Source organism: Macaca mulatta, chromosome 7, assembly GCF_049350105.2.
Source record: "Macaca mulatta isolate MMU2019108-1 chromosome 7, T2T-MMU8v2.0, whole genome shotgun sequence".
Lineage (NCBI taxonomy): Eukaryota > Metazoa > Chordata > Mammalia > Primates > Cercopithecidae > Macaca > Macaca mulatta.
This window is the reverse complement of record NC_133412.1, coordinates 132,249,655-132,513,318: the sequence shown is the minus strand read 5'-3', so window position 1 is coordinate 132,513,318 and position 263,664 is coordinate 132,249,655. Positions and strand designations below refer to the sequence as shown.

At 39.6% G+C, this 263,664-nt stretch overlaps 1 protein-coding gene and 1 pseudogene across 4 annotated transcripts; one reads left to right on the top strand and one right to left on the bottom strand.

The window, feature by feature from the left end:
- Positions 1-21,879: 21,879 nt before the first annotated feature.
- DAAM1 (dishevelled associated activator of morphogenesis 1) lies at positions 21,880-202,419 on the bottom strand. 4 transcript variants are annotated; one of them, XM_015143761.3, is made up of 26 exons: positions 202,174-202,419; positions 130,324-130,543; positions 102,834-102,923; positions 78,117-78,188; positions 72,876-72,970; positions 70,138-70,471; positions 69,415-69,525; positions 69,199-69,302; positions 67,920-67,986; positions 67,580-67,697; positions 67,011-67,149; positions 66,667-66,725; positions 62,951-63,138; positions 62,129-62,428; positions 61,716-61,823; positions 55,199-55,228; positions 53,427-53,533; positions 45,564-45,648; positions 40,552-40,658; positions 39,218-39,306; positions 38,156-38,324; positions 33,739-33,846; positions 32,364-32,424; positions 29,469-29,600; positions 25,656-25,826; positions 21,880-24,592 (listed from the first exon to the last, which is right to left on the bottom strand). In XM_015143761.3, the coding sequence occupies exons 2-26, from the start codon at positions 130,504-130,506 to the stop codon at positions 24,383-24,385; spliced, it is 3,237 nt and encodes a 1,078-aa protein (XP_014999247.1). In that variant the 5' UTR covers positions 130,507-130,543; positions 202,174-202,419; the 3' UTR covers positions 21,880-24,382.
- A 52,505-nt stretch (positions 202,420-254,924) lies between these two features.
- LOC100430820 (aldo-keto reductase family 1 member B1 pseudogene) lies at positions 254,925-255,847 on the top strand (annotated as a pseudogene).
- The last annotated feature ends 7,817 nt before the right edge of the window (positions 255,848-263,664 follow it).

Genomic DNA, 263,664 nt, shown 5'->3' with positions numbered 1-263,664 from the left:
ATATTCTTTACCACTTCCAAAGCAGAATTTAATTCCATTATTTGGATTTTTAAACTTGTCACAAATTTTCTTCTTTTTACCAGCAGCTTTTATTTTTAGTTATCTTTCATCCAGATCCATTTTTATTCATCTGATTACCTGACATTTCATCTAATTTTATAGAGATCATGTTTACTTGAATTTCAGAAAGAATGCAACATAGAAGCCTCCTAAAATTTACATCTATTTCCTATGGCAGACCCTCTTCAAGAGATGGGCTTTCCCTTTGCATCTCAGTTATAATACTCCCACTAGTTTGTGGTACACAAAATATTTGTCTAGGTCCCAGTACTACGTTATGAGAATAGTATACCACAATGAAGGGAAATTTATAACAGGAATACAAAGATGGTTCAATGTTAGGAAATGTATTAACATAATTTACTGCATTAATAGGTTATGGAGAACAATCACATGTCTATTTTCATATATAGTAAAAAAGACTTTGACAAAAAATTTACACCTATCCTTGATAAGAACTCTTGGAAAATAGGAATGAATGGTTATTTCTTTAATATAATAATATGCATATTTCAATCCAAAATCTTATATGATAGGGTAATACTGAAAGCATTCACTAAGGCCAGGAACAAGGCAAGGATCCCACCTGTCTCCACTACTATTTAACATTGTTAAATAGCAATTAGACTAGGAAAAATTAGAGGCAAAAGAATAGGAAAAAAATTAAATGATTTGTACCATGTTGAGTAGCTGGGTTAAAAAAAATTGTATTTGCAGATGATACAATCATATACCTGGAAAACTCTAGAACTGGGGTCAGCAGACTATGACCTGCAGCCCAAATCTGGCCTACTTCTTGCTTTTGTAAGTAAAGTTATATTGGAACACAGTCATACCCAATCACTTATATATTGACTATGACTGCTTTTGTGCATAAATGACAGAGTGAATAATTGTGACAGAGACTCCTTAGCACTCAAAGCAAAATATGTTCTATCTAGTCTATTATATAAAAAGTTTGTCAACCCCAGCCTAGAAGAGAAATGACAAAATTAATTCAGATAATAACAAAACCCAGCAAGGTATCAGGATATAAAATTAACGTGCAAAAATCAAGCTCTCATATATTCAAATAATGACCAGGTAGGAGATATAATGAATGAGACAACTTTTATAATAGCAACAAAAATGATAACACACATAGGAATAAAGTTGACAAAGAATTTTCAAAACCTCTATGAAGAAAACTATATAAGACTTGTGAAAGACAGAAAAGAAGAACTGAACAATTGAAAAGATGTCTCTTATTCTTGGTTAGGATGTCTCACCATTATTTAGTCATAAGTTAACTTATAAATCTAATGAGATCTCAATACAAATGCTAGTAAGCTTTTTAATATAGGTAGACAAGTTGATTCTAAGGTCTATATGGAAAAGTAAACACATAAGGATAACTAGGAATACACTTAAGAGAGATGGTCACCAGATATTACAACATATTGCAAAATGTCTTTAAGTACAACAGTATGATACTGGAGCATAAACAGATCAATGGAATAGAACAGAAAATCCAGAAATAGATCCAACTATATATAAAAATCTAATATATGATAAAAGTGGTCTCTCAAATCACTGGAACAAAAATTATATTTTTAGTAAACAGTCTTTGTTGTATATTTTTCTGAAAAATATAAAATTAGGCACATCCCACAGGCCTTACTCAAGAATAAACTCCAGCCTGGGCACGGTGGCTCATGCTTGTAATCCCAGCACTTTGGGAGGTTGAGGCGAGCGGATCACTTGAAGTCAGGAGTTCAAGACCCGCCTGGCTAACAAGATGAAACCGTGTTTCTACTAAAAACAAAACAAAACAAAACAAAAAACTAGCTTGGCATGGTGGAAGGCATCTGTGATCTCAGTTACTAGGGAGGCTGAGGCAAGAGAATCGCTTTAATCCAGGAGGCAGAGGTTGCAGTAAGCAGAGATAGTGCCACTGCACTCCAGCCTGGATGACAGAGCAAGACTTCATCTCAATAAATAAATAAATAAACTCCAAATGAATTATATATATATATTTGAAAAACAGAACCATATAATAACTAGAAGAAAACCTGGGTGAATTCCTCTTTAACCTCAGTGTAAGAAACGGCTTTCTAAGTACAGCAAAAGAAAATGGTAAACTCTTTTTGAGGTGACAAAAAAAAAAAGATTGACAAACCTGACTACACAAAATCACCAAACTTTTATATGGGAAAAAACAACCTAAACAAAGTCAAAGGCAAATGAAAAGCTGAGAAAAAAGTCTTCACTATATATATTAAAGTAAAAAGGTCTAATATATTATTTATAAAGAACTCTTAAAAATTGAAAAAAATTACCAAAACTCCCGTAGAAAAGTAGGAAACAGGTACGAAGAGACACTTTTTAAATTAAGAGATGTTAAAAATGGTCCTTAAACATAAAAAGATACTTAATTTGCTTACTAAAAAAAGAATTGCAAATTAAAACTTCATTGAGATATGTCTTATCCATCAAATTGACAAAAATTCACAAGCTTAGCAAGGCTATGAGGAAAGCTTATACCTTGATATCAACACTATCAACACTTATACATTGATAGTGGGAATGCAAAATTGTACAATGGTACCTATGAGGAGAATGTAGCAATATTTAACAAGAGGACATGTGTACACACATCTACTCTTTGACTTAGTGATCCCACCTCTAGAAATTTATACTGGAAACATACCTCCATCTATAATAAATAGATATGCACAAGGTTGCTCATTACGAAGTTGTATGTAATTGGAAAATATTGAGGAATGATTGAATAGACTATGAAAATACTATGAAGTACTATGCAACCTTACAGAAGAATGAGGATGAAGATCTTTATGATTGAATGTGGGCTGATTTCCAGCAGATATTATAAAATATAAAAACGCACTGCAAAATAATATATGTAATATGCTACCTTTTGTGCAAAAGCAAAGGAAAGCTAAGAAAACATATATATTCATTTATATTAATATAAACATATACATACATACATACGTGTATTCATCGTTACACAAGAAACAGAGGAAGAAAAAAACCAGAAAATACTGAGGTTGGATACTTACAAGGCAGGATGGTAGAGTGGGGATGGGGATAATGGAGAGGAAGAAAGACAAGAAAGAATGACAGTTCTTTGAGTATACCTTTTCATACAGTTTTGACTTTGAAAGTACAATCATGTGCTGCTTAATGACATTTCAATCAATGCATATACAATGGTGGTCTCATAAGTTTATAATGAAGCTGAAAAACTGCTGTTACCTAGTGATGTTATAGCTGTTGTAACATAGTAGTGCAGTTACTTTATTTTTTATAAATGTAATCTAGGCTAGATATACAGCCTAGGCTAGATATACAAACTCTACAGTAGTGTACAGTAGTGTCTTAGGCCTTCACATTCACTCACCACTTACTCACTGGCTTGCCCAGAGCAATTTCCTGTCCTGCAAGCTCAATTCATGGTCTCACTCTGTTTCCCAGGCTGGTCTGGAACCCTCGGCCTCAAGCAATTTTCCTGCCTCAGCCCCACAAAGCACTGAGATTATAGATATGAGCCACTGTGCTGGCCCCAATTATCTTGTATAGTATTTTTTTACTGTACCTTTTCTATGTTTAGATACACAAATACTTACCATCGTGTTACAGTTGCTGACAATACTCAATATGGTAACATGCTGTACAGGTTTATAGGCTAGGAACAATAGATTATGTCATATAGCCTAGGTGTATGGTAGATTACATCACCTAGGTGTGTGTAAGTGTGTGCTATGGTGTTTGCACAATGATGAAATCACTTAAAGACCCATTTCTCAGAATGTATCTCTGTCATTAAGGGATGCATGACTGTATGTTACTAGCCTACATATTAAAAAAAATCAAATCAATCAATAAGAATGGGAGGAGGTGGAACAATATGGACAAATAGAAGCCTCCACCAATGTCCTCCCCACAGGGACACCAAATTGAACGACTATCCACACAGAAAAGCATCTTCATAAGAACCAAAACCAAACAACAACAACAACAAAAAGAACCAAAACCCAGGTGAGCGATCATGGTACCTGATTCTAATTTCATATCACTGAAAGAGGCACTGAAAAGGGTAGGAAAGACAGCCGTGAATTGCTAATGCCATCTCTCCCCCATCCCTTGGCAGCATTTGCATGGTGCAGAGAGAGAATCTGTGCACCAGGGGAGAAAGAGTGCAGTGGTTGTGGAACATTGTATTTCAACTTAGTGCTGCGCTGTCTCAGCAGAAAGCAACACAAGGCAGAACTCAGCTGGCACCCATGGAGGAAGCATTTAGACCACCGCTAGCCAGAGGGGAATCTCCCATCCCAATGGTCGGAACCTGAGTTCCAGCAAGCCTCACCACTGTGGGCTAAAGTGCTCTGGGATCCTAAATAAACTTGAAAGGCAATGTAGGCCACAAGGACTGCAATTCCTGGTTAAGTGTCGGTGCTGTGCTGGGCCTGGAGCCAGTGGACTTGGAGGGCACATGAACTAGTAAGACAACAGAGGAGGCACCAAGAGGGTGCTTGCTCCACCCCTTCCCCAACTGCAGGCAGTGCAGCTCACAGCTCCGAGAGAGAGACTCCTTCCTTCTGCTTGAGGAGAAGAGAGGGAAGAGTAAAAAAGGACTTTGTCTTGCAACTTGGGTATCACCTCAGCCACAGTAGGATAGAGCACTAGGTAGAGTCCTGAGGCCCCCATTCCAGGCCCTAGCTGCCAGGTGACATTTCTAGACACACTTGGGCTGAAAGGGAACCTGCTACCTTGAAGGGAAGGACCCAGGCCTGGCAGGATTATCTGCTTACTAAGGAGGCCTTGGGCTCTGAATAATCGGCACTGGTACCCAGGCGGTACTTGCTGTGGACCTTGGGCAAGATTCAGAGAGGTACTGGCTTCAGGTGTGACACTGTACATTCCCAGCTATGGTGACTTCGAGGAGGGACTCCTTCTGTGAAGAAAAGGAGAGGTAAGAGTAAAGGAGAATCTGTCTTGCAGCATAGGTACCAGCTGGGCCACAGCTGGACAGAGTATCAGGTGGGCTCTTGGGGTACCCAATTCCAGGCCTTAGTTCCTGGACAGCAATTCTAGACCTGCCCTGGGCAAAAGGGAAACTCACTGTCCTGAAGGGAGAGTCCTTGGCCTTGTAGCATTTATCACAAGCTGGCTAAAGAGCTCTTGGACCTTGAATGAACATTGGTGGTAGCTAGGCAGTACTTGCCATGGGCCTGGAATAGTACTGGCCACAGGGAGAGACTCCTCTGCTTATGAAAGAAGAGTAAGGACTTCCTCTTCTGGCTTGGGTGCCAACTCAGCCATAGTAGAATAGAGCACCAGATAGATTCCCAAGTTTCCCAACTTCAGGCTCTGGCTCTGGGATGGCATCTCTGGATCCACCTGGGAGCAGGGGAAACTGACTGCACAAAAAGGAAGGACACAAGCCTGGCTGGCTTCATCATCTGCTGATTGTAGAGCCTTAGGGCCTTGAATGAACATAGGTGATGACCAGGTAGTGGTTACTATAAGCCTTGGGTGAGACATGCTGGCTGCAGGTCTGACTCAGCACAGTCCCAGTGGTGGTGGACCACAGAGGTGCTTGTGTCATTCCTCCCCCAGTTCCAGGCAGCTCAGCACACACACACACACACACACACACACAGAGAGAGAGAGAGAGAGAGACTCCATTTGTTGTTTGGGAGAATAGAAGGAAAGAGAGCAAGAGTCTCTGCCTGGTAATCCAGAGAATTCTTCCAGACCTTATCCAAGACCATCAAGGTGGTGCCTCTACAAATCTATAAGAGCCACAGCATTACTGGGCTTGGGGTGCCCCCTGAGGCATATATGGATACAGTGCCCCCTGAGGGGCACTTATATTACACTTAGACTTAGATCACAACACTCACTTCCCTTTGAATAATTGGAAAGCCTTTCCAAGAAGGACAGGAACAAAAAAGCCCAGACTGTGAAGAGTACAAAAAATGCCTAACTCTCCAATGTCCAGACACTGATGAACATGCACAGCCATCAAGACCATCCAGGAAAACATGACCTCACTTAACAAACTAAATAAGGCACCAGTGACCAAACCTGAAGAGACAGAGAAGTATAACCTTTCAGACAGAGAATTCAAAGGGACTGTTTTAAGGAAGCTCAATGAAATTTATGATAACACAGGGAAGGAGTTCAGAATCCTATCAGAAAAGTTTGACATTGAAAATAATTTAAAAGAATCAGGCAGAAATTCTAAAATTGAAAAATGCAATTGACATCCTGAAGAATGTATAAGTGTCTCTTAATAGCAGAATTGATCAAATAGAAGAGAGAATTACTGAGCTTGAAGATAGGCTATTTGAAAATATGCAGTCAGATGAGACAAAAGAAAAAATAAAAAGGAATGAAGCATTCCTACAAGGTATAGAACGTAGCCTCAAATGGGCAAACCGAAGAGTTATTGGCCTTGAAGAGCAGGTAGAGAGAGAGATAGGGGTGGAAAGTTTATTCAAAGGGATAATAACAGAGAATTTCTCAAATCTAGAGACAAATATCAATATTCAAGCAAAGAAGGTTATAGAACATCAAGCAGAATTAACCTGAATAAGACTACCTCAAGACATTTAATAATCAAACTCCCAAAAAGCCAACAATAAAGAAAGAATCTTATAAGCAGAAAGATGAAAGAAACACATAACATATAATGGAGCTCCAATATGTTTGGCAGCAGACTGTTCAGTAGAGACCTTATAGGCCAAGATAGGATAGTAGCATGACCTATTTAAAGTGCTGGAAAAGAAACCCTTTAATCCTAGAATAGTATATCCAGCAAAAATATCCTTCAAACATAAAGGAGAATAAAGACTTTCCCAGACATACAAAAGACTTGTCCTACAAAAATGCTAAATGGAGTTCTGCAATCTGAAAGAAAAGGACATTGATGAGCAATAAGAAATCATCTGAAGGTACAAAACTCACTGGTATTAGTATATACCAGTACACAGAATATTATAACACTGTAATTGTGGCGGGCAAATTACCCTTATCTTGAGTAGAGGGACTAAAAGATGAATGAATAAAAAATAATAATTACAACAACTTTTCAAGACATAGGCATGCAAATAGAAACAACAAAAAGTTAAAAAGCAGGGGTACAAAGTTAAAGTGTAGAGTTTTTATTAGTTTTCTCTTTGCTTGTTTATTTCTTTATGCAATCAGTATTACATTGTCATCAGTTTAAAATAATAGGTTATATTATTTGCAAGCCTCATGGTACTCTCAAATAAAAAAAAAATACAATAGATACACAAAAAATAAAAAGCAAAAAATTAAAACATACCATCAGAGATAATCACCTTCACTAAAAGGAAGATAAGAGAGGAAAGTAGAAAAAGAAGACTGCAAAACAACCAGAAAACAAATAACAAAAAGGAAGGAGCAAGTCGTTACTTATCAATAATAACATTGAATGTAAATGGACTAAATTCTCCAATAAAAAGACAGAGTGACTGAATGAAAAGAAAGAAACAAAACAAAACAAGACCCACCAACTTGTTGCCTACAAGAAGCACACTTTACCTATAAAGACACACATAGACTGAAAATGAAGGAAGGGAAAAAGATATTCCATGCAAATAGAACCAGCAGTAGCAGCTATACTTATATCAGACAAAATAGATTTTAAGACAAAAACTATAAAAAGAGACAAAGAAAGTTATAATCACAATGAGGTCAATTCAGCAAGAGGATATAACAATTTTAAATATATATATGCACCCAACACTGAAGTACCCAGATATATAAAGCAAATATTACTAGAATTAAAGGGAGAGAGAGAGACCCCAATACAATAATAGCTGGAGGCCGGGTATGGTGGCTTATGCCTATAATCCCAGCATTTTGGGATGCCAAGGTGGGCGGATCACTTGAGGCCAGAAGTTTGAGACCAGCTTGGCCAACATGGCAAAACCTGGGTCTACCAAAAATGCAAAAATTAGCCAAGCGTGGTGGTGCGCACCTGTAGTCCCAGCTACTGAGGAGGCTGAGGTATAAGAATGCTTGAACCCGGGAGGCAGAAGTTGCAGTGAGTTGAGATTACACTACTGCACTCCAGCCTGAGCAACAGAGCAAGACTTCATCTCAAAATAATAATAATAATAATAGCTGGAGAGTTCAACTCCTCACTTTCATCATTGGACAGATCATCCATACAGAAAATCAGCAAAGAATCATTGAATTTAATCTGCACTGTAGATCAAATGAACCTAATAGATATTTACAGAACATTTCATTCAATGGCTCTAGAATACACATTCCTCTCCTCAAAGCATGTATCATTCTGAAGGACAGACAATATGTTAGGCCACAAAACACATCTTACAGTTTTTAAATTTAAATTATATCAAATGTCTTATCTGACCACAATGGAATAAAACTAGAAATCAGTAACAGGAGAAACTTTGGAAACTATGCAAACACATGGAAATTAAACAATATGTTCCCAAATGACCAGTGGGTTAATGAAGAAATTAAGAAGGAAATTTAAACATTTATTGAAACAAATGATAATAGAAACACAACACACCAAAACCAATGGGATGCAATGAAAGCAGTACTAAGAGGAAAGTTTTTAGCAATAAGCACCTACATCCAAAAAGTAGAAAAACTTCAAATAAACAACCTAACAGTGCATCTTAAAGAACTAGAAAAGCAAGAGGAAACCAAACTTAATCTTAGTAGAAGGAAAGACATAATAAAATCTAGAACAGAAATAAATAAAATTGAAGTGAAGAAAAGAATACAAAAGGTCAATGAGACCAAAAAAAATGGTGTTTTGAAAAGATAAACAAAATTCACAAATCGTTTGTGAGACTAAGAAAAAGGGAGAAGACCCAAGTAAGTAAAATCAGAGATGACAAAGGAGACATTAAAACTGATGCTGCAGAAATTCAAAGGACCATTGAGTTTAGAGGCTACTCTGAGCAACTATATGCCAATAAATTGGAAAACCTAGAAGAAAATGGGTAAGTTTCTAGACACATGCAACTTATCAAGATGAAGAAATACAAAACATAAACAGACCAATAACAAGTAAGGAGATTGAAGTCATAATAAAAAGTCTCCCAGAAAGGCAAAGTCCAGGACCTGATGCTTCACTGCTGAATTTTACCAAACATTTAAAGAATAATTAATACCAATTCTAGTCAAACTATTCTGAAAAATAGAGGAGGTGAGATATTTCCAAACTTAGTATTACCCTGACACCAAAACCAAACAAAGACACACGAAAGAGAGAAAGAAAGAAAAGATAGAAAGAAAGAAAGAAAGAAAGAAAGAAAGAAAGAAAGAAAGAAAGAAAGAAAGAAAGAAAGAAAGAAAGAAAAAAAGCAAGCAAGCGCAAGAGAGAGAGAGAAAAGGAAGGAAGGAAGGAAGGAAGGAAAGAAAGAAGACAGGAAGGAAAAAGGACCAGGCATGATGGCTCATGCCTGTAATCCCACACTTTGGGAGGCCGAGGCAGGTGGATCACCTGAGGTCAGGAGTTCGAGACCAACCTGGCTAACATGGCGAAATGCTGTCTCTACTAAAAATACAAAAATTAGCTGGGTGTGGTGGTGCACACCTATAATGCTAGTTACTTGGGAGAATCGCTTAAAATCGGGAATTGGTTGTGCCACTGGTCTAGCCTGGGTTACAGAGTGAGATTCCGTCTCAAACAAACAAACAAAACCATATGATCATTTCAACTGATGCTGAAAAAGAATTTGATAAAATTCAACATCCCTTCATTGTAAAAGCCCTCAGAAAAGCGGGTACAGAAAGAATACACCTCAACATAATAAAAGCCATATATGACAGACCCACAGATAGTATCATATAGAACAGGGAAACATTGAAACCCTTTTCTCTAAGATCTGGAACATGACAAGAATGTCCACTTTAACCATTGGTATTCAGCATAGTATTGGAAGTTCTAGCTAGAGCAATCCAATGACAACAAAAAGAAATAAAGGGCATCCAAATTGGAAAGGAAGAAGTCAAATCATCCTTTTTGCAGGTTATATGACCTTATATTTGGAAAAACCTAAAGATACAATCAAAAGACTATTAGAACTGACAGACCCAGTAAAGTTGCAGGATATAAATCAACATACAAAATCACTAGTGTTTACATATGCTAACAGCAAACAATCTGAAAAGATATCAAGAAAATAATCCCATTTACAATAGCTACAAATACAGTTAACCAAATAAAGATCTCTACAGTGAAAACTGTAAAACATTGATGAAGAAATTGAAGAGTGCACACACAAACACAAAAGGAAAGATATTCCATGTTCATGAATTGGAAGAATCATATTGTTAAAATATCCAAACTACCCTAAGTAATCTACAGACTCAATGCAATTCCTTTCAAAATACCAATGGCATTCCTCACAGAAATGGAAAAAATAATCCTAAAATTTATATGGAACCACAGAAGACCCAGAATAGCCAAAGCTATCTTGAATAAAAAGAAAAAAACTGGAGGAATCACTTTCCCTGACTTCAAATTATACTACAGAGCTCAGGTAACCAAAACAGCATGGTACTGACATAAACACAGACACGTAAAAACAGAACAGAATAGAGACTCCAGAAACAAATACATACATCTACATTGAACACATTTTCATCAAAGATACCAAGAACATATATTAGGGAAAGGACCATCTTGTCAATCAGCGGTGCTGGGAAAACTGGATATTCATATGCAGAAGAATAAAACTAGACTCTTATCTCTTGTCATATACACAAATCAAATCAAAATTGATTAAATACTTAAATCTAAGACCTCAAACTATGAAACTACTAAAATAAAACATTGGGAAAACTTTCCAGCATATTGGTCTGAGTAAAGATTTCTTGAGTAATACCCCACAAGCACAGGCAAGCAAAGCAAAAATGGACAAATAGGATCAATCACATCAAGTTAAAAAGCTTCTGCACAGCAAAGGAAATAATCAACAAAATGAAGTAACAACCCACAGAATGGGAGAAAATATTTGCAAACTATCCATCTGACAAGGGATTTATAAACAAAATATATAAGAAGCTCAGACAACTCCATAGGGAAAAATCGAATAATCTGATTAAAACATGGGCAAAAGATCTGAATAGACATTTCTCAAAAGAAGGCATACAAATGGCAAACAGGTATATGGAAAAGTGCTGAACATCATTGATCATAAGAAAAATGCAAATCAGAACTCCAAAGAGACATCATCTCGCCCCAGTTAAAATGGCTTACATCCAAAAGACATGCAATAATGAATGCTGGTGAGAATTTGGAGAGAAGGGAACCCTCATATACTGTCGGTGGGAATGAAAATTAGCACAGTCACTATGGTAAACAGTATAGAGCTTCCTCAAAAAACCAAAAATTGAACCACTATATGATCCAGCAATCCCACTGCAAGATATATACCCAAGAGGAGGGAAATCAATATATCAAAGAGATATCTGCACTTCCATGTTTATTGCAGCATTATTCACAATAGCCAAGACTTGGAGTCAACCTAAGTATCCATCAATAAATTGATGGATAAAGAAAATGTGGGGGCCAGGCACGGTGGCTCACACCCATAATCCCAGCACTTTGGGAGGCTGAGGCTAGTGGATCACGAGGTCAGGAGTTCGAGACCAGCCTGGCCAAGATGGTGAAACCCCGTTTCTACTAAAAATATAAAAATAAGCCAGGCACGGTGGTGGGCACCTGTAACCAGCTACCTGGGAGGCTGAGGCAGGAGAATCGCTTGAACCCGGGAGGTGGAGGTTGCAGTAAGCTGAGATTGTGCCACTGCACTCTAGCCTGGGTGACAGAGCAAGACTCCATCTCAAAAATAAATAAATAAATAAAATTTGGTACATATACACATTGGAGTACTATTCAGCCATAAAATGGCCATGTCATTTGCAATGACATGGATGAACTGGAGGTCATTATGTTAAGTAAAACAAGGTAGCCATATTTTGGAGATAGAAAGTAGTATGCTGGTCACCAGAGGTTGGGGAGGGTAGTCTGAGGGGAGGAGAGTGGGGATGGTTAATGGATACAAAAATATAATTAGATAGAATGAATAAGATCTAGTATTTGATAGCACAACAGGGTGATTACCATCAACAATAATTTAATTGTACATTTAAAAATAATTAAAAGCATAATTGGATTGTTTGTAACTCAAAGGAAGGGTACATGCTTCAGTTGATGGATACCTCATTTACCCTGATGTGATTATTATGTATTGTATGCCTGTATCAGAATATCTCAAGTACCCCATAAATATATACACCTACCATATGCCGGCAAAAATTAAAAATTAAAAAAATCAGTAAGAATTAGGAGGCACAAACTGACTAAATCTGAAAGAAAATGGAAGCAAATTAATCTAAGGGCATTTTTTATGGTTACTATAACCATACTGAAGAAGGAGGACAAAGAAGAAAGAACAAATCCAAGTAACTTATGAACAGTTTTTAATTATATAATCCTTGTTCTGGACCAGAGTGGGATGTGGGGAGGGGATGTAGAAGGGGGAAGAAGTACGAACAAATCCTGAACTTTTTTTAGTAGGTTAGTTTTTAGTAGTGTTACACAAGAAACGATTTTGAAACTCTTTTAGATTAATATAGAACTGAGCAAATGAGTACATGTGTCGATGTGTTGGGAGTTAGGATTCTCGCTGTGAAAGAAGGAACATACAAATATGGAATGGGGTAAGGCAAGGAAGAATGCTGTAGGGATGGGGTAGAATTTGAGGTATCGATGTGAACTCATCATTCCTAAAACATGTATGTATGTGTATGTGCATGTATATATGTATGTGTTTATATTTGTATGTATGTTATGTGTATATCTACATATATAGATTTTCTCCCTCTGTGGAAAATGTTAGAAGCAAAGTTAATCTTGATCTTTAATACCATTTTCCACTAAAAGGCATCAGAGTTCCTTGGAGAAGTGGCTGACTCCACTACCCTGTGGCAGGGTAGGTATAAGATAAACCTGGAACCTTTTGCTATGCCAGACAGTGAGAAAATGCTTTTCTAAAGATGGGGGCTTATTATGAAGACACAGGAGAAAGCTTGAGAGGGCTCTGCCTGGTAAAATCTGGAACCATTTGAGCATAAAATAATTAAGAACATGAATGAATTATAAACTCCTGGGGGAGAAATTCATGAGCTGAGGAATTCATGAGCCCATACTCATAATAGGTAAATTAATTAATAGACGAGGTGAGCAGGTACTCGCTTACTGTAGAATGCCAAGGACCACTCGGTAATTGTGGAGAGAGTGTTGGAGCTGAACAATCATCATTTGCAGCCATCATAGTAAAGACTGGTTTGGACAAGAATCATCAGTGGATGCTAAATCTAGGAGAAATTTTAGATGAGGAGCAGACCACGTGTTAATTGTAAGAGAGGGAAAAAAAAATCATGTAAATCTACACAAAAGAATTGGGCAACACCTTGTCTGAGTGATCAAAATTTATGTCACCTATGGGAGACAGATGAAAATTGTGTGTCCCAAGATAGGACACCCTGATACCACCTCTGCTGTATTCCAGCTGAGAATGCATAACTTCAAACTAATAAAAAGAAGCATCAGACAAGCACTAAACAAGGAAAATTAGAGTTTAAAAAAAGATGGCAGGGAGGACTTGTATTCCTTGGCTCATTGGCCCCTTTGCATCTTCAAAGACAGCACTCACATTACTCTCACCTCTGTTTCCATCCTCACGTCTCCTTCTCTCCCTCTGACTCTCCTGTCTCTTTCTCATAAGGCTCCTTGCGATTACACTGGGCCCACCTGGATAATCCAGGATAATTAATCTTCCTTTCTCAAAATCCTGAACTTTGTCACATCTGTAAAGTCCTCTTTGCCATAAGGTAATATATTCACAGGTTCTGGGGATTAGGACATGAACATTTTTGGGGGGCCATTATTCTGCCTACCATTGGACTATAATTCAAAAATGTCAATATCATGAAAGACAGAGAAAGCCTAGAGAGCATGAGAGGCTACAGAAATATGACAACTAAATGCAATATCTGATTTTGATTAGATCTTTTTCTGGAGCAGGGGAAACACTATAAAGAATATGCATTATTATATCAATTGACATAATTGGAACATGGATGGTATGATTAGATAAATGTATCAATATAAATTTACGAAGTTGATACATATACTGAAGTTGTGTAAGAGCATATCTTTATTCTTAGGAAGTGTACATTGGCGTATTTAGGAATTAAGAGCCGTGATGTATGTAACTTACTCTCAAATGGTTCCAAAAAAAATTACGTGTACACGTACACACAAAGGAAGAGCAAGAGAACAAATGATGAAGTAAATGAATACGAGTTTAAAAATCAGTTTTATCTATAGAACAAAAAAGTGTATCTGGGAAAGTAAAAGGTGTTTGTTGTGCTGTTTTTATTTTTGAAACTTTTTGTGAGTTTGAAATTGTTTACAAATTAAAAGGTTTTTTTTTTTTTAATTGTGTATTCAAACTTCTACATAGCCCTGAACTTTGGACAACATCCCTGATGTGATAGATGGTCACCCCGTATTGGGTATCCAGTCTAGAGATGTGGACGTCTCTAAGGAAAGGGTACTCAGTATCTTATTAGGCAGCCTGTTCAATCGCTGATTAATTTTAGGAGTTTGAAATTTCTCTACGGGTTTAAAAAATGAAATCCATTGGTTGGTGACTTTTACCCATTGATTCTCACCCTGGCTTCTGGTGAAATACAGAATACGTTTTCTTTCTTTTCAAATATTTGAGAAGAGCTGCTATATGTTTGTAATAATTTATTTTGCAGGCTAAAAGTTTCTTGTCAGTGGCTTCTTCTGAGTCTGTCTATAAGCCTCCTCACCAGGATGCACTTTCATTTGTCAGCGCTGCTCTTAGAACACGGTATCCATGAGAACACAGCACTCCAGCTGTGTTCACACCAGTGAGGACAGCCGTGGGCCCATCCATTTAGTTTGATTTGTTCCTCTGCTTCCAACCACTCTTCCTAGGTCACCACAACGGCCTCTACAGGGTAAAGCCATATTAATGTTATACATTGATTTTATGACAAAATCAATGCATTGTGGTTTTAGTGCAGCCCAGATGAGTCCCCGAGGATCAGCGTTACCACAGCTACCTAGTAAAAGGAAACCCTGGAATGAGCCTCATTACTGTTGTAATGTAATGTGCTCTAAGCAATTGCCCTTCCACCTTTCCCCTTCCCAAACAGCCAGGGCAAGAAGCCCGAGTTCTTGGCTGTAGCTGATAAACAGTGTGATGAGAACAGTTTGTTTAATTCTTGTTAATGAGTTGGCTGCAGTAAATTCCCAGCAACTAAGGACTGAGGACCTCAGAGGCAGGGCTATAGCATCCTTCAATGGGAAGTTTTAGGGCTGCTCTGTCCAGCTTCTAAAGTGTGAAGCAAAGGTGTGTGGGAGACTGACCAAGGTCACAGCTCATGTCTGATAGCAATACAGACAACTCTGGAACTTGGGTCCTAGTGTGTTACTTAGCTGTTGGTGCAAGACAACAGAATAGGCAGATGGGAATTTGGGAGCCAGCTTCTGTGGAGTGTACTATAATGGCTGTAGATAGTTTCCGGATTGGTCAGGGTCTCCTTTACACAGTCCAGTGGGGGAGAAGTCAATGCCAATTATCCTACAAGCATTATGTGCTAGAGGATTCTCTCCCCATTGCATTAATTCTTTAGCAGTGAGCCGGGTAAGATAGTAGGGCCTGCATGACCCGCCCCCAGCAGTGCCTCTAGCAGACATTGGAAGCCAGCTTTTAGTGTGAACTCACCAGCTGTAAAAATGTCAGGTCACTGAACAGCTGCTGCTCTTCAGGGTCAAATAGCTCACATTCAAGGCAGAAAGAGAGGACTGTTTTCTGTAAAAGGCATTTTAAGAGAATTGCTAATAATGAGGTCTTCTGATGGGAGAGTAACTAATGAAGGTGGTTTGAGGGAAGGAAGAAGGGGAGGTTGGGAAGGAAGGAGGTTGAGAAGGAGGGAGCAAAGGCTTTTCCTGTGAGCCTTCTAATGACAATCAACTTGCAAAAATTATCTTAAATTGGAAATCCAAAAGGCTTATAATCTGAACTGCCTGACAGTGACTAGCTCACTAGTGACATGCCCTCCTTATTATTTCTGCCTTCTGAATTCTCAACAGTTAAGATATGAATATTAAGGTCCTATTAGTCTAAGAGTTAATCAGATCATTTTAGGGACAGGGCTGAAGTCTTGAATGGTGGCAGTCTGCATGGAAGTCCAAGGAAGTATTGTGAAAAACCATCCCATCGAGCTGTTTTATCGAGATATATCCAGATGTGAATAAACTGGAAAAGTCTAAGGAGCATGAAAAGTTACCAGAGGGAGTTTACCTGAGGCAGCCGGTATGTGCAAAGGAGTAGGATGACTTGGCCTGATTGGGTGGGAAGGTTTCTTGGCTAAGTATATAGGGACTTTTCTTTCTTAAGTAGACTTTACATTTTAGAGCAGGTTTAGGGTCATAGCCAAACTGAACAGACGGTATAGAGATTTCCCACATACCTCCTGCCCCTGTACATGTGCAGCCTCCCCTGTTGTCAATATCCCCAACCACAGCAGTCTATTTGTTACAATTGATGGACCGACACCAACACCTCATGATCACCCAGAGTTCATAGTTTACATCAGGGTTCACTCTTGGTGTTACATATTTTATGGGTTTGGACGAATGTAAGATGACATGTAGAGAGTATTTTCACTGCCCTGAGAGTCCTCTGTGCTCTTCATACTCATCCCTTCCTCCTCCTGACCCCTGGTAACCACGAATCTTTTCCTTGCCTCCCTAGTTTTACCTTTTCCAGAGTGGCATGTGAGTGGAATCATACACTATGTAGCCTTTCCATATTGGCTTCTTTCACTTGGTAATATGCATGTAAGACTCCTCCATGTCTTTTCATGGTTTGATAGGTCATTTCTTTTTAGCACTGAGTAATATTCCATTGTCTAGATGTACCACAATTTATCAATTCGCCTAGTGAAAGACATTTTGGTTGCTTCCAAGTTTTGGCAATTATTAAGCTGCTATAAACATCTAGTGCACATGTTTGTGTTGACATGAATTTTCAAACCATTTGAATAAATTGCTGGATTGTATAGTGAGTATGTTTAGTTTGATAAGAAACTTCCAAACTGTTTTTTAAAGTAGCTGTGCCATTTTGCATTCTTACTAGTAATGAATGTGAGTTCCTGTTGCTACACATCCTCGCTGGCGTTTGGTGTTGTCAGGGTACTGGGTTCTGGCCACTCAAATGAGTGTGTAGTGATATCTTGTTGTTGTTTTAATTTGCCTTTCCTTGATGACATATAATGTGGAGCATTTTCTTCATATGCTTATTTGCCATCTATATATCTTCTTTGGTGAGGAGGCTGTTCAGATCTTTGGCCCATTTTTAATAATTGAGTTGTGTTCTCATTGAGTTTCAAGAGTCTTTTGTATATTTTGGATGACAGTCCTTTACCTGGTATGTCTTTAGCAAATATTTTTTTTTCACAGTCTGTGGCTTGTTTTATCATTTTCTTGACTGTGTCTCTTGCAGGTCACAAAAGTTTAATGAAGTCCAGCTTATCAATTCTTTCATGGATTGTGCATTTGACATTGCATCTAAAAAGTCATTGTCAAACATAGATGACATTACCAATGTCATCTAAATTTTCAATTTTCTCCCATCTCAGGAGTTTTATCATTTTGTTTAAGTCTGTGATCCATTTTGAGTTAATTTTTTATAAAGAATGTGAGGTCTTTGTCTAGCTTTATTGTGTTTGCATATGGATGTTCAGTTTTTCCAGCATTATTTTTTGAAAAGACTATATTTGCTCCATTGTCTTACCATTGATCTTTTGTAAAAAAAAGCAATTAACTATATTCATGTGGTTCTATTTGTGGGTTATATTATTAGTCTATTTTTTCACAATTACTACAGTCTTGATTACTGTAGCTTTATACTATGTCTTGAAGTAGGGTAGAATCTGTTCCCCAACTTTGTTCTTTTCCTTCGATATTGTGTTGGCTTTTCTGTATCTTTTGCCTATTTATACAAATTTTAGAATCAGTTTGTCAATAAAAACAAAGTAACTTGCTGGGATTTTATTGGAATTGCATTGAATCTGTAGATTAAGTTGAAAAGATCTTGACACTATCGAATCTTCCTATCCATGAATATGAACTATCTCACCATTTACTTGGCTCTTCCTTGATTTCTCCCATCAGAGGTTTGTTGTTTTCCTCATATAGATCTTGTATATATTTTGTTAGATTTATACCTAAGTATTTCATTTTGGGGGTGTGCTCATATGAATGGTACTGTATGTTTAATTTTCAATTCTGCTTTTTCTTTGCTGGTAAATAGGAAAACAATAGACTTTTATGTATTAACTTTGTATCCCGCAAACTAATTTTCCTAAGCTGCTGGTAGTCACTCCTTTCCTCCCCTGTTTTTGTCTTCCCATGTCATTGCTCAGCATCACAGTCATCTCCTCTTCAGATACCTCCTCCCATCCTGGAAAGGTCAGTGTAGCCCTCAACTTAATTAGACTTAGGAAAGGTTCTCTACACTGGAAGTGACGGTGAGGATATTAACAAGAAATGTTCATGATTATATGAAGGATTGCAGATTCCTTTGCCATAGGAATGTCCTCATATGACCATAATGGGTGTGAATGAGATGAGATAATGTTACTGAAATCTGTACCATTCAACCATTTCCTTTCTTCCTTCTCCCAGCAAAAGAAGCAAGAGAATCAGAAAAATGCTTTATTCAAACAAAATAGAAAAAAATGATACAAATTTCTTTTTCCCATGAAAAATGAAAACATATTAAGGTTTGATACAAATACGGATCTTCTTTGTCTGAAAACCCTGGGGCGCAGTCCTGTGCTCATTTGTTTGTTTGATACCATGGAAACATGCAGTTGATTGCAGTAGTTAAAAGCATGTTAGGGAAGAGACCAAAGGGCAGGTCTGAAATTTTCCACAGGATTCAGATAAAAAATAATTCTGATTGGTATTTGCTATGGAAAACACAAAATCCTTATAAACAAGAAACTTGTTCCTCCATGGGCCCCAAACTTTCTCAAACATAAATAATTCATAGGCGGGACACGATGGCTCACGTTTGTAATTCCAGCACTTTGGGAGGCCAAGGTGGGAGGATTGCTTGAAGCCAGGAGTCTGAGAACAGCCTGGGCAATATAGTGAGGCACTGTCTCTAAAAACATTTTAAAAATAAAAATAATGATAAAAAAGAAGTCAGATTTTAAGTCATCTCTTAATTATAGACTCAAAAGGTTTTTAGACTTCAGTTATTATCAATAGGGGCAACAGGGATTTAGAGACTTAAAACAGTATATAGACCACACAAAAAATAAGCACATAACTCGACAGAGTGATGGTTTATAAACACCCCATGTGAGAAGCCCTAGACCCCTGACTTTAATTCTCTCCATACAGTTCAGTGGTTCTTAAAGATATTGTTTATGGAATTAAATGGTATCAAGTAGTTGTTAAGCCTTGGAAGTTGCTAATTTAGGTTCTCCACTTGATAGGAAACAGCTGATGTTATTAAAAAACAAAAATACTCACAGAAAATTTTACCTTCCACAACTCAGCCTTTTGAACACAGTAATGCATCACATAATGACATTTTATCAACCATGAACCGCATATATGGCGGTGGTCTCATAAAATTATAATGGAGCTGAAAAATTCCCTATCACCTAGTAACACTGTAGTGCAATGCATTACTCATGTATTTGAGGTGATGCTGGCATAAAGCAAGCTACTAAGCTGCCTGTTTTATAAAACTATAGCACATCCACATGAACAGTACATAATACTTGACAATGATATGTGTTACTAGTTTATTTACTACAAATGTGTTATTTCGAAGTATACTCATTTTATTTTTTTTTAAAGTTAACTGTAAAACAACCTCAGACAGGTCCTTCAGGAGGTACTCCAGAAGGCATTGTTATAACGGATGACAGCTCCATATGGACTACTGCTCCTGAAGCCTTCCAGTGGGACAAGATGTGTAGGTGAAGAGAGTCACATTGATGATCCTGACCCCATGTAGGCATAGGCTAATGTGTCTTAGTTTTTAACAAAAAAAGTTTAAAAAGTTAAACAAAAGTTAAAAACCAAAAAAAGCTAATAGACTGATGTGAAGAAAATACTAATACTTTTGTACAGCTGTGTTTTAAAGTTATTACATATCAAAACACTAAATAATAAAGTAAAAGTTATAGTAAGCTAAGTTTTATTAAAGAGTTTAAAAAATAAATTTAGTGTAGCATAGATGTACAATGTTGATAAAGCCTACAGTAGTGTATGTCCTAGGCCTTCACATTCACTCACCACTCACTGACTAACCTGGAGCAACTTCCAGTTCTGCAAGCTCCATTCATGGTAAGTGCCCCATACAGATGTACCATCTTCAATGTTTTATATGGTATTTTTACTACATATATATTTTTCTATATATATGTTTAGATACACAAATACCATTGTTACAATTGCCTACACTATTCAGTGCAGTAACATGCCGTGCAGGTTTGTAGCCTAGGAGCAATAGGCTCCACCATATAGCCTAGGTGTGTAGTAGGTTATGCTGTCTAGATTTGTGTAAGTATACTCTATGATGTATGCATGGCAATGAAATCACCTATTGGCACAATTTCTCAGAATGTGTCCTTGTTAAATGACACATGACTGTAATTGTGTCTAAGCTACAGCATTTTAATAAAGGTTATCCCTTGCCCGACAAAAAACTCACATTATAGAAAAGAGGCAAAGTTCTGGATGGATCACATAACTTCACCCCTCTGTCAGAAGCACATTTCCTTCAGTGATAATTGTTTTGGGGAAACTGAAGACACTGAAGCATATGATCTGAAAATTTCACATTTCCCCCCTTTCTATTAATACACCAAGGTCAACTGAGGATCTAGGTGGTTCTGTACATAATTCCATACCCAAATATACAAATAGGCCGGGGCTGAGTTTGTGGGTTGGAATAGAACATTTGTCTAACATGCAGAAGGGTCTCTCCTATCAAGAGTGTCAGCTCCACAGAACGTTGTTACTATGAAGTTATGCAGTGAGTTGACAAAATACAAGATGGTCAGCGATTACAAGAACATCATGAGTTCATTCCAAGGATAAGAAGAATTAGTGTTTGGCCTGCTTGGGTATTCTATCAACCACTGGGGCAGTTTGTTTCCAACTTGACCTTAAATTGAGTTAAGGGTGGCGAGGCAGCAAATGTGATGTAGGACAAAGGGAAAGCTTCGACTTTCAGAGGATACTGATAAAACAAATTTCTTGATCTGTATGGGTGCCATTTCCCAAACTGACCCATATCAAATTAAATTTTAATAAGAAAAAAATGTCTCAAAACAGAAAAGCTTTTGATTCTAGAGACCAGAGATTATTTTCTCTACTCCAGTTGAGTAATTTCACCAGTAGCCCTACTATACATGAGTTATAACAAGAAATTGTGTAACTCATACATAAACCAAGTGTAGAAAGAGGTGGCATATGATAACCTGAACATACTGAATGCTGCCATAATAGAAAACTATATTCTTCTAGGTCCAGTAAGTACAAGTTTAAAAACACGTATATATTTGATTCAGTGAACAGTTTGCAAAATTGAAATTCAGTGGTGGAAACTGCGAAGAAGTTTGATGACGCTGTTTTAATAATTCATAGAAAGACATATGTACACCCAATGAATTCATCTCTTTATTGCATATTGCTATTTTAAAAAAATGTACAGTCTCATAACACATACATTTTTTTTTCTCAGTACTATCTAACGACAGTCTTGCACCTAAAGACTAAGTGGTTCCAACTACTAAGCTAATAAGATACAAGACATATAATTAAGTTCACAAATTATGCATTTTCTTTTTGGCATTAATTTAAAAAAACAAACAAAAATTTCAAAATACACACCCAAGAGAGAAAAGTGGCTACTTACACCAGCACCAATCTAAAAAGTAGAAAGTAGTTTTTTTTTTTTTTGTTTTTCTTTTCAACAATGGCACATGGAATTACCTGCACACAGTTTTTGGGGAAAGAAACCAAAAATGGAAATGGCAAAGGAGGCCCACCAGGATGGCCATATCAAAGGAGGATGATTAAAAGGGGCAAGAGGGACATGCTACACAAACTTGCTCCTTTATGTGACTTTCCCCCCACCTGTCTATTCCTTAAACTGTAAGACAAAGCCATTTTCAAAATACAGTTCCAAAATTGAGCCAGACCAAATTTCTCCTGCTACAAATAGAAAAGAATATACATAGAGGCACTTTAGTTAAGGAACAGACAAAGTCATCGTTATATTCCAATCTTCATCTCCAAGCCTTTCTGAGTCAAGTCTCTATCTGCACCTTCAACACGGTGTTATTGCAGACCTGGGTTAACTCGGGACTGGGGGAGTGCAACCTCTGCTCTGTATTTATGACTGTTTTATTTGCTAGTCATTTATTTCCATCTGATGTGTAGAAAGTCACTAAATTTGCAATGAGGAAAAGATGTAAAACCACAGCTCTTGACAACTCTTAGAGCACTATTTCACAGCTTTCACATAGCGCAGATACCTTGCCATCTGTGCTAAGTGTTATAGTTTATACAAATTATTTTAAAATAGTATGATTCCTGTACAGTGCACACATTGGTATTCTATTCATCCCTTAATATCCCCATTAGAATTTAAGCCTTTGGGGGCAGGGACTCTGTCTTGCTTACCATTGTAGCCTTACTATGCCTGGTACATAGTAGGAACTTAATAAATATTTGTTAATTGATGAAAAACTCAATTTAGTGAGTAAATAATGTTCTAGTGCAACAGGACAAACTACTCTCTCCACAGGAAACTCAACCACAACAGGATCGATAGAAAGAAAAGAGAAAACGTTAGCCCTCATCCCCGACTACAAATAAATAAAGCAAAGCAAAAAAAAAAAAAAAGTAACAGTCCTCTTTATATATCACATAATTTAAGGATATTAAGAGTTGGTAGGTTAATGGTAAGCATCTATATTTTATTTTCTAATGTTCATTGTTTTTATTCATGTCTCCCTGAGAGCTTTATTTTTTTGGACTGAAATTTTACAGGTAGCTTTACTGACACACAATTTTAAAATGACAACATATAAACAGCAATCACTTCAAATATACTTAGAGATAAATAGATCTGGGCATCTCTGCTGATGTTGACATTTTGTGCATTCTTTATGTGTCCTTTAGTCCAGACCTATATTTACAGAAAATGCAGCTTGTCCTACAAAACAGAAGATAGAAACTAACAAAAAGGCACCCCTTTAAATTTTTTTTTTTTTAGTAATCTTTATCCCTTCAGAGAATTCTTCCTTTAAGTCTTGGGTGAGATATTTTATTTTTAAGGTTTATATATCTATAGTGTTAGAACAAGCATACTCTGGCAATGTTGTTCTTTAAAAAAAGCACGGATTGCATTTAGATAGTGTTTTTTTCCAAAAATCTGAAGAAATTATCAAGAGCACTTGGCAGAGATAACTTGATGAAATTAGGGGAAAAATTGATGTCCAACTTTTAAATATACAAAAAATTCTGACTGACATTCTACATAATTCAAATTGTGTGCAAGATGTTCTCAATAAACATTTACAGACTGTATCCTCACACCGATGTCAGAAATCCGAAGCTGGTCCTATCACTGATGCATCTACATCACAATGTCAGCTATCGAAAACCATTTTAAATCTGTATTTTTCCAACTCCAGTTCCATCAATGAAAATAATTTCAAAGGATATCAAGCTTGGAAACAATACAATATTTTGCAAGGTTTTTTTTTTTTTTTCTCCTGTTTTGTCTTTGAATCTAGGGAATGTCTCTGTCATCTCTTTCAGGAGATAGTATTGTGCTTCTGAACAGTCATGGCGTTCGGGGAAAGAAAATGAGCCACACTCAAGGTGAATGCATACACGAAGGGTTTCGGAGCACATACATTAACATAAATCTTTTTAACCATACGTAGAGGTCTCCAGACAACACTCAGACATCTATATACATTTTTTAATATATACACACATACATTTACATACACACACATTCACACATTCACTCACAGATGAAGGAAAAAATTGCCACTGTTTGGATTGCAAGGCAGTGTAATGAAACGTTCTAGTCACTTTAGAGGGCCGCTAATGAGCTTTCTAAAATAAAGTATTCATGGAAGATTAGAAATTAAGTTTTGTGATTGGTCTCTCTCTGCTGCTGTCAGTCATCTGGTTGGTAATGCGTTTGCGATTCCGTTTCAATTTAGAAAGGTCTTTGTCAAACACTTCTCCTGAGCGTAAAGCTGAAACAAGGTCATCAAACTCTCCGCTTTCTTCACTATTCTCTTTAGCTTTTCTCATTTTACGTTCCCTTTCACGTTGTTCTTTGAGCTGCAAATAGAAAGAAATAACCTCTTAGAAACATGTCAAAATGTTGCATTTTGTTTTCAGTAGAGATGAATTCTGTGAAATATGGTAATGCTCCAGACACCAAGCTGTGCTCATCCTATAACCCCTTTGGATATCACAAGAAAGGGTAATTGGAACATGGAGTCTCCATTGTGGAAGCAATGGACAACAACAAAAAATAACCACTGTCTTGTGGTTAGACCCTCACCACCTAGATTCTAGGTAAACTGCATGATATTCTAGTTAAAATAAGAGCAATTGAGGCAATTTGTGTTTTTGCTAACGAAAAAAAAAAAAAAGGTATCACTATTACATAGACCCCAAATAACTAAAGCAAATGGTCATCAGGCCATTTTCCTTATATCAAAGGCTTAGCTTGCATCTACTGTGGAAGCCTGAAACCTGATACACAACAGTTACTGTTATTAAAAGCCAACTAATACATGCACATTGTAGACAATTTGGATAATTCAGATAAAAGGAAGGTGGGGGAAGCATCTTTAATTCTACTACTGTGAACTTTTTAGAGGTTTATCTCACCACTATTATTTTCTATATGTATTAACATCTTAAGAAACAAAACAGAAAAAGATTTCATGTAGAAATCACTTTGTAAACTTTTCTGTATCATTACTCTTTAAATACATGTCTTTTAAGGACTGCGTAAATATACCATTATATAGTCGTTACATCATTTAGAACTCAAGCCCTATTGGTAAACATTTAGGTTGTCTTTAGCTTGGGGCTATTATAAAGAATGCTGCCCTTTTTTGTGTAAATTTATGATTATTTCTTTAAAATAAATGCCAAAAATTGGAATTCCAGAGCAAAGGATGTGGATAGATATATTTTTTTTAAGGCTTTGAAATACACTGTTAAATAGCCCAAGAGAAACAACACCAATTTAAAATCCCACAGAATTCTAGAGAGTACACTGAAGCCTTCCTTCCTGCCAGCAGGTCAGAGTGCTCTCTAAATACTTTTGACTGGGCTGCAGCCATAGGACTTCTAGGAGGTGGAATTGGTCAATTAATCATCCTCTCACCTGAGCTTCCATGCGAGCTCGACGTTCTTCTTCCTCCTTTTTCTTTCTCATATTTTCATTTTCTTGCTTGGCTTCTGAAACAGCTTGAAGAAACTGATCAAAAATGCCAAAGAACTCATCTGGTTGTATTTTGCCAGCCTCTTCCCCAAAGTGCTTCACTGCTTTAGTGAACTAGAAAAAAGAGGGTTTTAAGAAGTCAATGTTTCATGAGAATTCCATAATCAAATACAAATAACTTTAGAAAGACTAAAGCCCAGATTGAGTCAAGCATAAGTTTTGTTTGCTCATTTATTTTTATTTATTAATTTTTTTTGGAGATGGTGTTTCGCCATCACCCAGGCTGGAGTGCAGTGGCATGATCCCAGCTCACTGCAACCTCTGCCTCTCGGGTTCAAGTGATTCTCCAGCCTCAACCTCCCAAGTAGCTGGGATTACAGGCACATACCACCATGCTTAGCTAATTTTTGTAGTTTTAGTAGAGTAGGGGTTTTACCATGTTGGCCAGGCTGGTCTCAAACTCCTAACCTCAGGTGATCCACCCACCTTGGCCTCCCAAAGTGCTGGGATTACAGGCGTGAGCCACCATACCTGGCAGTTTTTCTTGTTTTGTTTTTGTTTTTAAGAGATGGGGTCTTACATGTTGCCCAGGCTGGAATGCATATGTTATTGGTTTTTTTTTCCCCCCCCCAAATTTATGGAGTCTTACATATTACCCAGGCTGGAGTTTAGTGGCTATTCAAAGGTATGATCACAGCAAACTACAGCCTCAAACTCCTGGGCAATCTTTCCCCTTAAGCCTCACAAGTAGCTGGGACTATAGGCATGTGCCACTGCACCCGGCTAAGTCAAACATAACTGATGGATTCTAGCGAGCCTATATTTATCTTCAGCTGCTGAACATGTCTATTAATCATTTCTAAGTAAAAATTTTAATACTCCTTAGCTTTTGAAACCATTTATTCCTGTCTACCTCAGTTGAGCTTAACATGTATGATGACCTCCTATGACTTTTTATTAACTAAACAGTAGTAAAAACAAAATATTGTAGAGCACAGCACCCCAGACATAAAACTAACAGCAAACTCGGCAGGGGGAGGGAAACTTGTACTTTTAACTTTTCTTTGAAGTAGTTTAAAATCATTTACTAGTGCCATATGGTCAACATAGAAAGCAAATGGGAGCCAGTGCCTCTTAGCTGCTTTTCCCAATCATAAATAATGCTGCTATTGTTGGGATATTTTCAGGGTCTCAATGAGAAAACAGTAACTGAGTATGGAATCTTTAATGCAACCCAGTGTATGACTGAGAATACAATTTTATTCCAAATTCTTTGTTTTAGAACCCCTTTCAATGCCAATCTTTTTTTAAAAAGTTTTTTAAAAAAAGATATGGGGTATTGCAATGTTACATTGCCCAGGCTGGACTCAAACTCCTAGGCACAAGTGATCCTCCTGCCACAGCCTCCTGAGTAGCTGGGACTATGGGTACATGCAACATGCCCCAGTGTCAATCTTTTCAAATGGCCAAAATGCAACATACCAAGGAAGAAATTTATGAAGTTAGATAAAAATATATGTATACAGTAACAATAGTATATCCAGTCTTGTTTTAGTTCTTCCAGAGGTTATCTTCATAACTCAAGGCAGTATGTATTTCAATAGTCTTAGCATTACAACTACCCAAATAATATTCAATGTCAAATTGTTTGTTAAAATTATACTTCCTTCTGTAAGGATCTAATGCTATTACTCCTAAGCTACTAAGGATAGTGTTCCTAGCTTCAAAGTCAAATACATTTTTCCCCATGACCAATCAACTACTTAACATTTTCCAGATTTTAAGTTTTCTTCATATTTAGACCACGCTGTGTTTATGCAGTGCCCCCAAACAGTTTATAATTGGTTTTATTTTTATTGCTTTGTCTTTGTTACACTGTTAGGTTCTTCTGATACTTCAGTGATACTATCTACCTAAAATATTTTCAACATTTATTTTTAAATAAAACAAGTTTTGGCTTATATTTATATATATTTTATAATTACTGTATCTTTAAATTTGTAATAAAAGTGTCCTTTTTACCATTTCTGTCTTCACTGAGGAGTTTTCAATGTTTTACTTATTTGGAAATACTCTATTAGAAAAGAGTTCTTCGGGCAAAAACATAACATTCTTCAGACACCATATATAGTGCTCTAGCTTGCTCCATGGTTTTATATGCTAATTTATAAAAGTTCTGGTATGAACAAAATAGCAATAGACAGTCTACAACCGGATTTCTAAAACATTCAAGTTCACGTACTTTAGGCCATCCCGAGTGATCTTTTTATCAAGGAATTCTAGTGATCATGATGTCATGTATATTGAAATCTTAGAAATCTAAAGAAAACCAGGCCCAGATTAAAGTTCCACCCCCTATGCACACACACACACCCCAGTCAGTGTGCGAGGGGGAAATTTACCAGGTCTTTATGTTCTGCTAGACGATCTTCAACATCAGAGAAGCTTGACGCTGGCTACTGTGATGAACAAGCTGACAACAGCCAGTTCACACACAAAAATGTTTGAGCCCCTTGATGAAGTAGGTGCTATATTGCTCAGGTGGGATATCAGGACAGGGGGAATCTCTTCCTTTATGAAGCACAAACTCTAAAGTGGTGAGGCATACATAAAACATGGATGGGGGCTTCCACAGTGGAGGTCTGAATGGTGGTTGCTGACATCAGTTGACTGATTTCCACTGTGAGATATCAGAGGTTGGACCTCTGACAGCAGCCATTTGAACATATATTGTCATTTATTTAATAAGGTTAGAGAGGAGGTTTAATGTTGAGATTAGCTAACGCATGTGAACAGCCTACTTCTGTACTTTAATTGGTATGTGTGTACATTTACATAAACAATCATCCATATCTACAACCAAACAGGTAACCAGAGAAAAATAACATCCATTTACCGAAGTTTTGAAACACAAGACTCAAGTAAAAGCAAGAGTGTTGTGGCAACTGAGAGATGGGTAGAGTAAAAGAACCAATCGTGGGGGAGGGCGGGAAGGATGTTAATATACTTTATAAAGAATGAGGAGAGAAAATGAGAGACTCTGTACATATCTTGTATATGAATGTGAATGCATTTTGGAAGAGGAAACAACCTGAGATAGAGAGGAGTGAGGTGAAGCTGAGGAGCTAAAGGTCGTGGTTATCAACCAACAAAAATTTCTCTTCTAAGGGAACACAAAAAGTGAAATAGCAGAAATCATAAAAATAAATGTCTTACTAAAAAAAAAAAATAACTCTTGCAATGAGACTGTGAATTAAAATGTATCTCTTTTAGCAAGTTCTGCTGGAGATTTATACAGGTAGCATCCTGTCCTCCAAGGCTGTATCTCAGATGAGCATATTACATAATTAGGCACATGGCTTTAGTAACATCGAATTGCACATTTGATTCTACCCCTGGTTTTCATCATCTACTCTTTTCTGGCTCCCAGAGATAAGTACTTCAAGCCAATTTCAACCAAGAGAAAACTGTCAAAGTATTTGCTGGTCTCATACCATTCAAAGCCTTCAAGGTCTTGCAACATAGGCCAGTCAGACAAAAATGGTGTGTTCAGATTAATCACAGTCTTGGAAATGAAAACACACCTATGTCATACAAAACAATGGAATCTGGAAAGTAATTATCTACTACTTTATTTCCTGCACCATGAAGTTTGGATCTCACTCCTGCTATTTCCCGTACAGAATAATAACTGAAAGTATCACAATGAAGCCCAGTCCACTCAAACAACAGTCAGTGCACAAGGGGGAAACTTACCAGGTCTTTAGCTTCTGCTAGAAGATCTTCAACATCAGAGAAGCTGAAGCTAGCTACTGTGATGAACTGGCTGACAACAGACACAAACTTATCTCCAGGCTGTGGGGGCTGAGACTTCTGATATTCCAGCTCCTTAAACACAGGAAATGAATAATGTCAATGCAGGCTTCAAATACAGACATGAGACACACCTTGTCTCATATTTCACATGCCTTAAATTTAATAAATGAGAATGGCAAACACATCAAAACTTGTTCTAAAACTTTTTGTTATACTCTAGTGCCCCTGCCCCTCCTCCCACCATGCCAGAGCCATGCCCATGTGCACACGCATATTTGCAAATAGCAATTTACCAACAATCTAAGTACTTGATCTATTACTCTTTCAGACTTTAGAAAGCAAACAGATTTGCATTTGGATAAAATTAATAGAAGTTAAACAAATAGTGGGGGCAAACTGAACTCTAAGGGCTTGTGAGTGAAAACAAGAGACTCTGCTTGTCAATATTCCATGCTTAGAATTCTGGTGTCTTGACTTTTTTCTTCTTTCCCTCTCAGCCAAGTCTATTTACTTCTTAAACTGTGGGATATAGGTCAGTCGAATTTTGGCTGTAGCATTTGGCACCATAATCTTCTACCATTTTTCTCTTGTCCATACCATATTGGTTTTTGTGAACAGGCTTGTAGGGGAATTAGTCTCTTGTTAATTATCCATACTCCCCATTACCACAGCAATGAACACAGATGATCCAAATCTAATGTTATTAGTTAATTGCCAGATGCACATTCTTATTTAAAGTTCACAACATCCCTATAAGTGAGGGATCACTAGTCCCATTATACAGACACATACATTAAGGTTTGAAGGGATATATTACTTGCCCTGAAGTAGTGCTGACCAGTGACAGAGCCAATTTGAACTCAGGCCTGCCTGACTCCAGAGTCTTGGTAATAACTATGTTGTACACCAATTGACTTAAACTGGATGCTCCCTTATTTTCTTGCATTGGCAGAGATCTTCACAAGCAGGAGTGTAGTCGTCACAGTTTATGGGTTCTGACTCAGCTCTACCACTGATTTGGTTCTTAACCATGGCATGTTGCTCTGGGCCGCAGTTTATTGATTTTTTTTTTTTAAGGGGGCAATATCCACATCATCACTAGACTCAAATGAAATAACAGAAGTGAAAACTCATCAATTAGGGAGCTGGCGCTGATTGGAAGAAATTGCCATAATTCTAGCACTTTAGCCTGGAAAGTAAGTGTATCTGTGTTCAGTGTGGGGACAGGAAAGGCATTTGAAAGTGTTTCATTAATGTATAATTTCATAAATATTCATCTCTGATACCTTCAAACAATATAATTAATTTGTGTAAAGCACAATTAGAAGACATATCTATTTGGCCAGGCCAAGCTCTGCCCCCTGCTATTTTCTTACAATACCACACCCACCTCCAGGGGTAGGGGAGGCTTCTATATCCCCTTTCCTATAAAAAGTGTGATACAGTGTATATGACCCAAGGGGTAGAGTGATTTCAGCAAAACTATCCTTTAATAAAGCAGCAACACAAAATTTCCCCAGAAGCCCCCACCCCAGGCCTTGCTCTGACCTGGCTCTGAAGCAGGGGTCAGAGCCAGGCTTCAGGGTCATCATAATGACCATGGACCCTCTGGGGCTGGGAGAAAAAGTTCAATCAGTTTATTTTTTTTTAATACTGCCCCCGACTCCCTACATTTAAAAAAAAAAAAAAAAGGAAAAAAAACCTCACATGTTCCTTAATTTATTGAAAACAAAAAATTAGACATTGTGACTTTAATTTTTATTAGAGATATGTCTTTAATTAGTTCAACTACTTTCTATGGCAGTTTTATGATTAAAAAAAGAAAAGAAGGGAGAGTTCTCACAGCATTACCGATAAATGATCTGAGATACTTATGAGAGGCACCTGTCCAAGCTGCCTGCATGTCCATCTCCTTCACCCAGAGCAGGCCCGAGCTATGTCTGCTCCGAGCACGGTCACAGGGACGCTGCTCTGCCAGCCTGTTCTCATCCTTGCCCCCTCTCTCGCTGGCAGCTACATCTGCACAGTACCCACAGGGCACTGTGCCAAAAGGCACATTTCATCCTACCAGCTCTAGTCTGCCAGCCTGACCGGTTTTCCTTCCTCAAAGGCCTGGGCCCAGGTTGTCTTGTATGCCTGGGATAACCTCCCTCTATGCACCTAAGTTTACCCCACCCTCCGAAGCCACAGCTCAACTTCTTTTCCAAAAGAGAAGTTTCCTCTAATAGGGGCCAATTGTTCCACATGTCTCCAAAGTACCCTCAACCCGCTGCCTTCCTTAAGGCACCTCTGTAATCACTCTGCTATCTGGACACGGCCAGGCTGAGGGAAGTGGCTGCTCAGATTATTGCAACACCTGGAGGACAAGGATTCTGAGTCATCGTGACCCTCGGCTAGAGCATGTACTACAGTGTCTGCTTAGTAAATACTCCCCAAAGGACCAAGACAAAAACAACAGAGAAGTTCTATTGCTCTACCAAAAGTGAACACCATATATTAGCAGCACTTGGAAACTGAGAGGGTCCCTGAAGATCATCTAGCCCAACACACTCATCCTGATGAATCCTGCCTCACCGATAAATTGGTGGCACGCTAGGTCCAGTTTTCAGTTCCTCCTGCAGTGACTCACCCACGACCCCTGCTGCCTGCAATCAAGTTGCCAGGCTGAACATAACCTGCCTTTGCTTCTTGTGGTGGTGGTTCTTATTTTTTAATCAATAAATGTTTATTCCGGGTATACCACATGCCAAGACAACCAGCAACTCATCTCCTGGAAACCACCAGCACGAGAGATAGTGAAGAAACTGGGAATTAGAATAAAAAACAAATACTCACTGTCTCTACTGCTTTCAAGCCACTTCTCAAGGTACTTATTTCTTTGTCCAGCTCAGTCATGCTGTTGTAAATAGCAATGTTTTAGCAATCAACAAGTGACTTACACATATTAAATATAAGATGGGTTTAAATATTTCACGCTTGGAAGTCCATACTAGTTTAATTTAAATGCTTAAAATTCCCTTCCATGCTCAGATCTCAAAGAAAGACAACAGTATTTTAAACTCATGAAATGTAGGTATAAAATTATGTTTCTTGTTTTCTGTAGCCAGCAGGTATATTTTATAGGTCAAAAATAGCAGAATAGAAATATCTTCCATCTGTACAAGAATATTTTATGTTTCAAACTCAAAAAAATCTCACTTCAGCAAATTACTCCATGTAGAAATAAATCCCTTGCCATACTTGGCTCCCTTTGAAAATAAAACAAAAATAAGTTCATCTGCAATCATGTTCACATTGTAGTCTGTATAATCAGTGTTCTGCTTTTCACTAAGGCCCCAATAATATAAATATTACAAGGTAATGGCTTAAGTTGTAATCAACAATGATTTTTCTTAAAGTTGTATTAACTAGTTTTTATTTTCATCTTTTTTTTTTTTTTTTTTTAAATAGAGAAAGGTTCTTGGGCTTCTCCCATACATAACAGTTTGTATTTCATGGCTTTTAAACATCAGAGCTTGAAACTGAATTCTCCCAGATAATTTACAACATATAAAGAAACTCACCAGTACTTCAGTTAATTTCATGCCTTATATAGTATATTTCCACCAGATTCCATGAACAGAGGGAAAAAATGAGCCTGCTCATTATACTTTTCAAATTCACTGCAAAAAGATGCAGTTTATGTTTTAAAAAAAGAGCCAAAAGAGGGAGGGAAAAACAGCAAGGAAAATTGCCTGCTTCTCAGTCTCTGAAACGTGGTGTGAAGTTTGTGATAAAAATTTGGCAACTTTCCATTTTATTTTTAGCTTCATTTGCATAAAGACTGCTTCCCATTAAAGAGCCGCCTTGGTTTCTGGGAGTATGTGTGCACATGTGAAAATTATTAGCAACGCCCTGACACTTAGGTCTTCTATTTGCTTAGTCATGCATCTTTATTTAACTAAGGGTGCTCTTACCTGTGTTTAAAACACCTGCCCTTTAAAAGTATGAAAGTTAAAAATTTCATGCAGTATTCCAAAGAAGCTAGAACAAACATATATTCAAAACTTTGTAACACATTTGAGTGATTTGGATGAGATTCAAACTTTATTTCATACAATGTTCAGGGGAAAACAAATAGAAAGACTGACTTCATGCAGTGCTAACTACCTCAATGGCTAACACACAGTCCAAGTGATTTAAGAAACTAACATTCACTGTAAGTACTTACTTTACTTTCGCAGCTTGAGGAATATCCTGCAATTCTTCATTTAGATTGAGAACACTGGGGTACTTATTTTCCACAATAGTGATGAGATAGTGCAAAAGGGTAATGTTTCTACAATTGAAGAAGAGTATAAAACATTTAAATTATTTTCATTTAAAGTACATAAATATATGAAGAGTTAATATCTACATATGATTTATATGCTCAAATGGTAGAACCTACAATAATGCTATATTACCTGCATTAATGTTAAAATTTGGAGGTTCATGTAAGGCAGGGATTCTCAAGAGATGGGAATAATGGGAGAGCCTCCATGGGGATTACATAGATAGATGTCAAAAAGCAGCACACAGTTTCTAAAAAGAGGATAAGAATTACATTTTGGGCCCATAATGAGCATCTTTCAAAATCTGGGTAATGGGATGGGTGATCTAAGTGAATCTGAACCACTGCCAGTGGAGATAAGCTCAAGTTTACCTTCCCACTGGATTCACCCTAAAATGGGGTGTGCCCTGCAGGTTTACAACTAGTAGGCGGTGGAGTGGAGTGGGATGGGGTGGAGAGTGAGGGATGTTTATTCCACTGAAGAGGGCAGCTATTCTTGAGTCTAAAGTACAGAGCAGCAACTCACTGATGACAATTATTGATTTTTTTTTTTTTTTGAGACGGAGTCTCTGTTGCCCAGGCTGGAGTGCAGTGGTGCAATCTGGGCTCACTGCAACCTCCGCCTCCTGGGTTCAAGTGATTCTCCTGCCTCAGCCTCCCGAGTAGCTGGGATTACAGGTGCCAGCCACCACATCTGGCTAATTTTCGTTATTTTCAGTAGAGACAGGGTTTCACCATGTTGGTCAGGCTGGTCTCCAACTCCTGACCTCAGGTGATACACCCGCCTCTGCCTCCCAAAGTGCTGGGATTACAGGTGTTAGCCACCGTGTCTGACCTATTGATACTTTTTTTTTTTTTTTTTTGAGACGGAGTCTGGCTCTGTCACCCAGGCTGGAGTGCAGTGGCCGGATCTCAGCTCACTGCAAGCTCCGCCTCCCGGGTTCACACCATTCTCCTGCCTCAGCCTCCCGAGTAGCTGGGACTACAGGCGCCCGCCACCTCGCCTGGCTAGTTTTTTTGTATTTTTTTTTTTTTAGTAGAGACGGGGTTTCACCGTGATAGCCAGGATGGTCTCGATCTCCTGACCTCGTGATCTGCCCGTCTCGGCCTCCCAAAGTGCTGGGATTACAGGCTTGAGCCACCACACCTGGCCCTATTGATACTTTTTAATAAGGTTTCACCCAAAGGGTGGTCAGAAAGTTAGAAAGCCCCCTTTCTCGGGGCTGAACCTGGAAGTGGGCCATAACTGTCACCATGTGATATCCTCACAGCCCTGAATCCACTTCCTAATTTAGCAACACTTCAACTCCTAACTGCATCACTCTTAGTAGTTAAAACAGTTGGTTGTGCCAGCTCCCTCTCTGGTGGTGACAGGGCTGAACTCTGATTGACCTGGATTGAAAAGACAAGCACGTAGGAAACAGTATCTATTAGGCAACACTGTTCCTCTGATCCCATTGTCACTGACTGCTACACATTCCTATCACCTGGACTCCAGATGCCTGGGCTAACCCCAGAGATTCATTTAATTGGAATGAGGTGGAGGCAGGCATGGGCATTCTTTAAAACTCCCTGTTGATTTTATCAAGCAGCCAGGATCAAGAACTACTTGTCTGTTGAGGTTAGAATTAGGAGGGTAAAAATACATTCCTTTAAAAAACATTTCCATAATTTAGGCAGTTTGCTAATTCACAGTGCTAAACCCCAGTACTCCCACTCACCTTTAACCAAAGGAATCAGAGTTTTCAAACAATTTTCTTTTCTATAACAATGAAAACCATTTCTGGTTACCCTTGCCTTTCATAGAGACAATGCAATCTTATAAATCCTCATTTTTCTCACTCTCAGTCTCTCAATAATTAGAAAACAATTGCCCACCAAAGCAAAACAGTGGCCAAGGATTTTGGCCACTTATTTTCATATGTTCATGTGCATCCTTCCATTTCATTTTTTTTTTTTTTTTTTTTTTTTTTTTTCTGAGATGGAGTCTCGCTTTGTTGCCAAGGCTGGAGTGCAGTGGTGGCGATCTTGGCTCACTGCAACCTCAGCCTTCTGGGTTCAAGCGATTCTCCTGCTTCAGCCTCCTGAGTAGCTGGGACTACAAGCGCGTGCCACAACGCCCGGATAACTTTTTGTATTTTTAGTAGAGACGAGGTTTCACCGTGTTAGCCAGGAGGGTCTCCATCTCCTGACCTCATGATCCTCCAGCTTGGCCTCCCAAAGTTCCGGGATTACAGGTGTGAGCCAGTGCGCCCAGCCTTCATTCCAATTTTGCTCTTCACGGAACCTACCTGTCTGCCCATGTGATTCTTACCTAAGGGGCACATGGAGCGAGCAAAATGCCAGCCACCATCACAAGAAAGAGTGAGGCTATTTTTTTCATTTTTTAAAAGAAATGCTTTGCTATTGAGAGACATTTCAATTAATTTCCTTAACCATACACACCTTTCTTGCTATAGAAAGGTTTAAAATGACGTCCGATCTTCCATATTTGTTTGCAATCCAAATAATACCTCTTTCACTAAATGCAAATTCTTAAGGAAGGAACAACAACAGCCACACATTTGATTCTTCCCTGGTCATTACCAGTAACTGAGCATTCAATGCTGAGTGAATGTACCCTTCCTGCTGACTGTCCCACCACCTACACTATCTGATTAGATTCAATGGAACAACGTTCATGGGTGACTGCTTACAGGCAAAGCACTTTGCTAGGCATGCAGGTGTATAAGGCATGGGCGCTGCATTTGGGGACCAAATACTAAAGGCAGAAAAAAAGAGGAAAAGGAAAGATCAGAAATAGTTGTAGATTGTTCTTTTGAAAAGGCTTGTACATTATATAAATTCTGTAGTAACCTCAGTAAATAAGCAGATAATCATGTAAGTGCCAGGTTATTGGTAAGTACTGAGGGTGGGTGATTGCTTTTGTGTGTGTACAGTTGAAGAGAATGCCCTTCCTTAAAAAGGTAGCTGGCTCTTTAGACACAAATAAGATCTGCTATTCCCTACTACAATCTCCAGATAAGATCCTTCTGTTGCTAATAGAGCTGTGAATGGACCAACAACACAGGTGTCAAATACCTGTAAGGCCGAATACCTTGCTTGTTGTAACCACAGGCAAGCTGAATGAGTCACCTGACCCTGAGTCAGTTTCTTACCTGACAACAGGTGACAACAGTATTTGGCTTATGTACTTCACAGGCTAGTGGGACAATCAAATGTGAAAGTGCTCTGAAAAGGATCAAGTGTTTACATTAAAAATAAGGTGGCAGGGCTATAACAACAGCTGCTCTTCATTAATCTAGCTCTACATGATGCAAAACCAACAAATTAACACATTGCTTATTTCTTCTAGGATGGATTTAGGGTTGCCAGAGTACTATGCTTCATGAACCCTATAGAAAATATAGGGTAAAAGCCCCTATTAGTTAGAAATAATTAGGGTGAACAGCCCATATTTCTAAAAAGAATTTGGGTATGGAGAAGCTTACCTTAGAAACAATTGTGCAAGTTCCTTTGAAGTCAGTGAGAACCTCAGAGAAACAAAGCTCTCAGGGAAACTCGAGTTAATATGCCTAATGACCCTACCCTGTTAATGACACAAGAACGTTTTCACATCTTTAATGAGAATCTGTTCACCTAAAATGCAGCATTGAACACTTTCTAGGAAGCATTTTAATGAGACCTGCAATGAGCAACTGAGTATTAATAGCCAAAATGCATTTATACATAAGTTTTTAATATAGTTGCCAGCTCCACTGTATAAGGAAAAACATAACCTAAAAACCCCAAAAGCTTCATATCCTAGCACCAACTATCAGTTTTTTCTTTTCTGTGGAACACAGTTTTCTATAGAGGGGTCATTGGGGAGATGTCGAGTGCTGGTAACATTCTGTCCTTGAGCTGGGCGCTGGTTACACAGGTGTGTTTAATTTGTGAAAAATCATCAAGCCCAACATTTGTGATGACTGACCTCTTCTTAATATATTATACTATAATAAAAAGTTTACAAAAAACTAATTTTTAAAAAAGGGAGGACAAAACAAAAACAACAGCAAAACTTAGAACAGATGATGTCCCTGTGGACCAAAAATGGATGAAGGATAATTGGTCCAACAGCAATATGGGAGATGCCTGCAGTCATGAGAGAGGTTAGAGAAGAGTTAATGTCAGAGAAGGGAAGAAAGCAGTGAGAAAGAGAAGTTCCAACTGAAGACTGCAATGTCATGAAGGCTGAGGAGGACCAGAGGGGCACAAATCTGAGCCTGGACCTACACACCTGGCTCCCCCAAGTGTTGGAAGATCCCATACTTACTTGTCGATGCTGGATTTTGTGTCAGCAATTTTGTTTAGGCTAGATATCTTGAAACCATATGCATTCCCTCTTTGACCTTTATTCATATAATTTCCAAATGCCAAAACCACCTCCAGCAACTGCTTGAGGGCACTGCTCCTAAATACCTCTTCTGAGCCAGAACGAATTGCTTCAAAACAAAACACATAAAAACACAATGATTACCAAGTGTTTCGTTGTTTGAAATCAAGACGTTTCAGTGATACCCATTCTAAATTCACATACCTAATAACAGATATTGAAGATGTAAGACTGAGTTGTTGGGTTACCCAGAGTACTTTCAAAACGCTTAAACCAGAAGCAAACAACAAGGACAGGGATAGCCAACTCAAGTTGTTACCAACACCCATAGACAGCTGCAAAATCCTATCCTTTCTCAGGCCTTTCTTGGCTGACTCATCAGTCATAAGCACTGAGGAATATCTAGAATAGCAATCCCATCTCCAGTATTTCTTCACAAACACTTACTTGTCTGGTGTGAGTCAGGGTAACAGGAGTATTGATCAATTCCACTGACAGAAAACTGGTCAAATGTGTTACATGTTATAGCTTACAGGTGTCATAACAGGGATCAGAGCTTAGGTTGATGCATGATTCCAGCCTGCATTCTGTGGCTGTGCTCTTCAGTGGCCTTGCCCACATTTCAAACATTTAAAAATTTAAAAAATCAAACCACACAACATCCTCAAATCTTTCCTTTGACAAATCTACTCAGGCTCTGTTGTAAGGAAGCTAATTACAGGTTTAATGCAATAGCAGTGAGATTAATTCCTCACATCCTTGTAGTCAAAAGCCCAACCCTGTAGAGGAGACCAGGAGGCGTGCTGTGAGCTCCCAATATTAGGGCAGTGCATCAAGCATTGACCTTAAGTAATCATCCCTCAGAATTTTAAAAGATTTTGAGCCAAAAAATAAAAATAAAAAATCACCAAGGGCATCTTGTTTACTATACGCACTTGGATTGCACTTTTAAATGTGTTGTAATGACGAACATAATTTCCAATCTAGGCAGCTTGACTTTACCTTCCACTTTAGGTTTCACTTCTGCCACACGCTCTGCAAACTTCTTTTTGAAGTACAGCGATTGCAACCTTTGCTGATAGTGATTAATTCTGTAAGAGCAAACATGTACTAATTGATATTCATTTAATATATCTAGGTTCACTTAGTGACATATAGAGGTGGAGGTACCTAGAAGCACCTCCCCCAACACCCACCCACACGCATACATTAGTTGCTCTCATGGACAGGAACACAGGACATGAAGCCAGCTTTGCCTGGAGAGCCCATTTTGGTCTGACCTACAGGGGCTATTTGGCCAACTGCAGCAGAGTCCTTAGCTCCAATCAAGGCAACTGCTAAAAGAAAGTGGGAGCCTGCTGCTGCTGTTGACTAAAGCCCCTCTCTCCTCCCTCAGAGTCCCAGGAACTCTCTTGAGCATAGAAGAGATAAAAGGGAATGAAAACGTAAAGAACATCCTACTGCAAATAAAGGACAGTTCCCTACACTTCTCCGAAATTCCAAATTTCTTAACTTTCCATTTTACTTTCCAAAGTAAAAACTGGTCTCCAGTATCCTCTTCCCACATTGTCCTCTCCTCACTCCCATCTGCAAACCTCCCTCTGTCTTCACAGTGAGGACCCTCTCTGCTCCCCTAAAGGAGAAAGCTGTGCCCTGAGGTTCACTGAGAGTTTCAGGACCACTGGTCCTTCTCTAATGCGGAATCAATTTTCTAGGCCTGAGATAGCAGATCGACTTAGCTCATATGCCAAACCTAATTATGAAGCTGTGGCTGCCTCAGGGCTTTCTGGAGAAGGGTTCAGAGAGCTTGCCAAGGCTCCGTGGGAAGAGTGCCATGATCGATTAGTGATGTCTGCATGTGTCATGATTTGACATCTAGACCCTGGTTGTTCAGTTACGTGGGCTTCAGACTGACATTGTCAGAATCTGTCCATATATATATTTTTTTTTCATTTTTTTTTTCTATTTTACAACCACTTTGCCATCCTAAGCTACTTGGAAGTATGAGACAATATCCCAAGAAATCAAACTGGTGAGGAGAATGATACTGACTGGAATCAAGAAAAGTTATTAATTGATAAGGCCAAAGGGGCCCAGAAATAGAGATAATTGTGAAAAAACCCTCACCCTGGCTCACCCATAGGCAAGAACTGACATAAACAGAACAATGAAATTCCACATCACTCAGACTTGAGAAGATTTTTAGAATGAAAAAGCTTTCAAGTTAAGCCAGGTTAATTAGCCCAAACAATTCAACATGAATTGAAAATTCATGAAGCTTAGAAAGGGAAGGGACATCTTCACATTCTAAGCATTCTAAGCATTTTCAAACTCACCGGCTCATCTCAAAAAGAAATCTATCAGCCTTGGCCATCCGATCCAGTTCGTGTTTATGTTCCTCCAACAGGTCAATGTCACTTTTTTCAGGAACAAATTTCAAGAGCTGAAAAGTACACATGAATATTAAAACCGGGTTTATCACTTAAATCCATGTAGTAATTTTTCACCCTTTCAGTTAATTTGTCCAAAGATAAAATGTTAACTCTTGTTGAATTTATAAGCTCTGCTCACAGGTTAAGATACAATAGAAATGATGAAATCTTTTCATTTTTACTTGAAAGTAGTTAAATGGGTATAAGATTCATCCCTGGCACTTTTCTGTTCTCTACTGCCTCTCAAATCAGAATTGTGGGAGTTCTCTACTGGAACCTCTTTTTCCCAGACCACTAGAAGGACCTCAGAGAGTCAATGCTCTCATCAGAAGATGACACAACTGAGGTCCAGAGAGAGTAAGCCACTCACCCAAGATTACAAAGCAAGTTTGTGTAGTGATTAGAAATAGAACCTAGGTCTCTTGACTCCCAGCTCTACACCTTTTTCTGTTATATCACGCTGGAATGAATAATTCCATTTGTAGTTTCCATTCCATTTTCTTATTTTTCTGGTTTATCTAATTCAATCTTTTTTTTCCCCTTCCATGTAGAGCTGGGTGAGAGGAACACAGTGGGATTTGATGTTTTTAATTTCGTAGTTTATTTTGAAGGAAGAAATGAACATGGGATGTGGAAGAAATAGTAACAATATTTAAAACTGAAACAGTGCTTCTGTATGTGTCTTATTTCCTTTCAAGGTACACACGTTTTGGATGTGTATGCAAGACCTGTGGACTCATGCTGTTTTGGAGATCAAATGCCCTTAGTTTTTTTTTTTTTTTTTTTTTAAACATGACCTTCTTGACTTTGAGGCTCTCCCCAGAATTTGATGCTGGAATTAGATGATCCATTTAGTAGGTTTTCAAATATTTGCTGGATTTAACTGAGGGACCTCAGAAAAGTCAGTTAGTCTGGGTGTCATCAGCAGAGAGGGAGAATTGGAATTACAGGCAAGTGTTCTGTGAGGCTAGAATACATTCCAGGCAGAGTGTATACTGTGTGCTAGGGCCTGGAATGGGCAGCACAGCACTTATGCAGGTAGAAGGGCAGTGGTAATGTCAGTGGGAGAGGGCAGGGTAGGCAAGGGCAGGGAGTAGCAAGGCCTTATAAGTAGTTCTGTCTTTACTTTGAAGGCACTGGGACATACCTTGAAAATCTCATGTAGGAGAGTGAGTTTACATTTTTTAAAAAAATCGCCGTGCTTGAGGGATGGAAAAAGAATTAGAAGAGATTAAAAATGAGAGGGGGTCATGATTAGATAGTGGTACAGTAAGTAATCTAAGTAATCTGGGTGAGAGATGATAGTGGCCTGGATAGGGTGGAGCTAGTGGACAGATTATAGAGCTATTTATGAGACTTGAATGGAATTGTCCTGACTTGATGGATTGTAGTATATGAGGGAGGAAGAGTCAAAGATGACGCCTGGGCTTCTGGCTTAGGCAATAACGTAACAGGGAACCCAGGAAGAGAAGGCTGGAGGTAGGGTGGGCCAGAACGGGGAGGAGAAGGTGAGTTTAATGTTCAAAATGATTGCATGGAACCAAGTAATGATTTCTATTAGGCAGTTGGACGAATGGGTCTGAAGCCCTAGGATGATGCGTTTGGAAGCTGAAGCATGGCATTGGTTTTAACAGGTAGGTTACTGAAGGTGCGGGTGTCAGTGAGATTAGGAGAGGTGCCATCAAGAGAAAAAAAGCAGGGCTGGAGAGAACCAGTATTCAAGGGGCCAGGACAAGAAAAGGAAACACCTTTAAAAGGAGGCCACGGAGATGCAGCCAGAGAGGCCAGCATGGCTCACAGGGCCATGGGAAGGCAGCATTTCAGCATGCAGCAAGTGGCCATGGGTGCCAACACCCCCAAGAAACTAAGAAAAATGAGGACCCTGCAGTATCCCCTGTGTCCGGCAACAGGGAAGTTGCAAGTGCCCCTGAGAAGAGCTCTAGGGAGGGGACGACAGTGCAGCAGAGTGGGTGGAAAGAGAGTGTGGATGGCTTTCAAGACTCTGGCAGTGTCAGAGAGAAGACAGTAGCTAGATGGGGATGGGGAGTCTTGAGAGGGGCATGTGTATAAGGTGTGTGTGTGTGTGTGTGTGTGTGTAATGGGTGTGTGCATGGGGGTGTGTGTGCACAGTGTGTGTGTAGGGGTGTGTAGGTGTGTGTGTGTAGGGTGTGTATGTGTGGTATATGTGTGTAGAGACTGTATGTAGGGGTGTGTTTATGTGCTAAAGGCTGACACTTGAATGAGCTTAGAGAGGGTGGGGCTGCAGACCTAGAGGAGGGGGCAGTCAATCCAGCTGGGGTCCTGACTAGAAGGAAGGAATGGGGCCAGAGCAAAGGGAAGGGATATCCCCTCCTTCCTAATGGGATGGAAGTGGGGGAAGATGGAAGTAGATGCCAGGGAGTTCATAGGTCTGGGGGCCTGACAGCTTCTAGGCATTTCTGCTCCTGAGTTCAAACGGTGACATATCTTGTTCTTTCTCAGTGCAGGGAAGGAAGGGAGGAAGGCAAGAAGAAGGGAAGAAAAAGAGAGAGGAAAGCATCACTCCAGCCTCCCTCAGCTTGGATTTTTACCCACTGGGCAAGGAAACTGAGTTCTAGCCTCAGGGATCCTTTCACTAATTTGCATAGTCCCCTCTCTCCCTGCAAACTTGTTGTGCTGAGCCCACTTGTCCCCTGTCAGAATAACACAGTCACTACATCTCCTTTGTCACCTAAAAGCACACAGGAGCCACACTAAAACTCAGTCCCCTCTCAAAGGAGAGTTGTGTAAAGGACTGTATGTGGGTAGTTTTAAGAGAGGATGGGTAGTCAGGCAAATATCTGGGAATAAGGATAAAGATATGTGTTCCAAGAAAGAAGAGAGTATAGCTCTCATCTGAGATCAGAGCTCAGCAGCTGCAAGCAGCAAGAGAGGAGGGGATGAAAGCATCCACCAGGCACATCCTAAATAGGAGTAAGGAAATGCTGGCATCAACACTTGTCTGGGAAGAGTGTTGTATAGAGGAAACGGAAGTAAAGAACAAACAGTAAAATGGGGAGGAAAAGAAAGAGCGTGGGAGATGACCAGAGAGCAAGACACACACAGAATTATCAGGAGAGGCCAGGTCAAAAAATATCCTACTTGGCCAGATTCTGCTTCAGTAGACTGGTTTTCTTTCTTGCATTTATTTGAAGTACATTCTATTTGCACTGCAGGCCCTTTTGGCAAGATTTTGAAATCCTTTCCCTCAAGGAGGAATTTTGCTGGATGCAATTCCACAGTAAACAGATCTTGTGGAATTTTAAAACATACGACCTTGTTAATAGGAGCTGAAGCCAGGAGGACTAAAGTGGCTTTACACATAGTCCTTCACTCTGGGTTAGCACATTGGGTGCAGCAACTTGAAGGCAGGGTTACCTGGGAGGGGCAGAGGGAGCTAGGCTCCACTGTCCCAGAGCAAAGACTCTGTGTGACTGGTCAACAGCGAGGGAGGGAAGGGTGTATGGAGGAGCTAGAAAATGCTCTCAAAATAAATTTTGGGTTCAGGGGATACTTTTAAACCATTCATACACAGAGCACCCCAAGAGACTTGAGAACATAATCATTAACTATTTGATAATTAAATAAAACCTTTGAAGGACAGTATGAAGAGTTTTTCCACAGGAAATGTGAGGGTTTTCCCCCAGGACTATTCCAGCTGCAGAGGTTGCAAGGAGCGGGCAGGTCCATTAGGGAGTGACTCTGCAAACATCATTCCTCCCTGCATGGTGTCTGAGACCTTCGAGACATCAGTGAGAACCATGGAAAACACACATGCAGATAGACAGGTGCTCTACCCAGAGCAACTTCGCCACTCAGGATTACTGTTAACAACACAAAATACCCTTATTCTCTGCTCTTGGAGCAAGGCACGCCTACAGATGCAACTGGAGTTCGGTCTAGAATCCTAGTTGCTTGTGCCCACAGTTGACCTTAGGTAGACCTGGCTCTAACAAATGTGGACTTCTTGACCAAAACCATTCAAAATGTGAGCCCATCCCCAAAACAATGAGACAGAAGGATGGAACAGTCTTACAGCATTCTGAGACTATCATCACAGAGCACAGAAAAGTTAAGGCCCAGACCAGGGGGCAGGGGGCAGAGACAGGTGAAAATCCCTAGAATATGTGCGAGATCAACAACATTGTTATTTGCGGACAAGTAGACAAAGAAGCCAAACAGCCCATGACCCAGTTGGAGTGGCTACAAAGAAATGCTATAAAAATACTGGCTGCTTGGTCATGGATAACAAAAATTATATCAAGATACTATGGGCAAAGATATATACTGACTGGGTGTAAATCCCATTCTTGCTACCCCTGGCATTTAAATTTACTGCTATTTATGACACAAGAGGGTGCTGTACAATGTACAGAGGTGAAAACTTAGCCCCAAGACATTTACAACTGCCTTGTGACACACATGTGTGTTTAGATACAGATGACAGTGTGAGGGGTTTAAAGTTCATTTTCATGGTGGTGGGTCTGGTGACCAAGACACAAATTAGATTTAGAATTTAGTAATGAATCAGCTTTTGTAGTATGGTTTGCAATCTCACAGTGCTAGTGAGATTCTCAGTATTCCTGTGAAACACAGATTTTCTTCTAGAGCTAGATTTATATGATTTACTGAGGTATAATGACGTAATTGCAGCTTGAGGGATGCTGTGGGTCCCAGGCATTTGACAAACTTGATCTTCCTTCTCACCCATCAGTTTGGGAGGCAATGAGAGAATAAGGTCATTAAGTTTCCTAACACAGTCACATGGGAAGTTGGTTCAGCCACCTCATTCATAGATGAGGAAATGATCCACTAGCAACAACCGGATGTTCTCAACATCCCTCTCCCTGTTGATGGTCGCTTTTCACTTCTGCTCTGAGCTACATCTGGTAGCTCACCTGTTCCAACATGTCCTTGGGCAGATCTTCCTGTTCGTCCATTGTTAGAATTGCCCGTTTGATTTCATCATTGGATAATTTCAACCTGGAGAAAGAATATTGTTATTAACCATATTGGTTTGAGTATTAAAATTTAACATAATTCATTTTGCTACGCCAGCTGCTGATTTTTCAGTACTTTTTTCTCAAAATCTCTCAGTGAAAGCTTATTTCCTGACAATATTGCACCTAAAAATAGGATTTTAAAACTGCTTTAACATTCTTTCAGGGCTTTGTAATGCTCTGCTGACACAGAGGACAAAGCTGCTATGTTCTATGATTTAGTTTCCTTAAGCAAAGGATTGGAAGATTAGAACTAGGGAAAATACCCATACACAATTGTTTTCTTTTACATTTAGGATCCATGAATTGCAAGTGGGAGGACAGAACTAAGTTTCTGACCTGTTTATAAGTCAGGAGTGTTTCAAGTTTGCTATCAGGTAAAAAAATGGGTTTTGAGAAGGTTAGAAACTACATGTTATTGTTAAAAAGTTGAGCAACAGATAATATGCAAAATAAAATGTATAAGTACTTCATAGTTAAGGCATTTTTTTAATAGACGGAGAAACTGGGGCCCAGAATGGCCAAGTGATTTGTCGAAGGTCAAACATAAAAAACGACAGTAACCACAAACTCACAACTCTTGACTGCTAATCTCAAACTCTTTATACAAATATCCCTTATCTAGTTAATGTTTCATAGGGAAGGATTTAAGCAAAAATACAAATCTGTTTCCTCATTTTCTGTCTACCATCAGCTTAAATGATTTACTAATTTAATCAGGAATCTGTGTCTTGATTGTCAGAACAACAAAGTATTGACTGTAAAATATAAAACATAATGTTAAAATGTATTTTTATTAGATATAACAATAGTCTTACCCAGGGCAAAAAATCTTGATCACATTATTAGCTGCAACAAGAGAATCACTCCTTTGTTTAATTTGTAAGCATTAGACCCAGACTTTTCCTTTTTTTTTTTTTTTGATAGAAATGGGGTCTCACTATGTTGCCCAGGTTGGTCTTGAATTCCTGGCCTCAAACAATCCTCCTACGTTGGCCTCCCAAAGCACTGGGATTACAGGCGTGAGCGACCATGCATGGTCTAGGCTTATTTTTAAAATCTTACTTCCTTACAACCTATAACTAATGTGGCATATTAACATGACTTGATTTGTTCTTTGAGTCTATGCTCTTAAAAAAGCATCATCATATTTAGGACTGGAGATAAAGACATAAACACACAAATATAGAGCAAGATGTACACATGTCACATGCAACTTTTGAAGGTAGGGGCTTTGGTGTGAGACATGCTGGGTCCCAGTCCTGTCTCCGATACTTCCTGGTCAGTGTGACTAGAGCAAAAAATTTTTATTAAGCCTCAGTTTCCTCATCTGTAAAACAAGGATAGTAATAACTACATAACTGCATCCCCCCTGCCTCCCCTCAGAAAGGGTTTGTGTTTGTATGTGTGCACATGAGGATTAAGCAAATGAATGCACATAAAGTGCTTAGCAAAGTTCCTGGCCATAGAAAGAATGCAATCAACTATATGCACGTTCTACAAGGCAGAATTTTTTACACTATAAAAACAAAGCAGCAGTACCTTTGTATCCTTAATGTTCATATGCAGCTAAGAATCCATTAAACAGTGCTTAGTATAATGGTAATTATGATCACTTTCCAAAGCACTGTCATACCCATTATTTCACCAGTGTTTCCTCTCTGTGTATGACACCCATGAGGCCTGAGAGTGTTAAGAAGGAAATAGAAGATGAGGTCCTTATTTTAACAGTGATTATAGTCATTGGGAGAACCAGATGATAAGCTGAAATCCTCAAGACACATGCAGATCAAGATGAGGGCTGAATAAGTGAAAGCATGCACTCAAAGGCAGCGAAGGAGAAGAGAAGCCCCAGGTGAAGCTGGATGAGGCACCCCACCAAGGATGCCTCTGGCTTGTCTTTTTCTCTAGATTTGGGACCTGATTATGTTAAAACCATCCACCTTGCTATTTAAACTGAATGTTATTTCATGTGCCATTAAGTAGGGAAGAGAAGGAAAAAATTTGGGAATCCTACTGTACTAATACCATTCTCTTCTATTTCATGTTCTCAAACCCAAATAAAGCATCTAGGCAAAATGCAAAACTGCTTAAGGTGACAAATAAGGCCCATTCTATCACGTCATCTGAGCTGTGGTGTCGTTATAACCCCTACGCCGTTACAGGAGCCCTTGCCCTGGTAGACTTCTTCAGATGGTTTTTGTCATTGTTGGGACAACCATTTTCTCATGAACATGTTCCCCAGAATATCGTGTTAGGAAATTCCCCCTGCTTAAATGGAACAATTTAGCTAAATTGGCATGGGTAAAGTACACAACAGGGAAAAACCGACTTGCAGCATCAGGGCCTCAACTGGGTAGCCCTAGACTCCAGGACACTAGAAGCCCTTGAGTCAATTTAAGTCCAAACACCATTGTGCGGCCATGCAAGGCCAAGGAATAGTAACAATAGGGAGGGCTGAAACTGCCACTAATGAAAACCAACTGGCTGTGAAAACATCTATAATCACGAGGAGAGCTCTGCTTATAGGAAAAAAAGTAAATTAGTTCTGTGTCCTTTTCACACGGAGTTGAAGAAACCATTTTATGGTGTAGTTCTGCTGAGTCCTTCTGTTTTGCATTTAAAAGAAAAGGAGTTGAAAATCAGAGTGAGAACAATACTTGAAGTATCAGATTTGCATTTCATTAGCTCCCCATATGGAGCACAGAACTTCTTGCTTTTGAAATTGTATATATTTATGCTCCTCAACCCCCAGAGGCTGTCTGGACTAAACACTAGCTCTAATTCAAAACAATTTTAGTTTCTCTTAATGTGGCCCACAAAGAGACTGGAAACTTTAATGGCTAGTACTTAAGAAAATCTACCTGTCAACGTAACCCCATGCATGCGGCCTGTTGGATCAAAGAAACCCTACCTTAAGGGAAAGGGAAGAAAAGTACCCCGCCCTCAGGGATGGTTCTATAGGTTGCAGAGTTCTTAGTATCATCTGTCATCCACAGAATCAGTCTCTAATCTCTGTAATTAATTGCTTTTAAAGCTTGGCAGTGTTCTGAAGTGCTGAAGGGTGGCAACTTTTGAGACATGTACTCTAACTTTCTTTACAAGGCAGGAAACAAACCAGCCATCTTAAAACAGTATTCAACTCTAGGTTGCTCTACTCAAGTATTTCAAAAATTTGCCAAGAGAATTGGAACATCCAGGCGTAATTAAAATAAGTTAAGGATGGATGGCTAGATCAGCCTTAGCTCTGCTTCAGTGGATTTAGGCCAAATCCCCCTACTTTAGAGTAGCTTTTTGTGGTTTACTACACCCAGGCTGCCGTGCTAAGTGAGCATCTGGAAAAAAAGAACGGCAGAACACTTCATAAAATTGTGTTTTAGGTGGGTTCATTTTGCAATATAAACCTGCTTCCAAGTTGCTGTCTCCCACCCCCCGCCAGCCCCCAGCCTTTGGCGGAGAGAGGTCTGTTTTACTGAATAAAACAGAGTAAATTTTAAATTGCTACATGTCACCCATACACACATAGACAGTAGAAAAGTTGCTTATTCCCTGAGGACCTGAGGAACAAATTCTCTAAGATGTGCCCATTCTACTCTCTTCCCATGAAAGTACGGTCCCTCGTGCCTGTAGCTCCCCATTCAAATGCACACCTTTTAGGCCATCTCTTTCTGAAAGCTTCGAATGATTTGGTCACTCATGCTGCAAATATCCTACTCACTCAGGCATGGGGAGTGCCGGCACCTCCTCCCTGCCTTGGCCTCTTTCCAACTGCCTGCTTGGCTCCAGACAAAGCTGTGGCAGGTGCCCCTGACCAAAAGGTCCACTGACATTTGTAAAATATGAGGAAGACCTTTAAGGTATAATCTTAAATACTGTGAACACAAGCGCTCACTAAAATATAGCCCATGGAATATGCCACAGGCTTTCACTGTGGTGAACTTTGCTGTAATGATGGCATTGCCAGGAAATAAATCCCTAGACAGCAAGATAAGAAATAGGGACGTTCACCAGCTTTTGGGAATGAAATAATCAGGAAAGAAAGATAGTAAGTGTGGCAAGGTGGGAAATGCTGACATAATCTTTGAAACATTCCTATTCATTGTCCCTAAGCACAAAATCAGCCTTCAAGGGCTTCTTCATCTCCCTCGAGGTTGTCTGTCAGTCATCAGGTCTCACCTGGATAACAGAGACCCTTATCTGATGGCTGCCCTGGTCCAGCTATTAACCCCTTCTAACCTGTCCTGCGAAACCGAAAGACCAAACTAAAAAACCTTATTAAACACATAGTGTCCTCCTCCTGAACAAACGGCACCAGTTCTGATCCCATGGATACATAAACAGGACACTGGGCAGCTCCTACGCAGGCACCCTTCCCAGCGCTGCACACATGCTGGAGGAATTCTCACAAGCCGCTGCAGGGCTGCTACCTTCATGACCTTCATTTTATAGATGAGGAGGTTATGATGTGATCCTGGGCTGACTTACGCTCTTAGAAATGCACAATGCCTGAATCTCGGGCTCTCCTGCCTGGTTTCATTCAACCCAATTGATAATTCTCTGCCAGGATTGCAGGGCTTTCTTTACTAGCTGTGCTTATGTCCCTCCCACATCCTTGCTGCTCCACGCCTCCTTGACACTGCCTTCCTGGCCCCACCTCTCGTTATATAACGGCCCTTGCCTTTGAGGCCCACTCTCTACAATAAGCCCTGCTAGTGCCCCTCCTACATGGCTGAGCTCCGTGTCCTTCAGTCAGACCAGTGTAAGCCCTGAACTGCACACAAATCTCACAGGTGTCATTTTCCTTCTCCAATTAGCCATGTGCTTTCAAAGGCAGCAACGTTATCTTAACTTTTGGTACGTCCTGTGGCACTCAGCACAGTGCTGGGCAAAAAAATGCTCCAAAGTGGTGACTAAGAGAATAAGTATTAAACACGTTTTCATATTTCTTTCTCCTTTTATGTCCCCAGCTCCTTTTCTGCATAGTAATAAATTGCCAACAAAAAGGGAAGAATGAAAAGTAAACTGCTAATTGGTTAAAAAACTAAATAAAATACAAATTATAATTAAATCTGCTTAATTTTTTCACTTTTACCACAACATTTAACTTGTCGTTCTGTGCTTTCCTGATGAGAGAGTAAAACAACTGACCACTAAACACAAAAGGATGGGGCTCTGAACCATCCATGGGAGAGAGGGCTTCAGATCCTGATCAATACAGCCCAATGGCCAACAGGTCAAATCGGACTCAAAATTACTTTGTCACACACACTTTTTAATTGTGCTCGCTGTAATAACACTTATATACCAAACTGGATTTTAATTGATAATCTGACAGATATGAGGTCAGTTCTTAAAACTGTCTTAAAAGAGTTTAAATACATTCAAGTTCTAAGTCATCTCAAAAGTGTCAGCGCCTAAGGCAACAAGGGAATTTATATACCACAAATATGAACGAATTCCCTCAATAACAGAATGGAAAATCTGCCAGAAAGAGATGTAACCTTATCTATAGCTCGTGTAATTACCCTGGTTGGTACTTAGTACTACTGAATAATCTGTCAATAAGGAACAAGGTCACTGTTTTTACTCTACAGGCATTTCAACACTACAGAAATTCTGGGCCAGGCACAGTGGCTCACGCCTGTAATCCCAGCACTTTGGGAGGCCGAGGCAGACGGATCATGAGGTCAGGAGATCGAGACCATCCTGGCTAACATGGTGAAACCCGGTCTCTACTAAAAAAATACAAAAAATTAGCCGGGCATGGTGGTGGGCGCCTGTAGTCCCAGTTACTCGGGAGGCTGAGGCAGGAGAATGGCGTGAACCCGGGAGGCAGAGCTTGCAGTGAGCTGAGACCATGCCACTGCACTCCAGCCTGGGTGACAGAGCGAGACTCTGTCTCGAAAAGAAAAGAAAAGAAAAGAAAAAGAGGAGAGGGGAGGGGAGGGGAGGGGAGGGGAGGGGAGGGGAGGGGAGGGGAGGGGAAGGGAAGGGAAGGGAAGGGAAGAGAAGAGAAGAGAAGAGAAGAGAAGAGAAGAGAAGAGAAGAGAAGAGAAGAAAAATTCTGTGACAGCTCCCTTTGCCAAGCGTTTTAAAGCATTCATCCGGATGGCACAAGCATAAAATACAGAGAGAAATTCTAGGATGTAAAACAACTCCACAACTTTCCCAGTTAATTTAATTTTGCTACTAGGAATACTATTTATAAAAAGGTAACAAAACAAATTGTTTACACTATACAGCAGTCTTCCCTTATTGGAGAAGAATATGTCCCACGACCTCCCAGTGGATGCCTGAAACTGTAGATAGTATTGATCTTTACGTAGACTATGTTTTTTTTCTATACTTACATACCTATGGTAAAGTTTAATTTATAAATCAGGCACAGTGAGAGATCAACAATAACTAAAAATAAAATAGAACAACTACAACAATATATTGTAATAAAAAGTTATGTGAATGCAGTTTATCTCCAAATATCTTATTGTACTGGACCGTGAGTAACTGAAACTGCAGAAAGTGAAACTGTGGATAAGGCGGGGACTACTGTAGAAGAAAAATAAGCAGACCTTCAAGTTGTTTTCAGTGGTGTCTTCCTGAGGCAGATAGATATTTTATCTAACCTGAGCATAGTTCATGGAATAAAAGTCAGAATAAATACAGGGTATGGCCATTTACACAGCTTTCAGCCAGAGGCAGAAATAAAATGCTAACAGGATGGTTCAGATTACGTTACTAGTTGCATTAAAATTCAAAGCTCTCACTAAGGTTAAATTTCTCTTCACTGAAAGAAACATTTGCTCCCTGAAGTAATACATATCTGGCTAAGAATCAACTTCCATGAAAACCAAGCAGCAGCTCTTTGTGTTAAAAGAAATTCATTCTAAGAACATCTAAATAATAAGGACTACTACGTTTCCTCTCTTCATTCTCCCTGAAAAAGAAGTCGCCTTATGCCAGCCTCAGTGCATACACAACATTCCTTCCAGAATGTAACTCATCTTTAAAGCCTCAACATTCAGGATTTTTACATCTTCACTCACTCCATAAGCATTCGGTGTCTTTGCCTAATGTGAAAGTTCCTTTTAGAGAAAAGAAGAAACTAGATACAGAAAAGCTATTTGAAATGCCCAGAACAACCTGACAACATTGCCCGAAGCTGCAATCAGATTCCAGGCTCCCAAATTTCCTTTCTTCTTTTCAAGTTCCAAGGCTGTGATGGTTCACTAATTATGAGAAAGATTTCTGAACAGGGCTGAACTGGATAAATTAGCATTTCATGGAGGTTTGAGATTTACATATCCTTTTAGCTATAAAAATGCTCAAAAAGAGCATGAAATCATATAACCTTGAAATGTAAAACGGTGACATTAGAAAGCAAAATAAAACAAAGAGCCTTCATCTGTTGGTCCTGATTCTGTGACAATGCTACTAAATGACCAAAATATCTCTAAGGCCGGAGTGTAAATAAAAGTCAAGTCCATTTTACAGGCTTTCTGGGAAGAAAAGATTGACTTAGGATGTTCTGCCTTTAAATTTAGAGGTCTGTGGAAATTAAACTTTGAGAAAGAAGGCATCCAGCTCTGATATGTTCCACTAGGAAAAGTAAGCACCAAGAGCTGTTCTCATTTTAACAGAAGGGGATCCAAAGAACTGTACCTCAGCAGAGTACAATTAAAACAAAATCACTAACATGTGGTTTTGAGCCACAGAATGGAAATGTTGGTCCTACTAGAAATGTTTATTCAACATCAACAATACCTCGATAGAAGGATGTTGCAATTCTGAGCTCTCCGACCATCAATCACCGAAAGCTCTTTGACTTTAAGTTTGGAACTCAGAGTGTCATCAATGGCATCTGCTTCTTTCTGTAAAGAGCACGAAAGAAATCCATCAAAGTCCAACAGGGACATTCAGACTTCAGACACACACTTTCCATTTTTGTTCACACACACATACACACACTCTACACATACACACATGGGCAAAGCTGAGGTGGTGAGGTGGGGAGTGTGGAGAGATGGTGGAACTGAAACAAAGGCTACAGTCTAGTTGGTAAAGGGAAATAATAAGAAAAGCTGACCACCCACATTTGAAAAAGCATTATTTGGAAGAACAAAGTGCTTCTAAGTTGAAGATGCTAAATGTGCATAAATTATCAGTGAGTGGTGCCCTCCCTTTGTCCCCCAAATTCCTATGGACTGCAGAGAGAAGAACTGTCACTATGAATCAAGCTCAGCTGAGGCTTGCCATTGCTGGTCCAGCCACTTGCAAGGCCCATTCACCCCAGAACCATCTGCATCCTGAGCACTCAAAAAAGCTAAACGATAAAACCTCTTAAACATCTTCATGTACGACAGGAAGCTCCCAAAGCCAGATGGTACCTTTCATTACTCAGGAGCCTGATGGACAATGGGAAGGGGCAGTTTGAGGCATGAATTCAGTTACCTGAACTAACAATAAAACACTACTTGCATATTCTGTTGCTGTACAGAAATCTATAAGCTATGATGGCCAGTTATAATTTCAGGTGGAACAGACAAAAAATAAGTATAATATACTGTTAGAGTAAACTGAGCTTCAGGGGTATTGGTAATAATAAAAAGTTCAAGGCTAACTTGATAAATAACAAGTTTGATTTCATTAGCAGTAAGAATAAATTAAAAAGTTACAGTGTTTTAAAAATGTAAGAAAACTGATTATTAAGTAGCTCTTTCTTTTACAAAGTTGTATCTATATTTTACACAAAGAAAGAATCTTAGCTGAATTCTTCATTCAACTTACCTACAGAGTTTCCTCATTTGATGAGGAGGCTGAATTAAAGTAGTATCTCTAAAGTCTGTTTAAGTTCTAAAAATTCTATGTACTTTCCTACTAAGCAGCGTGAATTTATGGAGAACAGCAAACATGATCAGTTCTACAAACTACAAAATCTTGGATCAGACTGCTGTTTTTAACATGAGTCTGTACTACTGTTTAAATTTTTGCAGTTTAAAAAGAAAATGAATTTGTAGTGACGTGACTGCAATCTGGCTTGCTCAGACACTATGCCTATCAAGCATCGAAATTCAACTGCAGCCTATGCAATCTACAAAAAGTACTTGATTCCTATCAGAAGACAATAGTCCAAGTCTTATATACACCATCAAGCCTTTTTCAAATATTTCCCACTCAGGAATTAGGAGGAAAAAACCAAACAATTATATAAATTATTATAACAGTAACAGTAGCATTAAAAAAATAAGGAAACCAAAGAGCTCTAGAACTGTGTACCAGTTCAGAAAACAAAGGCACCATGGAATTTATCATAGGAGGCACAATGTGATTGAATGTCAACTGTCTCATGCTAAAATTTCAGGCGAATCTCTAGATATTCATTTAAGAGTTGAAACCCAAAGTGGAGTTACCTAGGCATGAGATTACACTATGTAAAAAACAAAAGCAAAAACAAAACCCTGGATAACGAAGAGATTTCAAGCTTACAGTGAGCCAAGGAGTTATATTAAGCAAGCTTTAGGTAGTAGCTCACTTACCTGCTTGGAGTTACTGTTCACAAAGAAATCCTACAGCCATGGCAGAGGCATGGAAAAGGCAAATCAGATATATGCAGTTCAGAAGTCACAGCAACAAATGGGGGAAAGTCAAAGCAGTCAAGGAAACAAGTGATGTAGGGTAAGAGATGATTTATGCTCCTGGGATCATCAATGAAAGTTGATGAAGATGAGAAAGTTTGGCTGAATACCATGAAGAGCACAATACTAAGCATTCAGGGTAGAGAAAGACGATGACATTTGCTGTACCCAATTTTCAATGGTGGAAAATCAAATGTAGAAAAGACAGGGCTTAAAACACCTAAGAAAGACCCAAGCTGGGAAAGGAACAAATCCTCTTTGAAATGACCACTGGCTCCATTTATTCAACATGACGATTTTACTTGAAGCAGGAGAATGTCAATCAATCCCATCAACTTGAGGAAACTATTCCTACTGTTAATAGGAAAACCAAAAATATATAAATAAATAAATAAACTTTTTCTGATGGAAATAATCTCCTGTCATCTTATGTTATAAGGATGGATTGAGAAAAGACAGGTTGAACAACTCAAGTCAGTAATATTAACCCTCAGCACCCCTATAAAGTGCAAATAATGCCTGTAGGTGCTACATGTAGGTATGAGGAAAAAGAACATGCAATTAAGAGAAAATCAGTGATACATGTGTTCTGCAGCCATTGGTGGCCCTGTCCTAACTGCCCAGGGCTGTTCAAGTATACAAGGTCAACAGTCTCTTCTGGAAATAGTTTTTAGAAAAGACTTGGAGTGAAAAAGGGGATGAGGAAGATGTAACTGACATGCTGTGAGAAAGTTACAGCATACGTCGCATATTTTTGCAATGCTGAAATGAATAAGGCTTTGGTGTGCAAAACATGCCCCAGTTTTCGGGCCAACAGCTTGCACAACCAGCATTTGCTCAGCAGATTCCTTAAGGTCTCATTGGTCTCAGCAGCACTGCCAAGGCCAATTTTACACAGATGAGCTGTTTCACATAATTCCTCTAGTGGGAAACAGAATGTGTCCTCCCCTCGCTCTAGCCATACAAGGGGGGACTGCTTTTCTAGAATGGTATTTGAAAAACAATGGATACTCCTCTGATATCCCAGTTCTCTTTTGTCTCTGTTATAACTGCCAAGTTGTCTACTCTGAAGCTCCTTAGGACTCTTCCTGTAAAAGCAGTTTCCTTTCAAGGGCAAAAAAGACTATGGTGAAGTGAACTCCATGAAGTCATCTTAACCTATTTTTTTTCTCTTAAAGAGAGAGTTGCTAGTTGAACTTAGATTCTGCTCTTACTGTCTGACCCTCAAAGAAGAAACTTTTTTGAAGTTCACTGGCAACTCATCCTATTTTATAAGTTCCCAGTGTCAGGAAATTAAGACTTCTGACCTCTAGTATAGAGGCCTGTGGAATCAGGCAACTGTTATTTACCGGGTGTGTGGCTTGGGGCTCAGTCTGTCTGTCTGTAAAATGTGGTTAATTAACAACTGATTGGTGTGAAGATTAAACAGGATAATCATGTAATGCGTTGTGTAGAGTACCTGACACATAGGTACCTGACACGTACGTATGAGCTCAGTACTTGAAAGCTACAATAATACAATTATTTCATCTTTCAAGCTGATGATCAAGTCTACTTATTCCCCTTTCGCTCTGCTTTCAGTTGAGCTGAAAAAACAGCTGGTCAAGATCTCCCATTTGTGACCACCATCAGCAATAAGTATAATAGTTACTAACTATGTAATATATTTTCTTTCTAGAGGTGAGGATGAAGAATACCAAGCCAGAGTTTCTTCAATTATTACCCTAAAGATTCCACTTCTTTAGAAGTCCTCTACTTGGCACATTAGAAATAAAATCATAAAGCTTATGAGTTTCATTGAAAGGGGCATGTTAGAAATAATGATGCTTCCAGGCCTGTTTCAAGTAAGTTAACATTCTTTTTGAAAGCTTATTCACTGAAAAATCAGAGGGAAATAACAAAAGACACTTCTAATTGGCTTGGGTCAAATGTGGTAGAATCACTTATATTTGGCTTCACCTAACAGGATGTCTGGTTTTTCCAGGCAATTTCTGGCATAAAGCTTAGGGCTTGGAGTATAAATAGGAAGTTGGGACTTGCATTTTCAGGAAGCAGTGCTGATAGTGCTATAGATTGAATTCCACAATGGGATAATGACTCAACACTTTACAGATAATCATAATTCTTATGTGAATGGTTTTAAATCTTTTTGAGAATTTTGTAAATCTGGTAAAAATTAGGAATCTCTATCCAGAAAAATTCATACACTATATTTATATAAAACCCTGCATCTGATTAACTCTTACCATGAAGCCCAGTTATAGAACTTACATTTGGTCTCAAGAAAAAAGAAAAGTAAAAAAAAAAAAACACCACTATTTATAATTCTCTCTTCTGTTTTCATGTGCCATGGCTAAGGATCAAGCCTATTGAAATAAATATCTTAAATCATAAACTTTTTCAATGTGAAAATTATATCTATAGAATAAAAATTGTAAAGGGAATAAAAAAGGAAAATGATAATTTATAAAAAATCAGAAGATATCATTGAACGCTCTAACTGGAGCCCCCAAAATGTCTTGTGTATTACATATAAGCAGGAGAGGTTGGATTCTGGAGCCTGGGACCACAGTTATTCTTTGTTCCTAACCCAGAGCAGAGGCTTTGAAAAGTTTTACAATGTGATGACAATAGGATCCTTAAGGAAGGGCTGTCCTCAAGCAAAGACCAGGGGGAAGGAAGAGATAGTGAGCTGTTAATTTGTTGCTACAGAGATATGACTCCCTTTAGGTAAATGTAGTGCCTTTAGCTCATTTCCCCTCTATTCAATTGTATGGATAGAGAGAAATGAATTTATAGCATCTAGGGATGAAGATTTCTCACAAAATGGAGATGAATATTGTTTAATTGTATCTGAAAAGTACTGCTATGCAATGTGCTACCATTTAAATCAGTCATTTGTGGCTGACCTGGAAATCATGTATAATGTAGTTTCAATGAGGAAAAGAGGACCTGAGATTCAAGACATTGATTTTCAAATGAACTTTTGGAATGTGAGTGGAGAAATAACTGCCTGCTATTAGATCCCATTTTATGTGGCACATAAGTTTACATCATCAGCTCTGCACACCTCTGATATTTGCACTGAAAAAAAATTCTGAATAGGAATAGTCTTGTTCTTAAAGCTGGAGTTAAAGAAAATCCTATACAAAGTCTGATATTTATAACGAATAAAAACCATGGGGAAGAACAAAGTGAAACTGAGAATTATGTCCCTTTGGAGTCACTAAATACACACCAAGCCATATTTTTATTATCTATAAAATATGAATATCTACTCATAGAGTTGGGGTTGAGCATTAAGGAAGAAAATAAGTATAAGAACTCCTTGAGAACTAAATCTTAAGGTTGATGAGATTGGGAACTGTGTATATCATACTTGGTATCAGGAATGTAGTGGATGCTGAATATTATCATCTTGTAGTCCATATTATAGTTATTTATAGCTTTTTCTCATCTCTGCTTTTATACTATAAGTTACACTGTGGGCCTGTGCAAAAATTTAACACACTTTCATTCTTTGAATTACTTTGTATACAAAGCAGACAATATAAGTTCTGATTTTAATGATTCCTCAAATCAAATGGATATATTTTATGCAGATATGTGTAAGCGTATATGTATATGTGTGTGCATATACATGTGTGTCTGTGTATATCCCATAAGTGTCATTTCTCAGTATTCATCTAAATTATACTAATCCGATATTACTGAGATTTTTCCAAAATCTTACTCTGTGCAGGGTTCCTGTTGCATGCATACAGGTAATGGTACTCATGCCATTACCTTTGTAATGTTCCTTTGCCTCTCTGGGAATTGTATCTAGCCAAAAACTGGCTGAAGTCCAGAGAGTTTGAACAGGGTATCATGACTCTGGAGGGAGGAAAGAGGAGACATCATGGAAAAAAACAGATCTACAGTATTCATTTGGGAGTAGAAAAGAGAGCAGTTCAAGTGAATTATACAATGCACTACCAAGACTGAGATGAAAATGCATAGGTCTTGAGTATTCCCATTGGTCATGAGATAAGGGGACATTCAATGACAGGTGCCCCATTTCCTTTACTGTGTCCTATATATTCCAACTACAGTGTCCACATCTTTGGATTGTCTATCAGAATTCAGTAAATTCAATAAAATGGCTCAAATTATCCTTATTTAGAAAATATATTTATAGTTTAAAAATTCCCATTTCAAATTCTTGCACCAAAAGGGAAAACCTACTTGAATTACTCAAGCTGATCAGGTATACTGAAATTTTTCTCCAGGAAGTGCTATTGAAAATATGGTCACAACTGATTCTACTTACTGGTCTACTTAGTGTTAAGTATAACTGAAATGTTCTGGACTCTCCTGACTGGAATGCCTACTGATTACTTAAACAGTGTTGGTTGCTAGGAGACAATTACCCAATTGCTAGGCTTTCTGCAATCTTGTCTCCCAGAGCTCTTGAGAACTGTCCACATATTTGTCCCAGAGCATTTTGGCAGTATCCTTCTGCACCTTCTGCTGAAAGCCAGTTAATTATGAGTCTTGTAAACTTAGGTCTTTCAACCACCTGCCTTTATAATAAATGCAACCCACATGCTCAGACTTGAATAGCATCATTTGGAACAACTGTTGCTTTTCCTTCCTTTAATTTACTTCTGAACGTTCTTAAATCTTCATATTAGGCAACCAGCACGGAACTGTATCAGCGATCAAAACTGAAGTGGGAAAGCAATGGGACATGTAGCTACGTTAGAAGATTATTTGAATTATCAGGAAATTTGCTACAATGGCTCAAGATTCCATGTCAAGGCCAAGGAGACACCTTCTCAGGACAGCAGACAGAGAAAGAGGCGGCATGTTGCAGCCAATCAGGAATGAGTCTGGTCACAGTCCCTGCCACACGAGGACTCTAAAGACAACTTTTGTCCTTTGAAAGATAAATTGTTTTGCTTTCTATCGGCCAATGCCTTATCTTCATTGTGTTTTTTTCATTTTCCCTTATTTGGTGTGTATAACATTGCCCAAGTTTGCCTTTCTACTTACAGTAGGGGTGGGCAGCTGAGGGCTCCTGTTTTAAGGGTTCATGTCACTATGGCAGGCAACAGCCTCTATTTTTGTATTTTATTAAACTAGCATAAAACGCATTGCAGAAAAGCTTTCCCTTTCTTAAGGGAAAATATTCACTTAAATATTGGCTTCCTCCCCCTGCCCCCGCCCATTTCAAATGTATCAAAGGCCATTTTGAAAAACAAAACAAAATGAAAGAAAAAACCCTTAGTTTTTGTTTCTCCCCCTAGTCTGAGTCCATCTACTCTTTTGGTGCTCAGTACTTCTTTTCTGATACACTCTTTCTTGGGGACTAAGCCAAGGAAACCAACTAGGAAGTCTGCTGCTTGTTTAAGGATGCTCCACCCATGATTCATCTGGGAGTTAAGGGCCTCTCAGTAAAGCCCAAGGAAAGCCCCGTAAGAGGCCCAGCATTCATGTGTTCCTGTTTAGGATGAACTCTGCTCTCCCCATCATTCCTCTTCTTCAGTCATACTTAAGAATCTTTCTTCTCACACTACTGGACTCAAGTTTTCTCTTCTCAAGACTTTGATGATTTGGGATCCTACTCTACCTTTTCTTTTTTCTTCTGAAACTCTCCAGGCCTGGCCACCCTGCTGCGTTCTCTTCTGGTCTAACTTTAAGAGGCTCTATCACGATGCCCTCTTGAAGAGCAAGAGGCACTACACAGATGTGACCGGGGCTCACACAGTGATGCCTGTCAATGTGGAGCACCAGCAGGCACCAAATCACATGTTTTTGCTACTATTACAAAAGCTTTGCTCACTTTTCAGTAGTGTCTCTGGTCCTATTTGCACCACTGCCATCTCCCCACTTGCTCAGCCTTTACAACCCCACTTCTGTTCATGACATATAGTAAAAACTCCTAAGTTCCATCTACTGGCCAAATTATAGTCATTTAAAAATCTTTGTACTTCTCAAAATTCCATCCATTTCACAAAGCATTCTGCTTCAAATGGTAACCATTTGATATGTATTTTTTAAAAATTCAGATGAACCAAAATAGCTTTAGATACAAACCTTATGGGGTGACAATTTAAGTTATTTAACTCTTCTACTTTCTCCTGGTGAACCATTTTGACTAAATACAAGTGACAGCATACAAAACTCTTTACACCAATAGAGACTAGGTCTTAGACATATACCAGATATGAAACTCCCTAACAAGGAGCTTATATACCTTCAACTGTTCACATACAACTGACAGGCACTTGGACAGAGACATGGACATGCACAGGATAGATCCAACAGCCTAGAATTCATATGCCTGTCACATCATGGCCATGGCTGATGGGCCAGGGATCATGCATAAGACATGATTTTTCTACCTTTTTGGTGTCTGGAGGGCATATGCTGTTACCTGCTGTCTTTGATAGGCAGAGAAGGTTCTTTCCAGGTCTTCAAGATCTAGAATTTTGAAGACTTTTGTATCATCAATTTCGGTCCATACTGTTCCTTCCAGTTTGTTCTAGAAACATCAATGTAATAAGTGCTATAGTTTACAGTTATACATAAAAAGAACAGGCATGGTTATTAAAAAAGTGCTTCTATCCCAAATTTTTCAGTCTACCAGACACTCAAAGTGAGTGGGTTTCAAACAATGTGTCATTTATTTCAGAAGCTTTATCACTTAAATATCTGAGCTAGTGAGAACCCTGGGTCCACACCAGAAAATGAAATCACTGAACAGCCAGGGCTGTTTTTCCTTTCAGTGACAACACAGTGAGCTGCTAATGCTATCCATTAGAGGGAAAATTGGAACAAATGGCTTACCTCAGGCAGTTTAGACCAGTTGAAGGATTTCAGGGCATTTGTGGGCTGAGGAATGCTTTTCTTCTTGAGTGCCAGGCCCATTGGAGCACCAGGAGGTGGCATGACTGCCCCTAAGGGAGGAGGCCCTGGGGGAGGAGGAGGGCCACCTGGAGGGAGGGGAGGCGGTGGAGGGGGAAGAATCCCACTTAGTAGAGGTGGGGGTGGCGGGGGAGGAAGGAGAGATCCAGGCACAGAGGAAGGAAAGGGCCCTCCTGGTGCTCCAGGTGAGGGTCCACCTGGGACTGAAGCACAGATGGCTCTCTGAAAAGATAAAAATAGGAAAAGAAAAGATCAATGGAAGAAGTAAATTCATTGAATGATTTGAGAGTCTGTAACTTTGCCTGAAATGTATATTATAGAGAAATTCACCCTTCTGAGAATGTTTAAAGGATCGGTAAAGTCGAATGGACTCTTTTGGGCCTTCATGGACTCCACTGCGTCAACCTTTTGTATCTGACACTCAAATACTTGTCTGGGATGCATTCATATCTCTCTCACTTCTTGCACCATCACAGACAGTCTGGTTTTCATGAAGTCAGTTTTCACTTTAAGAAGCTAATACAATTTCCTTTGCACTTAGATTTGTATAGTATTTTAAAATGCACCCCCCAAACCGCCTCCACTGCCTACATGATAGCAGAGGGAGTGAGTCTCCTAATTGTGATTAATCATGAGTCATTTCAAATTTTATTCCCCCAGTATGAAACTGTCTACTTAAGGGTGAGGGGCTCTAGGGTCAGTGAGGCCTTGGCAGCTGCCCGTGAGCTGAGCGGAAGACCTCACCCTGCTTAGCTCATGGAGCTGTGCTGTGAGGTCCGCCACCTGCTGCTTGACTTGCTTATGCTCAGTAGTCTCCTTTTCAAGTTTCTCTTTCATTTTATTTAAGGTCTGCATCATCTCTTCCTTCTCTTGAGTCTTGGCATCACACTCTCGTTCTTTCTTTTCCAGTTTCTGCTGTAGCTCATTGTGCTCTACACGTGAAAACAATTGGACAAGAAAACAGGAGAGTCTTCAAAGCTGAAGCATTTTCTCTAAAAAAAAAAATTGACTGAGGATGATGGCAGAGATTATGAGGATCTTTATTAGGTAAATATTATTTCTCTTCTCCATCAAAGGGAGCAACTCAAGGCTAAACAATGTTTGTACTTTGAGTAGGCTTCGGATGAACAATGTTATTAACTACATTCTGTAAACAGACTGAAGAAGAGAGTCTACACTCAACAGTTCTAAATGCAAAACAAAAGTCTGAGTGACTACTTGTGGAGGAGAATGGTACCTGTTTGGTAGTTGATTCAGAATCTTGTCATTAATATGGTTCTTTAGCAATACGAGGAAAAAAATAAATATTCAAATGGCCTCTTTTCACAAATTAGAAATGAGACAAAGAGTAGTTTGGCTTTTATGAGTTAGGTTTGCCAGCTCACGTCCAACCAGCAGAAAGGCTGGAAGGGAGGATCTTACTTGTGAGGAAGAGCTGCCTTCAGACCCAGGGTTTGTCCCCAGAGGGAGTCACTTCTCCCATCTACCCTCAGAAGGCTACTTGAAGTATTTTATGCTTTCAGTAAACAATTATTTTGTTTTTTTGTTTTTTTTTTTTTTTGAGACAGAGTCTCGCTCTGTCGCCCAGGCTGGAGTGCAGTGGCCGGATCTCAGCTCACTGCAAGCTCCGCCTCCCGGGTTCACGCCATTCTCCTGCCTCAGCCTCCCGAGTAGCTGGGACTACAGGCGCCCACCACCGCGCCCGGCTAATTTTTTGTATTTTTTAGTAGAGACGGGGTTTCACCGTGTTAACCAGGATGGTCTCGATCTCCTGACCTCGTGATCCGCCCGTCTCGGCCTCCCAAAGTGCTGGGATTACAGGCTTGAGCCACCACGCCCGGCCTCAGTAAACAATTATTAAGACATATGAAAGCAAATGTTATCTCAGTATTAAATATCTTAAGGGGAGTGGTGTCAGTAGAATGCGAGAATCATGGTAACATGGGGGAGAAAAACATTGACTCTCAGCTATAGTTTTACTGACTTCCTCAATCCTGCTATAATAAAACAGGGCATCCAATTCAGCATAATGCATATTCACATTGCCAATGAATATAAGCTTGCTGAAAGGCGTGATGAATTTTGGAAAAGAGAACTAACAAAGTTTAGGCTGCGGATTTTTATTTCAAATACATGGCCTCAATTCCTATTCTTTTTATATCAATAAATCCACTAGAGGTATAACCCACTGGGGCAGAGCTACACTAATAGAGCTGGTCTCTATTTCTGAAATTTGGTAACACATTTAAATTCTTGTTTTCTCTGTCTCTGACCTTCTCTCTCCTGAGTTCCCCCAAATTAGAGTTTACAGAGAGGAGTTCAACCCACTAAAATCCTTGGATTTTGCCAACAATCCACTTCTACCACTCTGTTGCTGCTTCCCTAACTTTTCTAGAAATACATCTAAAAATGACCTCTCTAGATCCCATTTTCCTTCTTTTATCTCCATTTCATTCTTCTTTCACAATTTTAGGACTAGAAACTTGCCTTCCTCTCACTGGTCATTAGCTTTTGATGAAGCTGGCTGTATTTCAGAATTACCTGAGAAGTTTCAACATTTCAAGACTCCCCAGACACTATTCCAAGAAGTCTATTTTGTATGTAGATGATAGGGCTTAGATGATCCTGATGTATGCCAGGTTTGGGAAGCTCCAGCCTAAATGACTCTCTCCACAAATGGTATCTATTTACCACTCAGTCACTAAGCTTTTATTGAGCACTTCCTGGGTGTGCTGCCCTAAAGAGAATTCTCCCCAAATATTCTCTACCTTTTAGGTCCACAGAACTTCTGTCTCCTTATCGCTTCTACACTTGGACTACTTTATCAAAATATGCCCTCTTTAATACAATTTTGTCACCTGAAGCTTCTAGAAAAAAAAAAAACTAACGTTTAACTATAATCTTTCCTCTTTTAGACTCTATCCATGATTTCACTTTAAAACATGAAAACAACCTGTTCCTCCCACCGACATTGGTGATTTTCTTTTGCACCATCTCAGCCACCTAAATCCTGCAACAGTGGCTATCATTTATTGTGCAACTAGTATGTGCCAGATACTATGCTAATGTTCTTATATTTGTTTTGCCATTTAATCTTCACAACCATGCTGCGAGTCAGGATTAATCCTCAGGTTGCAAAGGTGGAGACTGGGGGAGAAGAGAGGAAATGACTTAGCCCATCTACACAGTTAGTAAGGGGGAGAGTTGAGACTCCGACCCAGAGCTCAGCACAGTGTCTGACACGTACACGCATTCAACAAGTATTCACCGAATGAACGAATGAATGAATGACTCGAAAGCTTACATCCTAAGTGCTCTCCTCAACCTGCACACTTGAGTCTCCATGCTCTAGAGTGTATTCCTAAAATATCCACTCATTGACTATTTTCTTTTTCGTTTAATCCCTTTACCCTGATTTTTAGTCAATGTTTCTATTATTTTTGTAGCGGTTTCTTAAATTTATTTTTAAAAATGCATGTGCAGTATCACTTATTTGAGAGCAATCTGAATACATATGAGGAACTCGAAACATAACAGCAGTTAGTTCACATTTGGTATTTTCTGATATCAGTTATGGCCCTGCTTTTCTGCTCAATGGAAATGTGATGACAGAAAAGGAAATGCTTAGGCATCTCTTGGACCTGCTTTTCAGCACATTAAATATTGGGGTGAACGCTATTGTATTTCATTGGCTGTGAGTGAATAACTTGGAAAAGGAAAAGGAAGTCAGTTAACCAGTATGGTGAGAGCATGGTGGCTGGCAGTATGACTGTTTCCACAAAGGCGCCAACTTCAATTTGCTAATATTTTAAAACAGGAAGGAAAATTACATACATTTCTCTGTATGGCTGGCACACTGATGGACATAAATGTCTCTCCTATCATTTGATACTGAGAGATAATATCAAAGACATACTCAAATACACACTAATAGCTGGCCAGCTAATGTTTCATAACACATATCTCAGCAATGGTCACTGATTTTCTGAATGACTTCCCTTTTTATAACTGGTACCAAATCAAGGTCATGGACAGAATTGGATTACTGAAACCAAGTGACCTGTTCTTCTCTTTTAAAATTTTGGATAATCCCTCAAGTCCCTTATTACATTTCTTAAAACCCAGTATGATTTAAAGAGCCACGACGGAGTAGGGGAAAGGTTTGGATTACTAGTAGTTAAGAAAATTTGATTTAAGGAATACTGAACAGCAAATGCTATAAGCTTTTCAAAATATTTACATGATTATAATAAAAGGATAAGATATTTGAGAATCAGTATGACAACTAAAATAGCTCAATTTAAGAAGCCCAGTGCAAAATTCCCTTAAAAGATGGAAAAAGAAAGGCTGCTTGCACCAAGTCAAGAAACATCAATGTAAATTTTCAAAATATCTGGAAATCAAGGTCACCCAATAACCAATAACACAGCCTCTTCTCTTATCAGGCCCTTATTATTTACCTTTTCTCATTTTTTCCGCTTGTTCTTTCCACTGCTTAACTTCGTTTTCATTAACCAACCTGTATAAGAGTTCAAGGAGCATTTATTACAAAAAATATAAAAGGTCCACTGCTAACTGCATTCTCCCTAGGTACAAAAATAGTCTACTGCAGAGAAAATCCTCAGTGCATGCTTGAAACCCATTTAAGACCAGATGTTACTTAGATATAGTGCAGGTGTATAGTAACTCATATTTGACCCCTAGAACATTTCGGCTCTCCCAGCTGTTACTCTGAAGTTGGATAAAATAAATATCTTACATTGTCACTATTATCTCACAGGCAGCAGAATAAGAGAAGACTTACATTCGTACGACATTCTTAATATTAAAGTTTTCCAAAGGTGTGGAGTCAGGGTCCTGTCCTTTGTCATTCTGGATAACTATCTGCTGTATAATTCTATCTAGTAGTAACCAGTACTGAACAGTGTTGCCACTCCTCTTGTCTAAAAAAGAAAAGAAGAGTGAAAAAAAATCTTCAAGTTGTTTCTAAGCTAGGACAAATATTTGTCAGTGCTGGTCACCCTTTAGAGCCACCGAACCAGAGAGATGTTTGTAACATCTGCACCAATGCTTCCCAAAGTATGGAATTTTGACATGCAATGATCATTTATTTGATTGAGAGGCACCCTCAACCCCTTTCTAAACAGATTGTAAGGCATACTTTTTATTTTTAAAATCAAAATTTTAATTTGTTTCATTGAAAAAATTTTGTAACAACCCTTAAGCCATGTAGACACACATACTGGGCTGTCATAAAACCAAGGCTTGGAATCCCTGGTGTGCATCCAATGTAATCAGCACTGTGCAGGAGCCAGAACCCTTTGGCCAATGTCCAAACATTCAGAAGCACACATGAGTCACAAACACACTTACAAGGCATTTGGAGGCAGTGGTGCAGGATGGACATGAAATGTGGGTAAGCTTCACTATGTGTCAGCCTCTTCCTGGTCAGCTCAAACATCTGAGTTGCACTTTTTGTGTCTATGTGAACCTATTTTATAGGAAAAAGAAATCAAATCAAACATCTAAGTTCCTCAATTCCCCCAGTGTAAAGTAAACTCAAAGCAAACAGAAGCTAATCCTGCCACTTAGGAAACAAAACAGAGCTTTGATTTTGCTTTTAGGCAGAATTGGTCCATGTGGACTCTACAACACACAAAGAGAAATAATGTGAACTGATGAGTCAAACCAGAATAATTGTAAGCATACGAACCAGTTCAAATCTTTTGGCAAATTCTAGTTCATCTTCATTTCGGAGCATTTCAAAAAAGTCTAAATGCCTGAAAAATAATGAAAGAAAAATTATTAAGTAGAACATCCTACAAACACAGGTGCATAAGACCGAGGACATTAATACCATGGTTTTTCCTGACTTTTCAGAGATATCTCAAAAGAAACAATGTAATAAAATTTGAATGCTTCAACTTAACTACGTTCTTTCTAAGAAAAAAAGACATCACCTGAGTGAAACAGATCACAATATGAGAAAAATTTAAAAGTCTAGGATGCCTAGCATATAGTAGGCAATTATTAAATTAAAACTAAATTTAAAAGCAATCAAGTTCAGATTCCACTATGGATTCCCTTTATAGAAAAACATGCCCATATACCTATACTTAACTTCCAGCTGAATTAAAGCTCACAAAAGAAATGATCGTGCCATTCATTTATTCAGTCACGTATTTAGTGAACTCCTACTATGTATTCTACACACCCAGGATACATTTTATGTAAAGTAAATAGAAAATGATGGCAGGTGAGGTGAATAATGTACACACAGTGGTTAGAACAGGTCTCTCTCCAGGGAACTAGGGAACAAACAATTTGGACATCTGCAAAAGATCTTTCGAAGCTGAGGAAATAGCAAGTGCAAAGGCCCTGATGCAAGAGTGTTTTTGACATGTTCACAGAATATCAAGGAGAAGAGCATGCTGGAGTATATGAATATACAGGAGAGGAGAGACGTGGTAGAGAAAAGCTCTGAAAGCAAGTTGGGATAGCTTAGACATAGTGAAATGATAGCAAACAAGGAAACAAGCGAACAAGGTAGTGGAAATTAACATTCACAGAATGCCTATCAAAGGGGCTAAGTGATTCCATAGGTTTTATAGTCAGTTCTTACAACAGACTTGGAAAATAATTGTCATTATCATCATCACCACCAGCACTATTTTTTTGCAGTTATAAGAACAGCAAAATTCAGAAAAATTGAGTAACTTCACCAGGATACACAGGAGTAAGAGGCAGGACTAGGATAGGATATGAATTCAGGTCTAACGCTAAAACCCACATTAAGTTCTCTACATAATGTGCTGCTTCCCTCATCAACAAAGTCTTACTATAAAGACGTCATTAGCTGAACTAACATTCTGATACAAGCTCTTTATGTTACAGACAGGGCACAAGTAACCACAGGCCAGCACTTGATGAGGCACTGCATTACACAGATAGAAAACACCGAAACTTTCTCACATCTTAACAGTCTGACTTACCTATCTAATGTTGAATTTTCGTGTTCCCTTAATTTATCTATTACAGGTTGAATTCCTAACATCAGAAATTCATAGCGAAGATGAAGTCTAAAGTCCAAACTCTCCTGAAAATAAAAGGGCAATAAAATATGTATTTGTGGTTTTTAGACTACATAATAATCACTTTTTATAAATTATTCTTTACTAATATATTTTTAATTTGTGGAAGGTTCTTACCACTCCTGCACCTTGGCTGAGCACTGCATTAATGAAGGACATGATGGCAGTCTTGAGACTCACTTCATCTCGATACCGCCCAGTGCTTTTATCCAAGTCGTTAATTAATGTCTATCAAAAATACAAATATAAAAACAAAGGCCTGAAACATTACTAACCTTATGCTCATTTTATGAACTTTTTTATACACAAAAATTAACTTTTAAAATCTTATGTTTAGTCAGGATTACACTGACCCATAGAAAGCCACCCTTTTTCTCCTTAAGAAGAGTCCTAAAAACTCTAATTTCAAAATTATTACATCATACATACACGTATACAAAAGCCTTTGCTTCATTACCTCTGCTTGCTTTTTACATCTGAGTAATATAGTGAAATATGAAAAATTATTCATATTGATCCTAATTCAAGAATGGCAAGCTATAAAATTTTCAGGAAACACTCAGTTTGGTGGGTTCAAAAGATGTGTGCTGTATGACATGTAGGATGAAAGGCCACATTTTCAAGTTCTGCAAATCTAAAGGCCCAGATTGATCAACTATTGAAAGTATACTCTATTCTCTGGTTCTTAAACCTAAGAAGAAGGGAATGTTTAAATCACACTGTGAGTAATCACCACAAGGGGACATCTCAAGTAATGTTCCCCCTTCAGGGACAGGAAAAGCACGTGTTTGAGCAGACTTTAAAGAAGGGGTGAGTGAAGAAGGCTAAGGGAACACCCACCTGAAAGCGGGTCCTTTCGCTGGCATACTTCTGGTAGTGCAGCATGGCCTGCAGAACCTTCTTGTGGCCCCCGGGAACCAGGCACACGGCGCCCAAGATTTCCAGCACGGCCACCTTTGTTTTAATGTTCTCTGTGCTCAGACTCTGAGCAATTACATTAATACTCTCAGAATGAGCCAGGACATGAGCCCGGCCTTGAGAGTTGTTCATTAACGCCTTTATACAGCCAATGAGAGAAGTATGTATTCGAGACTCTGAGGTCTCATAGTCCATGGTCTTTAGAAAGTTGAGGATACACGACAGGCCATCCAAGTCGATGAATCTGGTTACAAACCTGTCATGAAGAGAAGCGCACCACACTTAAGTGCCTTTGGGGTTTTATAATAGCCCCTAATAGAAAAGTCTGGAGGGTGGGGGAAAGATTTAGTTCCTAACGTGCCAAAAGCCCTACATTGATGAAGCCTTTTTAATTCTATGCCTCTTCCTTGGCACAGACCCAATGGTCAGGTCTAACCAAAAGTGTGAAAAAAAACCCCCTCCATTTGTGATAAACATATCTCAATGGATACAAAGAACCAAACAACAGATCGTATATTCATAAAAAATCAGAAGCAATGCAGTGAGCCGAGATCGCGCCACTGCACTTCAGCCTGGGTGACAGAGCGAGACTCCGCCTCAAAAAAAAAAAAAAAATCAGAAGCAAGAGAATACTCAGAAAACATATCTTGTCTTAGATTAAAATCATCTGCTGCTCCTGTGTTATTTAGTACACAGTTCTCATGCCCCCTCCCCCCATCCTTTTTTTTTTTTTTTTTTTTTTTTTTTAAGAGAGACAGGGTCTTGCTCTGTTATAGCTCACTGCAGCCTTGAACTCCAGGGCTCGAGTGATCCTTCCACCCCAGCCTCCCAAGTAGCCAGGACTACAGGTGCATGCCACCGTTCCCAGTCAATTTTTTTTAAACTTTTTTTTTTTTTTAAGAGACGGAGACTTGCTATGTTGCCCAGACTGGTCTTGAACTCCTGGCCTCAAGCAAATCTCCTGTCTCAGCCTCCCAAGTAGCTGGGATAGTGAGTGACCATGTCTGGCCCATGTGCTTTTATAGGTTGACTGCTGACGCACTTTTAAGTGCTGATCACTGATCCAAATACCCTATCAATGAAAGTCAAAAGCTTCCTTAAATTCCAGGATATTTGCTTGTTGAACAAATGATAATCTACATCCCAAAGATTTTGTAACAAAACTGTTCTCTTATATGACATGCTGCATGAAATCCCAATATTCTGTATAAACTGAATACAATAATAATATGCAATAATAAAGCAATACTTTATTGTTGCATATTAACGTTATTAATATTTCTTACACTTAATGTTAATCAATGAGACTAACTCACAATGCACATGTACATATTAAAGCTATCGAAAAGTTCAGAAGTAACATAACCTGTTTATGTCATAATTTTCCAAACGTATTTAGGCTTGGATATCGATTGACATCTGAGAGTGCAGAACACAATTGAGACAAACGCTGATATAGTTAGGATAGTCTAGATCTCTGTCACACAACTACACAGTATTTTTCATGAATCAGACTTTTCTTAGTTTGCATTTTATAGTCAAATAAAAAAAGGGAATCTTTATTTTCTAGCCTTTTCACCCAACCACATGACCCAGATATAGCCAAGCTCGTTAAACCAGTTGACTTCATTCATAGTACCTGTGCTCATGAAACGTACTTATAAGAATCCCAACACCTCACCAAATCCTAGTGGCATTAAAGGAATGAAAGTGCAGGAGGCACAACATAGAAGCTGATTATCAGAAAGGAAATGAATCACTATAGCCAGAAAGTCTACCCATCTTTAAAAAAAAAAATAGTTGTATTGAGAAATAATTCACATGCCATAAAATTCACCCTTTTAAAGTGAACAATTCAGTAGTTTTTAGTATATTCACAGAGCTGTGTGACCAACAACACTAGCTAATTTTAGAACAGTTTAATCACCCAAAGAGAACATTTTCCCCACTTCCTCAGCTCCTGGCAACCACTAATCTACTTTCTGTTTCTATGGATTGGCCTATTTTGGAAATTTCATATAAATAGAATCATACAGTATGTGGTCTCTTTTGTTACTGGCTTCTTCCACTTATATTTCAAGGTCATTTCATGTTGTAGCATGTATCAGTACTTCATTCCTTTTTTTGTAGCCAAATTATTTTCTATTATGTGGATATGTAACATTTCATTTATCCATTCACCAGCTGATCAATATACGGGTTATTTCCACTCTTGGCTATCTGAATAATGCTGATATGAACATTTGCATACACGTTTTTGGGAGACATGTCTTCATTTCCCTTGGCTATATTCCTAGGAGTAGAATTAGAGTCATATGGCAACACTATATTTAACATTCTAAGAAACTGTTAAAACCCTTTTCCAAAATGGCTTCACAATTTTACATTCCTAGCAGCAATGAATGAAGGTCTCAATTTTTCTACATTCTTGCCTACTAACTTGCCATTGCTAAAGTCTCTCTTTTCTTTTTAAGCCATCCTAGTGGCTGCCTGCATACCTTTTCACAGAAGAAAATAACTATTAAATGTTAATGATTAAAGTATGTTATTCATGGTTTAATTTTATGGTTTTAACTTAAGACTTCCTAGAAGGTTTGACTATTGCAAAAAAAGGAAGGACAGAGAGAAAAATAAAAAAAGTGCCCTCCAGGGAAAATTACCTCATTGGTTTTGTCCTCAGTGCTGTCTTTAAACTCTCTATAGTTTTACTTCTCTCTTCTTCTTCTTCCTTCTCTAAAGCCAGCAGAGATTTTCTCTATGCAAAGAAAACAGAAGTTACTTCTTCAAATTCTATTTTTTAATTACAGTGCAAACAAGACAAACCTACAGATTATTTGCTACTATCACTTTAAATATAAACAACAAATCTATGAGTAAGTAAGTTAAGTCCTTCAAATTTTAAATAAAGCTTTAGGGAAAAGTTTAGAAATCTTAGTAGAGATGATGTTGCCCAAATGTTTGTATAACTATTCTATAATTACCCTTTGATGTAGATACTACTATTTGTATTTGATAGAAATAAGACTGAACCTGTAGTTGAATACAACATTCTGGCAATTAAAGATAATACCATCACATTATTAAAAACAGGAGGTGGGCAGCAGTCCTCCCACGCTACCATTCCTATTCCTCAGCCAAAAAGTGTGATCAAGACCAAAGGGATTTTGTTACATCAAATTAATTTTAAGAAGAACAATTCATTTGGAGCTATTACCAGGATAGACAATTCCTTCAGAGTAAATGCTTAACTTCTAGAAATTATTCAATGTCATTTAGAAATCAGGATATGGAGTGTGTGTGTGTGTTTCTACCCAGGGATCTGCTAGAGCAGTGCTTCTCAGACTTTAATGTGTACATGAAAATCACCTGAGGATAATGTTAAACTGTGGAGCCCGGTTTTGTATGTCTGGGGTGAAGTCTGAGAAGTTGCACTCCTGACAAATTTCTAGGCAATGCTGATGCCGCAGGAGCAAGGTTCTATGTAAGACTGTGGTTATTATAAAATTGTGAATGCCAGTAAGGTGTCAAGTCCTTTCCATTCCCTTTGACTCTCTGATCACCCGGTTGTACTAAAGTACCCCCAGTCTTATGACTCCAGGATCCTCCACTCATGGAGCTCCCGGTCCCTTTTCTTCATGCTATTCTGAACACATGCTTGTCTATTTTAATCTTTTTACCTATTACAAATTCTGATAGAAATGCTTGGCTGGGAAACAGATTGGGGTGACCGTATCGAAAAAAGAAAAGCTTGATTCATATCCATGGGTCTCAATGACCCAGTCTTAGCCTTTCTTTCAGGACCATAAATCATCAAGGGTGACAATCAATAGTATCAGCATTAAGTAACTAAATGTTAACTAAAACCTAAATATGATTTCATAATGAGAAGGGTAAAGGTCAAAGCAAAATAAATATAATACACCAGTATCATTTATGGCAACTGAAATAAAACCCAGTAGTTTTTCAGTTTTTAAAATCTTGTTATTGTTTCTGTAAAGTTGTCCTCTTGCTGGTGATGCTCATGGACAGCTGTAACCAGGGGATGGTGAGGAAGGAAGCTGGGTGCAGAGACAGCCAATGAATTCTCCCAAAGCTCCCAGAGACCCATCCCCTGGAAAATTCACACAAATCCAGCCAAGAACATTTAATCTCCAATGATACAACTGAACTCATTTGGACTCTTATGAAATCACTTTGAATCTGTAGCTGAGAACCAAGCCTTTTATGAAGATCATTCCTTGTTCCTATGCTTGATGACACAAAACTATCACCAAATTAATGACTACACATTTTACTGTGGGTCACTAGTACAAATAAAACTGCATGTATTTATCCTTTTAAAAATCTTGGAGAGGGCGGAACACATGAATAGCAGCAGTCTATATTAAGCTTCTCCATACTAGAGTTGGGAGACTTATGAAATGTCAAAGAAAATTAAATTGGAACTTCCTTTCCCAATACTGTGTAAGGAACATAACCTTTCTCTCAAAACAGAAGAAACTACAACATTTTCTATGTGTGATATATTTTCTATGTTCAGATTTGGTTCTGAGGTTATATTTATTGTGCTGAGACAACTCAGGATATGTAGCTGAAGTTGACGTTCTAAATGTGACTTTTCAAAGTAAAATAATTTATACAAAATTTAAAGCTTTCAAGCCTCACATTTAGGAAGAAGGTTTAATTTGCAGCTTTTAGTAGATAAGGGAGATGCCTACATTTCTGAAGATGACTACTATGCCAAATATCTAGTACGTACAGGCCTTGTGGAGGCTTCTTTGAATGCTCTATGCACTTACTAAACACGTGCTCACATGAGAAGCAGACAAAGGATAAAGCGCATCCTTGCAGAGGGTCTTTCTGTCAAAGCTGCTGAGGTGTACATTGGAACTGACAGAGATGCACAAATGTGGCCCAGAAGTCATTCCTGCTGGGAGTCTGGAACTTAGCTCCCGTTTGAATAGTTTCTTTGGTGGGAAATCAATAAGCCAGGCCACTAAGCATACTGAACTTCACCTCACAGTCTTCTTTCTTGAGAAAGCATGGAGAAGCCACATATAAAAAAGCCCAGGTCCTCCTAGATGTTAGGCTGCACTCCTTTATTATACTATTTTTCACTCTTTAAAAGACAACAGATCACTCAGGGGTCCTTTAAAGAACAAAGCATTCTTGTAATGAGGCTTACATAAAGTAATTGAACTTGTTCCACAAAAGGCTGGCTTCACAGACTAGTAAGTGCTGCTGTTTTCAACCTGGACTGTTTATCAGACTCTTAAGGCATTAAAGAAAACAGATGCCTATACCATCTCAGAAAAGTCAGCCTTGCTAGGCCTGCAGGTGGGGACAAGGTGGGATAACCAGGCCTCTTTCACATGCCACAGGGTTTCAAAAACTGAATGAGTGAGAGGCAAATTGGAAAGAAGTCTTTGGGCTCAGACAGGTAGGTTTAAATTCCCAATTAGATGACCACCTCCTAATTAGATAATCTTGGGCAAGGTAACCTTTCTGGAGTCTCAGACTCCTTATTTATAAATAGCATTTACAGCATAGGATGCTGGTGGGACCTCAAACAACATATAAAGTGCCTGTTACCCTGCTTGTCATGTAGTAGTTGCTGCTGATTCTGCAGACAATGGGTGATGACAATGTGGACAAACACTCCTTCAAGAATGCCCTAAGCAGAGAACCAAAGAGTCTAGCTGCTGGGCCATGAAAGGATCTGGAGGACTTGTGTGCCTTTCCATGGCCCCAGGTACAATATTTCAGGACTTCTGCTGTGTGTTATCAAGAATTCTCCAGTACAGACATCATAGTGATTAGCCAGAACTATGCAAGGCGGTGGTGGCAATCAGAATGTTGAGAGAAACAGAAAACCCAGCACAGGGTTTCTGGGCTCATCAGATCTCCTTATTTCCTGAAGTATGCAGGAATTTTGAGGCCTCATTAATTCATGGACCATTAATGCCTTTTACCTTTGACCCTGGAAAGATGCTGGCTCAGTCCTAAAAGGAACATTAGAAAGCTTTCTTAGGTGTTTGACACAAAAAGTGTAACAAAGTCACTGACAATTTAATAGACTTGTGGTGCTCTTGGGAAGGATTTTGGATTAGGAACCAAACACACAGCAGTTAAAATGTAGAGCACTCAAGAATGTGGCAAAGAATTGTCCAAGGAGCTGGATGGAGGAGAGAGGAGGCTCTTAAAGAAGGGCCACATGTTGGCACATCACGGACCCTGTAGCACACAAATGAGCCAAGTCTACTCCAGACAAGGCAGGGATTAAGTCACTAAAGGAAAAATTAATCTAACTGTCCTATACATGAAGAAAGGAAAAATCCACATAGTACTTAGTATTTCCCCATTTATAGAAGGGAATTCATTAACAAATACGCAACTTCTCTTGTTAGATAACAAACAATGCAGATTTAATTAGAAAGAGAAACAATTCTTTTTTTCCTAACAGCCAGGAGCAAGAATTCAGAAAATAGCCTTTATATGCAGGAAATATAAATGGCTCCAAATTATTATTGCTTAGGCAGATGCACAGAAAATCCCTGGTGGTCATCACAAATCTCACGTTCTGTTAGCATATTCACACAAATGCTGAGATCACCCTTTTCTCATCTTTGGCATTGTGTGAGATGCCTTGAATAAGAAGGATTTGGTGGTTATTTTCTGTCCATTTCTGCTACGCTTTTAGACTAGAAACCCTTGGGGAAAAACTTATGTAGTTTCTTCTACAATTTTTATATATACATATATATATATAAACCAGGCTGTTTATTATTCATTGTATGACAACAGAAGAAGCATCTTCTAAGAAAAAAGCTAAAAAAGAGGAAGTTACTAAAAGTCAAGACCTCTAAAAGTTTAGGAAACATGTGAATGACTCACATATTCTAATCAGTTTTTAACTATTCCAGCAGCAGGAAAATGTTATGAGACCATTTAAAATGCTTGTTTTGAGTGATAAGAAATTTATTCTCCATAAAAAGGGAAGGCAGGAAGGAGGTAGAAGAAAGTTTTTTGAAGCTATCATCTACTTGCATGTTATAAACATGAATATAACAGATTGACTCTTAGAATCATGAGTGTGCCCACTGAGACAAAGACTGCATTCTACTGTGGGCAACCTCTAAATCTTATCAACAGGGATGGGATTTAAGCTACTAAGGCTCAAAGGTTGATGACTTATTTTCTGCTGTGAATTTTAGCTGTGATGAATAGGTGTCCCTCAAGCTGCTGGCAATGCTGACATCACAGACATCCATGCACTTAGAATTCGTATTTTAGGCATTGAGAATATATATCAAGCAATTACTGAACCAACAATCCATGTACTAAAGACTTTCCAAGGACATCTCAGCACTACCATTATGATGCCTTTTCATTAAACCACTTACTTCATGAATTCCTGACCTATTATATGAGTAAAAGAGTACTTGGTCCCCTGTAAAATCAAGAAGCCAGGAAATAACCAAGTTCTCAGTAAGAAAGAGAATGGGAGGAATATAGTAAAAAAATCGCTTAATCATATTATTTTAAAATGGTATTAACTTTTAAAATAGTGTTGCCATAACCAAGCTGCAAGTGACTGGTAAGAGCAATTGCAAGTTAAAGTTGAATACAAGCCAGATTTCAGACTACATTTTCACTTACAACATTAAACTCAATTATATTTTAGTGTGTGCTGATTTTATTTAAAACATACTGGAAAAATCACTTTGCCAAGTATCCCTCCTACCCTCTTTCCTTTCCCCAGCATTGAATGTTTAGGATTGAGTTTGGAAAGGTACTGACATTTGGTAGGTCATACTCAATCGAATTTATTGTGCAACTGTGTACTTTGTACTATACTTGCATTTTAAATGGTGTGTCAAAGAACATAAAAGTCTACTTACAGCAGCCATGGAATTGAGCTGATCAATGTAGAATTCAGGCCAACTTGTAGCTCCCTTGTTTTCTTCTTGGTCCTAAAAAGGGGGAAAAAAAGTGACATACCACCCAACATACACACACAGCACCTAGAAACACATCCGACTTCCAGAGCACCCAGACAATGACCCACTCAAGCCTTGAGAAGACACAAAGGTAGGACATATTTATTTTTAAATGTTGGCTTTAAATGATTAGACTGCCTACTTGACTAGGGTGGTCTTCCCACCTCAATTTCCACAAAGAATGCTGAAGTGTGAGTTAGGTGTAACAAGGGGATGTTTTCTGAAGCGTGGATCAAGAAGAATTTAAGTGGTGCAAAGTTGTTTTCCTTCAGGGGCTATGTCACACTGGACAGTACTGTTAGACTACACACCTGGATGGAATCCATGAGAGAAGGAAACTTGCCTTAAAGGTGACCATAGGATTCAGCCAGTTATTAACCAAACTTTTCCCGTTAGTGTATTCAGAATCCAGCAGGCAGTAAAAACTTGAAGAAGAGTTTCATTTGATGTGGCAAAAAGTAAGTACTGCTTCAGATGAAGAGGTAGAAGAAGAAAGCCTGACACTGAATGGAAGGTAGTAAAATGAACTCACATTAGTCCGAAGCGCAGCCCTCATGCTGTGATAGCTTAGGAGTTTTGATAGAAAAGGTAGTGCCTCTGAGTGGAAAAGAACTGAAACCCAAAGAATTCAGGCACCAATTCCTAAACTGTCCCAGCTAGCCTTGCCTCTTACAGAGCAGGGTGACCTGGAGCCAGTCCCTAAGCTCCCCAAGGCTTCTGTGGATGGGAGATCTATGCCAATCTGAAGCCAAATCTCAAAAAAAAAAAAAAAAAATCAGTTATCCGTTGGCTGTGGCCTCTGCTCCACCTGAACACTGAGCCCAGCAGAAGATGGCACTGCAGTCAGGGATTTCTATGCATGTTTGCACATCTATGTGGCTGTGAGTCACTTGTGTGATCAAACAGACCTGAAAAGGAAAATTTTGGTTCTTTAGCTTCACCTTCAAAAAGCACCTGAGGACAATCGATATCCCATCCCAGTGGAGAAGAGGCTGTGCCATGTACATGCAGCTGCTGTCTCATAATGAAGTAGTGACTACCTCCTATGTTTTAACATCTTTTTTAGTAGCGCTGTATATCCTGATGTCAGAATCCCAACCCTCAGGAGAGTGGTTTCAAGGTGGGGCATTTAATTTCAGTCCTATACTGTGCCTTGAAAAAACACTTTCTGTAAGCAAATCTTTCCAGACAGGTCTACACAGGTGGAATAAAAGAAATGTAATTTCAAAACTATTTTTTAAGTAGTCACAACAAGGGGGCAAAGTAACTATTGCTTACAGTGCCTTAAAAGCTGGCAGTAACTGATACCTCAACTCAGGCAGTTGTGTGAATTTCATCTGGAGACTGAACAAGCCAGATGATGGGGACTAAGAGGCTTTGAAGTTAGACTGGATTACACTCCCATAGTTTCAAAACGTTTAGGAAATCTGATGAGTTTTTAGAAATAGGCCTTGATTATACTTTAACATGTTAATAAAATAGCTATAGTGGTAGTATAAATGCTAAACCCTTCTTTCCTCTTAAAAGGGAGTATTAAAATTAGCAAAATCCCACTCTTACCAATGTATTTAACAAGCCAAAACTCACAGTGATATTCAATGGTATTTGAACCTATAAAACGAAGTAGAAGGTGCCAGATCTCTCCATTCCCCCAAAGTAGGGCAAATTTCCAAAACTAAAACAAAATCAAGTCGCATGTCTGAGGTCCCACAAGAGCCTGTCTGTTGTAAGCTTAATATTTAACAGTTACAGAAGAGAGATCATTCTTGAAACTGAAGATTGGTACATAGAGAGAAGTCTACAGTTTGGAAATGTTTTAATAATGCAAATAGATTAACAGTGCACGTAGATACTGTCATCAAAATAAGGGGAAGAAGGCTTCATTTTTATTTCACATGCCTCAGTGCTGAGAAAACCAAACAAGCTAAAGTATGTGAATGTTTCTTGTAAATGTACTAACATGATCCTCAGAGTTCTGAATTTGGGCAATGTATCTCCAGTTTCCACTGTGCAATACTGGTCCCTGCATACAGATGTGTGCTGCAGGAGCCATGTGAAACTCCCATCTCTGAACCAAAACTCTCTCCTCCTCCTTCGTGAGGCATTAAGAGTCTGTAGCTCTGTAGAAACATAGGCCAGAAGGAGATGAATGCAATTGTTCTCTGGTAGGAGGAGAGGAGAGGGGGGATCTGAACATTAATTTTATTATTTCTCTAATCCAACTCTTCTTTTTACCTTAGGAGGTTGATAGACACCTATAAGAGAATATTCATGGACAAGATTTCCTGCTGGATGCAATTCACCTTGACACTTCTTGCTCTCAGCCTGCACTAACTACTGTTTTAACTTCTCTTCTAGATTGTATACTTTGCTCCTATTATCCCAAATTCTGTGGATGGGAGAGCCCTTCGCCAGAAAAGAGAACTTGTACAGTACAAAGTGCCTTAAAGAACAATGACTTTTGTTTTTTTAAACATCCAACTCTTTTAAAAGATAAAGAAACACACAGTCTTTCTAGTTTCACCTCATTTCCAAATAGTACATTTTTCATTCCAAATTTCTGGTCAGTGGCTAGTAAAAAATTCTAAGAGATCCTCTCTCATCCTCTTTAAATGTACAAGGATGCATTTATTTTTCTCAACGTCACTTTGCCCATAAGAATAAATTTTACATTGTCTCTTAGTTCTCCTTCTTACTGAGGTAGACATTCACAGCTATTTCTGGGACTTCACTATCATCTCTATCACCTCCAAGATGACTGTGATACACTTCTCTCACTACCAATAGCATCTGAACCCTTAGTCACTCACTAGCTGTGTGACTCTTAAGTAACCTCTTTGTGACTCAGTTTTAGTTTCCTTACCTGTGAAATAGGTGCCTGCCTCCTCATAGCATCTTTGTGAGAACTTAAAAAGTTACAACAAATAAAGCAAGCACTGGGAAGAGTACACACAAAACACGCTCAATAAATGCTACCTCTGACGATAATGATACTGTTCCAGAGTCTCCAGTTATGGCCATTCAGTGTCCTTGTAACCGGGACTGTAAAAATTACAGCAACCAGTTTGGAAGCAAATTTTGCTAGTAATTGTTCACATTTAAAATCCATATAGCTTTTGCCTCTGTGAGTTTACTTTCAGGAATTTAGCCTATAATTACATGTTCACACTTGCGCAGATATATAATCATGAACATTTTTCACTACAGCACTGTTTGAATTAACAAACGATACAAAGGGGAACAAATATATATAGAGAGGGGCTAGGTGCAGTGGCTCACACCTGTAATCCCGGCACTTTGGGAGGCCAAGGTGGGAGGATTACTTGAGGCCAGGAGTTCAAGATCAGCCTGGGCAACACAGCAAGACTCCATCTCTCCAAAATAAATAAATAAATAAATAAAACAATGAGCCAGGCTTGTTGACACATGCCTGTAGCCCTAGCTACTCAGGAGGCTGAGGCGGGAGAACTGCTTGAGCTTAGGAGTTCACCAGCCAGGGTGACATAGCAAGATCCTATCCTCACACACAATAAAGAAAAGACAAGCAAATATGTTGTTGGGGAGAGAATGTTTCAGAATATCATCTTTCCCATCTATAAGGAAAAATATCTATACACTACACACAAACATTTCCAGAAATATAAATAAAACTTAACAATGGCTACCTCTGGATAGCAGAAGGGAAGGTTTTTTTTTTTTTCTTTCAAACTTGTAAACTTCTATATAATGTAAATTTTTATTTTACCTAGAACATACACTATTTTTACAATTAAAATAGAAGTTAAGTTCTAAAGCATTATGCACTGTCAGGACAACAGCTTTCGTCTGTCTGATGTTCAGGGTGACATGGAATGCATCAAGACCCTTTGGCATCTGGAATGTCTCTGTCCTCCACTCCTGGGGCACCCCTCCACCTCCCACAGCAAATAATTTAAACCATTTCTCTACTAATTGTCTTCTCTTACTGGATTTCTATTTTTAAAACTCACCATAACCTCAATATCAGCTGTTTATGCAGAGAGAGAATCTCTGATTTGGGACAAGATTTGTATACCCAAAGCATGCTAAAATGTTCAAAATATCTACACTCATATACTTAGAAATTTGTGTGACAATTTATTGGTAGCAGCTGAAGTCTTCCATTGATATAAGTGAGATTCAAAATACAGTTAGAAAATTACGTCTTTAAAGAAGAATAACTTCTTCTGAAGTTAGCACAGGCTACTTTCTTAATAGGGTCATTTCCCAAATAATAATATAAAAGTATGTCAGAGATTTTTTTTTTTTTTCAGTTTAAGATGCTCTTAGTAAGGCCTGAAATAAGCTATGCAAAAGGTCAATCAATTGTAAAGGACATGCTCTGCGGTTGTTCACCAGACCACAAATCACAGGCTGAAGCAACATTCATTTGGCCAGCTAAAGCCATAAATCTCTATGTGTGCTGTTACGAATCGAGGAGGTTCTTAGATAATATCTGCCAAGGAAGAAAGACACACTCTTTAACTGTCTAGACTGGCTGAAACTCTTCTAGCAATGTATAACAATACCATCATCTCAAATATAGTGGAGATATACTAAGGCTTAACCAAACAAATGTCAACAGCAGGAGTATTGTTTCGGTATGACACAAAGTAAATATTATTGTGATCATTTTCATTACAGGGGAAAGGCAAATAATTGCTAATAAAAACCTGTTCTCTTTGCAAAGAACATGCTTTTAGAAATTTCAAGTGAACTGTAATCATACATAGAATGAAAAAATTCTATCCATTGTTAATAAGCAAAATAGTCACCTTGTTCATTAATTAGTCACTACTGGTCAGGCACGGTGGCTCACACCTGTAATCCCAGCACTTTGGGAGACTGAGGTGGGTGGATCACTTGAGGCCAGGAGTTCGATACAAGCCTGGCCAAATGGTGAAACCCCATCTCTACTAAACAAACAAACAAACAAACAAAAATTAGCTGGGCATGGCGGCACATGCCTGTAATCCCAGCTACTCAGGAGGCTGAGGCATGAGAATCGCTTGAACTGGGAGGCGGAGGTTGCAGTGAGCCGAGATCGCACCACTGTACTCCAGCCTGGGCAACAGAGTGAGACCCTGTTTCAAAAAAAAAAAAAGAAAGAAAAAACATGTCGCTACTATTCTAGGTAACACCAGTCCAATTCCATACACGAATGAATACAACAAACATTAAATAAATTCACTCTACCCCTAAAATGTATAAAGAAACCTAGGCAGAAAAGAGCAGATAGGCCAAAATAGTTTATTCTGTTAGGCTATGTCTCCACGATGTGTGGCATCTAAAAGAACTCTTATGTTAGAGAACAGGTGCCAACATGAGACCAGGTCTAAGCAACAGGGAAAGAGGAGCAGAGAGGATGGAAGATGTAAAAATATTTGTGGGAGGCCTTGCTAATAATTTCTGCTAACTTCCCCCTCTGGCTCATAACAGTATAAACAGCATCTTCTCAAAGATGGCTATGATAAAGTGTGGAACAATCTGAAACAACCAAGGGTCGCAAACTTTTCCTGTAAAGAGCCAGACAGGAAATATTTTAGGCTTTGCAGACCACACAGCCTGTTGTAACTATTCAACTCTGCCATTGTGTAGTACGAAATCAGCCACAGAGAACACTTGAATGAACAGGCAATGCCACATTTCAATAACACTTTCTTTACAAAAACAAGTGACTGGCCAAATAACCCCATGGGCCATAGTTTGTCAACCCCTGTGAGCTAGATTAAGCTTGGCTCTCAAGAGGGCTGGATTATATCAAAATCCTAACTTGGTCACCAACTATTTTTCATGCATCAAGCTGCAGCTATAAATTAAGATAAGCTCATAAAGTGTTTGGAATTTGCCCAGTAACCTGAACTTTTTCTAGAGAAGCAGTAACCTACCATGCCTGTGAAGTGCAATACCTTCTTGCCAAGCTCACTGCTCCTTGAATCTATATTTAATCCTACTTTTTGAAAACAGCATAGCATCATTAGGTTCTTTAAATCCTGACATTTGCCGCCAACTCTTTCCATCTTACTCTTCCTTTTTGGGGCAAAAAAGTAGTAGGAGATTTAAAACTTGGAGTTTGGAGACTGTTGCTTTCCTCACTCCCTTCAATACCTAACTTTAACCCCTGGTAGTGGGCAAAACTATATTCTATATCTGAAGTTCGCCAAAAGAAGGGCAATTGGTTTCAGAAAATAATTCCTGTGTTGTCACATTCCAAGATAGCCATGTGGTCCCTGGGACTGCCAATCCTGGTTACATTTTTTGGCTACTGCCACAATTATATATCAAGTACGTCTGTTGCCAAAATCCGGTTGGGCCCACACAAAGAATGATTACAGAACAGTGGCTTCTTCATCTGCCAGGAAATCCAACACCTCCTCCTAAGCCTCAGAATGTCAGTCATTTTTCTGGAAAGACTGAATGATGACTTGCAATAACAGTGGCTTTCATGTGTAGCAGGAGAAATCATGGAAGAAAGAGTAAACCTTCTCCATTATTCCTAATGTTTTAATAAAACATATGCATGTTTTTAAGCAAAGCCATCATAGGATTATACAACTGGTCTTTGACCTTAGAGACAACCTGGGCTGAGTTTCCTCTCACAGGGGTCCCTTATAAGGTTACCAGTAGGTGATCCATCATCTGCTCTTGAGAAGGCTTCCAGAGGTCCACAATCTTCTGGGACAAGCACTCTCATGAACTGTGAAAAAATTCACCTGACACTGAATTGACAGATGTCTCCTTGTAACTTCAAGCACTTGTTGGCCTTAGTTTGGTCCTTGGGAACTGCATGGAATAAGTCTAATCTCTTCTATGAACAATGACCCAGCAAATATTTAAACAATTTGAATAAAGTGATTATATCCTTCCCAAATCTTCCCTTTTACAAGCCAGAAATTCTCTACTGGCTGTATAACACAAGTTTATCTTCCTCAATTCATAAACAAATCTCAAAATTTCCATAAATTCATCATACCCTCATGTCCATTATTTGCAGGGATAACTTTAACAAACATAACTAAGCTCCTATAAAAGGACTATTTTCACATATTTGTATTAGTATTCACAGTTCTATACAAACTCTACTGAGAGGGAAGATTTCTATCCAAAATGTCTCTCCAATAAGAACAGAACAAGCTCTCACTCTCCTGATAATCCTCACAGATAACATTTATGATTTAGAATAAAAGACACGTCATATTAAGTGGAGGGAAACATGTATAGTCCTTGCTTTATTAAGTATACATATTTTAACAAAGTTGGCCATAAACTAAATAGCAAAATGGGTTTTCTCATTATAAGACTGAGGATGCTTTACCTCTAAAATATAAATCTTAGTTAACAAAATTGAAACTACATGACTAGGACCTTGACTCACCAGCTGTCAAGAAATTTGGAGGGACGTTTAAGTCCCTTTAGAGCATTGTTTTTAACACCTCCGGATGACTTTTGCTATCTCCGCTATTCTCCTGTATAACCATCCGTTCACATGTCACAGGAATTTCTTCCATGTATTCATATGAAACCTGATACCTCCTCTGACCCTCAGGGCTCTGCTCCTTCCTTTTCTTTGGTTTATGCACGTAGAAAGACTAGTTGAGCCAATAAAAAATGCCATGTTTGCCCAGAGAAAGCCTCTTGCTACCATATCACGTATTCAAAAATAAAATATACTTGAGGATTTCAGATCACTTAGAATCAGTTAGCTCCCGCTTTATCAATTCTCTAAGTTTAAAATTCCGTATTGGTAAAGAATAATTTTTTAAAAGCATAGCATGAATCCATGTCAAATATTTTACTAAACTTGCTAATAAATGAGAGAACTAGGAAGATGTTACAACTGGTTCAAAGGAGAACCCAAAGAGTAGACTTATGATAAGCATCATGATATTTGAAAGAGTTTACAAACAGATGCAAAACTGGCCAAGAGGGCAACAGTCAATTGTATCAGACTCAATTTGCCTATCATGGATAAGAACAATTGGAAGTGCTATCAGGTTTTCAAACAATAATTGACAGATTTGTGAAATAAGCTTGAGACAAAAGTAGAGATGACTCTGAAGAGTGCTATAGACAGGATATTTCGTCTATCTGATATTTACTCCATTTCACTATAACTGCAGCTTAGCAAAATAAAAGATGCATGACTAGTACTTCCTGGTTGAAGAAAACACAATCTATAAAGGTATAACGTAGAGGCCACACTGCATGACTAACACTCTGCTCTAGACTCCTCGCATCTAAATTACCTAAATGCCCAGGCTTGCCCAAAGCTCTTGCTCAAGAACATCTATCCCATTCTGACCATTACACGTCAATTCTGTCTATTTCTGTTGCCCTGCCTAGGCTGCATGGTATGGTTTCTATCTGTGCCTCACTGAGTCTCAAACTTGAGACCACTGAGCTCCTGACCATTCCATTCCATCTCCCTTGGAAGGGAGCACTTGGTCCTCTATCCCCCTCAGGAATTTGTTGGTTAAGTATTTGGGATATTACTAAGTCTTCCTGCACTATTGATTAAAAAAAAAAAAAAAAAAAAAAAAGCTGTGAACTCAGTGAGGTTAGACCCTCCAGCCAGAAAAGAGGCTATACTCAACTGCTGCTCCCTAACAGTTTGGTCTAGACCTGGATGCCACATTAGAGTAACACACAGTCTACTAAACCTCCCAAAGACATGGCAGAATTTTAAAATCTAAATACTTGTGTAGACAGCCAAACTCTGTGGCAGCATTAATACTACACTGCTAAACACAGGGCTTCTCAAGGGCAGGATAGGAGCAGAACTGTTTTCACTAAGCTCATATCTACAGTGCTGAGTGGAATCTAAAATGGCATTTGCTTTCCTTCTCATTCCTTTACTCATCTAACAAATATTTATTGAATTCTATTATATAATGAGCTAAGCACTATTCTGGGTGTTGGAATACATGAATAAAAGAACAACGTTCCCTGCTTTCCTTGTGAGTGATCCCTGAGACAGACTTAGCAGTTCCTAGACTTACACATTTCTGAACTCTAGAGTTGAGAGGTTCTGAGAAGATTCCAAGTTGACTCCGACAATAGATTCTAAGTCTTTGCAAGTATAGCTACAAAAAAGTATGCCTATTTAAATACTTCACTCTCTCTGGTCATCATGTTAAAAAAAACAAAAAACAAAAAACAGTCAAGTGTTTGTTAACTCTCCTGCCTTTTTACTAAGCCCTGGTTTTTACCAATGGATCTTCTAACTTCAAAGTAAAGATACAGTGCAAGCATTCCTGAACTCCCCTGGGAAAACTCCTTTGAGACATTTCCCTGATAGCACAAAATGTCACATTAATATTTTCCATATATCACAAACTTTATTTACACTGGTAAAAATCATCGGAGTTTCTGAATGGCCTGAATGAAATAGCACATAGCTATTATTTTTGTTCTCCCCAAAATCACACACCCAGAAAAGCAAGAAAAGAGTGCCACTTTACAGAGACCTAGTCACCCTGTGGGGAAAAGCAGCAAACAGAAGAGCAACAATATCACCACATTTCTGTAAGAGTTCAGGAGCCCTCTGCTCCAACACCTTCTTTCCTGAACAAGCCTCAGCTGACTTTACAAGGAGTTGCAGGGTGGTTAGAGGGGATGTGGGGGAATACGTTTTATGTGCACCTGGTACATCTAAGAAAGCAGCCACAAGCCTTACCTAGAACTAAGAACTGAGATTTTACAGTCCACTTCCCAAACTATGAGACACTTACTTTATTTATTTTAACAAGTCATTACTTTGGCAAAGCACTTCACAGCATGGCATATGACTGAAGCCTAAAATTCTCAATCAGTACAACTCCAACATCTGAAACCAATTTGTATGACAACTCCCCCTCAGTTTCATGGCAAAGAAAAAGAAATATTCTCCAATTATTATTTTCAGAAATGATACAATCCCACATTTCCCTGCAGGCAGGCACTGTGCCTATGACACAACAGTGTGCAATGACATAAAACAAATTATTCCTACATAGCTTAAGAGCCAAATCTTTGATCCACATGTGTCACCATGGAGTGCTACAGACCCAGGTACAATGTGGTCCAGTTGGTTTGTAAATTAACGTATTTAGACACACATTGCTAAACCCTTATGTAGTGTGCAAATTCAATCAGTGGTGTCAATGGCCTTTGCTGCCTCATATCTTGCTACCACATTTGTAGCTACCAAACCCACCTTTCAGAATGTCATAAAGCAGGTTTTGATGTTCTGGAACCAGCCCATGGGAAAACAATCAAAGTGTGTTTATGATTTGCAATATAATGTTTAACACAAGGCTATAACGAGAGGACCCTTTGGAAAAGAGTAATTAAGCTAAAAGGAGAATCAGGGGTTAACAGTAAGCACATAAGGGCATATTCCATTCATGGATGCATCCTCAGAATGAGAAAAAAGTGCTGATGCAAACCCCGAGGACAGTCAGAACTGTATTTCTAATTTTAGACCACTGTAAACTCTACAATGTACTCCTGAATTAATGACAGCATTTGTGGCAAAAGAAAGAAAGAAAAGCACTAGTTAGAAGACACCACTGTATCAGAATCATCTCAATATGGAGACATAGGGAAGTACCTCTTAGAAACTGAGAAAACAAAATGCTTTTCCTTATGTATGGGGACAGATAAAAGGATACTGCACAAGTCAATGTTGCTCTGTACCACACTGAAGAATAACAGAATTTAAGACTGTAACTTAAGGGTGGTTATTCTTTGGTAAACGCTACTGTAACCATTTCTAGTGCCACAAGTTACCAGGTTCCTAAAGTATAAGGAATTTTGAGAATCCCAAATTATTAGTGGCACATTCTAATATACAAGAAGCTCAAAGCTTCTCCCTACTCTACAAAGAGGAGAAATTCTGAAATGCATCAAGAATGAAATGATTCAATAGTATTAGGCGTGCTGGAGCTATTAGTGAAAAAATATATATAGGAAAGATACAGGAAAAGTGTTTTTGTTCCTCTTTGATATACCTTCTAAAGGGGCTATTTCTTTCCATATTGATGTCTTTCATAATCCTATCTCCTAGAGTTGGAGTTGGTGAAGACAGGCAGCCTTCGGGCAGTCTTTCTGTGAAAGTATGGGCCATACCACTTGGAGAGTCAGCCGAGAACCAGAGAGAAGCTCAAAGGAAAGACAGCATGGAATATGCTACTTGAATCTGATTATAATCTAGTGGCAAGAGGAGCTTTCAAGGACAGGGATAGCAAATATTTCCCACATAAGCCACATTCTCCACCATCTGTCATGGCAGATGTTGCTATTTATCTTATTTTAGAGACACAGTTTCACTCTGTCACCTAGGCTGGAGTACAGTGGTGCAATTTTGGCTCACTTCAACCTCCTCCGCCTCCTGGGTTCAAGCAATTCCCGTGCCTCAGCCTCACGAGTAGCTGGGATTACAGGCACACGCCACCATGCCCAGCTAATTTTTGTATTTTTAGTAGAGATGGGGTTTCGCCACGTTGGCCAGGCTGGTTTCGAACTCCTGACCTCAACTGATCCACCTGCCTCAGCCTTCCAAAGTGCTGGGATTACAGACGTGAGCCATCACACTTGGCGGTATTCTTACTGAGATCATTAATAACCTCTGAATGCTTCCCAAAGTGCTCCAGGCATCCACCCCCAGTTGTTCAGAGCTAGCAATCAAAATAAACCTTTATGCCAGTTTTGCTTGAGGTTATTGGTACTCCATTGCTAACCAGGGCAGGAAGCCACAGTTCTAAGGAATGCTGTAACAAAAGGTGTGCATCAATCTAGCACGTCTACTGTGCTGTGTGTCCCTCGAGGGACTGGGGTGGTGGTAACCAGAATGAACAGCTACTTGTGGGTTCTCAGATGTGAGATATACATCAGAGACTATTTACTCAGATGACTGAAACTATTTGCTCAGACTCTCTAAAGAAACTCACTCTGAGTTCCACAGGACACTATAGGAGTTCATTTTCATGCCTAGTGAAATTCTGCACTTGCAGATTGAAGAATTTTGGAAATAAAAGGGAGCTATGCCCTTGTTCCTCAACATGCACAGGCAAGGTGTTCAAAGGGCCTTGCACAGTCACATTTAGAATTTTGGTTCCACCAGAGCACTGTTGATAAGCATTCTGTGACAACCATGGATGGTTCCAAGACAGTCACGGACTCCTACCTCGGCAACTGACACACAGCCAAATTTGTCCTGCACCAGAGCCGTTAAAAGGAACATGCTTAAGAATAACTTAGGGGCTGGCTGGGCATGGTGGCTCACGCTTGTAGTCCTAGCACTTTGGGAGGCCAAGGTGGGTGGATCACCTGAGGTCAGGAGTTTGAGACCAGCCTGACCAACATGGTGAAACCCCATATCTACTAAAAATACAAAAATTTGCCAGGCATGGTGGTGGACACCTGTAATCCCAACTACTCAGGAGGCTGAGGCAGGATAATTACATGAACCCAGAAGGCGGAGTTTCCAGTGAGCTGAGATTGCGCCATTGCACTCCAGCATGGGTGACAGAGTGAGACTCCATCTCAAAAAAAAAAAAAAAAAAAAAAAAAAAATAACTTGGGTGCCAAAGATTGCTGTTCTGTGGCAGTCAAGAACCACTGTCCTCCAGTACTGCCATTCAGAGCTTATGTTCCAAGTCTCCTCCAGGAATTGGAGCCAAGACAGGAGCATTCTTCCCACGGTATAATACCAATGCGGGCATGAGTGACAAGCCCTGAGTGAATGCTGAGGGAGTGGCTTCTCTAGCCCCCACTTGAGAAGGAAAAAGAAAGCTCCACAGGACAAACTACCCTCATGCTCTCCATGACTCCCCATTAATTGGGTTGTCCAACCAATCTGTCTTACTTTTTCTCAGCTGTATATTGCTAACTTATTTTTGTTATGGTTGGACTACAAGTGAACACAAACACAAGGACATTCTCTTCCATTCTCTTCCAGCCTGGTGTTCCTCAGTTACAGGGAATGCAAGACCTTGAGTGAAGGGGTATTACTAAAGAAATGCAAGTTTGGGTTAACTAAAGTGCTTGGATATTTTGGAATTGTTTCAAATTTTGGATTTTTTTCTTTCAGATTTTGGAGTATTTGCAGTATACCTACCTGTTCATCTTTCCTAATCTAAAAATCTGAAAATCTTAAATCCAAAATGCTCCAATGAGCATTTCTTTTGAGAGTCATGTTGGCACTCTCTTTAAAAGTTTTAGATTTTAAAGTTTCAGATATGGGATACTCAACCTGTAGTAGAAAGCACAAGGAGAGATGGATCCACAAAGCAGACACATTTTTCACTGGTTTTACAATTCTGTGAAGAACAAAGTATTTACAGGCTAAGGAATCAACAACCCCCAAATCCACAAATTGACTTGTCTGTAGAAATGAGCTCAAAATTTAGGAATAGGGGATAGACAGCAAGTTAGACCTCTCAACTTCTGAATATCCAAAGGAATCAAGGAAGAGGAGAGAGTCTCAAAATTTTTATAAAGAAATGCTCAAGATAAAGTTGCTCTGGCTAGAGGAAGAAGGGGCCGATTGCGTGAGTCCAGCAACAGTCCATCTGCTTGCTTGTGCAGATGTGCTGATTCTGCACCTGCACCTTAGTCACCAACCAGGGAAGTGGCAAATGCCTCAGAGGAACTTCCTGTGTTCAGTGATGGCAAATATCAGTCAAGAGCTTGCTAAAGATGGAAACACAATTTGCCTGGTCTGGAAATCAGGGTGCAAAGAGGTCTAGATGAAAGGAAGAATAAACTGTACACAGAACAAACCAAATAAATATTGAGCGAATTGTTCATTTGAACAATATGAACAATTCACTCAATATTTATTTGGTTTGCTCTGTGTAGGGTTCACTCGTCTAGACCTCAATATATTTCTAATATTTTGTACTTTTGTATGGCTTTGTATGTATTTGAATAGAATACTTTTCATTTTCTAAACCTTGAGTTTTTGTTTTTAATGAGCACTTTATATTACAGTAATTTTTATATCAATTTGACTTGTGAGACTTATGGGGAAAAACTGAAAAACTTTAATGACAGTTTCTTATACTGGAAACATTTAAACTTTCATAAAATGATTGATCAGAGCAATGAGATATTAGTTTCCTTCCCTCAGACAGTATCAACTCTTCACATGGCTGACAACTAATTCACAGCAGTGTAAGTTATAGCCATTTTGAAGAGCAATTAAAGGTGAAAATGTTCATATCAAACAACTCAGTAACTACATGTTTAGGTGTCTATTCCAGATAAACTATTGAACATATGCACAAACATGTTCATCACAGTGTTTTTTAAATAGTAAGAAAAACTGAAAACAAGCATGGTCTAATGGGGATAAAAATAATTAAACTGTGGCATGTTCATAAAATGGAATACTATACAGCAGTTAAAACGGAGAAATAGCATATATTGTTTAGGAATAAATGCACATGGAGTTAGGCTATAAATATATGGATAAGTAAAAGACAGAAACAAAAACCACCTTCAGAAGAGCAGTCACCTTTGGGCTTCAACTATATTTATGTTTTATGTCTTTTTAAAAAAAAATCTGAGGTGAATATGGTAAAACGTTATTAGCATTTGTTAAATATGGGTATTTATTATATTCTGTACTTTTTTGTACATTTAACATTTTCACAATAAAAATTAAATAAACAGAAAGCAATAGTTTATCTCATGAATTGAGAGGAAAATTATCAGAGGTTAGTTTTTTCTTTTAGAAATTTTCAGAGTGTCAATTTATTGGAACCTAGAATAGTTGCTCTGATAATTAGGTTTAAGACTTCTAATAATAACATTATCTCCAAATGTGCTGAAACGTTATTTTATTATCTTCCCGACACTGAAGTTTTGTTTTGTTCACTTCAGAAATAACACAGCGAGAATGCACTATTGAATTACAATGCTGCAACTTTGAGCAAATTTTGTGGCTTAACAGGGCATTTGTAAATCTGGCTCACTCCAACCTAATAACTTATTTGTAAAAATTGGCTTACTTAATGAAATATTTTTGTGTCGGTCCTATAAAGGGATTTTCCCCCATTGCAAACAACAGCAGCAGCAATGTTTTCATCAAAAAATACTTTTATTTCAAAACTGAAGATATTCATCAACCACCTACCTTTTCTAGACAGCAGAGTGGAATTTAAATTTTATTTAAAAAGTAACCAAACTCACACATACCCACTTTCCAGACTTGACTTCAGTTGGTGTTGACAACTGCCTGCCAAGCAAACCCACTCATGTGAGCTCCTCCATGGGCTACACCTGGTCAGTAGCATGCTGAAGGACTGTGGAGGGCACGTGGCTAAGAGGAAAAAAAATTCAGTGCAGGCTGACTTTCTCTGGACCGGAGACTTCCCTAACACAAATTAAGGGTGTTCCTTAATTCTGGAAATCAGGTCCAGGGTCCCACCCAAAAGCCAACGGACTGCATTTTGTTCACCATTGCCCTAGAACTTTTGCCAAATGAGTCCTCCTTTTACCAACTTCTGGTGCTGAGCATAGTGACTTTCTCGGTCTCTTCCCTTATCTATAATAGAACCTCCTAACTTACTATTTCTGCCTCGGAAATATCCTGCAGTTTAACACTTTTGAAATTATCACTATTGTTCTGAGAAAACCAGACATCAACATCACTCAAGAAAATGGAGATTAATCCCAGGTCAGCATATGGGTGAATAAGCAGAAACTCAGTTCATACTACTATTACAAGCATAGTCATCATTGTTACCACTGACTATGACAATAGCTAATGTTACCATGCCTCCAAGCTCTCTGATAAGTACTAAATCATATCATCTCATTTAATTTTCACTACAACCCCATAAAGTTAATCTCATTTTACAGAGGAGTGAGAAATTAGAGAGGTTAACATGCCCCAGGTCATGCAACTAGTAAATGGATGTATCCTCCCTTCCAAGATTACTTTTTAGATGGCTTTTAACTATGTAAAGTATTTATTTGGCTTCTATTTATCTTAGAAAAAAAATTGTATTACACATACATCATACTATAGTTCGGAACAATTATAAGGGACAAATGTAATTCAGGAAAGCTACATGAAGATCCCTGGATTGAAAGGCTTTTGGAGAAGATCCATCCCCAAAGAGGCCGCTACAGAACCAGAATGTTATACCCCAACAGATGGCTCCAAAAGTTTGTCCACAATTTTGCAGATTTATTCAATTCTCCATGCACCAAAGAGAAAAGACAGCTAATCTTTTGGTTCAGCCTATGAGTACATTCACTTACTGCTGCTTTGTTAAGGAGAATGAGCATCTACTGAGAAGCAACCTTTATGAAAATGCACACACTGTGAGCACAGGACCATTCTGGATACACAAGGCAGGGGTGGTTGTAGGGACACAGCTGGAATGACACAAGTGGTAAAGCTGACAGGAAAACAAAAATAATGCCCAACACTGGTATCATTAAACAAAGGAATTAGAGGAAGGAGGCAAATAAATATTCAAAAACCAACTGCCTTTTGTTAGACTATAACTTTTTACTCTTTTGACTGTCAGAGGCAGAGAATCTTTGAACAGTATTTCACACTTCATATCTAAAATTTGGTGTTCATTTTAATAGTGCTGACTTTTGCAATAAAGAGGGAATAAAGAAAGGAAATGGGTCACTAGCTTTGAGATTATAGCACTTAGGAATGCAAGGGCAATGAGAAACATGGCCTCAATGGGTTTCTGGGCAGAAAACCGAGGGCATCTCATCAGGACCACATCACTACGTTTTCAGAGTCACTGCCTAAATAGGTAAATGGTGCTAAAAAACTGGGTGGTTTATGGATTAATCTTTGTTTTACTCTCTCTGGGGAAGAGTAAAAAGTGAGAGACAATGAGAGAGAGAGATTGAACTGGACAAAGAAAAAATATGCCAACAATGTCTTGACAACACAAGCATTGGCTGCATTTTAAATATTTATTTTTTCCTCCTAATTTTAATGGAAATATGTGGTGGCTTTGTAAGGCTCAAGCTGGCTAAGCTGAACCACATCCATTGAGACAGAAAGAAACAGACCATGTCCCAGTGGTCCCGCTTCTCTGGCTAAAACCTAATATAAAATACATTGCATGCATTTTTAAACAGAGAAATTTTATTTTTTGCAACCAGGAAAAACTACTTTAAGGTAAGAAGGAGAATAATATGTTTCATAAAATTTGGAATCACCCATAATCTAAGCTCACAATTATTTTTCTGTCCACCTACCTCTTTATATACACTTTGGCAGACATTTGATTATACTAATTACAAAGTTTTACACATTAGTCCCCCCTTATCTGTGTGGGACACATTCTAAGACCCCCAGTAGATGCCTGAAACTCCATATTGGATAGTGCTGAACCCTATATACACTTTTTTCCATACATACATACCTATGATAAAGCTTAATTTGTAAATTAGGCACAGTAAGAGATTATCAAGAATAATAATAAAAGAGAACAACAATGACAATAGACTGTAACAAAAGTTATGTGAGGTGGTCTCCCTTTCTCTTTGTCAAAATATCTTACTGTCCTGTAGTCACCTATTTTTGGACCTCAGTTGATTGCAGGTAAGTGAAACTGTGGAAAGCAAAACCACGGATGGGAGGGGATGAGACTACTGTATCTTTTTAAAAATCTTGCCATTATACACTGAGCAGATTCCCATGTCATTAAAATTTCTTTAGAAACATGACTTTTCACTGGCTACAAGATGCTCTGCTGTCTGCATGCATAGTATGACTATGGCTATAGTGTAGCTATACTTCTCTAAGTTGCTTACAGTCATTGGCTTTTAGAGACAACATTGCCAAAAACTTTCTCACACATATTCCTTTTCTGCATCTCTTATCACTTTCTAGAAGAGGAATGTTCCAAGCTCTGGACACACATTACCAAATGTCGTTGGCCAACATCTGCAGGTCAATGTTCAAAATGTTGGTCAACCAGTATAACAAGGGGATCCATGAATAATAAGACCAGTGATGCTGTGTGGGAACAGGGCAGCGAAGTTCCTGGCTGTGCCATGCTGGGAGTTAGCCCTTCAGTCCTTAGAATCCTGGGGGAAGACTGGTGGTCCCTTGGGAGAAGGGCCAGATTGGCAAGGTGGTTTTTACTGGGAGGGCTTGGGGCAGCTCCTGTTGACCAAGTGGAATTTGGTAATATTTTGACCAATAATACAGTTTCACTGGAGCATATCCACTAAACCAGTGGATGGAGTTTCCATCTGACTCTCTCTTTCTCAGAATAAACAAGCTTCAATTATTTTAGTCTTCCCCTGCACTGACTTCATTGTTCAAAAGTTCAAGCCTTTTACAGATTTCCTAACAGGCTCTACAAATTGTGTTTAGTAAATATTAGATTCGGTCAATAGTCCAAACTTGACCTTTGAAGCAATGGCAAAAGGGACAGAGAACAAGATAGAAATCAAAAGGGAAAGTATACAGTACATGTGAACACAGCTCAAATGTTGAAAAAGGAGCTGGTTTCTAGATGATGGGATCAAAGCACAACATCAGCTCTCACTGCTGTAACCAATGGTGGGTCAAAGTGGTAAAGGAATGGTTGTCTTAGTCACACACACCCCTAGAGGTTGGTTTCTCCTTCCTCTGTGCCCCAGAGCCTGTCTGCTTACCCTTTTATGGAGCTTATGACAACACTTTATTATTTGATTCTATCTGCTTCTCCTACCAAGACCATCCACTCCAAGAAATTTGGCTTATTATTTTTTTAAATAATCCTCAGAATCTAGCCAAGAGTCTAGATTCTCTGTCTAGTTTTCTCCGCCCCAGAAAAGATACTCAATACACATCAAACAAATCACACACAAATTTGCCTTACGCTTTACCAACTGCATTGCTTCGGTGAGTAAAACACCAGATACTTGAAACTTGTTATTTCTTACTGTTTCAATCTGGGCTTATACACAAATCCTCATCTCTCAATGCCAGGGACTATGTAGATAAGAGAGAGAATTTCAGAGCCTGCAGAGTCTAGAATGCTGGTTGTCCTGCAGCTACTGTACTTCCCTTATATAGTCTTTAGAGAGGTAGGGAGGAAAGGCAGACAAATTTCTTTCTAATCATTGCTACTTCTGCCACTTTCTATAAGCTCTTATCATGTAAGAGTACAAATGCCAGTTTGAACCCATCACTGGAGTTAAAAACTCAATTGCAGAAGACCAAACCAGGTACTTCTGAATAAGTCTAGTAATATTGTCACTGAAGTCTAGTTTTTTCCCTTTTACTGGTTCCCTCTCCCAAATCTTAACACCTAGCAAAATGGGCACCTGGAAATCCAATGCTCACTCTACTGTATATTTAATCAACCACAGTAAAAGAAAGAAGAGGACATCTAACTTATCTTCCCTCTCACATCTTTAGGCCCAGTGCCCAGCCATTGCCTCCCTTCCCAGTTTACCCCTTTTCTCATTAGGATATTGGAAAGAACTAGAAGACCAATGTCTCATCTCGTCTCCTCATTTTCCAGCTACTTTGTGTAGAAAATGGATGGTTTCTTTTGTCTTTAATTTCACTACTTTAACATACGTTTCTTTAAATCTGTGGAAATCTGTGTTTTGATCAAGCTACTGCCTCTCTAGCACTGCAAACACAGGAGGGCTTCAGCTCCCCAGGAACTGAAAGAACTGCATCCCCATGGCCACACACAATACAACTTTAATCTTTTTGTGCATGTGGTGAACGAATTCCTTTCTGTGGGTAAGAGTCAGGAATTGATCCAGTCAGGGTATACAAACCAAATTAAGGAATAAATGAAAAGTACTAGCTGAACTTTCAGCCACTTTCCCTAGATGTCTTCAGTATGTACCTAGCACCGGATCAACAGTTTGCAGAAATCACGATAGCTGAGCTGCAGCCAGGATAGGCAAGATTACTGAATGATTTAATTAGGCTAGAATCAAACACACACTCGGCAGCAGAGTAAAAATTCACCTTCCCCAAAGTAGACCTCAAAACATACAGAAATGTAATATGACCAATCTAATACCATTTACTTAGGCCTTGGCTTTAGAGATCAGAAACAAAGCAGGAAAAATGAGGCACAATCATCAAGTCCTGATCTTTGCCTCAAATATCTGCTGTCATCACAGCTAGCAGTGTCTACATCCCCATTTACTTAACTTGGCAAACTCTGAAGCCCAAGAAGGGGTATAAGCATTTTCTGGATACTAATGAGGACTGGTTAAGTGATACAACTTGTACATTTGCTTCTGGGCAGAACAGCAATTAAAGATGATTTCTTCCTGTGCTGATAAGATTGCTGTCAGCATGATACATGTATACACCCACTTTATTTTCTCCTCTCTGAAGACTTATTCCTTACTGTTCCCAGGATTTAAAAATCATGTTAACAATAAGCAAATACAGCATGGCCAGATGCCTTTTGTGGTCAGATGGTTCATTGTTTAAAAAGCTTCAGTTTAAAATCCAAAAGATTGTTAACAGATGCAGTTTCTGGCTAGAGACCGGGAAAAACCTCATTTAAACAAAAGAGTATGTTGTGATTGGAACTAAAAAGGGAATTACCTTTAAAGATAAGAAACACAAACATTTCCTATTTGAAAATACCCCATCCCAACTAACAGAACCCTTTTTGGACCTTTCATGAAAGTTAAAAAAAAAAAAAAAAAAGACAGTGGATTTGAGTCTATGACAAAGTAAGGATGACGAACCAGTGTGGTACGTTTTAGATTTGTTTGGACTTTCAACAAGGCCTCAACATCCATCTCTTATGCTCCTCCAGATAACTCAATTAGACAAAATTCCAGTTAACTTCTTTTGAATCGTTTTAGTCTGAGAAATATTTTCTGCTTTGATTTTGGCTCTGGAAATAGGTTTTCAACCAGAGACATAGATAGAGAAGTTTCATAAATGAACACTGAGCTTGATAAGCAGATAGCTGCTGCCGGGACTCAAGTCACTGTTGGACAGGGGAACAGACACTTGGCTGAGCCAAGGTTGGCCCTGCCTTTAGGTCCCAGGCTCATTGGCCTTCACAACTTCTGTTCATTTTTACATGGAAAGTTTGCTTTTCACCAACTCACGCCATCTGTTTCGGTTGGCTTCAGAGGCCCCTTACTCTATGACTTTACTATGTGTGAGAATGTCTGTAATGCCCCGTGTTCTAATCTTGAAAGATGGGAAATGTGACAGAGCCCCGGGAGTGTAGCTTTCCTCCAGTCTGAGAAATGGATGTGGCTTGGCTTGCTGGTGATAAGCCTGATTTGAAAAGGCTATGCGAGAGATGTTCCAAGGAAAATAATCTGTTCTTAATATTAAGGATGGCCACCACAGGGCTCTATTCTGAGAATGGGCAACCTGTCCTTCAGGAAATTACATTCTCTGAAGAGAGGTAAACATAATATCTTTCTCCTGGTTCAGTTTTCGTGTTCTCATATTCATTGTGTATTTCCCAATTTATTGCAGTGCCCAAAAAGTTCAGTTTCAGACCAAAGGCACAGTAGAGTTTTAACAGTGTTAGAAGCTCAAATTAAGAAAATCTTTGGTCAAGCAATGCTATCATCCATTTTAAAGTGAGGCAAATCTAGAACCCATGGGATTCCCTAAAGAGTTAAAATGGCTTTCCCACTGGTTGCTAAGTCATATAAGGAAGCCAAGCTGTTGGAATGAAGCGCATTCTCAAAGGTTTGTGCAATCCGGCCAGGTACTAATAAGAAAGGCCCATCCGTCAGAAAGTGGGATTCTGAGGCCAGTGGCCACATCCATATCCATCCTCCTAGAAGAAGCAAACCCCCCATCATGCGCACTTGAGATGAGGTTTTCAAGGGGATTCGATAGGTGTGGAAATTGAAAAATGAGCAGCAGCTGCAAGCCCGAGGTCATTACTATTCTCCAGGGTTTGCCTTTTCTAATCTAAGGGGCAGTAGTTTCCATGATTAACTTTCTATTGCTGTTAAGGGAGTAATAAAATCTGGGAAAGAAGAAAACTTTCCCCTCAGTAAGCTGCTCCCATTTTCCTGCCCTTTCCTTTCCTCTAGTGAACATTCTCAATCCCTCCTTTGTATTGTTTCCTAATTTTCAGAAAAAATCTACACTAGAATGAGCCAAAACAGACAATGTCCTCTGTGTATACCCGCAACTTGAGGATTTATCTTTCTCAGTTCTAGCAGCAGGTTATTTATTTATTTATTTTTTATTATACTTTAAGTTCTAGGGTACATGTGCACAACGTGCAGGTTTGTTACATATGTACACATGTGCCATGTTGGTGGGCTACACACATTAACTCGTCATTTACATTAGGTATATCTCCTAATGCTATCCCTCCCCTCCTCCCCCAACCCCATGACAGGCCCCGGTGTGTGATGTTCCCCTTCCTGTGTCCAAGTGTTCTCATTGTTCAATTCCCACCTATGAGTGAGAATATGTGGTGTTTGGTTTTTTGTCCTGGCGATAGTTTGCTGAGAATGATGGTTTCCAGCTTCATCCATGTCCCTACACCAGTTAGAATGGCAATCATTAAAAAGTCAGGAAACAACAGGTGCTGGAGAGGATATGAAGAAATAGGAACACTTTTACACTGTTGGTGGGACTGTAAACTAGTTCAACCATTGTGGAAGACAGTATGGCGATTCCTCAAGGATCTAGAACTAGAAATATCATTTGACCCAGCCATCCCATTACTGGGTATATACCCAAAGGATTATAAATCATGCTGCTATAAAGACACATGCACACATATGTTTACTGCGGCACTATTCACAATAGCAAAGACTTGGAACCAACCCAAATCTCCATCAATGACAGACTGGATGAAGAAAATGTGTCACATACACACCACGGAATAGCAGCAGGTTTTTAAGATGGCAGTGCGAAAAGTTCCCTTGTTTCCAAAGGCTATATAATACCAGTTTCAGAACTGAGCACATTTTATTCCATTTTAAAATTCTTTCTCAGTGTATTATATTTGTTTCTTGAGCCATGACAATCAGTTTAATAAAAAAAGAGGTTTTCTAGTTGGTTCAATGTATATAAAGAGAAATAGCAGAAGAGGAGAGGAAGACATTTATTTCACAATGACATTTTACTGGTTACTACTGGATTAAGAACTCTTAAGGCTTCAGTTTGGAAATAACCTGATAGAAAATTTCCAAATTTCCTTATTTGGAAATAATCATACTGAGGGGTTATGGCTGACCACATTTCTCAGAAAAGGCCACCAGAACTGAATCTGACACACAGTTCTACCCATTACAATTGCTCAGGTGGAAAATGAATGTGCTTTACATTTTTTGACAGTATTCAGTATAACTAATGACAATGCAGTGGTTCAGTCATCATGCATTCATTTCAAAGTGTCAGATGCTGGAGTTACAAAGATGGATAAGACATGGTGCCTTTTCATCAGAGGCATAAAGTCAGGTGGAGAGCCACTCACATAGGCTCACTGCTAGAGAGAGAATCCCTTTATTGAGTAATGTAAGATGCTCCCAGGAGAGTGGCACAGGGCAATTACACAAGGTAGCAAAGGGGGCAGGCGTGCTGATAGATGCCACATGGGACAATGGAGGTCCCAAGCTGCAGATTGGTTTCACCTAGTGAAAGGTTTCCCTGACAGTGGTGTCTTGAAAAAATATTGGATTATTGTATAGTTTGTTCCTGTTTCCCTGGGTCGGGAGTGAGTCATCAAAGTGTCCAACGCCTGTTGGAGAGTTAGGTGCTAGCCCTGCCCTTCCTACTACCCCATCCTGGTTTAAGTCTCTGTTGGAACAGAAGGGAAAATGGCAAAAGGTGGCCATGAACAGAATTAGTCCCCAAAATGGGTGTAGGGATATCCTCAGAATCTGCTACAGGGTTTAAAAGATGGCAAAGTGCACTCTATTTCAGGAGATACAGTCACCATGGAGTGATGCCTGGTGCCACAGATACTAGGGAATTAAGAAGAGTTTTGGTGTTTCACTGTCCCCTATATCCATTCTCCCCATCTCTTGAGGTAATAGAACCCCCAGATCTTAAATGGGAAGTGACTGCCCAGAATAAAGACTTTGGTCCTTTCAGTGGATGTGGCCATGCAACTAGCAGTGGGATACGAAAAAGAGTTAGGTGTATAACTCCAGGAATGTGTCCCTCAAAGTGGGAGCGGGGGAGCCTGTGCCTCCTTTCCTTTCTTCCATCGTTAGTTTGGAACATGAAGGGGCTGGAGAGTCACCTTGGCGCATGGGATGGGGCCATACCAGAGAGATGATGAAATGGAAAGTTGTCAGAAGGTGGTTGTAGAGGGCTGTGACCCCCATACCTGGTCCTAGACCACCTGTATACAGACTGCTGTGTTAAGAGCAGGGGTGGGGGGAATTTGCCTTGTGTAAGGAAACGTCATTTTGGGTCTCAGTTACATATGACTATGAATGATGGTTACAGGTGGAAAAGAGCCCAATGAAGTGTTGACAAAAATAACATCCAGAGAATTGACACTGACTACATGTAGCACCACAGCCACAACATAACACATTCAATCTGGTTTTCACATTATAAAGAGCTGTCCAATTCTAGTGGTGAAATGGAAAAGCAAATGGAATCAATGATTATTTTCCAATTAACCATAATCACAATGAAAATCTTACCTTTTTCTTGCTACAGTATATTTGCCATTTTTTCTCAGCTGGAAGTGCAAACATGGCTTCTCTGTGTTTGTCTGTGAGGTCCAGTTCATCCTGAGAAGAAAGAAAGTAATTAGTGTTTCATAGGTTAAACGTTATTCCTGTAGGGAACGTTATCAGTATCATCAAAGAAGAAAAAAACCCGAAAACACTAACACATATTTAAATGAACTTGAAAAAGATCAAGAAGCTAAGTTAGGTATGTTTTTCCATCATGAAGAAAGCATGTCTCTGGCAGGGGGCTAGGCATGGGGCACAGCAAGAGGGATAAGGTAAAGCCCTACAGTCACCAAAGGTCAGGGGAGAGTGGACCAAGCATGGGCAGAATTATCCTGAGCTACTGTCTACTGCTGACTATGGTCCATTGAGCAGCAAAAGGTGTCAAACTTCAGGAGTTTAGAAATATTGGTCACGTTAAAGATGAGGGTTTGCTGGGATGGCTTCACAAACACTAACAGGCTGGGCCCTGAAGGGCTTGGACATGAGGAGGGGAGAAACAGACAAAGGCTGGGTGTGGTAACAGACAGTGTGTATATGGGACAATGGTCAGCTTAACAGAAGTACTGGGTTTCTGCAAAGGATCATCAGTTTAAAGGTTGGAGAGGTAGGGAGTGAATAGCGGAAAGCTTTAAATGCCAGACTAAGGAGGTTATTTTCTTGAATGAATTGAGACAATGAAGTTTTGGACGAGGCAGTGACTCCCTCATTGCATAAACACCAACTGATATTTACTCAGTACATTATGTGCAGGCATGTTCTCATTTACTGTAGTTCTCACAACCACCCCAAGTGGTCCACTCATTGCTACATCCACACTGATATAGCTTGCAAAAGTTTAGGCTGAAGATTGGCCACACCAGTTATTTAAGACTGCACACCTAGCAAATAGTGGAGTTGTGTTTTAAGCTTAGAACTGTTTAACTCGAGTCCAGATGTTTAGCCTTTCAGATCAGTGTTTGGAAACATTAACTTTATACTTATGTACTGCTTAGACTGAACCCTAAAGGAAGGCAATTTATAAATGTTAATAAGTAATGGATAATAATAACCGAATCATGAATATGAAGAGCTTAGAAAAAAGTTATTGGTGTTTAATAAGAACTTGACCCACAGTCTGTTATTTTTTTTCTACTTTTACTTTAGGTCCAGCAGTACACGTGCAGGTTACATAGGTAACTTGTATGTCACTGAGGCTTTGTGTACAAATGATCCCATCACCAAGGTGGTGAGCACAGTACCTGAAAGGTAGCATTCCTGCCAACACCCCCACCACCTTCCTGTTCAAGTCTCCAGGTTCTATTGCTCCCATCTTTGTGTCCATGTGTCTTCAAAGTTTAGCTCCTACTTATAAGTCAAAACATGTGATATTTAGTTTTCTGTTCCTGGGATGGTTCACTAAGGATGCTGGCCTCCAGCAGCATACGCGTTGCTACAAGCGACATGCTCTTGTTCTTTTTATGGTTGCATAGTATTCCATTATATACACCACATTTTCTTGATCCAGTCCACTGTTGATGAACATCTTGGTTGATTCCATGTCTTTGCTATTGTGAACAGTGCTGCAGTGAACATACAAGTGCATATGTCTTTTTGGGAGAACAATTTATTTTGCTTCATATATATATCCAATAGTGGGATTGTTGGGTCAAATGCTAGTTCTATTTTAAATTCTTTGAGAAATCTTCACACTGCTTTCCACAGTAGCTGAACTAATTTACATTCTTACCAGCAGCATATAACTGTTTCCTCTTCTCTGTAACTTCACTAGCATGTGTTGTTCTTTGACTTAAATAATAGCCATTCTGACTGGTATAATATCTCATTGTGGTTTTGATTTGCATTTCTCTAATAATTAGTAACTGATATGATTTGGCTCTGCATCCCCACCCAAATCTCATGTCGAATTGTAATCTCCATGTGTCCGGGGAGGGGTCTGGTGGGAGGTTATTGGATTATGAGGGCAGATTCTCCCTCACTGTTTTTGTGATGAGAGAGTGAGTTCCTATTAGATTTGATGGTTTAAAAGTGTGTGGTTGGGCCGGACGTGGTGGCTCAAGCCTGTAATCCCAGCACTTTAGGAGGCCGAGGCAGGCAGATCATGAGGTCAGGAGATCAAGACCAACCTGGACAACATGGTGAAACTCCATCTCTACTAAAAATACAAAAGATTAGCCGGGTGTGGTGGCACACACCTGTAGTCCCAGCTACTCAGGAGGCTGAGGCAGGAGAATCACTTGAACCTGGGAGGTAGAGGTTGCAGTGAGCCGAGATCGTGCCACTGCACTCCAGCCTGTGTGACAGAGCGAGGCTCCATCTCAAAAGAAAAAGAAAAAGAAAAAGAAAAAAAAAAAAACAGTGTGTGGTACTCCCCACTTTGTGCGTGCTCTCTCTCTGTTTCTCTCTCTCTCTCCTGCTACCATAGGAAAACATGCTTGCTTCCCCTTCTGCCGTGATTGTAAATTTCCTGAGGCCTCCCAGTCATGCTTCCTGTTAAGCCTGCAGAACTGTGAGTCAATTAAACCTCTTTTCTTAGTAAATTGCCCAGTCTCAGGTAGTTCTTTGCAGCAGTGTGAAAACAGAGTAGTACAGTGATTAGCATTTTTTCATATGGGCTGCATGCATGTCTTCTTTTCAGAAATGCCTCTTAATGTCTTTTGCCCATTTTTTCATTGGGTTGTTTTTTGCTTGCCGATTTCTTATAGATTCTGGATATTAGACCTTTGTCAGATGCATACTTCGCAAATATTTTCTCTCATTCTGTAGGGTGTCTATTTACTCTCTTGATAGTTTCTTTTGTTGTGGAGAAACTGTTTAATCAAGTCCCACTTGTCAATTTCTGCTTTTGTTCCCATTTCTTTTAGAGACTTAGTCAGAAATTCTTTGCCAAAGCTGATGTGCAGAATCGTATTTCTAGGTTTTCCTCTAGGGTTTTTATTGTTTTAGGTCTTACAGTTAAGTCTTTAATCTATCTTGAGTCAATTTTTCCTTATGTGAAAGAAAGGGGTCCAGTTTCAATCTTCTGCCTATGGCTAGCCAGTTATCCTACCACCGTTTATTGAACAGGATGTCTTTTCTCTACTGTTTGTATAGTCAACTTTGTTAGAGCTCAGGTGGTTGCAGGTGTGTGGCTTCATTTCTGGGGTTCTCCATGCTGGTCTATTGGTTTATGTGTCTGTTTTTGTACCAGTGCCATGATGTTTTGGTTTTTGTAGCCTTGCTGTATAGTTTGAAGTTGGCTGGTGTGATGTCTCTGGCTTTGTTCTTTTTGCTTAGGATTGCTTTGATGGTCCATGCTCCTTTCTGGTTCTATACGAATTTTAGGTTACTTTTTTCTAATTCTGTGAAAAATGACATTGGTATTTTGACAGGAATAGCATTGACTGTAAATTGGGCAGTATGGTCATTTTAACAATATTGATTCTTCCTATCCATGAGCATGGAATGTTTTTCCATTTGTTTATGTTGGCTCTGATTTTTTTCTGCAGTGTAATTCTCATTGTAGAGATCTTTCACTCCCTTGATAAGCATATTCCTAGGCATTTTATTCTTTTCGAAGCTATTGTATGTGGAATTTTGTTCTTTATGTAGGTCTGAACTTGAATGTTATTGGTGTATAAAAATGCTACTGATTTTTTCACATTGGTTTTGCATCCTGTAACTGTACTAAAGTTGTTTATCAGTTCTAGAAACCTTCTGGCAGAGTCTATGGGGTTTTCTAGGTATAGAAACATATCATAAAGAGAGAGAGTTTGACTTCCTCTCTTATTTTGATGCCTTTTATTTCTTTCTCTTGTTTATTTGCTCTGGCTAGCAATTCCAGTAGCATGTTGCATAGAAGTGGTGAGAATGGGCATTCTTGTCTTATTCCAGTTCTCAAATGGAAGGCTTCTAGCTTTTGTCCATTCAGTATGATGCTGGCTGTGGGTGTGTCATAGATGGCTCTTGCTATTTTGAGGTATGTTCCTTTGAAGCCTAATTTGTTGAGGATTTTTTAACATGAAGGGATGCTGAATTTTATCAAAGGCCTCTTCTGCATCTATAGAGATGATCATAAGGTTTTTATTATTGTTTATGTGGTGAATCACGTTTATTGATTGGCATATGTTAGACCAACTTTGCATACCAGGAATAAAGCCTACTTGATTGTGGTGAATTAACTTTTTGATGTGCTGCTGGATTTGGTTTGCTAGTACTTTGCTGAGGATTCTTGCATCTATGTTCATCAGAGATATGAACCTGAAGTTTTCTTTTTTTTTCTTGTGTCTCTGCCAGTCTTTGGTATTAGGGTGATGCTGGTTTCAGAGAGTTAGGGAGGAGTCCCTCCTCCTTGAATGTTTGGAATAATTTCAGTAGGATTGGTACTAGCTCTTCTTCATATATCTGGGAGAATTCAGCTGTGAATCTATCTAGTCCAGGGCTTTTTTAATTTTGGTCAGTAGGTATTTCTTTGTATTACTGATTTAATTTCAGAACTCATTATTGGTCTGTTCATGATTTAAATTTCTTCCTGGTTCAATCTTGGCAGGCTGTGTGTTTCTAGGAATGTATCCATTTCTTTGTGCACAGAGGTGTTTGTAACAGTCTCTAAGGATTTTTTTGTTTGTTTCCATTGGGGTCAGTTGTAATGTTACCTTTGTTGTTTCTGATTGTGTTTATTTGGATTTTCTCTGCTTTTTCCTTTATTCATCTAGCTAGCAGTCTATAAATCTTGTTTAATCTTTCCAAGAATCAACTTTTGGCTTTGTTGATTTTTTGTATGAATTTTCACATCTCAATTTCATTCAGTTCAGCTCTGATTTTGGTTATTTCTTTTCTTCTGCTAGCTTTGGAGTTGGCTTGCTCTTGTTTTTCTAGTTCCTGTAGGTGCATCATTAGGTTAACTTGAGATCTAACTTTTTGATGTAGGCGTTCAGCACAACAGATTTTCTTCTTAACACTGCTTTAGCTCTGTCCCAAAAATTCTAGTATATTTTGTCTTCATTGTCATTAATTTCAAGGATTTTTTTAAATTTTTGCCTTAATTTCATTCTTTATCAAAAAGTCTTTCAGGAGCAGGTTGTTTAACTTCCATGTGTTTTTATGGTTTCGATAAATCTTGTTGGTATTGATTTCCATTTTTATTCCACTGTGGTCAAAGAGTGTGACTGGTATGATTTTGATTTTTCTGAATTTGCTGAGATTTGTTTTATAGCTGAACATGCCATTCAACTAAAGAGTATGTGCCATGTGAGATGAGCAGAATATATATTCTGTTGTTGCTGGGTGGAGTGTTCTGTAGATGTCTATTAGGTCCAATTGGCCAAGCACTGAGTTTAAGTCTAGAATATCTTAGTTTTCTGCCTCAATGATCTGTTTAACACTGTTGGTAGGGTGTTGAAGTCCCCTAGTATCACTGTTTGGTTCTCTAAATCTCTTTGTAGGTCTCTAAAATCCTGTTTTATGAATCTGGGTGCTCCAATATTAGGTATGTATATATTCAGGATAGTTAAGTCTTCTTGCTGGATTTGGCCCTTTATCACTATGTTAATGCCTTTCTTTGTCCTTTTTGATCATTGTTGGTTTCAAATCTATTTTATCAGATACAAGAATAGCAACCCCTGCTCTTTTTTGTTTTCCACTTTCCTGACACTTCTTTTACTTTGAGCCTATCAGCACCATTACTTGTGAGATGGGTCTCTTGAAGGCAGCAGACAGTGGATCTTGCTTCTTTATCCAAAGTGCTACTCCATGCCTTTTGAGTGGGACATTTAGCCTGTCTACATTCAGAATCCATATTAATATGTGAGGATTTTATCCTTTCACTGTGTTGTTAGATGGTTGTTATGTAGACTTGATTGCATGTGCATATGTAGACTTCATTATCATGGCAGGTATTGTTCTTTTATTTCCATATTTAGCACTCCCTTTAGGAGATAGGAGATCTTGTAAGGCAGGTCTAATTGTAATGAGTTCCCTTAGCATTTGCCTGTCTGAAAAGGATTTTGTTTCTCCTTCACTTTATGAAGCTTAGTTTGGCAGGATATGAAATTTTTAGTTGGAATTTCTTTTCTTTAAGGATATTGAAAATAGTCCCTGAATCTCTTCTGGCTTATAAGGTTTCTGCTGAAGGTCCACTGTTAGCCTGATGGGGTTCTCTTTGTAAGTGACCTTCCTCTTCTCTCTTGCTGCCTTTAAGATTTTTTCTTTTGCATTGACCTTGGAGAATCTGATGACTATGTGTCTTAGGGATGGTTACCTTGCATAGTTTCTCATAGGAGTTCTCTGAATTTCTTGAATTTGCATGTCAACCCCTCTAGTGAGTCTGGGGAAATTTTTGTGGCCTATATCCTCAAATATATTTTCCAAGTAGCTTGATCTCTCTTTCTTTCTGAAATGCCAATAAATATAGGCATTCACATAATCCCATATCTTTGAGGTTTCATTCTTTTTTTTACATTCTTTCATTCTTTTTTATTTTTGTCTGCCTGTGTTACTTCGAAGGAATGGTATTCAAGCTCTGAGATTCCTTCCTCAAATTGGTCTATTCTGTTGTTAATGCTTCCAATTGTATTTTGAAATTCCTGTAGTGATTTTTTCATTTCCAGAAGTTCAGTTTGGTTCTTTCTTAAAAATGGCTATTTCATCTTTCAACTCCAGGATCATTTGACTATTTTCCTTGGATTGGGTTTCAACCTTCTCTTGTAACCAAATGAGCTTCCCTGCCATCAGATTCTGAAAGTCTATATTTTAGCCATTTCAATAAAATATGTAAATGAAACACAGTAAGATTTAGATCTCCAAGGAATATTTTAAAAGTCCCCCTCTGAATGGCTCTTGTATATACCTGCAGTTCTATAATACTCATGGACATGTAGGCTTAGGATACTGACTTCACATCTTATATTCCTACCTCTATTTAGTCATCAAGTCCTATTATTCCTTCCTTGAAAAACCTCATTTTTTTCCCCTTTGATTTTCCCTTTGTTTCATTCTCACTGAAACCACCAACACTTATGTCCTAATAACCTCTCCTTGGCTTCTGGCTACAGCCTCCCAGTGTTCCTCTTTGTCTTTCCAATCCTTCCTGCTGAACATGGCCAGATTTCTCCTAAAGAAGTGGTTTTCAAACATGAGCTAGCATCAGAATCACCAGGAAGGTTCCTTAAATCACTTATCATCCAGCACTTAGGATTGAACAGGGAGGAAAAGGTACAAGAAACTGCATTTTCAGTAAGTTTCCAGGTGTTGCTGCTGGTCCTAAGACCACATTTTAGAACCACAGCCTTAAAAATGGAGCACCTGTGCTGTTTTGAGCTCCCAGTTCAAAAAACTTTATTAGTTCCACATTGCCTACCAAATTAATTCTCCACTCCTCAGCCTGCCTTTGAAGTCTTCCATTTACAACCCCAACTGACTTTGCCAGGCTTGCTTCTAGTTATCACCTTACACAGTATCTTGTTAACACCCACACCTCCAGTGCCTAGCTATGGCCTAAAATATGCTAGTTCCCTTGGGAAGTTCATGATCATTTTAAGCCTCTACATCCTCATCTCCAGGAGAGGTACATCATTTCTCTTGCAAGGCTGTTGTGAGGATTGGCAAAATCAACTAAGCATGCAGTAATGCCTGACACAGAGGTGGCAACTGTACTGTTGTTATTTCATCATTTAAACACAAATCAATTGCTACTTTCAAGGGCAAGGTAAACAGTTATGTCACTAAAACACACACAGACAGTATTACTCCCTAACCACAAAACTAGCTATTAAGAATTTAAACACAATGAACAACCAGAGAAGTAATGAGGGATTTTTACAGAAAATTCCATTATGAGGGAACATGTTAAAAATGTTAGAATTTTGGCATACAGCTATTATATATGTGAAGTAATTATTTTTCTTCCTTTTTAATTTCCTGTTATTCATACCTGCTCGTAACTATTGATGAATGGCAAAATAATGGTGACATAAATCACTTCTCAACAATCAGGTCAATTATTCAAACAGCTAATAGTAACTTGCTTAGTTTGGGGTAACGTTTGGTTTGTGTGAGAGAGAACTGTACTATTAATCGTGCATCCTTTACTACACTACAGCACAGTTTTTGTTAACTGAGCAGAGGTGTAAAGACACATGTGATTCCAAAAACCTAGAAATTCAAAGCAAAGGGTTTTTTTTTTTTTTTTTTTTTTTTTTTTTTTGAGACAGAGTCTCGCTCTGTCGCCCAGGCTGGAGTGCAGTGGCCGGATGTCGGCTCACTGCAAGCTCCGCCTCCCGGGTTTACGCCATTCTCCTGCCTCAGCCTCCCGAGTAGCTGGGACTACAGGCGCCTGCCACCTCGCCCGGCTAGTTTTTTTGTATTTTTTAGCAGAGACGGGGTTTCACCGTGTCAGCCGGGATGGTCTCAATCTCCTGACCTCATGATCTGCCCGTCTTGGCCTCTCAAAGCGAAGGGTTTTAATATAACTATGTTTTGCTGTTACAGGTAGATAACTTCTGCTTCTGCTGAGATGCAGAAATGACCAATTGTGAACTGAAAGAACACATACGAAGTAGGAATTAGGGGCAGGTGATTTCATGCAAGAAGATAATTTTCATTGAGCAAAAAAAAAAATTACTGTAGGGTCTCTGCATATAATATTTGATTACGTAAGAAAATGGAAAGGAATAAATGGGTACTGCTAATAGTAATAGCTAACAATTATGGAGCACTTTCTATTTTCTAAATAGTAGTGTTTTATATTGATTAATATACTGTATCCTTATAACAATCCTATAAAGTAGGTCATATTATTATACGATTTTCTAGAAAACTGAGTCAGAGTGGATTAAGTAGCTTGCTCAAGGCAACAAAGCTGGTAAACAGTGGAGGAAGAACTCGAGTCTAGACTGTCCGGTTACACAGCCTGTGTTCTTAACCACCACACTGTTCATTCTGTCAACACAGGTAGGTAAAATCATGACACTGATACAAACATGAAAATGCATCCATCTACTGAGTGTCTCTTAGCAAAAAGAGTGGGGGTTTGTTGTCAGATATCCCTGAGTTCCACATCTGGCTTTATGGCTTATGTAATCTTGCACAAGTGACTCAGCCCCTGAACTTCAATTTCTTCATCTAAAGACAGAATAGTCATATATTCCTGATAGTCATCTATCAAAAAAAATGTTGTTGAGTATCTATCTATTAAATTCCAGGCATTGTGATAGGTGCAGGGTTCAAGAAAGTATCATGGAGCTCAATCCTCATTCAGACAGAGGGGAAAGCAAATAGTCACACTAACTCAAGAATGATCAACACAATGAACAATCAGGGAAGCCATGAGGGTTTTTTACAGAAAATTCCATTATGAGGGAACAAGTTACACACTAAGTTTAGTTCTGAGAACCCACTTGTTATGGGGAAAGGTGGGACAGTGAAGAGTTTCCCCAGGAAATGTGCAGAGCTTAGAGGTAAATAGGAAGTAAAGAGGTAGAAAGCACTGCAGACAATGAACAGCAGCCTTGAAAGCCACTGTGGACTTAATTTTATCCTAAGAGCAATCTGGATTGGTGGATTCTAAGTGAGGAGAGTGACACAGATTAAATTTGACAATAACTGGAAGAACCTAGGCACAATGACCAGGATGTAATAATAAGACCCCTACTCCTCCATTCCAAAAGTATCTCTGCTCTGACTCATTTTGATTTCATAATATGGCTGAATCAAGCATGCAACACTTTAAGAGACTATCACAGCCTTATGAGATCAATCAACACTTACTCACTGTCCTACCCATTCCAGGACCAGGGCCAGACATTATAAAGAATACAAAGATGAATAACAGATCCCTGATTTCAAGGAATTCATAATCTAGTTAGGAAGACACGATGATAGAAAGCTTTACAGGTTCCCATTCTTTTCAAGATAAAGTCCAAATTCCTTAGCAGGTAAAGGCCCCTTCACGGCTTTTGCTGAACTTCCCACCTCCCCTCCTCCTCCTCCAACAGCAGCACCTTCTAGTGTATCTGAAAAGCAGGTTAATTGTTCACTGCATGTAAAGTCCAATTAACAAGAGTGAGGTCTCAAGAAGGCAAGTGAATTTACTCCGTAGCTAGCTTGGGGAAGGGGCACAAAGCATCCTGCCTTTAAATATGCCACTTCACCTTTGGAGCAGAAAGCGGACACCTTTATAAGGTAAGCGGGTAGTGAGCAAGGGCAAGGGGTCCCCCTGCTAGCCTGGTGTCTTATCTACTGAACAGTTGAGTTGGTGCCTTTCTGAGCAGAATTAAGTTGTAAAAGTGGCCAAGCCGGCATGCTTTTGATATGTCCTCCTGGTAGATGAAAGTCCCGAGGCAATCCCCAGAGGGTGAAAGATCTAAGGCTATTCCCTAGAGGTGAACATTCCATAGCGGGTGTGTTTTGGTTTGCAAGACAACTGTCAACTCTTGCAGAGAAATCTGTCTTGGGACAGAAAGTAAGAAGAACTCGTCCTGCAGGAAATGTCTGGTGAGGGGAAGGTGACAGGTTATATTTGCATTCTGAATGGCTAATAGGAAACAGGGAAGAGAGGGAAAGAGGAGAGGAGGAGAGAAAATAAAAAAAAAATAGTAACTCATTCCCTTTTTCTTAGAAAAACATGATAGCACTTAAAACTAGTACCTCTGATCACAAGTTATCAACTTCTGAAAGTTTGCACATGCTGTTCCCCTTTTCCAAGGAGCCCTTCCCACCACGTCTAAGAGGTAATCCTATTCATCCAAGCTTTTACAGGGCATCAGCTATTCCCTCCAGGTAGCCTATCCTGCCTTTCTGGGGATGAGCAGCTCCTCTGTGCTTTGTGGCATTTATCATATTGCTATAGCTATGTTATTGGTATATCTGACTCTCATTGTGAACTCATTCCCAACAGACACGAACTCAATTTGTTCTATTCATCTTTGCATTAGTTCCCAGTACCTAAAGCAATCTGACATAGCAGAAATGGAAAAAAAAAAAAAAAAAAAAAAAAAAGGAAGGTGTGCAGAAAGTAGAGAAGATGGGGAAGCTGGGAGGGAGGAAGGGAAGGGATATTGTAAGATATAGTGATGATTACTTTATTGTTTAGAGATAGGGTCTCTCTCTGTCATCCAGGCTGGAGTGCAGTGGTGTGATCATAGTTCACTGTACCCGTGACCTCCTGTGCTCAAGCCATCCTCCAGCCTCAGCCTCCCAAAGTGCTGAGATTACAGGCATGGGCCACGGCACATGCCCAGTGCATTTTAAAGATTAAAGCCTATTATTTGAAGTAAAATGCACATACAATGAAATGTACAAATGTTAAGTATACAGTTTCTGAGTTTGGCAAAGGTATACATTGAAGAGGTTGTAACACTTAACACCTCAGAATCTAGTGGTACCATCTTATACTCATGTCAGCAATACATGGCAGTTCCAGATACTCCACATTCTCATCAACATTTGGTGTTGTTTTTTTTAAATTTTACCTCTTCTAGTTTCTGTTAAGTATGATCTCAATGTAGTTTTAGTTTACATTTTCCTAATAACAACTGGTGCTAAACATAACTTTTCACATGTTTACTGGCCATTCATGTTCTTTGTGAAATATCTGTTCGAATCTTTTGCCCATTTTTATTGAGTTGCCTGTCTTATTTTTACTGATTTAAAGGAAGTCTTTATATATCCTGGAAACATGTCCTTTGTTAGAGGTATATATTGAGAATACTTCTCCTAGCCTGTGGCTTGCCTTCTCATTTTGTTAATGATGTATTTTGATCACCACGTGTTTTTTTTTAATTTTAATGAAGTCTAATTTATCCATTTTTAAAATATAGTAAATGATTGTAAATCTTCTCTAAGAAATTCTACACCTTACAGGTTAAAAAAAAATTGTATGTTTTTTTCTGGAAGCTGTACGGTTTTAGTTTTAGCTTCTATGTCTGAATCTCCAGTCCCTCTCACAGACCCTTCTTCTGGATAACACTCAGTATTTCTTTAGTTACAAAACAGCTGGATTGTTTTTGCCTTGTCTCTTCTAACTATGCATATTCATTTAGATAGGTTGCCAGGCAAGGAGGGCAATGAAAGCAAAGTTGATGGGAGAAGAAAAAAATAATGGATACAAAACAATTTGAAAATCATTCTTCAAATTACTTCAAGGTAACATTTCAGGAGATTTTACATTTTGATAATTAAATACTAAAGGAAGCATTCATGAAAAATAAAGCAATTAGTATCACTATATCTCAGTAGTACCTCTTTACATGAATTTCTTAGAAAAAGTAGATGTATAGAGGCAGAAAGCAGATGATTAGGGCTACAGCAACGGCAGGGATGACAGCAAACGGGCACAAGGGGAGATGGGGTGCTAGAAGTGTTCTAAACTATGGAGGTGATGGTTAACAACTATAAACATTTATTAAAACTCAAACTGTACAATTACAAGAGGTGAATTCTATAACATATAAATTATCCCTCAATAAAGCTGTCAAAAAACAAAATCAAGCCTGCTTGTTGGAGCCCCAGGAAAACAAACAAAAAATTCTATGTAGACAAAGTAGAAAAAATACAGCCTTGTATAGATATAGATAGTAAGAAAAGAAAATTCTGTTTGAACATTAGATAAACCAAGGAGTTGGTTTAAAAGAGAAACTGATTTGGAAAGAAGCATATGAAGAAGGAGGAAAGAAAACTGTGTACACCTTTTAAAGTAAGTAGCTCAATCTGGGAAATGTTACAATTTCAGACACAGCATTCCTTTGAAATCAAAGATCACTTCCTTAAAATATCCTTATCCTTTCTTTGAAAGTTACATAAATTCTATTAGTGTGTATTCCATTTAGGCCAAGCGACAGGCAATGTTTCCCCCAAGGTCCCTTAGTAATTAAGTGATATGTTAATATTAACAAGAAGTCCTTAAGAACCTTTTCAGTTTTTTCTGTTTTCCCCCCTAATACTGGCACTACAGAAGAGTATAGTAGTGCTTTCTTATTCTCTAAATTCTGAATTCGCTTTCTGCCATTTCAGTTACCTCCAGCCAACTGTGGTCCAAAAGTATAAATTAAGAATTCTAAAAAAAAAAAAAAAAAAAAAAAAAAATCCAGAAATAAAAAATTCCTAAGTTTAAAATTGTGTGCCATTCTGGGTATTGTGATGAAATCTCACGTGGTCCTGCACAGGCCATGAATCACCTTTCATCCAGCATATTCAGGCTGTATACATTCCTTGCTCGTTAGTCATGAATATCTAACCACTAGCATCCTCATGGTTCGAAGATCCAGGTTCACCGCAGCAGATGATCCTCCTCCTGACATTTCATCTCAAGGTCAGTAGTAGGCTAACAACACTACCTCCTGATGCCTATGTCATTCACCTCACTTCATCTGATCACAGAGGCATTTTATCATTTCACATCATCACCAAAAGAAGGGTGAGTACAGTAAGATATTTTAAGAGAGGAGGAGACTACATTCACATTAACGTTTATTACAACCTATTGTTACAACTGTTCTATTTTATTATTAGTTATTGTTGTTAATCCCTTACTATGCCTAATTTATAAATTAAAGTTTCACATAGATATGTATGTATAGGAAAAAAACATAGTATATATAGAGTTCAGTACTATGGTTTCAGGCATCCACGGGGGAGGGGAGGGTTTTAGATGGACCATATCCCCTGCTGGTAAGGGAGGACTACTGTACCAGATCATCTATGAGTTAACAGCCACGTTTTTCACTATGACTACAAACAGATATAACTACTGAAACCCCAGGAAGCACCTTTGTTGAGTATAGAATCTAGATCTTACTACACCTTAGACTTGGGTGGCCTAACTCCTTTCATTGGTCACAGAATTTTTTTTTCATGTTATTCTCTATGGATAGAGTTTTAAAAGTCAAAGGAAAATGATTTAGCAAGTGGTAAAAGGAGAAGCCTTTGCATCAAACATCATGCGTCTCCAGAGAAAGTTTCAGTTTCTCAAAAACTAAAACCAACAGATTAAAAGGCTTTTCTTCCTGGAGATGATATTAATTATGCTTTTATATATTTATATGTTTTACATATTTATAATATTTTGGAGAAAATTTTTTTTTTATTATTAAGAAGGACCTCTGAGGGAAGCCCAGCTGTGGGAACTAAAGTTCTAGGTTTCATCTGTAACAAAGTGCATTATTAAGCCCCACTTCTAAGAGATTCTGTACAAAGAAACCTCACCAACTCCGCACTGTAGAATAAGCAGGCAGTTCTATAGAGAAACCTACATAAATCAGAAAACAATTGGCATGGTACAAATCAATCGAAGGAAATGGATTGATTTGCTAGATAAAGCAAGGGAAGGAATTTTGAAATAATATACAATAAGGGTCTTGAATGAGTTGAAAGACTAACACTCTGGAACAAAAAGCTCTTTTCAGAGATTTTAGCTAAACTGAAATATGGGATCATTTAGAAAACCTCTAAAGCAATATCTAAAGCATTTATTATTTGAAAATCTACCTAATCATTAGATTTCAATGAGATAACATTCAAGTTTTTGGCTAATAAGATAAGTCACCAAGAAATTCAGGATATCTATTTCTAATAAGTTAACTAACTCTTTACATACATACAAATATATATTTAGAGAAGGTCTGAGGACATTCAAATAATGCTTGAGGTGGGGGAATGGGCGGGAGGACTAAGAAAAACAAGAGAAAGAAGCTAAGACAGGCCCTTGAGGTTAGCCTACCAATCAACTCATTATTTGTATGTGGTTGTGTTTGGGGGTTTTGTTTTTTGTTTTTTGTTTTGTTTTGTTTTTTAATGGTCCTTGATAAGGTACCTGGTCCATCTGACTCAATGTACAGAGTTCACAGAATTACCAACCATTTTCTTACTCAGATAAGTCTAACTTGTACTTTTCAAATTAGATACCTCAGATATTTGTCCAGAATAAACAGGCCCAATTCACCTATCCCAATTCCACCCAGAAAGGGTTTCCCACAAGCCCAGCAGGCTGCAAGCCTCCCGTTCATTTCAAGGATACACTCAACATTAGCAGTGCCTTTTCTGAGTTTAACCCTCTCCTCCCACCCCACAACTCAACACTACCAGAAATAAGTTAAGCCCCTGGAGAGGCACCTGGGCAGACCTCAAGTCACATGACGTGGTGATAGTACATCATCAAGGGGAAGAAGCTGTGACCTAAAGACACATGACATGGTGATAATACATCATCAAGGGGAAGAAGCTGTGACCTAAAGACACATGACATGGTGATAAGTACAACATCAAGAGGAAGAAGCTAATGGCAGATTGAAGGGTGATGCTTTGGCAGCAAACAAACAGAAAACATTTTTATAAAATGCATGGAGAAAATGTACTATAAAGCTATGATAATTCATTAAATATATACACATCCAGCCCCATTACAGCAAATGACCATCTCATCTGGGAGTCATGAATTGCCAACGAAGCACTTAAAAGTTAACCACAATGACCCTGAGAATAATATTTTAATATGATGGTGGTTAGAAATCTGAAAGCTAGATAAGATTTTTGTCAGTTTCCATAGAGGTGCATTCAGTGAATTATTACCTGCTCCTAACCAGTCAGGAAAAACAGAAATGGAAAACAAGAGCGAGCTTTAAGCCCTAAAAGGGATTGGTAAACACAGAGAACAAACCTTGGAGGTTTTCAGCCTGCAAAATTTCTGCCAATATTCTTAGTCATTATATGAAATACCACAATATGACTCACCACCACCTACACAGTAATATTCTCTGTGTCTGACAGACATGTTTTCATTCGATACATAAAAATAAGAAGTGAGAAACACTGCAAGCAAAGGCTAATAGAAATAATTTCTAGTTTCTTACTACCAGTGGTTAAGCGTTTTACACTATTTCCTTTTTTCTCTTAATAGCAAGCAATGCAAACTATATTCAGTTGGCTAGACAAAGTCTGCAGCTAAACACACAGGCTTTTTGTTCAGCTTTTTTACTGTTCAACTAGAAACTCATTAGAGTGACTTTAAGTTTTAATAGTCTGCATCATCAGCAGTTTTCTGGTAATCTAAAATAAACTTGCTTCTAAACATGTTAGAATCATCTCCCAATATCCACCCAAATTTCCAGTATTTACACCTATAATCTAGTACAACTTCAGTTGACAAGTCTTACTAAATTGTTTTAAAACTTTTAAGTTCAGGGGTACATATGCAGGTTTGTTGTATAGGTAAACTTGTGTTACAGGGGTTTGCTGTGCAGATTATTTCATCACCCAGCTATTAAACCTAGTACCCATAGTTATTTTTTCTGATCCTCTCCCTCCTCCCACCCTCGACCCTCTGATGGGCCCCAGTGTCTGTTGTTCCTGAAAGAGAGAATTTCTAAGCAGTGTTTTCCTAATTGAATGGAAGTACTTCATCTCTGGGGATATAGCACCAGCTGTAAAGTGACAGACAAGAAAGGTACCCTAAGTCCCTGTGGACAACCAGCCATGAAGCCAAGTTCCACACATGGCCACCTCCTTCGATAGCACCAACACTGCTCTTGCCGGCCCAGGGCCCTCCGACACCCTCAAGAGGCTTGTTTGGCTGCTCATCTGACACTTTAAAGCTTTAATTGAGTCAAAAGACAATCTAGCACAAGAAGTCTTCCCACATTGGAGCTATTTATTTTACCACGTAATATACAGTAGAGAGACTTTCAAAGAGAAAGAATGTTTCTTAAACATTATCATCCTTATCCTTTTAATCTGCTAACTTTCATGCCAGCCACTTTGGTGTCCCCATTGTAACTAACATTTTAATGAGGAGGAAGTGTAAAACAGGATGACAGCAGGTGGATAGGGTGCAGGCAGAGTATAATACCAGCCCAAACTTATCACCACTATGAGAATATTAAAATACAAACCCAACTGCTGCAGGATTTAGCAGTTATTAATTCATGCATGCATGCATACATTCACTCAAATACTTATTGTGCATCTCATGTGTTATGTTTCTGTAATTAGTTATGCGTCCATTCATTCAGGCCCAAAACATTCATTGAGCACCTACTCTGAACCAAGCACTGCCCTAGGCCCCCAGAATCCTGAGTGTGAGAAAGTCAGATATAACACCCGATCCATTCTGCTCTCTGAAGGTGCAAAGATGCATATATATAGTGGATTAATACAATGAGTTATTCATATGAGAAAAAAAACTATCTGATTGTTGAAAAGATGGCAAAAGATTCTGACTTTTCCTTCTACATTCAAGAAATGCCCATTTTTCCTGAAAACAAGTCATATACATATTATATATATAAATGCCCATTTTTCCTGAAAACAAGTCATATACATATTATATATATATTATATATATACATATTATACATATACATATACATATTATATATGTCATAAACATATATATCAAATATATATATACATGTCACATATAAATTCTGAGTTTTCAGTTATTGGTTTAATTTAGTTCTTAAATATTGCCCTGAGTAATGAAATAAACAGCTAGCAGCTTTCAGATCTTGCCAACAAATTCATTTAAAACTGAACATAAGAAAAAATATTGCAACTTTTTTAGGAATCTGGTTTGCCAAGGAACAAAACTTCTAGCTCTTCACCCATAAGCCAGAAAATCATAACTAAAAGATATAGCTGGTCAATGAGCTCTTGTAACACGCATCAAGAACAGCTTGAAATTCCAGAAGAATTCTGGGAATTGAAGGTTGGGGTGGGGAGGATTCCAGACACAGCGAGTAAAAATATTCAAGGACAGTTCAGACCTGAAAAACACCATCCATGGTATTGAGCAATTACCTCCCAAAGGCCATGTCACATGTGTTTTCTGAGAGCAAACGATGGTGACTAGACAATTCCCAGAGCATCAAGATATATTCTTATGTACAGTTAATTGCACAAACTACCAGATCCTTCTAGCCATTACTGAAACACATTTTAAAAATTACGTTTAAAAGCTTACCTAAACCACACTACTTATGAAGATCAAATTATTCCTTCAGCCTTTTGACACTTATATTGGCTTATATGAGGACATACAGAGAATGGGAATGTCAGTATACTATATCAACTTTGTATAATTTGCACGTGGTAGTATAAGGACTAAGTTAAATAGTCAGATTTTAAATTGTAGCCAAAAGCTAAGTAGGTCCATACTATTCAGGGTCTCTTTGGGATTCATTTTAATGAAAATCATCAGGACCAAGAGGATCCATAGCCATTTTGTCAACAGCATTATTAATTCAGAGATGGTTTTATAGTACCGTATTTCTATTTAAATACAACGTTTTCATGTTTCTTTCCTCCATCTCTTCATGCCCACTCATTTCAGTCTCCTTGATCTAATATTAAGATAGAAGAAGCATACAGAAATAAATAATTGAAATGGTAACAAAATAATATGAAGTCAAAGTCCAAATTTAACAGCCTGTAGGAAAGGATATTTGGAATGATCTTGGTAAGATAAAATATAAATTTAGAACTAGAAGGAATAAAATGGTTTTATGGTTGTATCTTAAGCTTTACTGGATGTGTTTAATGAATCAGAAGATTAGAAGGAAACTTAAGAAATCATTTTGACCATCTTACTGTCTCTAAGCAGAGCGGACTTCAACCAGTACAAAGAAATGTATAATGCCACTGAAATGAGAGTCTACTGCCAACCCTACTGTTTTAGGAACAAAGCAACGTTCTATTCAGAAGTACAGCAGATATCAGCAAGCAAAACCACTTATGTCAACATCAGCCTATATCATAAACCATCAGTTGTTCTCAGGGCCAAAATAACTGATCAAGTCCTAGATATGAGATCATTTTCCATCACCTTTAAATTGACTGTATCTTGGCAGCAGTTCACATTTACTCAATAGGAATTTTAGCACTGCACACATTTAAGCCCATATCTACATTCCAACTTTTGTTTGTGACATACAGCATATCTTCATACTATTCTGAGCATTTTCCTATGGCACCAAAGTCACCAAGAAATGCCCCACTGTCAAAGGAAGATCTCTCTCCCACCCTCCCTCTCTCTCCTACATATATACATACATATATATACACACACACATACATATATACATACATATGTGTGTGTGTGTGTGTATACATATATATATATATTTTTGAGGCAGTCTTGCTCTGCTGCCCAGGCTGGAGTGCAGTGGCCCAATCTCAGATCACTGCAACCTCCGACTCCCAAGGTCCAAGCAATTCTCGTGCCTCAGCCTCCTGAGTAGCTGGGGTTACAAGCATGCGCCACCATGTCTGGCTAATTTTATTAATAGTAAAGATGGGGTTTCACCATGTTGGCCAGGCTGGTCTCGAACTCCTGGCCTCAAGTGATCTGCCTGCCTCAGTCTCCCAAAGTGCTGGGATTACAGGTGTGAGCCACTGTGCCCTGCCAGTCACTGCACCCCCCCAGTCACTGCACCTGGCCAATATATTTTAATTCTCTGTCAACTGATTATTTCCTTTAGCTAAACAAAAATTTTCTCTTTTTAAGCTTTATAGGTTTGTCAAATAAAACCAACTTTTAATCTCATGGAAACAGAACAATTTTAATATCACTTCCCTCATTAGATTCTGAATTTTGGCTTCCAGATAACTGAATACTTTGACACTATTGTAGACATATATCTTTGAAGTCTTATATGGTCTGATTTTCTCTGCGTAATTACAGAGCAATCCTTTACACTCTAATAAAGAAACAATAGATTAAAACTACGACTCTTTACAACCAGTTTTTTTTTTCTTCTATCAGTTTAAAATGGAATGTTCCTACCATGCAATTTTTTTCACCTTTCTTGGGGACTGGGAACTGAATAGCTCATGGTCTTCACATATAAGGCAAGTTTTAAAAATAAAAAGATAAAAAATGTTGAAATTTTCATTGATTTTGGTAACAAAAGAAGTACTTTATTATTTAAGAGAGCTTAAAATAAGCCTCAGTCATAACAGAAATTATGCTGACAGCCTGAGAAAAGGAGTAACAATTCACAAGACTGGTAGAAGAACAAAATGTGTACCCTGGTATCCTTAGGACTAACTTGGGTTCCTGTAGCTCCTTTCATACCAAAGTGACTTCAGAATACACGAAAAATGAAAAGATTACTATGTAGGCTCTCAAGTGAATTCATTTGGCATAACTTACCTTGACTGTGAATTTATCTAAATCTGATAATATCATCTAAATTCTTTCATTTCTGCTATCTTCATTTCTCAAATTCTATGCTGATGACTAATCCTGAGAATGTCCTCAGTACTTAATAACATAGGCCTATAGTAATTATATTTATGATTATATTTTGATGGAACACATCTTATCATCATCCTACAGTATCCACCATCACTACCTTCTCATTGGGATTTTAGTTTTCCTTTTAAATTTCCTTGGTAGTATAAACGGTGGTTTTGTGACCAGTGATGAATTTCACAACAAGTTTAAAATATTTTACATTTCCTGGAAGGCACAGCACTCTATTATCCTCAAACATCAGACCCACTGGCCTAATAAATGGAAGTCTAAGAATTGGATTTGAAAGAAGGCAGATTAACCAGAAAATAGTATAAAATGGAATTGGAAACATTTCAGGCTTAGAAAAACTTGGGTTCATACTGCATATTATTTCCAACTAGCCATAAATTTACAGTGATGTAGTGTATTAGAAATGAAAGTTCTCCTCTAAAACTATGAAATGGATTCCAAATATGTGTGTTGTAAGAGGTGAGACTGACTACAATACACTTCAAGAATAATAACCAGACTTGTTTTAAACCTGGATTTCTTACCTAAAATCTCACACAGGAAAAGCAGTTGGACATTTTTGCATGTTTCACTCATTAAAAAAGCTGAGGGTCATAGGAACAAACTGTGAGAAAGACATCCCAATTCCAATACCACTGTTGCTATGAAATATTCTGTAGGAAACCCTTATTCTTGGGGTATGCAGAAGTCTATCGCAGGGGGACTCCTGGTAATTCTCTTTGTCCTTTTCTACTTCAAAATTAAAGTAGCCAAAAGAGGTGCGTGTTGTAACAAAGAGGCACCTCACATCAACTACTGAGCTCAAAGGAAAACATATTCAGAATTGCTATGGTTTGGATGTTTGTTCCCCTCCAAATCTCATATTGAAATCTGATCCCCAATGTTGGAAGTGGGGCCTAATGGGAAGTGTTTGGGTCATGGGAGAGGATCCCTCATGAATAGATTAATTTCCTCCCTCAGGGTTACTGAGTTCTAGCTCCATTAGTTCCCTGGAGAGCTGGTTGTTAAAAGGAGCCTAGCACCTGCCACCCTACCCCCATTGCTTCTCCGGCCACCTGATATCTGCACATGCAGGTTCTTCTTCGCCTCCACCATGAGTGGAAACAGGCTGAGGCCCTCACCAGATGCAGATGCTCAATCTTGAGCCTTTCAACCCTGAAAACCATGAATCATAATTTTTTTTCTTTATAAATTACCCAGCCTCAGGTATTCTCTTTATAGCAACATAAAATGGATTAAGATAAGAATCTACCCAGGGATACATGACACCTATCATTAAACTTACCAACACCTCACAAATACCGAACAGAACCATGGTTATTTTTGTAAATTTAACCAGACAGCAAAATATTTTGATGTACCTCATTATATTTGGTTCACTGAAAAAATCTGTAAGCAAACAGAGGCACTTTTCTCTGGTTCAAGGAAGAATTTGATATATATGTTTAAGTCAACAATATAATCATCCCCAACACACCTTTCCCAGGCTTGTCTCTCAGAATCTCCAAACCCTGTAACTTCCTGTTTTTTATGTGTCATCTAAACTGAACTTCTTTCAGTTACCTGAGCCTTCCATGCCTTCTCTCACTCTATAGCACTTACACATGCTGTTCTCACTGTCTGTAACACTCTTTTCTTTCCTCTGTGCCTTCTTGTTTTTCACACCTCACATTAAGTCACTTTCCCCAGGAAGCCTTCCAAGACCCTTCACACTGGGTTAGGTAATCATGGGGGTAGGTGTGAGTGAACAGCACCCTCCTTCCCCAGCAAGGGAATAAAGCTTCCTCCCAGACAAAATGTACTGCTTGAGCAGCACTTCCATAGCACTTGATCACTTTGAAAAGATTGCACATTTAGTTGCCTTTCTCTTCTGCTAGACCTTCAGCTCTACAACATCAAGGATAGGTCCATGTGTCTTTTGCTCACCAGTTACCTCAGGATAGGCAGAGACAGTCTCTTAACATGCACACATCAAAATAAACCATCAGTCGACTAATGACTCATTCTTCTGTTCACTCCAAGGTAAATCGTCTATTGCTAATATTGAGATGAAAAAAGTTACTTGAATAAGGATGATTTATAGAGTTGTCACGCTTACAACTCTTCAGATAGGTTGCTTGAGATAATTTAAGACCTTTAAAAATCTGTAGAAAAGAATATCACTGAATCTTATTTTAATAGGTGAGTGTTAAACCTCATATTGGTTATATTTCTTTATTTTGACTGAGGCAGAGAAAAAAGAGGAGGACTGGGAGAGGGGAGGAAGTAGAAGTGAGAGGGAGAGGAAAAAGTAAAAAAGAATTGATTCTCAAAAGGTATAAAATGTATGGTTAGCAGAGATTAAACAGACTCTTAGTTTTATTTGTAAATATCCCAAATAACTTAAAAACTGTTAGCAGGAAGACTTTAATTCTATTTGACAACTCACACACACACAATTCCCGAGTTATTTTGTCCTCAGTTCTTTAGGAGCTACAGAACAGCTTTAAAAGCAGTTGGCTTATCAGTTGGTAGGGGGTGAATAAGAACAAGTGTTGGCAAAGATCTGGAGAAACTGGAACCCGCATACATTGCTGGTGGAGATGTAAAATGGTGCAGTCCCTTTGAAACAGTCTGAAAGTTTCTCAGAAGTTCAACACAGTGTTACCATATGACCCAGTTAATCCCGCTCCTACATATATACTCACAAGAATTAAAACATGTATCTATGCAAAAACTTACATATGGATATTTATAGTAGCTTTATTCACAAGGGCCAAAAATTGGCAACAGCCCAAATGTCCATCAATGATGAATGGATATAAAAAATGTGGTAGGGGCCAGGTGCGGTGGCTTACACCAGTCATCCCAGCACTTTGGGAGGCTGAGGCGGGTGGATCACGAGGTCAGGAGTTCGAGACCAGCCTGACCAACATGATGAAACCCCATCTCCTAAAAAAAATGCAAAAATAGCTGGGCGCAGTGGTGCATGCTTGTAATCCTGGCTACTCGGGAGGCTGATGCAAAAGAATTGCTTGAGCCCAGGAAGTGGAGGTTGCAGTGAGCTGAGATTGCACCACTGCACTCCAGCCTGGGTAACAGAATGAGACTCTGTCTCAAAAAAAAAAAAAAGTGGTATATCCACATAATGGAATGTTATTAGACAAGAAAAAGGAATGAGGTACTGGTACATGCTATAAGGTGAATCTTGAAAACACTACGTGAAGTCAAAGAAGCAAGTCACAGAGGACCACATATTGTATAATTCCATTTATATGAGCTATCCAGAGTGGGCAAATTCTCAGAGACACAAAGAAGATTAATGTTTGTTAGGGGATGTTGGGATTAGGCATGAATGAGGAGTGATGGTTTATGGATTTCAAGGTTACATGCTAGGGTGATTGCTAAAAGTGATTTTGGCAATGATTGCACAATTCTATTAATATGCTAAAAGCCACTGAATTGCACACTTTACATAAGTGAATTATTTCTCAATAAACCTGGTTTGTTTTGTTTTTTTAAGTTAAGCAGGATGAGACTAGGAAGACAATGCTAAGTCCTGAGGTAGGACTAATTCTGATTCCCCTGGCTACTGCAGGGAGCCTACTACAGAACAAGGTGCTCCACGCTGCCCACCTTCTTCAAAGATTCATACAGCTGACCTCCTATTGAGGCTTGCTTTATTAATGAGGTGATACGGTTTCAGTAAGCAATTCTGAAAGAACTCTACTTGGTATCACTTTTAAAAACATCAAATGAGTGACTCATCAGATGAGGCAAAGGAAACTAGCTCACAACAACCAACTCTGATGACATGCTTTCTAACAGATAGGTTAGACCCACATTGGCCTGCTCACACCAGGGCAGATTTACTTTCAAGAAAAGGAAAAGCTGAAATATTTGCTTAGAGTGTTGTGTCTAGAAGACACTAGAATTATCTCTCATCCCTCTTGCAGTATTAGTCTGTGGGGTGTAAAGCATCTATTAGGTGCCAGACTTTTTAAAGGTTATCTTCTTTCACCTCTACACCAACCCTATCAGCAAGATGGTATTATCTCCATTTTATAGGTAAGTAAACAATTAAAATTCAAACAGAAATCATCTTAAAAGAAGATTTCCTACGCTACACAGCGGGCATTTGGGGAAAGTGTTTGACTCCAGAGTCCGGGCACTGTCCACTACCACATGTGGCCTCCCTCTGCTGTACCAGACCAGAGGCAGAACTGCTTCAGCTACTACTCAAGAGAACCTGGGGCAGAGGCTTGCCGCAGCTTTGAGCCTACCTCTCCTGGCCAGGCCACCCCTGACAATTGGATAGATTTGTAGTCTTAGTCCCTGAAGTCAAGAGTAGATAAAAATTCATCCTTCACTCACCAGGACAGAAACAAACCTCAAGATAATTTGTTTTCCAATGGTTTCAGCTTAAAGTTCTGGTTTGGCATTGGCTTTCTCACAACTAGCAGCTGTAGGCAATTTTCACACAGAATAGAGACATCAATAAGGCAGAGAATGGAATTTTCTCCCTTACGAACACAGAACAATGAGCTGTCTTCAAGATGTACATGAAGCTGCCACCACATGGGCTCCTCGCTCTCATTTTGGGAGACTGACAGAATATGACTGAAAGGACTGTAGACCTGGAATGCTTTGAGGATGCCAGCTCTGCCTACCAGCTCCACTACCATTGAGGGCAGTCATTAGCTATCAGCAACACCTACGTCCTTTGGTTGACTTTTTTTTTTCCTTTTTTGAATCCAAACACCAACTTGAACCAGAGACTTTCAGTTTTAAAACATTTTAAGTGGGAAATAAAACCCTGCCTGTCAATGCATCATTATTGCCCTACTTGATTGCTATCTTGGTAGATGATTCACTGCCCTCCCTAGAAGAGGACTATGTGTCATCTGCCTGCCCCATGACCTCAGGCTTGGCCACAAGACTTGTGGTGCCAGTCTCTACAGAAGAATGATGCCTCCTCACATGCAAACTCAGATGTGGCCATGTGATCTGCACCGGCCAGTGAAATGTGGGCACAAGTGACATCTGTTATTTCCAAGCATACGCTCAGAGCCTATGAGTGGTTTGCCAGGTTTGCCTTTCCTCCTCTACCCTGACTGGGTATTGGACAGAAAACAGGAAGGAGCAAAACTACAGCAGACCCACAGTGGACACACAGCACAGCAAGCAATAAGCCTCTGCTGTTGTAACCACTGGAGTTTTGCTATCACAGCATAACCTAGTTTAAGATGACTGAGACAGTCATTAACATGAATCCCCCCAACTTTTCTTCTCACCTTCAATTCCTGCTGACAGCTCACTTCCTCCAGAAAGTCTTCCCTAACCGCCTTCCTCACCTCCTTGACTTACACCGCACAACACATATTACACACCTAGGTAATTTGTGATTATGCTTTTGGTGCCATCGTATCTTCTTTGTAATGGATCTCCTTTTACTACTGTCAGATCTTTGGGGGGCAGGTTCTGGCTTTCTATTTCAAACTTCCTTGTTAACACCTGCAACAGAATTATTCATGCAGTGGAGATTCAGAGAAGGGAGAGATTCCTTAAACATGGAAAATATTCAAGATCATAAAGTGCAAGTACACTGGTAGGAGTCATCTTTTCTTTTTCCCGACCAACTCTGGTTGGCAATAGGCCCATCGCTCCACGCAGACCAGAAATCAAACATCAGCTTCATAACCAATCTCATATTGGTTTATCTTTCTGCTTTATAAGTGAATTCTGGTCTGTAAGAGTTGGAGTGACATGGTCAGTTCAGATATTACCCAAGGAGAACACTAAAGCAGCCTACAGTATGTTCTTGACCAAAGAATCATGCAAAATGAATAGTATTCTCTAGTGTCTGTTGAACAATATAAATGGTCCATTTAGAACTAACTCCATTACAAATGAGATCACGTCCTTTACAGGAACATGGATGGAACTGGAAGCCGTTATCCTCAGCAAACTAATGCATGAATAGAAAACCAAACACCACACGTTCTCACTAATAAGTGGGAGCTGAATGGTGAGAACACATGGACACATGGGGGGAAACACACACTGGGGCATGTGGCAGGGGGCAAGGGGATGGTGGAGTGGGGAGAATATCAGGAAGAACAGCTAATGGATAGTGGGCTTAATACCTAGGTGATAGGATGGATGATCTGTGCAGCAAACCACCATGGCACATGTTCACCTGTGTAACAAACCTGCACATCCTGCACATGTACCTCAGAACTTAAAATGAAAGTTGAAGAAAAGAAAGAAAGAAGAACTAACTCCATTACAAAATGCCAGTGGTGATCAAGGCAGGATACAGTATTCATGTAACATTTATTAAGCAAGTTTAAAGGCCAGGCACTGGGCCACTCCCAGTGTGTACTGTTCTCACTGAAACATTATATCAAACCTAGAAGATGATGTTTTCTTCCTTCAGAAAACAGGATCAGAAAAATAACATGATTTTTTACAATTATGAAAATAAAGTCAGAGCAGTGATTTGAACCGAAGTCTTCCTAATTCCTATGCTAGCTCCCTTTAAACTATGCCATAATATCTTCTGAAATACAGAATAGAAACACCAACTGATGCTTGAAAAGCTAAGCTGGAGAATGTACATACATCTCTTGATGAATGGGTCCTGCACTAGATACATCCTTCATTTCAGTACACTTGATTCTAAAATATGATAGTATCTATAAAAAGATTCCCACAACAGTTATTATTCTAATCCTATCACTAGGCTAAATAATAATGCTGTACTTAAGTAATAATGTCTTTCACCAAAGGATCAACAACAGGATGGGAAGTATGACTAATTTTTTAAAAAATACATTAAAACTGTATATTCGGTGTGGGGGTAGGGGAGCATTAGGGAATCCCGATAGGTGTGAAGTAAATGAAGGATATGCATACATGTATAGACTAAGGATTGGGATGGAGACAAATTAAGAAGGGCAACTTAAGATGCAGTACTGCCACATATTTGAAGAACTGAAGGTCTAAATCCCTCCACCCACTTAAAGCTCCAGCAAAGCACTTGGATGTGGTAATACTACCCTCTTCTAACTCTTCCTTCTCCACAGGTTTAGTGCTGACGTGAGGGTGCAGACATAAAGGTGAATGCGGGCCATTTCACTGAAAAGGAAAAGTCCATGTCAAACCAAACCAACTCATTCACATCCTCTCCTCTTCTCCTTCCCTGGCTCCCCACCAATGCCAGGATAGAAAACTAGGACTCACCACCAGTTCACTGAACATGACATCCAGCTCCTCCACAGGGGGCATGGGCAATGCTGGCTCCATGGTCTGAAGCGCAAAGTTGCTATCGTTTCGCAGCCGATACGTGATTTCTGGGTGATCATTATTTCGGAAACAGCAAAAGATGAATGAAATACCTCGTCCACCTCTCTTTCTTGGGGCCATGGTTGAATTCTGTTCTATTTCTTGATGTGACTAAACTCTGCAAAAAGAGGATATGACTTGGTTAAGAGTACGGGAACAGACAAAATGGTTTTTAAAAGCCCAGACCAACTCAAGAAAGAGCTCCGTGTGCTGGCGACATTGTGTGCACCCTGCAGGGCACAGAAAGAACACCACCGAGTGGGTTTAGAGTCCACTTGGGCAGAGAACACACACCCTTCTATTCATTTGTTGACTGTTTCCTGCAATAACTGCTGAGCAAACAGGACAACTCCAGCCACTCTCCCAACAACATACACTCTAATTACACTGAGCTACTGTCTGTTCTTTGTACATCACATTCCCTTTCCTGCCGACCTAATTTGTTCTTGTTACTCTTCTTGAAAGAATGACCTTCTCTTCTTTGCCCCCTAGGAGATCTCTTTCTTATCTTTTAAAGTCTGATTCCAGACTGACTTAAAAGTCTCTTCCCTAAATAGAATAAATAACATATATGCTATGACATATATATCCATTCTAGCATGATCACATTCTAAGCTCTTTATAAGTGTGTCTTCCTGTTAGACTGTGGTAACTGAAGTCAGGGGAAGAGGCTGTGCATCAAGTATTTTGTGCGCCTAGTGCCCCGCACAATGCCAGGAAAAGAGAAGGCACTCCATAAATGTTCATTGTATTAACTAATTAAAATTTACAATAAAGCCAGGACTTGAGCTAGAAGGGCCAGAGATTTTCAAACTGAAAAGACAAAATGAATTCACCAGTAAGGAAAGGAAATGGTTAAATCACACACACACACACACACACACATACACACACATACACACACACACACACACACACACACACTCTCATCTAACAGAATATTATACACTAATTTAAAAGAATCAAGGCATTTGTGTATATAGATATGGGAAAATGTTGAAAATGCTATAGGAGTACATGATTTAAAGAATGTATGTATTTATAAATATATGAAAGAAAATATTAATAGCAGTAATCCTCAAAATAAAAACAGAGGGTTGGAGAACTACTTATTTTCACTTTTACCCTTTTGAATCCAAATTTTCACCACAAAAATATGTTTTTAATGATGATAGACGGTATGTTTTAAGTTACAACTGTATATATTGCCTTGGAAAGATTTCCAGTTGATACTGTCTATTGAAAAAAACCAAGTCAAAGAAGAACAATAGGCATAGCATGATGCCATTGTGTCTTTTTTAAAACGTCATACAAAAAGCCATATGTATACATTTATTTCCACCAAATGGTCCAAAAGGATAGACAACAAATCCCTAATTCCTCTCTTCTGAGAGTGGACTAAGATTAGAAAAAGGCAAGAAAAAGAATGTTCTTTTCATGCTTTTTCAAGAATAGTGGACACATTTAGATGTATAACTGTTATAAGTCTTCAATGTTTAAAAAGAGATGAGGTTAAAAGAAAAAAAAAAAGGTAGGATGAGTATTGGTCCTTCAAGAGATGGAAGGGCAGGGGAGGAGAAACGTATCTTGGTCAGGGAAGGTGATAGAACAAGGCTGTGAATGCATTATTTATACACTTAAATATAGAAGTATACACTTAGAAGAAAGACTAGGGTCAAGTTTGTCAACATTTAACAAATCTGGACAGTGAGAAAACCAATGCCTTCTTTGAACTTTTTTTGTTCTTAAGTTTTAAACGTAAACTCCAACCCATTGACTTACGGCATCTTCCAAATCAGATAATCCAACTCCAAAATGTGTAGCCAATTTCTTGATTTTGTAATTAATACTACTATGTAAATAAGTAAAAGCACTCATAAACAACTATAATTTCCAGAGACTTCTACAGTGTAGTCCTCAGCTGACTTGAAGTGAAAGTGGTCTCTACCGTTAGGAACTGGGAGGTTCTGTGATGGGGAGGGAGGGAAAGGACAAAAGCAGTGTGTCTATCACAGAGTCCACAATGATGCTCTAAGTGGCTCTTAAACAAAGACTAAGTCAAACATCCAATGTCCTGTTCTGTTGAAGCATATGTCTTCTGGCCTAGGGTGTACTTGTGCAAGGTCACACTGAGACATATGTCATAATTGGGATTCCTTTGGCAAATGTGCATTAATACCTACTATGTACCAGGAATGACAGTAGTCGCCTAAGCATATGGAAATGAACAGGTCACTCACTAGAAGCTCATAATCTAGTAAGAGACAGTAGTTCACCAGATAGTTATAATAAAGGTAATATGCCAGTAAGTGCCAAGTAAACTGAGCAGGAATTACCTAAGAATCTGGATGGATGAGTGGAGTTTTGACAGAATATGAAAAACAGGGTCTTTAGGCAGAGGGAAGAGTACGAGCAAAGGCATGAGGTAGGAAGGAGCATGAAGGATACAGGGAATGAGTGGTATGGTACAGACTGTGCTGTATATACCACCATCTTCTCAGAGCAGAGCTCTGGGTCTCATCTCCCTGCTGAAAATCTGCCAATGGCTCCCCAATACCATTCTAAATTGGCTTTCAGTGGATTTCAGCTCAACTTTTGTCTTTCCTAATTCCTCAAAAATATCCTACACGTTACTCAACAGGCATTTTCGATGCCCCGTAAACATCTTGCACTCCTCTCACCTTCCACCCAAGTAGACCACTCATTCCTTCTCGCTCTTGCCTTTGTCTAGCAACATCCTCCCACCCTGAAAGTACCAATCCTGAGAGTACACCCACTGCTGCTGATAGCTGAAATTCAGTTCTGCATTTCCGAAGGGCAATTTATCAAAGTCTTAAAGTGGTCACACATTTTGACCTAGTATTTCTACTTCTGAAAATGTATGCTTAGGAAATATTCAGAGACATTATCAAAAATGTTTTCACAGCAGTTTCCAAAGCATTATCTATAAGAGCAAATAAGGGCACAGAATAAGTGCTTGTAATGAAGAACCATACAGAAAAGGTAAATAAGTTATGGTACAACTAGATAACAGACTACCAAGCAGCCCTTTGTAAAAGAATATTTAATGACGTGCAAACACGTAAAGAATAAACAATACAGTGACCCATTTTTGTGAGAAAAAATTTACATATATGAGCAGGCAAAAAGGACAAAATAAATAAAATGCAGGCAGCAGTTAGTTCTGTGACAAATGTAGAGATTACCTTGTTTGTTTTAACAAACAAAAACATTCTTCTGCACTTCCTAAGTTGGCATATTGAAGACATACTACTTTCACAATAAATAAAGTGAGATTTTAAAAACCCATTGATATGATTATCTGCTTACATTAGAGGCGGAAATGAGTATGAGTATGCAAAAATGTTCCTATCAAAAATATCCAAGTTAGGTTAATCTACATACCAGCTTTCAAACTATCTGTGGTAAAGAACTAGTTGTTTTCATCCAATCTGTTATAAACTGAAAGATCTCAGCAATGTCAAATTGCTATAAAAGTTTACATGCTTAATCTCAATTCTTTTTTTTTTTTTTTTTTTTTTGAGACAGAGTCTTGCTCTGTTGCCCAGACTGGAGTACAGTGGCGTGATCTCGGCTCACTGCAACCTCTGTCTCCCGGGGTTCATGCCATTCTCCTGCCTCGGCCTCCCGAGTGGTTGGGACTACAGGCGCCTGCCGCCACGTCCAGCTAATTTTTTGTATTTTTAGTAGAGATGGGGTTTCACCATGTTAGCCAGGATGGTCTCGATCTCCCGACCTCATGATCCACCGGCCTTGGCTTCCCAAAGTGCTAGGATTACAGGCGTGAGCCACTGTGCCCAACCTAATCTCAATTCTTGTACCCAACACAGGTAGGCAGCAGCAGTGCTGATGTACATTAGGACATGGGAGTCATGACCTATCTCATTAAAATATAACTGTTAATATTTGTCTCTGGTATGTGTCCTCAGAGCAGGGACCACATCCCACTCGGAAGCCAGGCTAGTGTCACATATCTTAGCCTCGGTAAACTAAAGAGAGATCATTCTGGGATTACCAACAAGGTCTGTATGACTGTGGGAGATGGGGAAGTGTTGCCCAGGAAGACAGGGCAGGAAGGCAATGTTCAGGCTATTGGGAAATGAGGGCAAGAAAATAAAGTAGGCTAAAATAGGCAAGGGCCAGCTCATGGAGGGTCCTATGGCCCACATTCAGACTTCAAAGCTCATTTCCAGCCATCCCTTTCAGGCAGTCTTGCTAATCTGCCTAACTAGATATGGTCTGGGCTCTCTTAGCATTTTGTGACCCCCATCATGTACAGCCAACAGTTACTGTAAATAGAGGTCTGGGTCTTTATTTCCTCACTGAAGAATCAACTCCTGAGGAAAAGTGACATGGCACATGTCATTTAGTGTTTTGCACATAGGGGTACAATCAAAGTATTTACAGAATAAACGAACATAGCAACAGTTTTCCTTTTGCATGTTACAAGTTTCACTTAAACCCAAGTTATATTACATTCTGGCTGTACTGAGGAGGGGCGAGAAGTAGGGGGTAATGTTAAGATCTAAAAATCAGTCCAAAGCATTTTCAAGTCTTAAAAAGAAAATCCCAACAGTTTTATAAACAAAAGAATATGAAGTTCTTGGCTAGTTTCTAAGATGGGTAGTAAGACACAGGGTCTACTACATTTAAGAACCTAATTGAAATCCTTTCAATAAGCACCAAAATATTGCCTTTGATGGTAATTTGTATATGGAAGCCTCAGTGAAACCCAAAGGCCAAGTTTTTATGCTGACTCCTCCACGGATCCCCAAATACAAGGTCCTTTCCTAAACCCATCCCTAAACTCTAGATGATGGCATGTGTTGGAGATTTTCAACAGGCATCCATTTTTTCCCCATATATGGAGTTCCACTATTCCGAGCCTAGTCTCTTAGATATAGACCAAAACAGGAAACAAAAGGAATCATTCCACTGGACCCCTCAGAAGCACCTGCCCACCTTAACTGCCCTAGCACTTCGCTGACGAGTGATTCCAACAACTGCCCTGTATATATGATTTAATACTCATATTTGCACCCATCACTTCATTTCATCATCCCCATTTCACAGGTGAGACTTAAGATGGAAAAAGGCAGGCCATCAGGAAGACAGAAGTTTGAGGGGCCACACACTGGAGAGAGGTCTCTGCACTGGCCCTTAACAACTTGATTTTCCAGCCCCCATCTCCCAATACCCTGAATGCTGCCCATGCCCTTACACACTTGATTTGCTGGTAGAGATGTTTATGCAGAGAAGCCCATACATCATAAAAGTAACAACAGCTTCCCTAGCCCATCATATCCATCCATTTCATCATTTAGTCAAATGTTTATCAAGTAAAAATTATGAGCCAAATATTCCAAACACTGGGCTGGGCACTAAGGGAAAAGAGATGAAAATGAGAAAAAGATACCTGTGTGCTTTGGGGAAGGCAGGAAAAAAAAAATCAAGAAAACTAAAACGTTATTCCTGAAGTTGGCTCATATTACAGGGGATGCAAAGAAGAAAGTGAAGGGCAATGGTGGTAGTGGTGGGAGGGCAGCTCCTTCAGATAGTATGATCAGGGAGGGCCTCTCCTGACCACAGGCATTTAAGCTGAGACCTGATGGATAAAATGGGACCAGTCTTGCAAAGTGCTAGGGAAGACGATTCCAGGTTAAAGGAGGTATGTGTGAAGACCAGGGCAGGTGGGGAGCTGGCACATTTCAGTCACTAGGGAAGACCAATGTGGCTGAAGCCTAATCAGCCATGGTGGATGCTGAGTCGTGGCGGTGCTAGGAAGGAAGAGGCTGAAGATGGCGGGGCCCAGACCAGAGGAGCTACATGCTGGAAGGTGGTCTCTGCCCTGGCCCTTGCCAACTTTATTTTCCAGCCCACATCTCCCAATACCCTAAACATGCCTCATACGCAGGCATCCGCGTGCACTCATCAGACCTCGGCAATGGTCGCACTTCTTAGCCCACACATCTACGGTGTCCTCAGCCTGGAGTGTCTTCCTTATCTGACTCTTCCACTCAGCATTCAAGATTCTGCTCAAATACTGCTGCTTTGTAGGCCTTCAGTTTCCCAGAACTGTTACACATTTCTTTCTACACGTCTAGCATGATATACATACTTGAGTGTCCTTTTTTTTTTTTTTTTTAATGTCCATTTCCCCTACTAGTCTATGAGATCCTGAAGGCAGGGACTAAGTTTTAGTCAATCCCTGGCACGTAGTATATTCTCAACAAATGTTTGTTGAATGCAAAAGTATAAATGCCTAAGTGAACAGATGGTCTTACCTCTGAATGTCAGAGAAATGTGACTGGGTGTTCTTCCCATAGTTGTCTGCAGATCTGTTTTCAAACCCACCAAGACATTTGAAGCCAATCCGATCATTGAGTTCTCCTCAGGCACTTGTAAAGCTTTCTCATGCTGACAGAAGTCTCATAAACGAATTCCATCCTTGGGATATTTGCAGCTTTCCAGCTTCCCAACAGTGAGGAATTTCTGGCCAAACTAGCTGGTGCGTAGTTTTTCAACTCATTCCCAAGTAAGTGCCATTGAAAAGAGACTCACTGATAAAATCTTTTAGACATTTCCCCAATATCTTATATTCAGTCAACATTTTGCCCAAGAAAACATTCACTTACTCAGCCATCATGATCTGAACTTCCTCAATACACCCACAGAGTGTTAGGTACTGGAGACACAGATTAAGAAAACTCAAAACGCCATTTGGGGAGATAATAGACTAGTGCAGACATACAGCAGGGAGGGGAGTTGGTCCTTTTCCTGTCCGATGAAGAGGAAATGCATAGTTCCTGAAACTAGGGACCTAGGTTTCCACATCGGTCTCTTTTTAATCAGATCAGCCTGAGGAAGAGGACTAATTCACCATGACAGCTGGGCCCTGAACCAGAGCACATCTTCTAATCTCAGCTTCTGGCATTGCTGTAGAGGAAGAAGTCACTTCTGGGACATCCAAACTGCAATCCATCTGTGACATTACAGATGACTATTGCTATGCTGTGCACAAGGAAACAATTAAAAAAGCTTCTTAAGATTCTGGAGCAGGTGCATTTTCCTTAGCAAAGAGGAAGAAATCCAATCCATCTGTGGCCTAGCTAGAAGTCAGAGTCATTTGTACCGCCCTTTAACAAAACAAGCAAGACTCTCAATGTAGCAACAGTCAAAAACTGAGGCCAAATTTTAGGGAATGTGGATGATGATAATTATGACGGTAAAACATTGGAAAACAACCTATAGTCCACAAGAAAACCCTCCCTAACACTTTCCTTTGATAATGCCAAGTCATAATATATGTGATATGTAAAGTGTGTTTTCCACAAAGCAAGACACAATCAGTATTTAATACATGAGTGAAATGTTAAGGTTGTCATAACAAAACAGATTTTCGCTGATATGCAGACTATTTTAATTGGTTCATCAGGACTTCTGCCACACATTTATAAGATGACTGTCCAGACTGAGGAATCCAATTGCCAAGGTTTTCCTCTAGCTGGAGGGGTTTAGGGGAAATGGCAGTCAAGATATGCTGGAGGAAGGGAGGGAGGGACAATGAGTTCCTGAGAGCCACCAGCTTGGTTAGAAGTTGTGAGAGTTTTTACATCCACTTGCAAAGGGCAGTGGGAACCATAATTGTTCTTCCCCACTTCTATTACATGAATCAAGATGGACAGCATCTGACATTGAATTTTCCTAAGAATTATAATGCCAACACTAAAATATAGTCATTGTTCTGGTACTATAAATGGTCTCTGGAATTTCTGAAACAATAGAATTCATGTCACAACCATAAAAAGAAGGACAAGAAAACAGAGTTATGCAATAAGAGCAACTTTAAAGAGAAAGGTTGGGGGACCCTCCACGTTAGTTGCCACACCCATGTTTTCAGAACTGCAGTTTACCTCACATTTTGCAATTTTCCAAAGGGCCCTGATATGTAATTTGCGTTGCAACAACACAATAATGTTAACCCAAATTGTCTTATCAAGAAAAATGTGAAAGGAAAAAAATTGCTTTGCTTCTCTCCTTGGCCATCCCTCTCCTCTCTCACATTCCTCATGTCTGGTTTCATTTTGCAAATACACCAGATGCCAAATACTATTTGGAGCTTAAAAAAAAAAAAAAAATCACGAGTTGTAGTCTAAAGCTTATAGGAGAAACGTCTGAAAGGGAATTGTGTTTTCCCTGCAGGTTTCAACATCCTCTCCATCAGGAAACGGAAAGGGCGTTTCTCAGTCAGTGTGTCAGTGGAGGGACAGCCCTGCCCATACACTTGGTCCCAAAAGGATGTTCTAATAGGGCACTTCTTGGAGTGGCTCCTGGAACTTCACCCAGCAGTCGATCCTCTAGACCCAGTAACTTTTCTGAGGCAAGAAGAAAACAATGAAAGCATCTATGGACAGGGAAACCAATATGCAAATGTTCAAAAAAGCCATTAGCACCCTGAAAACACTTTCTACTTCTGTCTGCTCTCTCTGCCTCAGCATAGGCAGGGGACACAGAGTGGAAGCCAGAACTGCCCACTTCCTTCCCCACTTTCTCCCTAGATAAGGGAGGAGGGCACCCAGGTGAAGTCCGTGCATACCCTCAGGCCAGACCAGGCCTCAACCAGCGTGTAATTAACAGTCCTTTTCCAAGCCCTACCAGAAACACTATGCCCCACCCCACATGTAAACAGCAAAGAAGAGGACCTCCAAGTTTTGATCCTAAAAAGCTGGCAACAACTGTTCTGTGTCACGTAATACCATAACCATGGGTTTAGGGTATAAATCCCTAAAGCCAATATAACAAGGTCCTCGAGTTAGGAAGTTTGTGCTGTTCACGTGACAGAAACCAGAGTGTGGAAGCCAAGACATCTCGTCTAGATCATCTGGGAGAGGAGCCAAATCCAAAGTGTCCTTGGAGCACCCTGAAGACATCACAGCTCACAGAGAGCTGTGCCCTCCCTCTGCTGACCTGTTGCTAGTCTGTGAGTTAAGTCAATAAACAACTGTAAGCTGAAGTCAAAAGAAATGCAAATAATTTTCTCCCTCTGGGTTCCAATCTGCCTCTAAGGGATCCGCTCAGATACTGTACAAAGACAAATTTAAATTGTGGGGGCTACAAAAACATAAAATATTACAACTCCACTGCCAGCTTTGTCACATCAAAGCTCTCCCTCTGATCTAAGAGGCCAAGTTTTGTTCTTTACAAATGTACAAAAGAATGCAACCTTCCTGAATCACCAGCAGCTCTTTCAAAAATCTGAGAGTAAGGCCATCAGTCATGGAAAGAATACTTGTATGTTGCAAGATACCGGCAGTCACCTGTACTCTACACACACTGCTCCTCTGTGATCCAAGTGTATGATCCCTAAAGTCAGTCTTCACAAATATAGGTGAATGTGGCTGCCTCTGAAAATGTCCCCCCACCACAACGACCACACTTTTGGTATTTAAGGCTTCAGATCTTCCCAAACAAGCAGTCAACCCTTTGGTGCCATCCACATAGAAAATGCAAATAATGTTAAAAGACATTGTTTCAAAAAGAAATATATTATTAGGCATTTTTTAACTTCCTCACAATTGAAATAATGCAGGCGAATTCTGAGATGCGAAGTTGAATGCATATATACTTAATTTCAACAATTATGTTTACCATAACTTGAAGCAAAGTTTACTATGGATTAAAGAAGATACTGGAGGTACTCTGGGCTGAGGGCTCATAGTCACACTAAGTCCCTCTCCCTGGTGAGGCCTAGACAGGGTCCCTTGGGGAAGTGAGTACTGCTCCCAGTCCTTACAGCCCCAAACCAGATGCTGTTCAATCTTGTTCCTTCTCAAACGTTGTAACTGTATTTTATCATGGAGGCATTTTATTGCCAAGAAGGTATAATTTTTATTTCTACATGGGCTTCTGTGGAGAAAAATGGCTCTTGGCATACTTGGTAAATGACAGTTTACTGAACTGAAAATAAAGAAATAAAATTTTGCCCAGGGGACTTTATATGTTCATGTTTATACTGAAAGCAAATTTTAAAACTCACTAATTACCTTCCTCTTTTTATGTTCTTCTACTTTTATGCCAAGATTACTTTAATACAATTGCAACAGGAGAAAATGAAACATCACAAAGAACAAAGATTCTTGCTGAAAATTAGCCTCACTCTCTGGTAACAATTAAGAAACCTCCAACTTTCTCATGCAGATGCCTGTGCTTTCCAGTTAGGGAAAAACTGATAGACACAATATCACATGGGCAGCCGCAGAATTGCAACACAGGTTCAAATAACAGCTCCACCACTTCTTTCTTGGAATGACTTTAGGACAGAGACTTACATCCTCTGAAACTCAGTTTTATCATCTGTAAAAATAAAGTTGTACATATTTTTGCCTCCCCTCTGTTGTAAGAAAGTGAATTAAGATGGTTTACAATGAAAACACAATGAGACCAAACTTTTAACACAGAATGAAACACAGAAAGTCAAGGTGGGAGAAACCCAGGGGGCTGTACATGAAAAAAATCTAAGAGTAGGAAAGCTAGAGCACAACACTTCGGTGTGAGCTTCCAAGCAGCCCGTGCAAAAAAAGAAAATGGATGGATCATGTAGCTCTTACCCACTAATTAAACATGCCAATTCATGTTTCATGCCAAGGGGAAGATTCCTTCTTAGCCCAGGCAGAAACTGTTCACAGGCGTAGTCTAAAGGCTAAATGAGATGCTCTGTCTCCTCACACCATCTAGCACCCCGAAGTACTCAAGAAATGTCTGATGGCTTTTGGGTGGACACTATAAAGGGAAGTGGGAACTACATTAAAAAGTTGGGGACAAGGATTTATTTGTTAACTACTGTTTGGTGGAAATATGTTAACCAGATTCCTTTCTCTGACATTCCTGTGTGTATCAGCAGAGTAAATTCCTGGCATGAGACTGGTTTAATCTCTAGAGGGCAGTTGTCATCACTAAATCAAGGGCTCTGCAGGTTGGTCAGCTTATCTTCAAATTGTGGGAAATTCTCTGAGGGTTTCTGGAGCAGGATGGGAAAAGGCATTTTTTTTAAAAAAGCTTTCCTGTATATTTTGAAGAATTCAGCAGGTTTAATATTCCAATCCAACCAATTGTACAAAAACTCTCACATTTGCATACCCAATTTAGTTACTGCAAGGACATTGACATTTGCAATATTGATATGATTCCCCTTAATATCCTGAGTCACTGATCATATCTACTTATCCTTCTACTTTCTAAGTCTGAAGGTATCTTCTCTGGCCAAGAAGCGATTGTGAACTGATTACCAAGATAGAAAATCTACTGCAAACCCTCAAGATATAAGCACCCAGGGCCACTGGCTTTCACACTTTTTCCTCAGAAAGATCATTCTGAACACATGTGGACACTGCCACAATTTGCCACTACAAATGTAAAAAATGTTTAGAGAGAGCTAAGTATATGGTGATTCCTGAGTTGAAAATCACAGTGTGGCAAGCTGTTTATTAGAGCTTGAGTCTCTCCACAATGCCTGCTGCTCAGAGGGGCTCATTTGGGGCAGCGCGCTGAGCTTTGCATCATGGCCAGCACTATACCACACCTCGGTTCCAGCTTTTCTTAATGCGTCCTGCTGATGATGCGGCAAGGAGAAGCCACCCAGAAACAATGACAGAGTCACATTATAAAAACTGGAACTCCCTTCAAAAGCAGCACCCTGCCCTTCGTAAAAATTCTACTTACAAATTTTACATAATGGATGTTCAAAAGAGGCGTATGGAAAGATGATGAACGCTTCAACTATATGCAAGATGAAGTATAGAAATAAGGCAGTAGAGAGGACAGCTGCCTCTAATGCTGTCCTGTTTCAGGTGTTGTGTGGCTCTAGGACGTATTGCTACACATCTTCTCTGATGATTAAAGTAAAGGCATTAAGTTGGTATGTCAGCCTATAAAATTTCATTCCAAAGACACAACATTAAAAAGACTTAGAGAAATAACGCCTTGACACAGAACTTCCCCAACCTCCCTTCATGTTGGGAACTTTCATAAGCATTTAGATATACAACCCTCCAAATATACAACAAACTTAAAGGAAAAAAAAAAAAAACACTACAGAGTGAAAGATGACTGAGGGAAGAACCTCAGCCCCACAGTAGGCAATCTCATAACTGTGGATGGGAAAGTCAACTGTATCACCTCAGTGGAAGGCAACCTGACAGTGTCTGTTATGATAATGCACTGGCCCTTTGATCCACATCTTACACTTTCTAGCTACACAAAAGCAAACTTTCTAGATTGCTTATCTAAGAAGTTGACCTACAGATATATTCATACACAGGCACCAAGACATATCAACAAAGGTGTTCATTACAACCTTGAAATAGAAAACAGGTTTCCTAACTTGTAATAGAGAATCATGTGTCTTTTAGTAGGGGAATGTTTTAATAAATGTTATCTCATTCTTCAACAACAATGCTGTACCACACACCAACAAAATCGGAATCTCTGGTGTTGGGGCCCAGGCATGGGTGTTTTTCCAAGCCCCACAGGTGATTCCAATGTGCAGCAAACTTTGAGAAATAGTGCTAAAGAACCCTATGCCCAGGGTTACAAAGAACATACTAGGTCCACAGGACTGACATGAAAAAAATGAACATATTCAGAAGAAAAGACAGAGAAGAAGAAAGAAAGGTTTATAACAATATATATGTAGCACCATTATGTTTAAAAACTGTATTTGCAGCAATATGTATGTACATACCTATATATGGGATGTATATAGTTCCAGAACTGTTTCAAGTATTAACTGAAAGACAACTAAAGTATTTAACCAAGTGCTTAGCCCCCACACACAAGATGCTCAATAAATGTTAGCTATTATTTCCATGTGTACCTAAGTTTGTCTCTGTGGAATCTATATGGAGTTTCAAGTGGCTAATGAACTCTCCTGAGTGCATAATGCAGGTGACAGTATCCTACTGAAAAAAGGGTGTTTGCAAGCCTTCTCAATAACCCCATTAAAACTCTAAGTATACACCTCAATAACTCCTTAGTTGTTATATTGACTCTTTTGTTTAAAATTACAGCTTGCTTTCTGTGCATACTTGAAACCCATGCCCATAAATGCAGACAATTTCACTGTCAGTATTTTACTCATTTGTAAATCCACCAAAATGGTCCATTGAAAAGTTTTTCTATGTTAGCCAACAAATTTAAAAACTTCAATGTAATGTTAGATGCAAACTTGAGGAAATACAGAGAGGAAGAATGTTCCCAAGGTTGCAGGCACCAGCTACAGGGATAACAATGGGACCGACTTTTAAACAATGATTTGTTTTGTTTTAAATTCTGTATGTTCCAAGATGTAATTTTAAGAGACTCTCTGGTTCACTAAAGCCATTATGTCAGAAGTTCTTCAGACAGTCTCAGGGCCAGTTAGAAGAGAACATGGGGAGTTCTACTAATTTTTTCCTTTTATTGGACTTTGTTTCAATTATAGTTCTATTTGTGGATCAGAAATCATAGGGGTATCACAAATATACCCAAGAATAAGAGATTTTAGTATGTTCATAAATGAATGAAACTTACTACTTGGCACATTTTAAAGATGCAATCAAATGTATTTAAAATTTATATTTTTATAGGACTGAATTCAGTATAATTTCCAAAACTCTCCTCTACTTCCAGGTACTGTAAAAAAGAGTGCATATAAGCCACATTTTATCCTACTTAGACACTGAATGTGTGGCTGCAGCAATTTTAAAGCGGGTTCCCAGTAATTTTCTCAAGTACATGCTCCTAAAGTTCTATCTTTAAAGGGTAAAATGTTTGAAGTTCTCCTTATCAATGAATAAAAAAGTCATCACACTGTTTATAGAATAAAATGAAAAATGGTGACTGAATTTACAAGTGGAAAGAGATAGTATTTGAGAATGAGAAGGAACTTATGATTTTTATCAAGAAATATGAAATTGAGGTCTGAATGCTAACAATAGTCCTATAAGATCTCTAATTACCTCCTGAATACACTTTCCAACTTTATGTAGTTGCAACCTAATTCTCTCAAATATGGGCACTTAATATTCATTACAGACAGTTGGAAAGGAAATCAATGATTTTGAGAACAGCAAAATATTAGCAGTTTCATGGTATCAGTCCCAGTGAAATAAAATTGCCATTATTTTGGAAGCAAATATCCATTGAAAAAGAACAATGGATTTTTCTGAAACTGTTACAAACTTCTAGAACATAAGTACACAGGGCTCCCAGGACAAGGATGCCAACGGAACATGTCTATCAAGCTTTGGGAAAATACCTAAGATGCCAGGAATTTGTTCTGCTGTGTTAATAGGCTCCTTTGGCAATTGAATTCCAAGTGACTTCTGGAATGACCTAGGAAGAACTGGGTAATGATGTCATTTCCAGGTAGAAGGAAGTCACACGAAAGCAGAGCCTTGAAGAAATACAAAACTGAGGGATGGGCCAGGCGTGGTGGCTCAGGCCTGTAATCCCAGCACTTTGGGAGGCCAAGGCGGGCGGTCACGAGGTCAGGAGATCGAGACCATCCTGGCTAACACGGTGAAACCCCGTCTCTACTAAAAATACAAAAAATTAGCCGGGCAAGGTGGCAGGCGCCTATAGTCCCAGCTACTTGGGAGGCTGAGGCAGGAGAATGGCGTGAACCCAGGAGGCAGGCGGAGGTTGCAGTGAGCAGAGACTGTGCCACTACACTCCAGCCTGGGCAACAGAGTGAGACTCCATCTCAAAACAAAACAAAACAAAACAAACAAAACAAAACAAATGAGGAATGTACTTTCAGGAAAACAAAGGCGTTTCCTTTTAATACTCATTTTAAACGTGCCTACTCTATACAAAATAAAAATAATGCACAGATCTTGAGGATGGAGAAGGGGTAGAGGAAAGTTATAAGACTAGCAGCCAAGAACACAAAAGCACATGTGTTGAGTGGGTAAAATGGTCACATATATAATCTCTTTTCATTAAACAAAGCTAATCATCAACCAAAATAGAAATTAGCAGCAGCAGCAAGAAAGAGTGTGTTTTCTCACTGGGGATTCCTCTCCATGTGCTAAATATCCTTGGGAAGTTATTCACATAGCTAAACAAACACTTCTGTACTGCAGGAGCCAAACAATAAGCAAAGAAAGATCCTTACTGAATTTTAATTACTGTAAGTGGATTACCACACTCTTTATTTAAGCCTGAGTCAAACAAAACAAAACAAAACAAAAAGTCATTCCATAGTCATCAAGAGGGAAATGTGAAGGAAGTTGATACTACCCAATGTGTCCTCTCCACCCAACTGTAATTTTCTAAATAATTAGGTGTGAACACTAATTGCTTTATTGGATAATTCGAGACAACTAAACACTAAAGAGACTGCCTCTCTTGCAAAATTTTTTCTAAGTGAAATAACATGGAAAGTTCTAATTTAAATTATTACTCCTACTCACTTACCAAGCCGGAGTATTTGGATAGAAGTTAATATTTAGACTTCAGATTCTGAGGAATATTGTTAAACAGGCAAAAGTCGTCTGCTAAATACAGGAAGCTTTCAATACAGTACTGCTTAAATGATTTAGGGTACACTCAATTAAAAAATCTTTTCTGGTATGTTAGAGGAGTAACAATATTAAAAAACAGTCCAGGTTGCATAACATGGTATATGATAAATGTAAAATGGATATACTTATTTAAACATGCAAAGACATTATTTAGCATGTGATAAAATAAGATACCAAAACCCATTAAGAGTGGCTCCTTCTAGAGAAGGAAACGGAGATTGCTTTCATTGTAATTCCGTTTTGTTTTTTTTTTAACGTGAGCTTGGATTACATTTTTTCTCCTTAATTATCAACCTGTCTCTGAAAGTTGAGTGGTTTAGCTAATATTTGTTTGTAAACTACTTTTTTAAAAAATTAAATTAACTTTCGACCAAGAAGGTGAAAAGCTTGTACACTGAAAACTAAAAAACATTTCTGAAAGTAATTAAAGAAGACACAAATAACATCGCATGTTCACAGACTGGAAAACAATATTGTTACGATGACAACACGATCTAAAGCAATCTACAGACTGAAAGCAATCCCTATCAAAATCCCAATGGCATCTTTGGCAGAAATAGCAAAATCCATCCAAGAAGCCATATGGAATCTCAAGGATTTTGAATAGCCAAAACAATCTTGAAAAAGAAGAACAAAGCTGGAGGTCTTGTACTTTCTGATTTCAAAACAGTACAAAAGTACAGTAATCAAAACAGCATGGTACTAGCATAAAGACAGACACAGAGACCAATGGAATAGAACAGACAGCCCAGAAATAAACTCTCAAATATATGATTAAGGGAGCCTAGACCATTTAATGGGGAAATGGGTCTCTTAAACAAATGACTGGGAAACCTGAATATCCGCATTCAAAAGAATGAGGCTGGACCCTTATCTTACACCATACATAAAAATTAACTTAAAATGGATTAAAGACTTAAACATAAGACCCCAAACTATAAAACTTATGGAAGAAAATATAAATAAAAATTTTATGACATTGGATTTGAAAATTATTTCTGCTACGAAATTAATATCCAGAACCCCTACAATCCAACAACAAAAAAACAAATAACTCCATTAAAAAATGGGCAAAGGACTTGAATAGACATTTCTCCAAAGATGACATACAAATGACCAATATGCATATAAAAAGACACTCAGCATTACTAATCATTACAGCAATGCAAATCAAAACCACAATAATACATCATCTCACATCCATTAAGATGACTACTATCAAAACAAAAAAACAGAAAATAACAAGCGTTGGCAAGGATGTGGAGAAACTGGAACCCTGTACGGTTGGTGGGATTATGAAGTGGAACAACCATTACGGAAAACAGTATGGTGGTTTCTCAAAAAATTAAAAATATAATTCTGCATGGTCCAGCAATCATACTTCTGGGAATATATCCAAAAGAATTAAAAGCAGGGTTTTGAAGAGATATTTGCATGGCCATGTTTATTACAGCATTATTCACAACATCAGAGAGGTGAAAGGAACCCAAATGTCATCAACAGATAAATAAATAAAATGTGGTATATACATACAATGGGATACTATTCAGCCTTAAAAAGGAAGGAAATCTTGTCACATGCTACATGGGTAAATGTTGAAGACATTATGCTGAGTGAAATAAGCCAAACACAAAAAGACAAATACTGTATGACTCCATTTATATGAGGTATCTAAAGTAGTCAAATTCATAGAAACAAAGTAGAGTGGTGGTTACCAGGGGATCGGGGAGCAGGAAATAGGGAGTTTTTGTTTAGTGGGTATGTAGCTTCAGTTTTGCAAGATGAAAAATTCTCAAGGTATGTTTCACAACAATGTGAATATGCTTTGAACTGTACACATAAAAATGGCTAAATGGTAAATTTGAAAAATAATTTAAATAACTTTAATTTATCAACCCTCTTCAACATTCTAGGCACTTTCAATGCACTTTAAGTCCATTAATTATCTCAATTAATCAGAGATAAGCAATGAGTTCTTCGGCATCTCATTTTGTCTTTCTAGAAACACGGGCCGCTGTCAATGAATAGCTATGCTCTGAAAGTAATTAAAGAATGGTTTATAGAATGCTTTCATTTCTGCAATTTTCCAGTTTACTACACTCAACTGTCCAATTGTTAGTCCTCAAAATGAAAACAATCTGTTCAACTGTACAACACTAATACGAGCAATGACTTTCTTCTTTTAAATTTGTCATCAATTTACAATGGGGTGATGGGGGAAAAGCTACTAAACCATTCACTAGAGACAATTCTGTACATCAGTGTCACCCCAATTCATTGCTTAGTGACAGAATGCTAGCTGCTCACTTTCACCTAAATGGTATAATTTAGAATTTTCTTAAATCCATTGTATTTTTTTTTTGCTACAGAAGTAGATATTATTATCTTTATCCTTAGAACATCTAATTTCTGGGTGGTGGCCCCAGGAATATTATATAAAAGACTGAAAGTGTCTAATTAGGGAATATTTTGTTGGATATTTATTAGAAAGTTTGACTCCACAGGAATAAATTCACTTGGTAATCTCAAGGTCCTGTTTTCTAAAGGCAGATTCTAAAGCTACTGAAATAGCAACACATTGTATCCTGTCACATTCATGGCTTCTGACCCAAACTTAAACAAGTAAGCAATACAGTAATGAAAGTATAAATTACAGAAGGGCACCAAATGGAAACACAGCAGCTGATCACAAACAATGAAGGCAAAGGACGTGAAAGTTAATAAGAGGTGATACGACATTAAAAGAGATCTCAAAATAACAAAGGGAGGAAAATTAGTCTTTGCATTTCAAGGATGCATTCGATCTACATGAAGTCACAGTAGAAAAAATGCTTAACTCCTACACATTCATTTCATGATTTCTACATACATCACCTTTCCCCTGGGTACCCTGTCCTTTTCACTTCCGAGATCATCAGTTATCTTACAGGTGCCACTTTCCTTTCCACAAAAATCATCAACCAGGACAGTTGTTCTTCACTGGGTCTTCTCCTACTCATCACCAGCAAGCAGAGCTGTGATAAATGTTCTTGCTAACCTGGCTATTAGCCTTTATGGATACTCCTCTTAAAAACACTGCCCTACCTCACTGGGTAGTGTTACATAAAAGCCAGTCCCTTTGTAGAAAAACATGCTGTTTACAACTGTACTTGCTCATACTGGAAAAGCAACCAGGACAGTGATGCCAGATACTTCACCAACCTAAATACACACACACACCACACGTACACATTCACACAGCTGTCAAACTGGTTTTTCCTCAAAGGGTTGGCAGGCAGTTAAGAATCTCTTCCTGCCCCCAACACACACTCCCAGATTCACAATTCTGCATGTGTGTACTAATTTGTATATTTCCATTCATTCATTGAAGAAGCCAGTGGTGTCCACTCCTCTGTTCATTCTTGGGATATAAGGATAAACAAAAGAGATGTGTGCTTTGCCCTCACAGAGCTTATAATCAGTTCACATCCACATACACCCTTGGCTTCTCAAGCCATCTCAGCATTCCAGGTGCTATGTGAGAAAAGAAACAGTGTAGGAATGAGTGTATGTTGTAGAGGGGGTGGTCTGTTTTTCCATCTCATCTTCAACAAGCAAGAGCAAATATTCTGCTTGCTTCAAATACTGTACTAGTCTGTTTTCTGGCTGCTGATAAAGACATAACCAACACTGGGCAATATATTAAAAACAAAAAAAAAAAAGAGGTTTAATGAACTCACAGTTCCACATGGCTGGGGAGGCCTCACAATCATGGCAGAAGACGAAAGGCATGTCTTACATGGTGGCAGGCAAGAGAGAATTAGAGAGTCAAGCGAAAGGGGAAACCACCCCCATGATTCAACTATCTCCCATCAGGACCCTCCCCCAACACATGGGAACTATGGGAGCTACAATTCAAGATGAGATTTGAGTGGGGACACAGCCAAACCATATCAAATAGCAATTTAGTCTACCAGTAACTTCCATGTTCCCTTAAATAGGGAGCATCAAATAGAAAGAAGTAAAAGGAAGCAGAGGGTGATATCTGTGCTCTTGAGAAACAGGGACATAGAGGTATCCCTGGGATACTAATGTTTGGAACTTCAAGCAAGATGCCAGACTTCCATTTCCAGTCCATGAAGGATTAACTACTATAGGAATTGCTCTCCCACTACAAATAATTAATAAATAGGCAAAATATATGAAACAGCTGTATTCAGTCACTGGACAAAGGTATTACAGACCAGTGATTGCTGAGAGAAAGGAAACATCCAGTAAGGCAAGCCTTAGAATTGCCCTTACTCCAGGCTGTTGTGCAGAAAGAGGAAATCCAAACCATGTTCAAGGGTCTTGTTGAATTGAGGGATCAGAGATAAAAGTTCAGAGAATCAGAGGCAGCCATAGCTCTTGATATCTGTAAAGGAGTCGCCTCAAATTATAGGCTGAGTACTGATCTGCACATTGGATATGGGGCTCACACAGGGCTGGAAATGACTGGCATCCCACCAGCCTGAGTAGAAGAACCTTGTAATACATAAACATCAGGAAGAGTATTCAAAAGGGTCCTAGACTCAGGCTGCTCTAGAAAAAGCTTAAAAGCAGCCTCAAAAGGATCTGTGCACCAGAACAAAGTTCAACACTCTTTAAAGAAAGTTCTTCAGGCAGAAAGAAATAAAGACCAAACAGAAATCTGGACCTACAGAGCGCAGTGAAGAAAGCTGGAATGACTGATCTGTGGGTAAATACAAAATCAGATACTGCCTGGCCTCTGAATTTCCCTAGCCACTCACCTTTTGGATGTGCTTTTATAGGAATCCACCGATGACACTAACCGGGTCAGAGCCCAGGATCAAAGTAGCTCCCAGCCCTACCACTAACTATCCCCCTAACCTTGGTGAGTCTCCTTAAGCTCTCTGAGCTGTGGTTTCCTCAGGAAAATACCATCCCTTATTGTCATCACATTATATAATGAATATGAAAGTGCTCTGAACTTCAAGGATTCATTCTTTTGCCAAATATTTACTGGGTACCTTCTACATATATTTCTAGGCTCTATATTCTGGCAGCCCAATTTTCCCATCTATAAAATGAAAATAATAATAGTACCCTGCACACAAGGTTTTTGTTCAGATTAAATAAACCTCTGTAAAGTACAAATAATAATGTCCGGCCATAGTAAGCTCTTCTATAAGTGTCTGTTGTTGTTGTTACTATTATTATTACTCTACCCCTGCTGCTGCTTCTAACACTGCTACTAGGCATATAATAATGGAAAAGACCAAGTTGGTTCTTGCCTTCAGAGAGATTATATTTGAGATCTATCATAAAGAAAAGAAAGCTTTTGGGATAATTTGTTAAATTTTTTCCCGAGAAAATGTGGGATAGCCGGAAAAAAATATTACTAGTCTAAAGGGAAACCTAGGCTCTAGTTCCAACTCTGTTCCTCTTAGTAGCTCTGTGACTTTAGTTAAGATACATAGCCTGTTTGAACCTGTTTATCCTTAAAGAGGCAGGATGAGAATCTTCAAGGTCTCTTCCAGTTCTAACACCTAATGAAATAAAAGATAATCCATTTTAGAAGCATATTGTTCCTGCCTTGATTTGAGCAATTTCATCCTTACAGCATCAAATCCTTGTATAAGTAACAATTAATTTTGAGGAACAGGGGGAAAAAGACAGAGAGAGAGAGAGAGACAGTTTGTGATTTAAGAAAGCCAGAAGAAATAAGCCCCAGATCTAAGATTAGTATAAAAGTCTGCATGTAATTCCCAAGTCTAGAATGAAGGTCACATGACTTATCCCTCTTAAAACAAAGAATGCCATAGCCCAATTGTTTCTATCCACTGCTGAGTAAACCATTTTGATCCTTGATAAGTTAAATAATATAATTAGAAGACATAGGGAAGCTCTTCCTTCGGCTTCTGATGTTTGAATTGGGTTCAGTAAAGCAGAACTAAAGGGCAAAATGGCAGTACACAGTAGAAGTTCCGTATGCAGAAGAAATAACAAGAAATATGTAAACAGCTAGTTTCTTCTACCCTTTGTTTGTACTAGCATGCACCACAACTGGTAAGCTATCAACTACAAACACAAAAGCTCCCACAAAAGTAATTAGTTCAAACTTTAAAAAACACGACAATTTTAGCCAAGTCTCAAAAACCAATGTTTTCCTTTTCACTCTACTTAGTTCAAGAGGTCCCACTGGAAGAAATAGGAAATATCTGAACCATACGGCTGATGTTCCAAAAACAGTTGTGAAAGGACCTTTTCTAAAGTTTTCCCAACACTTTGCAGAAGACAAGCCAGACCTTGCAGAATTTTATAAAGTAAAAATCCCCTAGTAATTTTATTGGAGAGAACATGTTGTATAACATTAACTCAAAAAAATTCTTTCCCATACATACATACAAAATGCTGTATATGATTTCAGGAAGTTCTCATTTCTCCTGCAGTACACCACAGGCCTCAGCAGAAGCACACTGAGTTTAAAGTAATACATAACCATAACATACTGAAGACGTCCTTGAAGTACATATGCATGTACACACATATACACACACACAGTAAAATGTTACAGCCAGCTGTATCTGTCTTTGGGAACTCTGATCACTAGCTCTAATGGACATGTCTCTTACCTAGTTGCCTACTTCACATACCTATGGGAACTAGTCCATCTCCTTCACCATGTGATTCTAATAAAGTGGTTAACCAGGTGGTTCTTCCTCTCCATCTAGAGAGGGGCACATGGCATTGGCTTCGCCAATCAAGTCACTCCATCCCCTGGACAGTGACTGATCTAGGGATGGCACACAACACAAAGACAACCAGAGGTCTTTATGTGGCTGGATGCTACAGATGAGAGGGTGCCTCTTTTTTGCCTGGAATCATGACATATAAGCACCATATAACACCAGAAATTTACAATAGTTGCTTTTTCCACCATGTGTTAGAAGCTACCCCAAAATGAAGCCAGCATAGATAAAAGCAGAACTGAGAGATGGGACAAGGGAGATGGGGAGGTGAGGAGGTTTTGACGACATCATTTAACTACTAGATATACTGGGCCTCGGTCAAATACCCCTTGAACTTTCCATTGAGTGATTCAATGAACTTTTTTCCCCTTTAAGCCAATTTCAGTGGGATTTCTGTCCCATACAGATTTGAAGAACCCTGATTCATGGTCCACTCGACTAAATGAGATGGGAACTAACACTGACTGAGTACCTCTCAAAGGTCAGAGACTATGTGGGGCCTTCCACAAACATCATTTCCGCTAATTTGCATACTCATGCTCGGAAGACACTAGTTTCACAACAAAGAAACATCACGAGAGATGAAGTCATAACAAAAATCCATAGCACTAGGCACAGTCAGCAAGGACATAAACCCTACCTGTCTCATCTCATGCCATACCCACCTCTGGCCACAATCTCACATCTTTCAAGCTACAGCATTATTATTTTCTAAGAATCAAATTAACAGTGAACTGAAAAATCAAGCCATAAATCCAAACACAAATGTCTTGTTTTACAGAAGGCTGTATTGGTTTTACTGTTCACAAATTGACACGAGTAATGTAACACCTCCTTTCTCAAAGAGTTCCCACTTTGGAAACAAATTTTGCCAGACTGACTTTCCAGGAGTCTTAAATAAGCCTATGGGGGAATCATTCCTTGGAGCTTGGAAGTAATTCAAGTCTCGGTATGTATGGTGCTAAAAAGATAAAGAAGTTGCTAGAATGTAAAAGTCATTATTGTTGCTGAGCAGGGAGCTTTCAGAAATAACATTACTACCCATCCTGGCCCCCCCGACCCCCCGTCATTTTCTCAAAGATGGCCATAATCTGAAACTTCAGCCATTCATGTCCAACTCCATCCACAGCAGAATTTGAGGGAGACAGGCTCTGTGGTAGGGAAGGAATATAACAAGAATGGGGGTGGGGGCGCAGAGGGGAAGCATACAACAAAACACAATGTAAGAAAATGTCAAGAATCTAAAAATTCTACCATTGAACCTGTCAAAGAAAAAGGGCACAGGTAAAAGAATCAGGCTAGTTGGGGCAGGGATGGAAGAAACCGATGGAGAACCTGGACTAGATAAGAGTGTGGTAAATAAAACTGAGTATTCTGCTCTTGACTTAAAATTCACTAGCTACACCTCTCTCTTTTTCCATCTAGAAAAGAACTAGCGTGATAATAAGGAGACTGTGTTTAAGCATTATAATCATTTTTTGCAAGATTTGGGTGTGACAGGTGGAACTTGAGGCCCTATTTGGGTAACAGCCAATTGTCCTAATTATAGGTTGGATTACTTATTTTACATAACCACAAAAAAAGTAAGTGTTAGCACCATAGGGCATTACCCTATTTCACAACAGCATAATAGTATATTACCTTCATAAAGTAATTTATGGGTTTCTAAGTACTTTTGTGTGCACAGTATCATTTTATTTTCCCAACAACCCTGAGAGAAAAAGAGACAGGCACAGGCAATCAGATATTGCTTTTATTTCTACTTTACAGCTGAGTAACTATCTGAGCACTTATGTGACCTGCATAGGATCACCCACTCCTAAGCAGCAGAGCAGGGACAACTTCATGCTGTCCTTTTTTTGATATTCTGCATTGCCTGACAGCCAGCCCATCTTAGAATTATCTAATAAAGGTTAGCCTTAGGCTCCTTCTCTGAAAGTCTCTGATGTAAGAATACCATTCAAATTATGTTTGAAATAAATGATTACCATGTGTCAGCAATACATTCAATGGTTTTAAGAACAATACATTATACTTCCAGGAGGTGTCTAGAGAAGCAAAAAAAAATCATTCAAAAGTAATATTATAGTGTTTCATTAGGTCAGTTACAGCTTTACTCACTCTGTTCATCTGAACAGTCAGTGAACCGCCATATGTCAGGGGTTATACGTGAAGGATCAGGAATACAAAATTGAATAAGCTATACTCTGTGCCTTTCAAAAATCAAGAAGATAAGAAGAGGCGGACCTTGCTTAGCTTGCTCAGGGGTGATCAAAATACACTTTTTCAACTTTCAGTTCTTAGAACTATTTCTCTTGGTATTTCCACAATCCTACAGTACTTAAGTGCTTGATCAGTATTTAATTTTTCAACAGCCCCTAATATGTATTCCACCACCTGCGGGATGTCTCTCTTTTGGAATGTTTCTATCTCCATCATGCTACAAATAGTTTTCACTACACATTCTCTTCTGACAGAACAAGAATAGATGTTCACATTTCCCTAGCTGAAAACTAAATGAACTGAGCTTGTAATCAAGATAACCACTCTTCCAATCCACCCTTTCCACATAAATTCCACGATGTGTAGGTTAAAACTGACTCTACACTAGGGGTGTGCAAATTGTGGCCCAAGGGCTAAATGCCAAGTGCCCCCTCACCAACAGTTTTTGTAAATACAGTTTTATTGGATAACAGCTAGCCTCCTGTTTACATACTGTCTGTGGCTGCTTTCCGAGTAGTTGTCTCAGAGATCTTTTAGCCCCCAAAGCCTAATAAATGTACTTTATAGCCCCTTACAGAAAAAAATTGCTGATCCCTGCTCTCCACTAAGTACATGAAACAAGAGAAGTTTGGGAAAGTTTTCAAAACCACTTATATTACAAATAAATGTATTTATTCTACAAACATACACCAAACACCTTTGGGCACTGTTCTAGGTGTTGGAGGCCCAGTAATGAACCAGGCAGATGAGCGTCCCCCACCCTGAGTCATTACAGAGGTCACAGTTTAGTGAGAGGAGACAAAGATAATCACTCTTAATTTCAGATGGATAAAACAGGATATTTAGAGAGACTGGCCAGAGATGCTAAAGGAGGAGTGATTCTTTAGAAAATGCAAAGTCATGAAGATAACATCTGGGAAGATGCCACTGAAATAATATTTAAATGACAACAAGAAGACAGCCATGCAAAATTCTAAGAAAAGAGTGTTCCAGCCAGACAGCAAATGCTTGAAGGGAGAAAAGGTGAGGTATGCTCAAAAACAAAAAGGCGGCGAATGTACCTGAAGCAGAGTGGACGAGAGGAAGAGGCAAGAAGCCAGGTCACAAGGCTTCGCAAGAGCCAGACCATGTGTGATAAGTAGCAGAGAGCATTATAATTCTAATGATTTCCCATCTTCAGGTCCTTAGTTATTAAAAAAAACAAAACATTACACCTACAAGATAGAAAACTAGTCACTTTGCTACAACTTCTTCCCTTTGATCTACTAAAAACTACCTGAAGTTTCAAAAGCCTAGCAGCTCAAGAAAGAACACTGTTAAATGACACCTCATACTAAAGAGGCAATTCTCCAAAAATAAATAAATAAATAAGTAAATAAATAAATAAATAAATAAATAAAGTGGGTTCAGGGGAACAAAACTTAGGGCTCTTCTCATTATAAAGCCATGGAGTAACCACTTAAAATGGGATTTTTTTTTTAAGAAAGGGAATTTACCATTATCAAGCCTATCAAGACTATTTTCCTAAGTATACCAAACTATTCATTTGACGAAGTGAGGTCTGTCTCCGCTCCACCTCTGTGCACCAGCTGCGTGCGTGTTCCATCATAACACTTTCAAAGCAGTTGGCTGGTTTGGATGAAATGCAATATATTCACATACCAGAATCTTTGGGACTCAGCTAAAGCAGTGATAAAAGGGAAATTTATATAACTAAATGCTCACATCAGAAAGCTGGAAAAATCTCAAATCAACACCCTAATATCACAATTAAAAGAACTAGAGAAGCAAGAGCAAAAAAATTCAAAAACTAGCAGAAAACAAGAAATAACTAAGATCACAGCAAAACTGAAGGAGAAAGAGACATGAAAAACCCTTCAAAAAACATCAATGAACCCAGGAGCTGGTTTTTTGAAAAAAATAAAAATATAGATAGACCACTAGCTAGACTAATAAAGAAGAGAGAAGAATCAAATACACACAAAAAGTGATAGAGGGGATATCACCACTGATCCCACAGAAATACAAACTACCATTAGAGAATACTATAAACACCTCTATGCAAATAAACTAGAAAACCTAGAAGAAATGGATAAATTCCTGGACATACACCCTCCCAAGACTAAACCAGGAAGAAGTGAAATCCCTGAATAGACCAGTAACAAGTTCTGAAATTGAGATAGTAATTAATAGCCTACCAACCAAAAAAAGCCCAGGACCAGATGGATTCACAGCTGAATTCTACCAGAGGTACAAAGAGGAGCTGGTGTCATTCCTCTGAAACTATTCCAAACAACTGAAAAGGAGGGACTCCTCCCTAACTCATTCTATAAGGCCCACATCATCCTGATACCAAAACCTGGCAGAGACACAAAAAAAGAAAACTTCAGGCCAATATCCCTGATGAGCGTTGATACAAAATTCCTCAATAAAATACTGGCAGACCGAATCCAGCAGCACATCAAAAAGCTTATCCATCATGATCAAGTTGACTTCATCCCTGGGATGCAAGGTTGGTTCAACATACACAAATCAATAAATGTAACTCATCACATAAACAGAACCAATTTAAAAAACCACATGATTATCTCAATAGATGCAGAAAAGGCCTCTGATAAAATTCAACATCCATTCATGCTAAAAACTCTCAATAAAGCTAAAAACTCACAATAAACTAGGTATTGATGGAACATATCTCAAAATAATAACAGCTATTTATGACAAACCCATACCAATATCATACCGAATGGGCAAAAGCTGGAAGCATCCCTTTGAAAACCGGCACAAGACAAGGATGCCCTCTCTCATCATTTAACACAGTATTGGAAGTTCTGGCCACAGCAATCAGGCAAGAGAAAGAAATAAAGGGTATTCAAATGGGAAGATAGGAAGTCAAATTGTCTCTGTTTGCAGATGACATGATTGTATATTTAGAAAACTCCACCATCTCAGCCCAAAAACTCCTCAAGCTGATAAGCAACTTCAGCAAAGCCTCAGGATACAAAATCAATGTGCAAAAATCACAAGCATTCCTATTCACCAACAGACAAACAGAGAGCCAAATCATGAATAAACTGCCATTCAAAACTGCTACAAATAGAATAAAATACTTAGGAATACAGCTTACAAAGGACGTGAAGGACTTCTTCAAGGAGAACTATAAACCACTGCTCAAGGAAATAAGAGGACACAAACAAATGGGAAAACATTCCAGGCTCATGGATAGGAAGAATCAGTATCATGAAAAAGTAATTTACAGATTCAATGCTATCTCCATCAAACTACCATTGACATTCTTCACAGAATTAGAAGAAAACTAATTTAAATTTCATATGGAACCAAAAAAGAGCCCGTATAGCCAAGACAATCCTAAGCAAGAAGAACAAAGCTGGAGGCATCACACTACCTGACCTCGAACTGTATTTCAAGGCTACAGTAACCAAAACAGCACGGTACTGGTACCAAAGCAGACATATAGACCAATGGAACAGAACAGACCTCAGAAATAATGCCACACATCTACAACCATCTGATCTTCAACAAATCTGACAAAAACAAGCAATGGGGAAAGGATTCTCTATTTAATAAATTGTGCTGGGAAAAATGGCTAGCCATATGCAGAAAACTGAAACTAGATCCCTTTCTTACATCTTATACAAAAATTAAGATGGAGAAAAGACTTAACTGTAAAACTCAAAACCATAAAAACCCTAGAAGAAAACCTAGGCAATACCATTCAGGACATAGGCATGAGCAGACTTCATGACTAAAACACCCAAAGCAATTGCAACAAAAGCCAAAATTGATAAATGGGATCTAATTAAACTAAAGAGTTTCTGCATAGCAAAAGAAAGTAGCCTCAGAATGAACAGGCAACCTACAGAATGGGAGAAAATGTTTGCAATCTACCCATTTGACAAAGGTCTAATATCCAGAATCTACAAGGAACTTAAACAAATTTACAAGAAAAACACAAACGACCCCATCAAAAAGTCGGCAAAGGATATGAACAGACACTTCTCAAAAGAAGACATTGATGCAGCCAACAAACATAGGAAAAAAATCTCATCATCACTGATCATTAGAGAAATGCAAATCAAACCCACAATGAGATACCACCTCATGCCAGTTAGAATGGCGATTATTAAAAAATCAGGAAACAAATAGATGCTGGCAAGGCTGAGGAGAAATAGGAACGCTTTTACACTATTGGTGGGAATATAAATTAGTTCAACCATTGTGGAATACAGCATGGCGATTCCTCAAGTATCTAGAACCAGAAATACCATTTGACCCAGCAATCTCATTAATGGGTATATACCCAAAGGAATATAAATCATTCTACTATAAAGACACATGCACACATATGTTTACTGCAGCACCATTTACAGTACCAAAGACATGGAACCAACCCTATTGCCCATCAATAATAGACTGGATAAAGAAAATGTGGTACATACACACCATGGAATACCATGCAGCCGTAAAAATGAATGAGCTCATGTCCTTTGCAGGGACATGGATGAAGCCGGAAGCCATCATCCTCAACAAACTAACACAGGAACAGAAAACCAAACACCACATGTTCTCACTCATAAGTGGGAGCTGAACAATGAGAACACATGACACAGGGAGGGGAACAACATACACCAGGGCCTGTTGTGGGGTGAGGGGCAAGGGGAGGGAGAGCATTTGGACAAATACTAGTGCATGCAGGACTCAACACCTAGATGATGGGTTGATAGGTGCAGCAAACCACCATGGCACATGTATACCTATGTAACAAGCCTGCACATTCTGCATATGCATCCCAGAACTTAAAAAAAAAAAAAAAAAGAATATTTTGAAAAAAGAAAAAAATGCAATATATTCCTCTAAAGCCTGTAGAGATATACTACGTGGCTTATTTTATCATTCCAAACTAAACAGGGGACTGTTTCAGGGTACAGAATTTCAACATGTTGGTGAACAGCCACCATATCCATCTCCTTTGTTAATGTCCTTACCCCTCTGAGTTTTTAGGGGATTTACAAGTCTGAAAAGACAACTTTGCATTTTTAGATTCAAAAATAAAGGAAGTCAAAGGTCTTCTGCAGGAAGGCGAAGACAGAGGTTCTCTGATAAAACCATGACGCTCAGTGACCAGTATACATTTAGGAAGAAGCAGTAGTTACGATATTCTCTGGAGGTGTGACATTAAACTGGCCTTCACTAAGACTTGACAGTGCTTGGGTCTGCAGAACAAGCTCTCCTCACGGTAAATGCTGTGTGGTGATAGGTATGGGTGTTTATAACCAGACTTGAACAGGCTATAGAAAAACAATGTGAGAAATATGCTGAAGTGCCAATCTTTAAGCAGCAGCACTGCTGGAGAAATCCAGCACACAACTTCCCAAGAGAATTAACTTGCTATCTGTTTTCTCTCTGTAAAGTGGGGATAAAATAGTACTACCCCTCAGGCTGGAGCATACTTTACTAAGTTCTCAATAAATAGTATATTTCTCAAATGCGCCCACCATATCACATGCTGAGTCCTCATAAAATTACCTCCCAAAGACTCCACCTCCAATACCATCACACTGGGATTAGGATTTTGACACAGGCATTTTGAAAGGACACATTTAGTCCACTGCAGAGGTCCATTTACATGCTTTGGTAGACTTGCTCGGTGTTGACCAACAATACAGTAGCTAAAGTTTGTTAAGCGTGTACTATATGCCAGGCACTTCTAATGGATTACCTCATCAAGTTCTAACTACAAGCCAGTGATGTGATTTGTATTACTGGCATGTTATACAGTGAGGATCTGAGGCCCAAAATTAAGTATACTGCCAAGGTTGCACAGATAATAAATTGTACAACTGAGATCTGAACCCTGACTGTCTGACTCTAGAGTCAACCTCTTAATCACTAGACAAAACACTTCCCTTAAAAAATAATAATGTGTTTTTAAATGTGGTTTTATTGATTGCCAAATAGCTAGACTTTCATTCCCAAGCATCAACAAATCTGATGCTGAGTTTGCCATGGTCCCCACTACTCCTTACCCTTTCTTAACCTCAAGGCTAGAGGTCATTCACCATTTTTCATCATTATTGCTTGCACTTCTCCTACTTAGAAAAATTAGAAGTAAAATATTTCTTGTGCTTGCATTTGTATCAAAGGTGGGGAAATAAAAGATGGTATGCCACATGTTAATTTGATATAATCATTCTACATTGTATACATATATCAAAACATCACACTGTACCCCATAAATATATACAATTAGGATTTGTCAATTAAAAATAATGATTTAAGTGGGAAAATAATATGCTGTGCCATATGTTTGAAGAAAAAGGAAGTGGAAATGAATATATTCTTGTGTGTTTAATAGACAAAGTGATATGTACTTTCCTTCCCATGCTCAGTACATCACCTGCCTGCTTGAAATATCTGAATTTGATCTGTCTTAGTGTCTACATAATTTTTTTTTTTTTTTTTTGAGACGGAGTCTCGCTCTGTCTCCCAGGCTGGAGTGCAGTGGCGCGATCTCGGCTCACTGCAAGCTCCGCCTCCCGGGTTCACGCCATTCTCCTGCCTCAGCCTCCCGAGTAGCTGGGACTACAGGCGCCCACAACCGCGCCCGGCTAATTTTTTGTGTTTTTAGTAGAGGCGGGGTTTCACCGTGGTCTCGATCTCCTGACCTTGTGATCCGCCCGCCTTGGCCTCCCAAAGTGCTGGGATTACAGGCGTGAGCCACCGCGCCCGGCCAGTGTCTACATAATTTTAAGCAGCAAAAGACACTGACAGCAAGTGCACAGTTGTTCAACAGAGAACACTTTAAATTCTGGCAACAAGGATAATGGAAGGAATCCCACATGCCATATAATAATGCTTACAAACTTTTTATTTTTAATTTTTGTGGGTACACAGGTGTACATATTTGTTGAGGTGCATTAGATATTTTGATACAGGCATGCACTGTGAAATAATCACATCATGAAGAATGGAGTACCCCTCCCCTCAACCATTTATCCTTTGTGTTACAACCAATCCAATTACATTCTTTCAGTTATTTTAAAATGTACAATTAAGTTATTATTGACTACAGTCACCCTGTTATGCTGTCAAATAGTAGGTCTCATTCATTCTGAGTTTTTCTGTACCCATTAACTTTCTCCACTCCCACCAAGCCCCCCGACTACCCTTCCCAGCCTCTGGTAATCATCCTTCTACTACTTTCTAAGTCCATGAGTTCAACTGTTTTGATTTTTAGATCCCACAAATAAGTGAGAACTTGCAATGAATAATGCTTTTTACATTCACATAACTTAGTAGTCTCTGGTGAATTTAATTAATATCTGTTATATTTTTTAAGTATTTAATTTGTTTGGATAGAAAGAAACCCAGCCCAGGAAGCAGCTCCATGTTACCCCCACGGCACACCACTGCCTCCTGGGTAAGTGAACCCTAGCTTGTGAGAAAAGCCTCTAAGCATCACCCCCTCGGCTGCAGTGTTTGCTTCCAGTTACAGGAGTCTCTGTGTTTCCCCAATCAGACTTCCAAGTAACAAAGGTTACTGGGAGTCTAGTTCCACTGCAGCCACCTGAGGGGACCCATTTGTAAGGAAGTGGTAAGAAGCACACCCAGGTACCTGCTGTTTCACAAAGAGAAATGATGGATCTGTTGTGTGGTTTGTCTCAATTACATCATAGCTGAAATTCCATTTGCAAGGGTAAGAGAGTTAACAGTGGGGCTTAAATTTAAATTCAGCTAAGGTTTATGCTGGTAGGTTGACAGTGCTAAATTTATTTACCCTTATCACTGTTCCATTATCTCAAACATTCTACTATTAAGATGGGTGGTGGTGGGAGAAGCTTATTTGACATTCATTTCAACCCAGTGAACAGTTATTTATAGACAGGAAAATAGCCATGGCCACCTATCAGGATGGAAACCAGCAGCCAGAGCCATGCCTTCACTGAAGTGCCCCTGAGGGCTTGCTAAAAGCAGAAACTAACCCACAAGGTGGGATTAAGCCTCCTTCCATTTAATTTCAACCAATAAGTTTAATCAACCAGGTTTTACACTACTTTATTTACTCTTACCATGTTTTTAGAACTTAGGACTCCACTGTTGGCCATCTCTTAGGAGGTAAAGAAAGAAGAAATCTTTCTTCTGGATTTACTGCAAAAATGAGAGTAGAACAAATACACAAAGGGACAAGACAGATAGTAAGTCAATGTGGGTCTTCATTTTAATCTTGTTTGCATGTTTATTCTTGGTTCTATCTACACCTTATCTTAAGAGCAATGTGAAGTGAATATATAAATCAAGGGTATTATATAGGCTTTTAAAAGGTATCAGTATGTCATAAAGACAAATTAGTAAATACCTGACATGCAATGCTACCTCATTTAGGGTGATGCTTAGGGTTAAATGCTTGCACAATGAAGTTACAGTTTAGGACTAAAGAGGTAACAACTCACAAAAATCAAAAGCCAAATGACAAACAGGCCTCAAGGAAGATCTCCTCTAACCATAATGAAAAACACACTACAAAATGCATCATTCGCTCAATGAAAAGTGGGAGTGTCTTTGGTAAAAACATACTAAATCAATCTTCCACTGCTGACATGTAGGGCTGGACAAAATGGCACACATGGAAGAAACACCCTGTGAGGAGTCTTCAAAATTAGCCCATTAAATGCTTTTTAGTTTTAATACTTGCTTGCTAATCGGAACTACAATATTGATAACCAAATCCTCATTAAAAGGAATTCTGTCGCCCAGGCTGGAGTGCAGTGGCACGATCTCGGCTCACTGCAAGCTCCGCCTCCCGGGTTCACGCCATTCTCCTGCCTCTGCCTCCCAAGTAGCTGGGACTACAGGCGCCGGCCACCGCGCCTGGCTAATTTTTTGTATTTTTAGTAGAGACGGGGTTTCACCGTGGTCTCGATCTCCTGACCTTGTGATCCGCCCGCCTCGGCCTCCCAAAGTGCTGGGATTACAGGCGTGAGCCACCGCGCCCGGCCTTTCTCTAACATTTTCTAAATATAATATAACTTTTAAAAGTCAATCAAAAATTGAAGTCTTCAATCAAAAACTGAAGAACTCAGGGAAAAGATGGAAACAGTATTCATTCTACCAACGGACTGCCACTAGAATCCAGGTGAAATAAATTATTTAAAACCATAGCTAAGTCCAAAACAAAGTAACCTTTTGATCTACAACACTTGGGGGAAAGGCAGAGGGAAAAGGTAGGCAAGGAAAATACATGATTTATTCAGATTATAAATGGACATGTGGACTGAGTGTGCTGGCCTCCAGGTGGTTCTGAGTAGAGAATAAGAAAAAGCCATCAAGTACAGAACACACAAATATGACTCTCTGGCCCTAAGGGAAAAGAATCTGAGTGATGAAACCCAAATATATGAGTGAAATCTAAAAATAGTCCTCTGTTTCTACAGAGGTATTTTCCTTTTAACATTCATTCGAAATGTGTGGGAAGACAAAGCAGTTGGAGTTAAGTGAGTTTCCAGATTTTGATAAAAGTCAAGTGATACTCTGAACCATTTTCAACCAATAGTAAAAATACAATTTCCCCTTCCTTTAGTTTTTTTCTTGGAAGTTGGGGAGCGGAGGGAGACACAATACTGGGCAAGAGTATAATTTCTAAATTTTCTGAGAAGCTGACATTATCTGTAGGTTACACATCTTTAACATCTAACTATGTCATAGGAAACCATTAGATCTTTGGAACTTTGTCAGTGAAAACCAGCATAATTATTTTTTTTCCATAAAGAAAGATGAATAGAGAATGACAGAATGTTGACACTGTGATTACATTTTCCCATCATGCCACAAATTTAAAAGATTTCATTATTACAGCCTAGGAGGTTTTTTCTTCCCTTAAGATTTAGAAGAAAAAAAAAGTGGTAAGAAAAAACAACTTGTGAGTTGAAACATGTTGTAATTCCAGCACTTCTTCAAAAAAGTTCAAAGGGTTTCTACTAGTAACCAAGTTCTATGCTCCAAGTTGTCTTCAGTTGCAGGTAAACCTTTTCTAGAAGATTCCTGCCTCAACTGTTTCAGTATGTGGCAGAGATACAAACTGGTAGCAACAATTGGGGTAAGAAGTCCCCAGGTCTCACTGGGACAGCATGCCTGTGGAACAGGGAGTACCATCCATTCATTAGTCCTGGGTGCCCCTATGGGTGCTCTATTGAACTCAAACACATTTGGACTACGCATCCTCTGTGTGCCCAGCACTGATGTAAACACAACCTATCCCTACCCGTCAAAAGAATCAAGTTTCGTGAAAGAGCTTACAATGTGAACAGCTTCTCCTAATCATGTTCTGGAGCACCACATCTGGTCTGGAAAACTGGAAAAAGTGGAACAAGCATGAGGTTACAGATAATCGAGATAACGAGGCGTGGGGAGAATCAGGCCTATATGTGAATCCTCCCATTTTTCTGCATATTTTATGCAGCACAAGATGAACACTATAGGAATATTAGGTGCTGGAACAAATTAAACTTGCAAATCATACTCCTAGTACCTGGCCATCCCAAACAAGTCCTTCAGGACCTTCACACAAATACAGGTCTCACAATCTCATGGCCAGCTGTCTCAGTGAAACTATGTAAGATAACAAGAAGGTGACCCACACAGTCAGTCTTTAATGGGGAACCGGAGACTTTTCCCTTCCTCTTCCCTGAAAGCACGCTTGCAGGAGTAAGGGGCAAAGAAAAGGAAATGAAAAGGTATACCACACCATCCTTGTTCACACCATCCTTGTTCACATGTAAGCCCATTTCTGTATAGCAAGTCACTTTATGAAAGCACCAATAGTATTTGTAAGGGAGTCTGTGTAAAGAACCAGAAGCTTAAATTGGAATGTAAAATAAGTACTTTAAAGGTATACCATATAATCATTTTATTCTGGGAAACTCAATATTTTAATTCAAAACAGTCATTAGTTTTACTGGAAATTCTAGAGATGTATGCTAGGCATTTTAATTAAAGTACAAAACAAGGTGGGGGGAAATCTGACAAACACAGTCAGAGACACGGAAAGGTAGAAACTGTACCTTCTACAACTCCAGGGGCACTATTCATGCTGCACTTTATGTGACTGGAATTGGGCAATGCCAGCCTATGTAGCCATCCACAGCACTTTAAATAGTACAGGGATGCTACTTAGTGTCCCGGTCCATTCCCAGATTCTAATGAAAGGGCCCTCCTATTGTATTTGAAGAGCAAATGCTTCCCAATCTAGTGATGATCCTTCCCTCTTCCATCTTTCTGAACTTCTACTTAAGCAAAAATGAAAAGGCAGCTTAACCCATGCTAGTGAATAAGCATGTTAAATTGCCTCTAGTTTCAGACAACTGAGAATCCTACTGATATCTGTTGTTATTTTTCCCTGCCTAGCACACAGAGATTGACTTTACAAGGAACGACCCACCTCCATTCCTCGCACTCTTGGTATCATGTCAGGCCCATCCCACCCCAAATCCTGCTAGAAATGTGATGTTGAGCAGACCTAAGATGGGAGAAATGGACTTTCTTCCTGGAACCCTAAATGCCCAAAGTCTCCTGTGCTTTCCAGTTTTCCTTACAGATACAAAGACTGCCCCATATTCTTCTGCTATGTACGTGTGTGTGTGTGTTTGTCTGAAATTTAGTTTCTCTTGCTTGCAACCAAAATAATTCTGATATATCAACTAAAAGGAAAAGAACAAAGAAATATCCCCTTTGGTGCTACTTGGTGCCTATTCGATGCTCTTACAGAGGTACAAATCAAGTCAGGAAAGAGAGCAATACACTAAGGAAGCAGGTATCTGTTCAATACCCCTCCATCGAGCTGAAAGTCCCAGGGGACATTCTACCAAATGCATTCCAGTGAAAAGTATCCTGAGTTCTAGTCTGAAACTACTTGAAAATAATAAGAGGTCTCAGGTTAACTATTCAAATATAAAACAAGAAAATTATCATCAGGCAACTGAAACACATTTTGAGCATATGTTGCATTAAACTCCTTAGAGTTGTTCTTAGTTGCCCCAATGCTGTGGGGCTTCAGTTTCTTGCCACATCAGTAAGAAGGTTCAATTAGCATAAATATCAATTCATCGATATACATGGGTAACATATTACTATTTTTAATAGCAGGATCTTATATTTTATAGTGCTATGCAAAGTGATTCCATGTACTATTTCTCCTTTAATCTACACAAGCACCCTCTCAGTAGTCAGGGACAACAGGCATCTTAATACTTTACAAAAACGGAAACTAGATCAAACCTTGCCCAGAATCAGTACTAGCAGGGCTAAAGCTGGCCCAAGGAAAGCCTCAAATCAAGATCTCTGTCTGCCAGATCTCTGTGAGCACTCTACTGCACCACCCTGACAACAGATTTATTTCTTACAGTTACAGAGGTTGTAGAGGTTGGGAAGTATGAGCTGAAGGTGCCAGTATACTCGATGTCTGGTATGGGGCTGCTTTCTGGTTCATGGAAATGGTGCCTTCTCATTGTCCCCTTACACAGTGGAAGGGGCAAGGAAGTATACTAATCCCATTCATGAGGGCCCAATTACCTCCTAAAGACACCACTTTCTAATAGCATCACCTTGTTGATTAAGATTTAACATACAAATTTGGGAAAATAAATTCAGACCATGGCATTCTGCCCCTGCCCCTTCAAAATTCATGTTTTTCTCACGTGCAAAACACATTAATTCCATCTCAATAGCCCCAAACGTCTTAATTCAGTCCAATACCAACTCAAAAGTCTAAAGTCCATAGTCTCATCTAAATGCCATCTAAATCAGATACGGGGAAGACTCAAATGTATGATTCATCTGAGGCAAATGCCCTTCCAGCTGTGAGCCTGTGAAATCAAACAAGTTATGTGCTTCCAAAGTATTACAGTGGGAAAGGCCAAATGGACATTAGAACTGCCTCTACCTAGGAAAACAGTAAATCCAAAGCAATACTGCATTCCTAGAGGGTTTACAGAGATGTGCCACCATCAAGGATTTGAAAGTTGCAGGAATGACGATTCCCACCATATCTTTCAATTCAGCTCTCCCATTTGGCCTGTGCAGAAGACAAACAGATCTTGGAGAAGGACAGTGGACTATCATAAGCTTAACAAACCAGTGATTCCAAATGCAGCTGCTGTACCAGATGGGGTCTCTGCTTAAGCAAATCAACATATCACCTGGTACCTGGTATGCCACTATTTATCTAGCAAATGCCCTTTTCTCCATACCTGTCCATAAGGCCAGCCAAAATCAGTTTGCTGTTACCTGACAAGGCCAACAATATAACTTTTACCACCCTGCCTCAGGGGTACATCAACTTTCCAGCCTCACATCATAATTTAGTGTGCAGGGATCTTGGTCACCTTTCCCTTCCACAAGACATCACACTGGACCATTACATTGACAACATTATGCTGACTGAATCTAGTGAGTGAGAAGCAGCAACTACTCCAGACTTACTGGTAAGACATTTATGTGTTAGAGTGCAGGAAACAAATCTGACTAAAATGCAGGGGCCTTCCACCTCAGTGAAATGCCTGTGGGGCATGTTGAGATACCCCTTCCAAGATGAAGGACAAGTTGTTACATTTGGCCCCTCCTACCATCAAGAAGTGCAATGACTAGTGGACCCATTTGGATTTTGGAAGCAACATATTCCTCATTTGGGTGTGTTACTCTAGCTCACTTACTGAGTGACCCAAAGGGCTGCTAGTTTTGAAGAATGAGGCCCAGAATGGGATAAGGCTCTGCAATAGATCCAGGCTTCCATGCAAGTTGCTCTTCCACTGGGGCCATATGATCCAGCAGATTCCAACACTGCCTGAAGTGTCTATCAGTGGCAGATAGAGATGCCATTTAGATTCTTCAACAGGATCCTACAAATGAATTGCAGCACCGGCCTTTAGGATTTTACAGTAAGTTGTTGCCATCACCTACAGATGACTACTCTCCTTCTGAGAGACAGCTCTTGGGCTGGGCCTTGGTAGAAACTGAGCACTTAATCATGGGCTACCAAGTTACCATATGACACAAACTGCCCATCACGAATTGGGTATTTGATGATCAACCAGGACACAAAGTTGGGCATGCACAGCAGCACTCCGTCATCAAATGGAAGTGGTATATACACGATCAGGCCAAAGCAGATCCTGAAGGCACAAGTAAGTTACATGTCATCATGGCCCAAATGCCCACAGTCCCCACTCCTGCTACATCGTCTTCTCTAGTCCCAGCCTGCACCTATGGCCTCACGGGCAATTCCCTACAATCAGCTGACACAGGAAGAGAAGACTCGGGCCTAGTTTGCAGATGATTCTGCACTATATGCAGGCACCACCAGAAAGTGAACAGCGGCAATATTACAGCCATTCCCTGTGACATCCTCAAAGGACAGTGGTGGAGGGAAATCCTCCCAGTGGGCAGAACTTCAGCAGTGCACCTGGTTGTGCACTTTGCTTGAAAGAAGTGGCCAGACATGCAATTATATACCCATTCATGGGCTGTAGCCAATGGTTTGGCTGGATGTCCACAGACATGATTGGAAAATCGGTCACAAAGAAATCTGGGGAAGAGGTATGTTGACAGACCATTCTGAATGGGCTAAAAACATGAAATATTAGTTTCCCATGTGAATGCTTACCAAAGAGTGACCTCAGCAGAGGAGGATTTTGTGGACAGAATGACCCCTTTTGTGGATGCCAGTCAGTCTCTTTTCCCAGCCACCTGTCATCACCCAGTGGTTCATGAACAAAGTGGCCATGGTGGCAGGGATGGAGGTTAGGCATGGGCTCAGCAACACAGACTTCAACTCACCAAGGCTGACCTGGCTAGAGCCACTGCTGAGTGCCCAATCTGCCAGCAGCAGAGACCAACACTGAGCCCCCAATATGGCACCATTCCCCAGGGTCATCAGCCAGCTACCTGGTGGCAGATTGATTACACTGGACCTCTTCCATCAAGGAAGGCACAGTGTTTTATCCTTACTGGAATGGATATTTACTCTGGACATGAGCAAATCTCCAGAGTAAATACAAAGTAATTTACAGAGTAAATACAAAGCAATTTACAGAGTAAATTACTTGCTTTTCCTGCATGTAATGCTTCTGCCAAAACTACCAACCATGGACTTCCAGAATGCCTTATTCACCATCATGGTAAGTAAGAAGCATTGCTTCTGACCAAACAACTCACTTCACAGACCACAAAATGAGGAAATGGGCCCAAACTCATGGAATTCACTAGTCTTATCATGTTCCCTGCCATCATAAAGCACCATCCTGAAGTAGCTGATTTGATTGTACAATGGAACAACCTTCTGAAGACTCAGTTACATGCTACGTAGCTGACAACACCTTGCAGGGCTTGAAGCAAGGTTCTCCAGAAGACTGTATATGCTCTGTCAGCATCCGCTATATGGTACGGTTTCTCCAAGAGCCAAGATTCACGAGTACAGGAATCAGGGGTAGAAATGGGAGTGGGTGGCACCACTCACCATTATGCCTAGTGGGTCACTGGTAAATTTTGGCTTCCTATTCCCACAACTTATGCTCTGCTGGCCTTCATTCTGAAGGGAAGAATGCTTCCAGCAGGAGACACAACAATGATTCCATTGAACTGCAAGTTAAGAACACCAGGCCACTTTGGGCTCTTCATGCCTCTGAGTCAGCAGGCCAAGAAAGGAGTGACCCATCCAGATTACCAAGGAGAAGTTGGACTACTACTGCACAGTGGAGGTAAGGAAAAGTATGTCTGGAATACAAGAGATAATTTAGAACTTTTCTTAGTATTACCATGCCCAGCAACTAAGGTCAATGAAAAATGACAACAACCCAATCCAGGCAGAACTGCCAATGATCCAGACCCTTCAGAAATGAAGGTTTAAGCTATTTGACCAGATAAAGAATCATAACCAGCTGAAGGCAAAGGGAATACAGAATGGGTAGTAGAAGCTAGTTATGAATACCAGCTGTGACCGTGTGACCAGTTACAGGAAGGAAGACTGTAATTACCATATTTCCTCCCTGTTTTGTTATGAATACGTTTGTGTGTATATAGACCTATATTAAGTAAATATCTTTGTTTTCCTTCCTCTCTTATTCCCTTATCATATAAGATATTAACGACTATGTCAGTATTTCAGTAATGATAATTTTCTATTATACTATTTAACTTACAGTCTCGGGAGAGGAGTAAACATCACTCAAGGACTTTACCTCCTCTTCTAGAGAAGGGATTAGTACACTTTCAGTTGTACACAGTATCGTTGTACCTTGTTAGGTGGAATTATGACCTTGCCATTGTCTTTATTTGGCGATTAAGTATGGTTTAAGGGGATGCGCATGGATGTTAAGTTGACAAGGGGTAGACTTGTGTAATTTGACTGGGTTAAAGGACACCCAGATAGTTGGTAAAACATTATTTGTGGATGTGTCTGAGAGTGTTTCTAGAAGAGATTAGCATTTAATCTGTAGATTCAGGAAGGATCCTGTCTCACCAATGTGCTTGGGCATCATTCAATCGGTTTAGGGCCCAGGTAGAACAAAAAGGCAGAGGAAGGGTGAATTCACTCTCCTAGAGCTGAAACATCCATCTTCTCCTTCCATTGCACATTGGAGCTCCCCTAGTTCTTAGGTCTTTGGCTCTGGTACTCACACCAGCAGTAAGTCATCCCCGTCCCCCTCCGCCAGCACCACCATTAGCTATTGGCTCTCCTGGTCCTCAGGCCTTTGGCCTCAGGCTAAATTACACCATCACCTTCCCTGGTTCTCCAGCTTGCAGATGGCAGATGGTGGGACTCCTTGGCCTTCCCACAATAAATTCCCCTGATAGATTTCCTATTGGTCCTGTTTCCTTGAGAAAACCAAGACTAATAAAGTAAGTATTGTTGGGGCAATAGTTGTGGCTATTGAGGAATCCATGTCATAAGCCAGTTCCTTCTTCAAAACTAGGCAAAACTTATTTCTAATACAGAATATTTAACTTCTACCTCCCTTAAATGTTGGCAAAAATAAGACCAAACAACAATCCACTCAGCAAACATTGAGCATGTTTCCTCTAGAGTTAATCAATGTGCCACTTATAGGTTAAGTGTAGGTAACAAAGTAAAATATATCACCCTTGCCTTTTAGGAGCTTAAAGTTATCCATTACACCTGAGAATGGAGCTGCCAATTCTCTGACTTCTGTGTATCTCTTCCTTTATCATTCTATTTCCTGCCAGAAGCTTCTGGCAAAACAAAATCTCAGGATGAGAGACCTTGAAATTTGGTCAAATGCTTAAAATCAAGAACTGAAGCCAAAACAACACTTTTCACTGTAGTTCACTGTAGACAGGCAATGGATGCCATCCTGGGGAAAAAAAAAAAAAAAAAAAATCTGTATTTTTCAAAACAAATAGCTCCATAGCAGGAACCACTCTTGAATTCAAACACAATCTATAGCTGGCACCCAAACAAGGTAAACGTGAGCTTTTGAAGCAAGATGTTGGACCACAGCTAAGAATGAATAAAGGCATGTCCAGGAATGGCACCAAAGTCCTCAAGGCAAAGGAGCTGACACCAAAGGGATATTAGACAAGGAGGATTCTACAGTAAGAAGACAAGGAGTAAGGAAGGGCTGAAGGACTCAGAACACAGGATGGTCAAGCTCATGTTCAAATCAAGTATTGCATGTTTATATGATGTTTATGAACATATGAAAGACATTGTCACTAAGTCTTGACTATATCTAAGATCCAATTCTAGAAAGCAGAAATTCCAGTTTTCTAGACTTTACTCTTGGAGGAAAGAGTACCATATAATAGTCTACATACAAATTTACCGTGGACTAAGAAAAAAGCACCACCAATTATAAGCAGGTATTAAACAAACGAATAAATAATATAAAGGAAAGAATGTATAAGCCACCTCTCGAAGTGCTATGCCAAGAATAAAAAGTGTTCTTGTTATACCCAGAAGAAACCAGGGAACAAGAATCAGGATACTGACTACAGCATGCTGATGTCCCCCCAAAGACTTATGCACAAAATTATCATAAAGTAAGTTTTTCTAGCCCTCCTGAAAAGACTATTTTTAAAAAAGAAAAAAACCCACACAACTTAACCTACAAAGTTTCTGAGGATAGGCTGGTGATGGGGTGGTGGTGGGAAGGTAGCAAGTTCCTCTTCAGTATTACAAACTGGTTGTCGAACAGGCTTAAGTTTGGGGAAGACCTTAGATGAAATTTCAATGTAGACACCATCACCACCAAATGCCAACATTAGAAGGAACACAGGTAAACATTCCCAAGCCATTGAGAATTATTCAAGTTAATGGAAATGAAAGAAAGAATGCTCACACAGACTAGAAAGGGTCTTTCCAATAACTGCCACTCCTCTGTCCTTTCACCTGAAACTTCCTAGAGCACTAACAGGTTATGTGTCCATCATATGGCTTGTAATACAGTCCCAGCCCTTGCATATCAGTCATATAAGAACATTAATAGCTTGGCAGTCACGTGTGGAGGGCTGGGGGAAGGGAATATTTGTGCTCCATTCTTCTGTTTATAAATTTATAACTTGTGAATTCAAATTTCAAGGTAAAGATAGCTAACAAATGCCGAGACTTAAAAACATCTCCACAGAATTAGAAACCAACGGACAGACATTAAAGCCAAAATAAACTCTAGCTCTACCAAAGGACAAAGCCTACATAAGATGAAACTCATACATGTGTGTGCCATTAGCAAATAACAGTGATAATCTAATCTCAGTGTAATTTTAATTTATCTTGATTTCTCTCTTGGACATGGAAGTATCAGTTCTAATGTTAAGGAATGGTAGATAATAACTATTTACATACTGGTTTCAGATTATTTAACTTGTATTTGAATATGAGCAAGTCTCATTACTGAATATTCACAGTCCTTTAGAAACAAATGAAATCACAGTAAGGAAACACTACTCAGAGAAAATTCGAGCAAAATGGCACATCTATTTATCTCTCTCTAGGCTAGGAAGAGGCAGCAGCAATTTTCCAGTACCTGAACTCATCTAAGCAAAGTTTCTGTTTTGCTGTGATTAATGTCTTGCTTGGACCCTCTGGGGCAGAAAAAAGTTTATAGTCAGAATTGTCCAGGCTGAAGTACAGTGGCCCAATCATAGCTCACTGCAGCCTCCAACTCCTGGGCTCAAGTGATGCTCCTTCCTCAGCCTCCTGAATACCTGGGAATACATGCACATGCCAGTATACCTGATTCTTTTTTTTTTTAAATTTTGAGACGGAACCTTGCTGTGTCACCCAGGCTGGAGTGCAGTGGCATGCAACCTCCGCCTCCTGGGTTCAAGTGATTTTCCTGCCTCAGTCTCCCGAGTAGCTGGGACTACAAGTGCCCACCACCACACACGGATAATTTTTTTTTTTTTTTTTTTTTTTTTTAGTAGAGACAGGGTTTCACCATATTGGCCAGGCTGGTCTCAAACTCCTGACTTTGTGATCCACCCACCTCGGCCTCCCAAAGTGCTGGGATTACAGGCATGAGCCACTGTGCCTGGCTCATTTTTGTATTTTTTGTAGAGACAGGGTCTCACTATGTTGCCCAGGTTGTTCTCGAACTTCTGGCCTCAAGCAATCCTCCTTCCTCGGCCTCCCAAAGTGCTGGGATTACAGGCATAAGCCACCATACCTAGCCTTTAACTTTAATTATAATTTAAATAGCTATATACGGCTAATCAATACCATAACAACAGCATAGGACATGTTAAATTTTTAAAAATCAAATGTCGAACTTTTACCAACTCTGGTTACAAACCACACTGATATAATCATAAGTCCATCAAGAGTGAAAATCTCAAAAGACACAAAAGGAAGACCTTCAGTAGTAAAACTGTAATGCAGATAATCTATTCACAGTACTCAGGTTGAAGGTGGGTACCTGAAGTGTTATGGTGATGGTGCTTGATAAACTCTAAATCCTTACTGCCCTTAAGGAATCAGTCACAGACACACAGAGGGAGCAGTCCTAAGGCTTGGCAGGACAAGCAGGCTGCCTCTCCAAGCCCACTGTGGTCAGTAACAAAAAAGGCCCAGATTCAGATTAGGAAGAACCAGCTTACTGTACCTCACCCCCGCCTCCATGAAAACCAGCCCATTTCAGACAGTTGTGTTTTTTTTTGTCTCCCAAGACCAGGTCAAACACAATGCAAGACAAACAAACGTGGATCAAATATCTGTTTTAAAAAACTAAAAACTGCTGGAAACTCCTATGTTGGGGTGTTTGGGGAGGTATTCTCTCTCAACTTTCAAGCATTGCTGGGCCACAAACAAGTAAAAAAAAAAAAACTATATATACATACATATAGTATATACTTAAAATTCAGTTCTTTATAGTTTCAATTGAAGTCACTAAGCCAAATACCTTAATTACGACAGAAATCACACAGAGGATTAGTCAACAGGAAACACATCAAGTGTTACTCTAATTTTAAAGAATTCCAATACTTCATGGTAATATGAAATTGACTTTTTTTTTTTTTTTTTTTTTTTGAGACAGTGTCTCGCTCTGTCCCTCAGGCTGGAGTGTAGTGGCGCAATATCAGCTCACTGCAACCTCTGCTTACCAGGTTCAAGCTATTCTCTGGCCTCAGCGTCCCAAATAGCTGGGATTACAGGCACATGCCACCACGCCCAACTAGTTTTTGGACTTTTAGTAGAAAAGGACTTTCACCATGTTGGCCAGGCTGGTTTCGAACTCCTGACTTCCAGTGATTCACCTGCTTCGGCCTCCCAAAGTGCTGGTATTACAGGCATGAACCACTGCGTCCGGCCTGAAATTGACTCTTGAAATTGATTAGAATCCTTTTTTTGCCTACTCTATGAATACAGACAATGTGCATGAGTATAATAAACAGGCAGCTGTCCAAAAATATCACACACACACACAAAGTCATTTTAATAAAAACATGATATTGACTTGACAGAAATACAGAAATAACACAGGACATTGAAAAACTGTGCCTGAGACAGGCAGCACTAATGGAGAGGAGGTCAGAATGTGGGGTCCTCTCCTCATGTGAGTAAGGCATTTTAGGGAGGGACCCTGGGAAGTCAGAAGAGGTATGGCCAGATGAGACTCAAAGAAGAGAAAATCAGCTCAAACAGGGCTGGGAGGTCACCTTCTAGACCCCACCTGTGTGTAGCAAACTCCCACAAGAAGAGTGACTGGGTCTGCAAGCATGCGTGAATGGAATGGAAGAAATCTACCCTTGCAAACAAGCCTGTCATTCATATGGTCCCTATCAGCAAGAATAAAAATGGGACGAACATGAGAAAGGCTGTCCTAAGAGGCCGACCTCTCATGCTATAGTGTCATTTCAGCAGACAAATAATGAAATTGCTTACTGTCAATATATGACCCAAAGCAATCAATTGCAGCCAGAAGGCACTTGGAGTTATCAATTTATGTAACACAAATGACATTCCTTGGTGGTTCCTTCCTTACCTACCTCAACTCCCACCCTAGCCTACTCCCCACGGCTGTGACACAGGGCAAACGAGCTGGGATTTTGCCTTTGGCTGGTGTACTGGGACATTTTCAGAGCCACCAGACTTGCCTGCTTACTACCGTGGTGGATTATGAAAGGCCTTGTTATCCTGAGCTCAAACAGGACAAATGCAAACACCTCGGCCTGGTGCAGGCCTTTAACAAGCCTGCAGCGGCTGCCGCCTGCAGAAAGCATGGTCAGTGGCGAGCTTGCCAACAGCCCCAAGCCAATTGACCAGCATCCAGCCACCACTTATTTTCCAAACACTGACTGAACAAGCCTTGATTCAGCTCTTATGTTACACTCTGGTGAAGAACAGTGCAGAAGCACCAAGAGAATCATTTGAAAGGAACTATTCTGGACATACACCAAGCACATGTTCCCATGGAATTGTTAATAACTCAGGGGTCCTTTATATTTGTTTGAACCTTCCATGTCTAGCTGCGGAAAAGACATATTTCTTTTTTCTCTCCAGGGAAAATAATGGCAGGAAAGTAAAACTCCTGGTAATGTCATATCCAGTCAAACAGGAAGGTTTGTAGGCTCAGGGCTGAAAGGTTTCCACAGCTACACTGAGCCAATATGAAAATAATTCATTTCACTTTCATCTGTTTCATTTCCTCCAAAATTATCATTCAGGTCCCTGACTCCCTCACCTATGAAGACAAGAGGAAACATTTTGTAAACACAACAGAATATAGTGTTTAAAAAACACACGAGATATGGAGAAACCTGAACTTTCACTCATTGTTGGTGGAAATATAAAATAGTGCAGTCACTTTAGAAAACCGTTTGGCATTTCCTCAAAATGTTAAACACCAAGTCTCCTCCGTATGACCCAGCAACTCCATATTTAGGTATTTACTCAAAAGAAGTGAAAACACGTTTGCATAAATATTTAAACACAAGTGTTGACGGCAGCATTATTCATGATAGCTGAAGAGTGAAAACAATCCAAATGTCCATGAATTTTTTTTTAAAATGTGGTATATCTATAAAATGGAATACTATTTTGCAATAAAAAAGAATGAAGTACCAATACATGCCATGACATGGATGAAGATTTGAAAACATTAAACTACATGAGAGAAGTCAGTCAAAAAAGACCACATATTATACGACTTCATTTATATTAAATGTCCAGAATTGGTTGATCCATACAGACAGAAAGCAGATTAGTGGTTGTCTGGATAAGGGCTGAGGTTGATCTGTTAAACTACATGGGAAGAAACAAAGTTGAAACTATTGTCTAAAGTGAGATATCTGGCTTTTCCACAGTTAACAGAAAAGTATCTACAAATAGGATGACCTTCCTGAGGAGAGCAAGGAAGAAAGCAGCATGTCAGGAGTCTGCAGTAGCAGCCAGGCCTGCTTTGCACCTGCCAACTTGGAAGAATCTAAATGCCAAACATTTAACATCCCTCATAGTGATCCACATGAACTTAAACCAATGTATACAAGAAAGACAAAGAGGCTTCTCAGGCCAGGCACAGAACTGAGGTCTACACAGCACCCTTTGCAAACTGTCACCAGACACCTGCTCCAGTTATCTTGAATCACCTACAGCCCCAATCTTCCAAAGTAAACTGAAGCAAAGATCCTCGGAATCACAGTGAACTTCAAAGGGAAATTTAGCTTTGTGCTAATGCCTCAGATGAAAAAAGGCAGGCCAAATCAAACCAGGTATGTTAAGCATGATATCTGCCTGATATCTTGGTAGCAAGTTGATTTAATAATGGAAATAGGTGACCACTGCTGAGAAATGAGCTCTGAGGTTGCCCTTTGATAGACGGTGAAATCCAGGAAAGATGGCAGATTCTGCTTGCCCAATGCTTAATATCAGGACAAGGCAAAGTATGTCACAAACACAACAGGGAAGGGGTACAGCTCTGGGAGAAAAATAAACTGTCTTCTGACTGCAGCATCAGCTCTTCGGTGTTTTAAAATAAATTTGTAAAAGTAAGCTTCACCTTCCCTCCACCCACCGTAAATAGTGAGAGAAGGCCACACATAGGCAAGACAAGCATTTACATATATGTATACCCTGCAACCCTTTATTTAAGGGCTGAAACAGATCTGAGTCCCCTGGTATTACAACATAAACAATTTTTCTTTCCATATAAGTACATGCTGCACTCACAGCTGGCGGTGGTGTCAGTTTACATCCTCCTTTAGTTTTAGGAATAGCAGTGGGTAGAGGGATAGTGGCCTGCAAGTCAGACAATCAGAGTCCTCAACCTGGCTTCAACGTTAACTAACAGGATAACCCCAAAATACTCTAGGCATTACATTTAATTATGTGTGAAACAAGGTGGGATTATAAGTGGTTTTCTCTTTCCTTTTTTTTTTTTTTTTTTTTGGTAGGCTGTGAAATCATTTATACAAATGAAATCTCATGGAAATCCCAATATATATAAGAGCTTGAAGCAGACAGGCTGCTTAAAGCTGGGAGGGATATGGGGGAAGGGAGGGGTCTCCCTTGAGGCATCTTCTGGAATCCTGGGACTCCACCACACATAATATGAAAACCACTGACAAGTTCCCCTGAATACAAAAACTCAATTCCACTCTTAGTAAAATACTTCTTTAGAACTTTAACTGAAACCACAGAAGACAAAATGGAAAGACTAACGGTTTCTAATCCCTACTCCTGGGGAGGGGGTGGTGTGTGGAATCAGGGGCGGGGGCAGAAGTATTACATGGGGTCCTTCATTTATAAGCATGTGAATGTCTGGCACATATACATATGCCAATTTTTCCAATGAATTTATATGCTGCGATTGATAAAAGTAAAATTCATTTAAAGTGTTAAATAAATTCAAGGTCAAGTGAGAATCTGATCCTTTTTTATTAAAAAGGAACATTCTAAAAGATTGGGAGCCACCGCTACAGAGAAATAAACAATATTCCATTTGAAATAAATGTTGTAAATTGATCTCTTAAAAACAGTAACAATGGCCTTTAAAAAAATTTTTTTAAGATTCTACTACCTACACTGACAAACTAGTTAGAACCCCTTGTTTACTAGCTGTGGCTATTAGAATGTTGCTTCAGCAGGATTATGAGGCATGTCCAAGCTGGGTAGGAAAGAATGTCACATTTGATAAGCATTGTCTAGCATGGCAGTGGAGGGAATAGGAAGTGGGGGAAGGGCATGTCTCCTGTATTTGGTGCTCCAAGCTACGTCAATCATTTTTATCAGACAATCATCTAAGATATGACAATTAGCAGAGACCTGAGTTCTAACTTGACTCGGACATTACACTAAAACACTGGAGAGTTTTCAACAGCATAAGCCATAATATGTGCTTCGAAACTTTGACTTAATTACTTATATTTGTTCACCTTGTGACAACTGATAGTATAAGAACTTCCCATTTAATACTATTTTTTAAAAAAAAACAAGTCTGACTTCAAAAAAGTTTATACCTCCCAACCAGCTGACTATACTAAATGAATTATGGCATTATTACGATCACATACTTTGTCATATATTTTTAAGCCTAAATAGTAGAAACATGAGAACCTCAGTAAACACAAGCCAATAACAGCTACCGGTCGTGGTAAAAATGAATGATGCTTTATCTTAGAGACTATGGATCAAAGTTTTATCCACTTAGGATCAGCCCCATTAAAAAATGAAACCTACATAAAGAAAGTTCCAAAATGTCAATCTAGCAATCACATATTTCACTTAAAATAAGAATTAACAAGGAATGGCTAAATCAGAAAATAACAGGAGTGTTTTGTATTTCTTAAAATTTATCTTTGAGAAGTTCATAAAATAATATGGAACGCCTCACCATTAATGAGAAAAATATGTTTGAATATTTTTAGTCCACAACTTTACTATCCATAGCAGGGGAGAGGCTGTTTAAAATCATTATTCTGTGTTAAAGATTTTTCACAAGATGTTTTTCAGTGCAAAGTCAAGAAAATATAGAAAATTAAGATAAAACATCTCATAATCCATTTTACACTGGCGGTGTTATTTATTCATAGAATATGAGTGAAGTGTCTGATTATTTTACTCAGAAAGGCGACTGGCACTCTTGGAAATTCTGTTCCTTCGGTCAATTGTATAGAGTTCAACCATCTGGCATTTGAAGGATACAAGAAACGAACAAATCAACTGGGGAGAAACATTCATTTTTGCAAGCTAGGAAGACAATGAGTTGATGTTTTGGGAGAAGGCAAATGTGACTTCCTCCTCTGCAGCAGCATCCTTACTCCAGAGAATCCTCTTTTAACAACCATTGCACCACTCGGTCAAACATGTTCCCCAAACAAATGCACAGGGACCTACCTACCAACACCTGCCCTTCCAGAGAGTTCCACAGGATGTATGTGCGTGCATGTGTTTTATTTCTTAAAGACAGATGGAGCACTTTAAAATAGAGTCCCAGAAAATAAAATCTGAACAGAACCATAATACTCAATATATCTTCTCTAAAGTATGCTGGGAAACACTGCATTATATTCTATTACTGGAATTATTATAACCATCTAAAATTTTAAACATGAAGCTCTCTATGCTTGGAAGAAGATTTATTTCTCTGTTTAAATTACCTAAAGCAAACCTAAAGTGCTTTACCAAACCTAAAGCACTTAAAAGAAAACCCATTTCTCCTACAATATTGGTTTATGATATATTGACAAAAAGGCAATTGGACCATAAGTACAGCATTTTGTAAAATTTAGGTGCTGTACAGGAAATGCTGTAAATATTTTAGCCAAGTATTTGAACCTGTTTTACAACACCATGTATAAACAAAATGTACTGGGCATAACATTTCTTTTATCACATAAATCATGATAATATAAACTTCTCCCTCTCTCCTCATAATATTTGGATTATTTCATTGTTCTACCTCCTTATTTTCCAAACAAGTTTAGTCCAATGGAAAAACTATGTATCATTTCCCTGGTTTTTATGCCTTCAGAAAAGCCTTCTTTGTAGCATTCACACGATCAGCAGAAAACCACTAAGATTAAGAAAACACTAAGGCAAACTCCAAGAAATGCAAATTGGCAATAAAAAGACAGAACCTAGCCTGAGGTTTCCCTCCAGATAATAAGGAGAGGGTATGTTAAGAGAATTAATTATGCAAAACTGAAGCCAGAGACCCTTAATCACAGAGAAATATTTTAGATCATTTAAAATGTACCTGGAGATATAAGCTTCCTTCCAAAGGGTTTAATGATTGCTTATTTATGAAAGTGTTAGCTTATGTGCATTGCTACTTATTCCCATTTCTGGTCATTTCAAAAATATTGAGATTTAAATAGATAAATTCGCAAACAGGCCATTTAAGAAAGGAAAAATATAAATGACTTAGGGAGGAAAGTTATATTTAATGAACTGTTAAAATACAAAAATACAATGTGATAGCTTTTGCTAGCTGTCCAATCACAGATAACTGTAATATAATAATACTCATTGTAGGCAATGGTGAAGTGAAAACTGCTTTAATGCTCTTTTACTGTCAAGAGCGTCAAAACTTTGTTGTTGTTTTGGTTTTGGTTGTTTTTTTGTTTTAGAGACAGGGTCTCATTCAGACCCTTGGGCTGGAGCACACTGGCTGTATCATAGCTCACTGCAGCCTCAAAATCCTGGGCGCAAGCAATCCCCCCACCTCAGCCCACACACCCCACATAGCTGGGACTACAGGCATGTACCACCATGTCCATCTACTTTTTTTCCTATTTTTAAAAAATTTTTTGTAGAGATGGGGGTCTCCCTATGTTGCCCAGGCTAGTCTAAAACCATGGGCTGAAGTGATCCTCCTGCCTTGGCCTCCCAAAGTGTTGTAATTACAGACATGAGTCACTGTGCCTGGCCCCTGCAAAATCTTCCTTGAGGATAATTTGGTCGTATAGATGTTCCTTGACTTACAACAGGGTTACATCTTGATAAAGCCATTGTACGTTGATAATACTGTAAGTTGAAAATACATTTAATACACCAACCTGCTGAATACTATAGCTTAGCCTAGCCTACCTTAAACATGCTCAAAACACTTACATTACCCTACAATTGGGCAAAATTACCTAACACAAAGCCTACTGTATAATACTAAAGTGTGGAATATCTCATGGAATTTATTAGATACTATACTGAAAGTGAAAAATAGAATATTTGTATGGGTATTCAAAGCACAGTTTCTACTGAATGCATATTGCTTTCCCACTGTGGTAACATCAAAAAACTTCAAGTGGAACCACTGTAAGTCGGGGACCATCTGTCCTTTTAAAAAAACAAAAATTACATATCTTTTGTCTCATTTATTTCTATGAATTTATCCTAAGAAAATAATCTAAAACACGGAAAATATATTCATAATTTTAATGGAAAAGCGAAAATGGTTATCTTGTACTGTGAACTGAAGAGTCATAAGTTCCTAAATTTGGAAAGGAGAGCTTTATTTCTCATAAAAGATAACAGCCTGCAGGCTGGCCATCCTGCAAGCACTTGGAGGGAGGAGCAAAGGGAACAGAAATGTATGCCGAGAGCGATGGTCAAATATAAGTATTTAACAGATTACATATAGGAGGAGTCCTCAATATTTATGAAAGGAGAAACATGCACATGCATAACTATTCTTCATGCCTGTATTGGCACTTTTTTTATGCTTTATTAAGAAATATCTGAGGCTGGGTAATGTATAAAGAAGAGAGGTTTCATTTGCTCACGGTTCTGCAGGCTGTACATGCATGGCACCAACAGTGCTGGACTTCTGGTGAGGCCCAGGAAGCTTACAATCATGGCAGAAGGTGAAGGGGGAAGCCGGGACATCACATGGCCAGAGAGGGAGCAAGAGAAAGATGGGGAAGGTCCTGAACTCTTTTAAACAACCAGATCTTGCCTGAACTGAGCGAGAACCCACTCGTCACCAAGGGGATGGTGCTGAGCCATTCATGAGGGATCTGCCCCCATGACCCAAACACCTCCCACCAGGCCCCACATCCAACATTGGGGATTACATTTCAACATGAGATCTGGAGCAGACAAACACCCAAACGATATTGATGCCTATTCATGGGTCATATGTTCAAAAAACGGTGGCATTAGCATGATCTGAGGGTTAAGTTTTTGGCCCTCTGATGTCAAAAGGCAAAGCAGAGGACGTGAAAACCCTCACTGGACCTCCTGGGAGAGTTGGCCAAAACCTGCCTAGAGATGGCGGTCAGTTTTTAGGAAGGGGTGCACCATGAAACTGGTGAGCTGCCACATAGAAACTGCAAAGATGGGGAGTCCGGCCATGGCCTCAGATGATTGGCTGAAGGCGATAAAGTTATGACTCATTTGTTTCTTGTTTTCTAGAGTTGGCTTCTGCTTACTCCATAGGAAGGAATGCTGGTTAAAGGCTCATAAAGGGCATACTAAGATGCATCAAATCTCCCATTCATCATGGCCAGGAATTCAATTTTTAAGGTTTCTCTGGGAGTCCCCTTGACCAACAGGGTGTCTGTTCGGTCAGTTAGGAGGCTTAGGATTTTATTTTTATTTCTCAGTACCATGTATAAAATGAAAATAAATGCAGCCATCTAAGAATTTTATTAAGAGTTTTAATTACGTGAAAAATGCTTATGACAACATTTAATTGGGGGAAGAATGCAAAAGAACGCAGGTAATGTATAATGAAAAGCATTTTTAAAACTTCATTAAGATTTTTATCTATTTCTATGTAGTTTTCTATGTTTTGATTTTTTCCCCACAGTGAACCTAAATTAATATTATAACCAAAAAATAAGTTTCTGACTTAATAGTTTCAGAATGGCCTTGAAAATTCCCCATGCTGGGCAGGGCAACATTTCTCAGAGAAGGGAGTACTGTCAGGAAAAAACCCAAGATTCAGAAGTGGGCAAGAGATTACTGGGTATCCTCTCAATGGAGTGCGATTTGTGGTCTAAGAGGCCCTCCAGAGATGATTTTTGATTTTTTTGTAATTAGGTCAGTGGTTCTCAAAGTATGATCTGAGGAGTTCTGGAGAGCCAGAGAACTTTTCAGTGTGTTTGTGAGTTCAAAACTAATTTCATTATAACACTAGGATGTTGTCACTTTCACTCTTATTCTCTCAACAAGCATAGAGTAGAATTTTCTAGGAGCTTTAATAGCCATGATGAAGTCATCATTCACATAACATGAAATAGGTTTCATTATTGACATGTTTTAAATGAAATGAATAGTTTTAAAGCTTCTTAATTCTAATTTCTAACACGATAAATACACTACACAGCAAAATCTCTTTGGGATCTTCAATTTTTAATAGAGTCAAAGGGTCCTGAAATCAAAAAGTTTGACAACCTGTTGGACCAGTCTATCTCACAGCTCTGTAGAGGCAGAAACTCACTTGCAAAAAACATACAGTAATGTAATGCCTCTTGTCCATAGCAAAGCAAATGAATTTTGTCTGGGAGTGTTACAATTGCCTTACATGCCTATAGAAAAGATAAGCAAACATTACATTTTACCGCCCTTGAAAATATTAACCAGTGTTGTATAGACTAGCAAATTTATTTCAGCATTTCTGATCGTGGATAGACGACAGATACACAGACAGACATATAGATACCTGTTCTTCAAATTCTCCTGTGAACGACCCTTAACATCTTAATGGTTCCCTCATTAATTAATAAATTAAAATTGTTGGCATGTGTTTATAACTTTGAGAATCTTATTTTTTAAACTTTGAGAATTATTCTTTAGCACCAACTACCTACCAATAGATCAGTTCCTGCATACAGGCCACAACACTAATTAAAAATAAACTAATAATTAATCAAAATATGTTTTAAAACAAATGTAAGCTATGATAAATAAGTTTTACTAATTCAACAAAACAAACTCAGTCAAGACTCTACTTTACTTCCTAAATCTACTACAGTATTTTTTGCTAAATGTAGCTGAAGATAATACAAACTGATTTGTCAAAACTTCGGAAAAGTAGACTTGATTTCCAATATTTCTTACTAGTTTTCTCCTCAAAGTAGTTTGATCCTAATGAGTTTCTATTGTTAACACCCTGCATTCTAGAAGCTCTAATCTTTTCTCCAATTAATTTTAAATATTGGAATAAGAGTGGGATAAATGTATCTTATTTTATACATGAAATATCTGGCTGGGCTCGGAGGCTTATGCCAGTAATCCCAGCACTTTGGGAGGCCGAGGCAGGCAGATCACAAGGTCAGGAGATCAAGACCATCCTGGCTAACGCAGTGAAATCCTGTCTCTACTAAAAATACAAAACATTAGCCGGGCGTGGTGGCACGTGCCTGTAGTCCCAGCTACTCAGGAGGCTGAGGCAGGAGAATGGCACGAACCCAGGAGGCGGAGCTTGCAGTGAGCCAAGATCGCACCACTGCACTCCAAGCTGAATGACAGAGGAAGACTCCGTCTCAAAAAAAAAAAAAAAAATTACCCAAGCCCCAGAATGATCAAGTGAACTACACTTACATGTATCAAGAGAGGTTAAGCAAAAATCTCTTCAGGTTCTCCATTTGCACATAGTTTAGAACACTTTGAAGGCCAGGTGCAGTAGCTCATGCCGGTAATCCCAGCACTTTGGGAGGCCACAGTGGGAGAACTGCTTGAGCCCAGGAGTTCGAGACCAGTCTGGGCAACATAGTGAGATCCTGCCTTTATGAAAAATTTTCAAAATTTAGGCAGGCATAGTAGTCCCAGCTTCTCAGGAGGCTGAGGTGGGAGGATCACCTGAGCTTAGGGAGGTCTACCCTGAACCCTGTCTCAAAAAAACAAAAACAAATAAACAAACAAACAAAAATACCTGATCCTTTACAGAAAAAGTTGGCCATCCTCTCTTTTAACCTACTGTATTATTGTTTATCTCATCCCAAGGCTGTCTTTTCCTACAAAATGAAGTTTAAGTTAGATAACCTCTTCTATTTTCCTTTAGTGACAACCATATAAAATTATTCTCTTAACACAATATAAAGTGTTGCATTTTTAAAAATAGAATATTCCAATGGTAAAGAATTTAAATATAGCATATTATGTCTTTAAGGACAAAAGACATGTCTTTGGAGAGCCTACAGATATGAAATAACTAGCAAAGGCTCACTGTAAAAAAGTAATTATTTCATGACCTCAATTTTTAAATCTGGTCATTTTCCAAAACTCAAAACTCAAATGTCTTTCTCCTTTAAGAATTTTTTTTTTCTTTTAAAGAAGCTAAAACCTGACTCAACAAACACACTCAGGTCAAAGATCTCAGCAAATCCAAACATCACTTAATATACTTACAATATGTTATCTATTTTCTGTAAGAACTTTGAACAAATTAATACAGTGTAAATATATACAAACTTAAACTGCTCTCAATAATAGGAATCTGGAAAACCTGACATTTGCTTTACTGCTAAATGTATATGCTTCTTGAAATATCTCTATATACATGGACCTAGTAAATTTTGCCAATACACACTATGTTTATCACATAGTTTATCACATAGTTTTTTGTGATTAAAAAACTATGTTTTTTATCACATAGTTTTTCTACCTCTAGTAACCAGATAGTATAAGACATCAATTACTTTCACTTTAACCAATTTACAGGAACTAGAGGAAACAGAAAATCATGCTGTAACAAGAGTTCCAGACTGTGGAAAATTCTACAGGACAAAATAACACGGAGGATTCTCATACTAGTTATATTAGTTTCTCTATCTATATGTGTAGGAAGCATTCAATAATAAAACGTGGCCAGGCATGGTGGCTCACGCTTGTAGTCCCAGCACTTTGGGAGGCCGAGGCGGGTGGATCACAAGATCAGGAAATAGAGACCATCCTGGCTAACATGGTGAAACCCCGTCTCTAGTAAAAATACAAAAAAATTAGCCGGGTGTGGTGGCGGGCGCCTGTAGTCCCAGTTACTCAGGAGGCTGAGACTGGAGAATGGCGTGAACCCGGGAGGCGGAGCTTGCAGTGAGCAGAGATCGTGCCACTGCACTCCAGCCTGGGCAACAGAGCAAGACTCCATCTCAAAAAATAAATAAATAAATAAGTAAATAAATAAATAAATAAAACATTTTAAAAATCTTCATTTTCACTCCACATAAAACAAAAAAAGTAGCAACAGGAAGCAATAAATCTGATGAGGGGATCATTTCAGGAAGACAGAGGGAGTTGTGAAGTATATTTGTGAGTTGCCATTCATTTTTATTTTTATTTATTTTTTTATTTTTTTTTTTAAGAGAGAGGTTTCACCATATTGGCCAGGCTGGTCTCGAACTCCTGACCTCAAGTGATCCGCCTGCCTTGGCCTCCCAAAGTGCTGGAATTACAGGTGTGAGCCACCGCACCAGCCCCATTCTGATGATTTTTTAGATTTTGTGTTTTCATTTTAATAATCATCAAGAGTATAATGGCATAAATGTATGTTACCTGATACGACAGGCAGAACTTTAAATGATACCCCATTACCCTTGCCCTCATATAATCTCCTTCCCCACTTTAAATGTGGATGGAACCAGTCACTATGACAAGATACCACTCTCATGATTATGTTTCATTATATGGTCAAAAGTAGATTACCCTGGGTGGGCTTGCCCTAATCAGGTGAGCCCTTTAATATCAGTCTTTTCTCCAGCTGATTACACGGAAAAAAATCAGAGATGTTCTCCACCTGGCCTGGAAGAAAGCAAACATCCACACTGTGAACTGCCAATGTGGGCCATGTGGAAGGGAATATGGGTGGCCTCTAGAAGCTAAAAGCAGTCCCTGGCCCACAGCTAGTGGTCCTCAGTCCTATGGTCACAGGAAGTAAATTCTGACAACAATTCATGAGCTTGGAATAAGCCCCTGAGCCCCAGCTGAAGACTACAGTGTGTTGGCTGACACCTGGATTTTTGCCTGCTAAGTCCCTGGGCAGAGAATCTAGCCATAGCATATGCAGACTACTAAGCCACTAAGTTTGTGGTAATTTATTATGCAGTAATAAAACTAATAGACCTTCATAAGCATTTTATAACCAAATAACACCACAGTATCTCAAGGCCTACCTTTGCACATGGGTTTATGATCCCTTCAACACCAAATGAGTACCCAAACATTTGGCAATTTAATTTTTAATACAGTATTTCACAGAGGATCATGAATCCAAATTTGAGAAACCTTGAGCTTCATAATCCCTGTTAAATAAAATATTTCTTATCCAACAGTTAGTTTTATAGGCAAGAGTTCATACTTGAATGCTTTTTACAATATGAAGACTTCTACAGCAGAAACATGTTGCAAAATAATCAAATGAACACATTTAAAGCACATTGTGACCAAGCCAAAGGCATCACCAAAATCTTAGCTTGTCATCACAGCAGATATAAAGTATAACAAAGCTTTTTATCCTCTAATACCCTAGCTCATGATTAGGATGTATGAGAAAAACATGGACCAGATTCCACTATAACAAAAATTTCTTTATAACAAAGATTCCCATATCTCAAGTGGTCCATAAATATTACGGAATTGCCACAACTATCCTTTGTGCATTTCATACTCTGTTTATTTACAGGAAAAAATGAGATGTACATGAAGATAACAAATGGGAAAGTAATATTATCCCTAAGGCCTAAAAAACTAAGATTCTACTTAGTCTGATTCTTTTAAATGTTTTTCAATAATAGCTTTATTTTGAGATATAGTTTGTGTACCATGAAATTCATCCATATACACTGTACACTTTGGTGGGTTTTAGGAGATTCAAGTTTAGGAGCATTCAAGTATGAACTCTTGCCTATAAAACTAACTGTGTTGGATAAGAAATATTGTATTTAACAGGGATTATGTAGCTCAAGGTTTCTCAAATTTGGATTCATGATCCTCTGTGAAACACTATTAAAAATTAAATTGCCAAATGTTTGGGTACTCATTTGGTGTTGATGGGATCATAAACACATTTCCCTAGTAGCAGAAAACCTTGGGCATTCAAGACTCAAAATCAACATTTAGGAAAGAAAAGAACAGGAGGTAGAAGATTTGACCCTAGGCATAACAAATATCTTAAAAACTGATTTGGGATTGTAGAACTTCCATAACTGGTGCTATAAACATTCCTTTGAAAAAAAAAAAAATGAACATGCTCCAAATAAGCAAAACAAGAAAGCACCTGCCAGGGAAAGCAAAGAGCATTTCATTGGGGAAACTCGTCACCTATTGCACAGGTAATGTTTACTTCAGAAGCTGAAGACAGAGGATGATCTGAGCTTTAGTCAAGTAAAACAAGACTTCTGTACTACAAAGGAAAAAGTTGGGGATTTTTCTAAGAACATACAGCATTCTGAAATGTATATGCTCAACACTGAAAACATTTTTTAAGTAGCCAGTTAACAAATGAATGATGTTTTAAGGTGTTGCTTTTATGGTTTATGGGATAGTCCATAAATTGCCAAGTATATTTTCCCCTAAAAATCAGCCATTTTCCTTGCTTCTGCTATGCTTGCTAGAAGCCTGGATCTGAAATTCTTTTTTAAAGCCATTTTATTTGATCTCCCACCCGCTTGGGTCATTATAACTCTGGGCCAAAGATAAGGTCCTCCATGAGATGTAGTGCTGGCAACATGGAACAGACAAAGGAGGGAAACTTGAAACAGACCTGCCCACTTCTATGAAGCCAGAGGAGGGTCTCACAGGAAGCTCACAGAGGTAGCTGTGAAAGAACCTAGATCCCTTCTAGATTATTTTAGATCCTTCTCTAGAAGGAAGGCTAAGAAGAGCATTTACTACTACTCTCCCACTCAATTTTTATCTCAAGGATGCTGATGGTATTGACTATTTATGAATGGGTAGTTTATTTCCTCCTTTTACACAGTAGATTAAAATGTAAATTGATTCATCTACAGATTTAGAGGTTTTTCAGTTAAACCTGCCAAAATATAATAGAGCTTCAACATTATTAGAAGCATTAGGTTCAGTGTATCAGGTAGTGCACACTATATGACAGGTAAAAGACCTTTCCTTTTCACAAATTCAAAATTCTAAAAAATGCTTTTTAAATAGTCACACCTAAATGGACATGATTTTTTTTTTTTTTTTTGAGACAGAATCTGGCACTGTCGTCCAGGCTGGAGTGCAGTGATACCATCTTGGCTCACTGCAACCTCCGCCTCCTGGGTTCAAGTGATTCTTGCCTCAGCCTCCCGAGTAGCTGAGACTACAGATGTGTACCACCAAGCTCAGCTACATTCCCAAACATCTCTTTTTTAAAATTAACTGCGAACATTCTGATGTGTATCCAGGGCGGAGAACTACAAGACCAGACAGAGCAGAAGAGGCTTGGATATCCTCAGAAGTCCCACCTATCCAACTGCGAAGGAACGTTGTTTTACATTTTATATGAAAATATATGCTTCCTTAGGCATTATCTTTGCATTAGTTGCTCAAGAAGGGAACTTGGGTTGGTTTTTAAAACCTTATAACATTTTCGTTTTGCATCCTGAAAATCTTATCAAGGTTTTTTTCTGAAAGGCAAGGCAAGTTTCAGTGTTGCCAAAGCCCAGGTTTTAGTCAAGTTTAAAAAACATTCTTGTTTGGGGGAGGAAAAAGAATGGAACATCACCTCTTCAGAACCCTTCCCACACTGCTGACTTGAGATAAGCTGTCATTTTTAAAGCTTAAAGTTTTTTTTCTAAAGCATTTTGGTGTTTGACAATAATGACAGAGTTGGCCTTCCCTTTCCCCAAAGCCTCTTCCTCCTTACCCACAGATAGCATTACTGACCTACCAACACAGGCCATGGGCTTCAAAGCTGTTTACCTACTAGAATTGCTGGGCTTACCCTGACCCAGCATCAGTGTCTCACAAAGTCTCCTGTTGTGACCAAAGACACGTCCTTAAAATGTGGCTGGCCTCCCAGGCTGTGGTCATGGAAGAATGGAGAAGTGACCCTAAAGGGTCTAATCCACTGACCTTTACTTTGCTCTAACCAACTGCCCAAATAAATAAAAACAGCAGGGTGGCACAGTTTCCCAGATGAATTCCAATTTATCCCTAAATATCCAGGCTTGGTTCAATGATTAAAGTCTTCAGACCATCCAAAACTCTGTCAAATAGCTCTCAACCAGGGGTGATTTTGCCCCCAGGGGACATTTGGCAATGTCTGGAGACATTTTGGGCTGTCACAACTGGAGGAGAGGATGTTACTGGCATCTAGTGGGTAGAGGCCAGGGACGCTGTTAAACATCCTACAGTGCACAGCACAATCTGCCTCACAACAAATAATTATCCAGTTTCAAGTTTCAAGAGTGCTCATGTTGGGAAACTCTGGGTTAGAATACAAAAATGGGGCATCTGCCAGCCCACTGCTAGATAAACCTTTGAAGAGACATTTATCCCAATTTAATTTAGTTGAAAATAGGAATCACAAACTCAATGCCTTCAAGGGCCAAGGAGATAAATATCACATAAACTAAGTGGCTGTGCATTAGGCACTAGAGGGTGGTAAGGTCTGTGACAAATCAGAATATAAACGCTCACTAAAATATCACTCCTTTTTAAAAATAATGCTGTGCTGGCCTAGCAAAACATGGACAGCCGGCTACATTCACTCTGTGGACCCCCTGGTGGTCAGACTCCAGTTTAAAGTGAGGATCAGCCCGGCACGGTTGCACACGCCTGTAATCCCAGCAACTCAGAAGGCTGAAGCGGGAAGATTACTTGAGGCCAGGAGTTCAAGACCTCATGTCAAATTTTTAAAAAATTAAGTAGAAACTAAAAAAATAAAGTGATGATCAATTTAAACAGAACTGTATGATCACCAAAAGACCCTGTTGAGTTTCATCCCTTATATCCTACAGAACTCCTGAGCTGTGCAGTTGAGAAGAGACTGGGGATCAGATCATGCAGGATTAGCTCCAGCCAAGAACAGGATCTCAGGACACTGTGCCAAGGCAGGGGCGGCCAAGGTTGAAAACTGGAGGCGAAAAATCGGAGTTCTCCCTCACTGATCTCCATTTTAGGGAAACTCAATGGATATTACTTTGACAATTACACAATGCCACATAAGTGAGGTCATTATTTTAAGAGGATACTGTCTTTCCAAAAATTTAGAATTTTTATCCAGAAAATAGCTTATTCTATGTGAATACACTGTGAATGAGAAAAGAGAGGCCCAGAGAGTTTAAAGGAATTGCCACGATTACCCACACTGAACCTAAAAATCAAACAGTGTGTCTTTTCCCTCTGTGCAATTGCAAAGCACCAAGAGACAGGTGAAGAGATTTCATTCAAGGTGTCAAACATGTGTGATTAAACTCTGTACCAAACAGAAGTTACATGTAAATTAAATCTACATTTACTCAGCATTATCCTCTTTCCTCATTAGAAAAGTCATCCACGTTTGTCCCAGATCACTGTTTTAAAATCTCTTTATCCCCTAACAGAAGCATTAAAAGCAGGTTAAGTATCTCCACCCCTCCTTTCAGATCAGGCTGTAGAGAAGAAAGGCAAATCAGCAAATGGTGCCAGGCACGGTGGCTCACGCCTGTAATCCTAGCACTTTGGGAAGCCGAGGCAGGCGGATCACGAGGTCAGGAGTTCGAGACCAGCCTGATCAACATGGTGAAACCCCCATCTCTACCAAAAATAGAAAAATTAGCTGGGCATGGTGGCAGGTGCCTGTAATCCCAGCTACTCGGGAGGCTGAGGCAGGAAAATAATTTGAACCCAGGAGGCGGTTGCCGTGAGCCGAGATTGCGCCACTGTCTGGGCAACAGTGCAAGACTACGCCTTAAAAAAATAAGACAGGCAATCAGCAAATGGAAATGCAAGAAGAAGGAAGCCCCGATATGAATGTCCCCGAGTGTACGCATACTTTCTGTTGGAGGAATTCCTGGCCTGAAGAGACAGCATAAACAAAGGCCATCCAGCAGGAAACAAATGATAAGAGAGGTGAAACCCAGTAACTCTCTCTGTCCTCCCCTCTACCTACTTCCCTCAACTTGTTCGTCAGAAAAACAATCTGAGCTTGAGAGAATTACAATCTAAGCCTTCCTCTCCCAGCTGCCTCACAGCTCTCATTCTAAGTTAGAGGGTTAAGGGGGGAAGACATGCTTTTCTGTAAGGTCAGTGATGGGGCTCCCAAGATACGGCACTTGGCAGACTGGAAACAGCCATCTCACCCTGCCCACAGAGAAGCCACAAGCGCAGAACTGTCAAGCTGCAATGCAGGGAGTAGAGAAGGAAAAGGAAAGGTATGAAAGAAACGTAACTTCAGTCACAGCCTGAAAAGAAATTGGGTTAAATGTAAAACTATATACATTTTTAAAAAAATTTTAACCAGCCCTTAGCAGAAAATATCATAGGCAAGGCAGTTTCCTGCCACAGTTCCTAGAACTTCTATAGTTGGAAGTGTCACCTACTCACAGAATCTCAAGCCCTAAATGGGTCATAGAGTATTTCCAGTTCAATCTCTATTCTTGATTTTTAAAATACGAAAAATATAATAGCAGGCCTGTTCATTTAAACTTCTGAGAACATGGTGCAGTCAGTCTCAGCCCCTGGCTTCAATTCCAGCATTTATTTATCGCATGTCCTCCGACTCTTAGTTCACATTACTGACAGTGCTGAGCAAAGTACCTCTAACGCAGAAATGATTGCCACACAAACAGGATGGGGAAACCAAACAGAAATGGCATTGTTCTTTCTTTTCCACCATCAGCCTAAATCAAATAGCAGCCACTAATAATGGGTTAACTATAGCTGCATTTGAAAAAATAACTCCAAATGGGTTGCCTTGAACAGAAATGTATGACATTCTCCATATTCACAATTTCACCAACTTTCAAGAATAGAGAATGCAGCAATATTCTTCCAATAGTTTAAGTTGTCTGTTTCATTTCCTTTAATTTCTTACAATTAGTTTTTTTGTTTGTTTGTTTTTGTTTTTGTTTTTTAAGACAGAATCTCCCTCTGTCACCCAGTCTGGAGTGCAGTGGAGCGATCTCGGCTAACTGCAAGCTCTGCTTCCCAGGCTCACACCATTCTCCTGCCTCAGCCTCTCGAGTAGCTGGGACTACAGGCGCCCACCACCATGCCCGACTAATTTTTTGTAATTTTAGTAGAGATGGGGTTTCACCGTGTTAGCCAGAATGGTCTCGATCTCCTGACCTCGTGATCCACCCACCTTGGCCTCCCAAAGTGCTGGGATTACAGGCGTGAGCCACCATGCCCAGCCAATTTCTTACAATTAATTTTGTAATAAATTCTGGGGATTTAGAAGGGTCTCTGATCTAAACCTCTTGTTACAGAACTGCGGGTTCTAACTTGTGTCTAAACATTTCACTGTTTGGTTTTACCAAATCTCTATGAAACTAATAACAAATTTAAGCTTAGGCACATATGAACAATCTATCTCATCTGGTGAATAATGTTGACCACCATCCTCCACTCTTCTTCTTGGGCACAAAAATCCAAAACTTTATCGAAGAGTAAGCCCAGAAGTAGCACCAAACACACATTGATGGCATCTGTCATTCTGCCAAGAAAGGAAAAAGATCAAGGCTATTGGCTTTGGCAAATTTTTAGGAAGCTGCCCCTAGTCCTGACCTAATCTTCACAGGAGGACAACTGTCAGAAGCATACGGTTCCTTAGCAAGCTGCTGGCAGTCTTGCCTCTCACTTACAGCATTTCCCTACCAGTTCGCTTTAAAACATGGCACCTTTTTTTGCCCTTCACAGTGATAGCTGTGCACTGATATGTCCACAATGTACACTCTAGTCCCCAAAAGCATGATTCATTAAAAAAAAAAAAAAAAAAAAAACCGCCGGGCGCGGTGGCTCACGCCTGTAATCCCAGCACTTTGGGAGGCCGAGGCGGGCGGATCACAAGGTCAGGAGATAGAGACCACGGTGAAACCCCGTCTCTACTAAAAATACAAAAAATTAGCCGGGCGCGGTTGTGGGCGCCTGTAGTCCCAGCTACTCGGGAGGCTGAGGCAGGAGAATGGCGTGAACCTGGGAGGCGGAGCTTGCAGTGAGCCGAGATCGCGCCACTGCACTCCAGCCTGGGCGACAGAGCGAGACTCGGTCTCAAAAAAAAAAAAAAAAAAAAAAGAAACAAAAAATCTGACTAGAATTACAGGTACAGTTTGTGGCTCCAAAACAAGGCAAAGCTAACCCATGCCCTTGACCTGGTTTGTATGTCACTAACAAACTGAGCTTAGCCAACAAGCCAGAATATAAGACCCCAGCTCAGAAAATAAAAGATGGGCATCTGTATTACCCCAACAATGCCCAAAGCTAGGATCTGGGCTATCTACTCCCTAAATTCAGGAAGTCTATCAGATGGGCAACATTTTCCAATCACACTGCAGGTATTTTTTTAGACATAAAAATGACAAAGACCAGTTTAATAGGTGACCTTAATTGTGTGCCAGCATAAATACAGGTAGCCTTAAAACCCCAATCCTGGCGTAATTTATAGAACAGAATAAACCCAGGTTATTACTAAAGGTGAATGACATACTTTAAAAGTATAACAAGATGAAGCCAGGCGCAGTGGCTCACGCCTATAATCCCAGCACTTTAGGAGGCTGAGGCAGGTGGATCACGAGGTCTCTACTAAAAATACAAAAAATTAGCCAGGCATGGTGGCGGATGCCTGTAGTCCCAACTACTCGGAAGGCTGAGGCAGGTGAATGGCGTGAACCCTGGAGGCAGAGCTTGCAGTGAGCCGAGATCGTGCCACTGCACTCCAGCCTGGGCGACAGAGCAAGACTCTGCCTCAAAGAAAAAAAAAGTATAACAAGATGAATGATTAAGAAAAAAAAATCTTCTGAAATCAATGTCTGTTCAAAAAATTTTATGATTGTGTAGCCTAATGGCTAACAAGGCTTTTGTTTTCATGTTTCCCTTCCTGGCAATATGCTGTTAAGGCATAGCTTTCCTATTATTTCCTTGTGTTTTAGTCAATTGTCTTCATTAAATATTGTCTAAGTGGCACAATATCTAGTTTTAAGCCAAAAGGAAAAGATCTATTGTAAGTCAGGAAATCACACCAACTGCATTGGAAATTGAACTTGCTTCCCTAGTTTTCCCCATTTAATTCACAACTGTGGTTATGGTTTAAAAGAATAGAAATTGTTTATTTGGCACCAAATTTGCTCCACTGTAAAAATAAATAAAAGTATCTCTTCTGAGGTGGGGGGGAAGAAGTTTATTTTAATATCTAAGGCTATCCGATATTAGATTACATGTTTGACTACTGCTCAAGTGTTCATTATTTTCTTTTCAAAAGAGCTTTCACAATTTATGTTAAAAGACTACAGGGAAGAGGGAAGCTGAGAAATTATGGGCCCTCTTAACTCTCAATGCAGGCTTCTGTGGCCCTGTTCTGAGTGAGAAGATCTTTTATCAGATGAGGGATTCAACCCAGTGAAAAGTTATCTCACTTAACAAATAGGGTCTAATGCTGGACAGGCTCCAAATAGATTTAGCGCTGTAATATAAGAGCATTTCCTTTTTCAAATAATTTGTCTATCGTTTGCACAGCAAAAAAAAGCTCCAAAAAGTTTTATCATTTAAATACTCAAAAGCAACATTTTTAATCTCACACATTTTCTGTTCCAGAAAATCAGGCTGTAAGAACCCATCACATGAAGAAGTCATTGTACTCTCAATTAACCCAGGACTTACTGACCCAGCACTGTCTGAGAATTAAGAGACTCAAAGGAAGCTGTGATTCCCCAAACTCCAGTTGCAGAGAAGAGAATAACATGCCAGAAAGTCAGAAACCAGACAACATCAGGATGTATAAAGAACTAGACTGCTTGGGTCCCTAACCTGGTCTGCCACTTACAGGCTGTGTGGCCTAAGCTGGGCAAGTTCTTTAACTTCTCTGTGCCTCAGTTTCCTCATCTAGAACATGGCAATAAAAGTATCTATCTTGTATAATTTTGTGAAGTCAATAACATAGCCCATGGAAAGTATTAGAAAGGGCTTGGCATGAGGTAGGCACCTCACATACAATATCAGTATCAAATTAGCTGTAAGTGTTGTGTGGTCAGGCTAAGTGCTTTAAGGAGGAAGGGCAGGGAAAGCTTCCTGGAAGCTGTGGCACCTGAGCTAGATATGAAAGCACAAGAGAATCCAGACACTCAGAGGGATGCACACTGCAGACGTGGACAGCCATTACTGCAGAAAGTCACAGAGTAAAAACCAGGAACGCTTAAACATCAATGAGGAAAACAAGCTCCCCAAAGCTGAAGGTGTATTTGGCAACCCCAGATTAATTGGGAGTGATGGGGAAGGCTCTGTACACTTGTTGCTGTACTTCTAGGACTTCACATTCAGTTCATTTTTAGACACATGTTCTATGTATGCAAACTTGTGGACTATGAATGCAAACTCTCCCTGGAATGCTCTGTTCTCCCCCTGCTCCTGGAACAGTGGAAAGGATACTAAAAAATTAAAAGGTAACCTTTTATCTCTGAAAAAAAAAAAATCTGCTGGAGTGAAATACAGGTCACTAAAATCAATTTCAATCTCATGCTCGTCTGTCCCTGTTTCAGTGGGGCTACAAACAAGGTGACAGCTCAGAGAAAGGGGGTATGATTCAGATCCACGCTTCAACGCTTGTCTCTATCAGCAGCCTCAGCCACTCTAAATAATACAATCTACATAAAAGACAGTACACTTGCTAAGTGAATGCATCTTCAAGAGGGGTATCATCCACCCTAGCCTGATCTGTCAACCAGACATTACCTCCAAGCCACATACAGAAATACAGAAAATGCTCTCAGTACCAATTTCTTAAGTAGTACCTGTGCAATCAATTTCCTCTAAACTTTGAGGTCTTGAAACCACTACAACAGATGCTGTGCATATTTAAGATAGGTATTCATTTAGAAAATTACCTCTATCACCAAGTTAGAAATTGTAATACCAAAATAAGTCACCATATTCCTCATCCAAAGAGAAAAAAATCACAACAGAATATAGAACTTTCATTTTGACTGGTGTCCCCTCTAGGGAGAAAACAAGTTTGCTAACCCACGTTGGACACCTTGCTTTGTTTCGGGCAATATAAGGATAGACTTAACACTGGAAATACCAGAGCAAGGCTTGAAGCCAGGCAGGGCCCCACAGCAGTTACAAGCTCTGTGATTATTTCCTGAACCAAACACCTAAGGCACTCAAGGGTACCAAGCTTTGTTGGAAAAGCATGTTTCCTCTGGTCCAACAGCTGCAACTTTAAAGTGTTTTCACAGAAGACCTCAAGCTTCTCTTTATGCCATCTCCCAAATATTTACAAAATGAAACACTTTCAATCAGAACTGTTTTGTTTGTAAACACCTTATTTGTTTTAAGGACCATAGTGCCAACACTAAAAGCAGCCTTTTAAACAAAGTAGCTCAAAACCACACACACACACACACACACACACACACCCCTTAACACGCAGAACATGTCCACAAAACAAGAAAACCAGGATTCAAATTCCTTAGCACGTACTCATGGTGCTCCTGTAAGCACCACCCAAAGATGTGACCAACCACACCCTCTTCATTATCACACCTCCTCACTAATTTACTAATTTATGCTCCTGAAAACCCACAGAATCCGACTACTGGATGATAACATGTTACAAATATTAGGCAAATGTTCTTTGGCATTTCTTTCACATCAACCAGCCTGAAACAACTGATCCTGTTTACAGAACGGCTTCACCTCAGGTGAGAGGACTATTGTCTGTCAGAAGAGCTGGGAGACACTGGTGGCCTGGCAAAAGCTTCTAGGTATCTTTCTCTTGGTGCCTCTCCCTAATCACGTGTCATACACCTCCTGGGAAGATTATCTGGGCCAAGGATAGTGCAACTGAGAGAAATCTAGAAATGCCTAGTTAAAGGGTAATAAGAAATTGTAACTAGAAAGAAACAGTCTATGTGAGTGAATGTATTCTAAAAGCAAATAATTAGGAAATATGTCTATTTCAAATCCACAGAAAGCCTTTTATGCCGACAAGTTTTGGTTTATGATGAAATGAAACTGCTTGATAGAAAGCTAAGGGGAATATTACCACAGATGACAGAACTATCAGTGGAAATAATACACACCTTGGATCTCCAATCATAGTTCTGCTAGTTAATATTCACTTAACAAATATTTATTAAAGACCTACAAATCAACGAACTGCTCTAAACATGCTGGGGAGATAGAAAAGGACAAAACAAAGACCCTACCCTCAAGGAGCTTATAATCTAGTAGGGTAGACAAGCAGAAGAATGAAGGAAATTTTCATTTAATGATAAGTTCCAGGGGAAAAAAAGTGACAACTTCTGATCCTGTTTCCTCATGGGGATGAGATGTAGCTACCTACTTAAGATAGTGTCAACCACCAAGCACACAGCAATCCCAAGCATTTACCTGACTACAGATACACATGCATAGACACTCTCATATACACACCTTCCCCTGGAATTGCAACATCTGTGATAATGCACATTGGTATAAAATGCAAGCAGAGGGGAAACAAAATACTTGTATAAGTCAATTACACTTAATGCAATTAGAAATAACTGCATTCATTAGGAATCTATAAAAAGGCAAAACCTAAACAATTATTTATAATACTAAAGTATAATTAGAAGGGTCCAGATACTGGAATAATAGTAGTAGTAGTATAAACAGTATTACAAATAGTCACTTAGTTGCCTTGCCCATATAACCCGATGGCACAGTATCAGAAGCTAGGTTTAAACCCTTAACTTCAGATAACTTTGAGGGGGAGAAAGGGGGAAGAAAAAGGACAATGACCAAGTCTATCTTAGAATCATAGGCTATTGCACCTAGAATGAACGTTAGGAAACCCTCTATAGCCTTTCCCCACATTACCAAAGAGAAGGCTGAGGTCCGGAGGTCAAGGGTTAACCCCAGCATGGAGTAGCTAGTGACTGACAGAGCCAGAGTAGGACCCCAAGGCTCCTGGTTATGGCCCTGCATGCTTCGCCCTCAAGGACCTGCACCCTCTAGCCTGGCTTTAGATTTTATGAGAACCATAAGGGACTGCGGTGACTTCCAACCGTTATTAATTGTCCCTAATCACTTCCAATCAGCTGCACCTAGAGCAAATTGAGAGCCTTTACTGGTGACCAGGGAACTCTCTTTATGCAGAACAGGGAAGGGCGCCTTTCATGACAAAGCTGCCTCCAACACCATAAACTACCTTATTGGGGAAATGATGCGGCTAGCCCGAAAGGAAGAGATTTTTCAAATTATAATTTTCAGAGTTTGCCTCAGGAAAAAGGCGCCAAACAATTAGTTTCAGGGAGGGAGGTGGTGTGCTGAGGTGTGGCACGGGGAAGGGAAAGGGGTCTAGAACTGAGTGCAAGCTATTTAGGAGAGAAAGGAGAGAGTCCGAGGCTGTGAAAGGGGCGAGGAAGAGAGAGCAGCTGGGCCAGGGCAAGCGTTTGACCACACCCACTAGCCACTCCCTCCCAGCTGCCCGCAGAGCCACATCGAATCGAAACAGCAGTGGCAGCAGCTAAGATTCCGAAGGCAGGAGTCGCCATGGCAACGGGATTCATCTTGCAGGCAACTCCGCTTCAATTCACTAGGTCCTGCTCGAATCTCAAGAAACTACCAGCTCTACGAGAGCAAAAACGGTCACGGGTGGCATTTGCTCTTGATGCCCTCCAGAAAGTGGAGATGAAGGAGAGGGAAATGGAGTTCAGGCATCACTAAATATATTATGGGGAGAGAAGTAGCTCCGCAAAGCCAGGCCGTGAACAACTTGAGACCTTAGCAGGGTTTGATGAATGAGTAAACGAACAAATGAAGGTACTAGGGAAAGGGAAAGAACATCCAGAGGACTGAGAGCTCTGGGCCTCGTGCACATCTCCAGTCAGAGGGCAAGCCGATCACAAGCAGTTGGCTTTCAGCACCAGCTGGGTAAACCCGATTATCCAGCCCTTCTGCTCCACAGCGAGCCTAATCATTAGATTATCCGACACCCCCACCCCCGCGCCACCACCTCCTGGCCCAGGGCTTCAGGGCAGGCGCTTCGCCCCAGCCCAGGTGCTCTATGCCAAGGCACCGTGGAGACTGAGATGTGCCCTCTCGAGAGGGACGGGCGGCAGGAGTCCTCTGCGGTGCCTCACAACCGGGTTCGCAGGCGGCGCAGCTTCCCCGGCCGCCAACACCCCGCTCTCCCTCCGCAAAGCCCGATCGCCCTTCTCTCTGTTTTGAAACATTTAGGTCCAACTTAGTCTGAATTACAGGCGCTCCGTCCCTTTCGAATGGGACTGGAAGTGAGGGTGCCAGGGGTACTGGGGGCTCTGCTCGGACGCGAACGAGTACACAAGTCCCTCCTTCCCTGTCGCCACCGCCGTGTCCACCAAGCCTGCCTCGGGGTTCTCCCTCTCGGAGCCGCCGGGCCGGGAGCTCCCGGACGCCGCTGCAGTACCCGCGGCCCCAGCCCCGGGGAGCCTGCAGCAAGGCAGCGAGTGTTACCACGCCGGCTCCCCGGCCAGCCGGGCGCCTTAGAAAGAAAGAAGGGAGGGACCCCCGTCCTTGCGGGCGTCTTCCTCCCTGCTGCCTCGGTTTGCGTTGCGCTGCAGCCATTTTCCCACCCCCAGCTAGGCAGCCGAGAGCTGTCTCGGTCCCGTTCCCACCCAGACCCAACCTGAAGGACGGGTTTAATATTTACCTACTGGCCCGGGAGCTCCGGGAAGGCAGCGGGAGAGCGCGCCGCGAACTCCGTGCCCGGCCCACGGAAGCACGCCCACCCCCGCACCACTGAGTGGTGCCACTTAATGAATGAGTGCGGCGGGCAAGGAGGCGCGTCCCCCTTACCTGAGCAGCCCCTGCATGCTGGAAAGGCGGCTCTGCACTCTGGGTACAATGGGATCCGGTTAAACAGTTTCCTTCACAGCCGCTCGTAGGTTACTAACTCACAGGTGACATCACCCTCTCCTCGCCTGATAGGCTACAAAGTGGCTCCCACTGCGCATGGACGCTCCGGTAGGGCGCGCAGACTCCTGGGAGTAGTAGTCCCAATCTATTAGCGGGGCTGGGACAGCTTTGCTGTTGGGACTCGTGGAGCTACACCTCCCGACATACTCCTCGGCTCTTCTGCCCCGCCCCTTTTCCCTCCCCCTTCAGGACCCGCCCCCTCCCAGCCTTACAGCCTTGCAGTGTTAGCGGTGGTCGTTCCGAATCCGAGCTGCGGACCGCACGGGAGAGTGGGAGGGCTGCCCTGCGGTCGAGCCTGTTGATTTGACCTCTAGTCTGCCCGGCGCGGGCTCTGAAGGATCGGAGGGGTCCGGGGCTCGCGTGATCCGGCCAGGCTCGCTCTAACTGGTCTTTCTTGGTCCCTGCTGGGAAGGGACGATTAAGACTTTTCTGCCTTCCCCAGGCGTAGCAGCTAATTCAGAGGACTTAGTGTTTTCTGGGTTAAGTACGGTCCTTGAATTCTCCCCGCTCAACACTTCCCAGAGGATGGGGCGACGCCGGTCCCAAAGCGGAGGAATCTCCTTGTATCCCACTTGGCTCAATTCACCTTTATCTTTTCTCCTCCCCGTTTAACGGAGACAAGGTGACCAGTCAGAACGCAGGGAACCACTTAGTAGGCTGAGCTGACAGAATAACGGAGGTTGTCACTACCAGAAATGCGGTGTGATAGACTAGACAGTCACCGCAACCCTCCGTCAGGGCGCTGCTGCTGCTGCTGCTGCTGCAAAGATAATACTATCGCGCAGCCATGCTTTTGTTCATCCCTGCAGCGGACTTCCCGCCCTGGTGACTCTCCACTCCCAGGAAGAAAACGTCTTGTCTAAAGTTTGAATAAATTGTGTATCTGTGTATACACATGTTTTTAAATCCACAACACTCTCCCTTCATTTTCCATATCTTTCTTTTCAAATATTTTTATAAAGACATTAAACCAAACAACATCGTGCCGTTCAAGAATTGCCCTGCTCTTAACACAACTAAATGTTTGTTTAAAGGTAAGCAAAAGGTGTGTAGCAGAATTCTGACTTTAGGCAGGTTGTAAATACATAATTTTTTCCGTGGCATTTTTCATTATTCAGTGAATACGAAGTGTCTTTTAATATGAAAAGAATCAATGCATTTAGTTACGCGAGTTGTAAATGTAAATTTTAATGGCATTTGATGTTTCTCAATTCCATATAAGGATCAGCTCACATACCCGTTCCACTAGCAATATCTGTAGAAGACTGCGCATCTTGTGAAAAAAAGGTTCACAATTAAGATTTCAGACAACTCCCTACTGAAGTGTTGGTGAAATTCTTCTTACTCATTTTCTCCTTTCATTCTGCAACACTGAGTTGGGTTCAAGTGAAAAAATATTTATGAAACTAGTTGAGGATCTCAGGGGAGAGGAAATGCTTTGTTTTGCTCAGAGATGTTTAGCGATGAATTCTGATTTTCTTTTAACAAGCCTGTTCTTTATAGACAAGACCCACTTTCCTCCCCTGAAAGAAGATAGCTTTGAATGTTGCTCTTCTGTCCTCAGCTATTTCGTCCATTTCAAGTATTATCTAAAATGAACCCTGACAATATAAATATTCCCCTGGCCATCAGATCAGGTGTATAATCACTGATATTCTAACTAATGGGTAGACTTAATGTAATGCAGTTCATAGTGGAAAAATATTCAGAGAGAAAATTGACCTGGGATGATTCTAAAGGCTCTTCCAGTTTTATAACTGTGTAAAGCTTTTAGATTGAAACATAATCAGTGAGCCTGAAATTTATTGAGTCAATAAATTGAATGTGGAGCCTTTCTGTTAAGATGGGGCTTATCCTTGTAGATAAAAGTATGTTATTGAGGCACACTCTGAGGAGTAATTTTAATGGAGAAATCACCTTACAACAAGTTCTCTTAGCTCTTCAGTAATGAAAGAGAAGATGCAGTCTGTCTGAAAACAAAAATTCCATTTTCTTTAACAATATTATAGGGATGTGCCATGTGACATAGTCATCTGCGTATAAAGGACAGCATACACAATAGACTGTAAGCACATAAATGTGGAGAAGTGCACATGTGAACTGCTCTTCCTATCAAATAGCTATAAATATAGATAATAGATATAGAAAGAGGGCATTGTGTTTGGAAAAATTCTCTGCAAGTGGTGATAGATTTGAACTGATCCCTGCACAGTTTCATTGGCAACCAAGGGAAACAAAGACAGCTCTTTAACATGAGAAATACAGTCTGTAGAACTAGTAGCAGAGGAAGCTTAACCACTTCTATGGAGACAGAAGGGAACTCACACACACACTCTCACTCACTTTCATACACAATCATTGTATATGTTTGCATTTAATTTTTTCTAGGCGGCCAAGTAGTCTCATAAATCATCAAAGACACGCACTCTGTCTAGCTAATTGATATTATCAGTCAAAATGGGTTTCTTTACTTTCTATCTTTTCATTTTACATAACTGCTGCTGTTCTGAAGACCTTATGAAAAGCCCTGCCTCATCCCATAATCGTGGCCTATTAATTAGGAACCTGTGAGACCACTAAGAATAGATTTAATTGACAGTCTATACAGGTAGGGGATGAGGAGAAGGCGCCAGGAAGCGATGATCTTTTAAAATCACCTCTGTCAGTGCTGGTTACAAGGTTTTACTCTAGATATTGAATTTTAGATAAGGGAGGAAATGAGGTATCAACAGAGAGAAAGAATTGAAAGTTTGTAGCCTTGCGTGTACTTTCATGCAATAGCTTGGTGTTTTGCAACAATCAAGGTTGTGTGCTAAGTCCAGGTTTGGGATTGTGCCATTCCATTATTTGTGATCCATGTTACTTTGCATATTTGTGTTATTTATTCTGTCTGAGCCTGTTTCCTTATTTATAAAATAAGATTAACAATAATATATATTTCATGAGGTTTTTGAGGATTAAATTAAATGAGGCATGTAAAAATATTTTTCAAAATGAAAAGCACTATACAAATGTTAGTTCTTGATATCATTTGCAATTCTTCCCAAAAGATTATCTCAGAAATGTCATGCCTAATTATGGGACAAGGTAATAAAAACCCATTTAAATTAAAAATTCTTATTAACAGAGACTATTGGAAAGAATATAGCATGCACATATTATCTCACTCTAATTGGTAAGTAGGCAAAATGTACTTTGTAGACTAAAATGAGAAATTCAGGGTTGAACAGTGCCAGTCCTTGACTTGTTCTCAGATCTGTATGTTGTTCTTCAGGATCCCCCTGCTGTCCTCAGTAACATAGGGAGCTTTTCCCAAGCTTCCCAGCATGGAGAGGCACTGCTGGGGGGATTGGAGGCAGGAGGAAGGGAGAAGCTAGGAAATTTCTTCACTTCCTCAGAAGTGCATTGGGTGATGTTTCTGGCAGCATTTTCCTTGTTGGACTGGTCTGTTGTGGTTCCAGCTTCTTTCAGGTCACCCTGGCCTAGTAACACCACCTTCTCCCTTTGTCCCTCCTGCCTAGCAATAGAGATAGCTTCCTGCTCTTGCTAATCTCTGCGTTGGGTGTTTGGCTTCGCAGATCTTCTATCACAGTATGGCCAATTCTCTGGACCACATTATCTCTGTTTTAAATACTTCTTAGGATCCTTTCTGTTTTTTTGGTGGAACATTTTAACTGACATACTCACGCTTTAAAGTTCTTTAGGGGCAGACAACAAAAACTTTCTATGGCCAGTTTATGCAAAACAAAGAATGTAATGGGATTTATTGGAAGGATTAAACAATCAAGGCTCAAGACAAACAGGAACCCAACAAACTAGGAACCTAAGCAGTGGTAGTTTTCAGCCCTTCTCTCCAGAGCACTGGTCTACAACACTCGGACTCCGAGCTCTGTGTTCCAAATTTCAAATTCCTGAGAGAAGCTTATTGTCCTATGTCAGGCAACAGTCCCTGACTTCATTATCTACAGCTGTGGTTCTTAAAGTACAATCCCCAGACCAGCAACATCAGTATCACCTGAGAACTTGTTAGATATGCAGATAGTTGGGCCACACCTACACACCTACTGGAAATGAAGCTTTAGGGATGGGTCCCCACCACCTGTGTCTTCACAAGTCCGCCAACTGATTCAGACACACTTGAAACTTTTTGAACCACGGATCTACAGCAAGCATAACAAGATTGTGTGGCTCAAATATGATCACTCAGGACCTATCCCTGTGTGTCTGGGGGTCTTCCTAAAAAGGAGAAGGTGTGAACCTGGAGGCCACCCCAAGAGGTGTCAGGTAAAGCTGGTAAATCTGTCAGGATCTTAACGGTAAAACTTGGTTCTTCCTGAGGGAGAGGACTTTGTAGCATTCTGAGCCAACTATTCAATTTAGTCACTAAAAAGGCACTTGGAAGAGATTCATTTCACTGTGTTTAATTGAGAGCTCAGAAAAACTGAAAAACCAGCATCGGAACAGAACAAGGGAGATGGAATAATACAGAAATGTGAGAATGACAGCAATAGTAAGGTTAGGCACAGTAAAAGGAGGGGTGAAAATACCTCCAGCCACCCAAAACTCTCTCCAGACCAATCTTATTTGAACGGCTCCTCGGAGTTCAGAAAGAGAAACCCTCCATTGACATATTTTAGCAGGTCTTCCTGTATCAGCTTCTTCATAACTTTGCTCAGCCCATCTGTGAGTCATGCGCTGTTCAATTCTGTAGTCACTGGCCTCATGTGGCTACTTAAATTTCAATTAATTAAAATTGATAAAAATTTAAAACTCAATTACTCAGTCACAGTAGCCACATTTCAAGCGCTCAAGGGCTGTGTGAGGCCAGTGGCTACCATACAGGACATCACAGATACAGAGTATTCCCATTACTTCTTCGGAAAGTTCTATTGAACAGCACTGCTACACACTCTTTCACTAATGACTGTTTAGATTCTTTCATGCTGAAACCCACTTTCTTTTCTTCTTCTTCCCCAAGTCAAATTCCAAAGAGAGAGAAAATGAAGAGACAAAGAGAAAGGATATATAATTGTTCTAGTTCACTAACTGAAGTTCGAGCATATAATAAATCACTGGTCACCATGAAAAAGACAGCCCAACTAATGCTTAAATTCAGGAGTCAGCAGGAAAATATACATTAAGACTATAATGGGATACCACTACATACCCATCACATTGGTTAAAATTAAAAGGACCAACTGTACTAAGGATTGCCAAAGATAAGAAGTCTTACACTGCTAGTGAAACTGTAAACTGGTGAAACTGCTTTGGAAAAATCTTTGTTAGTATTTGCTAAGCATGAGCATACACATCCTTCATGGCTGAGCAATTTCACTGCTAGCAATATACCCAACAGAGTTGTGTATACGTGTTCACCAAAAGACACCTATTCAAATGTTCATAGTTATGCTATTTATATATTCATATATATATTCACATAGCCTAGGGTTGCCACGCAATATCTGGGATATACTTACACTAAAAGTATTATTTATTATTTGTCTAAATTCAAATTTAAGCAGACATTAGGTATTTTTGTTTGCTAAATCTGGCAACTCCATGATAGCCCCAAACTAAAATCAACACAGTTGCTCATCAATGGTATAGTGGATAAATAGATTGTGGCATAGGCACATAATACTATATCGCAGGGGTTGGCAAACTGTTTTCTGTAAGGGGCCAGATAGTAAATATTTTAGGCTTTGAGGGCCATATGATCTCTGTTACAATTACTCAATGCTGCCATTGTAGCATGAAAGCAGTCGTAGACATAAAGGAATGAGTATGGCTGTGTTCCAATAAAGCTTTATTTACAAAACAGTCAGCTGGCCTGTAAGCCTGTAAGCCACAGTTTGCCAACCCGTGCTATCTGGCTATGAGAATTAACAAGTTATGTCTACATGTGAAAATTTGGAGGAACCGCACCAAAAACATTGAGTAAAAAGAGTGTATACTGTATGATTCCACTTACATAACATTTTTTAAAGAGGTAAAGCCATTGATAGTGTTAGAAGACAGTAACAGTTATCTTTAGGGGATAGTAATAGAAGAGAGCATGAGAGGTCTCTGGGATGCTGGTGTTGCTCAATTTTTTATCTGGGTGCTGTTTATGTGGCTACTTTATTTTGCGAAAATTTATGCTGTACACTTAAGATTTCTGTCCACTTATATATATACTTATTAAAATAAAATATTTATATGAATTAAAAACTAGGCCAAATTATCTCAAGATCATTCCCATAAGAAATTGTTTTATGTATTCTGGTACCCAAGATTTTTTTTTAATATTTTTCTAATTATAATGGTTATTCATGTCTTTTGTAAAGAATTTAGAAAATATTGCTACTTAAGGCCATAAAAATCACCCATGAGCCAACAAACGAGGGAGAAATATTAACATTTCTCCCTCCACTCCCCGCCATCTTCCCTCTCATTGGATGTTTTTACATCATTAGCATTTTGATTGCTTCGTGATATTTTATTTTGGGGAGATAAGCGTTTGTTCTTGTTCTTTAGCCTTTATTTCATAATTATAAACTTAACTCTGTGATCCAGCTAGACTTAGAGGGGAATAAGGAAAATATGGAACCCAAAGAATTGCAACAAGAGCACAAAGATAATGGACATTGCAAGCAGATGGGATGGCGGGATAGTCTCTTGAGCTACAGAAAGAACAGTGTGGTGGTTAAGATAAAACACAAGCCAAATTTATTAGACTTGTCCACAGCTGGCAATGGCCATCTTCTTGTTGGTCTTGCCATTTCTGGACCCAAAGCACTCTGTGCCTTCCAAGATATTCCTTCCCTCTTTACCTTGCCAAAAAACCACATGCTTGCCATCCAACCACTCAGGCCCAGCTGTGCAGATGATAGACTGGAACCGTTTATGTTGGGTTCAGAATTTGCTATGGACAAGATGCCAGGACCTGTATGTGTTAGGATGAAGTTCTCATCCTCAAATTTTTCCCCATAGATGAACTTGTGTCAGTACCACTAAGGCATATGAAGTCACCATGCTGGCATAAAACCCCTGGAATAATTCTGTGAAAGCAGGAATACTTCTTTCCTCTCCAGTGCTCAAAGATCTGGGGGGTTAGGACTCCAGTATATGAGTCAACATATGAATTGGGTGTGGGGGAATACAATTTGACCCATAATAGTCAGAGTACAAAAGTTGTCTGCTATCTTTGGAACTCTGTCTCCAAACAGCTCAAGGAAGGAGATGTGGCCCCAGGGCTTGCCATCCACTGTGATGTGGAAGAACAATGTGGCTCTATAGCATATGTTAGGTATATTGGTTTGCTAGGGCTGCTGTAACAAAGTACCACAGAAATATATTGTCTCACTGTTCTGGGGGCTACAAGTCCAAAATCAAGCCCTGTCTGCAGGGTTGGTTCCTTCTGAGTGCTATCGGGGAGGGATGTGTTACAGGCCTCTCTCCTTGGCTTGTAGATGTCCATCTGCTTTCTATTATCCTCCTTCATGCATGCCTGTCTCTGTGACCAAATTTCCCCTTTTTATAAAGATACCAGTCATACTGGATTAAGACCCATCCTGTCCAGGGGCAATGGTCCATGCCTGTAGTCCCAGTGCTTTGGGAGGCCGAGGTGGAAGAATTGCTTGAGTTCAGAAGTTCAAGACCAGCCTGGGCAACAGCGAGATCCCATTTCTACAAAAAATACAAAAATTAGCCAGGTTTGGTGGTCATGCCTGTGGTCCCAGCTGTTTGGGAGACTGAGATGGGAGGATCACCTGAGCCTGGGAGGTTGAGGCTGCAGTGAGCTGAGATCATGCCACTGCACTCCAGCCTGGGTGACGCAGTAAAATCCCATCTCAAAAAAAAAAAAAAAAAAAAAACCAAATAAACAACAAAAGGCCCACCCTAATGACCTCGCTTTAATTTGACCGCCTCTGTAGAGACCCTATTTCCAAATAAAGACACACTCTCAGATCCTGGGGGTTAAGACTTTAGCATATGGGTCAATATACGAATTGAGTGTGGGGGAATACACCTCAACCCATAATACTCAGTTAACAGAAATGAGGGAAAACTGGCTTTCTAGGTCTCAGCACCGGTGTTTTAGACATAACATCTATGTCATAGTCACATAGATGTTAAAGCTGTTGAACATCTCATTAGGAAATATAGGTAGGATCAAAAAACTGAATATAGCAACCTGAACCTTTTCAAAAATAATGGAAACAAAAAAAAAGGGTGCTTCCTGAGTTATGTGGAGGCCATGGGGCTGTTTTGGGGTGTGAAGGCTGAGGTCTTGCCTCTGGGTATCCAGCCCTGTCACTCTTGGTCAGGAATTCTCAGATGAAGACTCTACCGACCTTCCATTGGTAAAAATTCCCTGGTCATACATTTTAGACAAAGCATCCCAAGTTAGCTTTCAAAATATCCCCTATTGAGGGTGTCATACAATTTTCATTTTCTTTTTCTCTTTAAAGGTCAAATCTCTGCATGGGCTCTTTAACCCTAAAATGGGCAGTCCCTGTGTGTCAAAACCTTGTCTACAAGTAAAAGATGGGGTGAGTGGAGAGAAGGAATTCTGTTTACTCTTTTGGTTTCTGTAACTTTCTTTGCTGGGAATTATCCTGGCAAATGTGTTCTGTTTCGTGGCAGAAATATTACAGCGTGTAGGATTTATATAAGAGGCTTGTTTCACAGCAGGTTGTGCTAGCACTTAGACACTGGATTTGAAGATTAGGGGCGACTTTAGTCCTGTATTACATGAGAACCTTGTGATGTGGAATTTCTCATGGAAAGCCACACTTCAATACAATATGTCATGGCATATTATCTTTGAGAGTATTTTCTCTTCACCAAACTGTGATTGTAACCTTTTCTCTCAGGTTGTCTGTGCCCTCTCCGTGTCTCAAGCTCCTAAAATAATATTTTAGGTTGTCAGAAGACTAACCACCCAGCTAAAGGGGAAAGGGAGATAGTGGAATGCTTGTTTCTGGCTTTGCTTTCCTGCAAGTAACAGGTTTTCTTCTCTGGGATTTATGTTATTGTTTTAGAAAATTATACTCATTTAAATCTAAACATAGTTAACGCAAGCAAAATATAACCCCATTACTTTTCACACACGTGTAACAGTGATTCTGAAATAACAGGGTCAACTCCCTCTTGACTTATGCATGTAAGTTAACTATGCTTGAAGCTACACTACCTCTGGATACAAGCCCGCTAGAATTTGCAAGTTGAGTAGCTTTGAGTAAGGTCAATGCTAGGGTGGGAATCTCTAACAAAAACCCAGATGTATCAGAGATGAACATAGGATTTTAAGTGTTTGATTGTGTCCCAATTCACTTGTGGCAGATCCTTACAGCCATCATTTCAGAAAGCCTTGTCACAAGGCACATCCCTGCTTAAGGTGCAGGTGAAGAGTTTCCTGCTCAAGGTGGATGCACATCGGTGGTGTGCTGGGAACCCATGGCCCTGCCTCACAAAACCCATTGTCAAATTTCAGAAATTTTGTGAGCCAGTTGTTAAACACAGCTGATATTAAAAATTAAATGGTATAAACATAATTAAATTATATTGAAAACAAAGGTAATAAATACTCTAAGCTCATCACTTGTTAATTGTTACTCATTTTACTATTATTTGTGCTCTTGTGGTCCCTCTGAATCTGGGTGCTGGAAGTACTGTCATGATGTGCTGCTGTACATCTCTCCCCAACCTCACATTAAGTGATGTCACACTGGTGGCAAGACATCAATCATAATGGGAGTATTTCCAACACAGAAATCTGCAAATGCTACAAATTAGGGGTTCCCTCACAGATCCAGTTGTTAAATACTTACTGGCATCCCCATCCCCTTGTATTTGTTTTTTGTTTGTTTAAATAATTTCAACCTTTATTTTAGATGCAGGGGATACAGGTGCAGGTTTGCTACATTTGTAATGGAAGAGAATAACCCTCCTCTAACTGCTATGCAATGCTCTGCATTTTTCCCTTGTGATTTCATTTTGCTGTTGGGTTCTAGAAATGGAGATGCTAAGCGTGTGTCATTGTACTCAACTTGGGCAGAAGTAAGGGGGACATTGTATCATGAGCTGAGAGGAACCCAGTTCCTTAGTGGGTTCAGGAGCTGAGCATTTTCCCTCAAACAGGAAAGAGGCATTTGGTGATAGGTTTTGCAGTGGGTAGTGGTTTTGAACCAGGAAGAAAAGGAAGTCAGCCTGGGACTGGTGTAGGTATCAGATGGAAAGCAGAGAAAATTCCCGAATGGCGGCACTAGCACTGAGGCTGTCTGACCACACAGCACCCCACATGCTATCCTTAAAAACATTTCCATCAATCTGCAAAATAATGATGAAAATAATCTTAAAAAGACAATGTAGAGAATTTTTTTATGAAATGAAATGTTTTTCTATAAAGGACTATCTTTATTCTGGGGTCATAGGTTAATTATGTCAAGACTTACAAAACTACTTTATTAGAAGCCTGAGGCTATTAAGAGGATGCAAATTATATACAGCCATGTGCCACATAACAATGGACCACATATATGATGGTCCCATAAGATTATAATACCATACTTTATATGACAGTCCATATATGGTGATCACATAAGATTATAATACCATCCCATAAGATTATAATACTGTACCTTCTCTGTTTAGATGTGTTTAGATACACAAATACTGTTGTATTACAGTTGCCTGTGGTATTCAGTACCATAACATGCTGCACAGCACAGTCACATACTCCTAATGCCTAGAAGCAATAGCCTATACCACATAGCCTAGGTGTGTAGTGGGTGAAACCATCTAGGTTTGTATAAGTACACTCTATGATGTTCACACAATGAAATCGTCTAATGATGTATTTCTCAGGACATATCTTGTCGTTAAATGATCTATGACTGTATATGGGTTGTTTATATCTTAAGAATTATTTTGTCCTAAAAGTCCATTTTATGCCCACTTCCCCCACTTGCATTAGGGAATATCTCTTTTTTCTTAAAAAAAAAGATCAGTGTTACAGATGGAGATCAAGGTCCCAGGCTAGAAAAAAAAAGCAAATGCATCCCAGAAAAGAGTTGAGTCATAGCATTGATCTTGTTTGCCTGAGGTCTGAATGGTTGGGGAAGGGAGAAGTCCTTGCAGGAATGAGAGGCATGAGGGAGGAAACAGCATACATTATCCTTCTTCTAAGCCAATGTATGGTACCCTAGGAAAACTGGAACCAGGTGGAGATTGTCCTCAACATTCCCCTCACCTCCCTTTATGCCTTGCTCTCAGCAGCTGCTATGACTTCTTACAAGGCCCTCATTCCCTCCTGGCACTCTGCATTCTCCACCGTGGCACCTTTACAGGTCTGTCTGAACTCCTAAGGTGCTACAAATTCCAAAAATTACTTGCTCCCTTCTCCCCGCAGTCAGCCCATCCATTTATTTTTCCAACACAGCATCTCAGGTGTTATTGAACAGACTTACACAATTATGTGAAGGACTGATAGCATAGCCCGTAAATTCACAGGACGATTTTTATTTTTAGGAATCTTATAATTCAGGTTATCTCCAATTGGCAGTATATTATGAAATTAAAAAAAAACACACACACAAGACAGAGTAAGAGTTTGGGAGCAAAGAATATTGGAATACAGAAGAACAGGGCAGGTCCCACAGAGAGGCACATTGGTAATGAATTGCTTAATCCCTCAAAAAGTGTTTGTGATTTTGAAAAACTCCTCCCTTTGACCCACAGATTTTCCTGAACTGGCAAAAGCTGGATTTTAGCTAATCCTTGTTTTGATAATTGCTCACTGGTACAAGCAGCCACAGAAAAACAAATGTCTCAAGATTAAACATTACAATCCTCTAAACTTTTTCAGATTCATACTTGAAAAGCTTCACATTTCCCATAAGGGGTTCTTATGGAAATGGTGAAGCCTCTAGCCATATAAGGAGGGTGATGTCAGGTGAACTCTACCTGTGTGTGTGTGTGAGTGCACATGTGCACATATATGTGCTGGGGTATGTTGCAGATGTATGGATACATGCGCAAGCTATTTATCATTTTATAAGAAGTGCTCAATATATAATTAAACACAGAGTTACAATGGCTTCTGGCTTTCCCCAGTTTGGAAGATACGTCTTAGCTCTAAAATCCATACTCACATCTGAAATTCTTTCTGTCCAGCTATTACCTTCCTAGATCAAGGTCTTCCCTCTACGATTACTGAATGTATATTCTATTTATAGTTCTAATCTTATTGCTTCTTTTTTTCTAGTTAAATATATTCTGGCTGGCGCAGTGGCTTATGCCTGTAATCCCAACATTTTAAAAGGCTGAGGCAGGCAGATCACCTGAGGTCAGGAGTTTGAAACCAGCTTGGCTAACATGGTGAAACCCTGTTTCTATTAAAAATACAAAAAATTAGCTAGGTGCGGCGGCACGTGCCTGTAATCCCAGATACTTGCAAGGCTGAGGCAGGAGAATCGCTTGAACCTGGGAGGCAGAGATTGCAGTGAGCCAAGATTGCACCATTGCACTCCAGCTTGGGCAACAAGAGTGAAACTCTGTCTCGAATATATATATATATTCTTATTCCCCAAGTTTTCTACAAAACAGGTGTCTTTTGGTGCTTGAATTGCCTTGAGCATTATTGTTCGGCGTTAACCAGAATTCTAGTACCATCTGTAGATGAGATTTACTCATTAGTAATAAATGCTCATCAACTAGCAATAATTCTTCATCTACAAATGTGAACACTAATGAAAAACCACAAATACTGATGAGCAACCATCTGGCGGAACCAATAGAAGAGAGTGTGCACTGATGGTGATCACGTGGTTCATCTCTGATGTATGGCAGATCTTTATCTTGCAGGCATAGTGACTGAGCAGCCATGCAACAAACACATAGAGTACAACATGGTCCCCGATCTTGAGGAACTGAGAGACTGAAAACAAGAGTGCATCTCTCTTTTCACCACAGAAAATTTCAGCAGAGAAAAGGAGGGAAATCTCTTAGCAACTTCAGTGCAAGTCAGACTGAGACATTTTCAAAAGGAAACCATGTTTCTGTTTGGGCTAAGTTAAATGGCAATGGAGTGGCCACTGTCTATTATATTTTTTTTGCTAGGCAGCACCTGCTTACTTTTCAGTCGAGAGGATTGTTGTCAGACATATAATACAAGCCGCCACATGTGTATGTCAAGATTCTCTAGTAGTCGTGTTTAAAAAGTACAAAGAAACAGAAGAAATCTATTTTAATAATATATTTAACCAGATATATAAAAAATATTACTTCAACACACAATTTTAAAATAAAGAAATCATTTGCACTTTTTTTTTTAACTAAGTCTTTAACATCAGTTTGTTTTTTATACTCGTAGCACATATCAGTTCAGACCAGCCACATTTCAAGTGCCCAATAACTTCATGTGGCCAATGAGTACCAGAGGGAGCAATGCAAGTCTAGAACATTCCACCCCAGAGGGGGCTCCATGTGTACCACTGCTCACATTTACTGAGGATGGAGCACTTCGCTTTCTTGTTCTATCGCCACCTCCTATAGCCAGAAATTGGCTGCAGGCAGGAAAGGGATAGTGAAAACCTCTTTTTTTTTTTTTTTTTTTTTTTTGAGATGGAGTTTCACTCTTGTTGCCCAGACTGGAGTGTAATGGCGCGATCTTGGCTCACTGCAACCTCGGCCTCCCGGGTTCAAGTCATTCTTCTGTCTCAGCCTCCGGAGTAGCTGGGATTACAGGTGCATACCACTGTGCCTGGCTAATTTTTGTATTTTTAGTAGAGATGGGGTTTCATCATATTGGTCAGGCTGGTCTCAAACTCCTGACCTCAGGTGATCCACCTGTCTTGGCCTCCCAAAGTGCTGGAGTTACAGTTGTGAGCCACCACGCCAGGCCAGGAAAACTGTTTAAAACGTCTTCATAAAGGCCGTTTAGCAATGCTTGTTATCATCTTAAGGTGCATAAGACTGAAGAGGGTCCTTTGTCAGAAGCAGACTTTCTTTTTGGTGGATCAGAGGCATTCTCTGCATTCTAGGGAGTTTGATCCATGTCCTGGCATGTTCATCACCATCTGATGGGCCTGGGCCTGGCTTTTTACACAGTCTCCTCTGTGGTTTGGATGCAGAGAAATCCCCTCACCCATATTATCTTTCCTATCTAGGACTACTTAAAGATGATCCATGCTGGAAGCATTTCCTTCAGTCTCTGGTCCTCTTTAAAATGAAATTCCACCTCTGAGACAGTATGACTGATAACAATAGCTTCCACTGGTGTTTGGATTTTTTAAAGCCAGCTCAAGGGTTCTACTGTGTATCCTCCTCATAACAATTAGTTAGGATCAGCACTTTAGTGAAGAATCAAAGTTTCTTTAAAAAAAATCACAGCAATTTGAGATGAGTCTTTGGCACAAATTTTCAAATTTTAGTGTGCATAGGAATCTGTGCGTAACAGGGCCTAGCACATCCTAAGAGTCAGGCCCCGGGTGGAGCTTTATTTTTAACAAGCACTCTAGGTCATTCTGGGGAAGGAGGTCTGGCTCTCTATCATTTAGAAATAACTGGTGAGGACCAGAACTCAGGTTCCTATACCTGGAACTTGTTGCTCTGTGTTGTCAGTTGTCTCATATGAGGAGGTAGCACAACAAATCACTTGCATTTTAGTAGGAAATTTTGTCTCAAATTATTTTTGCTCATTAGAAAGTTTCATTTGGCAACATGAAACTCTGTGTCTCCATGGGAAATGCCGTTGCTAGACAGGTTTTTAAAATGATAATGAAACGAATTTATAGAAGCTAAATTAAAACATTGAATATCACCTGGGGTGATACTAGGTTTAATATTGACTTATCTTTTTTCTCCTATTCTCAATAGACTATTTATTTCTTTGATTAACTTTATTACTTAATTAGTAAAGATCTCTTTAGAGAAGCACTTGAAATGTGGCTAGTCTGAACTGAGATGTGCTGCAAGTATGTGCAAAAAGGAAGTTACCCACGGACTCATCACTTGGAAATGTTTGCTTCTTTTTCACAAAAATGGATTTGTAACATAAATTCTGTTTGCACTTGCTTTTTAAAACTTATGTTAAACTTTGCTTTAGTTTTTAAATGTCTGCATCCGTATTATTATTTATTTATTTTTGAGACGGAGTCTTGCTCTGTCGCCCAGGCTGGAGTGCAGAGGTGCAATCTTGGCTCACTGCAACTTCCGCCTCCCGGGTTCAAGCAATTTCCCGGCCTCAACCTCCCATGTAGCTGGGACTACAGGCGCGCACCACCATGCCAGGCTAACTTTTTTGTATTTTAGTAGAGACACGGTTTCACCATGTTGGCCAGGCTGGTCTCGATCTCTTGACCTCGTGATCCACCACCTCAGTCTCCCAAAATGCAGGGATTACAGGCATGAGCCACTGCGCCTCGCCTATTATATTTAATAATAGTTTCTTCTATGGTATAACATAATTTAATTAACATACTATTTTGGAACTTTTAAGTTGTTTTAAATTTTTCTATTTTTTTTTTTTTTTAAATACAGACAGGTTCTTGCTGTGTTGCCCAGACAGGTCTCGAACCCCTGGGCTCAAGCAAAAGTGCTGGAATTATAGGTGTGAGCCACTGCATATGGCCTTATTTTCTTTTTATTAACAAGGCTGTGGTAAAGATTTTTCATATGCATCTCTCTGGGTGATGAGCTTGGATTTTTAACAAACAAAAATGCAGAAGCAGAAACTAATAACACTCAATTTCCACTACCCAGAATTACGACTGCTAATGTTTCAATGCATCATTTCCCAGCCTTTTCATATATATAAATATACAAATATCCTTCTTTTAAAAAATACAAGAATATACAAATAATTTTTCTTTTTTTTTTTTTTAAAAAAAGGTGAGACTGTTCCAGGTAAAATGAAAATTCCCTGTGGCCACCACTTGCTATTCTCATCCCTTCCCTTCTCTCTTCAGAGGAAATAACTGAGTTGCTACATAATGCAACCCACTTTTATACATTTATATTATATATGTATCAAAAACATTTACTAATGCCTTGTGTTTTTTACATAAGTAATGTTGTTCTGCAAATATGATTCTGCAATTTGCTTTTCCTGTTCAGAAATTTTTTTGAGATCCATTCCCATGTAGTTATACATATATGTAATTCATTCCTTTATCGTATGACTTCGTATCTCTTATTGATCTGTCTCTTACATGTGGAAATTTAGGCTGCCCCCTGTTTTTTTCTATTACAAATAATACATGAACATGCATGTGTTTATATGTTTTTCTTTGTGAATGTGTATATTTTTTCTAGGTTAGACACCCAAAAGTAGAATTATTGAGTCATAGAGTATATTTAGGATTTTTTTAAATAGGCACTGTCAAATTTGTCTTCCAAAGTGAGTACAGTCATCCCCCCTTATCTGTGGTTTCATTTTCTGTGGTTTCAGTTACCCACAGTCAACCTCAGTCTGAAAATATTAAATGGAAAATTCCAGAAATAATTCATAAGTTTTAAATTGTGCATCGTTCTGAGTAGCATGATAAAATCTTGCACTGTCCCACTCCTTCCCACCTGGGACATGAATCGTCTCTTTGTCCAGTGTATCTGTGCTGTATAGTATGTACATAGAGGAAAAAGCAGTATATATAGGATTTGGTGTGATCAAAGGTTTCAGGCATCCACTGAGGGTCTTGGAACGTATCCCTCACAGATAAAGGGGGACTACTGTATACCAATTTAGCTTTCAAACACCAAAATATATCTGTATTTTCAGAATCTTGCCAGTGCTTGACATTGCAAAAACTTAAAATTTTTGACAGTCTTATGGATGAAAGATAGCATATTGTTTTGATTGGAGTTTCTCAGATTAGTAGTGTAGGGAAGCATCTTTTGAATCTTTGTTAGCTAAACATACACTACATACAATTATCTGATTATATTCTTAGAAAAAAATTCTCAACTGGTCAAAGGCTATATTTTAAGGGTTTCAGAATATAGTTGGAAATTTCCATCCCCAAATTTTGTAACTGTTTATACTGTATTTATCTTGTCAAAACCATGATAAATAATCCATATTCCAGACTCTGACACAACTCTGGATTATTCACTTTAATCTTTGCTCATCCAACAAGTACAAAGTGTAAATTACTTTAATTTTTTCATGTCTTTGAGTACTGGCAAGGTTAAGTATTTTTTTCTATTCAAAAATACATTCACATTTCTTCTTTTATATATCACAGTTCATTACTTTAGCCAGCTTTTATATTGGGGTATTCTTTTTCTTTTTACCCACTGACACATAATTTATGGATATCTTTCCAGTTTGACTCCTCTTTTAACTTTGTTTCTGGAAGTTTTGTTATATCTATATATTTTTTAATGTTTAGGTATTTAAATATTAATATAGTTCCATAATATTTTCTGCTTTCTTTTATTTTAAAGAACTTTTATTTCTTATCTCAAAGTGCATTTTTATTATAAAAAATTGTTAAAGGCCGGGCACGGTGGCTCACGCCTGTAATCCCAGCACTTTGGGAGGCCGAGGCAGGTGGATCACGAGGTCAGGAGATCGAGACCATCCTGGCTAACACGGTGAAACCCCGTCTCTACTAAAAATACAAAAAATTAGCCGGGCGCGGTGGCGGGCGCCTATAGTCCCAGCTACTCGGGAGGCTGAGGCAGGAGAATGGTGTGAACCGGGAGGCGGAGTTGCAGTGAGCTGAGATCACACCACTGCACTCCAGCCTAGGTGACAGAGCGAGACTCTGTCTCAAGAAAATAAAAAGTTAAAAGCCAGGTGTGGTGGCTCACGCCTGTAATCCTAGCACTTTCGGGGGCCAAGACGGGTGGATCATGAGGTCAGGAGATCGAGACCAGCCTGGCCAACATGGTGAAACCCCATCTCTACTAAAAATACAAAAATTAGCTGGACATGGTGGCACACACCTGTAGTCCCAGCTACTCAGGAGGCTGAGGAAGGAGAATCACTTGAACCCGGGAGGTGGAGGTTGCAGGGAGCCAAGATTGCGCCACTACACTCCAGCCTGATGACAGAGTGAGACTCTGTCTCAAAGAAAAAAAAAGGAAAAAAAGAAATGTGTGTGTTTGTATATATGTGTATATGTATGTGTGTATATGTATATGTATATACACACATATATACACACATATTATACATGTCGTATGTACATATATTTAGCTTGAGATAGATTTTGCATACCTTAAAATTCATCCACTTAAAGTGTATCATTCAGTGACTTTTAGTATATTCCTAGTTATGCAGCTCTCACCACAAGCTAATTTTAGAACATTTGATCACTCCTAAAGAATACCCTATACCCTTTAGCAGTCAGTCCCCATTCTCCATTCCCCTTAACCCCTGGCAACTACTAATTTACTTTTTTTGTCTACAGTTTTGGCTCTTCTGGACATTTCACATAAATGGAAACATACAATATGTGGTCTTTGTGACTGGCTTCTTTCATTTAGTATAATGTTTTCAAGGTTCATCCATATTTTAGCATGTATCAATACTTTATCCCTTTTTATGGCTGAATAATATTCTGCTGTATGGATATACTACATTACTTTTATCCACTCATCAGTTGATGGACATTGGGGAGGTTTCTACTTTTTAACTATTATGAACAATGCTGGGGCCAGGCGCAGTGGCTCACATCTATAATCCCAGCACTTTGGGAGGCCAAGACAGGAAGATCACCTGAGGTCAGGAGTTCCAGATCGGCCTGGACAATATAGGGAAACCCCATCTCTACTAAAAATACAAAAATTAGCCGGGCATGGTGATGCACACCTGTAATCCCAGCTACTCCAGAGGCTAAGGCAGGAGAATTGCTTGAATCTGGGAGGCAGAGGCTGCAGTGAGCTGAAATTGCACCACTGTACTTCAGCTTGGGCAACAGAGCAAGACCTGTTTCAAACAAAACAAACAAACAAACAAACAAAAAACAATGCTGGTATGAACACTTATGTACAAGTTTGTGTGTAGACATATGTTTTCATTTCCTTTAAAGATGGAATTTCTGGGTCATATAGTCATTCTATGCTTAAGCGTCAAACTGTTTTCCAAAGTGACTGTATCATTTTACACTCCTATCAGCAGTGTATGAGGGTTCTAATTTTTCCATATCCTCCCCAACAGTTGTTGTTTATATTATTTTTAAATAACAATTTTTTTAAATTGTATTTTTTAAATTGTAGCTATCCTAGATTGTGTGATAAGGTATCTCATTCGGGTTTTGATTTGCATTTTCCTAATGGTTTAAGAAGGTTAAGCATATTTTCTTATATTTAATGGCCATTTGTATGTCTTCTTTGGAGAAATGTCTATTCAAAAGTTCTTTATATATTCTGGATACAAGTCCCTTCTCAGATTCATGATTTTCAAATATTTCCTCCCATTGCTTGGGTTATCTTTCACTTTCCTGATGGCATTTTTTGAAGCACAAAAATATTTAATTTTGGTGAAGTCCAATTTACCTATTTTTCTTTGGTTGCATAGGCTTCTGTTGTTGTATATCTAAGAAATCATTGCTTAACCCAAGATGTATATTAATCTGCTCTGGCTGACACAACAAAATACTATAAACTGTGTGGCTTAAACAACAGAAATGTATTTTTTCCACAGTTCTGGAGGCTAAAAGTCCAAGACTAAAGTGCCAGCAGAATTGGTTTCTGGTAAGACCTCTCTTTTGGACTTCCAGATGACTACCTTCTCATATGACCTTTCCTCTGTGTGTGTGATGAGAGAGATAGCTCTCATGCCCTTTCTTCTTCTTATAAAGACGTCAGTCGTATTAGATAAGGGCCCTACCTTCATGACTTCATTTAACCTTAATTACCTCCTTCAAGACCCTATCTCCAAATATAGTCATGTTGGGAATCAAGGCTTCAACATACAAAGTTGGAGGGGAACACAATTAAGTCTATAACACAAGGTAATTAAGATTTACTTCATGGTTTCTTCTAAGAGTTTTATAGCGTTAGCTCTTAATTTAGGTCTTTGATTAATTTTTAGTTAATTTTTGTATGTGGTATGAGGTAGGGGTCCAATTTCATTCTTCTGAATGTGAATATTCAGTTGTCCTAGTACCATTTATTGATAACACTATTATTTCCCCCACTGAACTGTCTTGACACCATTGTTAAAATCAACTGAATATCAAGGAGTTCTGAGACTTTAATTTTTTTTTTTTTTTTTGTAGAGACAGGATCTTGCTCTGTTGCCCAGGCTGCAGTGCTGTGGCATGATTTTGGCTCACTGCAGCCTGTAACTCCTGAGCTCAAGTGATCCTCCCACCTCCGCCTCCCGAGTAGCTAGGACTACAGGTGCATACCACTATGCTCAGCTAATTTTCATTTTTTGTTTTGTTTGTAGAGAAGGGGACACACTATGCTGCCCAGGCTGGTCTTGAACTCCTGGCCTCAAGCAATCCTTTTGCCTTGGCCTCCCAAAGTGCTGGGATTATAGATATGAGCCACTGCACCCTGAAGAGACTTTATATATATAATGTTACTATAGCAATTATTAATATAATAGAATGTAAGCTTTCTGAATCCAGAAATTGACGATGTATGACGACGGAGGTAGAGCATAATGCTGAACATAAAATGGTACTCAATACGTAGTCAATATTTAAATATATCTTATGTTTTCACTGTTAAAATGAAAATGATACCTGGGAAAGGACATAATTCTGTAACATGAAATAGGTTTCAGATTAAAAGATAAAAAATTCTAGGAAAGGAGACACAGGATAGATGGGTTTGATGGATGAGAAGAAAATCTTTAGCATTTGGTTTTGCTTGGCTAAAGGAATACCTTGGGCAATTAGCAGTGCACGTTCTGGTGTTCGGTCTTTGAGAGGGGCTGTGACACTAGAAAAAATACAAATTAGGATATGACAAGAAGGAGCTGAAGAATAATTTACCTAATTGACAGCCTTATCAAGGGCTTATCCATTTTGGGGGAAGGCAAAAATCAGAAAGTTGTCAAAGGAGATTTGCCTTTTCTCTCTCTTTTCTTTCTTTCTTTCTTTCTTTCTTTCTTTCTTTCTTTCTTTCTTTCTTTCTTTCTTTCTGTCTGTCTGTCTGTCTGTCTTACTCTGTCACCCAGCTGGAGTGCAGTGGTGAAATCATGGCTCACTGCAGCCTTGACTTCCCCAGGCTCAGGTGATCCTCCCATATCAGCCTCTCGAATAGCTGGAACTATAGGCATGCACCACCACACCCAACTAATTTTCGTATTTTTAGTAGAGTTATGTTGCCCAGGCTGGTCTTGAACTCCTGGGCTCAAGCAATCTGCCACCTCAACCTCCCAGAGTGCTAGCATTACAGATGTGAGCCACTGTGCCTGGCCCTGGCTTTTCAATTAAGATGGGATCATGAATACTTGAGAAACAACCCTTGATTATCTACTTAATTGAAGTGAATATGATGGTTAATTGTATGTGTCAACTGGAGCAGGCCATGAGGTGCCCAAGTACTTGGTTAAACATTATTTTGTGTGTCTGTGAAGATATTTTTGGATGAGATTAACATTTGAATTGATAGACTGAATAAAACAAATTCCCTTCCCAAATGTGGGTGGGCCTCATTCAATTTATTGGAGACCTGAATAAAATAAAAGGTGGGGTAAAGGCAAATTCATTCTTTCAGCCTGACTGTTTTTGAGCTAGGACATTAATCTTCTCCTACACTCAGACTGGAACTTACACCATGGATTCTCCTAGTTCTTAGACCTTTGGATTTGGACTCGAACTCTACCAGCAGCTCTCCTGTGTCTCTAGCTTGCAGACCACAGGTTGTGGGACTTCTCAGCCTCTATAATTGTGTGAGCGAATTCCTTATAATAAATCTCTTTCTATACAGATGTGTATGTGTGTATATAGCCTATTGGTTCTGTTTCTCTGATGAGTCCTGACTAATACAGACAATAACGAGTTTAAAAATAAACATAGAGGTAATACAATTAAGAATCACAGCTCTACTGTAAGTCCAAACACTAATAAAATTTTAGCATACTTTATAGCTTCATTTAAGATTCAGGTATTATAAATCGAGGCAAACAAAATCCACTTGCCAAGTTTTGTTTTTCAAAATCATTTCAGCATTCCTCACCTCACTGTTAATGTGTGGTACTTTAAATTGTCTCTGAATTAGTTGTACTCACTTATTGGTTGACTCTTAATGAGTTGAATACAATTTTTTAGGCTGGGCACAGTGGCTCACGCCTGTAATCCCAGCACTTTGGGAGGCCGAGGCGGGCAGATTACAAGGTCAGGAAATCAAGACCATCCCGGCTAACACGGTGAAACCCCGTCTCTACTAAAAAAAAAAAAAAAAAAAAAAAAAAAAAAGTAGTCCCAGCTACTCGGGAGGCTGAGGCAGGAGAATGGCTTGAATCCTGGAGGCAGAGCTTGTAGTGAGCCGAGATGGCGCCGGGGCACTCCAGCCTGGACGACAGAGCGAGACTCGGTCTCAATTAAAAAAAAAAAAAAAGTGTTAATTTTATAGTTCTTTGGAAGTCATGATTTTATCTTCCTTCTTTCTTCCACCCTTCCCTTCCCTTCCCTTCCCTTCCCTTCCCTCCCCTCCCCTCCCCTCCCCTCCCCTTTCCTTCTTTCTTTCTTTCTGTTTTCTTTTCTTTTCTTTTCTTTTGACGGAGTTTCGCTCTTGTTACCCAGGCTGGAGTGCAATGGCATGATCTTGGCTCACTGCGACCTCTGCTTTCCAGGTTCAAGTGATTCTCATGTCTCAGCCTCCCAAGTAGCTGGGTGCCACCACGCCCAGCTAATTTTGTACTTTTTAGTAGAGACGGGGTTTCTCCATGTTGGTCAGGCTGATCTTGAACTCCCGACCTCAGGTGATCCACCTGCCTCGGCCTCCCAAAGTGCTGAGATTACAGGTGTAAGCCACTGCACCCAGCCGACTTTATCTTCTTTCAAAAATGATTCTCGGTCAGGTGCCGTGGCTCATGCCTATAATCTTAGCACTCTGGAAGACTGAGATGGATGGATTGTTTGACACCAGCCTAGGCAACGTAGTAAGATCCCATCTCTATAAAAAAAAAAAAAATTGGCCAGATGTCATGATGTGTGCCTATAATCCTAGCTACTTGGGAGGCTGAGCTGGGAGGATTGCTTGAGCCTGGGAGGTGAGTGAGCCATGATTGCACCACTGTACTCCAGCCTGAGTGAGAGGGCAAGACCATGTCTTCAATACATACATATTCTTTAACACATACAACACTGGGAATAGAGTCTCCCCACTTTATGTCATATGATTTTTGTGCACTGACAGCACTCACAGGATGGGAAACAATAATTTTTGTAAACTGCAGAATAAAAATTCATTTTTATCTTTTCATTCTTTTCAGCACCTCCTCTTCCGAAGGGGATAATTAATTACCTCACAATCAGCTACCTTTGGTACTGGAAATAATTCCTGTCTATAAACCTTTAAAAGGGAAATTAAAATTTTTAACATAGTAACATATTTCAGTTTTGTCCATCTTAAAAGTAAGATTATTTTATCTCCTTAGTTTTTTTCTCTTCATGTCTCAACTCTCTTGGCTTTGCTCTTAAGATTCTAATTTCCAAAGGCTCTTTTGTTGTTGTTCTCTAAATTTTTTTGTTTTGTTTTGTTTTGTTTTTGACACAGAGTTTCGCTCTGTCACCCAGGCTGGAGTGCAGTAGCACGACCTCAGCTCACTGCAAGCTCCGCCTCCCGGGCTCACGCCATTCTCCTGCCTCAGCCTCCCGAGTAGTTGGGACTACAGGCGCCCGCCACCACGCCTGGCTAGTTTTTTGTGGGAGACGGGGTTTCACCATGTTAGCCAGGATGATCTCAATCTTCCTGACCTCGTGATCTGCCCGCCTCGGCCTCCCAAAGCGCTGGGGTTACAGGCGTGAGCCACCGCGCCCGGCCATTCTCTAAAATTTTTATAGCCTTCTGTTCTTGTTTCATGGGTATGGTATCTTTCATAATCACAATCATAATATTAATCATGATTTTTAAAGAGTTCTCTTTGTCCTATTTGTATTTCCTTAAAGTTGTTTTTTGTTCTTTTTGGTTTTTTTTTTTTTTTTTGGTATGTTTCTATGTTTGGGGCTCCGTCTTTCATGTTGGGAGCTTCCCCCAGAGGGTGGCAATCCCTGGGTGCTTACGTTTGAGAGCAGGGAACTGAAAGGTGCTTTAGAAGATCTAGGTATGTTGTATTTACCCGGCACTTCTTCCCTTCCCACCCCTACCCAACTCCTTAACACACTTTCCACTCTCCCCTACTCCTAATCTGGTTGATTTGTCTTTCTCTCAAGATTCAACTCAAGCATTGCCTCTTTTTGGAGAGCGTTTTTGGTGTCCTACTCTGCTGCAATACTTTAATATATCTTCATTAGCACTCCACATAGATTGTGAACTGCTTGAATGTAGGGACCCAATTCTAGCTCTCCTTTGTGCCCCACTATGTATGGCATAGTCACATACATATTGCCAGTACTCAGTAATTGTTAGTGGAGAAAATGGATGTATGAATGCTCACCTCCACCATGCACTTTATATGCATTACCTATTTTTATCCTTACAATAACTCCATGCCTTTCTGCTTTTTTCATGGTTTGCCTTCAAATGTGGAAATATGGGAAGAAAAGACAAACAACTGATGAAATGTTGAGTAAGTGAATGTATTGATATGCAAATGAACAGCCTTTATATTGCCATGTAATCTCTGCTTTAAACCTAAAGCAGAGATGTAGGCTGGGTGCAGTGGCTCATGCCTGTAATCCCAGCACTTTGGGAGGCCAAGGAGGGCGGATCACGAGGCCAGGAGATCCAGACTATCCTGGCTAACACAGTGAAACCCCCTCTCTACTAAAAATACGAAAATTAGCCAGGTGTGGTGGCGGGCGCCTGTAGTCCCAGCTACTGGGGAGGCTGAGGCAGGAGAATAGCTTGAACCTGGGAGGTGGATGTTGCAGTGAGCTGAGATCTTTCCACTGCACTCCAGCCTGGGCAACAGAGTGAGACTCCATCTCAAAAAACAAAAACAAAAAACAAAACAAAACAAAACACAGTGATGTAAATAACAAGGGAATTAAATTGATGAGAGAGAGAAAAGGCTTAATATGTACTTGGCACTGTGCTAAGTAAGCAATTTGTATACTTTATCCGTTATTTCTCAAAAAATCCATTAATTTATAGATGAGAAGTTGAGGTTTAGAGAGATTGAGTAATTTGTGCCAGTTCACACAATTATGTTTTAACATCAGATCTCTTTGGACCCCAAGCCTATGCTTGTCGGTGGATCAAGACAGGAAGGACGTTCATTTTGGTGGGACTTTTGGTACCCTAACAGCTCACCCAAGTCCCTTGTGCCTGCACTTAGTGCCCTTATGTACTTTTTATTTAGAATGTTGCTCTGCTTCTAGACCAACTCTGTCAGAAGAGCCAGGCAAGCAGCCTAAGTCACTTGTAGTGGAAACCCCTGATTTGGTTCTGTTTCCCCCCTTGTGAATATCTGAACTGCTCAAGGCATAATGCCTTATAAATGCCAACTTTGTATTTATCAGCATGATTATTAGCTATAGCAATCGATAAGATACACCCTTCTTTTGCTAATGGCTACATTAAGAGGCATCTGTCCCTTTGCATTAAGTAATCACATCATACTTGACTGCCAATTGACTGAAATAAAGCATTTCCAGTAGCTGTATCTCTTAAAATGCTGCTGCTTTTCCTTTGGATTTGATACTAAAAATGCAGGTAAGATCAACAGAATGAGACTCATAGTTCCCTCACCTCACCTGCTATTTACATGGGCACTGAACATGGATCTAAGCTAATAAATAAACTTTTCTGGCATAAATGTCATGTGCAGCACTTCAGACATCTAGGAAAATTCTAGAACTCTTTTCTACAAGCCATTTCTCCACTTAGCATTGTCAAAGAACCCATCCAACATATGTGATTGAACCCAGGAGCCTGAGGAAATGGAGCATTTGTGTTATGGATCATAATTTTTAATATTGTTTTATCCCCACATCATTGAATGTAGGTCCGACTTAATTTGAGTAGGTCCAAGGCTCGACTACAGTTATGATCTTCATTAGCAAAACAATATTGTATATTCTCCTCATAGCTGATTAATGGATTGTTTCCTTACATATATTGTAACTTTCTCTATTTTTTTCAAGCCATTAATCATTTAACCTTACCCTCAGGCATGAGACAAGGTTTTATTTTTGCGCTTCTTAAGAGTATTCTTTAGACAGAATAAGTCATAAAGCTCAAGTGCATTCATTCTCTATTCAGTTTGTGGATTTAATCCACCATAAAGCATTCTGACTACATAAAGAAATGAACTGTGTTAAAAGCAAGTATTATTAATGTAATACTTCCTCTGGGCACATTTGCCAACCAAAATATTAAACTTCCTTTAAAGAAATTCTTGAGAATTATTAGTTTGTCATTCAATTAAGGGCTTATATGTGTAAAAATATTCCAACCATGATAATATGCCCTGCAATGTAATGTCAGATGTAGTTTTCCAAAAGGGATATTCAGGGTCTATAATTTCCCATATTTTGGAGGTGGCCTAATTTTTCTCAATTAATAGAATATTAGAAAAGTGTGCCTTTAGCATTGTAGGCTAGTATTGGATACAATAGTCAATGTCCCTTTATGTTGAAAACATGAATGCCCAAATGGAATAGTTTCTATTTACCACTTTTCTGTGTGAACGTGTGGCCCACATCTGCTATAATAGTAAATAAAATACACTAAAGTGTTTAAGCCCAAATAAAAATCACTACCCCAATTTCTTTTCTATAAATGCTCAGAGTATTAATTCTAGCTCCCTCTCCCACCCTGTTCCCTTCCTCTTTATTTGCTTAGAACTAAACATGAAAAGTCATCTGTTCTTTTTTAGTCTAGAAATAGAAACCACCCTCCCACCCCGTGCTCAGCCCAGGCAAGGTTACGGTGAGTTTGTGGCTGAGCAATGCAGGGGCTGACCCTATCTATGCTCCTGGAGGGAGATGGACAGGCACTGCCCACACAATGCAACAGCTGTTGCAGAACAGTCTCTTTCTTTCCCAGCAGAACACGGAGGGGACTGAGTCTCACTAGCTGCACTGGACATCTACATTTTAGTTTCTCTGAAAGGACAGGTGGTCCTAATACAGCCTGTCTCCAGCCCACGCTTTTCCCCTTTGTTCCTGTGAACATTGGTCTGCCCATCCCCAAGTGGTGTGTTAGTCATTCAAGGCTTTGGGGTGAAATATGATGCAAGAGGAGGAAGGGAAATCTTAGACACAGAACAAAGCCATTTGAGAACTGTCACATCAGCCTAAGACTTTGATTTTGTGTGTTTTTGTCTTAAACGCCGGTTACTATAGCTACCGTGAGCAACACATATAAAGGAGCCAGGCAGTGGCTTTTCAGAATTGTGTAATACATTTTCTTTTTTTTTTTTTTTTTTTTTTTTTGAGACGGAGTCTTGCTCTGTAGCCCGGGCTGGAGTGCAGTGGCCAGATCTCAGCTCACTGCAAGCTCCGCCTCCCGGGTTTACGCCATTCTCCTGCCTCAGCCTCCGGAGTAGCTGGGACTACAGGCGCCCGCCACCTCGCCCGGCTAGTTTTTTGTATTTTTTAGTAGAGACGGGGTTTCACCGTGTTAGCCAGGATGGTCTCGATCTCCTGACCTCGTGATCCGCCCGTCTCGGCCTCCCAAAGTGCTGGGATTACAGGCTTGAGCCACCGCGCCCGGCCATACATTTTCTTTTTGAGCTTTTCTTGCACTGAATGTCAAGTCAAGGATACCTACTTTAATTAATGGTTAAATTGGAATTGAAAATGAATCATAATTAAGTACCTGACACTGATCATCTACAACCTCAGAGTAAGATTTTCAGTACTTCAGTTTTCTGCCAGATGTAGAAGTGTGCATGATATAGTTAATCAGGAAGAGTCTCAGAAACCCATTTAAAGCTTATTAACATTGTTATTTATTCAGTTTTTAATACCCAATGTCGGATTTATTCTGTTAATTTCAAGAAACAATTGGTAGCAATCACCCTTTTCTCTGCTCTTCTTAAATGATTAGATAAGCATTTTTTTCCGTATCATTAGACATTGCAAAGGTTCAAGAGTATGAACCATGGAATCTCATGTAGAAGTTATAAAGACTGTTTATAAAAGCTGAAGATCAACCTGCAACTTTAGATATTTCTCTATTTTATAATCTACTTTCTCTTTAGTGGCCTGCACACTGTCTAAATAGCCACTGCAAACTCTTAATTTCCCTTTTGCTGAATTATCCTGCTCTCTGATCAGAGGCCATACTATCTGTGAAATTTTGCTTTAGAAAAGCCTGCACTGCAAAACCAAACAATACAGAGATGTATAAAAGATCTCCTCAACCTTAACAGAGAAGCAAAAAGCAAAACATCTTCTTTGCTCCTGATGGAAATGATTACCAATTTAAGATTTCCCACAGAGAAGCCTCTCTCCATGATGCATGGAAAAATTTCCAGGACATAATCTAATAATAGCAAAATAAATAGAAATACTAAATAAATATGCCGACAAACCCATGGCCGATATCACTAATGGAAATCCAGAGTGCTGACAGTATGTGGGTTTTTCCTGTGACCCAGAGCATGTAAGAGGTATACACCCAATCTCAGTGATATCATATCGAGGTGTGGAATGTCACTGTGCTTTTCCATATGGAAAGAGTGAGGTACAGAAATGGGATATGGCTTGTCCATGGTTATCTTGCACACGAGAGAGTTTAGTATGGAGGTAAGCATCCTAGTATTTGGCTGAGGCTTCTAATATATTGCCTGTTCTAGCACGTAAACTCTTTTTACTGTGAAGCCTTATTATGCTTTTCTTACATCTCACTGAGCCTAGTGAGGTGATCAGGAACTAATTACTCTTATAATAGCTTTTAAAATATATGCAAATAATACATATTCATGATAGAAATAACTGAAATTATATTGTAGAAAAAAGAAAATAAAACTCGACTGTAATTCTATCACTTGCATTTTAGTGCATATCCTTTTAGATATTTTCCTTGGCATATTCATTGTGTATATATAATATATAAACTTTTTTTTACAAAAATGAGACTGTACAACATAATTTTATTCTTTTCTTTTTGGCACACCTAGACTGTTAATATGTAAATATGCTAATCAATGTATTTCTACAACTTCATTTTTAATAGCTAAATAGCAATCTATTATTACACATAAATTCAGTAACTAAGTTAACCAATTCCTTAGGGGCTGTGCATTAATTTGTTTCTACCTTTTTTATGAAGTAGAAACACTAAAAAATACTAGAGTGAACATTTTTATAGTTACTGTTTGCAACCATGCTTAATTACAAATACATAATTTTTGGTTGATTAGTATTAGTCTAATGATGTTTCCTCGCCCAGCAACTTGCAGACCATGCATGACATAAAGCACATGCCTTTGAAGGATCCGTATCCTACGTCTCCGTGGCACCATACAAATAGGTATCTGTTGAAAGCAGTTTTGAACTTTGCAGTCATTCCTACCTTGGTAATATTGGCAGGCAGGATTTTAGCACTGCGGAGAGGAGGAAAGAAGAGTTAAAAGTTCTGACTAAATAAAAAGATTTTTCATTAGTGGAAGAGTCCAGTTCCATTCCCTGCGGCAAATACTGAACAGGAATAGTCTCTAAATGCTTATGTGATAGAAAACAATATCTGTGCAAAGGGACAAATTGTGGGGAATAAACTGTGAAGGTCAGATTATCTTCTAAGAAGCCACATGGAAAAAGAAAACCCCTGATGACAGAATCCCATCAACCAGTAGTAGATCGGCCTTGAAATATGAACTTTCATGGGATATCATGAATCCTTCTAGGAACTGCAAATCTCCTTGATTTTTCTGCCTGCAGTGTTTTGGAGATGTTTACAGTAAAACTGTAACCTAAGACTTGCCTTTCAGGAAAAGAGTAACTGGTAATCTGATCTTAGAAAGCTTTCTGCACTGGGCTTTTTAAATAGTAAGCGAGTAGAGAGATTTTCCTCCCACCGTGCCCCCATGAAGGGAAAGGGATGGGAAGTAACATGCATTCAGTCACTTACTCCGGGCCAGGCACTATGGTAAACATTCTGCGTGCATCATTTCATTGCTTCCCTCCAACAACCTCATGAGTGCCTCATTATTATCCAGTTTTATATAAGAGGGAAACACATTCAGAGAGATTAAAAAATGTGCCTCAAGTTATAAAGCTGGTTGGTGGCAAAGACTAGATTTGAACACAGTCCTGCCAAACTGTAAATCACATGTTTTTCCTATCATACATACGTGTTTTAAAAATCTTCCCTATAACTTTCTTGCCTAGATCTTGTTCATTCCTCTTTGACATAAAGCACATGCCTTGGCTAGCCAGGCAAAGGCAACTTTGTGAATCCAGAGCCTACTCTTCCTCATGGTGGCAGCCCTCAGAATATAGGCACAAGGTCACCTCTGGCTTGAATAGAACCCCTCCTTCTCCAGTCACTTCAGATTCAGAGGGGGTCATAAGCCTGTGTATTTTGTAAGGGCACTTGTGTAGGAGCCTTTAAATTGGAGGCTGCTGATGGTTGTTACTCATCTGAAGCAAGGCTTGCTGGTGTACTGGGTTTTCTTTGCTAACTTGGTAGAGACACAAGCCCCTCATTTCAACTTTCTGTTTCTAGAAAGAAGCTTACAGATAGCCACATGTTGAGGAAGACCCTTACAAAACTCTGATGAAAGGATTACAGAAAAATACTTAAATATTATTTCAATGGTTTATTTCAGTAATTCAATCAAGTAATGATAACCCTAATAATAATAGTAATTAAAAGCAATAGGCTGGGCATACTGGCTCATGCCTGTAATCCTAGTACTTTGGGAGGCTGAGGTAGGAGAATTGCTTAAAGCCAGGAGTTTGAGACCAGACTGGGCAACACAGCAAGACCACATTTCTTGAAAAAAAAAAAAAAAAAACAATTAGCCATGTGCAGTAGCTGTTATCCCAGCTACTTGGGAGGCAGAGGTGGGAGGATTGCTTGAGGCCAGAAGTTGGAGGCTGCAGTCAGCTATGATTGTGCTGCTGCATTTCAGCCTGGGCAGAACAAGACCCTGCCTCTAAACAAAATTTAAAAAATATTTTTAAGCAATATTCGCACATAGCTTTTATTGAACTCTTACCACATGTCAGGTACTCTTTTTTTTTTTTTTTTTTTGAGACGGAGTCTCGCGGTGTCTCCCAGGCTGGAGTGCAGTGGTGCGATCTCAGCTCACTGCAAGCTCCGCCTCCCGGGTTCATGCCATTCTCCTGCCTCAGCCTCCCGAGTAGCTGGGACTACAGGCGCCCGCCACCACGCCCGGCTAATTTTTTGTATTTTTAGTAGAGACGGGGTTTCACCATGTTAGCCAGGATGGTCTCGATCTCCTGACCTCGTGATCTGCCCGCCTCGGCCTCCCAAAGTGCTGGGATTACAGGCATGAGCCACCATGCCTGGCCATGTCAGGTACTTTTTTAAGTATCGTATACATATTCCAAGATCATCTGGTCTATTGCCTGCAATTTAAAGGCTCCTGCACAAGTGCCCTTACAAAATACACAGGCTTATGACCCCTTCTGAATCTGAAGTGACTGGAGAAGGAGGGGTTCTATTCAAGCCAAAGGTGACCTTGTACCTATATTCTGAGGGCTGCCACCATGAGGAAGAGTAGAAGAGTAGGCTCTGGACTCACAAAGTTGCCTTTGCCTGGCTAGCCAAGGCATGTGCTTTATGTCAAAGAGGAATTAACAAGATTCAGTTCTGGTATTAACCTCCTAAAGTTGATGCAGACCCCACAAGTTGAGGGCTCAGCCCTCCACAAGACTACCCTCACTGCAGATGCCAGCCGCACTTCAACGGTCCCTGGGATACCCACACTTCTGACTGACTGGCTACAAATTCAGAGATTCTCATAATCCCTTCAGGTTTGATAATTCATGAGAACAACTCCCACAACTCAGAAAAGCACTACACTTATGATTAGAGTTTCATTATAAAGAATGGAAATCAAGACTAGCTCAAAGAAGACACACAGGGCAAGGTCTGGGAGGGTCTCGAATGCAGAGCTTCCATGCGTTCTCCTTCTGGGATCAGGATGTGTCACCCTCCTGGCACATCCATGTGTTCATCAACCAGGAAGATCCACTGAGCTTCAGTGTCTAGTTTTTTTTTACTGAGGTTTCATTACATATTGAATCATTGGACACACAACTGAACTCAATATCCAGCCCTCTCCTATCCCCAGAGATCAGGAGACTGGTTGATATCACAGGGCTCAAAGCCCCAACCATCTAACTACATGGTTGGTCTTTCTGATAACCAGTACCCATCTTGGACCTTCTCTGTCTCATTAGCATAAACTCAGGTGTGACCCGAGGGGCTCATGAAAATAACAAAGACAGTATGACCACTGGGGAAATTCCAAGAATTTTAGGAGCTTCCTGCCAGGAATCTATGACAAATTCTTTATTGTACAACAATACACATTATTTAATGTGCCCCTCATACCAGTTTATGAGGTAAGAATTATCTTTGTGTTATAGGTAAGAAAATGAATGCTTCCAAAATGTATAGACTTAGTCAGTTAGAGATGCAGGATCAACTCAAACTTAAGTTTTCCTAGCCTCAAAGTCTACCTTCGATCCATCTTAGCCATTAAGGAATATTGCCTTACATATAAGCCCCTAATATGTCTTAAGAATGTTTGTGTATGACTATGTACACACACACACACACACACATACACACACACACACACATTCTGATGCTTATCATCCTTAACTATTATGGGAGAGAATGCTAACTGAATCCCCAAATCCATTCTCCTTTGAGCAGGGAAATGCTTGTGTTTTAGATGGACACCTGACTGTTCAGTGTCAGAATGACATTTCCCAGCTCCTTGGTGTCTAGCTGTGAGCATATGTGATGTATGCAGTTTCCAGAGCATGTCCTTGAAAAAGAGGTTGGTTGCCCTCTCCTTTTTCATTCCCTGCTTCTGAGAGCTGGAACTTGGTCTGGTGCTGCTAATGAACCACCATCAGTCATGAGGCTGAGGACAACACCTTAACAGAAGGTGGAGCAACAAAATAAAAGCAAACCTGTTTCCCTGTCTGTCCTTGAAACAGAGCCACCTACTTGCCCCAGAATGCTCAACTATTATACCTCTGGGCAGTAATCTGTGAAAAAAGCAAACTCCCATCTTACTTAAGGCACTGGATTTGGGGGTCTCTTTGTTACAGTATTTTGGGCTCTATTCTAACTACCACAACTACTAAGATAAAGGCTTCCTACAGGCTTCTAGCATTGCATAGTAGTGGGAATACTTCAAATGTTCTTCTTATTCAGCATTGGGGTCAGGCTGCATTCCTACCTGTGGTCTCTTGAGTGCTTAGCTGTGGATTGCTCTTAATCTACCCTTGTTTTATCAGCTTGAAATGCTTATGTATTGAACTGTTTATCTTCAGGATGAAGTTCGTTATTTCTTCTGTATAAATGCAGTTTATCATATGACAGTTACATTCTTTTTCTCATTGTGAAACTCTGCTGATAAACCTCAACATGGAGAAAAAAAGGCTATAAACTTTTCTTCCCACAGTAATTCAGATTTACACTCAAATGCTACTTTGTTAAATATTATTTGTGCAGTTATTGTTTTGTATCATGGCCCTGTCCCTAAACTGAGTTTGGCCTGACACTAAGTTGAGCCAGTTTGGTAACTTTTGCTCTTAGAGTTTAAAGTTTGCCTGCAACCAGTATCCTTGCCTTTTGTTTTTATTTCTTTTGTATAGGCTCAGACATAGACACACTTTAAAATAGAACCTAACCCAATGTATCTCATTGCAAAAGAAAGAAGAAATCTAAAGGACACAAGATCACATTTTGTTTTTTTTTTTTTTTTTAAGATGGAATCTCGCTCTGTGACTCAGGCTGGAGTGCAGGGGCACAATCTCAGCTCACTGCAACCTCTGCCTCCTGGCTTCAAGTGATTCTCCTGCCTCAGCCTCCTGAGTCACTGGGATTACAGACATGTGTTACCATGCCCAGCTAATTTTTTGTATTTTTAGTAGAGACAGCTTTCTACCATGTTGGCCAGGCTGGTCTTGAACTCCTAACCTCAGGTGATCCACACATGTTGGCCTCCCAAAGTGCTGGGATTACAGGTGTGAGCCACCGCACCTGGCCAGCACAATTTTTAAATGTATAAAGTTTGCAACACTAAAAAAAAAAGAAAGAAAAAAAAAAGAATTACCTTGCCTCCCCAACCTTTTCTCTTTCTTTCTTTCCTTTTTTTTTTTTTTAGAGACAGGGTCTCACTCTGCATCTAGGTTGAAGTCCAGTGGTACCATCATAGCTCACTGCAGCCTCAAACTCCAGGGCCTGAGGGATCCTCCTGCCTCAGCCTCCCAAAGGGCTGGTATTATAGAGATGAGCCACCAGGTCCAGCCTTGCCTTGGCCTTTTAAAACTCAACTTTTGTTTGCCCCAGTGAATTATTTTATTGCTGCACATGAAAAACAAATACTAACAACATGGTATGGGGCTATTTTTAAATTGAGATCAATGAAAAAACAGCACACATTTTCAGTGCTGGCCTTTCCTTTCCAAAAGGTCTTTTATGGAAGTAATTTGTGGATATTTTAAACTTAGAGAAGGGTGTGGTTATTTACATAGTTTGGGATTCCCAAATTACCTACAGTATCTAAAACCAGAGAGATTATTATATGTATAAGAGTAGACAAAATGAAGTAAAAAATCAAAGCTTTTTTACATTCTGTTTGGGTTTCAGAGGGACCATTTCATGGGAATAGATGAAAGAGTAACTCTTTTTGAGGTCTACATATAAGATCATCAAAGCACAGTCACATTTATATTAGAAAGGCTAAGATTAACCAGTTAGAAAGCGTATTGCAAAGCAGGCAGTAAACAGGAAGATGGGGAGGCATTCTTTCAAAGGTGGGGTGCACAGTTGTTCTTCCTGTTTATCTGTCATGAAAAAGTAGATTACCATGGAGAGGACCACTGAGAAGCCTATTTTATTCTTTTTCTTCCGTATTTAATCGAATACTCTTTTACAATATAACATTAATGTGGATGACTTTCATCAGCTAGATTTTATTCATTTCTAGCTAAGGAAAATATTTTTGAAATGGAGTAGGGAAAATGAGAATGGCAGTATTTTATATAAATTATTTTATAGGATACTTGGAGAGGGTGGTAGGGTGTGAAACCTCAATGGGGTTTCAATAAGAGGTTTTGTACAATGGAGGATAACTTGAAGCTCAGTATAGAAAGTGTTGTGTATATGGTAGGCCCAGGGTCAAAAAAGAGGTGAGAAGGCAGGAAAGACAAGCTTCCTCTTATTCCAGTAAATTTTGCCAAGTCTCTGATGGTATCAGAGGCTCAACAATCTCTGGTTTTGTCTGTTACTATAAAACACCTTCACCTTAGCATTGACTGTTTAAAGAAGGCAGAATAAACATCAAGAAAGGTTTTGTTTTGTTTTGTTTTGCTTAATTATGAAGGTAGGTTTAAAAGCAGATTAACAATGCATAGCAAATGCTGCTTGCATATAGGTTGGTTGTTGTTGCTATTAGAAATGCAAGTTTGGTGAATTAAAATTGCACGGAAGCATCTTTTTCTTTAAACAGTGTAATTATGGTGGGTTCATCTTTATAAAATGGGCAAATGAAATGAATAACAGCCCAATTTAACTGAAGTATTCAGGACATATAATTGTAGACCAAATTGGTTTATTTTGGCTTAATCCGTTTGAATAATTACATTAGTTCTTCCATCGATTTAAATGTGAAATCAATCATTCTGTCAACCCATGCATTGTTCTGGAGTTTCCCAACTCTATTCTCCATACTGAAGGATTCACTTATATACAACTGGTAGGCATCTGCACTTAGAAAACCCTCTACCATTACAACATATAACATTAGTAACAAGTAAAAGTCTGAGATGAGTTTTATGTATAAATAAGAGCAAACCATTGAGGAGATGTGCACCTATACCTCCGTTGATGATACTCTCTCAGCCTTGGGCAAGAAAATGATCAACATCATCAAATATTTATTGGCACCCATAGGAGTGCTGCTTCAGCACTGGGATTGCTGCCTGCTCTCTTCTGGGGGTTAGAGTTGAAACTTCAATCCCTCAAACAAAAACTAAAAATTTATGTGTGAACTGAGCTTTAAAAATGAGCATTTTTGCATACTTCTATCATATACACACTTATACTGGAGTAAAACTCAAAACTCCAAATCCTTAAAACCATCGGAAGGTAGATTTCCTTGTTTAAATATCAGATGATTGAGAATTTTCAGACTATGATTCTTTTGAATTAGAGTGGTGATGAATGTTCAGGGTTGACGGAAGCAATCAGGGCTCTGGATAGTCTATCTCCACTATCAATTTTATGTTTTTATACATGTATAAGATATGTGTGTGTATATATATGTGTGTGTGTGTATATATATATATATATATATATATATTTTTTTTTTTTTTTTTTTTTTGAGACGGAGTCTCGTTCTGTTGCCCAGGCTGGAGTGCAGTGGCACAATCTCAGCTCACTGCAAGCTCCACTGCCTCCCAGGTTCATGCCATTCTCCTGCCTCAGCCTCCCGAGAAGCTGGGACTATAGGCGCCCGCCACCATGCCCAGCTAATTTTTTTGTATTTTTAGTAGAGATGGGGTTTCGCCGTGTTCACCAGGATGGTCTCGATCTCCTGACCTCGTGATCTGCCCTCCTCAGACTCCCAGAGTGCTGGGATTACAGGCGTGAGCCACCGTGCCCAGCCGATATATAATGTTATAACTCCTGTTATGGGTTGAATTTTGTCCCCCAAGAGATATGTTGGAGTCCTAATCCCCAGGACCTCGAAGGTACGCGTAAGATTACAGTGGTAATCAAGCTAAACTGAGGTCATTAGGGTGAGCTCAAATTCAGTATAACTGGTGTCCTTATAAAAAGGAGAAATGTAGATACAGAGACAGACACAGGGAGGGAAGGTGGAGGTGAAGACACATAGGGAGGAGACAGCCGTGTGAATGGAGTGGTGCACTTGCAAGCCCGGGAGAAACAAGGACGGCTGGCAAACACTGGAAGCCAGAAGAGGCAAGGGAAGGTTCACCCCAGAATTGTCAGACGAAGCATAACCCTGCCGAAATCTCAGTTTCAAGCTCCCAGCCTCCACAGCTGTGAGATTGTACATTTCTGTTGTTTTAAGCCACCCAATTTATGGCACTTTGTTACTGCAGCCCTTGCAAACTAATACAACCCCTGTACTTCTTCCCTTCCCCATTGCCACTATCCTGGCTCCAGTCATATGACCCTCTGAGGCAGCTTCCTGATGAATTCCTCCCCAAAATCTTTGACTGACTCCTCTCCATTCTCACTTCTGTGGCCAGAGTAGTGTTTTAAACACAAACTGATCAGTTTATTTGCTTGTTTCAAACTTGGTTTCACTTCCCATTTGTCTAGCTTAGGATAGAGTCCAAACTGCATAGCATGGCTTATGGCTCTCTTTCGACTGGCCCTTGCCACTTCCCCATCCTCATCTCTTGAGATTTACTCTCTTTCTCTTACCCTTCACTACTCACATTCTACCCCACAAAACTGACAGTTTTTAGAATATGTCATGTTTTCTTTCCTTCTGACCTTGCTTAGGAGTCTTTTCCCCTGCCTCTTTTGCTACCTAAGTCATACCGTGCTTTAGGTCTTGTATCTATCAGTGCTCTCCAGATAAACAAACAATAGGTTAGATGGATGGAGAGATGGAGAGAGTAGATAGATTAGTAAAAGGAGATTTATTATGGGAATTGGTTCATGCAATTATGGAGGCTGAGATGTGCCACCATCTTCCATCTCCAAGCTGGAGAACCAGGAAAGCTGATGGAGTAATTTGGCCCAAGTTCAAAGGCCTGAGAAACACAGAAGCTGATGGTGTAAGTCCAAATCCAAGGCCAAAGGCTTGGGAACTGAGGGGGCTGCTGCTGCAAGTTCTGGAATCCAAAGGCCTGAGAACCAGGAGATCTAATGTCCAAGGGCAGGAGAAAATAGATTCCTCAGCTCAAGAAGAGACAGAGAATTCACTCTTCCACTTCCTTCTTGTTCTATTCAGGCCTTCACTGGATCAGATGATATCCACCCACATGGATGAGGGCAGCTCTTCTTTACTTACTCTACTGATTCAAATGCTAATCTCTTCCAGAAACACCCTGATAGATGCACTGAGAAATCATGTTTTACCAGCTATCTGGGCATTGCTTAACCTAACCAAGTTGCACAAAATTAACCACCATGAGCCTCATTTTGGATGTCATTTCTCTGACACTTGGATTTGATGTCCTTCTTGAGCATTCACAGCACCATGTAATGCCATAGTCAGAGCTTGTGCAGTACGGGGTTGTCATTGACTGCTTACTTGTTGGTGCTTGACCCACTAAATCTAAGTTCCGTGAGTACAAGAATCAGATCAGTGGTAGTTCCAATGTCTCTACAGGAGAGAATCTGAGTGACAATCTAGTGAAAAGAAGGGCTAGGAGTGGCCAGGCATGGTGGCTCACACCTGTAATTCCAGCACTTTGGGAGCCCAAGGCAGGTGGATTGCTTGAGCTCAGGAGTTCAAAACTAGACTGGGCAATACGGTGAAACCTTATCTCTACAGAAAAGACATAAATTAGCCAGGCATAGTGGCACACATCTGTAGTCCTGGCTACTTGGGGTTTTGAGGCAGGAGGATCGCTTGGGCAGGGGAGGTCAAGGCTGCAGTGAGCTGTGTTCGTGCCACTGCACTCCGGCCTGGGTGACAAAGTGAGACCCTGTCTCAGAAAACAGAAACAGAGACAAAGAAGGACTAGGAGTTTATTTGGGTTGAGGAAGGGGCTAATGGAGATTATGGTATGTCTAAGGCCTCCCGAAACTATCCCTTGTATTGCCTCTAGCAGGCATTATGTCTATCTTGTTTACTGCTGTGTCTGGCACATAATGGGTGCTCAAAAATGTTAAGTACACGAATGACACTGAATACATGGGAAGTTTCATGATCAGTTAGGCCCAAGGTCAGAACCAGATGCACTAATTTCAAGTGGTACAGAAACATCTTAAAATTCTTCTTGCGTAAGCTCAGGATTGGTCATAGGTAACACAGGCTACTGGAAGAAGAGAGAGGCAAAGACTAGGAGTCAGGCTAAGCTCCGTTATAAGTAAGGCTGACTAGCCGTTCCTCATCAGTTCCTCTGACCTTGGTCTTTTCTGTTGTTCATTGAAAGTGCAGCTCTTATTATCTACTATTTACCAGCTGCTCTCTTCTTTTGTAGCAAAATGAAAGAGCACCATTTCTCTAAGATAGATAGTCTATGTAAGAATGATTTTATTTCTGTCTAAAGATGCTTTACGCAGCACTCACCCTCTTGCATGCTTATTTAATGGACTTGCCTCAGGCATGGCCATTCCAAATCCCATGGAATGGTACCTTTTTAGGGAATGGTAACAAAGCATAAAAGGGGACATTAAAATAGAAAGGGATTGGAAGGGAGAATAAGCATAATTGAATGATGGCTAGTGAGGGCAAACTTTGGAGGAAGGATTTATATGGGTTTTGAAGAGAACTAGACTTACTAAGAGCGTAGAATCCTGACAATTACATTGTTAAATAGCCACAGGTATTTATTGAGTATCTTCAAGGAGTAATATCTCAGAAATTAAGGAGGACATGGAAAAGGAGTGAGAACTTTCCTAAGCACATTGTATACATTAATGGAAGACACACAATGGGAAAAATGTACGTGTAGCTAATACTGCATTTCTATGATGTATATTTGGGAGAGAAATAGATCAGAGGAAGAGACTAGCAGCCATGTAACATTGTACTGTTCCCTGCATTTATCTTTTCTTGTGGACATGTAGGTTGCTCTCTGGGCCAGGAAGGCAAATTGGTTTCATCTTAAGTGCCATCTAAGAGAGATAATAGCTAATATCAGCAGTAGTAGTGTGGGGAAGAATTCTGAGAATACATCTAGGCTCACTGAGAAAATAGTGTCATAATTAATTAGTGATGTCTGCCAGTTAACAGAGGGAAAGGAGGGAGAACAAAGGCATTATATATTTGCATAAACTTGCCATCCCTGTTCCAGACCATTGGCAGAAATCTGAGTATCCTCAGGGGCTTTCAGTTCCTGTTTTCTTCTTTAAGTATAAGCCAGAAGTTTGCTCTTCCAAGACACTCTTTTGGTGAGATAAAAGATCTTGCCTTCTAGGTTGAAAAATACGAGCTTCAGTGAAAAATTCACATATACTTATCCTAATTCCCAATTCAATAAGATTGCTCAGTAATAATAAAATAAATTTTAAAAAATGCTTTAAAACACCTATCAAATATTAAAGATGAAAAAGGGGATAACAGCATTATTTGAGAAAGTTTAGGGAATTGTATAATCTCATACAATACTGACTAAAATGTAATTTGGTATAATCTTTCTGGAAAGCCATCAGGTAATATATGTTAAGAGCCCAGACTATTCATATCCTTTCATTCAGTGATTTTAGTAACCAAAACTTCTCTTAATCATGTAATCAATTAGAAACTCAGATTCACATTTAAAGATATTTAATACAGGTTTTTTTTTAATAACAAATAGTTGAAAATAAACCTAAATATCTGACAAGATGGGATTGATTAAATAATAATATGTACATTTAGCATATTAATATGGCAGCCACCAAAAAGTCATGAAAGATTTTTTTTTTAAATGTTGATATTATCTATTAAGTGAAAAATACAAGCTAGAAAGTACAATGTGGAGTATGATTGTAATTTACTAAACACATTTTTTTCTCTTTAAGAGTGTATTAATAGTGTGTCACAAGCACATGCATACACACACACACACACACAGCACACGACTGAAGGGACATATACCAAATATCAGCAGGGATGATGGGTGAATTTTTATCTATTTATCTAGTTTTATTTTTTGTACTTTCCAATTTTTTCACAATAAAATGTAAAACAGGGAAGGAAGATAATTACTTGTTAAAAATTTACCAGTGTTCCAAGTTACCTCTGGGTGGTCTAGCCTGTCCATTTGTCTCCAGCTAGGACGAATAGAATTCTTTATCATAGTTTGCTATCTCAGCATACATTGTACAAAGCATGCTACAAATAATTTTCCCTGTGATTTCTATAGACAAAGGGATTGTAACATTGGAGGGAAAGAGGGGGCATAAATAATTAGGGTAAAGCCAGGCTGCAAGTCATTGGCAAAGCCTTAAAGAAAATTCAAGACTCCAGCTTTCTAGCCCCAAACTTGAATCCCTCCACCACACTCTGTTCTATTGTTCAAACTCATTTGGCTGTCACATGCCCTCTAATCAGTTAGAATTCAGTCTTTGCAGAATTGGAACGTGAATGAAAAGGGTTTTTTTTTTCCTTCTGTTTCAACGCTGTTGTTGAAGTCATCTCCTCTGAGGCCTTGAAACTAAATGGCTTTCCAGCTTTAAAGAGCCCTCCTATTTTGTGTGACTACAGATTGTTAGCATCTGGACTTGCTTCATGTGGCCATTTTATTTCCAGTCGACATCAATGTTAACTTCGTTAACATGTTAATATTGACCTATTACACGTCATTGGCGTATGTAATTTTGAGGTAATAGATACTTCTAGATGTAGATTTTGTAAGATAGTTATCTTCCTAGTTGCTGCAAGTGAAAATGACAAAATGAGGACTTCTTTTTATATATAAACAACTCATTTCCATCAAATTGGTAGAGCTGGTTATGGGTAGAGAGCAGCCTATTTGTGGCGTAACAAAGAAGGAAATAATAGAGTTGGAAGCACAAAAATCTGTCCATTCTTTGTCTGATTTAATCTCTAACTTGCCCATAACTCAAGTTGTTCTTTTCAGTTTCTCAGAGACCGAGTGTCTCAACTGTAAAACAGCATAATTTATGTCCTTCACATAAAACACAGGATTGGGCTAGGCAGTTCAGTCAAAGTGAAGATTAGCTCAAAGTAACACAAACGCCTTGCAAGTTCTATCAGCTTAAAAGAGTATATCAAATAGTAAGGTGTTATTAAGTGACTTCAACATTTTGATTAAAGATAGTACTAATACAGCTTACATTTGCATAAAACTTGTTTTTGGCCAGGTGCAGTGGCTCACTCCTGTAATCCCGGTACTTTGGGAGGCCGAGGCGGGTGGATCATCTGAGGTCAGGAGTTGGAGACTAGCCTGGCCCACATGGTGAAACCCTGTCTCTACTAAAAAACACAAAAATTAGTCTGGCATGGTGGCAGGTGCCTGTAATCTCAGCTACTTGGGAGGCTGAGGCAGGAGAGTTGCTGGAACCTGGGAGGCTGAGGCTGCAGTGAGCTGAGATTGCACCATTGTACTCCAGCCTCGGCCGACAACAGCAAAACAAACAAATAAACAAACAAAAAAACCCAAACCAAAACAACAACAAAAAACCTTATTTTTAAAGTAATATAGTAAAGTAAAAATATGTTCTCTCTTAAATTTGTCAAATACTAACTTCTAAAAAGCCTTTCTAAGCATTTAACATATAAAGTAACATGAATTTAAACACTATAGGTGCATTTTATGTGAATTTTAATTATTTCAATTTAAAATTGTGTGGTATAAAAATAAACTTTCTTTAATGCACAAAATTTGAGATCATGAGAATCCCCAAATTAAACATTAATCACAAATCACATGATTTAAAAACTGGCAGACCCAGTGGGACATTGATACTCTTTCATGGCATGTGATGGCTTCATTTTAGCTGATAAACAAAAATATGTTCTCCGTTCCATCAGGACTAGTTCTGAATGATGGAGCTCTTGACATAATGTGAGTACTAAATTAGTCAAGGTGTCTGGACATATATTCTTTGTATATAACATGCTCCTATGGCTTATATAAAAACAACTATGGGATATCAAGCATTTATTATCTAAGATGTCTCACTTTAAGACTTTGAATTAAAATTTTAAAAGAAACAGATCAAGCAATGCCAGTGTCTGGAATCAGCTAACCACATAGTTCTGAATTTGTAGGAACACCAAATGTCTGGCCTATATATTTTTAAGAGCCATAGTAAGACTCTGACAGCCTTCTTCCAGAACAAAAGTAGTTTATTTCTAATCCCAAACAGGCTCTGATGACTCTGAGATGACATTGACTTCCATTGTTCCGTATCTACTCTGCTAATGGCTTTTTAATGCCTAAATCCAAAGAGCTATATTGGATCCTCTTTTGCATGGCTTCCCTGTACATTTCCTTCTTGAACTGCCTCCTTTTGCTTCCTGAGTACAGCACTTTCCATTTCTCCCACCACTCAGTCCTCTGTTTCTATGAATCTGCTGCCTACTCCTCTTTCTCTGCCCAGGCCTTAAATGCTGGTATTCCACAGGGTTCTTCCAGCTACTACTTTTTTTTTTCCCTCTTCTAACTATAAACCCTCCCTGAGTGATTTCACTTGTTCCCTTGATTTTAACCTCTATCCACATGGTAATGACTCTGACGACTATCATTAGCTGTGCACATAAATGATTGACCCCAGGCACCAAAACTGAATTCATTGTCTCCACTGGCCTCAAGAGCTTGTTCTCAGCCTTTTTGTCGTCCTGTACTCTCCCTTCCATCAGCGGCATCACTCAGGCTCCAAGCCAGAAGACACAGGGTCATCCTTAATAACTCCTTTTCCCTCACCCCTTACTATGAAGTTTCTCATCTACACTTACTCATATCATTATAAAATATATTTAAAGTTGATTCCTTTTTTCCATCTCCACTGCCCCTGCTTAAGTAGGGGTTTTCCTCACGTTTTGCTCAGACTTCTGCAGTAGCATCCTAGCAGTGTCCCTGATACCAGTCTCTTCCTCCACATAGTCCATTTGTTACTCCATTGCAAAGCTTTATAAAAAACAAATCTGATTACTTTTTAAAACTTCTGCTGGCTGTTTGATCAACAGAAGTGTTTGTTTGAATGAACGAACAATGGATTTCTTTAATAGAAAGTTCACATTGTATAATAATGAAGAATTCATATCCTGGAGTCAGACGTGGTTTGACGCAGGAGTTTTTCTGTTTATCATCTGAGTGACTGTGGACCATCTCTCTAAGCTTTAGTTAGACATCTATAAAAACGAAATAAAAATATTACCCACTTCATAAGTTATTGTGAAGATTAAATGGGATAATGTGTGTAAGGTACTTAGCATAGTAAGTGCTTCGTAAATGGCAACGTAATAGTTATTATTAGACTCTCAGACATGGGGGCTCAGTTGTTTTACTTAGCACTTTTCATGAATCCCAGTGTGACTAAGCTCAAACTATAAAACATTTGAATTTACCATTATTTCCCCTTAGCTTTGTGACCCTAATGACTGTGTAATGTTTTTCCTGATGCTTATTCACTGGTAGAGTTTTATGTAATATAGATTATTTCATACAAGGTGATTTCATTACTGTGGTACTTTTCCCCTGATTTTTGAGTAGAACTGTATCTAATCCCTTAAAACTTTAGCTAATAAATCAGGTTCTGGAATCTTGTTTTGGGCTCAATTTTGAAACAAAATGAATTTTTTTTAATTCAAAGGATTAATTTACTGTTTCCTTGTACACATTTAATGGAAAAATAAACCCAAACTACAAGGCAAACATGCTGCCAATTTTTTGTAAAATTTAATATTTAAAATACAGACATATTTTGCATATTACCTTAAAACAGTTTCTCCTATGACCAAATTAGTTCAAATCCTCGTGAAGCAACGTCCATAAAAGCATCCAGACATTTTCAAAAGCTCCTTTTTATTTCACTGTAATGTACATTTCACTGCAATGTACAACTGTAATGCAATAACATCTTACAGGTAGGAAAATTTTAGAACTGTTAAAATTGATAGCATGCATTTCATGTTAGGGATAAAGAAATGAAGTGGAAGGCCACGGTATGGCTCATTATGCCATACCAGCATATACTTGGATTTCCCAAGGAGCTGATTATATAGAGAAGGATGGGTAAAGCAGAAAAAGGCTTTTTTAAGAGGGCTCATTGGCATCACCTATGTTCGATTTGCACTGGATGTACCATGCAAATACTTAATGATGTTTATTTATACAGAAAAGAAAAACTAAGTTTTCCAAACGGCCATCAGTCATGTAGACTCTTTTCCCCCAGGGTTATTATTTAGGAATGAAAGTCTTAGTTCTGTTTGGTTGCAAATACATCTATTTGATCGATTTGCCAATACTGTCATTCTTTTGGGGGTGGAGTGGAGGTGGGAGTGGGGGGAAACATTGCAAACCTTGACCTGCAAAGGGGTTTTAGCAGTAGCTTTTGGGACTTCTTTTTTGTTTTGTTTTTGAGATGGAATTTCTCTCTTATTGCCCAGGCTGGAGTGCAATGGTGAGATCTCGGCTCACCACAACCTCTGCCTCCCGGTTCAAGCAGTTCTCCTGCCTCAGGTTCCCAAGTAACTGGGATTACAGGTATGCACCACCACACCTGGCTAATTTTGTATTTTTAGTAGAGACAGGGTTTTTCCATGTTGGTCGGGCTGGTCTCGAACTCCCAATCTCAGGTGATCCGCCTGCCTCGGCCTCCCAAAGTGCTGGGATTATAGGTGTGAGCCACCGTGCCCAGCCTGCCTTTGGGACTTCTTTGGAAGCCACATGCACTGAGTAGCAGTTTCTAGTGATGCAGCATGAGATTACGGGAAAGGGTACTAGATTTTGTTCAAGTACTGGCTCTGTTCCTATCTGTGTGATGCTGGGCAAACCACTTTCTCTTTTTGAGCTCCCATTTTATTCTACCCTATCTGTAGGACTTTGATGTCTGCCTTCTTAAGGCCATTCTTTAAAACATCTTTTCAGAAAATTTCTCTCTCGATTCTTGTGTTCTCCTCCTCCCACTTTCCTTTCTTCCTTCTTCATTTTCTTCCCTTCTCTCTTTTCATAGGTTTTGTTAATTTAGCACAATTTAAGCTTTGTATCATCAGAGAACATGGTAAAGATTTTCATTCACTTTAGTCTTTTATAAGCATGGGTATGGTATTATATTTCTAGGGTAACCATTAAAAGTATAGAAACAAAAGGTACAACTTACTAAAGCGATAGAGGAAAAAAAATCCAAAAAAGAAGAACCAAAATAGAGTTGGGGAGAAATTGTTTATTTTAGTCACTGTCTGATCTTTTTCAACTTTGGAGATGGAATAAGTTAACAATTTGCTTAACTTAAAAAACTTTTTTCTTCCTCCCTTCCTCCCTCCCTTCCTTCCTCCCTCCCTTCCTTCCTCCCATTAACTTTTCTTTCCCTTTTGTTGCTTTTTCTTCTTTCTCATATTGATCTCTTTTGCCACGTAGGTGCAAAGCAGCCCTTTTGACTGCTGTGCAGATGAATAGTTATTAGAATGTAGTTGTGTGATTATACCATATAGTCAACTTGTAGAGTTCTTAGTTGATATAATGCCTAGCCAAATAAGTTTCAGAAATAAAAGATAAATTGTCAAAGGAATGCTATTAATTGAAAACCACCATAATTCTGGTTGCATGTATCCCCATCCTATCTTTTCAGTCACAGTACGTACTCATTTCCAAAAGGTAATCAAGATCTGAAATGTTCATATATTTGTTATAAATTTTAAAAGGACTTAGCTGTTTCTCAGAGGATTACAAGCACTTATTGAGACACTAGCTCATCTTTCTTTGCTCCGCTTCCAAATACATTTCTTGCACATAGCTCTGCAGTCATAAATCATCCCAAGGATCTCAGGTCTGGAGTCTCCAGAGCTGTAGATCATCACCTGAACATAATTCTCAAATCTCTGGGCGCCGCTCTGCGTATTCTAGCCCCATGTTACTTTGACCTTTCCTTTGATGTCCAGAATTTATTGTGTTCACGTGAACATCCTCAATGATTTTCTGTTTTCATTTTTGGAGAGGAAGGTGTATTGTATATTTATAGACAATTACATTTCTCTCTTTCGTTCGTTCGTTCGTTCTTTCTTTCTTTCCTCTTTTTTCTGCGTCTGTCACCCAGGCTGGGGTACAGTGGTGCGATCTTGGCTCACTGCAAATTCCGCCTCCCGGGTTCAAGCAATTCTCCTGCCTCAGCCTTCTGAGTAGCTGGGATTATAGGCACACGCCACCACGCCCAGCTAATTTTTGTATTTTTAGTAGAGATGGAGTTTCTCCACGTTGGTCAGGCTGGTCTTGGACTCCCGACCTCAGGTGATCCGCCCGCCTTGGCCTCCAAAAATGCTGGGATTACAGGCGTGAGCCACCGCGCTTTGGCCCTCTCTTTCTTTCTTTTCTTTCTTTCTCTCTCTCTCTCTTTCTCTTTCTCTCTTTCTTTTTGAGATGGAGCTCTGTCACCAGGCTGGAGTGCAGTGGTTCAATCTCTGCTTACTGCAAGCTCCACCTCCTGGGTTCAATTGACTCTCCTGCCTCAGTCTCCTGAGTAGCTGGGACTACAGGCATGTGCCACCACGCCCAGCTAATTTTTTATATTTTTAGTAGGGATGGGGTTTCACCATGTTGGCCAGGATGGTCTCGATCTCTTGACCTCATGATCTGCCTGCCTTGGCCTCCCAAAGTGCTGGGATTATAGGCATGAGCCACCGCACTCGGCCTACATTTCTTTTTCAGCAATAATTTCTATTCATGAATTATTATGAGGCATTCACTGTTTTGGCACAATCTTTTTATTTTTGAAACAGAGTCTAGCTGTATCGCCCAGTCTGGAGTGCAGTGGCGTGATCTTGGCTCACTGCAAACTCCGCCTCCTGGGTTCACACCATTCTCCTGCCTCAGCCTCCTGAGTAGCTGGGACTACAGGCGCCCGCCACTGCGCCCGGCTAATTTTTTTGTATTTTTAGTAGAGACAGGGTTTCACCATGTTAGCCAGGATGGTCTCCATCTCCTGACCTCGTGCTCCGCCTGCCTCGGCCTCCCAAAGTGCTGAGATTACAGGCGCGAGCCACCGCACCCGGACTGGCACAATCTTTTAATGAACTTAGAGTACAAAACAGATGAGCTAGAAGGGGTCTTACCAGACCCTCTGATCCAGTCCTCTGCCTTTTAGCAGTCGTCATAGCCTTTTCTCTTTGGGAAAATTGGATGATTTATTTGTTTCTGCCACACCTGATCAGCATACAGTTTAGTGCAAAAAAGGTTCAAACTAGTTTAAGAAGAAGTGGGCTTTGGTCAGAGGAAAGGCCATATACTTTATGTCAAAGGAAATGGATGTTGGGAGTAGATGAGCATATATCACAGGTCTGAGCAACATGTTTCCCCAGGGTGGACTGGAATTCCAGTGGTTCATGATCCTGTCAAAATCAAGTGGTTGAGAGAAATGGGCTCCAGATTTCCTCTGTTACAACAGAAACTTGCAGATACTAGTCCATGTTAAAATGAGAAATAGTAGGACCTCGGTTTTCTCTCGAGTAAATTATTATTCAGGAAGGAAAATAAAGATTATTGATCATTGGGTTACAGCTTCAAAAGGAACAGGTGTTCTGTGGAGAAATCAGTTTGATTTTGTGTGGAAAAGCAGACCATCCCGGGAGCAATGGTGCTAATACCTGCTAAGCCACGTGGTAAAAGAAAGCAAAGTTGTTAGCCATATGGGATCAGTCAAGACAATCTGATTGTTTTATAAAGGTCTTGGTGTCAGTCCAGGACTATTTGATAGGGTCTCTAGTACCTGATGCTGAGGTCTTTTATGCATTTCTTGCACATTTACCATCTGCTTGAGCCTGTGTTTTTGGAGTTAATTTATTTCACATGGAAGAAACCTTAGAGCTCATCTGGCCTCTTGGTGGCCTATTAATGTACCTTTAAGGGCCAGAAACTGATGTAAATGTGTAACACTGCTGGGTATAGATGAGAGAAAGTGGGGGACTGGGCTGGGCTGGACTGGAGAGTGATACACACACATACACACACACAATGCATGTCTGAGCTTATATGGGGCCAGATTTGAACCATAGGCCACAACTTAGCAATGATTAAGCCTCTAACCCCTTATTCTATAGACAGAGAAAATGAGGTCACCTGTATAGTTGATGGCAAAGCTGGGAATAGAATCTGTGCTCTGTCTCCCAACCAGGAGGTTTAGGGGATTGTGTATAAGACATATGTACAAGACACAGTCATGAGAGCATGTTATCACCCAGAAATACTATCACTTGGTGTGGCTGGTGTGCAGGCTTCAAAGAGAGAGAGAGAAAAGTGATAGGAGAGGGGCCAGAGATGGAACCAGTGGCTGGACCCTGAAGAGTCTTCTCTGCCATTGAGTTTGGACCCAATCCTGGGGAAAAAAATCAAAACAAAACAAAACTCTAGAAGCCGCTAGATTTTAATATAGAAACTTGTCCCTGAGGGAATGCTACAAGGAGAGACTACTCCTTCACCATTGGCCAACCCCATAGAGTGTGACAGGAGAAGTCACCCTTAGGCCAGGCTAGGAGGCCAATTTTCAGAGGGTGTTCTCTTCTCTTCACAGACTCTGTTCAGCCCCTCAGGCCAGTGCACAGGCTCTGTCTCCACTATGCCAGTGGAGTTAGACACTGAACCCAATGCACAAGCAATCTTCCTTGTTGGTAGTGTTGGGCAGAAGGGCTGCTGGGGGATGAGAAATCACAGATCATAGCTAATATTCTTGAAATTAGAAGCAGACAACTTTAAAGATTCATTGGTCTTAAAAACATGATCTATCTAAATAATTTATTATCTCGAGGTGAAAATTCTTCAAATTTGTTTTCTAAGGCTCTCATTATTCAAAGTCTTCTTATTGCCTCCATCCTAAAATAATGTTCTTTTATAGAGATAACTTTATTTACTATAAGGAGAATTATAAAAGTAAATGTACAGGAAAATGGCAAAGTATGAATTGTTTAAGAATGTTACAACCTCTGTCTCTTATTTAGTGTTACTCTCTTGCAGTTTGGATGACAAAAAAACCATGGCTTATGGTAAAGTGATTAAAGCTTCCCCAGGAGCTCCAGCTGTCAGTGTAGTGATAGCCCTTCTCATCATGGATTTTCTCTTTCCATACTTAGTGTTCTTCTTTTTGGTTTTTGTCCACTGTGGGCAGACATCTGTGAATAATGGAGCACATGCTTATAGCCGCTATGGGCAACATTCTATGACCTAATCAATCTGTGGAAATTTCAGTTTTTAATTAGTATCAAAGAAATAACAAGCATTTCTGGGCCATCATTTACAAGAAAACACTGCTTTTTGTTTTGTTTTATTTTGTTTTTTTTTGAGACAGAGTCTTGCTCTGTCATCCAGGCTGGAGTGCAGTGACACGATCTCGGCTCACTGCAAGCTCCACCTCCCTAGTTCATGCCATTCTCCTTCCTCAGCCTCTCCAGTAGCTGGGACTACAGGCTTCCGCCACCATGCCCAGGCTAATTTTTTTTTTTTTGTATTTTTAGTAGAGATGGGGTTTCACCATGTTAGCCAGGATGGTCCCGATCTCCTGACCTCATGATCTGCCCACCTTGGCCTCCCAAAGTGCTGGGATTACAGATGTGAGCCACCGTGCCCAGCCTGAAAACACTGCTTTATGGGAGATTATAGGTTATTGTTTTCTTCTCCATAAAAAGTTATGATGAGAATAAAAATGTCCCCTAAATTTGCCCTTTCTTTTCTTTCTTCTTTTTTTTTTCTTTTTTTTTGAGATGGAGTTTTGTTCTTGTCGCCCAGGCTGGAGTGCAGTAGCACAATTTCAGCTCATTGCAACCTCCGCCTCCCAGGTCCAAGGGATTCTCCTGCCTCAGCCTCCTGTGTAACTAGGATTACAGACACCTGCCACCATGCCGAGCTAATTTTTGTATTTTTAGTAGAGACGGGGTTTCAGCATGTTGGCCAAGCTGGTCTCGGACTCCTGACCTCAGGTGATCCACCCACCTTGGCCTCCCAAAGTGCAGGGATTACAGGCGTGAGCCACTGTGCCCAGCCTAAATTCGCCCTTTCTAGGACTTGGTGTAAGCACTCTTTCTATATAGGTCCTGTTATTTGAGTTTATGGGATCTCCTACCTATTGATCTCTGTATTATCCCTAACTGTGAGACGCTGTGTCTTTACTTTTCTCTTGAATTTGGCTTAGATTTTACTGCCCATTGTTCCAATATCACTCTTGCTCACTCCCTTGTCAGTCTTCTTTAGTTGCACCAGAACTGATGAGTGGTTCATAACTGCTGTTGCACATCACTGGGAAACTTCCTCAGAACACAAATGTCCTGGCCAACCATCAGGTTTATGAAGCCTGGAATCTCAGGGACATAGTCCATGCATGTGTGTGAGTGTTCTCAAAAAATTCCCAGTGTGATTCTGACACAAATCCCAGTTAAATAACCACTGATCCTAACCAAACCCTCTGTTGGCTAAACTAGCTATTTTGTCATCTCTGTGATTGTATCAGGCAGCTGAGAAGTGCTGGGGAGTTATCACGTATAGGCTGCCCATTGTCACTACAGTTTCATAGTCACCATCCTCAACTGGGCACTCCATGCTGCCCGTGCATCCTACCAAATTGATTTAATTGACTGGCCCACCACTCTCTGTAATTGCCATTTCAAATCTTCCACACTCTCTGGCTTCTCTTCTCTTCTTCTCAATTTCTGCAGATGATTTTTTGCTTCCTAAGTGGGAAATTCACAACTTATTGCAATACGATTTATAAACCTACTTGTATTAGCACCTATTCTCTTCTCTCCCGTTCCAGTAGAGGAGGAATCTCTTTCATTTAAAGTGAATCCTTTCATGTGTTCTCTGGATCTCATTCCTCCCCACCTCCCCTAATAGACAAGAAGCAGAATTCAACTCATCTGCACATTTAGCTTATCACCTTGATTTCTTAGGGCATTTTACACTGTTTACTCTGTCCTTGAGCTCCTCTGTCTTTTTTCGTTAGTTGTTGTGATAATATACACTCTCTTGGTGTCTTTAGTACCTTGCTGTCCCTCTTCCAAGTCTTTCTTTCTTTTTTTTTTTTTTTTGAGACAGAGTCTCACTCTGTCGTCCAGAGTGGAGTGCAGTGGTGCGATCTTGGCTCACTGCAAGCTCCACCTCCCGAATTCACGCCATTCTCCTGCCTCAGCCTCCTGAGTAGCTGGGACTACAGGTGCCCACCACCACACCCGGCTAATTTTTTTGTGTTTTTAGTAGAGACAGGGTTTCACCATGTTAGCCAGGATGGTCTCGATCTCCTGACATCGTGATCCACCCGCCTCGGCCTCCTAAAGTGCTGGAATTACTGGCGTGAGCCACGGCTCCCGGCTTCTTCCAAGTCTTTCTTTACTGGTATTTCCTACCTAACCTTTAAATATTGAAGTTTCTGTGCATGTTTCTGGGAAGTGGTCTGGGAAGCACTGCATCCATGGCCAGCCACCTCGTGCTCAACAATGGCATGAAGATGGCCATCCTGGGGCTGGGCACCTGAATGTCCTCTCCAGGCCAGGTGGCCAAGGCTGTGAAGGTGGCGACTGATATCAGGTACTGCCACATCGACTGAGCCCAGGTACCAGAATGAGAATGAGATAGGGGTGGCCATTCAGGAGAAGTTCAGGGGACAGATGGTGAAGCATGAGGAGCTCTTCATCATCAGCAAACTCTGGTGCATGTACCATGGGAAGGGCCTGGTGAAAGGAGCCTGTCAGAAGATGCTCAGTGACCCTAAGCAGGGCTACCTGGACTACGACCTTGTTCTCTGGCCAGCCAGCTGTAAGCCTGGGAAGGAATCCTTCCCATTGGATGAGTCAGGCACGTGGTTCCCAGTGACACTGACATTGTGGACACATGGGTGGCCATAAAGAGCTGGTGGATGAAGGGCTGGTGAAAGCTTCTGGCATCTCCACCTTCAACCATCTCCAGGTTGAGGGGATATTAAACAAACCTGGGTTAAACTATAAGCCAGCAGTTAACCAAATGGAGTGCCACCTGTGCCTCACTCAGGAGAAGTTAATCCAGTACTGCCACTCTAAAGGCATTGTGGTGACTACCTGTAGTCCCCTTGGCTCTCCTGACAGCCCCTGGGCCAAGGCTGAGAACCCTTCCCTCCTGGAGGATCCCAAGATCAAGGCGATCATAGCCAGGCGATCCAGGTTGGGATCCGGTTCTCAGGTAGAGGAACTTGATGGTGATCCCCAGGTCTGTGATACCAGAATACATTGCTGAGTCACAGACTTTGAAACAAGCAGCCAGGATATTACCATCTTATTCAGCTACAACAAGAACTGTAGGGTCTGTGCCTTGGTAAGCTGTGCCTCTTATAAGGATTACCTCTTCCATGCAAAGTTTTGAAGGGGTGGATGCCTGCTCAACCCCAGTGACCTACACTTGTTTTTCCTGCTCATTTTTTTCTTGTAAATGTAGCATGGCCTGTGTCACTCAGTGGTGGAACAACTGACCAGCCAGGGCTTGCTTGTCTAGCTTGATGTTGGGTCTGAGGAGCAGTGTCAGTGGAGTAGAAGTCTATTCCAGTTTCCTCTGCCCTTTTTTTTTTTTTTTTTCACCCAGCTAGGGAAAGTGCAGCTTGCATACCCTTTTGTTGACCAAGGAGAAGCAAAAGCTACAAGGTCAAAATAGTGCCACTAATAGTCACATTTTGACTGCTTGTAACTTTTCGGCAAGACTTCTTTTTGCCTAAAAAAAAAAGTGCTGTTGTGAGCTTAAAAATTTTTTGATATTTCTCAGGGCTGTCTACTACCATTTTAACTTCCACTCCCCCATGTTCTTCAAACCTCTATCTTTGTGTTATTGTGTGTGTGTGTGTGTTCGGTTACAGGAATTTGGGTGTGCAAAAGTGTAAATTTCCTTTTTAAACATTTCTCATGTTCTCATTTCTGCTGATAACTCAGTTACTTTGGCTCAGGGTTTCTCAACATCAATACTCTTCACATTTTGGACAGGATAATTCTTTGTTGTGAAGGTTGTCCCATATGTTTTGGGATGTTTAGTAGCATCCCTGGCCTCTACTCACAAGATGCCAGGAGCCTCCTGCCCTTCCTAGTTGTGCCAACCACAAAATGTCTCCAGATCATATCAAATGTCCCTGGAGGTATAAAATTGTCCTTGGCTGAGAACCACTGCATTTAGCTTAAACTCAGTCTCTTTGGGGGTACCTAGTCATTTTGTTTCACCTCACCTTCCTTTTCCTTCCCGTCTCCCTGGGGGTGGTCAGAGGCTCTGGAAGACTTACACATAACCTTGACATTGGCAGAGAAACCTTTGATCTGCAATTACTTCTCCACTGGCATCCACTGTTGCTGTCACTCAAAGCCTCTTCTCGCAACAGGCTCACTGCCGGACAATTGCTCTGCTGGTTGGCGTCTCCCCTGTTGCTTTCCCGTAGTTCCTGCCTCAACATTGGCCGGTGGCTCTCTAGCTTCTGAAACTCAGCAACATTTTCCCATCTCATCTCTGACTGTGGCTGCCCATCCCACAGCCTCTACTGTGGGAATCTCTCTTCCTCTTCTGCAAGTTGATATTTTAGTTCCCTCTGTGCTCATTCAAGTCCCTGATCACTTGCAGGGGCTCCTTCAATGTGGCATCTGAGTATGAGGTGGGGTCTCATCTCCTTTCTCCTTGAACCTGCCTCATTCTTTCCATTTTACTGCAGCCACTCCATGTTGGCATGGGGTGCCCTGAAAGGCGGCTTCCTCCCAGCAGTTCAGACACAGAGTCTTCCTGCATCTTTCTGAAGGCTTCCATCATCCCTTCTTTCCCAGGGTTTTGGACCCAGAGGGAGCAGCATGTGGAACCCTCTTACAGAGACCACATCACTAACTCCCTTTAGCTGATTGACTCCCCATGTTCTCTCCAGCTCCCTCCCTCAAGTCTTATCATCTCTCTATATTTTGGGACAAGTACTTTTGCAATTAGAGATTAGACTTTGTCGTAAAACACTATGTTCTGAGAGCTTCATGTACTTTTCCTTCTGGAGCTTAAGAAACCTTCCCCCAATCTCCTTCAAATCTGTCTTTGCCATAGGCCTAAAACCTATTTTTGGAACTCAACATAGGCTTTCGAGCCCATTATTTGATTCTTTCATTCGTGCTGGGATTTTTAGTGTTCCTTCTTCACTGGGATAATAAGCGCTAGCATTAAGGTTCAGTAGAAATGATGGAAGTACTGGACAATAAAAAGAAATTACCAAGAAGAAAAAAGATATAAACTATTATTCCACTACGTATGTCTGATTGTTTAACTTTTGCACTTCCTTTTGCAAAAGCCCTTATTCAGGGCTCACCAAATATTTCATTTCCATCAGAGCTTAATCTTTTCAGAGGAAGAAGCTAATACTACCTATTGCTGACTTTGAATGGGAGTTTGGGGATATGAGGGTCACAGAGAGATGATTACTGCACCCTTCCTCCAAACTGTGGAGCTGACCATGCCATAAAACAGTTTCAGTCACCAAGAGTGAGCTTCGAGAGGAACCACTGGTGTAGAACTTTCAGTCTATGTGGACATAAGCAATAAAAAATGTGGAGGGGTGTAAAGTGTATGTATATGTGTTTAAAATGTTATTGGCAAAGCCTGGTGGTTTTACTGCCAGTAATGGTCATTCATTTTTTCCCCTGTAATTCTATTCAGCTTCATTCTGGACTGATTCAAATAGGAAGCCGACACGATGTCAACCAAAAATCATTTTAATCTCCAAGTCCCATAAAACAATATAAAATACTCATATAACTCACTTTCCTGGAATGAAGTTTATAGCAACTAAAGTGCTTCCAATTTTATTTTTAGAAACTGGTTCATGCATTTTACATTGAATTAAGCCTAGTTCTTTTCTGTGACAGTTGGAGAGATATTTTAAATCTCAGCCAGTGGGCAAAGAATAATTTGTTTCTGATCTACATTTTTGCTTTGAAGAAACCATCGATTCTATTAATAAAACAAATGCTGTTTTCTTTTCCTTGAGAAGCCACAACGTGCACAGCCTCTGCTTGACAATCTGAGACAAAATAAATGTGATAAAATGGATTTTATATTAAAATGAGCCAACCTGACATGAAAGTCAAGGGACTGGTCCCAAAGAGTGACAATTACATTTACTACATTCCAGAATCAGCAATGCATTATGGTCCCTGCCTGCAAGTGCTTCTGAATGGAATTTCAAAGCCCTTGCAGATCCATATGTAGCCTTTCAAGATAAACTGTACATCAGCTGGTTCCTAAACCTCAAAACTACTGCCCATAGACAAAAGCATAATTTAGAAAAGAAACTCCCATAAAAATACACAGATGAAATATAGGTTGAAAATGGTGTGTAATTACTGGTACATTACTGGTCATTACTGGTGTGTTAAGAGTCTGCTCTGATTAAAGAGATAATAAATCTTCAAGGAATTAAATAATTCTTAAAAGGCAAAATGACACTTAATGATGGATTTCTATGACCCACTAGGAAAAACAGAAAACCACATTGTATGTGGGTAATTAAAAAAAAGTTTCTTGAAAGACAGGATAAACACTGACTATCATATTTGCTGCAAATGTGGAGATCAAATGACAAGTAAATCTTTGGTAAACCCCTCACAGTCTGGAATCAGCTCAGAAAAAACAGAAAGGAGAATTCAGAAAAGCCACAAGGATGAGAACTGTGGGCTGATAGATGACAACCCCCAAAATACAACTGCTGAAGAGGTTTAGATGCAAACCTCAAACCACTTGTATTAACTAATTGACCCTCAGCATGTGGCACTGATCAATCATTTACATCCTGACTGGTGAGTTCTTTTAAAATGATTGTTTTTATGGTTGTATTTATTTTCCTCAACTTTTTATTTTGGAAACTTGCAAACCTCCAGAAATGTTGAAAGAATAGGAGGATAAAAACCCTTATATCCTTTATCTACATTTACTGATTGTTAATATTTTATCACATTTGTGATACATTTGTGCACTCTTTGTACATATTCCCCCAATCATTTGTAAGTAAGTTACAAATATTAGACTCTTCCTGTTCTACATACTTGAGTATATATCTCTTTAGAGCAAGGACATCCTCTCACATAGCCACAATACTGTTACCACACCAGGACATTTAACATTGTTATAAATTTACTGTCTTTTATACAAAACATATTTGCATTTCCCAAATTGTTTCCAAAATATTCCTTATAGGATTTTTTTTTTCTGATCTAGAACCATCAAGAATCATGCACTGTATTTTGTTGTCCTGTATCTTTTGCCCTTTAATTTAGAACAAGAGTGAGCAAATATTTTCTGTAAAGTGAAAGATATGAATACAAATATTTCTATATATTACAAATAGCATATAATAATATAAATATTCTAAGTTTTGCAGCCCATACTGTCTCTGTTGCAACTGCTTAACTATGGTGTTGTAGCACCAAAGCAGTCATAGACAATATATAAAGGAATGAATGTAATTGTGTTTCAATAAATTCATATAATTTTCAAGTGCCATGAAACATTTTTCTAATTTTTTCCAGCCATTAAAAAATATACAAACCATTTGTAGATCACAGGTCATCAAAAGCAGTAGGTGGCAGGATTTGCCCTACAGATCAGAATTTGATGATACCATATCTAAAACAATCCTCTGCCTTTTTGTTAAAGGAAACATTTTACTGACGTATATGGAAATGCACACACTTTTAAGTGGAGAGCTTGGCGACTTTTCCACAAGGTGAACAGGGTCATGGAACACAACTCAGAATAAGAAATAACTGCGACTTTATTTCATTTTTTTAAAACTCCACTTATTTATGTTATGTATGTGGATTCAAAGGTGGTTAGCACCAGGTCTAAGGGTGCTGTTATAGAACCCTTCCAGAAATGGTTTTAACTGTTATTATTAGAGTCCTCATCCTCTGCAGTAAACTGAATATCTCAGTCTTGATAACGATCCTGCCCTTTGGGCCAGGCCAGCTAATATGTGTGACAAAGTCATGCATGGAACCATTTCAGACAATATGCCAATTCCTGTAGATTCCATGAATGATTTCACCCCTTTTTGTAGAGTTCTCTTCTGGCTCTCTGCATTACCTCAGAGAGTGCCCAAGCCTGATAGGCAGGAAGATGCTGCTTAAAGAATGGACTTAAGAAAAGGTAGACGTCAGCAGGCCCCGGGATCTGGGAGGTCTGGCTTTGTTCACAGGCTGGAGGGTAGCCAGGAGCTGTCATCCCTGGTGGGTAACTGGTTGATGAGACTACCTAAGACAGTTTCTTTTTACCTTGTTTGCTGCATTTTATTTACCATGGGGGACAAAATTTCTCGGCTTTGTAAAAGCAAAACTTGGAAAGTTTCCTTTAGACATGTGAATGGTCATGAGTGACTCGTGGGATCTCCTCCTGATACGGAAATAAGCTGCCTCACAAGTTCCTAGCTTTTCTGTTTACTCCAGGCATCTTCAATATGTTTATAATATTTCTAGAGCTTATCCCTAGTGTGAAGTGGGGATTAATCCATTTTTTTTCAGGACACAGAGCCAAACATCAATTAGCTTTTCTGAAAATGGCAGAATTTCTTGGATGATATGTGTCCTAGGCATATTGATATCAATATGTGTCCTAAGCAATCATCCAAGGATACATAATTTTTTTTTTTCTTTGAGATGGAATCTCACTCTGTCACCCAGGCTGGAGTGCAGTGGCGCGATCTCGGCTCACTGCAAACTCTGCCTCCCAGGTTCATGCCATTCTCCTGCTTCAGCTTCCCGAGTAGCTGGGACTGCAGACGCCCGCCACCATGTCCGGCTAATTTCTTGTATTTTTAGTAGAAACAGGGTTTCACCGTGTTAGCCAGGATGGTCTTGATCTCCTGACCTCATGATCTGCCTGCCTCGGCCTCCCAAAGTGCTGGGACTACAGGCGTGAGCCACCGCGTCTGGCCGGACACGTAATTTGAGAGAGGTACAATCAAATAAAAGGTGTTCTTGCTTTGAGGCTTAGCATGTGAGTTCAGTGGCTTTCACATTGGTGAATGTATTTGAAGAAGCTTAATCCCAGGACAATGTCCACTGTAGATTTATAATATTCTCCTAGAATCTCACACTCACGTTTCAGAATAAAGACCCCTCTGGAGGTCTAACTTTGAGAGACCTGAATCAACACCGAAGAACTGAACAGACTCAGAGTCAGCTTTGCTCCTGGGGTTCTCAGGCCCTTTCTTCTTTTCTACTCTCAGACCTAAGTTTATGTTAATATCCATCACCGCCCTCTCCCTTAAACTATTTCTACTTGGCTGAAGGCATTTAACTATTAATTCTTCAATTTTATTGAAAATTTTTTTCTATGTTCACATTCCAAATATTAAAATGGCACAATTAAGCTAACCAACATGGCAAAGGACCTATCCCTACTAGAGAACAGAAACCAGTCAGACAGTGCATACTGGGGAATTCCAGGTTGGGAAGGAAAAAAGATGCCATGAATCCTGATAGCTTCTTCTTTTTAAGTTTGTTTATGATGATGCAGCTCGAAAGATGATTGGCTTTCTTCTTGTAATTTGTAACAGGACAAGGTTATCTGTTGTTAAGTAAATCCCTTTCTCTGGCTTTCTCATTTAGCTTGTGTTTCCAGGATCAAAGCATCATAAATAACCAATGAAGAAAAACACCACCTAAACATTAAGAGACAATTTCCATAAACGTTCACATTAAAAATGCATGATTGGTATGAAGATTTAATTGTAGCCACAGTGTAGTTTCTGTCTTTTGCTGCAGTCGTATTTTCCTTTGTGTCGTCTGTCCTATTTAACTTTGAAGCCCACTAAAGATGAAAAATGGGCATTCATGGAGCAGGCGCACATGGCTTTAGCTGTTTGGTGGTGGAGCTGGTGCTTCCCCCTCTGTAGCATCAGCCTTTGTATTCTCAGCAATGAACTTTAATAAAACAACCTTAAATCTGAGAGATGGTGGAGAGAAGAGAGAGCAGTAGATGTTAGCTGACTTTAGTATTTGTTTTGTCTGTAAGCGTGGTAAAATAGACTAATGCACAACTAACCACTCCTTCTATCCCCACTATGTCATTTCCAGAGTTATGTAAAATTGTGTCAGAGATACTCAATTGATGAGCTTTCTGAGCCATGGTAGTAATATAGATGTGGTGTTCATACGGTGACTTTCATTTAATCACAACCAAACAAGAACTCTTGCATGATAGAGAAAATGACCCTACAATAGACTACTGATGACTGTTATTATTGTTGTTGTTGAGGCAAACTGAGGAGAATGTAAAGAATACTAACCATTCTTTTTTATAACATATTAGTAAACATACTAACATGTAGTTGTGAAACGGTTAAAGTTGTGGGGAATATAAGCAATATAAGCCTTTTTATTTTTTATTGTTGGCTACTAAATTTTGTTCCATGTAGATAGGCTGCTGGGGTTTCTGTGGGAAATGTTACATTGGCTAGTAAGCCTTGGGAAAATTGCAAGGCTCAAGTCAGGCATCCTCCCAAGATCTCAGAGTTCAGAACTATTTGGCTGTCTGGGAAGAAAGGTTGAGAAATGTCCCCTTGATTTCCACTGGAAAGGGCTACCTTGAGACTTGTTTTCTTTGCCTTCCAGCACCAGAAATGTAAAGTGCTGAGATACTTCAAGTCAAAGAAGTGAAAGGGTTAAATAAAGCATGGCCGTGATAGGCTAAGGATGAAGAGAGACCTAAGAGTTAGGTGAGAATTGACTAGTTTAGTGTCTAAGAGGAGGAAAGAAGCGTCTAATTAGATTGGGGCCAGGAATTTTAAATGAGAGACATTCTGATGATTTTATGAATATAGTTTTTCTTCCCAGGTATATCCCAAATTCCATAAAGGAATTTAAAGAACCTTATGTCTTCCACATAGAACTTCAGCAGGAAGACTTGCACAAAGTGATGGATCAATACATTTCTGTCAACTCATACTTTAAAAGAAAAATATTTTGATGATGTTTTGCCTCTGTGTATATTTTGGGAATTATTTGATATGAATCTTGCAGTAGATTGAGACCATATTGTTTATTGTATATGGCATGTGAGAATTAACTGTAGAATGGGTCAAGAAATAACCTCACCTAGTTTTTAATCCTGACATTCTAGAGCCTGTCTGCCCTGTGAGATGTTTGGAGAAACAACACTGCCACCTTCTGGTAGATACATGT

What these genes read in the sequence shown, in the direction of transcription:
- DAAM1 (XM_015143761.3), bottom strand. Translation starts at nt 130,506, where the DNA reads ATGGCCCCAAGAAAGAGAGGTGGACGAGGTATTTCATTCATCTTTTGC. An exon ending in TATACTGTAGCAAGAAAAAG is followed by an intron (nt 78,189 to 102,833) that starts GTAAGATTTTCA and finishes CCCCCTTTTTAG; the next exon opens with GACCAAGAAGAAAACAAGGG. An exon ending in AGCTCAATTCCATGGCTGCT is followed by an intron (nt 72,971 to 78,116) that starts GTAAGTAGACTT and finishes TTCTTTGCATAG; the next exon opens with AGAAAATCTCTGCTGGCTTT.